General features: G+C 40.5%; 3 protein-coding genes, 1 long non-coding RNA gene, 1 other non-coding gene and 1 pseudogene across 10 annotated transcripts; 3 read left to right on the forward strand and 3 right to left on the reverse strand.

Annotated features, from left to right (window-relative positions):
• Window positions 1-1,714: 1,714 nt before the first annotated feature.
• Window positions 1,715-81,640, reverse strand: NVL (nuclear VCP like). Of its 4 annotated transcripts, XM_037510172.2 has the most exons (23): window positions 81,512-81,640; window positions 78,182-78,255; window positions 73,141-73,193; window positions 72,960-73,059; window positions 71,252-71,309; window positions 69,917-70,189; window positions 65,955-66,084; window positions 65,658-65,734; window positions 64,441-64,575; window positions 63,457-63,558; window positions 58,702-58,819; window positions 54,068-54,212; window positions 51,473-51,737; window positions 48,147-48,365; window positions 46,013-46,117; window positions 41,570-41,632; window positions 38,514-38,633; window positions 33,119-33,218; window positions 26,327-26,433; window positions 14,478-14,554; window positions 11,615-11,703; window positions 6,922-6,992; window positions 1,715-2,013 (listed from the first exon to the last, which is right to left on the reverse strand). In XM_037510172.2, the coding sequence occupies exons 1-23, from the start codon at window positions 81,566-81,568 to the stop codon at window positions 1,969-1,971; spliced, it is 2,583 nt and encodes an 860-aa protein (XP_037366069.1). In that variant the 5' UTR covers window positions 81,569-81,640; the 3' UTR covers window positions 1,715-1,968. The 4 variants fall into 4 exon arrangements, with proteins under 4 accessions (XP_037366069.1, XP_037366071.1, XP_037366070.1 ...); XM_037510173.2 differs by lacking the exon at window positions 6,922-6,992 and having other exon boundaries at window positions 1,965-2,013; XM_054694830.1 differs by lacking the exons at window positions 6,922-6,992; window positions 11,615-11,703 and having other exon boundaries at window positions 1,971-2,013.
• A 10,554-nt stretch (window positions 81,641-92,194) lies between these two features.
• CNIH4 (cornichon family AMPA receptor auxiliary protein 4) lies at window positions 92,195-109,486 on the forward strand. Of its 2 annotated transcripts, XM_037510175.2 has the most exons (5): window positions 92,195-92,336; window positions 96,054-96,122; window positions 101,848-101,960; window positions 106,280-106,420; window positions 109,291-109,486. In XM_037510175.2, the coding sequence occupies exons 1-5, from the start codon at window positions 92,268-92,270 to the stop codon at window positions 109,316-109,318; spliced, it is 420 nt and encodes a 139-aa protein (XP_037366072.1). In that variant the 5' UTR covers window positions 92,195-92,267; the 3' UTR covers window positions 109,319-109,486. The 2 variants fall into 2 exon arrangements, with proteins under 2 accessions (XP_037366072.1, XP_037366073.1); XM_037510176.2 differs by lacking the exons at window positions 92,195-92,336; window positions 96,054-96,122 and adding an exon at window positions 92,716-92,860.
• An 11,077-nt stretch (window positions 109,487-120,563) lies between these two features.
• On the reverse strand, window positions 120,564-165,199 carry WDR26 (WD repeat domain 26). 2 transcript variants are annotated; one of them, XM_037510178.2, is made up of 14 exons: window positions 164,509-165,199; window positions 162,688-162,787; window positions 162,478-162,582; window positions 156,844-156,980; window positions 153,381-153,478; window positions 152,180-152,336; window positions 145,093-145,231; window positions 137,725-137,865; window positions 135,295-135,414; window positions 133,120-133,265; window positions 132,690-132,768; window positions 131,693-131,822; window positions 127,752-127,937; window positions 120,564-124,879 (listed from the first exon to the last, which is right to left on the reverse strand). In XM_037510178.2, exons 1-14 carry the CDS (start codon window positions 164,877-164,879, stop codon window positions 124,854-124,856), a joined length of 1,935 nt encoding a protein of 644 aa, XP_037366075.1. In that variant the 5' UTR covers window positions 164,880-165,199; the 3' UTR covers window positions 120,564-124,853. The 2 variants fall into 2 exon arrangements, with proteins under 2 accessions (XP_037366075.1, XP_037366074.1); XM_037510177.1 differs by having other exon boundaries at window positions 162,526-162,582; window positions 164,509-164,912.
• Window positions 165,200-165,450: 251 nt separating this feature from the next.
• LOC129145726 (uncharacterized) lies at window positions 165,451-217,982 on the forward strand. The gene is made up of 3 exons (XR_008551705.1): window positions 165,451-165,602; window positions 212,913-213,056; window positions 216,418-217,982. It is a non-coding gene; the product is annotated as an uncharacterized LOC129145726 (long non-coding RNA).
• Window positions 186,306-186,467, forward strand: LOC119245355 (U1 spliceosomal RNA). Its single transcript, XR_005125291.1, has one exon. It is a non-coding gene; the product is annotated as a U1 spliceosomal RNA (small nuclear RNA).
• LOC119245367 (U1 spliceosomal RNA) lies at window positions 212,910-213,064 on the reverse strand (annotated as a pseudogene).
• Window positions 217,983-288,358: the final 70,376 nt, after the last annotated feature.

A 288,358-nucleotide genomic window follows, 5' to 3' on the forward strand; every position in this document is an offset into this window, starting at 1 on the left:
AGGAAACAATACAGGAAAGGCAAAGAATCTAGTTTCCAAATCAAGCACCCAAAGTTACCCGTCCCCTCGTGGGTAAAAGTCCATCCAAATGGGATTGGCCCAGAGCATGGCCCCAAAGCCTGCCACAAGTCTAAAGCATCTTCCAGTGGGGACCCACAGAAAAGAAACAACCAGACAAGTGCTCGCTTCGGCAGCACATATACTAAGAAACAACCAGACAAGCCCGGAAGGAAAAGAGCAAAATCAACATCAAGATAAAAGCTGCCATTGTCACCTCCCCACGGGTCTCACCCACATCTGTGTCACCCAGTCCACGACCAAAAGACAAGCGCAGTTTCTTCACGTGTCTCTAGGCTCCATGCGCCTCCTCCAGGTCTCCTGGCTCCAACCTGCTTCCTTCCTCAGTCTCTTCTGCAGCTTCTCCTCTTCCTGCTCAGCTCCACCCTCCCTTGGGTGGGGCAGGGAACCTCCCCCTTTCCTGGGGACCACCCTGTTACAGTCGCTAAAGGATGTTGAACTATGTGACATGATTAACCTGTATTTTGGAAAGGTTTCCATGAATTTCGTGTATCAGACATTGAGACAGGCGTTCATTTAGGCCACATCAGTGTCTGTGAGAAGGATGGATTTCAGAAGCATTCCTAAATATTAGATGGCCGATCAGAAGAATCAAAGATAACGTCAAGATTTTTAGTTTGGGGAACCAGGGTTTTGGGGAAAGGAACAGATGTCAGGGTGAGGAGGGAATCTCGCGACTTCTGTCTTGAGTTGTCTGTGTGGAGAGCTACTACGGCCTGAGAAGACAGACTGTACTCAGTTGTGACTTAACAAGGAGCCTTTACCTCCATACCTAAGAGAGAGTTCTTCAGAGCAACTTTGCTGTCTCCCCTCTCCGTAGGGGCAGCTTTACTGGCACTGGAGCCAGATTATACTACCAGTATGTTGAGGAACATTTTGGAAGGCAACAGGGGTCCATGCAACACTGATGGCTGCATACATCTTTGAAGCTCATGGTCTCCAGGAATAGAGGACAGCAGTACTGTCGGGTAAGTTAATCAACAAATTCAGCCTCTGCTCATCTTTTAAGTCTCATTTTCTTACCACTAACCAGATGGGAGGACAACAGGAGCAGAGTACCTGATGTCTTAGGAGGAGAAAAGAGCCGCTAACTTATCATCCTAGCATAATGACCACATATGGTTCATTACCTTTCATTTGCATTTTTAATATATTTATTACTATTGCTTTTGATTTTCTTAATGTTTATTATAAATTACATTATGAGTATCACACAGAAAACACACTCATGTAACTGTCACCATATCAAGGAGGGCACAACCAACATCCAGAGGTCGCCTAATTAATGCTCCTTCCGGATATGCATCTATTATCTTCAAAAGGGTTTATAGACTGAACCAACACAGAGTTCTGCCATACTTTAAGGAAATTAAATAGACAGCAATTAACTAAAACAGGTAATCCTAAATTGGGTCTTTTTGCTATAAAGGATATTGCTGGACAACTAGAGAAACGTGAATGTAACTCAAGGGCTAGGTGACAGCCACGTATCAATGATAATTTCCTGATTTTGATTGCTGTCTATGCAGAGTATCATGGTGTGTAGGTTGGCGCTTTTAGGTGTTTCAGTCAGAAAAAGTTCTTTTTATTGTAATTATAACTCTTTTGTATAGTCAAGAATATTTCAAAATAAATATTTTATTTTTAAAAAGTATTAGCTATTTTATTAGCAGTTTTTAATTGTTTTCATTTTCTTAGAGAGGAGGTAGGGTGTTTCTACATATGGATGCCAGACAGAAAGAATCTTCAGCTTCAGCTTTGCCTCATTAATTCAAGAATAAAATGCTTACATGAGGCCACATCTGTGTCAACCTGAAAGGGGGTGGCTCAGACATGTGGGCTTCTCTGCCAGTTCCATGTGCTGTCCTCCTTCCAGGCCCACTGCTGAAGTCACTGGCTGAGGGACCATGGCAGGGATTCATACATCACTTGATCCTGAGAGGCAAGAAGACAGAATAGAGAGCTGATCACTATTACGGGCTGGACTGTGTTCCCCTAAAATTAAAAAAAAAATTTTTTTTAAAGATTCATTTATTTATGCATACAAGAGCTGTGGCACAGGCCAGAGATGCGGGGGGTGAGAGGATCCACCAGAGACAGAGAGGGGAACAGCACAGGCAGACTGATGAAAGACACTGCTGAGGGGAGCAGCGGGGGAGACAGGAGAGGTCTGCCGCACCATGTGGGTTTCTCCCTGGCCGGCCGGGGATTGAACTCATGCTGCAGAGGCTGTGGATTGCTTCATAATGCAGTGCTTAACCCCTTGCGCCACCAGGGAGGCCCTCCCCTAAAATTTGTATGTTGAAATCCTGAACCCCAGTATCTCAGAATATGACTGTATTGGGAAAACAGTCATTAAGATGAAGTCAACAGTATGACCTCTAGTCCAATATGACTGGTGTCCTTATAAGAAGAGACTAAGCCATGCACAGGAGCGACAGCCACATGCACACACAGAGAAGACTGTATGGAGAGAGGTCTCAGAAGAAACTAACGTTGCCGACATCTTGATCTTAGACTTCAAATTGTGCAGAATTTGAAATTTCTTTTGTCAGAAAAATTTGCTCTTTAATCCCCTGATTCTGGTGAACTTGTGGTATATGGCATCCCTAGTAAACTAAAACATAGAGAGGGCTGACCTCACTTCCTGCACCTCAACCCATTTATACCCCTTTCTAGTCATGCCATGGATCCCATACTCTCCAAGTGCAGATTACAGTTTGTCCTAAAAATCAGGTCAAAGATGCTTATGTCTAAATCTCATTGGTGAAGAAAGCAAAATACTTAACTGTACTAAATCCAGATGGCCAGCAAAAACAAAGGTTTCTTACACTTTATTAATATTTATAAAACACTGCCAGAGTATTTTCCAGTATGGTTTGAATCATTAACATTTTCAGCAAAAAAAAAAAAAAAAAAAAAAAAAAATCTCTATTTGCTTTCTTTTTTTTCTTTTTTTAAGATTTATTTATACAAGAACCAGGATACAGGTCAGATGCACGGGAGGGTGAGAGGATTCACCCTAGACAGAGTGGGTAACAGAACAGGCAAACTGACAAAACACACTGCTAAGGGAAGCAGCAGATGAGACAGGAGAGGTCTGCTGAGCCATGTGGGATTCTCATTGGCCGGCCGGCTGGGATCAAACCCGCACTGCAGAGGCTGCGTACAGCTTCCCAGTGCAGCCCTCAAGTGCCTGTGCCACCAGGGAGGCCCTATTTGCTTCACTTTCTTGACACCACTTATTATTCTCTGTCTTTTAAGTCTCAGTCATTCTGGTGGTCATTCTGTAGTGGCATCTGATTGTGGTCATAGTGTCATGAGGTCATTCCACTTACACACACTTATCTTTTTTTTTAAAAAAAATTTATTTATTTACGCAAACAAGAACTGGGGTACAGGCCAGAGGTGTGGGGCATGAGAGGATTTACCAGAGACAGACTGGGGAACAGAACAGGTAGAGTGACTGAAATACATTGATGAGGGGAGCAGTGGGCAAGGCAGGAGAGGTCTGCTGCGCCATGGGGTCTGCTTCCTGGCCAGTCGGGGATCGACTCGTGCTGCAGTGGGTGCCAACAGCTTCATAGGTTGTGTTTTAACCCCTTGCCCCACCAGGGAGGCCCAACATATATTTACCTTAAAGACCAACAAGATGTTTTTTTTCCCCTTTGCTTTTAAATTTTTTTTTTTTTAAGATTTGATTTATGCATACAAGAACTGGGGTACAGGCCAGAGGTGTGGGGGGTGAGAGGATTCACCAGAGACAGAGTGGGTAACAGAACAGGCAGACTGACGGAAATACACTGCTGAGGGGAGCAGCGGGTGAGTCAGGAGAGGTCTGCTGCGCCATGTGGGTAGCTCCCTGGCTGGGGATCGAACTTGTGCTGCAGTGGGGGCGGATAGCTTTGTAGGTTGTGTTTTAACCCCTTGTGCCACCAGGGAGGCCCTGCTTTAAAAAATTTTTTAATCCAGGGCCTCCCCGGTGGCGCAGCGGTTGAGCGCTGGGTTGCGAGGCTGCCCGCGGCCTCTGCAGCACCGGTTCGATCCCTGGCTGCTCCCGGGCCTCCAGAGGAGGGTCCCACATGGCGCACAGACCTCTCCTGCCGCCCGCTGCTCCCCTCAGCAGTGTACTTCGGTCCTTCTGCCTGCTCTGCTCCCCGCTCTGGCTCTGGTGGATTCTCTCACCCTCCCGCGCTTCTGACTGTACCCAGTGCTTGTATAAATAAATAAAATCTTTAAAAAAAATTTTTTTAATCCAGTTTTGTCCAATTATTCTTTTTGGTAATTTATAAGATTGAAATAGATACAAAAAGTTATAAAGTAAAAGCAGCTCTCTCCTATTCTATCCCCACACTGAGTCCCTTTAGATTTCCCTTCTGAACATACAAATACTAATATTCATTATTCTTTCCTCTTTTTTATATAAATGGTGGCTTATCATACATATGATTTCTTCTTTTATTTCACAATATATTTAAGAGTTAATCAGGTTTTTTGGAGGGTTTTTGCATCATAATTCATAAATGTCATTAAGACTTCAACCTTCAGCTATTATCAAACAGTGTTCCACAGGGCCTCCCCGGTAGCGCAGCAGTTGAGCGCTGGGTTGTGAAGCTGCCCGTGGCCTCTGCGGTGCCGGTTTGATCCCCGGCTGCTCCCCTGCCACGGGAGGAGCGTCCCACATGGCGCGCAGACCTCTCCTGTCACCTGCTGCTCCCCTCAGCAGTGTACTTCAGTCTGCCTGCTCTGCTCCCCGCTCTGGCTCTGGTGAATTCGCTCACCCTCCCGCGCTTCTGACTGTACCCAGTGCATGTATAAACAAACAAACAAACAAACAAATAAATAAATGAATAAAATACATACCTCTTTAAAAACAAAAACAAAAAGCGTTCCACGGACAAACCACTTTACACTGACTTGAGCATTTCTCAGGGCCATCCAAAAGCAAGCTGTGTACAACAGCAACTGTTTCCTCATGTAGTGGCCAACAAGGTATGGTTAAGTTTTGAGATTTTGCCAATCAGTAGGTAAAAAGTATTATTCTAGTTGCTTTTATCAGTAAGTTGAGAATATTTTCTATTTTACTAATTCGAGAAAAATCTCCATATTTTCTTCTAATACTTATCTGGTTTTAGTTTTTACGTATAAATCTTTGATTTATTTGGAATTTTTGTTTAAAGATTTATTTATTTATGCATACAAGAAGTGGGGTACAGGCCAGAGGTGGGGATGGGGTGAGAGGAATCACCAGAGACAGAGCAGGGAACAGAACAGGAAGACTGACTGAAATACACTGCTAAGGAGGGTGGCAGGCGAGACAGGAGAGGTCTGTTGCGCCATGTTGGTAGCTTCCTGGCCAGCCAGGGAGTGAACTCATGTTGCAGAGGCTGCAGACAGCTTCACAGTGCTGTGCTTATTAACCCCTTGTGCCACCAGGGAGGCCTTATTTGGAAATTTTATCCTGGTATTTAATATGAAATATCAGCTTAACTTTCTAAGGCAGTTTCCTAGTTGTTTCAATATTAATTATTGAATAGGGAATATGTGTATATATCTGTATGTATTTTTACATAAACTTTATAATTGGGCCCATTCCTGAATTTTATATTCTGTTCCATTAGTGTGTCGGTCATTTCATGTGTCACTACCACAGTGTTTTAATTATTGAGGCTTCTGAAAAATATGAAAGTGGTTTTCAGTTCCCAACCCCAGGCTGATCTTCTGGTTCTTTAGAAAATAAATGGTTAGGGGGCCTCCCTAGTGGCGCAAGGGTTTAAGACACAACCTATGAAGCTATCTTCAGCCACTGCAGCATGAGTTCGATCCCCAGCCAAGGAGCTACCCACACAGCACAGCATACCTCTCCTGACTTGCCCACTGCTCCCCTCAGCAGTGTATTTCCGTAGATCTGCCTGTTCTGTTCCCCATTCTGTCTCTGGTGAATCCTCTCATCTCCCACACCTCTTACATAATCAATCTTTAAAAATAAATGAATAAATGGTTAGGAGAAAATATCCTTAATATGTATTCCTTTTTATGTGGCACAGTAAACTGATTTCACTTAATAGCAACCATTAACTTATTACCAACCATACCTCAAGATAGTAAGAAATAAAGATAAGATTTATCACTTTATAGAAGGAAAAGTCAGAGTGATTTTAAACCCTTCTTTGACCCTGTGATAAAGATATCTTTACTTTCCTGGATTAAAGGTATGGGAAAGACCCTGAAGCTTAGTTGGGGTAGTCTAGCTCCAAGAAGCTAAGAAATATTGTTCAAAGGGGGTTGGATGGGTTAAAAAATACTTGAATGAGAGTGGTTAAAAATTCTGAGACTGTGGAAATAGACATAGGGCAATTCTGTCTCTACTTAAGAGTGATTAAAGGATCTAGTTAGGAGAACTGTGCTTTGTGATCTTTAAGAAACATGCATAGGGGCCTCCCTGGTGGTGCAGTGGTTGAGTGCTGGGTTGTGAAGCTGCCTGCAGCCTCTGCAGCGCCGGTTCGATCCCCGGCTGCTCCCCCCGGCCACCTGAGGCGGGTCCCACATGGCGCGCAGACCTCTCCTGCCGCACAGACCTCTCCTGCCGCCCACTGCTCCCTTCAGCAGTGTGCTTGTCGTGCCTGCTCTGTTCCCCGCTCTGGCTCTGGTGAATTCTCTCACCCTCCCGCGCTTCTGACTGTACACATTGCTTGTACAAATAAAAAATAAATAAATCTTAAAAAAAAAAAAAAAGAAACATGCATCATTAAAATCTCTTAAGAACATTTTCATAAAGGCAATTATTTTGTTTTCATAATTTCTTATCCACTGATCTCCTTTCTCTATAGGAGCATTTCTCACCTTTTTTGATATAGAAGATCTGACTTTCTTGAAAGCTTCTTCAAAATGCTTCTGACTAATCTTGAGTTCACCTGTTGAGCAAAAGCATTATATCCATGTCTCAATATAGTCTGCTAATTGTGATTTTTTACTTAATTTCTCTTGAGAGATTTCTAAGCCTTCAAGGGGGAACACTGAATAAATTAGTGATGACATCAGTTTTATTCCTTTTTGGAAGTTTTTAAGAAAGACACACACACACACACACACACACACACATCATGCTTACCTGACCATATCTATTTTAAAAATATTTATTTATTTATACAAGCACTGGGTACAGTCAGAAGCGCGGGTGGGTGAGAGAATTCACCAGAGCCAGAGCGGAGAGCAGAACAGGCAGACTGACAAGGTACACTGCTGAGGGGAGCAGCAGGTGGCAAGAGAGGTCTGCGCACCATGTGGGACCCTCACCCGGTGGCTGGAGAGCGAACCGGCGCTGCAGAGGTTGTGGGCAGTTCGCAACCCAGCGCTCAACTGCTGCGTCACCAGGGAGGCCCCTGACCATATTTAATTTTGCATAAATGCTTAAGTTTTCTAATGTACATTTTAGGGCTACCTTCCCTTTCCCCCAGAATTCAAAAGAGTTAATTTTAGGGGCCTCCCCGGTGGCGCAGCGGTTGAGCGCTGGGTTGCGAAGCTGCCCACGGCCTCTGCGGCGCCGGTTCGATCCCCGGCTGCTCCCCGGCCACCGGAGGAGGGTCCCACATGGCGCGCAGACCTCTCCTGCCGCCCGCTGCTCCCCTCAGCAGAGTACTTTGGTCCTTCTGCCTGCTCTGCTCTCCCCTCTGGCTCTGGTGAATTCTCTCACCCTCCCGCGCTTCTGACTGTACCCAGTGCTTGTATAAATAAATAAATCTTAAAAAAAAAAAAAGTCAATCCACATTATGTTCTATTTACTTATTTATTTCAGTTTTACTCAGGTATTTTTGACATATTTATAGTTTAAGGTGGTGTATAACTTAATGATTTGAAACATATATATACTGTGAAATGATCACCACAATAAGGTTAGTTTTAACACCTCCCCCTCACATAATTATCTTTTTTGTGGTGATAACTTAAGATCTTCTCTCAATAAATTTCAGTTAATCAATACAGTGTTATCATCAACTATAGTCACATGGTATACATTAGATTCCCCAGAACTTATTTATCTTACAGCAGGACGTTTGTACCCTTTGACCAATATGTCTCCATTTCCCCCACCAGGTGTTCCTCAGATTTTAACCCAGTATACCACCAAGAGAGAGACATCTCTCATGAACAGATTGCCATTTGTAGGACCTCTCTGCTTTGTTTACCTTAACAGTGATGTCAGAATTTGTTATATATGCTTTATAAGATAACACCCAAATATAATTATTAGCAGTCGATATCTGTACAGAGGCTTGTAAATTTTTAGTGCCAATATATTCAAAGAGTGTCACCAGATTTAATGTTCAGGCAGTATATTACCACAATATGTTTGACCCCTCCCCCCCATAATCTAATTATGTATCACCTAATTCCAAATGGAATTTAAAATCGCTTACAAAACAAGCTCACATAACTGAATTTTTTTTTTAAGATTTATTGTAGTTATTTATTTATTGATACATACATACAAGCACTGGGTACAGTCAGAAGCGCGGGAGGGTGAAAGAATTCACCAGAGCCAGAGCGGGTAGCAGAGCGGGCAGAAGGACGGAAGTACACTGCTGAGGGGAGCAGCGGGCGGCAAGAGAGGTCTGCGCGCCATGTGGGACCCTCCTCCCGTGGCCGGGGAGCAGCCGGGGATGGAACCGGTGCTGCAGAGGCTGTGGGCAGCTTCGCAACCCAGCGCTCAACCACTGCGCCACCGGGGAGGCCCTCACATAACTGAATATTAAAATTTAAAACATCGCAGGGCCTCCCGGGTGGCGCAGCGGTTGAGCGCTGGGTTGCGAAGCTGCCCGCAGCCTCTGCAACGCCGGTTCCATCCCCGGCTGCTCCCCGGCCACCGGAGGAGGGTCCCACAAGGCACGCAGACCTCTCCTGCCGTCCGCTGCTCCCCTCAGCAGTGTACTTTGGTCCGTCTGCCTGCTCTGCTCCCCGCTCTGGCTCTGGTGAATTCTCTCACCCTCTCGCGCTTCTGACTGTACCCAGTGCATGTATAAACAAACAAGCAAGCAAGCAAACAAACAAATAAATAAATAAATAAAATGCCTCTATTAAAAAAAAAATTTAAAACATCGCAAACACTACATGATATGCACAAAGACATCTTTACAGACACATCACTCAAAGCAGTGATATTGAAGGCAAAGATAAACAAAGAGAAACCCCACCGACTGGGAGAACATTTTTGCACACAACACTAATGATAAAGGACTGATCACAAAAATCTACAAAGAGCTGATAAGACTCAACAAAAACAGAGAAAATAATCCAGTCAAAAAATGGGCAGAAGAGCTAAAAAGAAATTGCTCTGAAGAGGAAATGCAAATGGCCAACAGGCATATGAAACAATGTTCAACATCACTTGTAACCAGTGAGAATGGCACATATTAAAAAAACTAGCAACAACAAATGTTGGCGAGGGTGTGGAGAAAAAGGAACTCTCCTGCACTGTTGGTGGGAGTACAAACTAGTCCAACCACTATGGAGACCTGTGTGGAGATTTCTGGACCTACTAAACATAGAGCTTCCATATGATCCAGCAATTCCACTCCTAGGTATTTACCCAAAGGACACAGAAACATCAATTCCAAAGAGCACCTGCACCCCTATGTTTATAGCGGCACTGTTTACAATAGCTAAGCTTTGGAAACAACCCAAATGCTCAAAAATAGATGACTGGATCAAGAAGATGTGGTCCATATACACCATGGAATATTACTCAGCATTCAAAAAAGATAAACACATGCAATTTGCAGCAACATGGATGGCGCTGGAAGGGATCATGCTCAGCGAAATAAGCCAGAAAGAAAAAGAAAAATACCGGATGGTCTCACTCATAGCAGGAATCTAGAAAACTTAAATAAGGGACCAGGAAAAAGAATAACTATAAGAAAGAAAATATCAAAATCAACAAATAACTATGAACAAGAGACTCTCTATGGGGATTGGGGGGCAGGTAAAGGAGGGCTTGGGGTAAAAATAAGGCGGTTGTAATTGTATGGGGAATATAAAAATAAAATTTAAATTAAAAAAATAAAATAAAAATAAATGGAAAAGAAAAAAAAAGTAAATGCAGTGGATAAAGTGATCTGGGTAATAGTTGACTTGCAAAAACATCTTCACTCAGGAGTTTTGTAGAAGTAGCATAATCTAAAAGTGTAGTTAATGCACCTCATGAAGTTTGCTTTGTCTCTTTTAACCTTGGGATTAAAATTTATTTAAAAATCAAAAAAAAAAAATCAAAAAAAAAAAAAAAAAAAAAGGCCTCCCTGGTGGCGCAAGTGGTTAAGCACTGCACTATGAAGCAATTCACAGCCCCTGTAGCACGAGTTCGATCCCCAGCCAGGGAGAAACCCACATGGCGCAGCAGATCTCTCCTGTCTCGCCCGTTGCTCCCCTCAGCAGTGTACTTTGGTCCATCTGCCTGTTCTGTTCCCCACTCTGTCTCTGGTATATCCTCTCACCCCCTGCATCTCTGGCCTGTACCTCAGCTCTTGTATGCATAAATAAATAAACCTTTAAAATAAATAAATAAATAAATAAATAAAAATAAAATTTAAAACATCGCAGACTTCATAACGAAAATGTGTGTTGGTGAATCTAAGCATGTGAGGCTGTAACTGTAAATAAAATTTAGTTCTATGATTCTTAGCAGCCAAAGAAAAACGGGGGTGAGGGGATGGGGAGAAGAAAATCAATACAAATAAAAAAGACATGTACTAGAACTACTGAATAATTTCAAATTAAACTGAACTTCAAATTAAAGTGTAAGTTTAGAGGACAGGTAGGTCTTTTTGAAGACAGCAGGTATTCTAAAGTACTGTAGCCATAAACACTGACTGAACAACAATGGATACAGGACCTAAGCAAAGTAAAGCTATTTCTATACTTAGCACAGTTGGAATGCAGGTAACAAATGAATCTTTTTTGGCCACACACACCCAAAGAGTAAGAACAGTGAAAAGCTACTGAAATGGCCCCAAATCATCACAATATGGATTTTGTATTCTGAAAGGAGACTATAAATACAGGGAAATTTCTTCAATTTTCACTTCTCATGTGTGTATTCTCTAAGCTCTTCTTTTTAGCACGCACTGGTTTGTAATAGGAGAATGCAGAAGAATGAGAAGGTTCTCCAGAATTGATAAAGAGAACAAACTCATAATGAAGACGACCTTCTTGCCTAAATCTAAGCATTTTGTTTATGATGATAGTAAAGATATAATACTTTCGTCAGAGAGCTACCAAGGGACTTTGCCATTATTATAGTTGTCAGCCATATAGGTTACAAGACAATCCATAACAGCTTCTAAAGAGCTCAGTTTTAATACCACAGAACAAGTCAGTTTTAATAACACAGATAACAAAGCCGGCCGGTTAGCTCAGTTGGTTAGAGCGTGGTGCTAATAACACAGATAACAGATGCTAGAAAATAGTCATTTTCCAAGTCAACAGTGGTTTAGGTATAAAGAGTGATAATTAATTAGAATTGAGAGGTTCTGAAGAGAATCACCTTTTTCATCTCCGCTCTTCTGTCTTGCCATTTCCTGTCTCAGAGCACAAAGAGAAGCTTCTCGTACCAAAGCAGAGAGATCTGCACCCCTATAATAAAAGTGTTCTTAGTTATTTAGAAAATGCAAAAGCCCAGCAATTTTCTTTTCTTTTTTATTATTATTTTTTTTAATAGAGGCATGCTTTTATTTATTTATTTATTTGTTTGTTTGTTTGTTTGTTTTGTTTATACATGCACTGGGTACAGTCAGAAGCGCGGGAGGGTGAGAGAATTCACCAGAGCCAGAGCGGGGAGCAGAGCAGGCAGAAGGACTGAAGTACACTGCTGAGGGGAGCAGCGGGCGGCAGGAGAGTTCTGTGCGCCATGTGGGACGCTCCTCCCGTGGCTGGGGAGCAGCCGGGGATCGAACCGGCGCTGCAGAGGCTGTGGGCAGCTTCGCAACCCAGCGCTCGACTGCTGCGCAACCGGGGAGGCCCAGCAATTTTCTTTTAGATCACATATTAATCAGGAAAGAAATAGGCCAATAAAGATGGGACAAATGGTTTATAAGCAGGAAAGTTTTTAGATTTCATTTAAAATATTTCTAAATTTTAGAAGAAAGGAAATTTAAGGAGGAAACAGTTTGATGAAACACAGAGATCCCCACACTAAGAGCTACAGATGCCAACATTAAAACAAAAGTTGAAAATATTTAGTCAGTAGAAAAAAATTATATATCATTAATTGTAAAATTTTCATTCATGAGGCCTACACTAAAGTGCTGGTTCGCCCATTCAGACATTAACATCTAGAATAAGATAATATAAAAAATTATTACGTTTCCAAGTTTAAAAGGGGAACATACAAGTTAGGAAGTTTTTGAGGTACTTAATTCAAAGCTCAAGCTGAGAAGACACAAATTATTTAAGAAATGAAAAGAACAAGTTTATTTAACTATTCTATGTAATAATATGCTGAGTCAACATGGTTATTGAATCAGTAAAAAACTAGCCTTTCACATTACATCTTTAACAGGATTCTTAGAGATTCTTTGAGAATGAGTTTGAATTTAGGGATTAAAAACCTTATTTCTAGACACTATTGACCATTCTACACAATGTTGACCATCCACACAACATATAAAGTTATTAATAATTATTAGACCTTAAATTATTTACTGAATCTAATACTTCCTAAAGTATTAGGGTTATAACATTATTTAATAATCATGCACAGTTGGGGTTTCATTCTTTTCTTTAACGTTACATCTAACATTGGTACAGGGACACCATCAGCTGATATAGACAGCTGAAGACTGTGATATTATAGTATCTCTCAAACTGTATTGACAGTGGCATTAGAACTCCAAATATGTACCATTCAACATGAAACCTAACCACTTTATAAACCGACACCCTATGTGGTGTAATCCAAAAGGTTTGGCCCAGGGTAAGTACTGCCATCAAAACTGCCTGAGTTGGGTCTCCCCGGTGGCGCAGCAGTTGAGCGCTGGGTTGTGAAGCTGCCCGCAGCCTCTGTAGCGCCAGTTTGATCCCCGGCCACTGGCGAGGGTCCCACATGGCGCGCAGACCTCTCCTGCCGCCTGCTGCTCCCCTCAGCAGTGTGCTTCATCACTCTGCCTGTTCTACTCTCTGCTCTGGCTCTGGTGAATTCTCTCACCCTCCCGTGCCTCTGACTGTACCCAGTACTGTATAAATAAATAAATATTTAAAAAAACCCAAAAAAACAAAAAAACCCAAAAAACCGAAACTGACAATCTTTTCAGATTTCAGGACTCAAAGGTATAAACTACTTATTTGTGTTTTTTGCCCCCCTCCTTGATAATAAGTTCAGTTAATTAATTTCCAACTAGAGGGAGAAATAATTTCTCCTTAAACGGAACAAGGAACTTTTACATTATGCCCATCACCACCATCCTGGGTCTCTGATCATTACCCCCTCACTGGGTCACTGCTTTCTTAAGTCAGGCAAGAGTGGTGTATTTCTCAAGTACACTGAGGTGGCAGAACAAGGATTGAGAGTCACTGCCGTGGTCCATATATGAAAAAATTGGAGATAAAATTTTGTATCTTGACGATACCACCAAAAATTGATCAGCACATAGACTCATCTCGTTAAGAGATGATAATGTGAAATTCTTCAACCAGAACTGGGAAAGACTGAGTGTCTATTTCCATTAATGGGTATGTTCTTTGGATATAAGTTTACATTGTTGAATAAGAGATTTCAGAAGATTGACCTAGCTTCAGAAAACACAATATTCAGCCTTGCCCTAGAGGAATACTGTGAGCACCAAATCAATCACTGAGCTTTTAAAATAAGCCAGAGGAAGAAATTCTTAAGTTAACCTTCAGTATCTTTTTCTTCCTGTATACATTGGAAAATTAACCAAAACCTTTGCTGAAACTATAACTATCACAAAAAATGTGAAGTTGAAGGCAGAAATATTTGATTTGCTTTTACTACACAGAGTGGATATTATCAGATGTTTTGTGAAAAATGCATTGTGAGGCTTGGAGAAGCATCAGTTTATTTTCTTTTAAATGTTGAAGCTTCTGAATAATTTGGCAGCCAATAATGAAATGTCTTAGCTCAAATACTCTGGGAGAACAGCAGACAATTTCTGAAGGACAACAACAGTGGTCAGGGTAGCTGAGTAACAAGAAGAGAATTCCCCCTATTTCTGGAAATTCCTCAGTGCCTCAAAATCAGTTGTTCCTTCTCTAAGATGGAAGGGCCAGATTCCATGCTAGGTGCCCTACAGGATACCTGACTTAATCCTCGGAACCTTCTCCCTCATTTTATACCTCAGGAAACTGAACCTCAGGGAGCTATAATCTGACTTAAAAAATGAGGTACTTACGAATAGCGATCACAGCGATGGTCACCAGCAATCGCTTCCAAATTTACATCTGCATTCAGTGGGGGTCTGGTGCCATTCTAAATAAAAGAGAAAAATTGAGAGTTTATAAGTGAATTCTTTTTTTTTTTTAAATTAGAACTAATGTTCTTTTTTTATTATTTTTAAGATTTATTTATTTATACAAGCACTGGGTACAGTCAGAAGCGCGAAGGGTGAGAAAATTCACTAGAGGCAGAGCAGGGAGCAGAACAGGCAGAAGGACCGAAGTACACTGTTGAGGGGAGCAGCAGACGGCAGCAGAGGTCTGCGCGCCATGTGGGACCCTCCCCTCTGGCAGCTGGGGATCGAACTGGTGCTGCAGAGGCTGCGGGCAGCTTCGCAACCCAGCACTCAACCGCTGTGCCACTGGGGAGTTCCTATAAGTGAATTCTTTTCTACATAAAAGCTTCTTAATAAATAGTAATTACTGTGTCAAATGAATATAGTTGACTCCCAGGCCAGTGTTGGATGATTTTAACAAATTCTGATTTTGAGAAATGAGGCTAAGCAGAGCCCAAACTTAGGAAAGCTAAAGGCAAGCGATTTATGTGCATGAAGTTTGAAAAATTTGTGCAGTTACAGCGAAAAAACAAAAAAAAAAACCCACCAAGAACAAAAGTCACCAGCTCAATCTTTGCAAAGGGTTACAAACACATTTCCTTTGCCTGATTAATTAAGGCAAATATTTAAACAGTGCTTTTTTTTTTTTTAAAGATTTATTTTTATTTATTTATACAAGCACTGGGTACAGTCAGAAGCACGGAAGGGTGAGAGGATTCACCAGAGCCAGAGCGGGGAGCAGAACAGGCAGAGGGACCAAGGTACACTGCTGAGGGGAGCAGCGGGCGGCAGGAGAGGTCTGCGTGCCATGTGGGACCCTCTTCTGGTGGCCGGAGAGCAGCCGTGGATCGAACCGGCGCCGCAGAGGCTGCGGGCAGCTTTGCAACCCAGCGCTCAACTGCTGCGCCACCGGGGAGGCCCAACAGTGCTTAGTTTTGATGTGAGATTTGGCTAGGAAGGGAGAAAAAATAGTGAACCTGGCTAAGAGTGAACAAGCAGTAAACTGCTCAACAATAATAGCCAAAAGTTTTTGATGGTCTATGATGTGGTTTTTGTAGAGTGTGGGGTCCTTGGGGTCACTCTGGGAAAGGTTTCACCAGAGCTCCCATTTCAGCGACAGGCGGTGAGTTTCCCAGGCGAGTTTCTCCAGAGACGTTAGTTATATTTAAAGGGCAGGTTTATTAGGGAAAGGGACAGGAGAGTTAAGGATACTTGCATAGACACAAGCAGGCAGGAAGAGCTGCCTCAAAAGGGACAGGTTTGCTGAGAGAGGCCTGCATGGTTGCAGATGGGCGGCCTTGAAGAGAGCGGCCTCCACTGAGGGAGGTCAGTGAGGAGAAACCCCGGCCTGGGACAGGTCACAGGCAGGCGGGAAGCTGCTGCCCTGCAGAGCGAGAGAGTTGGTGAAAAGAAGCACCTGCATAGGCACATGTGGGCAGTGGGAGTGCTGCCCTGAGCCTGTGCAGACACTGATATAGTCCTTTTCTCTTTGGGAGGGGTCAAAGAGTGGAGTGGCCTGCTTGTTGCTGATGTTGGATAACTTGGCAAAACCACGAAGGGACCAGAGATTCCAGGGTGGGCTCAATCTCCATATCTTTACCCTCAGGCCTGTGCTCCACTCCCTAGAGCAGTCTGATCCTGCTTGGGTTTCATGCCTTGTGACAAGGCACTGGCATCTAGGGGTCCTGACCTCTACAGCTGGGTTAATGGTCATGTTCTTTCCCTCTACCTCTACCTCCTTGTGTGAGTCAGGTTCTAGTCTTGTGGCACCTCCTTTACAGTCTTTTTATTCTTGTCCTCCATCAGTCTATGTGTTCTTTCTTAGGCCCTTCCCTAAGTCACAACCCTGACTCTGGAGCCAACTCTCCTTCTGCTCATACTAAGAGATGCCAGAAATGACAAGTATCTAAACACTCTTAGGATCCTAACAATATACTGCACACAGTATGCAACTTAAAAAATTTTTAGTGACGGGCCTCCCCGGTGGCACAGTGGTTGAGCACCGGGTTGCGAAGCTGCCTGCAGCCTCTGCAGCGCCGGTTCGATTCCCAGCTGCTCCCCGGCCACCGGAGGAGGGTCCCACACGGCATGCAGACCTCTCCTGCCGCCCGCTGCTCCCCTCAGCAGTGTACTTCAGTCCTTTTGCCTGCTCTGCATCCCGCTCTGGCTCTGGTGAAATCTCTTACCCTTCCGCGCTTCTGACTGTACCCAGTGCTTGTATAAATAAATAAATCTTAAAAAACAAAACAAAACAAAAAATTTAGTGACAAGCTACAGAAGCGCACAAAGAAGTTTCATTCTTTAAATCAACATCTACATGTTTTTTCTTTTTTTCTTTTTAAAAGATTTTATTATTTATGCATATAAGAACTTGGGTACAGGCCAGAGGTGCAGTGGGTAAAGGATTCATCAGAGACAGAGTGGGGAGCAGAACAGGCAGATATACTGAAATACACTGCTAAGGGGAGCAGTGGGCAAGACAAGAGAGGTCTGCTGGGCCATGTGGGTCAGCTCCCTGGTAGGGACTGAACTCGGGCCCCCGCAGAGGGCCAGGGCTGGGAGGGCCGTCGTGGTGGTAGTGCTGAGACTTAACCCTAGCCCCTGAGAGAGGCCAAAAGAAGTTTTCAGTGATTTAAAATGTATGATTTAATGGCAGATTTGTATTTATTCTTTATAGCTTACATATACCGTGCATTAGTTGTTCCTTTATAGCAAATATTACATTAGGAAATAAATTGTTTAAGAAAAAACACACAGAAGAAAGTGAATCAACATACCATTAAGCTTTAAGTAAAGAGTAAATATTAGCACAGCAGATGCTCCAAGCACAGGGCTGGTCAGATGACCTGGCACCTGTGTGTGCACTTCTCGGTCCAGGGTCACATAGCATCCTCCACAGCTCTCAGTGGGGCATGTTCAAGCACTCCATAAACTCTGTATTTGTTAGCTGCTATTACTTAGTAAAATGCAAATGTTCACAACACAGGTTCAAGAAACAGTTGTGTTTGCCTTTCAACCCATTTTGACTTGGGAATAATCATAGAAAAATAAAATCTTTGTGTGACCTTAAACAAACAATCTTGGTTTAGGAATCCAAAGACACAGAGAAATTGCTCTGATCTATAAATCTTTTCTGACTTTTAGGACTAAGACTAAAGAATTTTATTCTAATCTCCCCATATTTCAGGCATTATTAGGGAATTTTTTTTTTTTTTAATCTGGGCATTAAAGCAAAAAGCCAGCAAACTCTGAAACAGAAAATTTAAATATTAATAATATCCACTTTTCTCACTTTTGGCAACCTGCAAAGACCTGTAAGTCTGACCTGTGAAATCTCCCTAAAATTAGTCTGCTTCCTCTCCCTCTACACTATTTAACTTTAGCCATTGATAGAGACCTTGAAATAAAAACATGCAAGCTCTCTGGAGGGAAGATGTAAGGTAAGGATATGAAACCGCAGAGCAGTCCTCCTTAGAGGGCACCGAAAAATGAAGGTGTCACCAAGCTGGGACTACCAGTTCCTTCCTCCAAAGCAGGTACAGGGAGCTCCATGACTGAGAACTTGACACACTCATAATTGAAGCAAAACTACATTCTTTTTTTTTTTTTGTGGGACACTCGCCAGTGGCTGGGGAACAAACCGGTGCTGCAGAGGCTGTAGGCAGCCTCACAGCCCAGCGCTCAACCGCTGCGCCACCAGGGGAGGCCCCAAAACTACATTCTAAGACCAAAAAGAATTGTTAAAAGTCCTCCTTTGCCCTCAGTACAAACAGACACTGAGAACTATTTAACTTCAACTGTATTGCTACCAAAAGTTGCTTTTAGGGGTCAAATTGATTTTTGTATCAAAATATTTTTCCTTTTTTTTCATATTGACAAGTTTGTGCATGGTTGCTGCCCAAAGGGTCTTTGACGCTAATTCTAAGCTCTTCCTCTTTGTGCCAGATAACTATTGTTGAAAAAGCCCCCAAAATCAGATATCTCTATCTATCTATCTATATATATATTTGCACATAATAGAAAAATCTGAAAATTGAAAGAAATGAAAGGAGTTCCTGACAGCCAGGAACTGGCCTGATACTACTTGGTTGGTCTTAGTGTTGCTAGGACCTGGCCAGGAACTAAAATGGTTGTGTCCTACTGTTGAACATAAGCAATTTCACAGAACATGGTGATCAGATAAGGCTACTCTGACCAGGATTGTCAAAAACAAAACAAGACTTCTCCACAGTCATGTCTGAACATGGGCAAACAGGAAATGGCCAAGCCACAAAAAACCATCAAATAGGGCCTCCCTGGTGGCGCAAGGGGCTAAGCGTCAGCATTATGAAGGTATCCACAGCCTCCGCAGCACCAGTTCCATCCCCAGCCGGTCAAGGAGCTAACCTACAAGCTAACCTACATGGCACAGCAGACCTCTCCGGTCTCGCCTGCTGCTCCCCTCATCAGTGTATTTCAGTCAGTCGGCCTATTCTGCTCCCCACTCTGTCTTCGGTGAATCCTCTCACCCCTCCCACCCCTGGCACCTCTGGCCTATATCCCAGTTCTTGTATGCATAAATAAATAAATCTTAAAAAAATAAAAAAAATAAAAAATCTCCAAATCTGGCTGCTTAAAAAAAATTTATTTTATATATGTGTGTATATATACATATACATATACATATATATATGTATATGTACACACACACACATGCACACATATCATTCTTCCTTTTTGAATAATGTGTGCTTTCTCCTCTCAGGTGTAGTCCCTGTAAAATTCCCACCACCAATTAACCTGTGCACCATCACCATAGTCCCATGTGTTCTTCACACCCCTGTTTTGATCCTTCTCCCTCCCCCTCTCTTGCAGTGGCTCTGATTAATAGTTGCTTGTTAATATTGTTTTCAAATTTATTATAATTGTTTTTTTCCTGATCCCTTATTTGGTTGCCCTACATTCCTCCTATAAGTGAAACCATCTGATATTTTTCTTTTTCTTTCTGGCTTATTTCACTGAGCATAATCCCTTCCAGCTCCATCCATGTTGCTGTTAAATGCATGAGTTTATCTTTTTTTGCCAATTTGGCTGCTTTTTAAAAAACCAATCATAGCTATAGCCTTGGTCTCTATTCTTTCTTCTTTTGAGGTAAGATTTATTAAGACACCCAATCATAGAATTATGCCTGTTTTTAAAAAAAATTCAGAGAAACACCCTGCAAACTCCCAACACTAATAAATACAAATTATTTAAGTACTTTCTTTTTTTTTTAATTTTTTAATTTTTATAGAAGCATGTTTTATTTTATTTTATTTATTTATTTGTTTTGTTTATACATGCACTGGGTACAGTCAGAAGTGCGGGAGGGTGAGAGAATTCACCAGAGCCAGAGTGGGGAGCAGAGCAGGCAGAAGGACCAAAGTACACTGCTGAGGGGAGCAGCGGGCGGCAGGAGAGGTCTGCGCGCCATGTGGGACCCTCCTCTGGTGGCTGGGGAGCAGCCTGGGATGGAACCGGAGCTGCAGAGGCTGCGGGCAGCTTCACAACCCAGCGCTCAACCGCTGCGCCACCGGGGAGGCCCTATTTAAGTACTTTCTAATATCCTATTATGTAGACACCTGACAGTTTTTCAGGATTATTCCTGGTGGTATTTTTACCCCTCTTTTATGAAAACCATGTTATCTTTCCTCTATTTTTATTTAATTATTGAGTTATGCCACCATTTCTCATTGACCCGTATACATACTTTGCCAAGTACAAAAAGATCCCACCAATCCTCTTCATTATATCACACAGAGAAAAAATAATTATCATTTTCCCTTCTCTCCAGACTAGATATTTGGGCTTCAGCTATATCTATTTTTTAATATTTATTTTATTTATTTATGCATATAAAAATTGGGGTGTAGGCCACAGGTGTGGGGGAGTGAGAGGATTCTCACCAGAGACAGAGTGGGGAGCACAACAGCGGATCTACTGAAATACACTGCTGAGGGGAGCAGCAGGTGAGACAAGAGAGATCTGCTGCACTGTGTGGGTCAGCTCCTGATCGGGGATTGAACTCATGCTGCAGATACTTAACTTTTGTTCCACCAGGGAGGCCTGTATTTATTTTTTTTAAGCATCTTGCCACACATAATTTACTTTATTTTCATACCAACATATCCCTTCAGCCCCTTTGACCCTCTTTCTCCCTTCTTCTTAACCTCAGAAGCTTCACTGTTTATTAGTGTCTGCCAATTTTTGCAAGCATTTTGCTTTGTCAAATCATCTGCCATGTAAACATCTAATATGTTTTTGTCATTCTGACTTACTTGCCCCCTGTAATTCCTTCTAACTCCTTCTATTTTGCTATAAATGGTAAGATTTTATTTTCCTTTATAGCTGAATAGTATTCCATTGTGTGGATATACCACACCAACATCTTAATTCAATCAGTGGGCACTTAGGTTGTTTCCATGTCTTGCTATCTGTAAATAATGCTGCAATAAATATTGTAGAAATACATAACTTTTTGATCTAATGCTTTCATTTTCTTTGGACAGATGCCCAAGAGTGGGATGGTTGGATCATACAGTATTTCCATTTTGTTTGTTAAGGTAAATCCAGATCACCTCCCAAAATGGTTGTACCAGTTGACATACCCACCAACAAAGTAACAAGATATTCTCTATCTACATCTCCTCTAGCACTTCTTGCTGAGGGTGGTGTTTGACCAGAGCACATGGACAAAGCAGAAAAAGTAACCTATAATCCCACCCTGCAGAGGCTGTTATTGTTTTGTTGTATTTTCTACTTGACTTTTCTCTTTATAAGTTGAGATCTCTTGGTTATTCAATTTCCTTCACATTCCTCCCCTCCTCAGGAATGAATTAATATGATTGTTGTGGGCCTTCCGGGTGGTGCAAGGGGTTAAGCACCGCACTATGAAGCAGTCCGCAGCCTGTGCAGCACGGGTTCGATCCCCGGCCAGCCAGGGAGCAACCCACATGGAACAGCAGACCTCTCCTGACTCGCCCACTGCTTCCCTTAGCAGTGTACTTGGGTCGATCTGCCTGTTCTGTTCCCCACTCTGCCTCTGGTGAATCCTCTCACCCCCCCACATCTCTGGCCTGCACCCCAGCTCTTGTATGCATAAATAAAAAAAAATATTTAAAAAATATATGCTTGTTGTTATTTTATAAACATTCATATTATTTTTTCATCCAGAAGACAAGCTCCTAAAATGTAATAACTAGTGTTATATATCCTGGTGTACCCACAATAGACATACAATCAGGGATATATTTAGTTCACAATAAACACTGTTGACTAGCCAGAGGACCATTCATTTAGGTTAATATTCTATTATCTTATTTTCTTAATCATTTTATCTTTGATGTAAGGTATTTTGAGTACTTATCCCTTGGCCTGAGGGGTAATAATTTTGTCTAATAGCACTGAAATTCCAGATGGAGGAAGTGTAAAGATGTTCCATGCTGTGAATACCATAGAGTGGATGACACATGACTGGATGAATGAACCAACCATCTTTTTGGGTCCAATCTGTAAGATGCTGAAGATTACAAACCTCATATCTGGACATTGCAGAAATGAACAACATCCCAATCTATCTTTATTTAGTGGTAGCTCAGGGGCAAGTGTGAAAATATTATCTTTATGTCATCATAACTATAAGAAATTTTGGGAACAAATTGTGATTATATGCATGTGTTTGTATGTATATATACATGTACATATATACATTAACCAAAGCAAACAAAATCCTATTATTATAGTTCTTAAGACAGAGTCAAGGAAAAGAATAAATGTCATACTGTAGTCATCATCAAACTTGCTTGATACAGAGAAATAAGTACATAGAACTAAAGAAGGGTTTCTTAACATTGGCATTATGATATTTTGGGTTGGATAATTCTTTGTTGTGGGGCTGTTTTCTGCATTATAGGATGTTTAGTAGTATCATCAATCCCTCTGCCTCAGTGAAAAATGTCCCCAAACATTGCCCTGAGGTAGGGGTATAGGGTGGTATAGTGGTAAAATTGTCCTAATTTGAGAGCCACTGAGCTAAAGTGATGTGTTTTCAGGGCTTTGACTATCAACTACACGGCAATGACAGGCAAAACCTATATCCCAGTCTAAGGATTCTCCTCAACTCCTAACCAAAGAACTAATTTTTTGCATGGATAGTGAAATAACGTAATCTTTCAAACCCTCACCTGAGTGGATACCATCATTTATTCAGCTGCCCAAGTTGAGAATTCAATTTTCTTTTACATTATCTCTCAACTCTACAATTAGTACAATGGCTTGTTAATTAAAACTATTCAACAGTTCCCCTGGCTAATGTCCTCTTGGCTAGCCCCCTAGTACTGTCTTAAGTCTGGGATACATAACTACAGTCTTAATTGCACTCTCCTCTAAGCTATCTTCTATAGTGCTGTCAATGTGATATTTGTAAGCCACAAAGCTGATGATCTCCTTTGGGAGATAGTTTGAACGGTGTATGTGCAATTTTTTTTTTTTTTTTTTTAAGAATTTGTGCTTTTCTTTTTTTTTTTTTTTTTTAAAGATTTATTTATTTATTTATACAAGCACTAGGCACAGTCAGAAGCGCGGGAGGGTGAGAGAACTCACCAGAGCCAGAGCAGGGAGCAGAGCAGGCAGAAGGACCGAAGTACACTGCTGAGGGGAAGAGCGGGCGGCAGGAGAGGCCTGCGCGCCATGTGGAACCCCCCTCCGGTGGCCGGGGAGCAGCCGGGGATCGAACTGGCGCTGCAGAGGCTGTGGGCAGCTTCGCAACCCAGCGCTCAACCGCTGCGCCACCGGGGAGGCCCTGTATGTGCAATTTTAAGTAGTGATGGCCCAGTGAAGCAGGATCATAGAAATCTCCCTTTGCCAACACAGAAAGAGAATACTTTAAAATTTTACCAGGGGCAACAAAATAAACAAAGGTGTAAACCTTCATATTGTAAACATTGAAAAGTTGAGCCAAGGAAAGAGAAACTTTTGTAATAGCTAGTAATGAGGCCTCCATTCGTAGGAAGGAGCACTAAGGAATGAAACTGTCCTAAGGAATGAAATTGTCCATTAATATTCCAATCTGGAGAAGAGCAGTCTGAGGAGAATATGTTCTTAGAAAATTTACAAAAATATCCTTTAGACATACCATCAAGGGATTTCAGCACAATCAGGAAGAACTGCCAAGATATACCATATTCGGGCCTCTCCTGGTGGCGCAGGCAGTTGAGCGCCACACTGTGAAGCTGTCCGCAGTCTCTGCAGTGCCGGTTTGATCCCGGCCAGCCGGTGAGGGTCCCACATGGCGCAGCAGACCTCTCCTGCCTCACCCGCTGCTCCCCTCAGTAGTGTATTTCGTCAGTCTGTCTGTTCTGTTCCCCGCTCTGTGTCTGGTGAATCCTCTCACCCTCCCACGCATCTGGCCTGTACCCCAGTTCTTGTATAAACAAATAAATAAATCTTAAAAAAAAAAAAAAAAAAAAAAAAAAAAAAAACCATATTCCCCAGAGCTGTACAGGAGTAAGGGTACAACCTCATGGGAATGAGACATGTATTTTGGATGGTTAGAGCAGGTGCAGGTATAAGACATTTCATAGGTTATCTACCTCTTAGAATAAGCTCAACTTCTCATACGGGCTAACTTAGCACCAGCTTAACTCCCTTTCCCACCTCAGACTATTAAAAAAAAAAAAAAAAAGACTACAAAACAATTAACCAAACATCAAATTGTAGTGTACAAAGAACAAGAAATTAGTTCCAGGTAGAGTGAGACAGGGGATAAGAGAACTCATCTGCTCTATATTAAGACCAAGAAAAGGTATGGATGGAATAACCACCAACATGAAAACAAAGGGAGGGCGGAAGGAAAGAGAACACAAGTTAAATTACTGGGAGACAAAGGGAGATCGAATAAAAAATTGATGACATCAGAGAAGTAAATCTAATTAATGATTTTTTTAAAAAAAGGTACTCAGACGTAAACACAAAAAACCTTCCTGTAATGAGGAATTGTATTTACAGAGTAAAAAGGTACACCAGATTTTAGCTTCTCACCACTCAAAATAAAACCTCACTAATCACAACCACTAAAACATAGTCTCTTATCCCGTCTCACTCTGCCTCACATTGCAACCACTACTAACATAAAGTAACTGATAGTGATACATTTACTACAGTTATTAAACTTCTAAGATAAAGAATTTTTCAGGTTTCCAAGCAGAAAAAGCAAGTCATCTACAAAAGGGAAAAGAAAGATCAGACTGGCCTCAAACATCTTTACATACACATTCAAATATATCCAAAAATCGTGTTGGGATTTCTACAAAAACATAAAGACTGTGTGACCAAGGGAAAATTATTCTGAGCTACTATATCATTCAAGCATAAAGACAACAAGCAGACACTATTAATAATGAAAAGAATTTAGAGAATATGATTGAGTGAACTATTAGTAACTGGAATAAATCTGATGCTGACATACAGTCAACCAAAAAACAAACAAAAATATATTAAGAGTTGTGACTGAAGTGCCAATTGTGAGTAGTGTATCTATTTAAATATGAATCCAGAACACAATGTAAATATGATGAAACTGAAACAAGAAAAATACACAGGGAAAAATAAACTAGAAAGTGGAATAAAAGATAAGGATGCTAATTATCTAATTTTCATAGCAGAAATTAAATTGATGCCACATGAAATGAAATGTGTACTTTTAAAAAAGACTTCAGCTGCTTACTGAGCTTTTATAATTTTTAAAAATTTTAAACTTCAGAGTGATACTTTGGGAAATATGAGAATACCAGAATTTTTTTTTTTAAATTTTTGTGGAGAAAACTGGGGTATAGGCCAGAGGTGCAGGATGTGAGAGGATTCACCAGAGACAGAGTGGGGAGCAGAACAGGCGGATCTACTGAAATACACTGCTAAGGGGAGCAGAGGGGAGACAGGAGAGGTCTGCTGTGCCATGTGGGTTAGTTCCTGGCCGGAGATCGAACTTAGGCCATAGCACTGATAGACTTAACCCCTAGGCCACTAGGGAGGCCCACAGAAGTTTAATTTAATAATTCCTTCAGATTTGTCTTCTTTAAATTTCAAATAAAATTAGCTTCATTTATATAATGCATTCAAGTCCATTCCTTCTCCTCATTTACTCATCTGCCAACCACCCACCAGTCCATGATGCATAAAAATGTATGGAATGATGCCTATACAAAATATGGAAGTGCAATGTAGGGTGATTTGTTTTTTTGTCTTTTGTATGCATTCCACATGTTTATAAAAACAGCAGAATCAATACTATACAGGCATCTTGTAAGTTTGCAAATACCAACATGGAGCACAGAAGCCAACACAGTCATTTGAAAATGCAACTTCTGTCTGGGCATTTATAATGATGGGCCTATACCTATTAACTTTTATTCATCTCCAAAAACTTCTATTTCAAATATGCTTAGGATAATTCTCTAAAGTAACACTCAAAGATCTAAAAGGACAGAAAAATGTGTGACTGGAGTGATAGCTCAAATATGTTAGTTGACCATTTAACTTTATATATACCTTTCCCCTTAAGCAAATAAAAAAAGGATGGACAGTCTCTTCAAATTGTCAAAAACATCTTCCCCTTGGGAGATATATGCTGGGCAAACAGTTACAGTTATAGAAAAGAAAGCAAGTAGACATTCTAAATTAGTGTTTGCCTGCATTTTAAGTGACAGAAACATGCATAAACCATTTCATTTACTCACCTTTGTGATAGTTTTTAGGATAGCAAGACGAGCTGCTGGGGATGGCAAACCCACAAAGAGTGTTTTGTCCAAGCGACCTGGACGCAGGATTGCAGGGTCAATGATATCTAGAGAAGGGAGGAAGAAGTCTTTTAAATAAATAAAAGAGAATTTTTTTTTTTTTACAGATTTATTTATGTATACAAGAACTGGGGTATAGGCCAGAGGCGCGGGAGGTGAGAAGATTCACCAGAGACAGAGTGGGGAACAGAACAGGCATATCTACTGAAATACACTGCTGAGGGGAGCAGCGGGTGAGACAGGAGAGGTCTGCTGTGCCATGTGGTTGCCTGGGGATTGAACTTGTGCTGCGTGGCTGGTGATAGCTTGGTAGCGCTGTCTTTAACCCCTGCGCCACCAGGGAGGCCCATGTTACATAATTTTTTTTTTTTGTGGGACCCTCACCGGTGGCCGGGGATTGAATCGGTGCTGCAGAGGCTGCAGGCAGCCTTGCAACCCAGCACTCAACCGCTGCACCACCAGGGGAGGCCCCCATGTTATTTAATTTTTAACTGCTGTCTCCTTGCGTGTGGATTTTTCTTTTTCATGCTATTCACTTACTAGATCTACAACCACAGAGACAAGTTTGTAAACTTATGAAGCTATGCATCCTTGGGCAAATAATTTATCCTCAGAAACTTTCAATTTTGCAAGTAAGATGTACATACAGTTTTTTAAAAAAATATATTTATTTATTTTTAAATACAAGAACCAGGGTACAGCCCAGATTCGTGGGAGGGTGAGAGGATTCACCAGAGACAGAGCGGGGAACAGAACAGGCAGATTGACAAAATACACTGTTGAGGGGAGCAGAGGGCGAGAAAGGAGAGGTCTGCCGCGCCATGTGGGACCCTCTGGGCCGGCTGGGATCAAACCGGCGCTGCAGAGGCTGCAGAGAGCTCCACAGAGAGCGGCGCTCAACCGCCTGCACCACCAGGAGAGGCCCCACATATAATTTTTAAAGAAAGAGCCAAACTGTTATGGGAGTGGCTGTACCATTTTGCACTCCTACCAGCAATGAGAGCTCCTGTTGTTCCACATTCTTGCCAGCACTTACTGCTGTGCTTTGGCTTTGAGTCATTTCAATAGGTGTACAGAAGCATCACTTTATGAAAATTTGCACTTTCCTAGTGACATAAGGTATTGAGCATCTTTTCATACGCTTATTTATCATCCGTGTATCTTCTCTGGTGAGGTGTCTGTTTAGCTCTTTAGCCCATCTCTGTTTTCTCACTGATGAGTTTTAAGAGTTCTTAGTATGTTTTCAATACCAGTCATAGTCAATTTAGGCTTCTACAATGAAGTATCACAGACTGAGTGACATAAAACTACAGTAATTTTGTTCCTTAAGTTCTGGAATCTAAACGCCCAGGATCAGGAAGTGAGCATTGTAGCATTCTGGTGAGGCAAGACTGCCTGATTGCAGACTGTGCCCATCTCTTTGTTAAATGCTCACATGGGAGAAAGAAAGCAAACAAGCTCTTTAAAGTCCATTTTATAAGGGCACAGATTCCACTCATGTGGGTCCAGCCTCCTGACCTAATTACCTCCCAAAGGATCTACCTCCTAATACTGTCATATTCAGAGTTAGAATTTCAATGTAAGAATTTGGGTAAGGGGGAACAGACACAAACATTCAGTCCTTACTGTGGACTAAAAACCTCGTGCACCTCTCCATCACTGTTCCCTGCCACCCATTTCATTCTAGACTCACTGATTTCTTTCTGGTTATGCAACACGCAAACTTGTTCTTACCTCTGCACTTTTACACTTACTGTTATCTCTCTACCTGGAATGTTCTCCCTGATTTTTACATGTCTGATCATTTATCTCATTTAGGTACATGCTTACATGCCTTTTCTTCTGAAGTCTCCAGGACCAGAAATGTACATTAGCATTCCTCCCCCCAACCGTATTAGTCTCCACCCTCTTACCCTGTTTTACTTTACTTATTTGTCTATTATTTGCCCCATTACCTAGCCCCAAATCAGAATATATGGAGGCAAAAAAGTTTTCTCAACTCTCAACCTTTGAATTCCCAAAACTCAGCAGGAACAGGCATATAATACAACCACACTAAATGTATGATGAATAAAGGAGTAAGTCATCTCAGAGATTAAAGAAAATTATATTGCTATGACTCATATACAACTCCAAATACTAAGGTAAATATACAACTTGCATAAGAGAACAAAGAATGTGATGAATGAAAAATATTGAGTGTATGCGTTTGCTGCCTGTCTCCTTGCTTGTCTGACTTGCAATAAACCTTTCTCTACTTAGAAAGAAAAAAATAATCAAGGGCCTCACTGGTGGCTCAAGGGGTTAAGCCACAGCACTATGAAGCTGTCCGCAGCCTCTACAGCATGAGTTCTATCCCCTAGCTGGCCAGGGAGCCACCCATATGGCGCAGCAGACCTCTCCTCACTCGCCCGCTGCTCCTCTCAGCAGTGTACTTTGGTCAACCTGCCTGTTCTGTTCCCCACTCTGTCTCTGGTGAATCCTCTCACCCTCACATCTCTGGCCAGTACCCTAGTTCTTGTATGCATAAATAAATCTTAAAAAAAAAAAAAAAATGAAACCAAAAAACACCCACAGTTTTTATACTCTGACTTCCTCTTCTTTTGAATCCAGGCCTTCCTCACTGCCCTGACCACTGCAGTTTGCCTATTCTGGTGGGCCCTACCTGTAATAGGAAAGATAGCTTCCACCTTCATCTCTTGAAATATAGCTATCACATAAGAAGAATAAGCACTCAGAAGACAAGGCAAATGAAAGTCCGAGTCATATAAAGAGGTCTTGGAAGATAATTATGGGAGGGCTGGGCGTGGAGGGATGGAGACAGACACCATGAAGCACCAATGACCAGACACGTGAGCAAAGAAATCACCTTGGAAGTGGATCCTCTGGCCCAGCCATTCCAGCTGATGGTGTTGCGGATAAGAGATGAACCACCCATACAAACCTTTCTTGCATTCCTGACCCGAAAAATTGTGAGCAAAGCAAAAATGATGATCTTAAGCCATTAAATAATGTAGTTGTTTGTTATGCAACAACAGCTAACCAGAATATGAGGCAAGAAGGAGTTGTTAATGTAGAAGTAACTTGTATAAATAAACTGTATAAACAATTTATAAATAATCAAAGCAGGGCCTCCCTGGTGGTGCAAGGGGTTAAGACGCAACCTATGAAGCTGTCTGCAGCCACTGCAGCACGAGTTTGATCCCCGGCCGGGTGGCTGCCCACATGGCGCACAGACCTCTCTTGACTAGCCCGCTGCTCCCCTCAGCAGTGTGTTTCGGTCTCTCTGCCTGTTCTGTTCCCCACTCTGTCTCTGGTGAGTCTTCTCACCCCCCACACATCTGGCCTGTACCCCAGCTCTTGTATGCATAAATAAATAAATCTTAAAAAAAAAAAATTAATACAGGCAAACAAATCGATGAGGCTTGCTATGGAAGAAAAAGGGATGTCTGAGATGCCTGGAGAAGACAACACTCCAGTATAAGGGGAAGGACAAAGCACAGCACATGCGATGACTCATCTGTCATTCTTATCACAGGCTAAACTCAACACAGAATATCATGTTCAGTTCTAGTTCCAGTTTCACAATGAAGAATCTGGACAATCTGTAACAAACCCAAAGATGAATCAAGAGATTGGGGGGGAAAATACCCTAGGGAAGGTCATGTACCTAGACTGTTCTGAAGGAGAGGATTTAACCAAGTGAAACTGAAGGACCAACTGTTTCCTAATCTACTTATATTAAACTAAAAGACAACAGTGCTTACAATAAATAAACATGAAAAAAAGGTAAGTGCTGGATAAAGATAAAAATATGATAGACTTTCAAGGTTTCTTTAGGAGGACTCTTAACACCTAATAACTGCTCCACTGCTACTAGAGGTAACAGCTGCAAGTGCTCAGCACAATGACAATAATCACTGAACATCTACTTGCCAAATGCATGTGATACACACATTCCCAAAATCACTTATTAATCTTTCTAACAATGCAGTCAATTAAGTATTATTATCCTCATTTTATACATGAAGAAATGATGGTCAGCAAGATGAAGTAATACATGATTAAAGTTAATTGGTGTATAAGAAATCATACATTTGGTCCTTACCCTGGCTCCTGATATAAAGCTATAAAAATTCTTGGAATTTCCTGAGTGAAAGGAGTGTCTTTTTATTTTACTGAGATGACACAGTGGGCCCAAAGATGCTTCAGGATTGGGCAGGTCACCAGAACCAACGATGTAATTAGAGGGTTAGACCTCTGGGTAGGGAAGTGTGATGGAGGTGGGCTGGAGAGCAAGCTCAATCACATGGCCAATGATTTAACCAATCACTGCTCCATAATGAGACCTCAATAAACACTTTGGACAACAAAACTCAAGTGAATTTCCTGGTTGATAAATACACTGATGTCTAGGGGGTGAGGTGTGTGGGTTGATGAAGGTGAGTGAGGAGGCTGACCCCAATGGGAGAGAGCATGGACATACTCACTCTGTAACCTAGTCAGATGTATACCTTTATAATAACAAGTGTAGTGCTTCAATAGGAGGAAGTGAGGAGCAACTGCTGAGCCAGCGGCTGGCACTAACAGCCAACTTAATCGTATAAGGTAGAGTTACCTGGGCTCCACCATCTGACCTCCTGAATGATGCTACTGGGAATCAGAGGCAGAGTAGAGCTGCCAGGTTCACCTTAAAAAATGGAACACAGGGGGCCTCCTTGGTGGCACAAGGGGTTAAGCACAGCACTGTGAAGCTGTCCACAACCTCTGCAGCATGAGATCAATTCCCAGCCTGCCAGGCAGCAACCCACATGCCGCAGAACTCCCCTGTCTCACCCGCTGCTCCCCTCAGCAGCGTATTTCAGTCAGTCTGCCTGCTCTGTTCCCCACTCTGTCCCTGGTGAATCCTCTCACCCCCTACACCTTTGGCCTATACCCCAGTTCTTGTATGCATAAATAAATAAATCTTAAAAAAAAAAAAAAAGGAACACAAGCAGGCCAATTTCTCTGTCTTTTTTTTTTTTTTGGCTTCTATTTGCAACCTGGTCTCTACTCATCTGCAACTATCTGCAGGTAGGACAGGTCCCATCTTGCCATGTGCTGGTGAATAAAAATTATGCTCCTGTCTTTTTTTTTTAAAAGATTTATTTATTTATTTATTCAAGAACTGGGGTACAAACCAGAGGCACAGGAGGGCAAGAGAATTCACCACAGACAGGGTGCCAGAGACAGGCAGAACGACTGAAAACACTGCTGAAGGGAGCAGTGGGCGAGGCAGGATAGGTCTGCCGCGTCATGTGGGTTTCTCCCTGGCTGGCCGGGAATCGAACCCGTGCTGCAGAGGCTGCGGACAGCTTCACAGCGCTGTGCTCAACCTGCTGCACCACCAGGAAGGCCCTCCTTCTGTCTTTCAGCTCTCCCTTTTGTCACTTCCTATATAATTAAATCCTTTTTTTATATTAATTTTTTAAAACTTTTTACATCATTGTTCATTTTTAAACAATATTTGCTTTCCCCCACTCCTCAGATTTAGTCCCCATAGTTTCCTATATAATTAAATCCTTTTGAAACTTTTTTTTTAAATTTCTGTGTGCGTGTGTGTGTGCTTTTGGGTCCTGTCCTATTTTCTTAAGTATGCTGGTAAGGACTCACAAACAGGGTCATTTCCTTTTCCCTTGGGTTTGCCCTGTAACAATATAGGTGTTCTAATAACTCATGGGGTCCTCACAGGAATCCCCAAATTTCTATCAGGCTGATCAGCAGTATGGGTGTCCTGGAGATACTATTTGAGGCTGACATCTGATGTGAGGGTAATCTAAGGACTCTGACCCTTTAGTTTTTGGTATCTGACACTAGTTCCAAGTGTCGAGTGTCTGAATTGAACTATAACAGATCCAGTTTGTATAATTCAGTTGGGGCTGCAACGAAAGAGTTACTAAGATTTGAAGTGCACCAGCCAAGGTCAAACCCAATTCTGCCTGATTCCAAAAATAGTATTTCATTATTGCTTAAGTATAAACTGTAACAACTTTCAACATTTCATTTTAAAATACAGTAGTATATAATCCATGAAGATTTTAGTTTCCACAGTAACTTACAAGAAATGAAAATGAGTCTCACTACTGATAAACCCACTTAATTCAAAGTACATCTCACTGCTAGTAGACATCACTAACACAAATATCACTGTAGAAGCAGCTATGATAAGAGCGGTTGATCTAGATAGCAAAGTATTAAATATAAAAAGAATTTTGGATCCAAAGTAAAAGCCACCTTTACCACTCACGTAGTTTTAAAACATTTTTGAAACTTCTCACAAAACGTTGCAAACAGCTTAGTGCTGGCATAGGAATATGGTTCCAGTATAAAACTTTAAAACCTATCTTCAACCTACAGTGAAAAATCTCTTTGTTTCCTCAAGGAAACAAAGGACATAAGTTCTGATAGTACATGTATAGTCAAAATTATAGATTACAAATGTTCTTTGCAAACAAGACATCTTTCTAAGCACCAATGCAGAAAGAAAAAAAAAAAAATCTCATGGAAGTCAGGCAATAATACTACCATTTTAAATGATATCTTACAGAAAAGGCTTTATTTATCTAAGGCTTTATTTCAACTTATGAACCAAAAGAAGATTTCCCAAAATCAATCTTTTATTGGGTTCTACATAAATTATACTGTTCTTAAATGCTGAGTTACCAGATTTATCTGCTTTATAATCTTTCTTACCTGGCCTGTTAGTAGCAGCCATAATAAAAACCTGCTGACGTGTTTCCAGACCATCCATCTCTGTAAGCAGCTGATTTACCACCCGGACACTTGCCCCTGTCTAAAAAGATACAAATATAGTTCCATCAGCTTCAAATTAAAAAAAAAAAAAAATCAACTGTCCCCCACAAAATAATGTATTGCTACTTGAATAATGCTTCTGTCATTAAGATATAACAAATATCATTTTCTGAGGAGTCACTAAATTCAACTATTGTGTAAATTACATTCGCATCAGCATGCTTCCCCAGCAATACTACTATTATTTAGATTGAGAAACAGATTTAGATTATTTGTTCAACATCTCACAGATATAGAGTAGAGTTGAAATTCAACCTCAGGCCTAGCTGATCCAAAATCTTATGCCTCTGAGATATCCAAATCTCTAGTGAGCACAATGAACTTCCCTTTGGACAAATCTACACTCAACTTTTGAATGCCAGATTAGATCTCCAAGATATCAAATGTTCCAGATCTTTCAGTTAAGGCTTTTTCGTTATCCCTTAAAGCACAGAGTACAAAACAGGGCTACCTCAGGTCAACATCTAAGAGAAAGGTTCAGGGAGTTAGCATATAAAACGCTGAATCAGGGCCTCCTCTGGTGGCACAGCGGGTGAGTGCTGGGCTGCAAAGCTGCCCACAGCCTCTGCAGTGCTGGTTTGGCTGGTTTGATCCCCGGCAGCCAGAGAGGGTTCCACATGGCGCGCAGACCTCTCCTGCCGTGCCCGCTGCTCCCCTCAGCAGTGTATTTTGTCAGTCTGCCTGTTCTGTTCCTGCTCTGGCTCTGGTGAATTCTCTCACCCTCCCATGCTTCTGACTGTACCCAGTGCTTGTATAAATAAATAAATCTTTAAAAAAAAAATTTCTGTATCTAAGTGATTCAGCATTTAAAAAAAAAGATTTATTTATTTATTTATACAAGCACTGGTTACAGTCAAAAGCGTGGGAGGGTGAGAGAATTCACCAGAGCCAGAACAGGGAACAGAACAGGCAGACTGACGAAATACACTGCTGAGGGGCGCAGCAGGCAAGCCAGGAGAGGTCTGCCGTGCCATGTGGGTATCTCTGCAGCCAGAGGGGATCAAACTGGCACTTCAGAGGCTGTGGATAGCTTCATAGCACTGCGTTCATCAGCCTACGCCACCAGGGAGGCCCAGTAAATAAATAAATCTTAAAAAAAAAAAAAAAATCAAGGACACAGCAGAAAGGAGCAGGTAGAACTATAAACTGTATATGGGGCATGGAAGGGAGGGCACATGCATTTCAGAGCCTCTCTGTTGTTATTAACTCAAGGGTACACACCACATAGACTTTCAAATCCAGGTGCTACACTACAGAAAGGAGTGGGGAATGTGTAGCTCTTTTGTAGAATCTGAAAATAGTAGAAAATGGAACTTGAGGAAGACTACTCAAGCATTTCATTCAAAAGAGAAAATAAATTTGGAAGGAGTAGACATAAAGAGGGCAATTTCAAGAGATCCTTCAAAAAAATAGTCGGGATTCAAATACTTACTAGCCAGTAGAAAAGTGAGAGGCCATAGTGGCTTCAAGATTATGAAAATCAGTAATGGACTTTGGGAGTTACCTTAGGTTAAAGTAGGAGGAATGTTTGAGTTTAGCATTTCAATCTGTTTAAGCTCAGTTATTAGGTGGGTTTTGGATAAATAAAAACAATTCAGGAATTACTGGTGCATTTGAAGTCAAAAGAATGACAGTCCTGTCAAGTAGGATAGCAGAGGGCTTGGTGAATATTTACACTTGTAAGTGGTGAATAAAACATCCTATTCACTGCACTCTCTCTCCAAATATTACGCCTTTCAATATTTTCCTAAATATTATTCATATTTTCATGGCTTTGGATGAAGGGGGTGGAAAAGTTATTTACAATATTTATTTGCTTTTTTTCATTGTAAATACAAAAAAAATAGTAAGAAAAAAAATCACAAAATCACAAAGTTGCCATTGAAAATTCAAATTCATTTGGTTTCATTCTTTTGTCATATTTCAGGTAAAAGAAACATCCTGGTTTCAATAAATTAAGGAAATATATATATACAATAGAAAATATATAGCATATGTTTCTGATATAATACTTTAATTTTATAAGTAAGTAACAGTCCACGCACAACATATTTTTGTATGTGATTGGCTGTAATTTCTCTAACTTTCTGAGCTGGTCAATCAACTGAGAAAGTAAAGTAGTTCAATTAATTGAAAGCAATGCCTGAAATATTTCATTTATGCCTTTCCAAATTTATTTTCCCAGTTCATTTTATTTAAAATACAACTAAAGCCCACCAAAGAATTACCATGTACCTTCGAGTAGATATTTATTATTTAGCTATCTGGCTCCCCCTGGCTCCCTTATGAGGGAGGAGAATAAATGCCTTATGGAGAAATGACATTTAAAAAAAAGAAAAAAAAAACTTAAGTATAGACATGATAATGAGCTTAACACTGATTTCTCCAGAAATAAAAATCTGGTGCACCTTATTATACCTGACAATTAGGAGATTAACAGAATCATAATCCAGACCAAAAAAAGTACTGGATATAAGCAAACAAAAATTATCCTATTTAAGCAAGGCAAAAATCTCAGAATCAATATAGGAAAAGGTTGATAGATTTTACTATATTAAATAACACCTTACACTAAAAAATAGAGGATAAATGCTAACACTGGGGGAAACAGCATCAACACACGAAAGTAGACAGTGAACTAATTTCCATTATGCATAAAAGGCTCTAATAAATCAATAGAAAAAAATACTTCAATAACAAAAGGGATAAGCATATGATAAAATACAAATTCACTGAAGATGATCAATCTCACTGAATGTTGGAACATGAACACTAAAATTTACCATCACAGTCTGCAAATATAATTGACAAAAATAAACATAGGCTTTATACATTATTGATGAAACTGTTAAGAAATTATTATTTTTTAAAAAGATTTATTTATTTATGCATACAAGAACTGGGGTGCAAGCCAGAGGTACAGGGGGAGGGGGGTTAAGAGGATTCACCAGGGACAGAGTGGGGAAGAAAACAGGCAGACTGACTGAAATACACTGCTGAGGGGAGCAGCAGGCAAGACAGGAGAGGTCTGCTGCGCCATGTGGGTGCTCCCTGGCCAGCCGGGGATTGAACTTGTGCTGCAGTGGCTGCGGATTGCTTCATAATGCTGCTGTGCTTTGCACCACCAGGGAGGCCCAAGAAATTATTTCTATATTCTGTTGGTGAGCATATATACCTGGCAGTTTTTGTGAGGGAAGATTTAGTATTAGCTTTCAAATGATATTATGTAGAATAGTTTGTAAAATTGCACTTCCAAAACTCTCACATACTTCCACATATGCACAAAGATAAGAAAGTTTACAACAGTAGTTTGAAGAAGAAACAAGTGGAAACAATCTAAATATTCAAACCTAGGGAGTTACTACATAAATTCTTCTGTATCCAGATGGTACACTGTATGTAACAGCTATAATAATAAAATCATTATGTTTCATGAGAATATTGTCAAAATAGAATGACCACATATTAAAAGTTAAAAAAATCATACAAGTTTTTAAGTTTAAGAAATAAGTTCCAAGAATGACAAGTACTAAACACAAAACTTAGCAATAGTAATTTCCAAGATTAGGGAAGAGAATGAACAAGACTCACTCTCTTTATACCTGTATTTATTTGGATTGTGCATAAGCATGTATTGATGCAGAATTTCTATAACAAAGGAGTATACACTCAAATTTTCAGAATCCCCTTCAGGTGAACATATTACAAAGGAAAACATCAAAATACAGAAATGCGTGGTAGTAGACAGGCAAGAGAGAACACCAGTAGAAATGTAGTTCACATGGGTACACACTTCTCTAAGAAGTGGTTAACTACCTCAACAAACCCCTTGAAACTGAAATTTCCAGTTGATAATAGCAGCATTAATAAAAGGGACTACTGACAAATGAAGGGTTTAATCACAGCAAAAGAAAAGGGAACAGAATGGAGCAAAATGCCATTTGTGCCCACCCAGGGATTGGTGGGAGGAGGAAGGGTAAAATCCAGAGCATACCATGCCCCAAGCAACTGGATACAAAGGGTAGATTTAGGGGCCTCCCTGGGGGCACAAGGGGTTAAGCATAGCACTATAAGGCTATAGGCAGCCACTGCAGCACAAGTTCGATCCCTAGACGGCCAGGGAGCTACCCAAATGGCGCAGCAGACCTCTCCTGTCTTGCTTGCTGCTCCCCTCAGCAGTGTGTTTCGGTCGATCTGCCTGTTCTGTTCTCCACTCTGTCTCTGGTGAATCCTCTCACCCCCCCCCCCACCTCTGGCCTATACACACCAGTTCTTATATGCATAAATAAATAAATCTTTAAAAAATAAAGTGTAGATTTACTCTGGGCTCCACATGAGAGATTGAAATATGATAGGCAGGAGAACCTGGCAATGATCTCTGCCCTGGCCACTGACACCACTATCAGAAAAAAGACAAATAGGAACTATATAGGGTGATATTTTATGAAGTGATTTCTACTGGACATAGAAACAAAACTGCTATATGTATCACATTAATGAACTTTTGTTTTTGCAACTTTTGGATGTTATGGGAGAGTTTAGGCAAAATGAGGCATTTAAATAAGATGTTTCAAGGTCTAAGAACAAACAGAGTAACCATTTGAAAATAAACAACAAAAGACTTTGAGGTTTCAGAAATAGAGCCACTTCCTCAGTCATATTATAATAAATGTAATTAGTCTTTGGTATGTTCTTCAAAGCTTTCTATATTCTTTATATATATTGTGCTACACTATGTTTCTAACTCTTATATAACAGTGCTCTTAATGATAAATGCTTTCTGCACACTCACTATACTGAGATTTCTAAAATCTATGATTCCGTGTAGTGATATAAGAGGTATTCAATGCAGACCAACTTTATATCTCCCTCAGACAGTGATGGTGTCAAGCCTCAAAGCCTATTACTTAACCCTATTTAGAGTACATGATGTCTTAAATTACATTTATCCTGTCTCAAGGACCTATTTAACTGAAGAGGATCTTAAGATGGTAAGTCAGGCTATTCAAAATTGTTATCATTTCCAATCCCAACTACTTACTTGTATGAATCAGCTATGTACAAACAAAATAATATTCAGAGAAAAAATGGATCTAGAGAATAAAAATATAACTGGTACCCTAAGCCCCAATTTCAAATTCCTAGGTTTCTTCATCTAAGAGTCTCAGTGTTCTGGAAGAACGACTTTTTTAAGAAGTACCTAAGTTGGAAATCACAAAAATCTGTATGGTGCTCAAAAAAAAAAATCTATACATGACTAATCTATGATACCTACCTCCCGGTCTGATCTTCGAGGGCATAAGGCATCCACTTCATCAAAGAATATGACACAGGGTGCTGAGTTCTTGGCTCTTTGGAAAACCTGTCGCACAGCACGTTCACTCTCGCCAACATACTAAATAAATACAGAAAGGAAATAAATAGGGACAGTTCAATTTTGGGGTTTGGGCCAAATGATAGTGAAGTAAGTTTTAAATGACACTTGTGTGCCAGAGCCCAGAAAGTGTTAGGTTGAACTAAATGCAACCGCTGATATTTAACCATTTTTGACCTGTTATTATAGCTAATTATATGTGGTTCAACTTAATAAAATGATCTCTTTATTTAAAGATATAAATTTCCTCATTTATAAAATGAAGACTAAATGGAATGCAACGTCTTCTCTAGATTAAAAAAAAAAACCAAACCCATAATTCTACCATATTTTAGAACAGATGCCTAACCTTTATGTATTTAAAATATCCAGCCGTACTTTTCATTATTTCAACTGTATTTTAAATGCACACAAGACAATTTACTGTTTGACTATCATTTCTACACAAGTCATCAAGCTTAAAAAGGAGCTATTCTGTCATACAGAGTCAAAGGAAGCAAACTGAGCCAGTTAGGCATCTGACAGATTTCATAGTGGCATACTGTACATTAAAATCTATTCAAAATATACACACAAAAAATCAGGCAATTCACCAGCAGCCATAACATCAGGACTAATTAATATGAGAAGTTATAAGTAAGAACATGCTTTTTGGGCCTCCCCAGTGGCGCAGCAGGTTGAGCGCAGCGCGGTAAAGCTGTCCATAGCCTCTGCAGTGCAGGTTCAATTCCCAGCCGGCCAGGGAGATACCCACATGTGGCGGCAGACCTCTCCTGTCTCGCCTGCTGCTCCCCTCAGCAGAGCTTTATGTCTGTCTGCCTGTTCTGCTCCCCACTCTGTCTCTGGTGAATTCTCCTACCCTCCCACGCCTCTGGCTTGTACACCAGCTCTCATATAAATAAATAAATAAATAAATAAATAAATAATTAACTTTAAAAAGAACATGCTTTTTTGCTTTTGGTTAGGCATAAGAAAGTGTTCTCATAAAATTTCAAACTAGTGGACTAAGAGAAGCAGCTTTTGTTTTTTTTTAAAAGATTTATTTATTTCTATGTATACAAGAACTGGGGTACAGTCCAGAGGTGCAGGGGGGTGAGAGGATTCACCAGAGAGAGTGAGGAACAGAACAGGCAGACTGACTGAAACATACTGCTGAGCAGCATGCGAGCCAGGAGAGGTCTGCTGCATCATGTGGGTTGCTCTCTGGCTGGCTGGGGATTGAACTCATGCTGCAGAGGCTTCGGATTACTTCACAGTGCTGCACTTAACCCCTTGCACCACCAGGGAGGCCCCAAGAAGCAGTTTTTTAGCAATAAAACCACTGAATAAGAATCTGAAAACAGGGCCGCCCTGGTGGCACAGTGGTTGAGCGCTGGGTTGCAAAGCTGCCCACAGCCTCTGCAGCGCTGGTTCAATCCCCGGCTGCTCCCTGGCCACTGGAGGAGGGTCCCACATGGCGCTCAGACCTCTCCTGCTGCCCACTGCTCCCCTCAGCAGTGTACTTCGGTCCTTCTGCCTGCTCTGCTCCCCGCTCTGGCTCTGGTGAATTCTCTCACCCTCCCAAGCTTCTGACTGTACCCAGTGCTTGTATAAATGAATAAATAAAAATAAATCTTAAAAAAAAAAAAAGAATCTGAAAACAGGGCCTCCCCTGGTGGTGCAGGCGGTTGAGCACAGCGCTGTGAAGCTGTCCGCAGCCTCTGCAGTGCCAGTTCGATCCCGGCCAGCCGGTGAGAATCCCACATGGTGAACAGATCTCTCCTGTGTCGTCCACTGCTCCCCTCAGCAGTGTATTTTGTCAGTCTGCCTGTGCTGTTCCCCGCTCTGTCTCTGGTGAATCCTCTCACCCTCCCGCACATCTGGCCTGTGCCCCGGTTCTTGTATGAATAAATAAATAAAAAGAAAAAAAGAAAAGAATCTAAAAACACCTTTCCATAGTGCCAACTATATCATAAAGTGTTTTTTTAGGTTAGCTTATGACTACATGGCCATAAAATTAATTAAGGCCTGACTACATCACAGATAACAGTGATTAAAATGTCTTATTTTTTTCATTTGGTAGAATTTTCTTTCCCTGGCATCTGCAATTTTCTTTATACTTTTGACCAGTCTGCTTCCCTTACTTCAACTGATTTTCACAGGAGAACCTCCAAACAATTCTTGAGTTCTAAAAGATTCCCATTCCCATGCATCTTTCTCATCATTACTGTCTCTTTTTTGCTATTATAGCACTTTCCATTGTTAAACATTTGAGTCAGTCTACTTTCACTATATTATCTCATAATGTCCTTGGAAAGCAGAAGTCATGACCATTTAAAATTTTCTTCTGATCATAACATCCTGCATAGGGTACATATATAGGTCAATTTAGTTTCCTGAAAAATCTAAGTCGCAAAAATTATGTTTGGAATGTTGAACCAAATTACGCAGTAGAGGGCCTTCCTGGTGGCCTAGGGGTTAAGTCTCAATGCTATCACCACTACAGCCTGAGTTTGATTCCAGGCCAGGGAGCCAACCCACATGTGGTGTAGCAGACCTCTCCTGTCTCGGCTGCTGCTCTCCTTACAGTGTTTTTCCGTAGATCCACCTGTTCTGCTCCCCACCCTGTCACTAGAGAATTCTCCCACCCCCTGCACCTCTGGCCTGCACCTCAGTTCTTCTACGCAAAAATGAAAATAAAAAGAACTGTTAAAACTCAATAGTAAGAAAGCAACCCAATTTAAAAAAATTAAAAAACAATTTTCTCAAACAAGTATGCAGTAGATATTTTTAAAAAGCATGCAGAAGATATTTTAAAAGAAATGAAATCTGGGGTGGGAGAGAGATGAGATGGAAGAGAACAAACCATATAGTTTGATTTTACCAAAATATCACAACTTGTGGGCATTTTACCCTAAAATTTTAATGACTACTACTTTTCCTTATCTAAAATAATGGATAAAACCATAACAACTTACCATATTTAGTAATTCAGGGCCCTTGACAGATATAAAATTTAGCCCAGACTCATTTGCAACAGCCTAGTAAGAGGAAATACAAGAACGCAAATAAGAAGAGTACACAATGATAATAACAACAAAAATTTATGACAATGCAAGGGCTTTTTGTGGGTTATACCCTATCTCCCCGTTTTTATAGTTGCCTATTTCTTATTAGAAGAGACAAATGGAAAAAGAGAACATGGGTAAAAGGAAAAGGTAAAGAACATTATTGATACTCTTTAACACTTTCTAAAAATTACTAAGACAGATAAGAAATCAGATGGAAATGACACAAAGTACTTACGCAAACATTGTTTATGCAAAGATGCTTTATGTAAACAAATATGGATCCCCACTTGGAATTCCAGTGAAATCATGATCTCTGTATCAAGAAAGCATTGCTCTGCCCAATGAACACAATCATTCATCCATTTGTAAACCAAAACCCAAAAACATAAGCATCAGTCTACATCAAGGCTCAGTTTTTACAGTTTTTAATAAAGATTAAACTACATGCATCAAAGTCAGAATAAGAAAAGAGAAAAATATAGTTATGTGTATAAGAATCCGAGGATTACAATCTGAATGCAAAGATGAAACCTAAATAAAATCATTTGGAACTTCAAAATTATTTGGAAAATAGTTTCCCACTAGAACCTGGTATCTGAGCTCCACATTTATATTCAATATATTCCTTAGCATTTCCATTTGATTTTACAGGTATAATCTATTATTTCCAAACAGGGATCTTGATTCTCTCAGCTCTCTTCAAATTCTACACCCCAAACTTTTCCCTTCCCATCTCAGGAAGTACAATTCCTAAGCCAAAACCTTCCTATGTCCCTTGATCCTTTGTCTTCTTATGTCATTGATGCATCTGCAAGTACTATTAGTTCTTTTTTTTTAAGATTTATTCATTCATTCATTCATTCATTCATTCATTCATTCATTCATTTATTTATTTATTTATGCAAGCACTGGGTACAGTCAGAAGCGCGGGGAGAGTGAGAGAACTCACCAGAGCTAGAGCGGGGAGCAGAACAGGCAGAAGGACAGAGGCACACTGCTGAGGGGAGCAGGCAGGAGAGGTCTGCACGCCATGCGGGACCCTCTTCCAGGTGGCCGGGAATAGCCAGGGATCAAACCGGCACCGCAAAGGATGTGAGCAGCTCCGCAACCCAGCGTCCAACCACTGTGCCACCAGGGAGGCCCAAGTACTATTAGTTCTAATGCTAGAATATATGTGAGTGTGACATTTCTTCACTATACTATCACTCAGACCTGGACATGCCAAAAAACAAAAACAAAAACACCCAGCCCTAACAAAACAAAAAACCTAACTGGTTTCCTCCTTTCATTTCAGCTCCCCTCCAATCCATTCTCTACACTCAAGTCTTAAAATATACATCAGATAGTATGTATAGGTTTCTCATTTATCTTCAAGGACAACCTGAAATATATACCACAATATATGTCACAGTTTCTCCTTAATGCGGCCACTGGCTCTTTCTCTGGTTCTGTAACACACCAAGTCCTTTCCCACTTCAAGGGTTTTGCAGTTGCTAATCCCTCTATCTGAAAGACTCTTCTTTCAATGTCTTCTTATGTGTCCAGCTAGTCCTTCAGGACTCTTGTTAAAATAGTACCATTCTTTGAACATTAGCTACTTCCAAATCAATCACAAAAATCTGTTATTTCCATCGTGTTAGCTGAATCTACAATTCTATTATTTTACTTGTTTCCTGCCTGCCTTTCTCAGACAATAAATTCCATTCCAGTATCTTATTCTCTAGTTTATCCCAAGCACTCCAAACAATGAATAACAGTAGTTCAATAAATGCTTGAAAAAATGAATGCATGCATGTTCTATCATGCAAAATCTCCTAATAATATGGATTATCCACATTTCTCAACCTTTCTCTTTTCTGCTGCCAATTTTATAGCTTTCCGAACTCTTAGTCAGCAGATGCACAACCAGAAAAATATGACTCATCCACATTACGTTTTCAACACCTGTGTCAGGTAATTAAGATTAACCTCATTAAAACTCATTAGTTTCTGAAATTACTGGAAATTTTCTTAATCTTATAAATGAAAATACAGTGAGCATTTTTTTTCATGAATTATCATGAATCTTGTACTATTTGTTCCATGCTATACGTTAGATGACTGTTTACTCTCTTTTCAGTTTCCTTTTTATTAGAGATCCATGCTCAGTGTGTTTGCTCTAATTATCATAAGCTTTTACTTTATGCTATTTACATACTTACTATGTGTGGTTTTCAGAAAAAAAATTTTTTTACTTTATATCTTTCATGAGGTACCATTATTTTTCTATCCTTGTTAATTTTTTCACAATATAGGATTTCTCCCCTTAGGTGTGGTCACCTTAGTTCTCTCACCACCAAAGCACCCATAATCCTCTACTACAGGGCCTCTACTGGTGGCGCAGGCGGTTAAATGCCCCTCTGTGGAGCTGCCCGCAGCCTCAGCAGCACTGGTTCGATCCCAGCCGGCTGAGAGGGTCCCACATGGCGCAGCAGATCTCTCCTGTCTCGCCCGCTGCTCCCCTCAGCAGTGTATTTCGTCAGTCTGCCTGTTCTGTTCCCCGCTCTGGCTCTGGTGAATTCTCTCACCCTCCCGCGCTTCTGACTATACCCAGTGCTTCTATAAATAAATAAAGAAATCTTAAAAAAAAAAAAAAAATCCTCCACTATAGTGTACTGTCCTCTCCCCTTCCTCATTCCCTACCCTCCTCTTCTCCTCCCACCTCCCTGCCCCCACCAATGCTTCAGATCTATAATCTGCTTTCAAGGGTCATGTATTATATGTATTATGTAATATACTGCCTGGGATCACAGATCCAGTGAGTTGTGAAATCCATCCATGGAGTCCTAGTCCTAGGTAAGAGTCCTACTCCAAATGACCAGTTAACAGAAAAATGACTGGAGAGAGAGCTACCACTCTGCTGGCAAGTAGGAAGGGATGGAGAAGGCAAAGATAAGGAAAATCTGATCTATGATGTTTTGATTATCTAAGGATTTCAAATTCTCCATATTACCTTCTTTCTGCCGGGAATAGGACTAATCCAAGGCAGATATAACTAACTAAAAACAATTATTACAAGGCACCCAGGTGAAGGAACTGCATCTGCCTGGATAATTCACACACTAACATTAGGAATATCTATCTACTTTCTAAAATAGCTGTGAAAAAGTATAGACCAATGACGATGGTGTCTCTCCCTCCTCTGTCCCCAAATTCCCTGTCGTGATGCCTGGTAAAAGTAATGAAAGCATTAAGCAAGAAAATTTAATAACATAAGTAAAAATACTTTTCTTTAAAATTACATATATACTATATATGTAATTATATACACAAATGGCACTATAGTTATTTGATATTTACTTAAGAGTCAAACTAGTGGGCCTCCCTGGTGGCATAGGGGTTAAAGTCTCAGCGCTATCAAGCCATCTCTAGCCCCTGTGACATGAGTTAAATCCCCAGACAGGGAGCTGACCCATATGACGCAGCAGACCTCTCCTGTCTTACCCGCTGCTCCCCTCAGCAGTATATTTCAATAGATCTGCCTGTTCTGCTCCCCACTGTCTATGGTGAATGTGCTCAGCCCCCGCACCTCTGACCTACATCACAGCTCATGTATGCATAAATAAATCTTTTAAAAAAGAAAAGTTATTTGGAAAGACATTCGATAAAATTATCATCTAAGGTGTGAAAATATAAGTATAGGATAGTTTAATGTAGTGTAATGTTATTTTAACAGGGGATCATTTCCACAATTTATAGAACATTTTTATGGCGGAATACTACACAGGTATTAAAAGTTACTAATGTGTACCTATATATAGACATGGGAAGATATTCAAGAAATATTGCTAAGTGAGGAAAAGCATGTCTAAAACCCTTGAATTTGTAGAAATATGCATAATATACATCTTATCTTAATATGTATGTATAGAAAAACATTTAAAAAATATTGACAATGAAATAGTAGTAGGTGAAAGGATTATATTATTAAAAATAATTTTAAAAATAACAAGTGCAAGGAATATAGAGGAAAACATTTAGTTATACATAATAAATACAGCAAAGCATGAAACAAGGTCAGCTACAAACTGTAATTCTGCAATAAAACTAAAAGCTATAATACATAGAAAATATAATTGCTGTGTTAAAATTGATGGGATATGGTTGATTAAAAAATTTTCCCCCAAATTTCCAATGATGTATACTTTATAATTGAAAAAAAAGTGGAACTTTCCTGAAGAAAGTTGTCAGTCTTGCTTAATTGAAATTTTAATAGAAATTACGGCAAAATATTTCACTGTAGCATCTACAATTAAATTCATATTATCTTCCTTGATAGTAAGAAATAAAACACATGAACTGCTACCATACCTTTGCCAGCAGAGTTTTCCCACAGCCAGGAGGACCAGCAAGGAGGACTCCAGCTGGCGTCACCAATCCAAGAGCTTTGAATTGATCTGGGTTACGTACTGGTGCCTGCAAATAACCCAGCAGCAATCCATTACAAAGGTCCATTTCATAGTGCATATTTATATGACTGCCAGAAGCATATTTTCAGCACTGATCATGAGTCCTAAAGATAAAAACAGTATGCACAGAGTACTTATCTCTGTTCAAAACACGAGGAATACTGGGATAAACCAAAAGTGCTTACACTTGATGTTAAGATCTGGAAATGTTTTAAACAAAAATTTCATTTTCAATTCAAGCTTTTTAGCGAACAATCTAAATTTCTAGGTTATAGGAATTTTACACAAAGGCTCCCCTTTTTAAAAAATCAGAAACAGGGCCTCCCCGGTGGCGCAGCGGTTGAGCGCTGGGTTGCGAAGCTGCCCGCGGCCTCTGCGGCGCCAGTTCGATCCCCGGCTGCTCCCCGGCCACCGGAGGAGGATCCCACATGGTGCGCAGACCTCTCCTGCCACCCGCTGCTCCCCTCAGCAGTGTACTTCAGTCCTTCTGCCTGCTCTGCTCCCCACTCTGGCTCTGGTGAATTCTCTCACCCTCCCGCGCTTCTGACTGTACCCAGTGCATGTATAAACAAAACAAACAAACAAATATAATAAATAAATAAATAAAAACATGCCTCTATAAAAAAAAAAAATATAAAAAAAAAAAAATCAGAAACAGCAGTACTCTACATAATCAAAAGGCAAAAAAAGCTGTTTGCTATAATCTCCATATATTTTCTCTTTCAGTAATTACCTCTAAATGAGCCATACTTTCTTTTTTTTTTTTTTAATAGAGGCATGTTTTATTTTATTTTATTTATTTGTTTGGTTTTTTTTTTTTTTTAAATATTTTTTTTTTTTTAAATAGAGGCATGTTTTATTTATTTATTTGTTTGTTTTGTTTATACATGCACTGGGTACAGTCAGAAGCGCGGGAGGGTGAGAGAATTCACCAGAGCCAGAGCGGGGAGCAGAGCAGGCAGAAGGACTGAAGTACACTGCTGAGGGGAGCAGCGGGCGGCAGGAGAGGTCTGCGCGCCATGTGGGATCCTCCTCCAGTGGCCGGGGAGCAGCTGGGGATTGAACCGGCGCCGCAGAGGCTGCGGGCAGCTTCGCAACCCAGCGCTCAACCGCTGCGCCACCGGGGAGGCCCTGTTTGTTTGTTTTTGTTTATACATGCACTGGGTAGTCAGAAGCGCGGGAGGGCGAGAGAATTCACCAGAGCCAGAGCGGGGAGCAGAGCAGGCAGAAGGACCGAAGCACACTGTTGAGGGGAGCAGCGGGCGGCAGGAGAGGTCTGCGCGCCATGTGGGACGCTCCTCCGGTGGCCGGGGAGCAGCCGGGGATCGAACCGGCGCCGCAGAGGCCGCGGGCAGCTTCGCAACCCAGCGCTCAACCGCTGCGCCACCGGGGAGGCCCTAAATGAGCCATACTTTCTTAATGAACCATGCAATGATGTGTAAAGTGAAATCAAACCCAGTTTCATGGTGTTAAAACTGCTCTGACCCTTAAGAATGTTTAAGGGTTTAAAGAGTATTTCTCAATTTCATGTTGAATGAAACCAGAACTTTTTTAAAAACTCATACCAGATAAAATTAAGTATAACCAAATAATTAGTCTAAAAGAGATCTCACAAGAATGAAAAACTGGGGCCTCCCTGGTGGCGCAAGGGCTTAAGTCTCAGCACTATGAAGCTATCGCAGCCACTGCAGCACAAGTTCAATCCCAGCCAGGAAGGTGACCCATATGGTGCAGCAGACCTCTCCTGACTCGCCCACTGCTATCCTCAGCAGCGTGTTTCATTCAATCTGCCTGTTCTGTTCCCCACTCTGTCTCTGGTGAATCCTCTTAACCCCTGTACCTCTGGCCCGCATCCCTGCTCTTATATGCATAAATAAATCTTAAAAAGAAAAAGAAAAACTATTGTTAGGGGCTTAAAAATAATATAACATAAAAGAAAACATACAGTCAAGTCAGTGTAGACATACAACCTAGTATGCATGCACGGTGTTTATCCAGCACATATGCTAATGACATTTAGCATCAAATACACCTACCAATATGGCCATGGTGAGCTCTTCTCGAATATCTTCCAGGGCACCAATATCTTCCCATGTCACATTAGGAACAGTTACAAAGCCCTCCCTTTTGGCAGAGGGTTGGACAGAAGAGAGAGCAACAATGAAATCATTCAATTCAATGCACAGCCCTTGCAGCTGCTCCTCAGAGAGGGGGTCTTGGTTTCTTAGCAACAATAGCAGCCTTTGTAATTCATCCTTGAGGGAGCAATTGAGGGGAAAAAAAGAAAAACCATAAAGTTTCTTGAAAAGGTTACTTTTTGTCCTATTTAAATCATTACTGTAATATTTCTATAAGTTATAAATATTTCTGTACTTTAATAATTTTCTCCATTATCATGTTTATTTTATTCTAAATGGAATTAATTTGGTCAAGGAATGGTGTTCCAACTATAATCAAATATGGATGATTATATACCATACTAGGTCTAGATATACCAAATACAAGCAGCTGGTAACCATACAACAATTATGTATGCATCATTTTTCATTTATAGCTACTCAAGAAGCAGCTGAATTTTGATGAAGTTAAAACCAAGTTACTCTGGTGGCAATACAATTTCATAATATGATTCCTCGATGATTTATCAACTAAGTAGAAAGCAGGCACACTCTTCCTAGAATAACTGAATATTGAACTTCAAAGGCAGACTTCTTGCTTTGTGAAGAAATTGAAAGAAGAGGCATAAAAAAATAAGTAACTGAGTAATCTAATTTACAAAATTCTAATTCATGTGTAATATTTTAAAAGGAACAAGTCTATTATTTTTAATAAATATAACTATAAAATATAATGAGTAAGGAAGAAATAAGCAATATGAAAACAAAGACCTGGATCTAAGTCCTTCTTTCCACTAGAAAATAGAGGTTTATGTGACCTTGTCCAAAGCACGAATTTTTTTGTAGAATTTTTTTTAAAGTTTATTTTATATATTTTTTAACATCTTTTTTCATTTTTGTACAATGTATGCATTTTCTTTTTTTTTTTTTAATAGAGGCATGTTTTTATTTATTTATTTATTTGTTTGTTTGTTTTCCTGTTTATACATGCACTGGGTACAGTCAGAAGCGCGGGAGGGTGAGAGAATTCACCAGAGCCAGAGCGGGGAGCAGAGCAGGCAGAAGGACCGAAGCACACTACTGAGGGGAGCAGCGGGCGGCAGGAGAGGTCTGCGCGCCATGTGGGACCCTCCTCCGGTGGCCGGGAGCAGCCGGGGATTGAACCGGCGCTGCAGAGGCTGCGGGCAGCCTCGCAACCCAGCGCTCAACCGCTGAGCCACCGGGGAGGCCCTAATGTATGCATTTTCATCTTGGTTATCGTCCCCATAAAATTCCCACCACCCCTGTTTTGATCCTACTCCCTTCTCCCTCCTCCTTCCCCCTGGTAGTGTGTGTCTGCTTTATAGCTGCCTGTTTATTCCCAAATATTTGATTTTTTTTGTTTCAATAATACAAGGGATGTTTTTTTTTTTGTTTTCTTCTTCTTCAGATTTATTGTTTGTGTATAGGAAGGCTACTGATTTTTGCGTGTTGATTTTGTATCCTGCCACTTTACTAAACTGATTGATTAGTTGAATTAGTTTTTCCATGGAGTTTTTGGGGTTCTCTATATATATTATCAGATCATCTGCAAATAGCGATAGTTTAACTTCTTCCTTTTCTGTATGTCTTCCTTTTCTTGTATGTCTTTCTTATTTTACTGGCTAGGACTTCCAGAATTATATTGAAAAGCAGTGGTGAGAGTGGACATCCTTGTCTTGTTCCAGATCTTAATGGAAACGCTTTCTGCTTTTCGCCATTGAGAATGATGCTGGCTATGGGCTTGTCATATATGGCCTTTATGATGTTGAGGTATGTTCCTTGTAGCCCAAGAATTTCAAAGACTTTTATCATGAATGGGTATTGTACTTTGTAGAAAGCTTTCTCAGCATCTGTTGATATTATCATATGGTTTTTATATTTCTTTTTGTTGATGTGTTGGATAACACTGATTGATTTTCGGATGTTGAACCATCCTTGTGTCCCTGGAATAAATCCTACTTGGTTGTATACCACATCTTCTTGATCCAATCATCTATTTTAGGGCATTTGGGTTTCCACAGCTTACCTATTGTAAACAGTGCTGCAATAAACATAGGGTTGCAGGTGCCCTTTGGAATTAATGTTTCTATGTCCTTTGGGTAAATACGTAGGAGTGGAATTGCTGGATCATATGGACGCTCCATCTTTAGCAGACTGAGGAATTTCCACACAGCTTTCCATAGTGGTTGGACCAGTTTACACTCCCACCTGCAGTGCAGGAGAGTTCCTTTTTCTCCACATCCTCACCAACATTTGTTGTTGCTAGTTTTTTAAATATGTGCCATTCTCACAGATGTATCTCATTGTAGTTTTGATTTGCATTTCCCTGATTACAAGTGATGCTGAACATTTTTTCATATACCTGTTGGCCACTTGCATTTCTTCTTTGGAGAAGTTTCTTTTTAGCTCTTCTGCCCATTTTTTGACTGGGTTATTTACTTTGTTTTTGTTGAGTCTTGTCAGCTATTTGTAGATTTTTGTGATCAAATCACGATTTCTTAGTTTCTTTGATTATAAAATGGGGAAAGTTTTTATGACAAAGTTATGTGGATCAAATTATGCAATATATAGGGGAAGGCGACTGTATACACTATAAAATGCTACATAAATGTTAAACTGAGTTTTCATGTTTTGCAAGACTCTTGGACTGATAAACATCCCTCTACATACACACGACTGTCCATCCAGAGCTATTTGCAGCTAGGGATATGGTATGGTCAAGTCAAACTAACCTGGCCTGTCCAATGAAAAGGTAAAGAGGAAATATAATAAATGCCCAATATTCTCACAGAAAGTAGCAAACTTTTTCTGTAAAAGGCTAGATGGCCCACAGTGGAGGTTGTGTGGGTCATAAAAATCTCTGCTGTAAGGACTACTCCTATGTGAATTCTATAAAATGCAAAAGCAGAAACAGATAATATGTGAATAAATAAACACAGCTGTGCTCCAATATAACTTTAACTTACGGAAACAGGCAGTGGGTGAATGGGCTATAGTTTGGCAACCCTTGTCCTAGAATGTCACAATCACTCTAAAAATTATTTATTCCGAATGAAAGAGTAAAAAAAAAACGACTTGCACTTTTGAAATTCTAGACATGCTAGTAGTAATTGAGAACTAAAGATAAAATGCGAATAAAACAGAAAATTACAAACCTCAACTATATTGACACCTACAGGTAAGATAACACAAACTATGAACACTTAAAGGAGAGTTTAAGGTACCTGTATAGATAGCACCTGTGTTTTAGTATTGTGATCAGTTCCAATCATTTCTTCCTGGCTTTTTCCAGAAGACAGCCCTTCAGTCTCAGGACCCTTCTTCTCCTGCTCCTGTAGCTTCATTAAGACCCTATTGACTGCACACATGGCTGCCTCCCGGCAGAGTGCCATCAGGTCAGCACCCACAAAGCCTGGCGTTAAGTGTGCTAAGTGACGAAAATGGAAAGTCTCAGGAAGTCTTAGTTTTCTACACAAAGTTTGAAGTATTCTGTAAAAAAGATGAGAGGAAAATTCAGATTCCTAACCTACTAATAAAAACAAGTCTCCAAATATATTTATTTGAAGTTTTTCTTCTCTGCCAGTGCATACAATATAAAATCAAATAGCTGGTCCATTGGATGAATGCTAAATCACTATTACATATCCCACCTTATTCCATATAAAAGATTATGTTAAATATCTGCTTCATTAGAAACTTACTTAAATTTTCAAGAATAAAAAAACAGATCTAAATAATCTGCCTTGAAGAATTTATAATACTAGAGAAGAAATAAATGATTTATGAGGATATAAGTTCCACTTTTAGAGTAATAGAAGCTTCCAAGTTAAAAAAAAGAACAAACAAAACATGATGTCTATTCACGTCAAAAAGTTATGCTGATATACACCTTATAATAATTTAATATTAGGACAGTTCTTTTTTTTTTAATTTTTTTTTTAATAGAGGCATGCTTTATTTATTTATTTGTTTGTTTGTTTATACATGCACTGGGTACAGTCAGAAGCGCGGGAGGGCGAGAGAATTCACCAGAGCCAGAGCGGGGAGCAGAACAGGCAGAAGGACCGAAGTGCACTGCTGAGGGGAGCAGCGGGCGTCAGGAGAGGTCTGCGCGCCCTGTGGGACCCTCCTCCGGTGGCCGGGGAGCAGCCGGGGATCGAACCGGCGCTGCAGAGGAAGCGGGCTGCCTCGCAACCCAGCGCTCAACCGCTGCGCCACCAGGGAGGCCCTATTAGGACAGTTCTTTAACTTCATTTTTCCTACTGCTCATCACCTATTGCACGTGTGAAAAATTCTAGTCAACTCAACTGGCAACATGGTGTCAGAGAAATATGTACAACAAAGTAATTATTATTAAAGGAATATTTAAATAATTTCTGATCACTTATTTGAAGGACTTTAAAGTAGTAAAGATCACCCCAGGACTACAGGTCTGAAACCAGACTGCCACTCTGTATAAACCAGGACCAGGTATTTCACTTCTGTGCTTCAGGTTGCTCATTTGTTAAAAAATACTATATCAGGGCCTCCCCAGTGGCGCAGAGGTTGAGCGCTGGGCTGCGAAGATGCCCGCAGCCTCTGCAGCAGTGGTTCAATCCCCGGCTGCTCCCTGGCCACCGGAGGAGGGTCCCACATGGTACGCAGACCTCTCCTGCCGCCCGCTGCTCCCCTCAGCAGTGTACTTCGGTCCTTCTGCCTGCTCTGCATCCCACTCTGGCTCTGGTGAATTCTCTCACCCTCCCGCGCTTCTGACTGTACCCAGTGCTTATATAAATAAATAAATAAATAAATAAATCTTAAAAAAAAAAAAAAAAAAAACTATATCAGCACTTACTCATAGGTATGTTAAGAGATACACACAAAGCTCTTAGAATAGTAGCTGATCCACAGTAAGTGCCCAATGAATGTTAGCCATTAAATACATATTGTGATATTACACATTAACATAGACAAGGCAAAGTATTTTGAAATTTCCAAATTTGTAGGGGAGACTAATATTTTCAAATGTCAAGCTTATGAACAGAAAAGTGTAAGAACAGAATAAAGCAGATAAATATTACTCATAAATGAAAGACAATTTACTCATATACTCTGAACAGTAACAATCAAAAGGCTCTACTATATAGGTATTTCCAACATATACAGAACCAATTTGCTGCTATGCACAAGAATACTAAGAAATTTAGATTGTTACGAAAAATGGCTAACATATAGTAAGTACCATAGTTTTCAGCTATAGTTTATTCTTGGAAAATACGGATGTTTCTACTTATCGTGCTACAGAAAGTCTTCTTGAGATATTTTTGGTTATTAAGATACTGGTGGATGTTTCTCTGCTCTGTAAACATTCAACCCCAATTATAAGAGAAGTTGGTACTGCAGCAAACACAGACACCTTTCAGACAGCTCTGGCTACCACTTAATTATCTGTCGAGGAATCTGGGGGTGTTAGGTGGCTTTGTAGAACAGCTTAAGTACGATGTTTAGATTTAACCAACATGTGGACAGTGAGCGCTGCTCTATTCCAGAGCTTTAGAAACAGTTCTTAAGCTGATCATCCTAAGACCAGACAAATGACTATGGATACATAAGTTGCTTATCATTATAGAAAAAAAAACAGCCTGAAATAATTGCCCTGTTAATGAGTAAACTGTTTTCTTAAGCACTGCTTTAATGTAGGCTCTTTCTCTTCCAAATCAATTTCACTGGCACAAGAAGAGAGAAAAAAAAAGCTATGTTGTATTTCTAACCCCTTATCTCAAGACATTTAATTCATATGACACAGTAGCATGTAAACTCCTCATTTTATGGAAGTATACCTTTCTCTGGATGCTTCATCTGGGATACCCAAGCTTATTTCCCTGTCAAACCTTCCCGCACGTCGCAAAGCAGGGTCTAAAGAATCTGGTCGGTTAGTGGCTCCAATGACCAGGACCTGGGCTGTAGCCACCACATTATTCAGATCTATCAATAGTAAGAACAATATACAGGATGAGTGGTGAACAAGACACTTGCCACTGAGGATAATAAAGCTCATACAATCACTTAAGTGACTAGAGAGACTGTTCTGCACATTTTGACAATATACGTAACATTTGTATACACTCATCTATAAAGCTAGTATTTACTACATGTGTAATGTGTGGAAAATGTGAGGGAAGTTAAATACAAACTTCATCCTCAGGCAGCTCACAAACTACTGAGAAACACAGAAGGCACAAACAAAGCACCACAGTGACACAATGGAAGACATCATGAGTTCTGACTGAGAAACATGGGAGTGCATGGAGGAAGTAACATTCTGGAAAAAACCTTAAAGAGTGAGTAGGAGATTAATCATCAAAGATATAGGTTAATGAAATTCTACAGGGAAGAAATGGTATGAGTGAAATAAGAGAGGAACAAACACACATGGTATGTCAGCACAAGGCGAGCAGCTCAACAACAGTGGGGTTCTTTGCTGTTTTTCCTACCCTGGTTTATAAAGGGGAACCCTAAAACACTGAGAGATACACATCAAAAATCCCAATTACTGGGCCTCCCCTGGTGGCGCAGCGGTTGAGCGCTGGGTTGCGAGGTTTCCTGCAGCCTCTACAGTGCCAATTCAATCCCCGGCCACCGGCGAGGGTCCCACCAAAAAAAAAAACACCAAAACAAAACAAAAAACCCAATTACTAGGGCTTTCAATATCATTCTAGTAACTGATAATCTACTTAAATCCGTGTACTTGCTCACTTTTCCACATTTAATATATGGTAGCAGAATGCTTCTGCAACCCATGAGGTATATACAGATTCAATGCTATTCCAATAAAAATCTCAATGTCATTCTTCAAAGAAATAGAACAATTATTGATGAAATTCATATGGAATCACCAAAAACCCCGAATAGCCAAAGCTCTCCTGAAAAGAAAAGAAGGGAATAGAGGCATCACCTGCCCAGATTTCAAACTACACTACAAAGCCATAATCATCAAAACTGCATGGTATTGGAACAAGAACAGACACACAGACCAACAGAATTGAATAGAAAATCCAGAAATAAACCCACAGATTTATGGTCAACTAATCTTTGACAAAGGAGCAAAGACTATGCATTGGAGCAAAGAAAGTTTGTTCAATAAATGGTGCTAGAAAAACTGGGTCGCTACATGCAAAAGAATGAAGCTTGACCACTACCTCACACCATACACAAAAATCAACTCAAAATGGATTAAAGAACTAGACATAAGACCTGGAACCATAAAATACATAGAAGGAAATACAGGCGAAACACTACATGACATGCACATCAAAGACATCTTTACAGACACATCACCCAAAGCAGTGGTAGTGAAGGCAAAGATAAACAGCTGGGACTATATCAAATTAAAGAGCTTCTGCACAGCAAAAGAGACAATAACAAAAACAAAGAGAAACCCCACTGACTGGGAGAACATTTTTGCACACAACACTAATGATAAAGGACTGATCACAAAAATCTGCAAAGAGCTGATGAGACTCAACAACAACAAAGAAAATAACCCAGTCAAAAAATGGGGAGAAGAGCTAAAAAGAAACTTCTCTGAAGAAGAAATGCAAATGGCCAACAGGCATATGAAAAAATGTTCAACATCACTTGTAATCAGGGAAATGCAAATCAAAACTACCATGAGATACCATCTGACACCAGTGAGAATGGCACATATTAAAAAAACTAGCAACAACAAATGTTGGCGAGGATGTGGAGAAAAAGGAACTCTCCTGCACTGTTGGTGGGAGTGCAAACTGGTCCAACCACTATGGAGAGCTGTGTGGAGATTTCTGGACCTACTAAACATAGAGCTTCCATATGATCCAGCAATTCCACGCCTAGGTATTTACCCAAAGGACACAGAAATATCAATTCCAAAGAGCACCTGCACCCCTATGTTTATAGCAGCACTGTTTACAATAGCTAAGCTTTGGAAACAACCCAAATGCCCAAAAATAGATGACTGGATCAAGATGTGGTACATATACACCATGGAATATTACTCAGCATTCAAAAAAGATAAACACATGCAATTTGCAGCAACATGGATGGCGCTGGAAGGGATCATGCTCAGCGAAATAAGCCAGAAAGTAAAAGAAAAATACTGGATGGTCTCACTCATAGCAGGAATCTAGAAAACTTAAATAAGGGACCAGGAAAAAGAATAACTATAAGAAAGTGAAAATCAAAATCAACAACTATGAACCAGAGACACTCTATGGGGGGTAGCGGATGGGGAGGGGAGGGACTGGGCTCAAAATAAGGGGGTTGCAATTGTATGGGGAATATAAAAATAAAATAAAATTTATTAAAAAAAAAAAGGATCTGGGCCTCCCTGATGGCATAGGGGGTTAAGTGCAGCCCTGTAAAACTGTCCGCAATTTCTGCAAATGTCAAGTTCGATCCCCGGCTGGCCACATGGCATGGCAGACCTCTCCTGTCTCGCCTGCTGCTCCCCTCAGCAGTGTTTTTGGTTGGTCTGCCTGTTCTACTACCCGCTCTGTCTCTGGTGAATCCTCTCACCCTTTTGCCCCTCTGACCTCTACCCCAGTTCTTGTATGCATAAATAAATAAAACTTGAAAAAAAAATAAAATAAAAAGGGATCTGTTTCGGGCCTCCCTGGTGGTACAAGGGGTTAAGCGTCAGGACTATCAAGCTATTGGCAGCCACTGCAGAACAAGTTCGATCCCCAGCCAGAGAGCTAACCCACATGGTGCAGCAGACCTCTCCTGTCTTGCCCGCTGCTCCCCTCAGCAGTATATTTCAGTCAATCCGCCTGTTTTGCTCCTCAACCTGTCTCTGGTGAATCCTTTCAACAAATCCCCCCACCTCCGTCCTGCACCCCAGTTCTTGTATGCATAAATAAATCTTAAAAATAAAAAAGGATCTGGTTCATTAGCATATTAAATTAGTCCTTCAAATGAATTTTTAAGAAACAACAATTAATGGGCAAAGAATGAGAAAAGGGATTTTGGAGTTGATACAACTAGCGACAAATATATGAAAAGATGATCAATCTCAACAGTGATGAGGCAAATTAAAACAAACATCTATCAATTTTTCACCTATCATATAGGCAAAAATTAAAACAACTGATAACATTCAGTGTTGTCAAGGATCTGGAGAAAAGGAGACTCTTGTAAGCATTGGTAAAAATGCAAACCAGGGCCTCCCTGGTGGCGCAGTGGTTGAGCACTGGGTTGCGAAGCTACCCGCAGCCTCTGCAGCACCAGTTCGATCCCTGGCTGCTCCCCGGCCACCGGAGGTGGATCCCACATGGCGCGCAGACCTCTCCTGTCTCCCGCTGCTCCCCTCAGCAGTGTACTTCATCAGTCTGCCTGTTCTGTTCCCTGCTCTGACTCTGGCGAATTCTCTCACCCTCCTGCATTTCTGACTGTACCCATTGCTTGTATAAATAAATAAATAAATCTTAAAAAAAAAAAAAAAAGGCAAACCACAGGGGCCTCCCTGGTGGCGCAAGGGGTTAGGACACTAGGACACAACCTATGAAGCAATCCGCAGCCACTGCAGCACGAGTTCAATCCGCCAGCCGGGGAGCGGCCCACATGGCACAGCAGACCTCTCCTGACTCTCCCGCTGCTCCCCTCAGCAGTGTGTTTCAGTCAATCTGCCTGTTCTGTTCCCCACTCTGTCTCTGGTGAATCCTCTCACCATCCACATGTCTGGCCTGTACCCCAGTTCTTGTATGCATAAATAAATAAATCTTTAAAAAAAAGAAAAGAAAATGCAAACCACAAAGTCTTCTTAGAATACTTCAAAATGAGAATTCTTAAATACAAATTGGAAAATCTATCTTAAACAGCCTGTAGCAGTTAAAAAGAGGCAAACAATATATACATTAAAATAACAATATTTCTAAGACATGTTAAGATACAAACAAAAAGCTATAGAACAATGTACATGGTGCAACTGTAGCATTGTAAAAAATAAAATAGCAAGTGAGTTTATGTACTTATATGTAAATGCATTAAAAATAACTAAGGCTCGAAAAATTTAATTTAATGGTATAATCTTTCCTGAAAAGAAAAAGATTTGTATTTTACTCTATTTAGATGGTTCCTATCCTTACAATACATTACTTTACAATACATTACAATACAATACATTTATTATCTTAAAATAACTTCACTATTTTGGGGCCTCCCTGGTGGTGTAGCACTGTGCTGTGAGGCTGTCCACAGCCTCTGCAGCGTGGGTTCAATTGCCGGCTGGGGAGAGACCCATGTGGTGTGGCAGACCTTTCCTGCCTCGCCCACTGCTCCCCTCAGCAGTGTCTTCAGTCCATCTGCCTGTTCTGCTCCCCATCCCCGCTCTCTCTGGTGAATTCTCTCATCCTCCCGCACCTCTGATCTATACTCCAGTTCTTGTATAAATAAATAAATCTTTAAAAAAAAAATAACTTCACTATTTTAAACAGACCATCCATGCAGGTTAGAAGCTGGGCTACAATTCTTCTTTCCATATCTTTTGAAGCAACTTCTCTTTTGGGGGTAATAGCATCAATTTCATCAATAAAAAGGATACAGGGTGCATCTGACTAGAAATAAGAATAGCACAAAAAGACAGTCATAAATATATTCTCTATATTGCAATGTGTTAACTATACAATAGTCCAATTATTTGCAATTTTACTTTCTGTAGTTTCTATTACAGTAACTGTGATCCAAAAAAATTACATACATATTATATTTTGAGACAGACAGAAACCATTCATAACTTTTGTTTTGAACAGCAAATGTTTTACTATTAGTAACTTATCAATTTTATTATTATTAGTAACTGTTGTCAATCTTACTATACCTAATTTATACATTAAGTTTTATCATAGCTATATGTACACAGGAAAACATAGTATACGCAATTAGTTCAGTACTATCTACAATTTCAGGCATCCACCAGGACATATCTCCTATGGATAAGGGAAACTACTGTATATATTATTTTAAAAGTCTTAATGTTCCAGGATCATTTACCAAAAGAATAACCCTAAAGAAGGAAGTTCACAGGGTACTTTTTTTTTTTAAGATTTATTTATGCATACAAGACTTGGGTATAGGCCAGAGGTGTGTGTGGGGGGGGTGAGAGGATTCACCAGAGACAGAGTGGGGAGCACAACAGGCAGATCTATGAAATACACAGGAGAGGTCTGCTGCACCATGTGGGTCGCTCCCTGGCCAGGGATTGAACTTGTGCTGCAGTAGTTGAGGATTGCTTCATAGTGCCGTGTCTTAACCCCTTGAGCTACCAGGGAGAACCCCATAGGGAATTATTTCTGTGTTTTATCAAACTTAAGAGAAGCAAGATATTTGAGATAGTAGACTAAACCTAGTATAACATTTTAGTCTTTTGGACAATCCATGTTATAATGATAAATTGACTGAAATTCTTTTATAAGTCAGACATCTTTGCTAGCTATGAAATACATATGAGTTTATAAACTATTTTTTTAACTTTTTGTAAGGATTTATTTATTTATACAAGAACTGGGGTATAGGCCAGAGGCGTGGGAGGGTGAGAGTATTCACCAGACAGAAAGGCGAGCAGAACAGGCAGACAGATTGAAGACACTGCTGAGGGGAGCAGTGGGCGAGACAGGAAAAGTCTGCCATGCCATGTAGGTATCTCCCTGGCCCGCAGCGAATGGAACCTGCGCTACAGAGGCTGCAGACAGCTTCACAGCACTGCACAAAACCCGTTGCGCCACCAGGGAGGCCCAAGTTTATAAACTTTAAATAGAAAACCTAAGCTTTCTACAATCATGATGTGAGTGATTCTATCAACATAAAAATATCTAAGCTTTTCCCTAGAATCTGCTATAAGGGGAATTTAAGGAGCACCAAAGGCTTTGTGGCTTTTTTGTTTGTTTGCTTAAGATTTATTTTTATTTATACAAGAACTGGGGTACAGGCCAGAAGCATGGGAGGGTGAGAGGATTCACCAGAGACAGAGTGGGAAGCAGAACAGGCAGATGGACCAAAGACACTGCTGAGGGTAGCAGCAGGCAAGGCAGGAGAGGTCCACCATGCCACATGGGTATCTCCCTGGCTGGCTGGGAATAGAACCCATGCTGCAGAGGCTGCGGACAGCTTCACAGTGCTGCACTCAACCCTCTGCGCCACCGGGGAGGCCCCAAGGCTTTGTTTTTAATTTACCTTCTATGTGATAAAATACAGGTGAAAGTTACTGATTTAATCATTTTAAGTATATTTTAGTGGTATTAAATACGTCCACATGTTGTATAATCCTCACCACTATTCATTCACGAGAGGAATTTTTTCATTAAAAATGATGTATTTAAAAATCAACAAAAAACTATGAACCAGAGACATTTTTAGGGGGGCGGGGCGGGAGGGGAGGGATTGGGGTCAGAATGGGGGGGGGCTGCAATTGTATGGGGAATATAAAAATAAAATTTATTATTTAAGAAAAAAAAATAAATTGCACTTAGTTAAAAAAAAAAATAAAAAAATAAAATAAAAATGATGTATTTATAGGGGCCTCCCTGGTGGTGCATTGGGTTAAGACGCAACCTATGAAGCTGTCTGCAGCCACTGCAGCACAAGTTCAATCCCCCGGCCGGGCAGGGAGCAACCCATATGGCGCAGCAGACCTCTCCTGACTCGCCCACTGCTCCCCTCAGCAGTGTACTTTGGTCAATCTGCCTGTTCTATTTCCCGCTCTGTCTCTAGAGAATCCTCTCACCCCCCCATAACTCTGGCCTGTACCCCAGCTCTTGTATACATAAATAAATCTTTAAAAAAAATTACGTATTTATATAAAAATTGATGTTTACTTTTTCCCCAGAACTTTTTCATTCTGAAATTACCACTTTTGAAGAATACACTGAATAAGGAAGAATGGTAAAGTTTCCATAAATAAGTTAAGGCACAAACCAGACAAGGTTCACACAGAGGAACTATGATATTTAAGCATTAACTACCTATAGTAGTCAATCAAATTCAGAAGCAAATAAGTAGAATAATGGTTGCCAGTGACTGTGGGGAGAATAAAATGGGGAGTTAGTGGATAATGGGGAGAGTTTCAGTTGAGGAAGATGTAAAGTTCAAGAGACAGAGACGGGGGTGATGGTTCTACACATGAGTATATTTAATGCCACACAACTCTACACTCAAAAAAAAAAAATTTTTTTTAAGATTTATTTATTTATTTATACAAGCACTGGGTACAGTCAGAAGTGCAGGAGGGTGAGAAAATTCACCAGAGCCAGAGCAGGGAACAGAACAGGCAGACTGACGAAATACACTGCTGAGAGGAGCAGTGGGCACGGCAAGAGAGGTCTGTCTCTTGTGGGACCACCAGGGGAGGCCCCACACTCAAAAATTTTTAATGGTAAACTGTATGTTAAATCTATTTTACCACAATAAAAGACAAAAAGAGATAAGGATCAGTTGAAGTTAAAAATTGTAATGAAACTATCTAGATTTACAATCTAAAGTACAGCTGATTCTTAGTTATTCAGTGGTTAAGAGTGATAATGATTACATTAAGAGTCACACTTAGAACTGGCTAAGACATCTCAAAGCAATAGGTACAACTGCCTTTTAAAAGGAAAGAAATCCAGGGGCCTCCCCTGGTGGCGCAGAGGTTGAGTGCTGGGCTGCGAAGCTGCCCGCAGCCTCGGCAGCACCAGTTCGATCCCTGGCCACCAGCGAGGGTCCCACATGGTGCGCAGACCTCTCCTGCTGTGCCCGCTGCTCCCCTCAGCAGTGTACTTCAGTCCTTCTGCCTGCCCTGCTCCCGGCTCTGGCTCTGGTGAATTCTCTCACCCTCCCATGCTTCTGACTTTACCCAATGCTTGTATAAATAAATAAATCTTAAAAAAAAAAAAAAAAAAAAAAAAAGGGGAAAGACATCTGGACCATCACTAGCTGGCTTTCTTCCTAATCCTTATGACAGTGTTTACAAAGGAGTACCTATGACGGCTGGATACACTATAGACACAAAGCATGAACAATTTTATCTGCAGTGACCTGGAAAATGGAACAACAAAAGCTGAAAGAAAAAGAGTAAGTGGTGGTCATTACAATTTAGCCTAAGGCCTAAATTGGCATTGCATGCCAATTTAACAATTAAATAGAGCTCATTTTGGAAAATAGATAACTCTTGATAGAGTTTAGCTTTGTAACCTTCCCTTCCCACTCTCAAGTAGATAGCTTCTTACATCCTTGCAATTTAAAAAGTATTTTCTCTATTACTACAAAAATACAATTTCTCTTCTAATTTCACATCAACTTCTAGCAGTTGCATTGGCCATGTTCACCAGCCCTTGTATATTTCGAGAGCAAATGATATGAAGTTAAACTTTTAACCACAGTGATGACTAGTGACTGCTCAAGTGTACATAATGTCCTAACTAATATCAGGGCCTTTGCTATGTACTTGGCACTACCTTTCATAATACCCTCAACAACCCCATGAGATTTAAGTACTACTATTAACCCCGTCTATTAGTAAGAAACTAAAGGTTAGTGGTTAAATATCTTGCCCCAGATTACATAATCAGTATAAGGTGGCACAAGGATATGAAACTGTTTCTGACTTGAAAGTACATTTCATCATTATGCTACACTGAAAGTAGAGCTTAACTGACATAAATGTTATCTTCAGAAGTTTGTAAACATCCACATTTTAACAACATGACTTACAATTAGGATAAAATCCAATCTAGAATTTCTCTAATAACAATTTTCTGTTCTACATTTAATTACACAAATAGAGAAGAGTTGAATCCTGGCATTTTTTAATGCCACAGTTGAATGTCAGAGTTGAATCTATGGCAGTTTTTAAAAAGTAATAATCCTAAATGTTAAAATTCTCACACTGCTTTTAAGTTTTTTGGTCAAACCTAAGTTGAATAAAAGAAAATATCACAAGGATAATCTATGTTGAATCTATTGAGTATGACAGCTTCTCACCAACTGTATTTATGTCTGATTTCAGATTAAACAGGTTATTTTCTACAAGGCTGTATTAATAAATCAATCATAAGTGGTGAGCCATAGGGCATAGCAAATTACCATATTTACAAAAGAGTGGCAGGCTAAATGGATTAAACAAATACCAGAATTAAACAAATATAGTCTAACATTAAAGGAAACAAGATCTTCAACATAAACATGTGACAGCCTGAGGGTCAGTCGTTAACTGACTTACCACAGCTTGTTTAAATAGTTCTCTCAGCTTTTGTTCGGATTCTCCAGATACTCCAGATACAATCTCTGTAGCAGCCACTTTCAAAATTGGAAGGTCAAGTTCCTGTGCACAACAGAACACAACAAAATAACCAAATTTTTAAATTTTAACTTCCTTTTTTATTTTTTTCCTTATTTGGCCCCTCTTTCAAATTTTTATGTTTTAAATGACTTAATTCTCTAAGAAACTTCATCCATTTGTGTTGGTGCAATGAAAATCATTACTTAAAAGTCTGATTTATTCAAATACATTAAGTGGATACCTCCAACTTGTTTTTATCTTACAATTGTTAATATAAAGGTTTATTATTATCTCCTGTGTGAATAAAAGGTAGTAAATATCAAGATGTGATGATTATCCTCCACTTAGAGCTATGCCCATACAATTTTATCTATTATTTATCTCCTGAATAGGAAGCAGCAGAAGTTAAGACACTGTTGTCTCCCATACACCTTACCAGCATTTCTCCACTCCTGAGCCCAGAGAAGTGGCCAGTTCATTACTAGTCAGAGGTAGATTCTTTAAGTAAAGGAAGAGAGACTGATGTCCCATTATTACCATTTTTGAAAGGATTTTTAACACTGAAAAAACATGATTTTGAATGAAAATTTTGCATAAATCTACCATGAAAACCAATATAATCCTTAGTTTTATTTTATGGTTTTTGAGATGCATCAGTGTAAAAAGAAAAAGAGAACTAAAAATGCAAACTATGTGTTAAATAAAAAAGCGTTGGTTACAGCTATATTTTTTTGCTTCCCAGTCAGCTCTTACTGTATAAATAACTGGATATACAACAAAAAAACCAGCACCTCACAATAGTATGAAAGAGGCAAAAAATGACAATGAAGAATGGATCAGTTCTCAGGGACTATATTCTAAGAATATGCCAAGTCTGACCAAAGAGAAAAAACAAATAGCGAAAGCAAAATCAGCAAACCTCACCCCAGCAATCGCATGTGCAAGTAATGTCTTCCCACAGCCTGGTGGCCCATGAAGAAGGACTCCACGAGGGGGCACGACACCTAGGTGCTGGTACACCTCCGGGTGACGCATGTGAATGAGCATCTTGCAGACTTCCTAGCAGGGAGTAAAGAGGAAAAATGTCTTTCACAGCTGAAGAGAACAAGATTCAATGAGATGTCCCATTTTTTTTTTTTTTTTGAGCAGCAAAACAGTAGAGTCCAGATTTTATTTTATTTATTTATGTACTTATACAAGCACTGGGTACAGTCAGATGCGGGAGGGTAAGAGAATTCACCAGAACCAGAGGGGAGAACAGAGCAGGCAGAATGACGAAGTACACTGCTGAGGGGAGCAGTGGACAGCAGCAGAGGTCTGCGTGCCATGTGGGACCCTCACCCGGTGGCAGGGATTGAACCAACACTGCAGAGGCTGCGGGTAGCTTCGCAACCCAGCGCTCAACCGCTGCACCACCGGGGAGGCCCAGAGTCCAGATTTTAGACTCCACCTGAGTTTGAATGCAAGCTCTAGAACCTATTACTTGACTTCAGCAATAACCCCACTGAGATTCTATCTCCTCAGCTATAATTTCATCTGCCTTGCACACATAATGAAAAGTAGGGTCTCCTTGGTGGTGCAGGGGATGATATCTCAGCACTATCTAGCTATCACCAGCCACTGTGGCATGAGTTCAATCCCTGGCCAGGGATCTAACCCACAAGGTGCAACAGACCTCTCCTGTCTTGCCTGCTGCTCCCCTCAGCAGTGTATTTCAGTCGGTCTGACTGTTCTGCTCCCCACTCTGTCTCTGCCGAATTCTCTCACACCCCCCACACCTCTGACCTACACCCCAGTTCTTTTATGCATAAACAAATAAAAAAAATCTTTAAAAAAAGAAAAGTAGGGCCTCCCTGGTGGCGCAAGGGGTTAAGCACAGTACTGTGAAGCTATCCGCAGCCTCTGCAGGACGAGTTCAATCCCCTGCCAGCCAGGAAGCAACCCACATGGCACAGCAGAACTCTCCTGTCTCACTGGCTGCTCCCCTCTGTAGGGAGCAGTATTTCAGTCAGTCTACCTGTTCTGCTCTCCACTCTTTCTCTGGAGAATCCTCTCACCCCCTACACCTCTGGCCTGTATCCCAGTTGTTGTATGCATAAACAAATAAATCTTAAAAAAAAAAAATTTGAATTTGAACTAACTTTTAATGTGGTGTCATTGCCTCCAACATCTTCAAACTTCACATTGGAGATCTGCAATTCTAGTCCCCTGGCTTTGACTGGTAAACAAAAAATGGAGAAGGTACAGAGATTAGTGATTCAGTATTGATCAGTTATATTTAAAATCTTTAAGTAAACAAAGATCCATTCATTAGAAAATATTTCTCTGCACATGTATAATGTCTCTGCACATAGAAAGTCCCCAAGTACAAGTTTAAAACAGTGGTGCCTCACTCAAGGCAAACATGTCCACTGCCATTCACAAGACTTACACCTCACCTTTCTGTTGCAGGACAGCTTCTATTTCTTCATCTACTTCCTGAAGTTCTATCTTCCTTTTGCTTCCTTTCCTCTTTAGCCTGCTTTTCCGTTTTTTATCATTCTCCAGAAGAGAAAAATCTTTCGAATCCTAGAAAGAAATTTTAAATATGGTGTGCTTGAAATCACAATGTGTATTTTTAAAGATGTGTATTATTAAAAAAATCCATTTGTTGCCCTAGCACTTTCATTTGCTAGCTAGTCCCAATCTTTCTGCCCAAAGATGGGATGTCTGCTACTCATGTCGTTATTTCCAATAGCCTTTAAACTCAGTTCATATCCTAACAACTGAACACTTCCTTTTCAGATTCTTTTGATTAAATTTACTCTCTACCTCATTCTCAGAATTAGCAACTATTTTTTTTTTAAAGATTTATTTATTTATGCATATAAGAGCTGGGGCACAGGCCAGAGGTGTGGGGGGGTGGGGTGAGAGGGTTCACCAAAGACTGAGCGGGGAACAAAACAGGCAGACTAACCAAAGTACACTGCTGCGGGAAGTAGCAGGTGAGTCAGGAGAGGTCTGCTGAGCAATGTCGGTTGCTGCCTGGCCGGCCGGGGATAGAACATGTGCTGCAGAGGCTATGGACAGCTTCATAGGTTGTGTCTCAACCCCTTGCGCCACCAGGGAGGCCCAGAATTAGCAATTATTATGGCATACCATAACCTATCTTGTATTTGCGTGACTGAACTGTCTCACTGAATTGTGAGCTTCTCCAGTTTTAACACTAACATTCATCTTTAACATCTCACTGAGTCTTTCGTATAGCTGTTAATCTGATAGCTGATCATAACTAAATTAAATGACCACAGTGTTGCTTTGACAGCCATAGGAAAGTATAATTCAACCTAACAGTTAATCTTTTTCCATGACCCCACCAGCCATAATAGTCCCTAAAAATGGATGATTAAAGTAAAGAGATTTAGAAGTGTCCATTAGCAGCTCAAAAGGGGGGGGGGCCTCCCTGGTGGCGCAAGGGGTTAGGCTTCAGCACTATCAAGCTACTGGCAGCCACTGCAGCACAAGTTCAATCCCTAGCCAGGGAGCTAACCCACATGGCGCAGGAGACCTCTCCTGTCTTGTCCGCTGCTCCCCTCAGCAGTGTATTTCAGTCAGTTTGCCTGTTCTGTTCCCCACTCTGTCTCTGGTGAATCCTCTCACCCTCTGCACCTCTGGCCTGTACCCCAGTTCTTATATGCATAAATAAATAAATCTTTAAAAAAACAAAGTTCAAAAGGGAGAGTTTTGCAAAGCCAAATGGCTTAAGTTTTTGGAAATTGCTCAGAACAATACAGTCCAAAGAGAACGTAATGGGGGCCTCCCCGGTGGCGCAGCGGTAGAGCGCTGGGTTGCGAAGCTGCCCGCAGCCTCTGCGGCGCCGGTTCGATTCCCGGCTGCTCCCCGGCCACCGGAGGAGGGTCCCACATGGTGCGCAGACCTCTCCTGCCACCCGCTGCTCCCCTCAGCAGTGTACTTCGGTCCTTCTGCCTGTTCTGCTCCCCGCTCTGGCTCTGGTGAATTCTCTCACCCTCCCGCGCTTCTGACTATACCCAGTGCATGTATAAACAAAAAACAAAATGAACAAACAAATAAATAAATAAATAAATAAAACATGCCTCTATAAAAAAAAAAAAAAAAACAAAGAGAACGTAATGATAGCCATATATGTAATTATATATATTCTAGTAGCCAATGTAAAAAAGGAAAAAAGACAAGTGAAATTAATATTCTACTTAAACTTAAAACATCATTCAACATAGTATGAAAAATTATTAATGAGGTGTTTTTTTTTTTAGTAAATCTTCAAAGTCCAATGTGTACTTTAAGCTTACAGCACATGACAATTCACACTAAATTTCCATGGGCAAGACTTGATTTATATTTACATTTCATAAATTTACAGTTGAAAAAGCAGATTGAAATATCCAAATCATTTCGAATATACTTAGTATTCTAACAGCTGAATGACCTTTTAGTTTTTAGATTTAAATAAAATATACAGTTCCTCATTTGCATAATTCATTGCTACATTTTAAGTGCTCATTAGACACATGTGGTTTGCACTTACCACACTGGACAGTCTACCCTAGAGTATATTCAGCATTCTATTGTGGGATGGGTTCTTTAAAACCCATTCACTCTGCTATGCATTAAAAACAATCAGTTAACATCTTTGATGTTGACTTTGTGATAATTCATCAAGCTTTACTTTTCTTTTTGTATGGCATATTTCAATTTAAGAGGTAAAAAAAGGTGTGTACTTTTTCCTAAAACTATTAATTTTCTGTAATACATACCCAAAGTAGTCTTTTTTTTTTTTTTTTTTTAAGATTCATTTATTTATTTATACAAGCACTGAGTACAGTCAGAAGCGCGGGAGGGTGAAAGAATTCACCAGAACCAGAGGGGAGAGCAGAGCAGGCAGACTGACATAGTATACTGCTGAGGGGAGCAGCGGGCACAGCAGGAGAGGTCTGCCCACCATGTGGGACTCTCGCTGGCAGCCGGGGATCGAACCGGTGCTGCAGAGGCTGCCAGCAGCTTCGCAGCCCAGTGCTCAACCGCTGTGCCACCAGGGGAGGCCCCCAAAATAGTTAGTCTTTCATTCTCCTTTTTTTTTTATTCTCCTTTTTTCTTAATGGCTATAATGGTTTGCAATGCATGTGATTCAGAGTCATAAGATCATACCTCCTCAGATGTATGTCACCTACATTACACTCACTACCAAGATATCCACAGTAGTTATTCATTATCTCTCACTAGTAAATAAATCTCAGAAAGTACACTAGGCACTAATTAAAGAAAGTGAATGATGACTACATGTTAGATGTATTTTACACAGACACATCAGAAAGTACAAATGCAGGGCCTCCTTAGTACGCAGGGGTTAAAGTCTCAGCATTCTCAAGCTATCACCAGCCACTGTGGCATGAGTTTGATCCCCGGCCAGGGAGCTACCCACATGGCTCAGCAGACCTCTCCTGTCTTGCTCACTGCTCCCCTCAGTAGTGTACTTCAGTAGATCCACCTGTTCTGCTTTCTACTCTGTCCCTGATGAATCCTCTCACTCCCTGCACATCTGTCCTACACCCCAGTTCTTGCATGCATAAATAAATAAAACTCAAAAAAAGAAAAGAAAGTACAAGTGCAAATGCACCAAGTGAGAGTGGTGTGTTCTAGAAACAGCAAAAGACCACTGTGGCTGAAACAGAGCTGCGAGGGGAGAAGGTGATGAGGTTACAGAGACAACAGAGAAGCCAAATCATGCAGGGCTTTTATTGGCAATTGCCAAGATCTCTGATTTTAGACTGAATGAAGCCCTAGAAGGTTTTTAATGCAAGACTAATAATGAACTAACCTAACTTTTAAAAAAGATAACTCTGTGTGAAGAGTAAGAATGGAAATAGACACCATTTAGGAGGTTATTTCAAAAGTTATGGTAAGAAAAAGAAGGGCCTCCCCGGTGGCGCAGCGGTTGAGCACTGGGTTGCGAAGCTACCCGCAGCCTCTATAGTGCTGGTTCGATCCCCGACTGTCCAGTAAGGGTCCCACATGGCGCGCAGACCTCTCCGGCCGCCCGCTGCTCCCCTCAGCAGTGTACTTCGGTCCTTCTGCCTGCTCTGCTCCCCGCTCTGACTCTGGTGAATTCTCTCACCCTCCCGCGCTTCTGACTGTACCCAGTGCTTGTATAAATAAATAAATATTAAAAAAATAAAATAAAATTGTAACTTTAAAGAAAAAAAAGAAGAGCAAAGACTTGAAATAGAACAGAATTGATAGTGGCAGTGGGAAATAATCAAATTCTGCTATTTTAAAGTACCAATGTTTTTACTAAACACAAGAATCTGTTTGATATTATAGTCAGTGAAAGGGTTTCAATGTATTTCATCTACAGAGAGCTAAAATTTCACCACAAAAATACCTCTATCTCAGATATTGGTTTCTTCTGATTACTTTTCTCATCTGACAAGTCCAAGAAAAAACCATCTTTGCTTCCACCTGGAGTTTTGTCAATGAACCATCCTCCTTCAGAACTGCTGGCAGGGGTCTTCAAAGGAATGGAGCCTGTTTTGGAAGTGATTCGTGGTGTTGAAACCGTGGTTCCTCTTTGCTCCACCTCAGGAGTACTTGAAACAGAGTTAGGATTTCCTTTCCGATATAGGGAGACCAGGGAACTGTTCATATGGTTTGCTGACTGGCACAAACACACAAATTAGCCAATATGCATTCATGAAAGTATATTTACCTGTATTAGCAGTTTTCTACATTTTGCTTTCATAACTTCTCTCACATTTACAGTCAGAAAACATAGATGTTCACAGTAAGATGATTCACAAACAGACATTTACTAATCAAAAAGACACAGCTCCCTTTCACTACAAATTAATGCACCAATTCATAATTGGCAGTTAAACAAAACAAAAACATGTATGGTCATTTTTACAAAATACAACATAATTATAAAAACAAGCAGGTAGCCAATAAATCACTACTATCCCATCAATTCAAAATTATATCAAATATAACAGTATCATTATGACTTTGTTTATAATACAAATACTGAGTTACCAACAGGGAAAAACAGAGAATAAGTTAAAAATAATTTGACATATTATTCCTATTGTCAGCTCTTGAACAGAAAATGTATCCTTTTCTCAATTTTTACTATTAATTACTCTGTGTATTACTGTCTATTCTGTGTATTTCTGGTCATTCTCTTCCCTTGTTTCTGCAGAGCTGGCTATCAACAATTAGTAGAATGATGGCTAATCTACAAGTTCATCAACACTGTAAACCTAAGTATTTAATTATTTAATTGTATAAGTATTTAATTGACGAAGATGTTTAAAATCCCTTATTCTGTTCCTTACTGATTTTTCTAAGGAGGGTTCAGAATGAATTTTAAAAAACCAAAATGGGGGGGCCTCCCCGGTGGCGCAGCGGTTGAGCGCTGGGTTGCGAAGCTGCCTGCAGCCTCTGCAGCGCCGGTTTGATCCCCGGCTGCTTCCCAGCCACCGGAGGAGGGTCCCACAAGGCGCGCAGACCTCTCCTGCCGCCCGCTGCTCCCCTCAGCAGTGTACTTCGGTCCTTCTGCCTGCTCTGCTCCCTGCTCTGGCTCTGGTGAATTCTCTCACCCTCCTGCGCTTCTGACTGTACCCAGTGCATGTATAAATAAATAAATAAATCTTTATATATATTTAAAAAAAAAAAAAACCAAAAAACCAACCAAAATGGGTTCATCAAATGTTTAGCTTACCTGTGGATCTGGGTAATCTTCCACATTTGAATCATCATCAGAATAGCTTTCCATATACCTCAGTTAAAAAGAAGAAATGTTTTAAAGACTTTTCCACATCTTAAAAAATAACTACCTATAAAAAGAAACTACACTAAGGTAAAATATTATAGTGGTTAGAAGTCCACCCTTTGGAATCAGAGAAATTTGGATTCAAAATCCAGCTTCTACCACTTCCTAGCTTCTATTCAACTCTCTTGAGTTTCAGCTTCCTTATCTATAAAATGGAGATAATAAATCTAACTGGGTTATTAGATGATTAAACAAAGGCTTACAAAGTCCTTAAACACAGTATTTAAATATTTAAAAAACTGTGGTTATGTTTATCCTAAAATAAATAAAAATTACATGCAAATTCCCATCGGATCCAAGAGTCTCATTTAGCAATATCAGCTGCCAAACAGAGAAAACATTCTAGCAAGCCATAATTAATATCCTGAGTATTAAACTCACAAGTTCAACAAGGCCAAGTCATGTGACTAACTATAACTTTTCTAAATTTGCTCATGAGGAATGAAGTAAAGAAATTTTTATGTAAGATGGCAAAAAAAGTATAAATCCTAATAATACAAACTGAGAATGCAGTCTCAGTTCATTGTAACTGAGTTATTAAGTACTACAAGGATTGTTACTATTTATATAGTTTCTTTGGAAAATAATTCAGAAAGGGTTTTTCCTGAGTAAAAAGGTTGACATGAATACTAGGACAAACCTGTATAATAAAAAGACACGAATTATTTTATTATTCATTAAGTTCAATCAATATAACTTGGGGAGATTCCAAATCAACTTACTATTGGAAAAAGCAGTTTTGCCCTACAATTAACACAAACAAAATTAACTCCAATTGCATTAAATATTATACCTTAAAAAAACAGGAAAAGGTATAGGTAATTATTCTATATACCCTGTGATACAGGTCTTTCTAAGCCTATCCTATCAGCATGAACCATAAAGGAAGAGAGACATGACTATGTAAAGGTACAAAACTTCTCTACTCAAAACACACTAAACTAAGGGCCTCCCCGGTGGCGCAGCGGTTGAGCGCTGGGTTGCGAAGCTGCACGCGGCCTCTGCAGCGCCAGTTCAATCCCCGGCTGCTCCCCGGCCACCGGAGGAGGGTCCCACATGGCGCGCAGACCTCTCCTGCCGCCTGCTGCTCCCCTCAGCAGTGTACTTCGGTCCTTCTGCCTGTTCTGTTCCCCACTCTGGCTCTGGTGAATTCTTTCACCCTCCCGTACTTCTGACTGTACCCAGTGCATGTATAAACAAAACAAACAAACAAATAACGTGCCTCTATTAAAAAATATATATATATATTAAAAAAAAAAAAACACACTAAACTAAAATGGCAAAATGGGACAAGCATTTGCAATGCACTACAAAAAGAGGTATGATCACATAGAATTCTAACCACTACTAAGGAAAACTCAAATCTCTCTCAAATGAGACACATCTGAGACAGCAGACAGTTCACAAATTCATAGACCAACGAAGAATGCGACCTCTTCAGGGAACAGTGAGCACTCATAGTATGTCTGAAGGAGATGCCTAAACAGGTTAGTAAATCAGAGCTTCAATGGCAATGAAAGTTTTACAAATAAGAATGTAATGTAATGTGGGTCAGGTTCATGATTTAGGAAAAAACCCTTCACATTGTAATCCTTACTCATTATCCTCTTCACCTTGTCTTGCTCTTTTTGCCAAATGTTCATCTTCCAATTCTGTTATATCCTTAATTTCTTTCTCACTGCTAATTATGCTAAATACTGAAACAAAAAGAAGAATGCTATGAGTGAAAACAATTTTTCCCTAACTTTATTCAACTCTTCTAATAATAAAAGACTCACCTTTTTCTACTTGAATCCTAAAAGCGTTTCGTTTTCTTCGACCATAGTCTATACTGAAAAAAAGAGCACTAAGTTTAGTACACCAGTCTTCATTAATATTTTTCCGTTAAGCTTGATCTAACTGCACCACAAAAATCTGTATGAGTATAAAACTGTCACTATAACTATACAGCAATTTTCAATTTTTAACTTTGTATTTTTATTATTAAACTTTTTCCAGATATTTTGCCTGATAGTCTTCTCTTCGCTTTATTTTGAAATTTCTAACCAATAAAAATGTGAAATAATGTAATGAACATCCTTATACTCTTTTATCGATCTTCATAAATCAACATTTTTACCATATTTATTACTTTGCTTCTTTGATGTACCAAGAATATTTTTTGGCAAAATTATCTGAATGTAAGTAGCAGATACTGTACCCCAAATCTAAATTTCTGAAAAACAATGAGGCAGAAGGGGAAGCTGGGAAGATCTGAAGATAGATACTGGACCTGACATGGGTTTGAAGGATGAAGGGGGTCATGAGCCAGGGAATGAATGCAAGTGATCCCCAGAGAATGACTATTGGCAAAACAGACACAGGGAACTCAGACCTACAGGTACATGAAACTGGATTCTGTCAACATTCCAAAAGACCTTGAAGTGTACTCTTCCAGTACTTCCAAGAAGAGTCCAACTAGCTGACACATTGATTGTGGCAATGTGAAACCTGAGAGACTGGTTGTTTAATCAACTAAGGTAGAGAAGAAGTTATGAAGAAAAGGCAATTCATACATTTCAGTAGCTTGAGTGGCAGGGCTAGAATGAAGCTCAGAATACTCTTAGAAGGAATTTTAATGAAGGGGAGGAGAAATATTGGGTGGTAGGTAAAGTGGGGTATACAACTTTTTTATTTTTTTTTTTAAGATTTATTTATTTATGCATGTAAGAACTGTGGTGTAGGCTAGAGGTACAGGGGTGGGGTGGGGGGGTGGTGAGAGGATTCACCAGAGACAGACAGGGAGGTCCTGGGTATACAACTTTTTTAAAGCCTTCTATTTTAGTTTTACTTCCTTTCTTTTTTCCCTAAACTAAAAGAAACTTATGCTTACTTACAGATAGTATTGTTTTGCTAAGGGCTACCCTAACAAAGTAATAGAGATTTTAGAACTGAGAAGCATGGTGCTACTGTAACAAATACCTAAAAAGTGTGGAAAATGACTTTAGAACTAGATAACATGCAGAAATTACAAAGTTTTGAATAGCATGTTGGAAAAGGCTGAGACTGCCACAGGGGCCTCCCTGGTGGCACAAGGGGTTAAGATGCAACTTATGAAGCTATTCGCAGCCACTGCAGCACAAGTTCAATCCCCGGCCAGGGAGCTACCCATATGGCACAGCAGACCTCTTCTGTCTCGCCCACTTCTCTCCTCAGCAGTGTATTTCAGTCAATCTACCTGTTCTGTTCCCCACTCTTTCTCTGGTGTATCCTCTCACCCCCACACCTCTGGCCTGTACCCCAGTTCTTGTATGCATAAATAAATAAATCTTTAAAAAAAAAAAGAAGTATGGACACTGAAGGCCATTCTCAAGAACTCAAACAGAAACAGGAGAGTTTAGAGATACAGTTTATTTATTTGTTTGTTTGTTTGTTTATTTATATAAGCACTTGGTACAGTCAGAAGCACGGGAGGGTGAGAGAATTCACCAGAGCCAGAGCAGGGAGCGGAACAGGCAGACTGACGAAATATACTGCTGAGGGGAGCAGCAGGTGACAGAAGAGGTCTGCGCACCATGTGGGACCCTAGCCCGGCGACCGGGGATCAAACCGGTGCTGCAGAGGCTGCAGTCAGTTTCGCAAGCCAGTGCTCAACAGCTGCGCCACCGGGGAGGCCCCTAGAGATATAGTTTTATTTATTTATTTTTTTTAAGAGGCATGTTTTATTTATTTATTTGTTTGTTTGTTTGTTTGTTTTGTTTATACATGCACTGGGTACAGTCAGAAGCGCGGGAGGGTAAGAGAATTCACCAGAGCCAGAGGGGAGAGCAGAGCAGATAGACTGATGTAGTACACTGCTGAGGGGAGCAGCGGGCTGCAGGAGAGGTCTGCGCGCCATGTGGGACCCTCCTCTGGTGGCCGGGGAGCAGCCGGGGATCGAACCGGTGCCGCAGAGGCCACAGGCAGCTTCGCAACCCAGCGCTCAACCGCTGCGCCACCGGGGAGGCCCTAGAGATATAGTTTTAGAAATAAACATGTATCATCATAAACAGAATGTTGGTAGAAAAATAAATGTTGGGCCTCCCTGGTGGTGCAAGGGGTTAAGACACAACCTATGATGCTATCCACAGCCTCTGCATCACAAGTTTGATCCCTGGCCGGCCAGGGAGCTACCCACATGGCGCAGCAGACTTCTCCTGCCTCGCCCGCTGCTCCCCTCGGCAGTGTATTTCAATCATTCTGCCTGTCCTGTTCCCCACTCTTCTCTAGTGAATGAATCCTCTCACCCTCCCGTGCCTCTGGCCTGTACCCCAGTTCTTATATAAATAAATAAATCTTTAAAAAAAAAAAAAAAGAAAAAGAAATGTTAACAGCACTCTTAGAGAGATCTTGCAGACAGAAATGAGAAACATGTTATGGAAACTGGAGAAAAGACCCCTATTATGAAGAGGCAGGGGACCAGGCTGAATTGTCTTCTACTGTTTACAGAAAGAAGATGATGAACTTGGATATTTAGCAGATGAGACATCTAAGCACTGTTGAAGGCACAGCCTGGTTTCTCCTTGCTGCTCAGAAGAAAATTAGGGAGGAATGTAAAGTCAGGAAACTGTTAAGGAAAAAAAAAAAGAGCTTGAAGAGGGGCCTCCCTGGTGGCACAGCGGGTTGAGCGCAGCGCTGTGAAGCTGTCCGCAGCCTCTGCAGCACAGGTTCGATTCCCAGCCAGCCAGAGAGATACCCACATGGCACGGCAGACCTCTCCTGTCACGCCCGCTGCTCCCCTCAGCAGTTCTTTCAGTCTGTCTGCCTGTTCTGTTCCCCATTCTGTCTCCAGTGAATCCTCTCACCCTCCTGCACCTCTGGCCTGTACCCCAGCTACTGTATAAATAAAAATAAATAAATAAATCTATCTTTAAATCTTCTAAAGCTTGAAGATTTGGAAAAAATCTCAGCTTATTCATATTGCAAAATATTGAGAAAATGCACTCTGGAGAGAACATCAAAAGTGTGGCAGAATAAATAACAGGCAAGTGACTTATCCATCAGTCCTCCCAGCAGAAGTCATGAATAGAGGTGAGGTATAGCATCAGAAACAACGCCAGTTTGGACAAGAAGGGACAGAGATGATGAAATGAGGAAGCTATTGGAATTCTGGGATTCTATAGATTATACAGGCTTCTGGGATTCTATAGAAAAGGCAAAGGAGCTGAGTCTCCCCGGTGGCGTAGCAGTTGAGCGCTGGGCTGCAAAGCTGCCCGCAGCCTCTGTAACGCCGGTTTGTTCCCCGGCCACCGGGCGAGGGTCCCACATGGCGCGCAGACCTCTCCTGCTGTGCCCACTGCTCCCCTCAGCAGTGTACTTCGGTCCTTCTGCCTGTTCTGCTCCCTGCTCTGGCTCTGGTGAATTCTCTCACCCTCCTGCACTTCTGACTGTACCCACTGCTTGTATAAATAAATAAATAAATAAATTAAAAAAAAAAGAGCTATCTAGTTATGACCATGTGCTAGCCTTTAAGAAAAGGGAAAATGACTCAGAAAGAGGTTCAGAGGTTGGTAGGGCTGCCACTACCATTATTGTTCCAGAGGGCACAACCAAGAGAGCAGTGCTGCCGCATCCTAGTTTTCCAAAGGGTACCTTAGCAAGCCCATAGGACAGATCATCAAGTCAAAGGGGGTATTCTTAAAGTCAAGTGGAATTTTCCTTGCTAAGTGGTCTTAATTGAGACTCATGATCCCTTTCTTCTTGCTGGTTTCTCCCTTTTGAAATGAGAATGTCTATCCTCTGCCTGTCCCACCCCAATACATTTTGAAGTAGATCATTTGTTGTCTGGCTTTACAAGTTCTTAGCTGGATGAATAATACTCAGAGTCACACCTACACCTGATTCAAATGCTACTTAGGTGGGATTTTGAATTGAGAGTTGATATTGAAATAGATTAAGACTTCTGCAGTTGCTGGGACAGAGTGTAGTTGTAATCAAGAAGAACATCGATTCTGTGGGGAAAAAAGGCAATGTGTTATGATCTAAACTGTGCATGTTCCTTCAAAACTTAAATACTGAAAAGCTAACTTCCACTCACTCAGAATGTTACTGGATTTGGACACAGGACCTTGCAAGAGATAAATAAGGTAAAATGAGGTCATATGGGTGAGCCCTAATCCAATGACTGGTGTCTTTATAATTAGGATACAGAGGAGAGACCTTTCGAAAACACAGGAAGAGGACAATCATCTAAAAGTCAAGAGAGAGGCCTTAAAAGAAACCAACCCTGCTAATGCCTTGATCTTAGACTTTTAGGATCTACAACTGTTAGGAATTAAATTTCTGTTTTTTAAGCCAATCAGTACATTTTTATGGCAGCTCTAGCAAATTAATATACAGACTAAGAAGAAGAAAATAAAGACACTGAAACAAACAAAAAAGGAAGAATTAAAAAAGATGTTAGAAGAGGTGGGATTTGAGGTATAAGATAAGGATTTAATCTTCACTGGGAAGACTAAAATAGCAACACATTTGTAGATAGAGTCAGGAAACCTAGGGAGATCTCAAGCCAGATAGTTTGCATTTTTTAAAAGTAGATAAGGAAGTAATACAGTTAACATCTCTATCCTGACCAGAGTGAAGTACTGAAAGTAGTATTAGCCCTTCCCTTTAGTAACAAGGACAACTCCTTGCATATAACAAGTGCTTGATAAAAGGCTAGACACATGAACTAAATTCTAAACTATGAACAGATTAAGTAATGCCAACAGTTATTAATAGCAATGACAAATTTAAGTACAATGTAAACCTTAAAAATGGTAGAAAAGAAAAGCAAGAATCTGTAGACTATATGTTTTTTACCTGTACATTCTTTGCAAGTCAGATGCTAAGACTCCAGTGTCCACATATTTGCCACATCTGTTACTGGTAAGATACTAAAACAAAAAATATAATAAATGTGAAACACTCAATATTTCAAACTCAGTGACTTTAATCAATAAGTAAGAGATTGAGCTATTCAAATTATTATAATTTATTTTTTAAAGGCCAAAGCTTTGTTTTATTTATTTTAAAAATTTATTTATTTATGCATATAAGAGCTGGAGTGTAGGCCAGAGGTGCAGGAGGGTGAAAGGATTCACCAGAGACAGAGTGGGGACCAGAACAGGCAGATCCACTGAAATACACTGCTGAGGGGAGCAGCAGGCGAGACAGGAGAGGTCTGCCGACCCATGTGGGTAGCTCCCTGGCTGGGGATCGAACTCGTGCTGCAGTGGCTGCCAATAGCTTTATAGTGCTGAGACTTAACTCCTTGCCCCTCCAGGGAGGCCCCCATATTATACTTTAATGTAAAGTCCTCATTAATGAAGCATACCAGAAACAGATAAATATCACCAATAACTACTGATTGTGGAATCAGAGAATCTAATTAACATTAGTGATCACTATGATAACACAATAACTAGAATGGTTCTGAAGTAGTGAAGTCTCACTATGTTCTAGGTCCCAAAAACTCCACAACACAGCAATAAACTCACAAAGGCACTAGATGATAATTTTGATTTAAGGGGACACAATAATATTTGACAAGTGACCAATTCTACACCAACTACTGGCCTGAGATACTTCACAGATTCAATACTAAATCACCTTTGAACATGTCCTATCTTTGCAAAACTGGATACTGAGCAGTTACAATAAAAAACTAATGCCGGGCCTCCCCGGTGGCACAGCAGTTGAGTGCTGGGCTGCGAAGCTGCCCGCAGCCTCTGTAGCGCCTGTTCGATCCCCGGCCACCAGGCGAGGGTCCCACCTGGTGCGCAGACCTCTCCTGCCACGCTAGCTGTTCCCCTCAGCAGTGTGCTTTGGTCCTTCTGCCTGCTCTGCTCCCCGCTCTGGCTCTGGTGGATTCTCTCACCCTCCCACGCTTCTGACTGTACCCAGTGTTTATATAAATAAATAAATCAATCTTTAAAAAAAAAAAAAAAAAGCCAATGCCATGCAAAAATCAATGTGGGAGTCCTCCCTGGTGGCGCAGGGGTTAAAGTCTCTGAGCTATTAAGTTGCCAGTCACTGTGGCATGAGTTTGATCCCTATTCAGGGAGCTGACCCACATGGCGCAGCAGACCTCTCCTGTCTTGCCCACTGCTCCCCTCAGCAGTGTATTTCAGTAGATTCACCTGTTCTGCTCCCCACTCTGTCTCTAGTGAATCCTCTCATCAGAGGATCCTCTCACCCACTCTCTCACCTCTGGCCTACACCCCAGTTCTTGTATGTATAAATAAATAAATCTTTTTTAAAAATCAATGTGGGAACAAGATGAGAGTGACAATGTCAATCTGATTGCAAGGTATGAGAAACTATAACAGGCACACAAATCCTTCAATAATTGTGATTATTTAAAAATGAAATACAAATACAGTAATTTTCCTTTAATTTTTATACCTTTTTTTTTCCAAATAACTACTAAGCATGGACTAAGTACTTATTAAGTTGCTTGAACTTAACTACTTAATAAACAGACCTATTAAGTAGTACTTTTGGCCTAGGAGTTCATGAAAAAATTACTAGGAAATTACTGTGACCCTGTTCTAGGCCCTTTTACACATTATCTCTAGTAGTACTGAAAATCCCATGAAGTGGATGTTAGTCTCTCCCATTTTATCGATGAGGAAGACAATTGTCAGACATTTAAAAGGAGATGCTGGGGCTTCTCGTGTGGTGCAAGGGTTTTGGTCTCAGCACTATCAGCCACTGCAGCATGCGTTCGATCCCCGGCCAGGGAAATGAGCCACAAGATACAGCAGACCTCTCCTGTCTCCCCCGCTGCTCCCCTCAGCAGTGTATTTCAGTTACTTTGCCTGTTCTGTTCCCCACTCTGTCTCTGGTGAATCCCCTCACTCCCTCACCCCCACCTCTGGCCTACACACCAGCTCTTGTATGCACAAACAAAATAAAATAAATCCTTAAAAAAAAAAAGGAGATGCTGTGTAGGCAGCATTAATCGGCAATTCAAGATAAAATCTGCACCAGAGATTAAGAAAGTTAGGAGTCACAAATATGTAGATAGCATTTAAAGGTATTAGACTAGATGAGATCACCTATGAAATGTGGGTTGATAAGAGAGGAGTATGATAGCAAAGAAAAAAACGGTAAGAATACATAAGTTCACGTTCAATATTAAGATATTGATCCAGGGCCTCCCCGGTGGCGCAGTGGTTGAGCGCTGGGTTGCGAAGCTGCCCACAGCCTCTGCAGCACCGGTTCGATCCCCAGCTGCTCCCCGGCCACCGGAGGAGGGTCCCACATGGCGCGCAGACCTCTCCTGCCGCCCACTGCTCCCCTCAGCAGTGTACTTCATCAGCCTGCCTGTTCTACTCTCCGTTCTGGCTCTGGTGAATTCTCTCACCCTCCCACGCCTCTGACTGTACCCAGTGCTTGTATATATATAAATAAATAAATCTTTAAAAAAACAACACCACCACTATTTGAGTCTCACCAAATAGGATTGTCTTTAAAAAAAAAAAAAAGATACTGATCCAACATTAAGTTATTGATAGGAAGAAAAGGACCTAAATCGAAGATTGTATAGCAAATTGCCAGTAAGGTAAAAAGAAAAACGAGAATATTACAACACCCAGTCTAGTGTATAGAAAAACCTATCACTTCTTCTAGATTGTTTGCTGGCTGTGCCATTCTAAGATATTCACACACACTACTTTACAGTGCAGATTGTGAAAATGAAAAAAACTGTGGGTAACGTGCCTACTACGTTAGATCCATGTTACTCAGTTTTCTTAGTCCCAACCTGAACCCAGGATTCTTGAGAACAGAAATAAACGTATTCTTTATGGCCCCAAAGCATCCCGTACAATGCGGGCGTTTGAAGAAAATTTTTACTTTTACGCCACAAAACAGTAAGGTTTTAACTCAAAGCCTATCTCCATGCTCTGAGCTGAGCGGAGGTGGACCAGATCCAGGCAGACCCACCAGACAGCACCCTCCCACATTTGGGGCTCCACCTTGAAACCCCACCCAGCCGCCATCGCGGAGGAAAGGCACTGTCAACACGCCCGCGCCCACCCACACCGGGGCGGGCGGCCAGCCGAGTTCCAGCGGGGAGCCGCCCGAGAAGTACCCAGCGGTGTCCTTGGGCAGGCACAGGGACCGCTGTACTTACACAATACCCACCTGGATGACTCGCTGCTTCAGCTTATTATCCACGAAGCCTACGGGCCTTGGCTTCATCGCGTCTCTTTCCTCAGCCACCACCTAGGTCTCGGCTCCACGTGAGCAGGGGACCTCCCCGGGGCTGCCCGTGGCAGGCGCCGGACCAATTACACCCAAATTGAGCTTCACCAGGCCTCCCCTGCGCCGTTTCTCTCAGGATTTTTATTACTACGAGTTAGAAAAAAAACTACGAGAGCTAGAAGGCTTGAAAACATTACGGAGTTTCTAGTCTTATTTTGCAGGCTTATCCAACAGACCCTGGAAGAGAAGGACCCTTTTGAACGTGTGCAACTTTATTGTTCCTACTTGTGCGGACACGTGCGGGGAGGTTCCGGTAGGGGCTGGGTGGCGGATGTCCGTTGGTAAACTTCATTTTGTTTGTCCTATTCCAAACTATTTATCCGCACCCTTTTCGAATGCAAAGTTAGTCTTGACCTAGAATCCTAAAAAACTAAAAACTGTAGATGTTTGGGATAATTCGAGCAGGATAAAAACACCTATCTTGCTGCTTGCTTTCCCATGTAAGCAGTTACATTATTGAGACCGCAGCAAGGAGCTGGATATCAAAAGACTAAGTTTATCCACATAACTAAACCGTTTGTTATGTTGGGAAACTAGTTGGTCTTAGGCTATTATCTACAGTTCATTTGTTCAGCATAAGACTATCTTAGCGTAGAAACTGCTGAGAATTTTAATAAATATGTGTATTGACACCAGGAAGTTTATTGTGCAGTTAAAGAGACAATTATCGGGCCTCCCCTGGTGGCGCAGGTGGTTGAGCGCCGCTCTGTGAAGCTGCCCGCAGCCTCGGCGGTGCCGGTTCGATCCCAGCCTGCGGGTGAGGGTCCCACATGGCGCGGCAGACCTCTCCTGACTCACCCGCTGCTCCCCTCAGCAGTGTATTTCGTCAGTCTGCCTGTTCTGTCCCCGCTCTGTCTCTGGTGAATCCTCTCACCTTCCCGTGTATCTGGTCTGTACCCCGGTTCTTGTATAAAAATAAATAAATCTTTAAAAAAAAAAAAAAGAGACAATTATCAATAATAACTTTTCTTTAAGTTACCGGCTAAAGTTTTGTTAGGGGGAAAGGATATCCTGCGCTAATCCCATACAGGCTTTGTGGCCACCACCCCAACTCCAGACCAAAGCCATCAAGACATTGGGAAAGACAAATCCCGTCACCACCAAAGGGAAGGTGGCTAGGACCTGAGGGTGGAGTTAAGCAGCCAGGGTTGATATAAAAACCAAACATGTGGGCCTTGGGGGGTCGCTATCGCTTGCCTCCTGGCTACACAGCTCCTGGCTGGCGGCCAGCTCTCAGAGTGCCATTTTGGGATTCCTGATCAGCGCATTGGGTAGGAGTCATTTAAAACTTTGTCTCCCACTTTTCTCCCTGAGCTGTACATGTCCTCATTTCCCCTTCCCTTGTAAATAAACCTTTTATTAACCTTTCGTGTGTGCCTGCAGTAGAGCATTGATAAGTCCTTTTAAGCACGCGGGTGAGGACCCACAGTCAGGCACCCTGTTTTGTATTGGGGCTGCCCTATAACAGTTTCTGTTTGCTTGCTTGTTTAATCGTGTTTCCAATATTTTTAATCCAGGTCTGATTTGACTTCTGACAATAGGAAATGTATTGTGTGTGGTGTGCAGAAGTACGAAGAGAGAGAAGAGATGGATTTAAAAGAAATCTGTGAGATATTAACAGATAAGTTTATACTTTTTAAAAATTTGAAGTACAACTGACATGTAGCACTGTGTTCATTTCATATATCCCACATAGTGGTTCAATATTTGTATGTATTGTGAACTGATCACCACAATAAATTCAGTTAACATTCATCACCATACATAATTCCAAAAAAAAACTTCTTGTGGTGAGAATTTTTTATTAATTGAAGTTATTTAAATTGACATACATTATTTTAGTTTCAGGTGTACAATGTAATGATTCAGCACTTGTATAAGTGGCAAAATGTACATCACAGTAAGTCTATTTACCATTGTTATGAAAAGAAACAAAAGGCCCAAAATGGAGTTAGTTAAGCCAAGCACTGCCAAGATGTAATACCTAACCCTAATTGCAGTTTCAGCCTTCCCCAAAAATGGAATTTTAAACCAATCAATCTGGAATTTCCTAGTCAACCCTACTGAGGTAAACTGCATAAGACCCTCTACCTCTCTTGACATTTCAGTTTTTTTCTTTAAAAGGAGTGAGTTGTGTACATGAGGATTAAATACTTTATAGACAAGAAAAAAATCTGCACTAGAACTAACTTACTCATCATCTTCTCCATATTCCTTGTCTTCCTTTTTTACCTCTTGCCTTTTCTTTTTCTTTTTTTTTTTTTCCAGCCTTGATGACTCCCTTTTTGGATACGTCAAGTTTTCCTTTAGCTTAGTTTGTAGCAACATCCTTTAATATTTCTCTTTCAGCTTAGCAGCCATCTTTTCACAGGCTCTTTGTCATCTGCAGCAGTGTTAGTCCACTTGTCTCCCAGTTTCTTGGCAAAATCACCAGTGCATAGGCCAGCATGTTCTCTTTTGATTTTTTGCATGATACTCAGAACAGTGTGAGTACAATGTTCAGAACAGTACAAGAAAAAGGCTGAAGTGTACCCCCTGGGTACACTGGAATCCTTAAACTTTTTTTGTTTTCCCTTTAAGGGGAATATAAGTTTTCATTTCTCTTTCACAATGGGCCTTGTCTGCTTCATACTTTCCTTTCTCTTTAGCAGACATGGTCTTCTACCTCTCTGAGCACTTCTTAGAAAACTGAGAACTTGACTGAAACATCTGGATGCTTCTTGTGCTCCTCTGAAAGTTTGCACAGAAGCGTGTGATGACATTTTGCCCCTCAGCATCTTAGCATCTCCTTAGGCCATGTTTAATTGTTTTTCCTCAACAACACAGGTCTTCCAGCTCCTGTCCGGCTCTCATTTGCTGGTGCTGTCTATGTGGAGCTGAATGCACAGCAATGACTATGAAAGCAGGAGCCAGAAACAGATTCCTTAAATGCTCTTTTCAGTGCTTCTTATCTGTACACTGAACCAAGTACAAGTTCTCATTCTGATCTTCAAAACATTGGTCAACCTGGCTCCAACTTCATCTCCTATTTCGTTATTATATATGTATTCGGTTTTTAGTTAAGTAACATTACTGCACATATTCGGTCAATGCATGTTTGTTGAAAGCCTACTACGTCAAACACTGGATACAGCCAAGAAAACAAAAGATTCCTATTCCTATGGGGCTTATCATTCTATTGGAAGGTAGTGATAATAAACAAAAATATTACACAGCACTTTATTTTCACTGACTTTTCCTTTTGTCTACAGTGCCCTTGCTGATAAGTCTATGAAGGTCAGAATCCTAGTTCATTATCTCACTTTCAGACTTTCCTGATATTTCTCTTTGTAAAAATCTCCACCCTTTGAAGAACCCTCTTCTCGATATTTATTCAACAAGTATTTATTAAGTGCATGCCAGCTTCAGTCCCTGCCCTGCCCTTTAGTTTTGTGGGGGAAAGCAAAAGGATTATAACTATAACTTTTTTTTTAAATAGTGATTTATTTTAAGATTTAATTATTTATGCATACAAGAACTGGGGTACAGGCCAGAGGTGTGGGGGGTGTGTGTGAGAGGATTCACCAGAGACAGAGTTGGGGAACAGAACAGGCAGATTATGGAATACACTGCTGAGGGGAGCAGTGGGCAAGTCAGGAGAGGTCTGCTCTGCCATGTGGGTAGCTCCCTGGCCGGGGATCGAACTTGTGCTGCAGTGGCTATGGAGAGCTTCATAGGTTGCCTCTTAACCCCTGCGCCACCAGGGAGGCCCCATAACTATAACTTTTTATAACATTTTATTAGGTTAGGTATTTATGTACTTGATTATATTAATCTTAAGTAAAGATTCCTTGCAGCAAGTAGTGTAAATGACCAAATTGGGAATTTTGCTCATGTCCAAGAAGCGAAACTCTTAATCACAAGAATTTTATTTGAGGTGGCTACCAAGGAAGTCGATGGGGTAGGCACCCCAAAACAAGCAGATCCTCAAGTGGCAGGAATCCTGGGATTTTAGGAATGTGAGGGGAGTGCAGAGCCTCACATTTCCATGACTAAGGAGGTGAAGAGCAGTCTAGGCCATAGGAGTCAAGGTGTTTGACTTTCCCAACAGGGTGTTTTCTTAGCAATTAGCAGATGTTTGTTTCTGTCAACTGTCACTGTCAACCAGAGAGACAAAGTGAATTTTTACTAGGGATGTAACAAAATCATTTTTCCAAGTTCTCAGGATTGCACGTGGAGCCAGCTGTTAATCATAAGAAGGGAATAGGGGAGTGCAATTCAGTGAGTTAACATTTAATTCTAAGAGGGGGTGCAATTTAGTGAATTAACAGAACAGCTCTGAAGAGGGAATATGAAAGAGTAATTAGAGTTTAATACTATTATTCCTAATTTTTAGTCTAGGAATATTTTCTCTTGCAAAGTGGAGAGGATTTGACTACAGTAGTACAAATGTAGTCAATGTCTAGTACCTTTAAAATTATAATTTAGGGTCTTCCTGGTGGCGCAAGGGGTTAAGCACAGCACTGTGAAGCTGTCCACAGCCTCTGCAGCAGATGTTTGATCCCCCTGCCGGCCAGGAGCTACCCAAATGGCTCAGGAGACCTCTCCTGTCTTACCTGCTGCTCCCTTCGGCAGTGTATTTCAGTCGTTCTGCGTGTTCTGTTCCCTACTCTGTCTCTGGTAAATCCTCTCACACACAACCCCCCCACCCTCCCCCCCCCCACACCTCTGGCCTGTACCACAGATCTTGTATACGTAAATAAATAAATCTTTAAAAAAATTATAATTTAACCCTGTCAATATCAAATCTGCCACACAGAAGGAAAACAGGCTGATGGGCTCAGCAACATCTACCAGCAGTTTATAATCTGTCATAGACTACTATCCTACATTTAGGGTTAAATTCATGGGTGTTTGACCTGTGCAATCACAAAAGACTGTGCTCAGAAGGGCCCAACACTTGGTTTGATGTTCTGCTTTTGCCATCTTGAAATTTGTTTTGAATAAGTGGCCTCTTTTAATTTTGCACTGGGCCCTGTGAATTATGTATTTCATATGGACTTGAAATCCTCTAGAATGCCAACTTCTTAAGGTCAAGGAGTTTGTTTTTCATCTTGCTCTGCATCAGGTACAGTAAGAAATAATTTTTAAAAAGTAAGTTAATATTAGGTATCAATAATGATATGCTTGAACATTTTCTGAAAATTATTTTGAGTAATGATTACACTAATGACAATTTTACATTAATTTCAGTGGTCAGATTTACAGTAACGTACATTTCAACAACTTCCTGCAGTAATTGAATTGTCCTTTATGCTTTAATCATGCAACACCACCTAGTGGTGGTGGCACCACTACTCTTCATACCTTTTTCCTAAACTTATATCCAGTTAACATCCTCTTGTTTAATTGTGCTTCATAAATAAGGGTGACCTGTGTCCTGCTTTACTCAGAACAGTCCCTATTTTGCCTTTTCTGTTGACCCAGCATATTTCCATCCTGCATATGTTATATCTTTTATAGTTATCCCATCGTTCTTCAATATTGTTTCATACTTTTCAGTTTTTTTCCTCGTTGCTTTCCAGTGTTGGAAGTTTGACATATTCTCAGGCTCAGAGATTCTATCTTTACCCATTTTTAATCTACTAATGAGCCTATGAAAAGCATTCTTAATTTATGTTGCAGTATTTTTGATCTCTAGCATTTCATTTGATTCTTTCCTAGAATGTCTATCTCTTTGCTTACATTATTCATCTGTTCTTCTTTTTTTTTTTTTTAAAGATTTATTTATTTATTTTATACAAGAACCGGGGTACAGGCCAGATGCGTGGGAGGGTAAGAGGATTCACCAGAGAGAGCAGGGAACAACAGGCAGACTGTCAAAATTCACTGATGAGGGGAGCAGCGGGCGAGACAGGAGATGTCTGCCTTGCCTTCTGGGACCCTCGCAGGCTGCCCGGGATCGAACTGGTGCTACAGAGGTTGAGGATAGCTTGACAGTGCTCAACCGCCTGCGCCACCAGGGGAGGCCCTTGTTCTTACTTCTTGTCTGCTTTTTCCATTAGAAACCTAGCATCTTTTTACCTGCTGGAAGCACAAGAGGGTTTTTTCTTTTTTCTTTCTTTTTTTGATTTCTGGATTTATTTCTTTAGATTTTATTTTTTTATTAATTAAATCTTTTTCTTACATAGTCCCTGTAGTTCTCCAGCCACCATATCACCCGTGAACCATCACCATATTCCCTTGTGTTCAGCTCTTCCATGTTGCCCCTTCTCCCTCCCTCTCCTTTGCTGTAGGCTTCAGTTCTATGGTCAGCTTGATAGTTATGTCTTTTCCTTGACCTTTTGTTTAGTTTCTCTATATTCCACATATAAGTGAGACCATCCAGTAGTATCTTATTCCTTCTGACTTATTTTAGCTAGCATAATCCATTCCAGCTCCATTTGTGTTACTGCAAATGGCATAAGTTTGTCTTTTTTGTTCACTGAGTAATATTCCATTCAATAAATATACCACAACTTTTTGATCCATTAATCTATTTTGGGGCATTTGGGTTGTTTCCATATCTTGGCTATTGTAAATAGTGCTGCAATAAACATAGGGGTGCAGGTTTCCTTTCGAATTAGTGTTTTGTGACCTGTGGGTAGATCCCTAGGAGTGGAATTGGTGGGTCATATGGTAGCTCTGTTTTTAATGTTCTGAGGAACCTCCACACAGCTTTCCATAGTGGTTGGACCAGTTTACATTCCCATCAGCAGTGTAAGAGGGTTCCTTTATATCCATGTCGTCTCTAACATTTGTTGCTTCCCCCCCTTTTTTTTCCATGTGGGCCATTTTTACTGGAGTGAGGTAGTGTCTCATTGTGGTTTTGATTTGCATTTCTCAGATAACTAGTGATGTTGAACATTTTTCATATGCCTATTGGCCACTTGCATTTCTTCTTTGGAGAATTATTTTTTTAGTTCTTCTGCCCATTTTTTGACTGGGTGGTTTGCTTTGTTTTTGTTGAATTGTGTAAGTTCTTTGTAGATCTTTGATATCAGTTCCTATCTGTCTATAGTGTTAGAGATATCAGTAGGATGTCTCTGTTTTGATTATTGTCTCTTTTGCTGTGCAGATGCTTTTTATTTTATTTTATTTTTTTATACAAGAACTGGGGTACAGGCCAGAGGTGCGGGAGGGTGAGAGGATTCACCAGAGACAGAGCAGGTAGCAGAACAGGCAGATGTACCAAAAACACTGCTGATGGGAACAGCGAGCTAGACAGGAGAGGTCTGCCATGCCATGTGGATGTCTCCCTGGCTGGCCGAGAATTGAACCTGCTCTGCGGAGGCTGTGGACAGTTTCACAGCACTACGCTCAAACCTCCGCGCCACCAGGGAGGCCCTATAGACGCTTTTTAGTTTGATGTAGTCCCAACTGTTTATCTTCACCTTTGTTTTCCTTGCTTCTGGAGAAGAATCCTCAAAGATGTTTGTGAGGTTTATGTCATGGAGTGTTTTGCCTATGTTTTCTTCTGTATATTTTATGGAAATCTTTATCCATTCAAGTCTTTATCCATTTTGAGTTGATTTTTGTGTACGGTGTGAGATAGTTGTCTAGCTTCATTTTTTGCATGTTGCAGCCCATTTTAACAAGGGTTTTTTTTCTGTGTTCTTCACCAAAAAAAAAAAAATAACTTGGTAGAAATCCAGGAGGTAACAGTCATAAAAGTGTGCCCCTCACCCACTTTTAATATTTAATTTGTCTACACTGAGCTTTCAGCTTTTCATCAATTACAATTCAGAGTTTCCTTTCCCAGCACTCTCCCCAGAGGTTTCTGATTGTGGGTTTCTGCTCTGGTAAGTTGTGATTTTCTGTATTCCACTCCCATTTTTGGAGCTGCAGTTTGCCCCATGATCTCACTTCTCTGACAGATTTAAGAAGAGTTGTTGATTTTTCAGTTGGTTTGGGTTTTTATTTGTTAGGATCCAGTAATAATTTCTAGGGTCCTTATATGCCAACTGAAATATTTGTTTGTACTTTAAAAAATTTACACCATATTTTTTTAAAGTCTTGTTAATTCTCACTCCCATACACATACACATAAATACACTGCTGAGGGGAGCAGCGGGCGAGTCAGGAGAGGTCTGCTGTGCCATGTGGGTTGCTCAGTAGCCGGCCGGGGATCGAACTCGAGCTACAGAGGCTGTGGACTGCTTTATAGTGTGGTGCTTAACCCCTTGCGCCACCAGGGAGGCCTTCCTAAAACTATCTTAATTAGAACTGATTGTTCTTACCTGGGATTATGAACCCAACTTTTTACTTTACTCAGGATAAAAGAGCAAATAATAGTCTGTGTTATCTGTTCCAATTTGAAGGGGATGTGTGAAGAAAGGTCTATGTTTTTAATAAAATCTGGACTAATTTTAATAAAATCTCTCCTTAAAGTTAGTCTTAGTCATTCATTTGGCAAATATTTATTAAGCACCAGCTATTAACAGGACAGAAGACTCTAAAGGGGAGGACCCCCTGGTGGCAGGGGTGAGTCTCAGGGCTATCTAGCTATGGCCAGCCACTGCCACAAGTTCCATCCTGGCCAGGGAGCTGACCCACGTGGCGCAGCAGACCTCTCCTGTCTCCCCGCTGCTCCCGTCAGCAGTGTATTTCAGTAGATCTGCCTGTTCTGCTCCCCACTCTGTCTCTGGTGAATCCTTTCACACCACACCCTCCCCCAAACTCTGACCTACACTCCAGTTCTTGTATGCATAAATACATAAAAATAAAATCTTAAAAAAAAAAACACACACACCAAAAACAGCAAGCCATCTCTTGAAAAAAAAAAAAAAAAAAAACAACAAAACACCCTGGGAGTGCAAACTAATAAATCTGTTACTAGGTTGTGGCTGACTGGCCTGTAAAAAAGAGAATTAATGTGGTGAGTTCTTTGATAAAGGTATATACAAGGTTCAGTGATAGTGCAGTGATAACTCATTTAACAGCCCTTCTGACTTTAACCTATGAACCCTTTATGACCCTAGGAACCTATGCTGTGTCAGGCAAATCCAGTTGGTTTTCCCTTCACACTTAGTGGTCTCCTTGAAGATAACCTTGTTCTTCTATTGTCTATCAGTGCACCATACAGAAGAATATTTTTAAAATGTAAATTAGATAATACTTAAGCCTTTCCATTGGTTTAGCACCATATTAGAATTAAGCTCTTTGCTACTAGAATTAACTCTTTGTACAAGGCCACATTGGCCTTTTTTTCCCCTGTTCTTTAAACACACGGAGTTTGTACTAGCAATTGAACCTTTGCAATCACTGCTCCCCCTTTCTGAAACATTGTCTATAAATCTTCATGTAGCTATTGTTAAATTTCAAATAAAATGTCAGTTTCTCAGCCTGACCTTCTATGATCAGTCTCCAAGGGTCCACTCTTTAAAGCCCTTATAACTGCCTGTCTTTAGTGTATGTGTTCCACTACACTGTAATGTAAGCTATAAAATGTAGAGACTTCTCTCTCTTATTTATCACATATCCCTCAGGTCTAGTACCTGGCATATATTGGCAGTTTAGAAAATATTTGTTGAATGACTTTGATGCAATTTGCTCATAGAGCTTATAGTTCTTTAAATTATCTTTTTCCTGTATTTAGTTGCTACTTCATCCTTCCATCTACTCTATGAAAACATCATCTTTCCTTCCCTTTCATTTCTATCTCTCACTCCTTGCTGATTGCAGTGGTGGAGTCATATTTGTTAAATGAATGGATTAAATGAATATTTGTTAATGAATGGATGAGTAAGACAACATATTCAGTTCTCAAAGATTTTAAGATCTAGAGTGGAGAGAAACATTGCTGTAACAAAAAGTAAGGCAGGTATTTTGAAATCTCTGGAGAAACTGAGATCAGGAAGGACATGTTTCTACCGCTAAGTCAGGAGTGTTGAGGTTAGAATTTGTACTTTGAGGTGAAAATCTTCCACTCCCAGGGCCTCCCCGGTGGCGCAGCGGTTGAGTGCTGGGTTCGAAGCTGCCCACAGCCTCTGCAGCGCCGGTTCGATCCCCGGCTGCTCCCCGCCCACCGGAGGAGGGTCCCACATGGCGCGCAGACCTCTCCTGCCGCCCGCTGCTCCCCTCAGCAGTGTACTTCGGTCCTTCTGCCTGCTCTGCTCCCCGCTCTGGCTCTGGTGAATTCTCTCACCCTCCCGCGCTTCTGACTGTACCCAGTGCATGTATAAATAAATAAAAATAAATCTTTAAAAAGAAAAGAAAATCTACCACTCCCAAATCAGGTTATCTAGTAGATCCAGTAGAGAAGCATAGAAAATTTCGCACATGGCAAAAAAATTCTGCTGGGTATCTAGTAGATTGCAAGCTTTCCATAAACACTCGTTGACTAATTGCTTGTTAGTTTCTGGAAATAATCAAATTTAGGGTAGAGGCGCGGCGCACACCTTTTTAGGTATTCATACTAGTGAACTACATTTCCCAGCGTGCATCAGCGTGATGGAGCCAGAGCTTTTTTTAGCTGGACTACAACTCCCGGCATGCCGCGCTTGAACGGCGCGGAGTCCCTACTCCGGCGGGTCGGTCAAAGGCCTAACCGGGCGGGGCGGGCCCCGGCGCTGGAGCCGGCTGGACCGCAGCGAGGCGGCTGTCGGGGCGGCGGAGGATGGAGGCGGTGGTGTTCGTGTTCTCGCTCCTCGACTGCTGCGTGCTCATCTTTCTCTCAGTGTACTTCGTATCCTTGCCGGGGCGCGCGGAAGCTGGCCGGGCCGCCCGAGGGACGGGGCTGCGGGCGGGCCCGGGCGGGACTGGGTGGGGACCGGGCAGGTGCGCGGGACAAGGCAGCCGGCGGCGGGCGCGGGGCCGGGGCGCTGGGCCGGCCGGGAGGAGCCCCCGCCGCCCGCCCACCAGCCTGCCCTGCCGGGCGTCGGCCCCCCTCCCCGGGGACCGAACGGGCCTTGTCCCGGAGCGCCGGACCCGGCCCGAGCGCCGCCGCTCCCTCCTACACGCCCGCGCCCGCCGCGGCAGCGTCCGGGCCTCCCTCGTGGGCCTCAGGGGGGAGGACCTGCGCGGCCTCCTCCCCGGGGTCCTGGAGACGTGGGTCGCGGCTTTTCTTGGCGAGGACCGGGTGGACCCCTCGGATGCCGGGGGGCCAGCGCCGTCGCCCGCGGATACTTAGGTGCTGAGGCGATTTGCTGCCCCATTTTCTGGGCGACTCCCCCGCGCCCGCCCCTTTGTTCTTGCGGGTGCTGGAACTTGGTAAGGACTTTCTCATTCAGCAGTTGACTCATTTCAAAAGCTCAAAGTACTTCCTTCACGATGCCATCTTGTGATGAGTAGTGGGGAGGATTTATCGAAAAAACCATCTGCAAAGGATTATTTTGGTTGCCCCTGGAGGTTGCAAATCTGTAAATTCAGTAGCTATACACGTGATTTAGTTTCCAGTCCTTTCTCCACTTTTTAAACTTTTCTGTCTGTGTTTAAATTGTCAGTGTTTTATTTGGCCACTCGTGTTACAGAATTGAAACTGTATATCCAAGGCCAATAAATGGTTGTGCAACTTAGCACACTAGTAGACGCGTGGGCTTTTTTTGAGGGAGCGTCTAAGCTTAGTTGTTGCCCAGTGTGTAATGCACACTCCGAAAATCTCTTCTTTCTTTGGAAGTTGCATGTGTCCCCTTATGACTGAATAAAACGTTTTGTTTGCTACAGGATAGTTGTACAGAGTGTAATTTTCGTTTGGCTTTATAATTTATTATGAAGAGGCAGCCTGTTGTAGTGGAAAGGCACAACATTTGGAATCCAGACTCCTTGCTTAGCTAGTTATTTGCTATGCACATTACATCACCTCCATCACTCAGTTTTTAAGTAGACTTAAAATGGGGGTTGTTCAATTACAAGATATATGTGTGTACAGTGAGAGTAGGTGTTAAGCACCTAGCACAGTGCCTGCCCTGTGGCCAATGTTGAATAAATATTGCTCTGCTTCCTCTTCCACGCCCATACCCAATTGAGCAGCAGTTTTTATTTTTAGAGTTACAAATTCATGGAATCTTCATTTTAAAAGATTATTCCAGGGTTTCTCTCTCCCCAACCTCCTTTTATTTTTAACACAATAGACATTTATTTTTCATACTCATGGATCTGCAGATGGACCAAGTGACTTTTCTTTAGTTTAGGTTTGGCCTGCATGTCTCACTTTTGGGCCTGAAAAGATCTATTCCCTTTACATGTCATGGAAAATCTTTTGCTTCAGTTTGCTACTACCCATTCTAATTTTGTTTTCAATCTTTATGAATTGTTAATTTTTTTTTAAGATTTATTTATTTATGCATACAACAACTGGGTGTAGGCCAGAGGTGTGCAGGGTGAGAGGATTCACCAGAGACAGAGTGGGGAGCAGAATAGGCAAGTCTACTGAAACACACTGCTGAGGGGAGCTGCAGCCAGGGTAAGACAGAACAGGTCTGCTGCTGCCACGTGGGTCAGTTTCCTAGTCAGGGATGGAACTCATGCTACAGTGGCTGGTGATAGCACTGAGACTTTAAGCCCTGCGCCACCAGGGAGGCCCTAATTGTAATTTTTAAGAACGATCTATCAAGGATAATTATTATTCATTGTAGAGCACATTTTCTAAAATGATCTTTTATGAAATCTCCATTTATATTTAGAACTGTTAATTTATAAAATCATTACAATAAAACCAGTCTGTATTTAGCAGTTTTTGCTTTAACTGGTGATTTCTCATGAGGGGAACCCTGATTTTTTTAGGTTTGGCAGCATTAATTGTCCAAATTTTGATAACCTAACACCTGCTGTGACTTAAGGAACTTTGCTGCTGCAAAATAGTTTTTGGAGTTTGAAAAACTATTCTTTATGACTTAAATGGCCTTGGCTTATATCAATTTATATACATCTATAGAAAAATGTTAGGTGTAATATATTGTGTTTTGGGTTAGTTGCACTAGCTTAATGTTAGAGCATTAAGGGGAGTGGGAAATGGTCAGGGTAGATATTCTGTAGGAATAGAGGGTATCCTGAACTCTGCACTGTGAGCAAACCCTGCAGAGAAGGAAAGGGGTAATTATTAAAAATCAAATATAGGCAATAGCAAAAGTATAGAGTCAGGTATGTTTGTGTCATTTCTGGGTGATGGGGTTAAGGAATATACGTGATTGGAAAGGTAGGATTAGATCAGATTTTGGAGGGTTTAGATATTAAGAAAGGGAAGACTTTCACTTTTATCCTATATGTTGTAGGGAGCTATTGAAAATTTCTTAACTTGAACAAAGTACTGTCTTAGGAATATGAATCTGCAGAATGGGTTGAAGACAATAAAGATTGGAAGGTAACAAACCATTAGCGAATAGGTTTGCCTGGATTTGAAATAGAGATCTAGTTGCAGGCAGGTGAGGGAGGAATTAATGTGATTGTTATTAGAAAGAGAAGATTGATAGAACTTGGTAGTGACTGATTATAAGAACCAGAAGGTAGAAATAACTCCATATTGTGAACCTGAGAAAATGATGCTTGTATCATTGACACAGTAAAACTAATTGAAGGGATAGCAATTTGTGGACAAAGTGAGAATTTCACTTTGGCTATGTTAAGTTGATAAGGAGAATATTCGTATGGAAATATTTAGAATTTAGTTGAGAACATTTATTTTTTTCTTGCTTTATTGTACATTTTCTAACATAAAAGTAGATAAGTATAAATTAGCCCCATGTTCCTGTCATTCATCTTCAGTGATTTTCAGCATTTTCTCATTTTTATTTCCAATTATTGGGGACTAGGGGTGGAGTGAAGCATTATAAAGTAAATCCCAGGCATTGTGTCATGCAGATGTACCTTAGCTTTTTATGTATCTGCCCCTCAGATACTTATTTGTGAATTTATATTTTGTATTAACCACCTTTTTTTTTTTTTTTGCCTAATTACAGTATAATATGTGTTTATTATGAAAAGTTAGGGAAATAGAGAAAAGTATTAAGGAAAAGAAATCATCTGTAATCCAACTTTCGATAACAACCATTCTAACATATATGTAATTCTGTATCCTGTTTTCTTTTTTCATATCTTCAAAACTTTTCATGGATATATCATAAACAGTATTTTTCCAGTATTGGGAAATCATATTTTTTAACATTTAAGTAGTTTTTATAGGTCTTCATTTCCTGTATAGCTACTGTGTGATATATGAAGAACTCACACTTAAGTTCCGGTATGGATGAAATTAGAACTGAAAATAATAAAAGGATTAGTTGGTGAAAAATCATTTGTTGAAGAAACAAATGAGAAAACTGAGTTGTCTGAAGAGCAAAATTTAAGGAGATAACTAAATTTTTTTTTCAAGTCAAATCTAATTTTGTCATGCAACTGGGATTTCTTTCTGAAACGTAAAAACAATTGTTACCAAAGAAGTCTAATAATTCCTTATCTTGATCATCAGATAATTACACTGTCTGATTTAGAATGTGATTACATTAATGCTAGATCTTGTTGCTCGAAATTAAACAAGGTAAGACATTTCTTTGCTCATTTTGTGGTATTGAAGTCAGTTCTCCATTTTCTGTATTAGAGATTATTATAGATAATCCGCATATATATCTTTTATTTTAGAGTGCATGTTGTTTCATATTCATAGGAATGTTGGTAAAACTACTGTGTTTTGCATTATTTTAGCTCATGAAACTATATTAGAAGACCTAACATAAAATTTTGTTTCTTTCTCTGCTTCTTTGTCCCTCATGGACATTATTACTCAAATTAGGCAGAAGTTCTTTATGAGAGTAATTGTTTTTGTTTTTTTGTGTCCAAACCCCCTCCTCTTGCTTATGGAAAAAAAAAAAGCTGTCTGTCTTTTGTTGAATGAAAGAAGACCTTTTTTTTTTTAATGGCTTGCTGAGAAATGGAATTAATCAGTTGGCTTGTTTCAAAGCCATTTTTCTTAGTATAGAGTCAGAACTTACATTGGTAAGGATACTCTAAATTGCAAAACTTGTGTAGCTATGGGGAAACCAGTTGGTCTTGATTCATTTATGAGATGAACAGACAGAACAGCTTTCTGGATTAAAGTTCATATAAAAACACAATGCAGAGAGGTGTTTGGCTTGACCTAAAATTGATTCCCATGTGTCTTTTCACATGTTTATTTTACTTACCTTTCTCTGGATGGTAAGGGTTTAAATTAAATTAAAATTTAATAAAATCTAGTAAAATATATGTTCCTCCTAATCTTTAGAAAAATGATATACATATATATTTTTTAGATGAAATTTATTTTTTATCATTTCTTGCTTCTCAGTATTAGGTGGATATTTAATGGGTTTTCTTTTATAATCTAACTATAAAGAAAGGATCACTGATTTTTCTACTGAGAAAGTTACTCCGATGTGATGTTAAGTAAAAATTTTAATGTTAATTTTTACTTTTCTACAAGTATAACTTGCATACAACGTAAGACAAAGATACTATAAAACTTAAAAGTGAGGGCCTCCCCGGTGGCGCAGCGGTTGAGCGCTGGGTTGCGAAGCTGCCCGCGGCCTCTGCGGCGCCGGTTCGATCCCCGGCTGCTCCCCGGCCACCGGCGGAGGATCCCACATGGCGCGCAGACCTCTCCTGCCGCCCGCTGCTCCCCTCAGCAGTGTACTTCGGTCCTTCTGCCTGCTCTGCTCCCCGCTCTGGCTCTGGTGAATTCTCTCACCCTCCTGCGCTTCTGACTGTACCCAGTGCATGTATAAACAAAAAAACAAACAAACAAACAAAATAAATAAATAAAACATGCCTCTATAAAAAAAAAAAAAAAAAACTTAAAAGTGAAAAACAGGGCCTCCCTGGTGGCGCAGCAGTTGAGGGCCGGGTTGCGAAGCTGCCCGCAGCCTCTGCAGCACTGGTTTGATCCCCGGCTGCTCCCCGGCCACCGGAGGAGGGTCCCACTTGGACCGCAGACCTCTTCTGCCGCATGCTGCTCCCCTCAGCAGTGTACTTCGGTCCTTCTGCCTGCTCTGCTCCCCGCTCTGGCTCTGGTGAATTTTCTCACCCTCCCGTGCTTCTGACTGTACCCAGTGCTTGTATAAATAAATAAATAAATAAATCTTAAAAACAAAAACAAACAAAAAAAATTATTAAAAAAAAAAAAGTGAAAAACAGCAGTCTTTCCCTGATCTATTGAATTCCTTTTTTTTTTTTTTTTAAAGAGGCACGTATTTTATTCATTTATTTATTTATTTATTTATTTGTTTGTTTTTGTTTATACATGCACTGGGTACAGTCAGAAGCACGGGAGGGTGAGAGAATTCACCAGAGCCAGAGCGGGGAGCAGAGCAGGCAGAAGGACCAAAGTACACTGCTGAGGGGAGCAGCGGGCGGCAGGAGAGGTCTGCGCGCCATGTGGGACCCTCCTCCGGTGGCCGGGGAGCAGCCGGGGATCGAACTGGCGCCGCAGAGGCCGTGGGCAGCTTCGCAAGCCAGCGCTCAACCGCTGCGCCACCGGGGAGGCCCAGATCTATTGAATTCCTATCTTGCTACTTAGAGACAACTGATTTCAACACTTGAGCTGTCAGTTTGTTTTGGTATTTATGTCCCTTTTTTTTAATATATACTTGTCCTACTATTTCTTGACCTATCAATTTAAAATATTATTTATTATTTATTGACTTTTGAGTTGATATGATAGAGTCAATTCTTAGGTACCTCCTTCCCTAAACATCTCTCTTATCATCTATTTTTCTTTTTTGGATTAATTTGATATTCAGTGTTTACATCATTATGATGTATTGTTACATTACAATACGACAACTTTTTTTTAAATTGCTGAGCCTCATAGCAGTATCATATTTTTCTTTGTTTTTTCTGGATAGCTTTGTCTTTCTTGGTGTTAATAACTGCCTCGTTTCTTTATTTCCTTAGTTTTCTAGGTACTTGTTACAAAGATGTTTCAGATACATCTTTAAAGCCCTTCAGTACTATTTTCTTTTCTTTTTATTTATGCATACAAGAGCTGGGGTACAGGCCAGAGATGCGGGAGGGTGAGAGGATTCACCAGAGATAGAGCGGGAAACAGAGCAGGTGGATTGACTGAAATACACAGGTAAGGGGAGCAGCAGGTGAGACAGGAGAGGTCTGCTGTGCCATGTGGGTTGCTTCCTGGCCGGCTGGAAATGGAACTCGTATTGCAGAGGCTGCGGATTGCTTTGTAGTGTGGTGCTTAACCCCTTGCTCCACCAGGGAGGTCCCTCAGTACTATTTTCTACATGTTCAAACATTAATATAATCTATCAGTTTTTTCCAGTTGACATTTCTGCTTGAGACCACTAGCATATTTCTGTACTCTCGACTGAGTGCTCTCTAGTATTATTTCATAATTTCTGTCCTGAGACTCCTGTTGTAGATCCCCTGATTCTTGGAACTCATTTGTTCTTTTTTCTTGACTTACTATTTCATTTTGCTGGAGTAGTTTCTTGATGTGTGGTACATGAGAATTCCATTTTGAGGCCTTACATATTTGAAAACATCTTATCCTTATCCTTGATTGTTTCTTTGTGTATGGACATCTAGGTTGGAAAAGATTTTTATTTCAGAATTTTCAAGACATTACTCAGTGGTCCTCTAACTTGTAGTTAGAGGACTTGTAGTGTTTTTCAGGTTTGGAAGTATGATACCATTTTGATATCTTCCCATTTATTTGATCTCTGTTTATTTTTTCTCATCTTCTCTGGTATAGAACCTTTTCTTTATCTTTGGTGTTTTGGTTTACCTTTGTGGATCTTCATTTAGGCCATTTTTAGTCATTGTTTTGATGTCTAATAGACTGTTTCAATCTGGGAAGCTTTCTTGTGTTCTTTCTTGGATAATGTCTTCTTTTTCCCCTGTCTTTTACTTCCATTCACTGGATAATACATCTATTGTATTGACCTGCCAATTCTTCTGTTTTCTTATTTTTATTCCTTCGGGTTTTCTTCTACCTTTGCTGTTTTAAGATTTTCCCTGCTTTATCTTCTGGATTTTCTAATGTATCTATATCAGTTATGTTAAAATTTTAATTTCTGGGAGTTTTTGTTCTCAGTTCATGTTTAACTTTTAGTGCTCTGAGAATATTAATTATAGTAGTTTTGAAATTTTCTTCTGCTTCTTATATATTTTTCCTCCAAATTTCTTTCCCTTTTCGCTCCCCCCCTTCCACATTTGAGGCTTTCCTCACTTTCTGAATCATGGCTGGCTGTTCATAGTTAAGGGAAAAGCTCAGTGGGTGTGGTCCAGACTGTTGACTGACTGGTAGGTAACAATATATTTCATTGTAGTTTGAAATTTATCTCTACTTTTGTTGGGGTACCTAAAATGGCAGTTTTGTGTAGGTGTTTCTCTTGTGCCATTATGTTTCTATAGAGAAGAGTGATCTAAACTCCTGTCTGGGGGATTTAAGCTTCATAGCGTATCTGAGAACAAGTTAGAGGAAAAACACATCTTTAAGGAGGGAAAAGAAAGAAAACAGATCATTGTGTAAACCATACACAATAGGGTTAAGTAGTGCTTCTGGAAACTTGTTTTAGGTTTGTGTCTGTGTGAAATAAAGTGACTGCAGCCACAGTAAGAAACCCAGTTCGAGGGGCCTCCCTGGTGGCGCAGCGGTTGAGCACTGGGCTGCGAAGCTGCCCAGCTGCCCGCAGCCTCTGCAGTGCCGGTTCGATTCCCGGCCACCGACGAGGGTCCCATGTGTGCGCGCAGACCTCTCCTGCCGTGCCCGCTGCTCCCCTCAGCAGTGTACTTTGTCAGTCTGCCTGTTCTGCTCCCCGCTCTGGCTCATCCTCCCGTAATTCTGACTGTACCCAGTGCTTGTATAAATAAATAAATCTTTAAAAAAAAAAAAAGAAAGAAAACCAGTTTCAGAGCTACAACAGTAGGGATCCAATGGCTTGGAGAGTATTAATAGTAACACTGGCTAACTTTTATTGAGAACTTATATTGCACATGACTTACATTTGTTCTTTCTTTTTTTTTAAAGATTTATTTTTTTCATTTATGCATACAAGAACTGGGGTAATGACCAGAGGTGGAAGGTGTATGGGGGGGTGTGTGTAAGAGAGAGAATTTATCAGAGACATAGTGGGGAGCAGAACAGGTGGATTGACTGAAATACACTGCTGAGGGGAGCAGCGGGTGAGTTAGGAGAGATCTGCTGCGCCATATGGGTTAGCTCCCTGGCTGGGGGTTGAACTTGTGCTGCAGTGGCTGCTGATAGCTTGATAATGCTGAGACTTCACCCTTTGCACCGCCAGGGAGGCTTCTTAATATTTATTTTTGTGTGTAGAAGAACTGGGCTGTAGGCCAGAGGTGCAAATTATGCTTCAGACCCAGAAAATCCATTTTCTTTATTTTCAAAGCAGTATCTAAAATCCCACTGCAAGAGGCCTGAGGCCTGTTTATCTAGTTTTGTGCTATATTGCTCTGCCACTAAGTATATGTGTGATCATAGGCAAGTTAATTACCCTCTCTGAGTTTGGTTTTCCTTGTTTTTGCAAGTGGGGAATACCAGCTCCTGGCTCCATAAATATTAACTATTAACTTTCATTAAAAGAAGAATCTCTTTATAGGAGAAGACTACAATTGGTGACTTGAGAACCAGCCATAATAGCTGTTGATGCAATAGAATGAGAATATTGCACATTACTCCCTCTTAAAGAGAACAGATAAGGGCATTGGGTGCCATAAAGCCAATAGGTTGGGATTCTTATCCTGGTTCATTATGTTTGTTTAACTTTGAACTGTTACTGTAAGCTATTAAAGTACTTTGGGGGAGGGTACAGTTGAATGCATACTGTTTCCCACAGAATTCTGGTATTGGAAAATGTTTTAGATTGATAGTCTAATGTGAAGGGCAGCATATAAGTAGATATAAACCATCCCAAATTAAAGTAAGAGAGTTTAGCACAGGTAGAATAAGAGTAAATAATAAGTCTATTTTTTCCCTAATTACCATTGAGACTTGCTTGGTGAATGAATCTGGACCTTTGCTTAGGATAAAATGTAATTGAAATTAAAGTGCTTTATTTTTAAGCTGTGCCCTGATGTATTTGCATGGTGTGAACAGTTACACCAGTATGCAAATCTGGGACATCTATGTCTAAAAATAATTTTGAAGCACTAGTAGGTAAATTCCCTGTGTATTCATTGATTTACCTTCAAATAACATGTAATTCAGGAAGAACACAGCAGTGAAGTATAATAACTATGTTCTTCCCTTGCAGTGGGTAATTCCAGAGTTAATTGGTCATACCATTGTTACTGTATTAATGCTCATTTCATTGCACTGGTTCATCTTCCTTCTCAACTTGCCTGTTGCCACTTGGAATATTTATCGGTGAGTATGGCTAGCTTACTGTTTTATGCTAGGGCAATTTATCTTTTTTTTTTTTTTTTTTTAAAGATTTATTTATTTATTTATACAAGCACTGGGTACAGTCAGAAGTGCGGGAGGGTGAGAGAATTCACCAGAGCCAGAGCAGGGAACAGAGCAGGCAGAAGGACCGAAGTACACTGCTGAGGGGAGCAGCGGGCGGCAGGAGAGGTCTGCGCGCCATGTGGGACCCTCCTCCGGTGGCCGGGGAGCAGCTGGGGATCGAACTGGCGCTGCAGAGGCTTCAGGCAGCTTGGCAACCCAGCGCTCAACCGCTGCGCCACCGGGGAGGCCCTCTTTTTTTTTTTTTTTTTTTTTTTTTAAAGATTTATTTATGCATACAAGAGCTGGGGTACAGGCCAGAGTTGTGGGGGGTGAGGATTCACCAGACACAGAGTGGAATACAGAGCAGGCAGATTGACAGAAATACACTGCTGAGGGGAGCAGCAGGTAAGTCAAGAGAGGTCTGCTCTGCCTTGTGGCCAGCTCCCTGGCTGGGGATCGAACTCATGCTGCAGAGGCTGTGCATAGCTTCATAGGTTGCGTCTTAAACCCTTGCCCCACCAGGGAAGCCCCCCATCTTAATTTTTTAAAGATTTATTTTTATGCATACAAGAACTGGGGTGTAGGCCAGAGGTACAAGGGGTGAGAGGATTCACCAGAGACAGAGTGGGGAGTAGAAAAGGTAGATACTGCTGAGGGGAGCAATGGGTAACATAGGAGAGGTCTGCTGCACCATATGTGGGTTAGCTCCCTGGCTGGGGATCGAACACAGGCCTTGGGGGTGATAACATTGAGACTTAACCTGCTAGGGCAATTTAAAGAAAATATTGTTTTAATAGCCTTTTCTTCTACAATAAAATGTATGCCAGTCACAAGTGACAACAGAATGCTTCATTAAAGCAGCATAAATTCTTGTTTACTTTGTTATACTAGGCAAGTAGCAATTTGCATGGCTCAGCCTACATAAAAACACTTAAAAACTGTAATGTTGGGCTTCCCCGGTGGCACAGCAGTTGAGTGCTGGGCTGCGAAGCTGCCCGCAGCCTCTGCAGCACTGGTTCGATCCCCGGCCGCCGCTGAGGGTCCCACATGGTGCGCAGATCTCTCCTGCTGCGCTCGCTGCTCCCCTCAGCAGTGTACTTCGTCAGTCTGCCTGTTCTGCTTTCCACTCTGGCTCTGGTGAATTTTCTCACCCTCCCACACTTCTGACTGAACCCAGTGCTTGTATAAATAAATAAATAAATCTTTAAAAAAAAAAAACCAAAAACTGTAATGTTTTAAATTTTTTTGAGGTATAATTTGACACACAGCATTATTTAATTTCCAAAAATATGTAATCGTTGTGATGTCTAAAGATGTGGGTGGGACATGTTTATTTCATTGTCTTAAATATCCTTTTCCTTTAAGAATTATCAAAAACTTGAGAATGTAAGATACCTGTTACTTATGTCTATAGTTTTTTTTTTTTTTTTTAAGATTTATTTATGCATACAAGAACTGGGGTGTAGGACAGAGGTGTGGGGGGTGAGAGGATTCACCAGAGAGGGGAGCAGCAGGGTGAGGGGTGAGGGGAGCAGCAGGCAAGTCAGGAGAGATCTGCTGTGCCATGTGGGTAGCTCCCTGGCTGGGGCTTGAACATGTGCTGTAGTGGCTGCGGATAGCCTCGTAGTGCTGTGTCTTAACTGTTTTCACCACCAGGATGGCCCCATTTCTGTAGTATCTATTTATTTATTTATTTATTTATTTATTTATTTATTCATACATACATACATACATACAAGCACTGGGTATAGTCAGAAACGTGGGAGGGTGAGAGAATTCACCAGAGCCAGAGCGGGGAGCAGAGCAGGCAGAAGGACCGAAGCACACTGCTGAGGGGAGCAGCGGGCGGCAGGAGAGGTCTGCACTCCATGTGGGACCCTTCTCCGGTGGCCGGGGAGCAGCCGGGGCTCAAACCAGCGTTGCAGAGGCTGCGGGCAGCTTCACAGCCCAGCGCTCAACTGCTGCACCACCAGGGGAGGCCCCATGTCTGTAGTTTTTAATTAGTGTATACGTGGAATGTGCCAAAAAATTTTCATTTTGAAGCCTGCATATTAGGTAACATCGAATTTTTGACTTAATAAATTTTGGAAGTTTGTTTAAACATAGCTCAATGAAAACACTAATTGTATATAATTTTATAGTTTGGCTATTAAACATTGCATATTTTCTTGTAAAGAACTGTGGAATATGGACCTCCCTGGTGGTGCAAGGGGTTAAGACGCAGCCTATGAAGCCAGTCAGGGAGATACCCACATGGCACAGCAGACCTCTCCTGTCTTGCCCGCTGCTCCCCTCAGCAGTGTATTTCACTCAGTCAGTCTGCCTGTTCTGTTCCCCACTCTGTCTCTGGTGAATCCTCTCAACCCCCGCACTCTGGCCTGTACCCCAGCTCTTGTATGCATACATAAATAAATCTTTAAAAAAAAAAAAACCCAAAATATGCTAGTTGAAAAAATCTGACTAAGGCAGAGTAGGATAGTTACCAGAGGACAAATGAGGACACTAAAATTAGAAGGAGATGGATTGCTACTGGAACAGTTTCAAGTAGACAGTGGTAGTGATGTCTTGAGCAGCACCTATGAGATGGGTCGGGTTTTCAGAGAAGAGCAGGGAAAGAATTTGCTGAAGTGTGGAGGATGAGGGGAGTGAAAGGGGCCCGGAGTAAACTTGCACATCGTGCTTCCCAAATAATTAGATTGAAATCATCCAGATGAGGGTAGTAATAGACACAGCTAGAGATCACATTCACAGTCTTCAAATTTGGTCTAAAGAGTTTATAAATATGAGTAGAGTATATTTTTAGTATATTTATAGATTTAAAAAACCAATACCACAATCTATTTAGTACACTTCCATCACCCCAAAAGAAGCTCTGTATCCATTAGCACTCACTCCTACTCCCTCCCCATCCCCAACCCTCAGTACCAGTGGTCTGTTTTCTGTCTCTATACAATTACTTATTCTGGGGCATCCCTGGTGGCGCAAGGGGTTAAGTTGCAGTCTATGAAGCTGTCTGCAGCCTCTGCAGCATGAGTTTGATTCCTGGCCAGGGGATCGAACATGGCTTAGCAGACCTCTCCTGACTTGCTTACTGCTCCCCTCAGCAGTGTATTTCAGTAGATCTGCATGTTCTGCTCCCCGCCCTGTCTCTGGTGAATCCTCTCACCCCTCCACACCTCTGGCCCATACCCCAGTTCTTATATGCATAAATAATCTTTAAAAAGAATTACCTATTCTGGACAGATATATTTTATATATTTTATATGTGCTCTTTCATGACTGGCTTTTCACTTACCATATTTTCAAGTTTCATTTTTGTTGTGGTATCTATCAGTACTTCATTCTTTTTTATTGCTGGATAATTTTCCAATGTATGGATATACTTTTGTTTATTCATTTGTAGTTGATGAACATTTGAGTTGTTTCCACTTTTTGGTTCTTGCTGTGATTCTCTCATGAACATTCATGTGCAAGTTTTTGTTCGGGTGTATTTTTTTATTTCTCCTAAGAGTGGAAAGTTAACTTTATTTAACCTTTAGAGGAACTATTGGAGTATACAAAAGCAGCTACATATTTAATATTCCTGCCAATCGTGCGTGAGGGTTCCGGGTTTTTTAAATGAAAATGTTTCAAAGAATTTAATAAAATTGCTTTGGCTTTGCAGACCCCTTCACTTGTGTCAAGTGGGAATGAGGCTGTAGGTCTGACCAATTCAGTAGTGGTTGTTTTTTTAAGATTTGTTTATTTATGCATATAAAAGCTGGTACAGGCCAGAGATGTGGGGGGTGAGAGGATTCACCAGAGACAGAGTGTGGAACAGAACAGGCAGATTGGCTGAAGTACACTGCTGAGGGGAACAGCGGGCGAGACAGGAGAGGTCTGCTGTGCCATGTGGGTTGCTCCCTGGCCGGCCGGGAATCAAACTCATGCTGCAGAGGCTGCGGATTGCTTCATAGTGCTGTGCTTAACCCCTTGCGCCACCAGGGAGGCCCCAATTCAGTAGTTTTCTGTAGAGGATGGGTAAAAGGGGGGTCTCTGCCCGAAATATCCTTTAGAATGTTACTGTGTATGTTTCAGAGGGTAGAAAATTACGCCAAAAATTAGCAGTACTGTATTTTTCAAAGGAAAACTAAGTAGTAGCCCATGCCATCCTCACAATACTGTCCATATTTGATCTGAATATTTATGCTGATGATTTGATTTTCCTTCTAATATGTGTACATCCTTTAATTTATCAGGTTCATCATGGTGCCTAGTGGTAACATGGGAGTGTTTGATCCAACAGAAATACATAATCGAGGGCAGCTAAAGTCACACATGAAAGAAGCCATGATCAAGCTTGGTTTCCATTTGCTTTGTTTTTTCATGTATCTTTATAGGTGAGTATATAGTCCTTGTGACGTATTCAGGATGTCATGTCTCCTTTTAATGTGGTGTATAGGATTTTGCATTGACATTGCAGAACATTTGGGGTTTAAAACTTTCTTGTGACTGTGGAAAATTTTTTTTTTTTGTGGGACCCTCGCCGGTGGCTGGGGATCGAACTGGCACTGCAGCTCACAACCCAGCGCTCAACCGCTGCGCCACCAGGGGAGGCCCTGGAAATTTTTTTATGTATGCAATTGTATCACCATCCTGTCTGACCTATAATAGTTACATTGTGGTATTAGTTATTCTTCAGCTGTTGAGGTTATGAGCATGCTTAAAGCTGTCTTTGCTATTCTTTTCCTGCCCTAATATCCACCTGTGAGGTCTCACTGCTTATTATAGGCATTAATACATGTACCTCAAACACTGAACCACTCATGGGTCTCCAGGGCATCAGACCACTGGCAGCAGCTCTCAATAGCTTCCATCCAACATGGGCTGATCTTTTCTGGAAGTAAGGAATTTAGGTGTGATGCCTATTCTCCAGCATCCTAAGTATCTGTTGGTAAAATTATATTGGTCTTCCAGTTACAACAAGTAAGAATTAATTTGAAGGAAGCTGTCAGACACTGGAAGCCTTGTGTAGTTTTGCTTCAAATTTAAATTTATTACCTTATGTTGTAAAGATGAACATGCCTCCTTTTCCATTACCTATGAAAGGGCCATAGAATAGAGCCAGAAAGAAGAAAAAATATTGTCATGTAGGTATGTCTTCATCCTCTCCATCCCTCCAGCTTTCATGCTGTTGGAAAGCAAACTAGAGTGGACAATCCCTGGATCTCAATAACTGGAACTTTCTTTTTTCTTAAATTTCCTTTTTTTTTTTTTTTTTTTTTAATTTGTGTCTTTTGCCATATCTTTTTTCATTTTTATTTTTATTTTTTGCATAGAAGAACTGGGGTATAAGTCAGAGGTACAGTGGGTGAGAGGATTCACCAGAGACAAAGTGGGCGGCAGAACAGGAGGATTTACTGAAATACACTGCAGAGGGGAGCAGTGGGTGAGACAGTAGAGGTCTGCTGCACCATGTGGGTTAGCTGGTCAGGCTGTAGTGGTGATAACACTGAGACTGAACTAGGCCACCACAGAGGCCCCCTAACTGGAAATAAAATTGGAAAAATTCCCATCTGTCTAGAGATTGGTGGAATCTGTGCCTTTGGCATTGCGGTTAGGTGCTAGCCTTAGTGGAATCTGGATTCTACCACTTACTGTGCACCTGGGGCAAGTTTTTTAACTTCTCTGTGCCATAATTTCTTCATTTGAGAATGGAATAGTAATAGTACCTACCTCATGGGATGGTGATGTGAAATAAGGGAGATAATGCATGTAAGGCACTTGAGTTTGTGCTACTTATAGTAAACTAAAAAATCTTACAAAAATATTAGCTATTATCATTAATTTGTGCTGTACACAGAGTACTTAGTATTGTTAAATTTAGACAACTAATCACTTTTACTGTGGTCTAATATCAGTTATACCATTAGTCATTGTAAGGCTGTTTCTGTGTATTTTAGTTATTGAGCTCAATAGAGGAAGGCTGATTCTAGCAAAAGGAATTTATAGTTTTGTTACTATTGTTAGCTGTGGAAGTTTATTAATAGAGTATTTATTGAGTGACTGCTGTGTGTCAGAAACTATGTAAGGCATTGCAGACGACACAAAGGAACAGCACAAAATTCCTGTGTAAAGCTGGGAGTCTGATAATTGCAGTACTTAGTTATTATCCTGGATTATGAAAGTGATGCCTGGATTCTCTTGCCATCTTGGTGGAGCCCACAGTTCAATGGAGGAGACCAGCATGTAAAATGAAGCAAGCAGGGAGATGGCAAACTGTGGAAGGTGACAAACTGCTTTGGGTCAGGAGACTGGCTTCCCAAAGAAGGTGCTTTAAAGCCAGGGTGAAGCCCGAGTAGAAATTTACTAGGATGAGCTGGGAGGAATGGGAAAGAGGGGTTTTAGGCATATACACAGCATATGCAAAGAGAATTAAAGTTTTTTTATGGGCATGGCATTTTTTTTTTTTTTTAAAGATTAATCCATTTATTCATACAAGAACTGGGGTACAGGCCAGAGGTGCAGGGAGTGAGAGGATCCACCAGAGACAGAGTGGGGAGCAGAACAGGCAGGCTGCGTGAAATACGCTGCTGAGGAGAGCAGTGAGCAAGACAGGAGAGGTCTGCTTCGCCATGCGGGTCAGCTCCCTGGCTGGCTGGGGATTGAATTCGTGCTGCAGAAGCCACAAACAGCTTCACAGTGCTGTGCTTAACCCATTACGCCACCAGGGAGGCCCCCTGTTTTTTATTTTTTTAATTTATGCATACAAGAACTGGGGTGTAGGCCAGAGATACAGGGGGGTGAAAGATTCACCAGAGACAGAGTGGGACACAGAACAGGCAGATTGACAGAAATACACTGCTGAGGAGAGCAGCAGGCAAGGCAGGAGAGGTCTGCTGCGCCATGTGGGTCAGCTCCCTGGCTGGGGATTGAACTCGTGCTGCAGTGACTGCTGGTAGCTTATTCTTGCTGACTTTAACCCCTGGGCCACCAGGGAGGCCCCTGGCATGTTTTTTTCTAAACTGTAGCCTAACACTAGTTTTAGGTGATATTCTTTGTCCCCTCCCATACCCCAGTCACTTTATTTTAGAGAAAAAATTAGGGCATTGAGAGACTAATGTGGATATTCTTTCCTTTAGGTTTAAATGATTGTCTTTTACTCAAATGAGTTCTTTATTAAACCTTTGGGATACAAGTCTCTGGACAGACTAGACATTAGTAACATTCCTAAGAAAATATTAATAACATTAATTTCTTCTCTCCACAGTATGATTTTAGCTTTGATAAATGACTGACGCTGGAGAAGCCGTGGTTGATGTCAGCCTACACTACAGTGCACAGTTGAGGAGCCAGAGAACTACTAAATCATCCTTAGAACCGTGACCATAGCAGTATATTTTCCTCTTTGAACAAAAAGTATTTTTGCTGTATTTTTACCATATAAAGTATTTAAAAAACATGAATTGAGTTTTTGTAGATTTCTGGTTCTCAGCTTTACCTTGAACCCCAACATGTGCAAGTGTTTTTCATCATCTATATTTGAAGATATTTGTATGTAGGAACAGGCCTGCCATTCCAGTTTTGCATGCCAAAAAATAAAGGACACACTTCAAAGGGAAATTTTAATAGACGAGCATAGCTACTCTCCAAGCCTACTGAAAAGCCAGAATACAAAATAAGGCTGTTAATCTGGACAAAAGAAGAAAGTAAATTACTCTTTTGCCTATTTTGTGGCAGCTTCATATATTTAATATAGTTTAATGATTTATGGGACAGTAGTTAAAAGTCTTCTAATAAGAAAGTTAACAAAAATGACATTTCAAAAAAATAGATATTTCTTTGCAGAATTTGTGAAACCATATTTGCCATTTGCCCAGACACAGTAAAATTTGAATTGCTTGTAGAAAGGAAAATATATCAAAAAAGTGTAATCTTACTGAGTGCTTTCATTTAAAAGCTACTTCTTCCACAATTTCCCTCAAACCCATACAGTCTCACTGACTTTTGCCAGGTCTTGTCTGTATATTACAAATGAACCAATTGTATTTGAACTCTGTGATATATTTTTTTAATGGGTTTGGAGATGATTTGGTAGAAGATGCTCATCAGATTAGAAGTAGGACTAGTTAATCATTCAGTGTCAGTGAATTGAGCCTGTAAATGCTCTTCTTGGTACCAGATTAACTGTAATGTTTCTGTCCTGCTGCACTGAGCACCTTGTGAATTGAGTTACCCAGTACAAGCCATTTCATAGACATAGCAATATCCGAAAAAACTCTGTTCCTTTTAATTATATTTGTAAACTCTTGCAGTTGATGGGAGCAGTTAACCTCTTCCGTTCTGTTTGTGGGATAAAATGAACCTGACAATTTACTGTCCGTACTAGTTTGTGATTTAATATTGCTGTCTTCAGTATTGGCATTTATGCCAAACATGGCTGTGTTTGATGGTACCGTGCAGAGGGGTTGCTTACTCTGTTGAGAAAGACCTGGGTGGCTAACCAATGTATATGGTCCTCAAAATATCAAAAGAACGAGGTCTAGCCTTGGCAGAACCCAGGAGGCCACTAAGCCGAACTCCCTCTACAGGTAGACTCACATTTTAAGACTGGAAGTAGTGCCTTGGCCACAGTAAAATGGCAGGCAAGGTAAACCTGGTCCTGTTGGCCTCTTTGGGGGTCTCAGAAACCATTCCTTGTGGTTATATTGTATTTCTATCAGCAAAGAGCCAAGAAGCTATAACATAGAAGTTACTTTGCTTACATTTCTTTTCCTTTTGAGCCAACTTCTGTTTAAAAAAAGTCCCTTTATTCTTCCTAACTTCCAGTGCCTCTTAATGTTCTACTCAAACTTGAAGATCATGATGTAGCCATTGGAGAACTTAAATCCTGAGAACTGAGACCTTTTTGTACTAGTATTCTCACTAACCAAAATAGAAACCCATGTATTTGAGAGAAGCCCTGCTGTTAGCTCCTACACTCTCAGGTGTAGACTGTTGAGGCTGAACATATCCAAAAGGGGTTTTGTTTATAGTAGAATAGGAATGCTTCACTTCTGAAACATTAACTATGGTTAATAACAAATAAAATTATCTTTTATTTCTTGTCTATAAGCCAGGAGGGGGTGGGTATCTCTAGTTCTTTGTGAGTTTTTTTTGTTAGTTTGTTTTTTCAGGAGGTGGTTTACAAATGATAGAAAGGGAAAAGCACTGACTTTAATGCTGTAATTACAATGCTAAAGATTTAATTCTCCATGCTTTTCACTCACTGGAGAGTTGCAAAGGGTCTTAGAGGTTATTTGGTTTAACTTCATCTTAAAGACAGAGAACTGAGGCCTAGAGATTACATCTGGAATTCTGGTGGTTAGTCTAGTATTCTCCCTCATAACTGCTTGTCCCTGTACCTCCATGACGGCAGTACCGAGGCCCTGCCAGTGCAGACTATCATAGGGTGCTCCTGTGTGCAAAATATTTCTGTTTGGGCCTCTCCTTGTGGTGCAGCGGTTGAGCGCTGGGTTGCGAGGCTGCCCGCAGCCTCTGCAGCGCCAGTTCGATCCCCAGCCACCGGCGAGGGGCCCACCAAAAAAAAAAATCTGTTTGTGTCTGTGTCATCTTTCCTTGTCTGTGTCATCTTTCCTTGTCCTTCCATCCTCGCAGTGGTAGCAGGTATCTCAGTTGAAAATGCTGAGGAAGCAAGGTCTAATATGCAGCTCAGTTCATCAAAGCCTACCAGATCCCCTCAGCCACCTTTTTGTGCCACACAGAGGACAGTGGATTGAGTCCAAAACTGCTTCCTCTGACTTAGTCCTACTTTGAAGTTGAGCGCTAAGAAAACTTCCAATGGAAATTCATCTCCTGTGCCACTTACCAGTTTCTTTCTGATAATAGTTATTTGTATGCAATAAGTCTCCTACAAGACTATGTTCCTGAAGGGGAATGTACATTCTTATTCATATCTTCCTATTACTCTTGGCACCTAACACTGTGCCTTGCTTCAAAAAGAAATGTTGAATGAAAAAGTAAATCTGATTGTGTTGTTCCATTGCTCTCAGCAAAAAGTCTAACCAATGTCCTTTATACCAGAGAAGCAACAATAGAGCAACATAATGAGAGTTCACCATTTTTTTCCCCAAAGCAGTCACATTATGAAGTGTTCTACAATATGTTAATCTAGGAAAGGAAACTGCTATATTTGGTACACTTGAGATTTGTGAAATCAGCTTTACTTGTCAGAAAAAGATATGGTGAAAAGCATTATGTACTAGGTGTAATTGCCCCGAAAATGAAAATAAACTTGTTTTAATATATTGGAATAGGCAGCAAAATAGAGAAGGTAAGTAAAAAATTCTATCCTTATCTAAATTTCTGCCACTTGAGTTTCTGTGCTTGAAACCAAATATTATACTATTTTGATATGTAGGGTAAAAAGATTGAAATATTGTTGGTGTATTTAAACTGTTGAAAGAATGGGCTATTCTGGTTTTCTGAAGGTTTGTCAGTGAAGCCTTTTGGTTTTAAGCCATACTTTTTGTGAAAATTCTAAAAGATAGCCAAATCTTTTTAATTAAATATATCTAATGACAGGGTCATTAAGAGCCTTATGGTTATCTTTTGTCAACTGTATTAATCAAAGTAATAACTACTGTCAGGACTATAAAATGTTAAGGTTGCTCACTGAGCTAACTTGGAACTGAGCTCAAGCTGCTCTTTAGAATAAATTCCTTTATAAAATCTGTTTTTGTTTTCAGTTGCTTCTCTCTGTAGCTGGGTGGGGAAGCGTGAGTGGGTGGCTGGTCAGATCCAGTTAGCTGAGTGTTCAGAGGTTTGACTGTGGCTGCTGCTGCTGTGTACATGATGGAGCAATTTTGGTTTCACCTGTATCAGTTCCCATTAAACATTAGAACCTAGTCAAAATGTGAGTTAGTTTAACAAATGCTTAAATTCCCGCTTTCCAGTGGAGCCGCTTGTGTCATAGGGCATATAATCAGATTCTAAATTAGACACTACACCATCATTATCCAGTTCTCATTCCTGGTTTCCCTTTATGCACCCTGTCCTTTATCAGAACCCACAATTTGTTGTTGACCCAGTGAATTTCATCTTATAGTTGCTATTCTAAGTTCCATACATGCTTGGGGCAAGAGGCTGCCACTTGAATATGGAAGGAGTTTGAATTCGTCTATTTTTGCAGGTTACTTCACTAAAATTGATAATCTCTGAAGGAGAGCAGATACTGTGGAATCAAGTTTGATGAACAGACTTCCTTCTAGAGCCTGATCTTATCACTTCGTCTCACCGACAGCCTATTTTGTGGATTGGATGCACACTGGGTGAGCTGAACCTGATGGCTCAATTAAAAGCAAGTTTTTGGCTCCACACCATCTGCTCTACCAGAAAAAGAAGGGCGAGACTGGTCCTCTGGTTTAGCTCTACAAGACACTAACTTTTTGGAAGAAAATAACAGGATTAACCCATGTTACTTGGTAATTTTCTATCTTACCAGTGACAATAATCAAACTCATTGACATTATTTTGTCCATAATCTACTTCCTTTCCTTCCCCACCCTGTTTTGAAGCAATACCAGACAGACTTTACATTGGTACTATTTTTTATATGTATCTCTATTAAGATAAGCCTTCTTGGGCCTCACCGGTGGCGCAAACGGTTGAGCGCTGGGTTGTGAAGCTGCCCGCAGCCTCTGCAGCGCTGGTTCGATCCCCAGCTGCTCCCTGGCCACCAGAGGAGGGTCCCACATGGCGCGCAGACCTCTCCTGCCGCCCGCTGCTCCCCTCAGCAGTGTACTTCGGTCCTTCTGCCTGCTCTGCTCCCTGCTCTGGCTCTGGTGGATTCTCTCACCCTACCGCGCTCCTGACTGTACCCAGTGCTTGTATAAATAAATAAATCTTTAAAAAAAAAAAAAAGTCTGCTCAAAAAAAAAATCTGTAGGTTTTTTTTTAAAGATTTATTTATGCATACAAGAACTGGGGTGCAGGCCAGAGGGGGGTGGTCAGTGGATTCACCAGAGAGTGGGAAGCAGAACAGACTGATGTACTGAGATACACTGCAGAGGGGAGCAGCAGGTGAGACAGGGGAGGTCTGCTGTGCCATGTGGGTCACTGCCCTGGCCAAGGATTGAACTCATGCTGCAATGGCAGGTGATAGCTTGATAGTGCTGTGTCTTTAACCCCTGCGCCACCGGGGAGGCCCTCATCTGGTTTTATCATGTGCATTTTCATATATTACAATGCTGTTTTGGTGGTATACTGTTAGCTATTTTGAAAGTGGAAGGTACTAAGCCTTCACAGATTAATGTGTGTAAGTGACATACCAAGATTTATATTTAGGTCTGATGACTTCAAGACCCATGATTTTAGCCATTGCTCTAAATTTATAAAACAGTTTAAAGATATTTAAATTTATTATAGAGTTTTCTCTATAAAACATCGTGAATGTGTTTGATTCTTTTAATTATATGGGGAAGCCTCCTGATATAATACAGAAGTGTCATTTTCTTTTATGGATGAAGCAGTTAACTAGAATCAGTAAAGTGGGTCGCTAAAAGTTTCACCTATTTTTGACAAGTTTTAGCAACTTTTATTCCAAGGTAAATGGCCATCTATAGGCCAAAGGAAGTTTGTATTTTGTAGTAGTTAAAAACAAGCACAGATGCACTGGGGTTTGACTCCCAGGCCCTTCAAATCTGTTTATTTAAATCTATCTCCCCCATTTGCAAAATGGGAATTACAGTATCTGCCCCATAAAATTACCTTGAGAATGAAACGAGAATGCATATAAAGTGCATTATGCGCTAAGTATCTGAATACTCCTGTTAGTCAATGACCAAATAGGTGTATGTGTATAATTAGTGTTGTAATCTTTAATACTCTTTTTGCTTCTTGGTATAATTGCTGAAGTAATGTAGCATAGTCTTGTGGATCTCAAAAACCACTAATGAATGGATTGGTGCTAGCTGACAACATAAATTACCTGGGGTTTTCACTAATTCCACTTGGTGTCAGGAGGGTGGTTTAAAAATCTTAAAAGTTTCCAGTTGAGTCTCACATGCCCTGGATTGAGGGGCTATAAGCATAGACTTTGGAATATAAAGGATTTTGAATCCTAGTGCTACTTGTTAACTGTGTTACAATCTTTCTGGGAAAGGATCTGGCTTGTTCATTTGTTTTCTTTTTTGAACTGTAGCCCTAAAATCCAAAAGTTTTTTTTTTTTGTTTTTTTCTTAGGATGCTTTGTGTTTTATCTGAAGTAAGTGTATCTGTTTTCTTAAGATTTTAGAAAGTTTTTTTATTTTTTTGTTTTTTATTTATTTAAAAGATTTTTATTTATTTATACATACAAGAGCTGGGGTACGGGCCAGAGTTGTCGGGGAGAGGGTGAGAGGATTCACCAGAGACACAGTGGGGAGTAGAACAGGCAGACTGACTGAAATACACTGCTGAGGGAGCAGTGGGCCAGTCAGGAGAGGGCTGTTGTGCCGTGTGGGTAGCTCCCTGGCCAGGGCTCGAACTGGTGCAGCAGTGGCTGTGGACAGCTTCATAGTGCTGTAACTTAACCCCTTGCGCCACCAGGGAGGCCCCAGAAGTTTTTTTTAATTGATAATAAAATCAAGATCACTTTTATGAATTCAAAGGCCACAAACTAGTATTTTTCAGTATGGGGGATTGGAAACTACTTGGAATCCAATTCCCAACTCAATGTGTAATTCCATTTCTCAACTACAGTCAAAACAAAGATGGAAAAAAGAACTATGTAGCAGTACTTAAGAACATTTACCCTATTCATTTATTTGAATTCAATTCCATGTAGGGTCTATCACCAAGGCCATTTACATCTTTTTTTTTTTTTTTTTTTAAGATTTATTTATTTATTTATACAAGCACTGGGTACGGTCAGAAGCGCGGGAGGGTGAGAGAATTCACCAGAGCCAGAGCGGGGAGCAGAGCAGGCAGAAGGACCGAAGTACACTGCTGAGGGGAGCAGCGGGCGGCAGGAGAGGTCTGCGCGCCATGTGGGACCCTCCTTTGGTGGCCAGGGAGCAGCCGGGGATCAAACCGGCGCTGCAGATGCTGGGGGCAGCTTTGCAACCCAGCGCTCAACTGCTGCGCCACCGGGGAGGCCCCATTTACATCTTAAGATGTTTTCCTGATGCTCTAAGTCTTAAATCATACGTGAGGAACTTTAGTTGCATCAGCTTAACATTGTGACCAAAGATGTCACTAATCTTCAATCAAAATTTGATTGAAAATGTGTCCTCCCTACAATGTCATCAATAAATGGTGCTGGGGGTGCCTCCCTAGTGGCGCAAGGGGTTAAGATGCAGCACTATTGTAGGGTAAATAATTGTCAGGCTTTTCTGCTCCTCCCCCCCAACCTCCTGCCATTAGGATTGATGCTGGATCCCTGTGGTCCTGAATGCATGCCTGATGGCGGGCACCTTGAGGGGGGTTTGGGCATATGTATGTGGGTACACCTGAGCTGAGAGACGGCCTATAAGGGTGGCGTCACGGGATGCCAGAGGAAACAGAACACCAGAAGAAGGAGAACAATCAAGAGACGGGAAGAGAGCCAGCAGAGAAGCAGAGGCCACGAGAGAACTCCAGAGAGCCCAGAAAGAGTGAAGATTCGCTAGGGGCTAGGAGGCCTGGCAGCCTCCCGATCCCCGGCACCCCTGCCAGTCATGTACCTGGTAAACTCAATAAAAGCCTGAAAAAGCCACTGAGGGCTCCAGGACTCCTCCTTCACCTGTCTGCTTTGGTCATAGAGAGCCTGCTCTATGCCTGCCTGCTGCTACAACTATGAAGCTACCCACAGCCACTGCAGCACAAGTTGGATGCGCAGCCGGGGAACTACCCACATGGCACAGCAGACCTCTCCTGTTTCGCCCGCTGCTTCCCTCAGCAGTGTATTTTGTCAGTCTGCCTGTTCTGTTCCCTACTCTGTCTCTGGTGAATCCTCTCATCCCCCACCTCCAGCCTGTACCCCGGTTCTTGTATGAATAAAATAAATCTTTAAAAAAAAATAAATGGTGCTGGGAAAATTGAAAAGTAACACATAAAAAAATGAAGTTGGATCATTTACAAACTCCATACAAACTCCCAAATGGCTTAAAGATTTTGATAAAAGCCTGCATCAATAAAGAACATAGAAGAAAAGATGGGTGATATGTTCATGATATTACCGATAAAGATATTTTTGGCACTTGACCTGTATGGCAAGGGAACTAAAAACAAAAACAAGTGGAATTTACCTCAAGTTAAAAAGCTTTTATACAGCGAAAGAAAATACAGAATAATTAAAAAGACACCCCACTAAATGGAGAATATAGCTATACAATATATAGTTGATAAGTCCCATTCTTGGGCATCTATCCAAATAATATGAAACCATCAACACAAAAAGTTTCACAACATTCACAGCAGCATTTACAATTGCTAGGACATAGAAGCAACCTAAATGTCAACAGACAGTTGGATTGAGAAGATGTGGTATACCATACTATGGAGTACTATTCAGCCATAATACAGGATGAAATGCAGTCATTTTCAACAAAATGGGTTTTAGATTTATGGGTAGCAAGTCAGAACAACACAATACTAGACATTTACAAAGTAGATGATTCGATAATGGAAACACTTAAAAAAATCAGGGGCTTCCCCGGTGGCACAAGGGGTTAAACATCAGCACTATCAAGCTATCACCAGCCACTGTGGCCTGATTTCTATCCCCTGCCAGGGAGCTAACCCATATGGTGCTCCTGTCTCCCCTGCTGCTCCCCTCAGCAGTGTATTTTAGTAGATCCTCCTGTTGTGCTCTTCACTCTGTCTCTGGTTAGTCCTCCCACCCCCCCACACCCCTGGCTTGCACCCCAGCTCTTGTATGCATAAATAAATTTAAAAAAACAAAGCCATCAGGGCCTCCCTGGTGGCACAAGGGGTTCAAAGTTCAAATGTGAATAATTAGCTACTAAAGGTGAGTCACCTTAGGACAGCAGATCCATTAACATGTCCAAGAAAGGTAGTGTTTCCACAGTACTACTCAGTGCTAGTTTTTTTTATTGTTGTTGTTTCCTCTTCTCAGGAAGAGGAGCTATCCACATGGTGCAGCAGACCTCTCCTGACTCGCCTGCTGCTCCCCTCAGCAGTGTATTTCGTCAGTCTGCATGTTCTGTTCCCCGCTCTGGCTCTGGTGAATTCTCTCACCCTCCTGTGCTTGACTGGACCCAGTGCTTGTATAAATAAATAAATCTTAAAAAAAAAAAAAAAACAATGGCAGACATTTAAGATTTTTAGTGATAGGATGGAGTTTTTTAATCCTCAACAATTTTTAATTTTTTCTGAAAATTTTCAAGTAGAAGTCATTAAATGAAGTAAGGTAAAGACCAACTCCCCCCCCCCCCTTTTGCCTAAGTGGAAGGGCTTTAAATGGTGTTTTTAAATACAAATCCCTACTCATAGGTTTGCAAAAGTTGGGAATTTTTTTTTTTTTTTTTGTGGGACCCTCGCTGGTGGCCAGGGAACGAACAGGTGCTGCAGAGGCTGCGGGCAGCCTCGCAGCCCAGCGCTCAACCGCTGAGCCACCAGGGGAGGACTGGAAATTTTTTATATAGAACTAGTGCTGGGATTTAGCCTCAAACTTTTTTTTAAAAAAGATTTAATTATTTATGTATACAAGAAGGGGGTACAGGCCAGAGGGGTGTGTGGGTGTGTGTGAGTGAATTCACCAGAGTGGGGAACAGGCAGATTGACTGAAACACACTGCTGAGGGGAGCAGCAGGCGAGTCAGGAGAGGTCTGCTGGGCCATGTGGATAGCTCCTCGGCCAGGGATTGAACTCTGTGCTGCAGTGTCTGCAGATAGCTTCATAGGTTGCGTCTTAATCCCTTGCGCCACCAGGGAGGCCCCATAGGTTGTGTCTTAACCCCTTGCACCACCAGGGAGGCCCAGCATTAAACTTAAAATAAATGTAGATGACCAATCCAAGCTGGCAAAAGATGCAAAGTATGGCAGAATTTAAAGAAAACAAGTAGACGAATTTCTCCTTTCTCCTGAGAAGAGGAAACAACAACAACAATAAAAAAAACTAGCACTGAGTTGTACTGTGGAAACACTACCTTTCTTGGACATATTAATGGATCTGCTGTCCTAAGGTGACTCACCATTAGTAGCTAATTATTCACATTTGAACTTTCTTCACTTTTCTTTATTTTTTTAAATTGCGGTAATGTTGGTTTTTTTTTTTTTAAGATTTATTTATTTATTTATACAAGCACTGGGTACAGTTAGAAGCGCGGGAGGGTGAGAGAATTCACCAGAGCCAGAGCGGGGAGCAGAGCAGGCAGAAGGACCGAAGTACACTGCTGAGGGGAGCAGCGGGCGGCAGGAGAGGTCTGCGCGCCATATGGGACCCTCCTCCGGTGGCCGGGGAGCAGCCGGGGATCGAACCGGCACTGCAGAGGCTGCGGTCAGCTTCGCAACCCAGCGCTCAACTGCTGCACCACCAGGGAGGCCCTGAACTTTCTTTTACTGCACAGAACTCCACTCTTTGTAGTTAAAATCTAAAGCCCACTTCTGTAATAACCCCAAAGGGGCAAATGGCTTTCTTTTCATAAATATAAATATAATGTAGGTGTATGTACACTGAATGCTTTCTCCCAGGTCTTTAGAGGACTATATATTCATTATGAAAAGAAAGTCACTGAAGTAGCACTGACATCCTTGCTGGGATTTTGACAGGATTTCCTCCTTCAGGTGTAGTCACGGACACCACTTTAGCAACCACTGTCCATCACCATAGTCCACTGAGCTGTCATCCCCTTGCCTCCATCCTCACCTCTCCCTACTCTCTTTCTGAAAGCTGCAGATCAATATTCAACTTTGAAGGGTTGTTTTAAGGTTTAATTTCAAACAACTGGAAATGTATTTTTTTATTAACCAATGTAGCCAATGCCTAAATGTATATGGTCAGATGCAGTTACTATTTTTTAACAAAATGGGACATATGATTCCCTTAAAATATAAATATTCCTTAAGTTCTTTTAAATTAATCCATATGTAACACTTAAAAAAAAAACATACTGTAACAAACCAGGCAGTGCTTCCTTATACACCCCTTAAAAATCCCAGGTAAACATATGGAAATCAAATTCCAGAAAGCAACTGTTTTAGGTGGAACAGAACCATTTAAACATTCAGATTAATGGTCATTAGATTTAACACAGCAAAAATTACTTATTCATTCTGTTTATTGGATTGAAAGGGAATACAAATGATTAAGTGCTATGCACTGACATGGAAAAGGTGTATTAAAAAAATCGCAGTAAGCAAATCAAAGTTAGTGTAGTTTCAATTGAACAAAATTTTAGACTTTTTTTACTACACATTTATAAAAGTTAACAAAAAGTTGTAAATAATTAGTAGAACAAGTGAAATAAATATCAAGAGACCTTAAGTTTTATATGCTTTAATGAAATAAATTTAAACTACTAAATATAATCTGAGACATTAAAAAAAAAACAAACCCAAATTTAAGAACACAATCCTCTGAAATATTTAATCAGTCCATAGCAAATAGTTATTACATCCAAAAGCTCTAAGTGTTAACTAGTTTCACCACAATGCCATGTAATTCTCGACAATTTAGAAATCTTGAGATCAACACAAGTTCTCTTCTTGATCTCTACAGCTTGGTTTGTAAGTACATACATGCTTTTGTGGATCTATTCTCCTGGCGCTACACACACACATTTTCAAGGAGCCAATAACATTTTTCCATCTGTGCCTAAAAATGTTACAATTCAGTTTTAGCACATTGACCCTGATAATGAAAAAGTTAAAGATGGGGACACAATTTCAATCTTATAAAAATATACCAGTATTAACCAAACCTTAAATTCAGAGAGGGCACTTCACATGTGCACAAGACTATTAGTAAATTTGACAAGAACCTAGAACAGCTGTTTCCAGGACATTTTATGAATTAAACACTCTCTCTCCCACACACACACCCCCCCCCCCATTTTTATACTATCTGTTTTTTAAATCCAGGTTATCTGGACTAAGGAGATAGGGGATGGGTTATTTTTATAGTTTTGTTTTTGCAACTAAAGGGCAGCTACTATAACAATAGCTTAACACTGAAAAATTTCAATTAAGTTTTTCACCCTGTTTTTAGAAAGTGTCTAAGTGTAGATGCAAATTCACCTCTTCTTTTAAAGTTAGCAGTTTATATGAAATCAGACGTGGTTTTTAAAATGGAGTATTTTAGAAGCAACCCAAATGGACAGTTGCTCAAAGTCTAAATGAGAAGTAAAACTAAATCAAGATATTTATACATTTTAGAGATGGGACAAAAAGGATATTAAGAAAAATGTCTTCTTTCCTCCCCATTCAAAAGCAGCCATTCTTCTGCTGTGAAAGAAACTGACATGGATAGTTCCCTTTCAAGAGATGTAGGATACATTTACCACTGTGAGCAGAGGTGATAGGGTCAGTTCTTGTGTGCAGGAACCAACATCCTAAAAAAGAAAATTTCAAGACGGGGAAGGGAGGGACAGAAGGATTTTCTATTAATGTCATGGAATGCCACTCTAGAGGGAGAACACTCCTAATAATAAAGATCACCACATTACTACTTGTGTGACTTAAGGAAATATTGACAGATTGGACTTTCTTCCCCTTTCAACTAGCAGGTTATTTTAATTAAAGTTAGGTAATCCTTTTTTATTCTCCCACCCACTAAAATGAGTCAATTTTTAGGGATATTTGCAAATAAAAGCTCCTGTTTAAACTACTTACCTGGTTTAATAGAACACATTTGCCTGGCCAATAAGAGTAACAGAAATGTAGCTGGTATGAGTGCTAGCAAAATACAAAAACCGAAACTGAAGCCTTGTCATTCTTCCTAACCAATTCCCCACTGTCACCACCCCCAACCCAATTTTGGTAATCCCCAAATCCAACATTGTACTGTTAAGAACCACTTATTTGGAGGAAAAAGACATTTAATTTCATACTTGCTCTAGCCCTTAATTGATGATTAAATAACAAAAAACATTTTTAAGCACATGGAAATGAGCCTACTAACCTGAATTTTGGAGCCAAAACTCTCCACTCTACTTTGATCTATGTGCAAAAAGTATTGGTACTTTTCAATTTTTACATTTGTTAGTATCTTGTGGCTGGCTTGCTAGTATTCTCTTTTATGCCTATAGACTATAGCACTATCCGAAGTTTTCAGTTAATAGTTATGGATTAGACCATCCTATCAAATTCCTTGTACCATAAAATACTAGGTTTCTTCACCATTTACTTTACTTTTCTAGCATACTCACTGCATGACAAATGGATGAAATAGATGTTTATAGCAAATCGGCACAGCGAAGTACCAGTATGTATAGAAGCTGCCAGTTAGGACAGACCTGGAAAACAAACTCACCGAGCTGCTATAAGAAACCTTTGCATAGTTGTTACTCCGTTTTAATGGAGTTATGTTCTTGTAAAATGTGCCTGCTTTTACTCCACCTTTTTAAAGTGTTTTAAACTGTACTTCAGAAGCACTCTGAAACTCAGATCTAGGGGTGGTGGGATAAAATGTAGTAGAATCTGAGTGCCAAATTGCCCCTGAGTGGGCACAAATCACAGATAATGTTACAAATGTACCATGGCACATTGTAACCAAATTCGTAAACAGCAGTGGAGTTTCTATGCCCACATTTTATTAGTGATGTTACTGTAGAGATTGGGGTGTGTTAATGGCTTCAGGGTATACATGAATCACTTAAAATATGGTTTTAACTGTACTGAGGTAAAGAGAAGTTGCCACTTAATTATATACAGTTACCAATGAAGATTTTTATTTAAGCTTAAAGTAAAAAGTAATTTTAGTTAAGAAAAATGAAGTACCAGATAAACTGTGATATATAATTAACTCAGAAGTATCAAAACAGGAATTCTTGATTCTCTAGGTGGTGGTTTCTGCAAAATGGAGCTTAAAGAAATCTTTTACATACCAATTTGATAAAATAATCTGCTGACCACTATCTGTCATTTTCTCTTAGGAGTTATTGGGAGACTCCGTGCTATTTTAAGGCCAATTGTGTTTTTCTTTCTTCTCTCCTTCACTGACTTTCCCATCTCTCCTTGTAGTCATCCCCTAGCCACATCTCCCAGTGGGAGTATTCCTGACATCCAAGCCTTTTTCTCTTTTTTTGCGGATCTTGAAGGAGTCTCCTCACGGTAATAGATTATAGACTTGGCTGGGCCTAAGCAGAGTACATGACTTTCTTCACCAGAATCTTACTTTGGGGTTATTTCCACTCTTCTTTCCAACATAATAGCTGTGGTCACCATAATTATCCTTAACTGAAAAAAGGGAGGAAATTTCAAAGGAGACTTAGTATGTTGTATTTAAGCTGTTAGGAGTTTTAAAAGCACAATGTGAATACCAGACTGTTGGCTTATTTTAAATGTGAAATTCTTAAAAGTGCTTTTCCATGAAGGAAACCTTTCCTTAAACTCAAAAGGGAGGGGAGCAGGAAAGACTACCCACAGCACCAGTTTAGAATGAGGTTCAGTATGGCAATATCTGAAAAACAGAAGAAATTTTTTAAAAAATTTATGTATCCCTAACTGTCAAAATATTAAGGGCAATTAAGAGAAATGACTATGAGGATTGAGACCCAGTTTAAGTGTTTGTTACCTGCTGAATTCTTCTAATAAGCTCAATTATACTATAAACTTCCAAAGTGATTATATCTGCTGATCTCTACTCTTGCTAGATCACACCAAAATGATTTCCCGGGTTGAGAACAACTTGGAACAAGCTTTGTTGAAAATTTAAACAGACTACTGATCTCTAATGTTGTTATTTTAAAATTCTTTTTATGAATTTTGAATTTCTTCAAGATCAGGTACTGATGTTCCTTCAGGAATAAAACAAAAGGGGGAAAACCTTCAAAGTTTTACTCTGATTTTCCTGTGTAACGTCCTTCCAAGCACTGTTTCTGAGCATGTCTCCTGTGGTATTCCGGAAGAGCATCAGTTCTACTGCATATCTAAGTCATAGAGGAAACTTTTTAAGCTGGTTTAAATTCCAAATGTATACAAATGAAGTCACTTTAATCCTATAAATACTTCTTAATTTATTTTTAAAAAATTGTGCTGTTAACCCTTTTACGGGGCAACAAGCTATGTGAAAAGTACAAAACTTTTTGTCAAATGTAATATTGAGAGTGCTTTTGACATAGTTCACTAGTTTTTCATCTGATCAGTATATACTGCGCAACGGGCAAGGCTAGAATCCATGAACCAAGCTGCAAAGATCTCAAGCTAAATAAGGCGGAAAGACTTGGAGAAACAAAAGAAGGAAATTCTTTCCTATCCAATGTATACTCTTCAGACTAATGCACTCTTTCTATCAAGCCTTCTAAACTGTTAAATAAAGTTTTCCAAACAAGCATTTAAACTTCATTACACAGAAAAGAGACAAGAATGGTATCCTGCCAGACAAAAGGCAGGAGGGAAAAAATATATATACTGAGTTCAATGGGTAAGCCTGAATGTAGCACAGTTCTTCACAACCGATGGGGGGATAATTCAACATGGTGTCCAACAACGTTCTAACGACGTGCTTCATCTCAACTGGTTACTATGAAGCAAGATGTAAATGTTTGGCCCCAATCGGGCTTCAGAAATGGTTCTTTTTTCATGACGAGCATGTCTGTCCAGCTATCAATCATGTTTGTTTGCACCAAATCCCAAGCCATTAAAATACGACTAATTTTAAGTTAAACAGAAGTCGTCTGCTCCAAATTCGCCATCAACTATCCATGCTACTGCATTCCTCTGAATGAAGACAAGATGAAATGTATATAGGGAGAGGAGAGGAAAAAGAGGGGTGGGGAGAAAAAAAATTCACCTGTTAGAAAGTTTTAACATCAACATATTACAAACTAAATTCTTGATACTTTCATCATAATCCACTGAAATAATGTGCCTGCATCATGTTTTAGGCTATATATTACAGTCTAAAATCATATGACTATTTCAAATAGTGGAGAACCCAGTGAGTAATCATACTGGCACCTCATACTTTTTATTGATATAATTCATATATTATACAATGTACCCATTCATTATAATATATTCATAGGATTCATAACAATCACAGTGAATTTTAGACCATTTTCATCACCCATTCATGACCCATCAAGCAGTCACACACAAATCCCCATTCCCCAGCCTAAAAAAACCACTGACGTACACTTTCTGTCTTTATAAATTCGTCTATTCTGGATCATGGAATCATAGTATGTGCCCTTCTGTGTCTAGCTTTTTTCACTTAGCATATAAACATTCATCTATATTGTAGTATTTATTAGTTCTTGATCCTATCCCATTTAACCCAGCTATAAAATAAATAAATAAAAAATATGGAATCGTTATAATAGAGGGTCAGCACATTTTCTTGTTTAAAATGGAGCTGTTAGATTAAATATTTTTATTTAAATTAGCGACAAAGTATCTTAAGGTGTCATGATGTTTGAATGACATTTGTAGCCTCATCTGTATTTTTCAAAATTTCTGTTAGATTACTACTTCAATTAGGAAAAAATGTTTTCACATGTAGGGAAAAACCCTAGGAGATAACTGCATATAATTCTACTTATATGAAATTCTAGAAAATAGAAAGTAATCTATTGTACCAGAAAGCAAATAATTGGGGCCAGGGCTATGGTAGGTGGTAGGGATTGAATGCAAAGGACAAGAGGGAAAATTCCTTTGTCTAGATTGTGATAATGGTTACAAAAACACAAACATTTGTCAAATCTCTTCAAACTAGAGGGGCCTCCCTGGTGGCTCAAGGGGTTAAGACACAGCACTATGAATCCATCTGCAGCCTCTGCAGCATGGGTTTGATCCCCGGCCAGGGAGGTGACCCACATGGTGCAGCACACCTCCCCTGTCTCGCCCGCTACTCCCCTCAGCAGTGTATTTCAGAGGATATGCCTGTTCTGCTCACCACACCCCCACCTCTGTTCTGTACCCCAGTTCTTGTATGCATAAATAAATAAATCTTAAAAAAAAAACCCTCTTCAAACTATACATTTTATTTTACTTTAATATATTTAAATTTTATTTTACATATTTTAAATAGATCTATTTTAGTGCAAGCATATTAACCTCAATAAAGTTGATTTAAAAAACTAAATAAAACAAACAAAAACCCTGCACAAAAAGTATATAAACCAAATAGTTATATAGAAGCTGTTTTCCCATTTTAAGGCTGTACCTATGTTGCCAAAGCATAATGGAAAAACTGATAAACTGGACTAGATCTTACAACTGAGCCAAAATTTGACTTAACCACTACAGCGGGAGTATTCATCTGTATTATTTAAATTCACCAAATATATTATCAAAGATAGGTTGAATGTAAATTCACTTACAAGGTAAATTTGCTACTACAAGTCTAATATTTTTCAACTTCTTTCAAATATGCTTATCTGAAGAAAGAACTTCAAAAATGATGAATAAAATTAGAAGATCACATATAATTATAGTTGTAGATCCATAAAACAACTTATCTTTAAAAGTGGGCCTTAAAACCTAAATAAGCTAACAAAAAGAGGTAAAGATTTCTGGTTTTAGTTACTTCTCAGAGGAATGCTGGAATGTCATGCAGTAATCCACATATACCAAAAGGTCCTTCAAAAATCCAAGCAACTCAGCCGTAGTTCTCAAAACTCTCTCCTCATTAGCTGTATATCCTCTCCAGTTAGTAAGATCTGGTCAAGTGTTTCAAGTTTGTATCACAGACAAAAAAAAGTATAGAGAATATATTTTCTCAAATTTAATCCTGAAACTCTTCTCCAATGATAACCGAGAATAGTTATCTTTTCCACTAAAATACTTAGGTGGGATGTACTATAATTTTATCTATTTGATAAAATAGTTTATCTATTTGAGGTACATTATCTCCTTCTAAACAAGTATTTTACTTGTGCTATCTGAAAAAAAGAGCAATAACTCATTTACATAAAATTCCTCATATCTCTTAACTGTTAGCCTTCTGGTTTTAGAGTTCTTCATCTCTAAAGTACTTGATAATAGTGGAAAAACCTTTCAGACCTAGATTTGAAGATCTTGCAACACTCAACAAATTAATGAGGCTTGCCATTTTTATTACCCTCGGAGTGAGGATAAAATATTTTCCTTATAGGCATTATGAAGGTTGTATGTAAGATAATGTATAAAAAGGGCCTAGCATGCTGTTTGGCATATAGATAACATGATACATTTTAGTTTTATCCCAGTATATACTACATAGTTGTTAACAGATGATCATTTTCAGTAAAATCCATAATCAAGGTCATTCTCAAACTTTGTGTATTTGCTAGTTCTCATGTACCTAAACATAGAAAATGCTTTGTTGTGTGAAGATTTTGAAAGCATTAAATCAAAGAGCTAATGATATACATGAGATGGTACATGACAGCTTATTCTGCCTATTGTTACCAAAAAACAAATGAAACATACACTATTGTATTTTAGATTACTTAGATGCCTTCTGTGGAATAAAATAATGTACAATCTCTAAAGGAGGGAGAAAAACCCAGATTTTAATTAAGTGCGGCTTAAAAATGTGGCAACTTTATAATAAGCAAGGCAATGCTTCATCTGGAGAAAACACAGGAATGTTATATAATGGTGTTACCTTCAATATTCTGGTGGTCTATAAAAGGTGCTGGTCCCCATATTCTAACAGTGCCATCATCTGAGGCGCTGGCCATCATGGATGGAATCTGTGGGTTCCAGCTCACACAGTTTACTGTACGTGTGTGCCCTGTCAGCTCCGCAATGGGCAGTTCGCTACGTTTGTGCCAGATGTAAACCTTGTGATCTGAATAAAGAGTAATTCACAGAAAGGTTAGGGAATTGTTACGAATTAACAAAACCAACTGATTTTTAAATTTATCATTCATTACACAAAGAACATGATTTGATTATTGGAACTTGAAGAGAGCAAATATAAGTGAATAGTTTAACAATTACCTTATGAAAAAACTATCTTCATAAAATATACATTTTCCCCTATTAAAGATAATTAGTGCTCATCAAGTCACCAAAAAAATCTATCTACACTATTCTATAATACATGAGTAATATATAGAAATGTGAATGAATCTAGGACAGCGACAATAAATTTAATCTTCATCATCATTATGAGGTGGGTACTATGCTCTATGCCTTTATGGACAGTGACTGAGGATTATGAAGTTAAGCAACCTGCTCAAAGTAATAAATGGTGAAGTTAGGCTTCAGATCCAGATGGCCCTGCTCAAGAGTTTATTACTGAGTCTAAACAACTATCCTATATCTGCATTCTAACATGGCTCTGCTGACTCCTCAAGTGTCCTAAAGTGACCATGAACACCAAAACCCTCTGCAACTTAGTATCTTTGTGATAAACTCTTCAACCAATCAACCAAACAGTATACTGGTTCTGTATACTGTGGAGTTAGAGAATCAGGATCTTATCTTCCCTCTATCACTGACTACTCGTAGTGTAACTTTGGGCAAGTTACCCACTATTTGTAATTCTTCATCTGTATCTGAGGATTTGTATTTACCTACCATGTTAAAAGGATAAGTATGCATATGCAGAAGTGTTCTGAACTGAGTCTAGCACATAGCAAACACCAAGTATTACTGTAAAGGTTAACTAAATATAGAAAAAGCATTCACTCTAACAATTTGTTAGTCAACGTGGGGACTTTCAGTGGCTGCACTGCCAACTGAGGAAACTTTAGAGAGTGGTGAAAAGGTAATTACTTTGTGGTAAGAGAACACACCCTGGTTTCAAAAGTTCTAATGTAGAGATAAAGGACGGAGACTATATATGAACATTGTGTGTGAAGCAAAAACTAAAAGCCACTTATTGTAGAACTGGATTTATCTTTCTTGCAATATATATTTTTTTTAAAAGATGTATTTATTTATACAAGCACTGGGTACAGTCAGAAGCGCAGGAGGGCGAGAGAATTCACCAGAGCCAGAGCGGGGAGCAGAGCAGGCAGAAGGACCGAAGTACACTGCTGAGGGGAGCAGCGGGCGGCAGGAGAGGTCTGCGCGCCATGTGGGACCCTCCTCCCGTGGCCGGGGAGCAGCTGGTGATCGAACCGGTGCTGCAGAGGCTGCAGGCAGCTTCGCAACCCAGCGCTCAACCACTGCGCCACCGGGGAGGCCCTCTTGCAATATATTTGTTGTTCAATAATTTTTTTTTTTTAAAGATTTATTTATACAAGCACTGGGTACAGTCAGAAGCGCAGGAGGGTGAGAGAATTCACCAGAGCCAGAGTGGGGAGCAGAACAGGCAGAAGGACTGAAGTACACTGCTGAGGGGAGCAGCAGGCGGCAGGAGAGGTCTACGCACCATGTGGGATCCTCCTCCAGTGGCTGGGGAGCAGCCAGGGATCAAACCGGCGCTGCAGAGGCTGCGGGCAGCTTCGCTACCCAGTGCTCAACCGCTGCGCCACCAGGGAGGCCCTATAACTCAATAATTTTTGATAACCCTTTTCCTTGTATGAAATGAAATTAGCACCAAAAGAAAAATAAGCTGTGATTTTCCCCAAACTGAAAAAGTATATAAAGGAGAAAGATTACGGGCTTGAAAAAGTGTGAATGCAACTGAAATCTGCCAGTATTAGAGGAAAAATGCTTATATGATCACATATCTAAGGATAGCTCTTGCTGAAGAGGCAGCAAAAAATCAGATTTAACGTAGTCAAGGTTAGGGCCTCCCTGGTGGCGTGAGGGGTTAAACACCGCACTATGAAGCAATCCACAGACTGCAGCACGAATTCGATCCCCGGCTGGCCAGGGAGCAACCCACATGGTGCAGCAGACCTCTCCCCACTCGCCTGCTGCTCCCCTCAGCAGTGTAGTTCGGTCAATCTGCCTGTTCTGTTCCCCACTCTGTCTCTGGTGAATCCTCTCATCCCCAGCATCGCTGGCCTGGACCCCAGCTCTTGTATGCATAAATAAATAAATCTTAAAAAAATAGTCAAGGTTAGATTAACAGCTTTGTGATCAAGCTCTCCTTGCTGTATCAATCTAGGTAATCCATTATGTATATAGATGTAAAAAAAAAAAATGAGTAGTTTTCATACTGCCAGAACAATGAAAAAGATTGAGCAATGGCATAACTTTTTGTGGGACAATTTTCTAATTAGTCTATTTTATACTGGCATTCATGTATTTGGGGACTTGGAGGGTAGTCTTGGAGGGTAGTCTTTGAAAAATACTTCTTGCAAATAATGGTCAATGGATTACTGTGGTCCTCTTGGCAGATGATGCATTCACTATGTTCAAGGCATTTTTAGAACTATTCTAAAATCACCAGTCACAAAAACACTTACTTCTTAGCTATGTTTCATTTTTAGCCCTGAACAGATTATTATCTGATTTAATTGCATTATTCATTAGGCTTTATTCTATAGTAAGTGTGAGCTTTAAAAAAAAAAAAATGGCATCACTAGTGATAATGGTAGCCACATATATTTTTAAGTACTTCTAGGGTAAAAGAGGTATGGGTGTGGGACGGGGTTGTGAGGCGTAGTTAAGAGGGGAAAAAAATCCATCAGAAGCAGGACTTAATAGAATAAGGGAAAAAAGAGCTTAGAGTAGAAGGCTTTTAATGTCTAGACCACATGAAATTGGAAACCAATGGAGGGGCCTCCCTGGTGGCACAAGGGGTTAAGATTCAATATATGAAGATGCCTGCAGCCACTGCAGCATGAGTTCAATCCCCAGCCAGCCATGTGTGAGCAACCCACATGGCGCAGCAGACCTCTCCTGACTCGCCCGCTGCTCCCCTCAGCAGTGTATTTCAGTCTGCCTGTTCTGTTCCCTGCTCTGTCTCTGGTGAATCCTCTCAGCCTCCCCCCCTCCCCCCACCTCTGGCCTGTACGCCAGCTCTTGTATGCATAAATAAATATTAAAAAAAATATTGTTTTGACTGGAAAGAAATAAACTCATAATTGTTATATAACAAATCCATTCTTTTCTGAATTTTATCTGACACGAATTTTTTGGGAGAAAGAACAGATAAATCAATATGCTTATTGATGAAATATAAATTCCTTGATGTCTTTATTCTAATCCTTAAATTCACCTTGTACACAAAAGGAAAACTCGTGTCATTTTGTCAGTTTTTTGTAAAGATAGAAGAGTAAATATCTTATACAATGAGCAGAATACTACCAGTGTTTATCAATTATCAAACAGTGAAAATCTAACTTTAGTCAATTCTGTTTAAAGTCAGGTAAAACATAATTAATACTGACTTTCAGACAATACTAACCTTTGAACACCATCAGTCTCATGAAAAACCAGATGAACCAGGGTAAGTTTGTGATTTAACTACATTTTCATTTGATAAGAACCAAACCTTTCACATAGCCAGAAAAGGCACTACTGATTTATGACAAGGAGGATTCAAGTCATTCTAAAACAAGTGATTAACAATGCACAGCAAAATAACTTAGACAATTTTTAAATTTAATATATTGACTTTACTTGGAGACATGACTAGCTTCAAAAATAGAGATAATTATAATCCATCAATATATTTGAAATGACAGCGACACAGTTTACCTTCACTGCCACTGGCGATGAAGTCTTCATTATGGCCTCCAAAACATGAGTGAATTGTATAAAACCCTTGTGTAACACCTTGATACTTTCTTACTAAAACTCTGTCCTGCAAGTCCCATAAATGAACTCCCTGTAAGCAAAAAGAATTTGTCATTTATTCTCTCTCAACACAATTTTAGTAATTATGGATAGCGCTTTCTAGTTATGCAAAATGCCAGTTCTGATAAATTCATGGCTGATACTACACACTTAAAAATCAAACACATAGGGCCTCCCTGGTGGCCTATGGGTTAAGTCTGAGTGCTATCACCACTGTAGCTTGAGTTCGATCCCCAGCCAGGGAGCTGAGCCATATAATGGCACAGCAGACCTCTCCTATTTTGCCCACTGCTCCCCTAAGCAGTGTATTTCAGTAAATTCACATATTCTGCTTCCCACTCTGTCTCTGGTAAATACTCTCACCCCTGCACCTCTGGCCTATACCCCAGCTCTTCTATGCAAAAAACCAAAAACAAAATAAAAAAAATATGGAGTAAAAATGTTAAGAATTAGTAGAAATTGGGCCTCCCTGGTGGCACAAGGGGTTAAGATGCAACCTATGAAGCTGTCCACAGCCTTTGCAGCTTGAGTTCAATCCCCGGCCAGCCAGGGAGCAATCCACATGGCACAGCAGACCGCCCCCCAACCTCGCCTACTGCTGCCCTCAGCAGTGTAGTTCGGTCAATCTGCCTGTTCTGTTCTCCGCTCTGTCTCTGGTGAATCCCCTCATTCCCCCACACCTCTGGCCTGTATGTACCCCAGCTCTTGTATGCATAGATCTTTAAAAAAATATAAATCTTTAAAAAAAAAAAAAAAGAATCAGTAGAAATATCTACTTATACATAATATATATGTTTGCTTAAGTATCTTAAGTATGTTTACCTAAGTATCTACATATTACAAATAACAAAGTTTGAACTAAGTTAAATTTTTTTGAGAATAATGTAAAGAAACTTACCTGAGTTGCTACATTTAACAAAGCTAAACGGCCATTCTTTGAAATAGTAAAAGACATAATGGGATGATCTTCCTGTACTCTGCAAACAAAAAAAAAAGTTTGTCAAAAGCAACATAGGTTAAAAGAAACTGAAGAAGACACAAAGAAATGGAAAGACAAAAGCAATATAGGAAGTATGAAAACATTCAAATTATCAAAACAGAACATGTTCCTACTTCAGCATACTACAGTTTTGTCTATAATCACTATAATACACTATACTTTAATCAAGAAAAAGTTGAAATAATGATTACTAAGCACCATCTAATCATCAGTCCAATTACTGAACAATCCCAAAAGCAAAAACATAAAACCCTTCTTCTGAAAGCAAATTCGACTACACATTTTAATGTAAATCAGGTAATTGTTTAATGGTTACAAAAATAGTTACATGTTCCTATCTGTAAGGTCCTCGAAGTTATATCCCCGAATGCGCTGGTGTGTATCTGATGCCAGAACAGTCTTCCCGTCACTCAAGCACCAAAGGCATTGCACTCTCACTCCTTCCCAGGAGTCAAGAAGATTACCATCTAAATCCTGAGCAGGAGAAAATTACTATTAATTCTATTACTGAACAGTGCTCAGAAAGTAAAAAACTAAAAGAATCTCTTAAGGATATATTTTTGTAATAATTCTTGTTTTATCCTGAGATGGATTCTCAACCTGACTGTTCCACAGATTGACTATTGAAAAAGATTCAAATATTCCTTTAAAATTCACTATATTGGAGGGCTTCCCTGGTGGTACAGGAGCTAAAGACAGCGCTATCAAGCTATTGCCAGCCACCACAGCATGAGTTTGATCACCAGCCAGGGAGCAATCCACATGGTGCAGCAGCCCTCTCTTGCCTGGCCCGCTGCTCCCCTCAGCAGTGTATTTCAGTAGATCTGCCTGTTCTGCTCCCCACTCTCTCTGATGAATCCATCTCACCCCCTGCAACTCTGGCTTACACCCTAGTTCTTGTATGCATAAGTAAATCAATCTTTAAAAAGAAAATAAAATTCACTATACTGGGACTTGTGCTGTACTCCGAAGTTGTAATGTGGAAAAAAAAATACTAAAACATTATACCTTTATAGAATTTAGAAATCTGTTATACATTTTTAAATAACCACCAAATTTGTAACATGCTCTGCATATCAAAGCTCTTAGGACCATTATCTTATTGAATGCTCAAAGTCCTAAAAGGCACCCCCTTTTCCATTTTAAAGATTAGGGCCCTACCAAATCCTCATTCTGAAGGTTTAAGTGCTGCATGGGAATGGCAGAAACATACATGATTACCTTGTATCTAGGGAATTCTAATCATGCTTAGATGATATGGTACTAGATTCCACGAGTCTCACACCCAGTTTTATGAAGAAATCAGTAAGTTGTAATGACTAGATAAAAGTCATTGGAACTGATCTTTAGCTACATGGAGATGATCTGATGGGGTTTATAAACCTGTTTAATTTTAGTTTTAAAAATAAATCTGGGGTCTCCCCTGGTGGCACAGGTGGTTGAGCGCTGGGCTGTGAAGCTGTCCGCAGCCTCTGCAGCACCGGTTTTATCCCTGCCGGCCAGCGAGGGTCCCACATGGCGCAGCAGACCTCTCCTGTCTCACCCGCTGCTGCCCTCAGCAGTGTATTTCGTCAGTCTGCCTGTTCTGTTCCCCGCTCTGTCTCTGGGGAATCTTCTCACCCTCCTGCGCATCTGGCCTGTACCCGGGTTCTTGTATAAATAAATAAATAAATAAATAAATAAATAAAATCTTTAAAAAAAAAAAAAAAATCTGGACATGCCTATGGGAGCCATACTAGGCAATGATATGAGACATGGACTCTAGATAGATAGTGAGATGATGCTGTGTTTGTATTATAGTTTATGGAACAGTAAGACTTTTTAAACCAATTACTTAATAAAGATTGAAAAGTTTTCTTTTTTTTTTTTTTTTTTTTTTTTTTTTTTTTAATGGTGCTCTATAACTTTATTTATTTATTTGTTTGTTTTGTTTATACAAGCACTGGGTACAGTCAGAAGCGCGGGAGGGTGAGAGAATTCACCAGAGCCAGAGCGGGGAGCAGAGCAGGCAGAAGGACTGAAGTACACTGCTGAGGGGAGCAGCGGGCGGCAGGAGAGTCTGCGCGCCATGTACCCTCCTCCGGTTCGAACTGCTGCTGCAGAGGCTGCGGGCAGCTTTGCAACCCAGCGCTCAACCGCTGCGCCACAGGGGAGGCCCGAAAAGTTTTCTGATAGCATTCATCGCTTTCATTCCTAAAGTATTTAAAAAGACAACGTACTCTTGAAATTCAGCATCTCTTTTTGATACAAAAATTCAATGAACTAAAAACCTTTAAGTACTAACTCTTTCATTATACACATAGAAACTTGTTTGTAGGAACAAAATATTTAGTAAAACAATTTTTGAATGTTTTATTAAACTCAATATATTACGAAAGATAGCAAAAGATGACATTATCTTCAGGTAATTTTATAAAAGGTATTAATTCAAGTGAATTCATTAAATAAAACTAAATTTGCTTTTAAAGATGAAGACTTTTGAAAGGGAGCACTAAATACTTACACATTGATAGAATTGCCCTCGCTGACCTCCAGTTACAAAGCGTTTCCCATCTGGATTCCAAGCCACACTCGTTAAACTGTCTTCATGAGATTGGCTCATTTTTGTCCTTAGCTCTCCTGTCTACAAAGAGGAAAACTGCAAATAAGACCTTCAAGACACCCCCCTAAAGGGAATGTGTTAAAACAGAAACAAACAAACAATAATTGGGACATCTGGCTAGCTTGGTATTCCTACTTAGAAAAACAGGCCTTATGAAGACTACAATACTCAGAAGAGAAAATTAAAGACTTCAATGATGGCTGGCATTATTTCTAAAGAATAGAGAGACATGAAATAAACTCCAAAAAAATTCATAAAAATGAATGTTCGTTGTTTTTGCTAACCCCCACTGAACTTCTATGTATATTTTCCAATCAAGATGAAAACACTAACTACCTATTCCTTCTGAGTTTCCACTTCTCTTTAGTCCATATTCTATTCTAAGACTGCAGTTAGTGCAACTAGCAATTTCTTAAGAACATGATTAATGAGTAGAAAATCTATATCCTTAAACTAGGCTAAGGTGTAGGCAGTCTAAATTTTATATTTAAGATGAGAAAAGAAAAATGAAAATTACTTTCTTAATGTAACTCCATTTCAATTAAAAGTAACAGAATTTTTTTTTTTTTCTGTTTAATGTACCATTCTAAAGCATTCCCAACTAAGCAAGACTATTTAGTGGCTACAACCATCAAATAAACTCCTGATATTTTTCTAAGTTATTCAACTTAGAAGGTAGACACATACCATTTAACCTAGTCTTGATTCCATTTTGTTCATGGATTACAAACAGGATCTGAGAGATAAGATCTGCCCTTGGTATAATAAAAAGTACATGGGCATAATTTTCCTGTGAGAAATGGGTAATCAAAAGCAAAAAAAAAAAAAAAAAAAAAAAGAGTGAAAACAAAGTGTATTATCAGGAAATGGGGCCAAATAATAAAAGCAAAAAGTACACAAAAATAGAAAACCAGGTGTTTCTCCCTTACAATTAAAAAAACCCAGCTATCGTGAATCCTTCATATTGTTATCTTCTCTCACCTATACACCTTTTTGGTTATTAAAAGCGAAAATAAGTTTTGAAGTACAAATAAATACACATGCATCAGTTAAATTCTTGGTATTTTCTAGTCACAAATATGTTAAAACAGTAAGTTTTGAAGGCAGAAATGGTCTTTTTCTCCTGTGATATATGTCCCAGAATACTGAGTATATGAGGCTATTAAGAACTTGCCTAAAAACATAAAGAAACAATTTGAAAAGTGACTGTAAACACCACCCTTTCACAACAAATCTACAAAGTAATGAATAGTAAAACAGCTCAACTAGAACATAGAAAACTGTCCAGAAATTCAAAACTGACTCAAAGGAGAATTATACAGGCACTATAAATTAAGACTCTCTATTGTAAATTCATGAATATATGTATCTTCTCTTTGAAGGAGAAAAATGATTTTGTCTTTCAGGTCAAATTCACTTGTATGAAAATCTTTATTTTTAAAATTTTACAATAGAATTATGGCGTATCATTCTTCAGGTGACAAATCTTCAGGTATTCAGTCTGTCATCTATGCCATTATTACTACTTATTTCTGTGTACCTTTATTTTCATTTCTCTGTAAAAATCAAGGAACTTACAAGACTCCCAGTCTCAAAACCCTATTCCATCACAACTTATACTTTCACCCCAAACCTAGCCTGGACTTCCCTTTCCCTAGAAGAAAATAAAAAATATTACCTAACCACTCAGCTTACAGAAGGAAGTAAAAAAATATTTAAATTGTGACTCCATTTTCAAAACAGTCAGTAGAAAAAGGAATGAACTTAATGCTGAGTGTTTCTAAAATGGGACCCTGGAGAAAGATCAATTTTTCATTTAGAAATAGTAATAAAACCTTTAATCTAGGTACTGAAAACATTTACTAAATGATTTATTAAATCCAGATTATAATGTTAACTGTGCAATTTCCACTGGAATGGAAAATTTGCTTTATTGCCATGTGTGAAAGGTAAGTTCCATGTACAATTTTGAAACTATGAAACATCCATAAAATCTTTATGTGTACTATCTGCCACAGTAAATAGTATACATTTTACAGTACAAAGTACAACACCCTGAAAGTATTTACTAATCATTCTTGCAAAAACTGTTGTGAGAGAAACCAAAGGGTCAGGCAAACTTTTAAACAACACTTGAAAACTGACCATAGATCTGAGGCATGGGGGGGTCAGGGGTACATGGGGTGGGTGGAGAGAGCACAATGGACTATGGTAGACATCTATGTACGCTTTGGTGCTGCGGAAGTTACACCTGAGGGAAGAATTTCTATACTGTCAAAATATTAACAAGCATGTAAAACAATGATACATCATTATGTGGAACTTGCTTACTTGTACATTCCAAAGCCAAAGCTCAGAGCAGTCATCTGGGCCACAAGCAACAAGATAGTTGTCATCTGGACTCCATGCAATATAAGAAACACCGTAAGCATGTCCTTCTAAAGTTTTAAGCAGTTTTAGCAGGTGTGTATCCTAAGGAGGGAAAAAAGGCAATTCAATTAATTCCTATCCCTAAAGTCACTGATTTTTTTTTCCTGGCACAAGAGCTTAAGTAGCTGCAAAAACATACTTTTGATACTATAATTTAATCTGGAGACGTCTTCAAATTTCACCAGTTTTCTCCCCAACTTAAGTTCTAACAGCTTGCTTCATATACAGACTCATTCATGCTGCAATGTTTATTAAGCATCTACTATAATAGGCATTGTGTGCTAGATGGAAATACAAAGATGACACAGATTTTGTACTTAGTCTTTTAAGAAAACTGAAAACAGCTATAAAACAATATGCCTCTTATTTTTTGACCGTTTTATTGAAATATAATTTACATACCATAAATCCACCCTTTAAAAATATACAATTCAGTATTTTTAGTATCTTCACGGCATTGCACAACCATCATCACTATCTAATTTTATTTATTTATTTATTTATTTTTTAATAGAGGCATGTTTTTATTTATTTATTTGTTTGTTTGTCTACACATGCACTGGGCACAGTCAGAAGCACGGGAGGGTGAGAGAATTCACCAGAGCCACAGTGGGGAGCAGAGCAGGCAGAAGGACCGAAGTACACTGCTGAGGGGAGCAGCGGGCGGCAGGAGAGGTCTGCGCACCATGTGGGACCCTCCTATGGTGGCCGGGGAGCAGCCGGGAATTGAACCGGCGCCGCAGAGGCTGCGGGCAGCTTAGCAACCCAGCGCTCAACCGCTGCGCCACCGGGGAGGCCCTACTATCTAATTTTAGAACATTTTCATCACCCCCCCCCCAAAACCCCCATAGTCATTAGCCATTATTCTTTGTCAACCCCCCTCCCCACAATTCCTGGCAACAATTACTTTCTCTACAGATTTGTCTATGCAGGACATTTTTTTTTTAAAAGATTTATTTATTTACACATATAAGAACTGGAGTGTAAGCCAAGGGTGTGGGGGGTGAGAGGATTCATCAGAGAAAGTGGGGAGCAGAACAGGCAGGATTCACCAGAGAAAGTGGGGAGCAGAACTGACTGAAATAAACTGTTGAGGGGAGCAGCGGTTGAGGCAGGAGAGGTCTGCTGCACCACGAGTTGCTCCCTGGCTGGCTGGAGATCGAACTCGTGCTGCAGCGGCTGGCAATAGCTTGACAGCACTGTTTTTAACCCCTGCGCCACCAGGGGGGCCTCCTACTGGACATTTCTTTTTTAACTATCAATAGCTTTATTGATTTAGCGTGTTTCTTGGGATTCATTTATGTTGTAAAACATATCAGTATTTTGGGGCCTCCCTGGTGGCCCAAGGGGTTAAGCGTCAGCACTATGAAGCAATCCGCAACTGCTGCAGCATGAGTTCCAAGTTTGATCCCCGGCCAAGGAGGTGACCCACATGGCACAGCAGACCTCTCCTGTCTCATCCTCCTCAGCAGTGTATTTCAGTACATCTGCCTGTTCTGCTCCCCACTCTGTTGCTGGTGAATCCTCTCACCCCACACCTCTGGCCTGTACCCCAGCTCTTGTATGCATAAATAAATAAATCTTTAAAAAACCCAGTAGTTTATTCTTTCTTGTTACTGAATAATATTCTATTTTATGAATAGATTATACTGCTTATCCACTCATCAATTAATAAACATTTGGATTGTTTTCACCTTTTGGCTATTATGAACAGTGATGCTATAACGAATATATGACTATGTACAGTTTTCGTGCAGACTTAACACTTATTTTTCTTGTATATAACTGTGTATATATATTTATGCAATACATATATATGGAATTTCTGATATGCTAACTCAATGTTTAATGTTTTGAAGAACTACCAAACTTTTTCAAGTGGCTGAACCATTTTACATTCCCACAAGCAGAGTTGCCAGATTAAGTGCTTATCAATATTCGGACAATATTCACATTTAATCCTCACAAATCTAAAAGTAGGTATTATTCCCCTTTTCCATATTACAGGGAAAAGATTAGAAATTTGCCTTTGTTTGTAGTTCGGAGTGTGGCAGAATTGGGGTTGGGGTGGAGGATCTGAATCTGGGCTGCCTGGCTCTCAGACCATACTCTGAGTTGTACAGGATGAACTTTAGAGTGCAACATGGAAATGGCAAGTGATGATGCTTGAAAAGTTGACATCTTTATTGTAGGTGAAGAAGTTACATTTTATTTTGTGAATGAAGAGCCATTTAAAAATTTTTAAGCTGAGGAATAACGAATGATATTTGGTTTTAGGACAAGAGCTCAAACATCAATATGGAAAATGAATCAGAATGAAGAGATAAAAGATAAAAAGATACCCATGACAAGCTGACACAGCAGCTGTGATTAAGACAAGAAGTGAGGTCTTGAACTAATATGGTCAGGACTGAAATAGGGCAGATCAAAATATACCCAGGACATAAAACTGACAGGATAGAATGAGACAAGATATATTCAAAGGCAAACTCTGGATTTCTTGCTAGGAGACATAACTGGGAATAGAAGGAGTAAGAATTTGAAGGTGGGGGAAAAGCAGTGAGTTACAGTTTTCAAATGGGTCTGGAATTATTTTGTTCAATCTAGATTGGGAATTTTTTCTTCAGAAATATCACTGAGAAATGGATTGTGTTTACATATTTTATTCTTCATTGGACTTTAAGTTTATTGCTTATTCAAATACCTAGTCCAAACTACCATTGTTTTGACAAAAATTAGATAATTAACAATGCTACTACTTCTGGTTTTTCTTTGGCAGGGTAGTACGCATGGAGTATCTGTATCAGAACACCGTATCATTAGGTCAAAATGTCTTGCATAATTTAATAAGCCTTTTTGGATTGGTTCAAGATCTTTCAGAAACAAAATTTCATTCATAGTAGTACTCTAGGTCTACATAAAGACTTGCCTCTAAACTGATGACAAACTACTTTTGAAGTATTTAACTCAAAAACAAATTGTTTCATGTACATTAATAAAAAATCATCCTGGTAAGGGGTAAAGTCTAAAATAAATGAGGCTATAACTATTATATTTTCACTAGCACACTGTCTCCCCACTAACCTATTCAAGTGGAAATACCATGTTCATGGACTCCACACTGGGGGTTAGGTGGGAAATGGGTAAATTTTTTTTTGGTCAAGGTAAGAAAATCGGTTAAAGGAAATTAGGTACTGGAGTCACATGAACTCAAATCTTAAGGTTTTCTATGTATTCTTCTTTTCTATCCATTAACCTCCCTCCCCTCCATTCCAGAAAAATCACAAATTTTCTTGAAAGTTTTTCAAATAGTATTTGACATAATAAAATAGTAGCATAGTAAACTCAAACTCTTGATAACACAGATTGGGATGTAAACATTAACTCTGAATTCTGCAAGCTAATTTGGCCACAAAAACCCTTTACATGTGTAATACCTATTAACATTCTTATACCCAGTATTCTGGCAAAAAACATCCTGGGAAACACTGGCATAAAAGTCTAATTCCTTAGTAAAGCATACAAGATCCTCCCTGATCTGGCTGTAACTTAATTCAGTAACTTCATCTCCTGGTCTACAAAGCATCTTCCCCAAACCACCTAAATCCTCACTGAAGCCATTTTTTCTTTCACCCAAGAGCCAATCCTAACTTTTCTTTCACCCCAAAGCCAGTTACCTAAGTATTTACTCCTTCTTCACCATAAGACTTATTTCTTATTTTTCCTTGTTTTCCTGTTCCAGCAGGATCTCCTTTTGAGCTTGTGTAGCACTCACTATAGAACAATTACACTGCATTATATCACATGCTCAATTCTGTCTCTCCCTAGCAAACGGTGCTCAATAAATACTTGGATATGAAAGGAACTCTTACACAGTGCTACTAGGAAAATACTTAGGCATAGTTTAGGTACTGTTTTCTTTTCAGATATCTTGCAAATAATCACTGAATGAAATGCAACGACTCTTCAAAATAGTATTCAAAGCTGGGGCCTCCCTGGTGGCGCAGGCAGTTGAGCACAGTGCTGTGAAGCTGTCCGCAGCCTCTGCAGCGCTGGTTCGATCCATGCTGGCTTCGGAGCAACCCACATGGCGAGCAGACTTCTCCTATCTCACCTGCTGCTCCCCTCAGCAATGTATTTTGTCAGTCTGCCTGTTCTGTTCCCCGCTCTGTCTCTGGTGAATCCTCTCACCGTCCCCTGCATCTGGCCTGTACCCTGGTTCTTGTATAAATAAAAAATAAATCTTTAAAAAAAAATAGTTTTCAAAGCTGGGATTAGATCCCAAACTGTTTCTCTAGTTTTATTTCCCACTCTTTGTTTTAGTTATCCTATTCTCTTATTTTGGAGAAAGGAAGGCAAGGGAATGTCCCTTTCCGCCTAGAATGCCATTTCCTTATCTTCACCTGTGTTATGCACAGCAAGGCTCAAATGAGGTACTCCCACCCATGAAGCTCCTTTGTGCATTCACAATACTTTACATACATACATACTTATTTTGTTAAATTTTATTTCCCCTCCTAAGCTGTACATTCCTTTCATAGAGGTTCTTAACCTGAGATCAATAAGGAGCCACCAAGAGGCCTAAGTAGGGGTCCATGAACTTAAATGGGAGGAAAAATGCAAATCTTACTTTCACTAATGAAGCCTGAAATTCAGTATTGCCTTCAATCTTGAATGCAGGCCATTAACAAGGTACTATTATCAACTATTATCTTAGGAAGCATTATGTGATCCATTAGGCATATTAATATATATTATATTGGCTATTAAGAAGTACTTCATGACTATTAAGAAGTCTCAAATATTTTAACATCATATTACAGTTATTATACGTATCTCAAAATATCTGTTCTTATGACTTCAAAACTCTGGTAGTTATTAGATCAGCTACTAGAATTTGTCATTTGATTTGTTAATAAAGATGCCACCAACGTATTATTATGCCATATCTGTTTCTGCACTATTTTGTCAACTAGTTTCCAATATGATTGGATTTTCTTTTTCTTTTTTAAATTTTTTTAAAGATTTATTTATACAAGAACTGGGGTACAGGCCAGAGGGGTGGGAGGGTGAGAGAATTCACCAGAGTAGGGGGAGCAGAACGGGTAGACGGACCAAAGACATTGCTGAGGGGAGCAGCAGGTGGGACAGGAGAGGTTTGCCACACCATGTGAGTTTCTCCCTGGATGGTCGGAATTGAACCCGTGCTGCAGAGGCTGCGGACAGCTTCACAGAGCTGCACTCAACTGGCTGCGCCACCGGGGAGGCCCTGATTGGATTTTCTCAGCAATTGATATGTACTATATACTTGAGCTTCCCATGTGCTTTGGTATAAGCATCTAAAACATTATTCTGAAGAGTTGTCACCAGACTGCTAGAAAAGTATATGGTACTGGGCCTCCCCACTGGTGCAGCGCCTGAGCGCTGGGTTGCGAAGCGGCCTGCAGCCTCTGTAGCGCCGGTTCGATCCCCAGCCTCTGGGCGAGGGTCCCACATGGTGCGCAGACCTCTCATGCCGCCCACTGCTCCTCCCCTCAGCAGTGTACTTCGTTAGTCTGCCTGCTCTGCTCTCCCCTCTGGCTCTGGTGAATTCTCTCACCCTCCTGCGCTTCTGACTGTACCCAGTGCTTGTATAAAATAAATAAATCTATCTTAAAAAAAAAAAAAAAGTATATGGTACAAAGAGAGTGCCTGCTTTAAGGCAAAGACTTCTTATTTACCCTTTCATTATTTGTACCATATTGCAGGTGCATTAGAAGTGATACATGCTTTCAAATTTGATGCTCCTCTTTTAAAAAATACTTCCTTTTATGGTTTCTTTTCTAGATTTTTAACAGAGGAGTCTAAAACTATGTTGGACTAATATATCCTAATTTTTTTTTTACAGATTTATTTATACAAGCAAGAACTGGGGGTGCAGGCCAGAGGTGCGGGGGCGGGAGGCGGGTGGTGAGAGGATTCACCAGAGACAGAGTGGGAATCAGAACAGGCAGACTGACTGAAATACACTGCTGAGGGGAGCAGCGGGCAAGTCAGGAGAGGTCTGCTGCACCACGTAGGCAGCTCCCTGGCCGACCGGGGATTGGCTAGGGATTGAACTCGTGCTGCAGAGGCTGCGGACAGCTTCATAGTGCTGTGCTTAACCCCTTGTACCACCAGGGAGGCTCTCATACCCTAACTCTTATTTAAAGTTTCAAATTTAGGGGCCTCCCTGGTGGTGCAAGGGGTTAAGTTGCAGCACTATGGAGCTATCCAAAGCCACTGCAGCATGAGTTCATTCCCAGCCAGGGAGCTACCCACATGGCGCAGACCTTTCCTGTCTTGCCCGCTGCTCTCCTCAGCAGTGCATTTTAGTCAACCCGCCTGTTCTGTTCCCCATTCTGTCTCTGGTGAATCCTCTCAACCCCTGAACCTTTGGCCTGCTGCATCCTGGCTCTTGCATACATAAATAAATAAATAAATCTTTTAAAAAAATGCTTAAAAAAAAAAGTAAAGTTTTAAATTTAAATAAAATTTATTTGATGATTTTTAGTGAATGACTCCTATACCAAGTATATGACTTGATTTATTTGGAATCATATACTTCTTTGATTGCTTGATTAATGTTCAATTGGTTGAAAAAAAGGGGAAGTATTTATTTTTACAAATCTGTTTATACCTGCTTATACACAAAGACAAAACTGATTTGAGAACTTAGAATTTTAAATTCAAAATGCAATTTTTTCCTATGTATAACTAACTAAAGGAGTGTGATAGGGCAGAAGGGAAGGTGTTTAACATTAAGTTTCACAAATTGTGCAAGACAATGTTTTAGAGGCAAAATGGTAATTTTCTTTTCTAACTTATGACAGAAAAGACACTGTTAATTTGTAAATCAAGTATTAAAGAGATGAACTGGTAGTCGGTCTAAAGTAAAACTGTTCCTGGATTTGCGTCTAACTCTCCATTTAGTTGCTGTGAGAGTCTGGGTATTTAACTTCTGTTTCTTCATCTGAAAACAGTAAATATTAGTATCTCACAAAGCTATTTAGAGGATTAAATTAGTAAATGTACACACAGATCATTACCATGTAACACTGAACAATTTTGTTAATATTTTACCTATATATGTTATTTAGACAACACAGAAAAGTAGACATAACAAAGGTGACCAAAAAATGCTCTTGGAAAATACTATTTATATACACATGCTTTGAAAATATGTACTCAGCCAATTGGACTAAAAACTAACTTTTGTTGCAACTTAAACACTCATACTAGAGTACATACCGGATCAACTTGCCATATGATAACTGTTGTATCTTTTGATCCCGTTGCTAGTTTAGTGCCATCATTAGAGAATTTACAGAACCACACTTCATTACAATGCTCCGTAAGTATCTGCTGAGTATAACATGGGAATTGCCTCCTAAAACAAAGAAGTCCACAAATAATTATTCAAAATATATTAATGAAAAATATTAGACAACAGATAAAACTTTAGCGATCAAAAATTTTAAATCGTGGGCCTCCCTGGGGGCAACAAGGGGTTAAACACCTCACTATGAAGCAATCAGCAGCCTCTGCAGCACAAACGAATTTGATCCCCCGCCGCCCAGGAAGCAACCCACATGGCAAAGCAGACCTCTCCTGTCTCGCCCACTGCTCCCCTCAGCAGTGTTTCAGTCAGTCTGCCTGTTCTGTTCCCCATTCTGTCTCTGGTGAATCCTTTCACACTCCCGCATCTCTGGCCTGTACCCCAGCTCTTGTATACATAAATAAATCAATCTTGAAAAAAAAATAAAACTTTAAATCTTAAGAATGAAATTCATATTGGTTATGTTGAAAATGAAAATGTAGTATCAGTCAAGGTAATATTAGGGGGGAATCAGTAAAATCTAATGTCTGCTTCAATTTATAATTCATTATTTCATTCCCCTTTCAAGATTAAAAAAGAAAGTACGCATCCACAGAATTTTTTGGTTTAAGTAAATTCATATAAAAATCAATAATCAGGTTTTTGTATTTGTTTTAAGTGGGCTGGCATCAGCTTGTTGTAGAAGAAATGATAGACATTTTCATTTACAGAAAAGCAACTTGGCATAACAAAGAATAGGCACTGCAGTCGGATGAGTCTGGATCATAAGCTTTAATGTCTTGGGCAAGGCATGTAACATTCCCTCACGTATAAAATGGGTTAATATATAACTAGCAGGGTTCTTGTAAAAATTCCTAGAATGCAACAGATATTTAAAAAAAATTGCTGGGCCTCCCTGGTGGCGCAGCGGTTGAGCGCCGGGTTGCGAAGCTGCCCGCAGCCTCTGCAGCGCTGGTTCGATCCCCGGCTGCTCCCCGGCCACCGGAGGAGGGTCCCACATGGCGCACAGACCTCTCTGCCACCCGCTGCTCCCCTCAGCAGTGTGCTTCGGTCCTTCTGCCTGCTCTGCTCCCCGCTCTGGCTCTGGTGAATTCTCTCACCCTCCCGCGCTTCTGACTGTATCCAGTGATTGTATAAATAAATAAATATAAAAATAAAATCTTAAAAAAAAAATAAATAAAAACAAAAATAACTGCTAATATTTTGGGGAGAGTAGTGAAGAGCTGCAATGTAGAATAGGGCCTGCAGTGAGAATTGAGAATCAAGGCAATAGGGTCTGACAGACTTAGGTTCAAATTGTGGCTTACTCACTAATTGTGTTACTGGGAAATTTATTTCGTCTTCCTAAACACAAATTTCCAATCATAAAGTAAATAGCACTTGCCTTACAGAATTCTTTATAGAAGGATGAAATAAATGAACATAAAGCATTTCGCCTGAGTCTGGCTTATATATTAAGAGCAAAGAATGCTATGGTTTATAATTAACTTTACTAAGTTAAGAGAAATTATCACAAAAACAGGTATTCTCACTCAGCATTCACTTTTAAAATCTTGTCTATCATTTTCCAATCTCTTGTTATCAGCACTGTTTCACAACAGATGTTTCTGTAATGATGTAGTACATACCTACATTGTCCAATTTGGTAGTCCTAACCACATGAAGCTATTGTGCACTTGAAATGTGGCTAGTACACTTGAGAAACTTAATTATTAAATTTATTTGCTTAATTAAATTATTTGCTTTTATTTGCTTTTCAATTTAAAAAGTCACATGTAGTTAATGGCTAGTGTTTAGAAAGTATGACGTTACATGTTTTTTACTTTATAAAAAAATTATCTGAGCTGAGACATAATCAATGCAGTTGACATTAGGTATGTACTAGATTTAAAACACTGCAACATGCTTTATATATAGTATTGCTAATTCTAAAAACTACCTCCACTTTCATGAGGCTCAAAGAGGGCAAATAACTTACCAGATATCATAAACTGATAAACAATTGAACTAACATTTAAGTCTATGGTTGACTCCAAGGCCCGTTTTTATCAAAATATCAATACAAAATTGATACTGCTGGGTAAATCAAAAATAGTCTCCTTCTATGTATAATAATAAATGATGATGTCACTTCCATGAGAAACACTTTATATCAAGGCATAAAATACAATTCAAGTGGTTAAAGTTGATCATGAATGAAAAGACAAATCTAAATCTAGCAAATTTAGATTTGCTTTAAGGAGGGACAGATTCACAATCAAAATTGTAAGAGACAAATCATCTAGTGTATTAATAATTAGTTGTTTCCAATGTCACTAATAGGTAGTTAAATTGTTACTCTTTTAGCATCACTTAAATAATAATTCTTTTCAAAGACTAATAAGCGCCCCCCCCCATTCAGTTTTTAAAATAAATTTAAAATGGTGTTAAAAAATACTATTATCTTCTCAAACAAGACTGAATAAAATGCAGCCATTTTAATCAAACATAATCTTCTATAAATATTCTGTAATAAGAACTTATAAAACTACCTGTCAAAACATTCTTTTAGTGGTTGCTGGTGAAAACCCTCCACAAAATAACTTAAAAGAAAAAAAAAAAAATCACTTTTCCTTTCGGGTCAAATTAAACCAAAAATTTATAAACTAGGGCCTCCCTGGTGGTGCAGCTGGTTGAGTGCAGCGCTGTGAAGCTGTCCGCAGCCTCTGCAGTGAGGGTTCAATTCCCGGCCAGCCAGGGAGATACCCACATGACGCCGCAGACCTCTCCTGTCTTGCCTGCTGCTCCCCTCAGCAGTGTATTTCAGTCGTCTTCCTGTTCTGCTCCCCACTCTGTCTCTGGTGAATCCTCTCACCCTCCCACGCCTCTGGCCTGTACCCCAGTTCTTGTATAAATAAAAATAAATCTTTAAAAAAAATTTATAAACTAACTGTGAAAAACATAAATAACAAAGTCTAATAAAATTTTTATTTCAGTGATGACCAGAATTTTTAACAGAAGTTATAGTTCATTTATTTATAATTTATTCTCCACAGAGAAGAGAAAGGCTGTTATTTAGATTTCAATGCTAAGATTTAATATCTGAAAATATTTTCTAGTTTCAATAATAAAATCTAAAGGGAGTAAAGCAGGTAATTAAAAAACAAAAAAACAAAATGGGCCTCCCCAGTGGCACAGGGGTTAAACTCTTAGTGCTATCAAGCTATTGCCAGCCACTGCAGCATGAGGTAGATCCCGGCCAGAGAGCTAACCCAAATGGCACACTGGGCCTCTCCTGTCTCACCTGCTGCTCCCCTCAACATTTCATTTCAGTGAATCTACCTGCTCTGCTCTCCATTCTGTCTCTGGTGGATCCTCTCGCCACCCCCCCCCCCCCCAGCCCTTGCACCTCTGGCCTACACTCCAGTTCTTATATGCATAAATAAAAACAAATAAAAGAAAAAAAAACAAACAATAAAACTACACACAACTTTTTTTGAAGACTTCTAGGTGGGTGGGGAATATAGGAGTTGAATAAATTCTGATTCTGTTTTCCTAGTTCAGTAATAAAAGACATACTCTCAAGACTGAATATAAAGACTCAATGCCTGACATCTCCCCCTTGCTGTCTTTAAAATTTACCCTTCATCTGAAAAATCAAGGCTGACTTCCAGTTTTCTGGCTTGGAGAAACTGGGTAGATAGTAACTTTTTACTAAAGACAGGGAATTCAATAGGAAAAGCAGACTTTGTAGGGACAGATGACAGCGAAGTGCTATCTTTTGATATGTTGTATTTAAAGTATTTGAGCAATACCCAATTGTTACATTAAGACTTATGAAATCAATTCTGTAAGCTCTAGGATAGACCTAGAAGTCATTAGAACCAAGGAATAATACCTCAAAGGAGAAGAGTAGGATGAGAAAAGAAATAATTCTGGAACATATAAACATTAAAGGAAAAGGTAAAGAAAAGGAGCATAAGGTGTAGCCAGGAGTAAAACTAAATCTGGATTTCATTTCAAGGCAAAGTAGTCAGAGTTGTTAGAAAGGCCAAGATTTGGGCTGAAAAGCAGCCCCTGGATTTAATAAAAGAAGTTGTCCCTCTCCAAGATCGGCAACAGTTCTGGTATTGTATTGACTGTGCAAGACCAATACTATAGAAATATGAAGAGTGAAGGAAAATTAAGCATATAGGTACTATGATGGGAAGCAGGCAACTATTTCAAGAAGTTGGCTCTAAGGGAGGTAGAGGGAAATGGTTTCTCAGAGAAACGAAGAGGCAAGATCTTGTTTTGATTTTAAAAGTTCACAGAGACGACCTTCCAATCAATGGTTATTTTTGAAGTTGAACTTTTTTCCTCTGTAAAACTTGCAAATGCTTTCCGTGCAGGTTTATAGGGGCCTGATGACCCCTGACCTGCTGATTAGAAAAAGTTAGACTATTTTCCATCATTTAGTTTCATAGGTTGGTATAGATTCTAAAGCACTCTGGAAAAATGTAGGTCACTTTTTCTCATTGATTTTGGTTTCTAAACAGGAAGGCAAGTTCTTAACCTACTGATACCTCCTGAACCATAAAAGCTACTATAAATACCTTTCAAAGTAAGTCTATACCAGCAATAAATTGAACCAAAAGATGATTTGGGTTCACCACTGCCTTAACTTTAACAATGACCTTAACTTCCCTAGAGGAGTTACAAAATTTGGAACTATATAGCTTTTATTCTATTATCTCCATCACTATTTGAATTTAAATGAAAAGACAAAAATTAAAGAAAATAAGAACAGCGTTAAAGAGTAAACGGAGTTAGAGGGATTTCTTTTCTTTTTTTTCAATTTTTTAAAACAGATTTATTTATTTTTTAAAATACTTTATTTTATATATATATATATTTTTTAAGATATATTTATTCATTTATACAAGCACTGGGATACAGTCAGAAGTGCGGGAGGGTGAGAGAATTCACCAGAGCCAGAGTGGAGAGCAGAACAGGCAGACTGATGAAGTGCACTGCTGAGGGGAGCAGTGGGCGGCAGGAGAGGTCTGCATGCCATGTGAGACCCTCACCCGGTGGCCGGGGATAGAACCGGCGCTGCAGAGGCTGTGGGCAGCTTTGCAACCCAGCGCTCAACCGCTGCGCCACCGGGGAGGCCCAAGATTTATTTATTTTTATACAAGAGCTGGGGTCTCTGTATTGTACCCCAATCTGTACTGGGGTACAGACCAGAGGCGTGGGAGGGTGAGAGGATTCACTAGAGACAGAGCTGGGAGCAGAACAGGCAGACGACTGAAATACACTGCTGAGGGGAGAAGCAGGCGTGACAGGAGAGGTCTGCCACGCCATGTGGAAATCTCCCTGGCTGGCCAGGAATTGAACCCACACTGCAGAGGCTGGGGACAGCTTCACAGTGCTGCGCTCAACCCGCTGCGCCACTGGGGAGGCCCCTAAAGAGGGATTTCTAATTATTTTATTTTCCAACATTTTAGGCACGCACCAAAATTATGTGTACCTGAAAAAATATCTTAAAGTACAGGTTAATAATGTGCATATACATATTTATATTTAATAGACATGGTTATCTAGAAGTTCCTCATTTTTCCAAAGCCTCATACTTACATACCTCTGTCTTTCCTATTCATTCTACTTTCATTAGTTCTTTGGTCTCTGGCAAAAAAAAAAAAATCAAACACCTATATTACAACTGCTCATATCTGGTTTACCTTCCTGGATTGTGAAAGATTTCACAATTTGCTTTTCTGTATATTAAAAACTAAAGCTCTATTATAAATTTGGAAAGTAGGGACATTTTTACTCAAACTACTCTTTTTTTTTAAAATTATCTTTTTTTTTTTTTTTTAATTTTAAAGATTTATTTATTTATTTATACAAGCACTGGGTACAGTCAGAAGTGCAGGAGGGTGAGAGAATTCACCAGAGCCAGAGTGGAGAGCAGAACAGGCAGAAGGACCGAAGTACACTGCTGAGCAGCGGGCGGCAGGAGAGGTCTGAGCTCCATGTGGGACCCTCGCCCGGCGGCCGGGGATCAAACTGGCACTGCCGAGGCTGCGGGCAGCTTCGCAGCCCAGCGCTCAACTGCTGTGCCACCGGGGAGGCCCTACTCAAACTACTCTTAAGATCAACAGAGAAGCGTGAATTTTTGAAAGATAAATTATGTACATGGGTAGGTATAATAACAAGACCCAAAACAGAAAGTGAATGTCTACTATTATAATCATTTTTAGTTTAGAGGGCATCTTCTATGAAAGAGGAGACCTTTTTGTTGAAAAAAGTATTTCAATGATCATAAAGGCAGAAAATAATTTGGGCCTGGTTAAAATAGTGATTATGTCCAGAAAAATTCACTAAGTGTTCTCTGGCACCCACAAACAATAGCAGTTACAAGTCTTTAAAAAATTTTGCCAGATAGGGCCTCCCCGGTGGCGCAGCGGTTGAGCGCTGGCTTGCGAAGCTGCCCGCAGCCTCTGTGGCGCCGGTTCGATCCCCGGCTGCTCCCCGGCCACCGGAGGAGGGTCCCACATGGCGCGCAGACCTCTCCTGCCGCCCGCTGCTCCCCTCAGCAGTGTACTTCGGTCCTTCTGCCTGCTCTGCTCCCCGCTCTGGCTCTGGTGAATTCTCTCACCCTCCCGCGCTTCTGACTGTACCCAGTGCATGTATAAACAAAAACAAACAAATAAAGAAAGAAAGAAAGAAAACATGCCTCTATAAAAAAAAAAAAAAAAAAAAAAAAAAAAAAAAAATTTTGCCAGATAAATAAAATGACTAATGAAAGCCAAACAAGATAGGAGACAATAGGTTTTCCAGCTTTAGGTTACCATATATCAAAATATATAAATTTCTCTTTTTCAACTTCTAACTTGTGAAAAAATGCTGAATCAGACATGAGTTGTCTTATAGCCGTATGAAAAATCTTTAAAAAGGAAAACATTTAAATAAAGTTCATGACTGAGTCTGTAAAATGTTAGCCTATATTTCAGATATATGAAGTTTTCCTCTTACCTACTACAAACATGATCTATAAGCAGAGACACAGAATCTAGATTATTATCAAGTTTGGTATTGTGATATAGGCACCGATCCCTTTGTAGTTCCACCGCCTGCCGCAGAAGGGTCTGTAAACGCCGTGGGGGAAGCATCACTGATGGTGGTAAATAGGCTTTAACAGAAGATATTTTAAAAAGAGAAATACAAGTGAGAATTAAAAAATTGAAACAATATAAACTTTTATTTAAGACTCTAGCTCATCTTATGCTGTATATGCCCCTACCCTTTAACATAGCAGTTAATGATGTGTCCCTTTAACAAGGCAGTTCTGGGTGATTTCACATCTGAGCTTTATGAATAGTTGTCAGCAGCTACAGCTATGCTGTCATTAGGATGGAGTAAAACTGGGTAGGAGGGCATAAATTTGTATGTGTCTTTTCTTAAAACACAAAAACAAAACTGAAAAACCACTACCAACAAAAAGTTAAAAAAGTGGTGATGATGGGACACTAACCATTACAGAGAATCTAAGAAAAATCTTCATTTAACAAGAGCAAGGCATAAACCTAGAAGTTCCAGGTCCTGCCAAATTGCTTCCAAAGCCAAGGATATCATAATAATTTTGGGAATAATTGCTATTTTGATACTGATACTGATCTGTTCCAATCCCTTAATACCCTGTACCTGACTGAACATGGATTGATGAGATCTTAGGATCTCCACTCTCACCCTAACATGAAGACAGGAAACATAATGATATGATTTAACTAGGGAGGGAAAGAAGGTCTTTATTATATAATATGGCAAAAATGAAACCTCTAGTCTAACTTGGAAGTCACACAAAGTATTTGGGGGGAGGGTAAAACAATTTATCCATGAGATATTTAAAAACTGATGTCTTAAAGCTGTGGTTTACATATTTTTTTTCTCTAACCACAATAATTCTCCCCAAACAAAAACTTAAGAGGCACATCACCACATAAACAAATGAAAAGGGAACTCTCTGTGACCAGCATCCTCTCTCTGGCTCCTGGGGCTAGCTTTTTAGACTCCAGGGCAGAGTTTGATAATCTGCTCAGTGTCTGTTAATGGATCCCTCCCTCCCCTTTATATCACCACTCAATAAGAGTATATCTAGACAGGAGTCTTCCTAAATGATTCATAACATCTAAAGAAAGCCAAAAACAACACAGAAACACCAAAAATTAAGACTTACTCTGAAGTTTGTCTAACAGTTTGGATCGGGAAGCTGTTCCTTTGCCTTCCCATTCTGCTTTTGCACGTAGGTCTTCTGCATGGCTACACATCAGATACCTAAAAATAAGACAGAGAAAGAATGAAACATCAAACCCTTTTCTTTGGCTTAAACATAATTAAAAAATACTGATTATCTACTTCTTACTAAGACGTATCTATCAAGAAGAAATTTCTACAGTGGATCCAAATTCATTAATACAAACTGACACTTGGATATAATTACTATAAAAACAATAGCTAAATATACATATTCTTATGTTGCTATTTACTAATAATATGTTCTTGTATTTACTGTTATAGGTAGCTCTTCTTCTGTGCCAGGCTGTTCTAATATTATTTAATGTTTGTAACAATTCTGTATGATGTGAACACTATTATGCTATATTTATTCATGAGAAAACCAAGGCATAGAATGCTTAAGTAATTGGCTTAGAGTAAAGCGGCAGACTAGGAATAGAAACCCAGGAATTCTAGTTGCAAACTTGCTCTTAACCACTAGGCTACCTTAACTGCTTCTTAATCATGAAATGAAACAAACACAGAAACAAAAATTTTCAAAGGTATCTATAATAAACTAATTAAACAAAAACAACAAGAACAAAAACCATCATGTGTTTACCATAAATCACTCAATGGCATTAACTGGATATTTGTTCTTGTCTCATCCTTTGAAAGGTACTGAAATCCCAAAGCAGAACATCTGGGAGGTTTTTTCATTTACTGTATGTGCTGAAGAAGCCATAAATGCTAATGTTCATGGATTCTGGAGAACACATCAGGGCCCCCTGCTGAAAATGTGACCTGACCTGGTTCTGGCTGTTCTTAAAAGGACAAACTTGAAAACTGGAACTCTGCCAGACAAATCTGTTCTTTCACTTGTCAAAAGGGTATTAAATAAGACAGTGAGAATTAAATAAGGTGGAATATTTGGCATGCAGGTAGAACCTGGTATGCAGGTAGAACTTAGTGAAAGATAATGTAAATATGAACAAAACTCTCAGTTACCGTATCATGTCCTCCTTTTCTTAATTGCATAAAGCATATTTCACTTAGCATCTTAAATAATTATTATTTAGCGAAATAATAATTAAATGAGAGTTTCTTACCTAACAGAACTACTTGCTTCCTTAGTAGTTAGTATATAATAGTGCCTGAGCTGACAGGAATTTTTTTCAATGGCATGAGTAATCAGATTGAAAACATCCTATAAGAAGCTGGATATTGTAAAAAGTGTTTCTAAAATAATTATTTGTGAGTCAAGTTTTAACTTTGTGGGGAAAAATCTCTCAAATTTTGCAAAAGCGATCTATGAATGCTAAAACTTCAGGGTTTCAAATGAACATTTGCTTATGGGAAGTCACAGAGTGTTACTGAAAGGATACTGCACTGAAAGAAAGAAACCCTGGGCTCCAATGCTAACTCCCTATCTTGTAATTTCTGGCCCATTTCCTTAAGTAAATAATTCAAGGTATAAACTTGACGAAGTTCCAGATGAAATTCTGGAGTAAGAACTATACAATTAAGTGATATGTTATTTAGCAGAACAAAGCACGTTTCTTCATGTGAATGGTAATGAAGAAATACAGAAAACAGAGACATCATGAAAGAGGTAATCCAAACAAAGTAAGTTGTGAGCTCAATATTAAAATATCCAGTAGAATTTACCATTTCAAGATACAGTGGTGGGTAAAGACCAATGACTTAGGAATCAAGTCAAATCAGGCTTTAAGAATCTTGGTTCTGACTTATTAGCTATATTTGGGTTTGGTACTTAACTTCTTTGAGGCTCAGTTCCCTTATATGCAAAAACCCTAAAATGAGTCTTATACCACTTTAGGCCCATCTTTTTATATCTGAAAACTCATTATGTGTCATATTGTTTGCTGGGGCCATATCATATAGTGGAAAATGCTATGAAGAGCAAAAACAAAACACAACATAGGGATATGGCAAAGAATGAATGCCTAGAAGATAGCCTCAGGAGAAGATATTTGGACTGGAACCTGAGCAGCAACTAGCCAGCTATGCAAAGCTTGGGGAAGAACATTTAAAACAAAGCAAACAGTAGTGCAAATACCTTAAGGTAAGGCAAGTTAAGGAACAGAAACAGTATTAGTATCACTAGAGAGAAATGAATAAGAGAAAAGATGCAGGAAAGGATGAAGGACCTTGTGGGCTTGTGCAGAGATGTTGGATTGAAAGTGTGTGTGTTTGAAGAAAGGGAGAGAAATGACTTAATGCATCTCATGCTTATTTATCTGGTTGCTGGGTTAAGGGAGCAAGGGTGAAGGTAATGTGACTCATTAAGAGACTACTGTAACATTCTGGGAGAGATGATTACGATTTACGGAGGAGAGAAACAAACAATTTTAGGACGTTTTGGAGTTAGGCCAATACATGCCAAAGCTAAAGCTAGAAAAAAAATACGGAAGAATGAGGTCTAAGTTTTTTGTTGAGATGAGGAAAGTAATTGGAGGAACATGTCTCCAGGGGTGGAATGGGAGCAGAGACAACTGGAATCAAGAACTTTGTTTTGAACACGAAACTCTTGGGACATCTATTAGATATCCAATGGAGACAGAGAAGTAGGCTATAAGATATATACAGCAGAAGTTCAGATAACATGGGAAATTTAAGACCCACTGGCATGTAGACAGTACTGGAGAGTATACTACAAAAGAATGAGATTACCTGTGAAGAGTGTAGGCAAAGAATAGAAGGAAATCTAGAATCAAGGCTTTGGGTCCTTTAACATTTAAAGGATTGACACAAAGATAAAATGAGATTACACATATGAAGTACTTACCAAGGACCTAGTACATAATAAGGATTCATTAAAAAAGAATGTTTGGGGCCTCCCTGGTGGTGCAAGGGATTACGTCTCCACTATGAAGCATGAGTTGCAGCATGAGTTCGATACCCGACCAGGGAGCGAACCCACATGGTGCAGCAGACCTCTCCTGTCTCACCCGCTGCTCCCCTCAGCAGTGTATTTGAGTCAGTCCACCTGTTATGCTCCCCATTCTGTCTCTGGTGAATCCTCTCATGCCCCACACCTGTGGCCTACACCCCAGCTCTTGTCTGCATAAATAAAGCTTTAAAAAAAATAAAAAAGAATGTTTGTGTGCACCTATACTGGAAACTACATTGCTTACAGTTTTTATAGGAGATTATGAAATGACAGTTCAATAACAAAACATAGTTCTCCCTTTCACTCAAATATCTTTCTATTTTAATATGGAAAGCTTGACAAAAATAGTTGTATACATACAAGTGAACTTATCCAGAAAAATGTTATATAAAAATTTAGCAATAATCAGATGTTGAAAAAATGTTAAAGAAATGTAATTTTGGAATGGAAACCTTGATAAAATTAACAACCCCTTCATCAACTTGGAGTCTAAGAAACTAAGTTTACTTACCCACTGAGAACATGAATGCGTTCTGTATTGTATTTCAGTGGGGTCAATTCACAGCGTAGAACTTGAAGTGCCTCCAGGACCTTGCCATCCTCCAGGTATTCCAGGTACTTCTGCTGTAGCAGCAAAAACTTCATCCTCTGACATGACAGAAAGCAGCAGTCAGAGGAAAAAGTTGATGGAAGTTTCAGAAAATGTTTGTGCCTAAACAGAACAGTAGAAACCATTCTACTATGCCCTTTGATATAACTTTTGTAAAGCTTTTAAGATGACTCAAAATATTTTGGCTTAATAGAGTTATAGATTAAATGTGACTTGTTCAATTCTACATTTTAATAAAACTGCTATGAGCAAATAATCTCAAATTAGGTATGATTATTAGTGACCAAGGCATCAACATAGGGGAGGAAAAAAAATGAATTCTGCCCTAAAACACTAACCTAGAACTTAGTTCTTGTATGAAAATTTAAATCTATTCCACAAATATTCTTACATTTGCTTTTTAAAAAGCCTGACTTTGATAACAGAGCATTTAGAGTTTTATGTAACAATATTTGAAGAATAGAGAAAAACCAGTTAATAGAAGGATTATTTAAAAGTCACACTGTGAAAGGAGGACTAAGTAGACCAGAAAACAGAACTAAAGCCACAGGGTAGAAGTAGCAAAGTGTAAGATTTTGGCTTATCAAGAGTAAGAGCTGCCCAACAAATGGTGCGCAAAATACTGAGTTTCCCATGGCTAAAGAGGACAAGCATGTTTGATGGACTCACTCTCTTGAGGAGGCAATGGAGATGTCTCTAATTGAAGACTGAATGTAAACAACTTTAAGAAAGTTTCAATATTTGTATACTGGTGGCAATCTGAGCCCTGATACATTTACTACGAAGCAGACAATTATCAACACCCTCCCCCCCCCCAAAAAAAACTATTTCCAGCTTATTGTGAAGCACTTCCACATTTAGTTTTTTCTTATACGTGTTTGGCTTCAGTACTATTAAATGTTTCTTTATTTTACTTTTAACTGGAAAGTGAACATCACAACCTTAGCAGCATTTTTCTAGAGAAAAGAGATGTTGTGAATATCAAATTTGGAAATTTCTTTTAAACCTGAGACCTAATAAAGACTCGCTGCTTACATGAACTCTTCTATCTCATCTACTTTTGATGCTTGAGCAAGTCAACTGATGTCAGTAGAAAACTTAGTAGATAGGAAATGTTTGCCACCATATTCCTAAGAAGTCTTCAAAAACGACTAAGAACTCAAATCTACTTTAAAAAAAAAAAAAATCCAAATGACAGTCTTTGTTTCTTCAATAACATGCTTAGCTTGAAAATACTAAAAAATACTATAAAAAAACAATGTGGAGAAATTACCATGTCTCTATAGACTTAAGAGTATAATGACCTGCCCTAAAGACTTTCTATTAGGGAGTATTTAAAAGAAAAGCATAATCTATAAGCTTATTAAGATGGTTTCTAGAAAAAGTAAATAAAAATAAAGCCTCTCACATAAATTAGGCATACATTTAAATACATCTTTTATAAAATACATGTGTTTGATAACAATCTAATTTTAAATCTGTAGCTAAAAGACAATAAAAATTCAAATTATGAGATAAACTTTAACTCTAGAAATATTACACATAACAAATTTTTACAACACACACACACACACACACAGACACGGCTAAGCAAAATAAAAACAATTCAAAAATCAAAGGATTTTATATTTGAGGTTATTTTGGACACTCTCATCACTTTATCTTCTGGAAAAAACAAAAACACTTCAACTCTTTAATAAAGAGTGTATGTATTTCCATTTATCAATATACTGTTAAAAGTTTTTTACATAGTGTTTTTAAGTGTAAACTTGAGAATCAGAATTTTTTCATTTAAATGCCAGATGAAACTGACCACTATATGTATATTATTTATTCAATTAATTTCTTAGCAACTGAGAACTTGAGGGAAACTGTATTTTAAGATTCAGAGCAAATCTTATTTTTTGGGGGCAGTATCAATCGTCTGGACAGATGTACAATCCTAACCATCCATTCCAATTTGTGTAGGGACAGTGGTCCATGCTATTTCCCCCTTATTTTCCCACCAAGATACTGCTAGAACATGTTATTCACTTTAAATGGGGGTAGAGCAGGAGGAAAAAAGCAAAGTAAAACTTTGAAAAGCCAATATAAACACATATTTTTATATATATAGGAAATGCTGTAAAAGCAGAGCAAGAACATTTCTCTCTGAGTCATTTTGTCTAGATTAAGACAAAGAATACCCTTAAACGGATATCAATCCTGGACATATGAATGGTAACATGCTGCTGGCATGCATAACTAGAAATGTGATTGAGAAAATATTTATTTGACACATATAGAATGGAAAGCACTCCATTTGTGATACAAAAGTGTATCTTCTCCAAATTTAAAGCACAAAAATGTAAATTTCAAGAAAATAAACATCTTCAGCAATTGTTATTTACTGAAAAAGTTTTTAAAAATCAGGTAAAACTGAAGTTTGCTGAGGTGGGGACAGGGCTTTCTGATTTTCTTTTTTTTTTAAAAAAGATCATGAGCACCTTAAATGAAGATGAAAACAAGAATCAGGTGAAGAAAATAAAATCTGTAAAGTATTATTTCTGGTCTCTATATTTCATCTTTGGGCCCATTAACATTTTTACATTTTTTTCTCTTTTTTACTGTCTAATAAAAACTTCAAACTCCTGGTTAGGACAGCTTAGAGAGTTTCACATGGTAATTCCTGCTGCTTGCCCCCCACCCCCCTTTGGAATGTTTTATTCCTTTCCCATTTAATTAGATTAAAATGAATATAAAAGAAAAACCCAAAGTTATGATATACAGGAAGTCTGGTTATCAAGGGCAGCCTTCTGATTAACTGCGGAATAGGGTTATGACCAAGTTATATCAATTAAATCATGACTCAGAGAAAGGAGAAATGACCTGTATTTAAACCAAGCTCCTTAAAAATACTAATTTTGGTACATACATATCTGGACACTTTTGTTAAGTTGATCTCTATTATACTAAAAGTAATCAGCTACCTTTAGACATATAAAAGTTTTGCTATTCATCCAGACAAGTTCTCCCAGACATGGCTAAGCATATCTGAACACAAATGAAAAAAAAAAAAAGTTCAGCTTCCAGAAAAATTCAGAGAAAACTCTAGTATTTGTAATATCATTTGAGTGGAAACTATTTTAAATATGGGGAGGCAGGGAAGAATGGTCTGGACCAATAAAAACATCCAGGTTTAAAAAGTAAAACATAGGGGCCTCCCCTGGTGGCGCAGCAGTTAAGCGCTGGGCTGCGAAGCTGCCTGCAGCCTCCGTAGCGCCCGTTCGATCCCCGGCCACTGGCCAGGGTCCCACATGGTGCGACAGACCTCTCCTGCTGTGCCCGCTGCTCCCCTCAGCAGTGTATTTTGTCAGTCTGCCTGTTCTGTTCCCCACTCTTTCTCTGGTGAATTCTCTCATCCTCCTGCCCTTCTGACTATACCCAGTGCTTGTATAAATAAATAAATATTTAAAAAAAAAAAAAAAAAAAAAGACAAAACATAATCTAAGCCTACCAGAGTAAATTATCAAATGTGTCTGTATAAACAGTTAAAATAATTGTGTTTTAAAAAAATAAGAACCCTAATAGTTATTGTCTAAGGTATTAAAAAGGAACTTATGCTTACATTAGATTATCTTCTGGAGATGGAGGGGGGGGAGAGGAGTAAATCTAAACACAATTAGAATGGAGAAGAACACTTTAAAAAATGCTGAACTTAATTTTTAAAAGCAATTGATTCATCAATGCTTAAAGTGAGATAAAACTGGAACCTCTTTCTTTATATAAATACCTAAATAGTCTGATGGAATGAGGCTCAGCCAGAGATTTAATCTTCATCTTTTATTAGATCCTAGAGTGCTCTACAGACTGAACAGGCTGTAAAAAGAAAGGATTCTGCCTTATTATCTACAGTTACCTTTCTTCAGTTTACATGTTGCTTCTAATGAAAGTTTCTAACAATAATCATAATCTAAATTAATACAGAAATCTCCAATTACTATAAACAAAAAAAAGGGGAAGTGAGCCTATTAAAGAAGCTCTTACTGCTAAACTATAGATAAAATTTGGCTAAAGTTTAAAAAAGAAAAAAGTCCTTCAAGAATGCACACTTATTTTAAAACAGCCTCTGGGTAGGTTTTTTACTGTCATCACACAAATAGTGTTATCTTATAATAGGAAAAGAACCTCAATCCTTTTTTGGGCCATTTAATTGTCTTTATTTTAGGGTCAATTTCCATTCTGTCAGAGCTAACAGTTTATGTTAAACTGTCCAATAAAAATATAGTTAGGTGTTTTTCTAAATCCCAAATATTACCAGAAATTTGCAATATTTTAAAATATAGATGTTTAGCTATTTTAATTTTAAAAATTTACCATGGAATTGACTATTCCCTGAGTTAACTTATTATCAATTATCTGATTCAATAGTAAGTTAAAAATTTTTAATATTTTAAGTATTTACTGAAAGAAAAAAAATACTAGATCATCAATTTAAATGAACCCTTATTTGTTGACCCTTGTTTGTACCATTAATTCATCTCAAGTCTATTCTCTAGGCTATTATACAAAATCATTAAAAATTTGAAAACTTTGGTAACAAAGATTCCAAACTTCCTTCCCAAAACAAAAATAGGAGGCTCTAGAAGGTTTACAAACAATGGCAGAAAGACTGTTTGACCCAATTTAAAATAAATCAAAATGTAACACTCACTTACTCATATTTAGTGAACAGCTGGTTTCTCTACTTCACTTCCTATGCTCCTTCTTTCCCTCCCCCACCAGACAGGAAGTTGCTTTTGACAACAAATGAATCAGCTAGAAGTTTAAAAAGTCAGCAGCCAGGCGCTGATTCTTCATGGTTTCCAATCACAAGCACTCAGAAAAAAACTTATCCTCGCCTCTCTCTCAGCAACATCTACTACTAAAGAATTAAAGCCTACCACTATAAAGAATTCATTAAGATTTATGAAAGAAGCTGACATTTAAACAACTAAATTGATCTTGTGGGGGAAATAAGGTCAGTAAGCAGAGCCCAGTGGTCAAATTTGCATTAAAAACCCTACCAAAATGATACAGAGAAAACCGACACTGTCAATTCACACAACTGGAATGGAAATGGTGAGCACACCAACAGAGTTGGTTAGAATTAACTACAATTCCAAAAGATTAAAAAGAGGGTAATTGCTGCATCATCAACTCAAGGTTTTATGGATATACATACATTTTGTTTACTAACACTCAGTATTTTATATGAAAGTATAATCTATCTTCAATTCTATAAACATAAAACTTATTAATAGAACTAAAAGTATGAAGATCATTTAATTTGTAAAAGCTTAATTTATAAACTAGTTTCAAAGCACACATTTGTTAAGTATGATTTTAAAATAAAAACCTCAAACTTTAAAACATCATAAACTCACTCTAGTTTACAAAATTAAATATATGAACCCTGTTTTTCAGTCTTATCCTTTAAAAGAGCCGGAGCCCAGAGTTATCAATAACCTACTAAAATAAGCATAAATGTGAAACTAAGAACAAAAGTGTATTTACCACAATTATTCCCAACAACGTTTGAGAGATTTCAAGTGCGCCTCTTACCACAATAGCATGAGGAGAATGCACTAAAGGCTTTAGTTCATTCAGGTCATTTTCTGCCTGCAAAAATTGGTATAAAAAAAAAAAAAAAAAGAAATGTCACAAAATGCACATCAAATATATAATTTTAGCAGCAGTCACACAGCTCTATATGCCCTACTTTACCTTATCCCAGTCTCCTTCCATGACATGATTTCGGAATTTGGTAGCAGAAGGATGTTCTAAACGACATCCTGACTCTTGCATGAGGAGATCAACAGTCTGGCTGCAGGAGAGATACAGTGTAAAAAAGACCTGACCAACTTTAGGGTTTTACTCTTCCAAATAAATTAATGTCTATGAAAACAGTTGCAAAAGTTTTTAAGAAACCTCATGAAGAAAAAAATAGCTTTAATGTGCTTGGCTCAACTAACAGATTTTAATGCTGCCATCACCTACACTTATGTCTAGTCAAATTCTTGAAACTGAATCAAAATTAAGTTCTTCATACTTGTGCTATTTAATGCCTCAGAAGTTAAATGAAATATAAGGTGTGTTGTAAATAATCGAAAAGCCAGGATCTACACGGTAACTCCATTACTACATTTTGAAGGATAAAAACAACTAGAGCTCCATAAGGTAAATAAACGACCTGTGTTAGATGAGTTTCACATCCAGGTATTATTTTTGCACAGAAATTCTACTTGGTCAATCTTTCAAATAAAATAAATCCAGCATCAAAAATCATTCCCTTTCTCTCTATACTAAAAATAGCAAATTTACTATGGTGTAGGTTCCAAACAGTCACGAGTTATTTCCTCCTGCTGCTGTCAGCTTGCTTCTTGTCTCAGTAATATGTTCTGTTAGCATTTACAAAATCTGTTTCCATACTAATCCTATTCCTTAGGTAACCAAGTAAAAATCTTCTTACAATATATTTTTCTTTGAGAGTTTAAAAGATTGATCAAATGTGGCTTCTTCCAGCAAATATTATGATACCTAAGAAACTTCCTTTATAGGCCTTACATAATTTTTAAATTTCAATGCTTTCTAATTCAGTTCCATTTATTTTTAAACAGTACAATAATAATCTGAGACCCCAAACACTTATGTCATTTAAAAAGTGCTCCATTTCTCCCAGAACAAATCTATCACCCCCAAAGTACACACTGGCTAAAGAGCTGAATCTACCCTTTGAAGCTAGGAAACTGTTGCATGTTTCCCCCCTTCCTCTTATTCTGGTCGTGCTCAGCCCACCTCCTCCAGGTGGTCCAGGGGACTCCCGCCCATCCTACCTTCTACCCCTTAGCTTTTCTTTGTGTGTACCAAACGGTGATTTTCGCCCAAGGTCGCTGTCTACCTTCACCCTATTTTAGGTGTACAAGGCCACCTAAATTGTATTCGAAAATAAATGATTCACCAGATCAGATGACCCTTTTCAGAGGCAATCATCTCCTGGGTATTAAATTAGGTTTGCACACCAGTTACGAGGCCCCTTGCACGCACATAAGGGCCTTTAAATGGCACCGACCAGGCGGCTTCCTTCACTACTCCCGTCAGACTTCTTCAGCGACCTCCTCCCGAGTCACCCGGCCCCGCGGTTCCCCAGGCACGGGTGGACGACCGTCGCGACTGACCCGGCGGTCTGCCCGGGCGTCTATCACGGCTGGGGGCGGGGGTGTCCCACAAAGATGCCTCTGGGAGGCACTTGAAAAGCGGATCCCGCAGGCTCATCATCCCCGGCTCCATCCGCCCCCCGCGTCTGTGCTGACAGACAATCGGGCTCTGGAGGCGCGTGGGGAGGGCCCGTCTCTGGGCTTCAACGGTCCCTTCCGGCTGCCCGTCTCGCCTCACAACCGGCCGGGCTGACGGGCCTTCCCGTCCCTGCAGGCCGGCGCCTGCCCCGGGAGGCCGAGCGGCCCGCCGGTCCCGGCCGCGGGAACTCTCCGCAGCCCCCGCCCGTACCCCGGCCCGGCCGTCCCCGCCGGCTGCCTGCGGGGGACTTACTTGAGCCCTAGGCCGTTCAAGTGCTGTCCTATCAGCCTGATGACATCCTCATCCGACTGGGAGAGCCGCTTCTTCTTCTTGAGGCTGCTGCCCAGGTCCGAGGCGGCCAAGGAAGCGGCGGCGGTGGCGGCGGCGGCGGCCCCGCCGGGGACCCCGTTATTGACACTCAGGCTGTTGCTATTGTTGCTGGCGGCGGAGGGGGCGGCGGGCAGCAGCCCGTTGGCGTGGGCCAGGTCCCCCGCGGACGACGACGGCGACGATTCCCCGTTCTGGGCCGCCAGGCACGCGAGCTCCTGGGTCTGTCCCTGGCCCCCGCCGCCCCCGCCGCCGCCGCCGCCTCCTCCTCCTCCTCCGGACCCGTTGGCCTGCATGATGCTGCCGCCGACCGGGCTGTGGCCGCTGCTCCGGTGGGGGACGGCCGCGGCGGCCGGAGGGGCGGCGGCCGGGGAGAGTCCCACCACCACCACCACGGAGGAGGAGGAGGAGGAGGGCGAGGACGACGAGGTCGGAGGGGAGAGGCCTGCTCTGCCTGCCGAAGCCCCGGGCTCTCCTGCTCCCTCCGCCGCCGAGGCTCGGGGTTTCTTCCGCGGGGGCGGGGAGGCTCCGCCGGTGTCCGAGTCGGAGGAGGAGGAAGCGGAGGCCAGAGTTTCCTCGCCGAGAGAGGCCGTGGTGGGAAGCCGGCGGGGCGCGGCGGGGGAGGGAGGCGGGGGCCGGGGAGGGTCGGGCGAGGGGCCGGGGAGGTGGGGGGTCAGGGCCGGGGTACGAGGAGGGAGGAGGGCGAGGAGGAGGGGGAGAAGGAGGATCCGGGCCCTTTCCCCCCCCCCTCCCGGAGGCAGCTCGGGGTGCGCGGCCCGGGGGTCGCGCCGGGGGCGCCGCGGGGCGGCTGCGGGGCGCGGGGCCCGCCGCTGGGCTGAGCCCCGGCGGCGGCGGCGGCGGCGGGTGGCGGCGGAGGCAGCTGCCGCCTCTGTCCTCGGGTCCGCTCCGCTCCGCTCCCTGGTGTGTTGATTCTTCCCCCAGCTGCTGCCTAATGGAGGCCAGGCGCCCGCGTCACAGGAAATGCCTATACTGCCCTCCTCACTCACTTCCGGCGGCAGGTATGGAGCCTATAGGGGGGCCTGTCACCCGGCACGTGCGCGGGGGGCAGGCCCGGGCGTTCGGGGAGCAGCTCCGGGGCTGCAGGGCCGAGCCGACCCGCGCCTGAGCGCCGCGGCCCGCCCGGACGTCCCCCGGCGCCGCGGCGGGCCCGGGCCGCGAGGACGGAGCTTGTCACCGCCCCCGAGGCCGGCGCGCCCGGGACGGCCGCGGGCGCGGGCGTGAGGGCCCCGGCGCGACCTGGGCGCTGGAGGCGCGCGGGGCCGCGGGCCGCCCTCCCCGGCCGACGGCCCGGGTCGAGCAGGGGGCCGGGCTTCGTGAGGAGAACTTCGAGGCGCAGGGCGGCGGCGGGCCCCGGCCGCTCGCAGTGGGAACCAGGACGAGAACCGGAACGAACGGCCGCCGGCTCGAGTATGGAAAAGCGTGACTTTCCCGGCCGGCGCCTCGCGCAGTCGCCGTGGCCGGCCCGTCCCCGGGGGGCTGAGAGGACGCGCCGGGGAGAGCCCGTGCGCCACCCCGGGAGGTGGAAGCGTCTGTGAAAGCGGAATCTGACCGGGAGTACCAAAAAGGCTGCGGGAGAGGAGAGGAGGGGAGGGACTTGACTGGGGGTTTCTCTCATTTTTAGCTCTCGCTCAGCACCTCCTCCCCTCCAGCTGCTTCTGGAGTCTCTGTCCGGTTTAGGCGACAGTAATACTGACCCAGCTATTGCTTCAAAGCCTGCATTTTGGGGGAAGCAGGATTCGAATCTTTTGTAAGGAGAATTCTAACTCAACCTGAGCTCCAGGCTTGAAATTTTTAGGTGGAATGTGAGGCTTCTGTGTCACCGTGACTCCCATTTTTGTGGCTATAGAAATGCAGCAATAATCGTAGTCACCACAGATGATTATTACACGTCTGTGTTCATAGCACGTTCACCTGAGATGTACAAACATCTCAGAAACGTAAACATTTTTTTCTCTAAAGTTCCCCTGTGGAAAAAACGTTTACTCAACTAAGGCATCTTATCGCTGAAACTTAAAATATTAATGACTCAAAGTAACTATGAGGCCTTTGGAGACCGCCCTTTTTGACTTTAGAATATAAAAGATGATGCTTATGAGAAATTAGTAAAGAATTCTGAGCTCTGTGGCTCCTCAGACAGGAAGGAGAACAAGGAAGACCAATGTAGGCCCTTACAGAGATTTGTAATTCTCACCTCTTAAATATACTTCCAGTTGGTGTCATTGTGAGGTGACTCATAATCACTGTTTTTATTCACCTAGACAGACCAGAGTTCTAGCTAAGTTCATAGGGCATTGTCACTGTATCCAACAGAGCCTGAATTACTAGATAGTTAACACCTTCAGAGAACCCTGTTGGCATATTAACTTTGAACAACCATACTGTTAAGGAGTCCAAACTTTAATTTTCCCAGAATCGTTTACAATGATTTATTGGAACCATAGCACTAGCTTCTGAATAGTCTATAGTTCTTATAAAGAAAGCAATCACTTAGTGGTGGACAAGATAAGGCTCACACTTCATTGGCAAAAGTGAAAGGATGAAAGGAAAAAGAAACTGGAATCAACTGCTGTCTGTACTCAATAGGATATCCCAGCTTTTCTATTTAACGTGACCAAGACTGCTCTTATTAGAGTTCTGAATTTATGAGGTCCATATGCACGCACATTTTTTCTTCCTTTCAACAACGAGGGTGTAAGTTCTTTGAGGCAGGATCTTTGTATTGTTCATCTAAGCCAGTGTTTTTCAGATTGTGGGGCATGACCATTTGTGAGTCATGAAATCGGTGAATTAGTCTATAATTATGATTTTAAAAAATGAATGGAAAATTAAAAAATCATAGAAAATATCTAAGTAAATCATACGAAGGTGATTGTAAAATTTTTTGTTTCAATGACAGTACCTTATCTGTGCTTTAGAAGTAAAATACACTTTTTCGATAGGCCTTCCTGAAAAATGTTTGAAAAGCACTCATCTAAGCCAGTCCTGACTGACAAAAAAACAACTCAAGAAATGTGTTAGGTTTCTAAATGGCAAACCACTCCTTAAAACAATGTCTTAACTGTAAAAATGAGGAGCTACACCAGATTTTAAAAAGCCAAGATAGCATGGGAGTTTGTAATGAAATATAAAACCAAATTTTCATAAAAATCTTTGTAAAACAAATATAGATTGTTACTCTTCTATCAAGATTTAAGTTTGGTATTTCAACCTGGTACATATCAGTACCAATATTACTCAGTTTATTAATTTCTTTCAGGAAAAGGTAGTTTTCAGGACCCGAGATAACCCTGAGAAGATTACATTTATATTTAAATATCTCTAGCTTGATTATCCTAGCTTTTCTTTGTTGAGATTTCTAAAGTTGACAAACTGAACTTGTTAGGCTTGGGTCAACTGGGTGAATTCAGGAAAGAACATGATTCTTGGAGTCAGAACACTTAAATGTTTGACCTTGAACCAGTCATTTAACTGCTGCCCTTCATTGATTTCATGTTTTTGGAGTGGGTGTTATGACACTGGCTTACCTGCCCCAGAGTTGATGTGTGAGTTAAGTGAGAAAACAAATATAACAAAAATACTATGTTGAGAGGTTTCAAAATATAATTGAAATCCTGCCATCATTTCAAAAAAGATTTGAAGCAACTAAATGTGAAGATATAATCATATTATTGTTGCTATTTCTGAGTTGTGGACTCTAGTCACTTTTTTATTCCAACTCTGCCATTTAGCTGTGTTCCTGTGCATCTTTACGCAGACACCTCTGAATATTGTGCTTCATATTAGTCTTCCTCTGGTGGGGTGTTTCTAATAACTGTGTAAGAGAGTGAAAGATACATAATCTGGGAGTTTTGCCTGCTGTTCCATGTATGTCTCTCCGTGCAAGTGCTTGCTTATTTTTCCCATTCTATCAACATTCCACTCATGCCGTGAGCATTCAGTACACTCCTGTAAAGTGGGTAGGAGTGGCACATCAGGTGAATCAGTGCAAAGACAGGACTCCTGCCTTGCCACTGAGCATTTATATTCAGAAGTGAACAAGTGGAAGTGTTCGCCTTCCTCTCAATGAAAACTGCTTTTCTCAGCAGCCATCTCAAACTGTTCCTGAGAGCATTTGGTACGCATAAACAGTCTAAGGAAAAGTTCTGAAGAAGGAACAGAAATATACCAAAGCACTAGATTGTTCTCTCCCCCCCCCCCCCCCACAACTGGTAATAGACTGCTTGGAGTCGACTATTTGCTGCACTGACTTTGGTAGGTCACATTAAAAAATGCACATAACATTGAGCTGCTATGTGTGCAAAGATAGTCACTGAAGCATTCCATTAAAAAAGAATGGAAATAGTATCACAACATTATTTGTAGAGCTTTGAACCTATAGCCTCCCATCCCCTGAGCGGATAGAAAGAAACCTACTTTACCTCAGTAAACATAATTTGGGGGGAAAAAAGATATGTTATTAAGTTAAAAATGTGCATAATAAAAGTATGCAAAATATGATTCATTTTGCTAAGTAAATGAATACATATATGCAGGCATTATTTTTACGGGTAGTATAGAAAAGCATAAATAGTAGATTACCTTTAGGTGGGAGGACTGGGGTGGTGAGGAGCAAGTTCTTATTTTTTTCATTTTATACTTTTTTCCAGTGTTTGCATTTTCTAAGTATAGGTTTTTAAGTGTCAACAGAAATTATTTGAATTTTACTTTATTTTTTGTGTTAATAAATATTTATGGCTTTAATGCACTCATTTTTTTTAAAATAAATTTTATTTTTATATTCCCCATACAATTGCAACCTCCTTATTTTGACCCCAATCCCTCCCCTCCCCGCCCCCCACCCTCCATAGAGTGTCTCTGGTTCATAGTTTTTTGTTGATTTTGATTTTTACTTTCTTACAGTTATTCATTTTCCTTGTCCCTTATTTAAGTTTTCTAGATTCCTGCTATGAGTGAGACCATCCGGTATTTTTCTTTTCCTTTCTGGCTTATTTCGCTGAGCATGATCCCTTCCAGCACCATCCATGTTGCTGCAAATTGCATGTGTTTATCTTTTTTGAATGCTGAGTAATATCACTCATGTTTTTTTAAAGTTCACTCAGAAGCCATCAAAGTTCTCATGAGGATTTAATCATAAATAAAAACATGCCAGAGAAAGCAGTATTATGCATATTTAATTAACATTAAATATACTTTTTTTTTTTTTTTAGAACCACCTCCTTTCCATCACCTGCATCTTCTCTGCTAACTCTGTAGTACATACATAACCATTTTCTCACTTGGTTAGAGTCATCTAGGGAATAAAGGGCAAAAAGACATTCCTATTTATTAACTTTGAAAAGTAGATAAATAATTAATAGCCCCTGGAGTCCCAGCATATTAGACAACAGGCCCTTTGGGCAGTTTTTCTTATTCTTGGCTTCATATATGCTGTTCATCCTCTGTCATTATAATAATCATAAATAATAATCAATGGTAAAACATGATCATGATTGTTAACAACATAGGAGAAAATATGTTTTCTGAATATGTTTACATAGCCCATATAGAAGTAATGATCTAACGGCTAGACTTTTAAGACTTAAAAATTTAAGACTCCTAGCTAATTTTAACAAAGTTTAAAAAAATGTTAAAATCATCCCTGGACTTCTTTAGTTAATTATTATTATTTAAAAATTGTGACCTTTGCTAAATAATATTGAATGTATGGGCCAATGCCAAGCACTATAATAGCCTAAATTTAAAAAAAAGTTGGTTGAAGGAGCTGGTGAATGCCAGTCATTAACAACAAAAGAGTTAAAGAGTGGCTCTTAGCTGCGTTTTTGTGGCTTGTGAAAGGGTGCTTGGCTCAGTCAGGACTGACAGAGTGTTACAGATTTGCTGGTTCCTTTAATACCTCATTTAATGGAGTTTGGATCTTCACATTTCTACATATATTTCTGCATACAGCCTTTCTCTATACATTTCTGAAAAATAAGGATGTTTAACTTCCCTGCTATACCTCAGACCCCTTATGAGAATCTTTTTCTCTATACCCAAAATTTTGACTAACACTGTGAAAATAGAAATAGATGTGAGGTTTAACCACAGATTTTCATTGCATTTTGTTCTCTACATTTTCTTTCCTAGTGTCCACTATTTTCATTCTATCTGTTCTTTCCCGTGATGGCACATGTCCTTGGCAGGGCCTCTGAAATAAATAATATAAAGAGCTGACGCTTAACCAGGCATTGTTCTAAGTGCTTTACATATATTGTGCTATTTTAATCTTGTTGACCTTAGAGAATTTGTGTTTTTATTATCCCCATTTTTACAAAAAGCACAAAAAACTTGAGGCTACAAAGCTGGTGTGTGGGAGAACTGGGTGCATCGAAACTGTGTCCTCAAACCTTCCACTACATTATTTTTCAGAGGTGGCTGTTAGACTGAAAAGTACACATTTAAATTCCTGTGGGTCAAAAGAAGAAATGGGGCAAGTCCTATAAACTAATTTTTGAACTTTGCTCTTCTTTTATATATGAAACCTTGGTTCTTCACCTTTGAAGCCCTCATCATTTCACTGGCCTAATTAGTAGTAGATAAGTGAGCCTGTGGAAGGACACTAAAAGGTTTTCCTTCCTGTGGAAGCCACCACAGGGAGTGCCTAGAAGCTCCTTATCAAGGATACAGTTCATTTCTCCAAGAAGTCCCTGTTGAAATACAGCATTTTGTCTACAAGTGTTAGCATACCAAGGTAGGTATAACATGGAGATTTGTTGGTAAACTGAGGGGACTTCAGTTCAGTCTGGCATCCTGGTGTTGATTTATACAGGAATTCATACTTCACAGCAGGTCCTTGAGTAATACTATTTCATTAAGTTATTAAGTGGTGTTAAAATGTTGATGAGAAAACACAGTCTATGCCAAAGTTGAACAAAATGATGTCATTTAAGGGCCTGCTTTTGTTATATGTTGTTTAGCTTAAAGTGGAAGTTTCCAAGAACCTATCCACAGTGTTAAATACAGACTTGCTATATTTTACTCTGTTGGCAGTCCTTGCCAGGCAAGAAGACACCGATATCTAGCTTAGATGGGGCTAGTTAACATAAACTTAATATTTAGGAGTAGGGTCAGCTCAGGGGAGGTCATAGGAGCTTCTTCTAGACTCTTTTGTTTTAGGCCTCCCTGGTGGCGCAGGGGTTAAGTCTCAGTACTATGAGACTATCTGCAGCCACTGCAGCAGGAGTTCAGCAGCCACTGCAGTAGGAGTAAGATCCCTGGCCAGGGCACTGTCCCACATGGCACAGCAGACTTCTGTTGCGTCTGCTGCTCCCCTCAGCAGTATATTTCAATACATCTGCCTGTTTGCTCCCCACTCTGTCTCTGATCAATCCTCTCACCCTCCCGCACCTCTGCCCTACACCCCAGCTCTTGTATGCATAAATAAATAAAATAAATTTTAAAAAAGTCTTGTTTTAGGGCGAACAACTAGATTGCTTAGATACCTTATACTGGCACACACCCTAAAGAATATGGGTAAATGACTGCTCTGCCATATCCAGGTTCCCAGTAATGTTTCTTTAACTGCTTTTTTTTAAATTTATTTTTTTTATTTATGCATACAAGAACTGGGGTACAGGCCAGAGGTGCAGGGGATGAGAGGATTCACCAGAGACAGAGTGGGGAACAGAACAGGCAGACTGACTGAAATACACTGCTGAGGGGAGCAGTAGGCAAGACAGGAGAGGTCTGCTATGCCATGTGGGTAGCTCCCTGGCCGGGGACTGAACTTATGCCGCAGTGGCTGGTGATGGCTTCATAGTGCTGAGACTTTAACCCCTGTGCCACAAGGGAGGCCTCTCTTTAAGTGCTTCTCTGAGAGTAGGCATTGACTTACGCTGGTCAGTGCACAGATGTGGTATGGATTCTCCTCTGTTTCAGACATTCTGCTTGATAATAGAATGACCAAGATGACCTCTGGAAGTCTCTGTAGCCCAAGGGTTCAATGTCTGTGGTTTCCATTTCACTATATATAGTATAATTTGATTAGGTTGGGGAGGTAGAAGAGAAGAGTCACTAATAGCCAAAAAGTCTAAACCTTGAATTTGCTATAGCTTTAAAAGAGATTTTTATTTTTTTTCCCCAAAGATTTATTTATTTATGCATATAAGAACTGGGGTACAGGCCAAAGGTGTGGGTAGTGAGAGGATTCACCAAAGACAGAGCGGGGAACAGAACAGGTGGATTGACTGAAACACAGTACTCAGGGGAGTAGCGGGTGAGTCAGGAGAGGTCTGCTGTGCCATATGGGTAGCTCCCTGGCCAGGGATCGAGCTCATGCTGTGGTGGCTCCAGGTAGCTTTGTAGGTTGTGTCTTAACCCCTTGTGCCACCAGGGAGGCCCTCTTGGTTTTGTTTTTTTTTTTAAAGATTTATTTATTTGTAAAGAATTGGGTCCCAGGCCAGAGTTGTGGGGGGGGGGGAGGGTGAGAGGATTCACCAGAGGCAGAATGGGGAACAGAACAGGTGGACTGACTGAAATACACTGCTGAGGGCAGTGGCGGGCGAGTCAGGAGAGGTCTGCTGTGCCATGTGGGTAGCTCCCTGGCCAGGGATCAAACTCATGCTGCAGTGGCTGCAGGTAGCTTCGTAGGCTGCATCTTAACTTCTTGAGCCACCAGGGAGGCCTCTAAAGAGATTTTTATTCTGCAAAATTTTATTTTGTTTTGTTTTATTTAAGATTTATTTATTTTTATACAAGAGCTGGGGTACAGGCCAGAGGTGCAGGAGGGTGAGAGGATTCACCAGAGACAGAACAGGTTGCAGAACAGGCAGACGGACCAAAATATACTGCTGAGGGGAGCAGCGGGTGAGGCAGGAAGGTCTGTTGTGTCATGTGGGAATCTCCCTGGCCGGCCGGGAATTGAACTCGTGCTGCAGAGGCTGCGGACAGCTTCACAGCGCTGCACTCAACCTGCTGCGCCACCAGGGAGGCCCTCTGCAAAATTTTAAACATACACAGAGATAGAATAGTACAGTGATTCCCATGGGCCCACCATCCAGCTACAATAGTCATCAATCAATATGTTCTTGTTTTATCCATCCTTCCTCTTATAGTTGTCTTGACGCAAATTCAAGATATTTGTAATATATGTATTTGTACTTCAGTTTGTAGCTCTAAAAGAGAAGAACTTCCTTGAAAACATTTCCACAGTACCCTCATCACACTCAAAAACCAAATAATCCTTTAATTATCAAATATGTTGTCAAGTGTTCAATTTTCCCCAACTGTCTCATAAATTATTTTTAACAGTTGGCTTGTGTGAAGCAAGAGCCAAACAAGGTCCACACATTGCATTTGGTTGATATAAATGGCCAAAGTCTCTCTCTTTCTTTTTTTTTAGTAAACATTTTTATTAAACCATAACATATGTAGAAGAGTGTACAAATCCAAAGTGTACAACTCAATGACTTTTTTTCCTATGAAACCACCACCCAAATCATGGAATAGAATATTACCAGGACTCCAGTAGTATCTTTTTTTAAAATTTTTAAAAAAAGATTTATTTATACAAGAACTGGGGCACAGGCCAGATGTGTGGGAGAGTGAGAGGATTCACCAGAGACAGAGTAGGGAGCAGAACAGGCAGGCGGACTGAAATACACTGCTGAGGGGAGCAGCGGAGAGACAAGAGAGATCTGTGGTGCCATGTGGGTATCTCCCTGGCTGTCTGGGGAATCCATGCTGCAGCTTCACAGCGCTGTGCTCTACTGCCTGCACCACCAGGGAGGTCCAACTGCAGTAGTATCTTACTGTACCTTTAATTTGCGTTTCTCTAATGACTAATGATGTTGAGCCCATTTTAAATATTTTTTTTCTGGCTATTTGGATATTTTCTTTTATCAGGTATTTTGCCCCTTTTTAAACATTGCATCTGTTTCTTAATGATTTGTGATATTCTTTATACATTCTAGATATGAGTCCTTTGGTGAATGTGTAATACTGTAAATGCCTTCTCCCACTGCATGCTTTGCTTTCATTCTCATAATGGTGTCTTTTTTTTTTTTAAAGATTTGTTTAATTTAATTAATTTATTTATTTATACAAGCACTGGGTACAGTCAGAAGCACGGGAGGGTGAGAGAATTCACCAGAGCCAGAATGGGGAGCAGAGCAGGAAGAAGGACCGAAGTACACTGCTGAGGGGAGCAGCGGGCGGCAGGAGAGGTCTGCGCGCCATGTGGGACCCTCCTCCCGTGGCCGGGGAGCAGCCGGGGATCGAACCGGCGCCGCAGAGGCCGTGGGCAGCTTCGCAACCCAGCGCTCAACCGCTGCGCCACCGGGGAGGCCCTCATAATGGTGTCTTGATGAGCAGAAGTTCATAATGAAATTCAGTTCATTAGTTGTTTCCTTTATGGTTTATGCTTTTTGTGTCTTGTAGACACAAATTTTTTTAGAAGTCATTGCCTGTCCTGAAGGGCATGAAGATAATCTCCTAAAATATCTTCTGGTTGTTTGAATATTTTGGCTTTCCAGCTTATGTCTACAATCGTTTTATTTTTTTAAAAGATTTATTCATTTATGTATGCAAGAACTGGGGTACAGGCCAGAGGTGCAGGGGATGAGAGGATTCACCAGAGACAGAGTGGGGAGCAGAACAGGTGGATTGATTGAAATACACTGCTGAGGGGAGCAGCTGGGAGACAGGAGAGGTCTGCCTCGCCATGTGGTTTGCTCCCTGGCTGGCTGGGGATCAAACTCAGTGCTGCAAAAGCTGCGGATTGCTTATAGTGCAGTGCTTAACCCTTTGCGCCACCAGGGAGGCTCCCTACAATCCTTTTAGAGTTAGGTTTTGTGATTGTTGTGAGACAGAGGTCAAAGTTTATTTGTTTTTCTGTTTGAATATTCAAATGACCCAGCACCATTTTGAAAGACTGTCCTTTCCTCTCTGTCCTACAATTGTATCATTATTATAAGTTAGAGGGCTGTACAGATGATAGCCTATTTCTAAACTCTTAGTTTCATTGGTTTGTGTAACTTTATGCTTTAACTGGCAAAAGTTTGTGCTAATACTGTACTGACATAATTGCTATAATTGTATAGTAAGTTTTGCCACTGCAGTGTAACTCTTTCAATTTCTTTGTTAAATTGTATTTTTTTAATAGCGGTAATGCTGGTTTACAATACAATATATGATTTTCAGTTTTGTTTCAATTTTGTTTTTCTTTTTTCTTTTTAAAGATTTATTTATTTATTTATTTTATTTATACAAGCACTGGGTACAGTCAGAAGCGCTAGAGGGTGAGAGAATTCACCAGAGCCAGAGTGGGGAGCAGAGCAGGCAGAAGGACCGAAATACACGGCTGAGGGGAGCAGAGGGCGGCAGGAGAGGTCTGCGCACCATGTGGGACCCTCCTCTGGTGGCCGAGGAGCTGCCTGGGATTGAACCGGCACTGTAGAGGCTGCGGGCAGCTTCGCAACCCAGCGCTCAACCGCTGTGCCACTGGGGAGGCCTTCAATTTTGTTTTTCTTTTTCAAGATTGTCTTGGCCATATTTGTCCCTTTGCATTTCATATAAAATATGGGATCATCCTGTCAATTTCCACAAAAAAATTGCTGAGATTTTGAAAGGAATTTAATAAAGTCTGCAGATCAATTTGGGGAGGACATGTATCTTTATAATATTGAATCTTCTTGTCTAGCAATATGGCATATTTCTCTATATGGGTTTTAAATAGGCTTCTTTATTTTCTGGTAGGCCTTGCATATCTTTATTACAATTATTCCTATGAATTGGGTGGTTTTTGATGCTAGGGTTGGTGGACTCATATTTAAAATTTCTTTTTCATCTCCCTGTCATAATGTTAAGACTTCACAGATACTTCATCATCAAAGAAAGAAGTCCATATCAGAACTATTTAGTCTTCAACTGAGCATATTTTTACCTAGTTTATCTGTTGCTTTCCATCTACAAGTAATTTGATGATACAACTGGTCTTTCATTCTTTTAAAAGGATGATTTAAACTTTTTCTTTAGAACAATTGGGAATCAGTGTTTCCAGGAGTCTGTTTAGGTGAGGAAGGAAGGATTCTTTTGGAAAGAACTCATTCTAAGGGAGCTAGAGCCAGGCTGGACCTACTTGACCCTGTAACAAAGCCTTGCCTGAGGGAGGGACACCGTGTGGTGTCTGTCACTCATTTGTCTTGTAGCTGGGTGCCTCAGACTCCTGTCTCAGTCCTTGGGGAGGGTGGTGTGAGGAGGGTTCAAGTGAAAGTGTAAAGTACTCTCTTACTGGTAATTTCAGAAAGCACTGGGCATAAGTAGTACAGTTTTGTGACCCTTTTGGTACCATATTATGAAAGGAGGGCACTGGGGCCTCCCTGGTGGTGCAAGCCATCTCCAGCTACTGCGGCATGAGGGCATGAGTTCGATCCCCCAGCCAGGAGTTAACCCAAAAGGTGCAGCAGACCTCTCCTATCTTGCTCACTGCTCCCCTCAGCAGTGTATTTCAGTAGAGTCTCCTGTTCTGCTCCCCACTCTGTCTCTGGTGAATCCTCTTACCCCCCAACACCTCTGGCCTGCACCCCAGTTCTTGTATGCATAAATAAATAAAAAACTTTAAAAAAAAAAGGAGGGCATTGTTTCTTACCTTAATAATATAACTCCTGTAGCTTTGCACTTTATGGCAGGATCTATCAGAAGTTTCCCCAGTGCCAGCAGGAGCAGCAATAGTAGGAATAATAGCTTACACTTACCGAGTGCTTACTATGTGCAGGCATTATTGTGAGTACTTTGTAAATATTAACTCATTTAAGCATCACAGCTATCCATGAGGTAGGTTATAGATAATATTATTTATTTTACAAGGGCAGAAACAGCCAGAGAAGCTAAATAACTTGCCCTAGATCAGACAGCTCATTAAGTGGCAAAGTCAGGATCTACACCCAAGCTGGCACCAGAGATTACACTTACTGAGTGCTCTTTATTTGGCCTCTCAGGTAGTAGCAGCAGATGGGAGCTATCGCAGGAGAAAAGGAAAAACTGGATATCCCTGCAGGGTGTCTGGCCAGATAGCTGATTGTACTTGCTTTTCAGAATCTGTGAGATACCCTTTGAGGACTTTGAGAAATATCTTGGGGAGGGGGCAGGGCAGCTTTAGAGGGAGCTGGGGGCTAAATGAGCAATTAAGACCAAGAAAAGTGAAACCTAGGTGAGGCAATCATAATTTGGTTTTTAGATCAGATTTGCAGACTTAAGAAAAATTACATTAATTTGTTTCTCAATTTTATTACTTTAAGACTTCCTTGGAGTAAGTAGAATCATGACTTCTGGCCTGTTCTTTCTCTGAGGTGACAGGCATATCTATATTTAGACCAATAGTCATCCTTCCGTGGTGATGGATCAGTGTGTGCCTCCAAAAATGGCTGTACATTGAAATAATAACATGTGTATCTGCATGAACAGATAAATCATTAACATTGTAGATTTGATGCACACACACATCAGAGGGAGTTCTATACAAATTTACCTATTAAGTAGAAAACTAACATTTGTTCTAGGATTATAGATAGCTACTTGGGCAAGTGTCCATGAGCTCATGTAAGCAAACAGACTCAGATTCAGTCATTACAAACAGAACGAATGCAGGGCTTCACAGGCCCAAAGCAGAACCATTAATTTTGATGACACAAACCAGAAACTGGGATTTTCTTTAACCCCATCCTTTCTCTTAACTTCCCCGAAGCTCTATTGATTTTACCTTTTAAATAGCTTTCAAATCTGTCTCCTCTTTTCTATCTCCATTGCCACTAAGAGTTGGAATTCTTTGCATTTTTTTTTTAACCTGGCTAGACAACACTTCCTGAGTGCTTTGTTCTTTTCTCTAACTAGTTGCTCTCATTGCCAAGATTATCTTTATAAAGCATAAAACCATCACATTACTTCCCTACTTAAAAATGTCTCAGTAGCTCCCATTACTTATTTAGGACATTAAAATCCAATGTCCAGAGATTGATCTCCAAGGCTCCCAGGTCCCTTTTTGAGGCCCTCTTTCATTCCTTTATCTGTGGCACAGCTACATCAGACCTCCTAGGTCACCTGGAACCCATGCTCTGCTTTCAGATTTAATACTTTGGTTGCAATATTCCTCAATAGAGTATTCTTTGCCCTTTCAGCCAACTGTTAATTTTCCTTAGAAATTGTCCTCACACTTATCTTGGGTAGGAGGCTTGGTACACATCTATAAGCATTTTTCTTGTATATTGTGTCGTACAAATATTTGTTCTCACTCATAGTCTGTGGAGCCATTGAAGGAAGGTCTTACTCTTCATTGAATTCCCAGTGCTTCATAGGGCGCTTCATAAATCTTTGGTGGATGGATCCTTCCGTCCATCCAGTCATCCACCCATTCTTTCAACTAGTATTTATTTATTTTTTAAAGATTTATTTTATTTGTTTATGCATACAAGAGCTGGGGTGTAGGCCAGAGGTGTGGAGGTTGGGGGTAGTGAGAAGATTCACCAGAGTAGAGGGCAGAACAGGCGGATTGACTGAAATACACTGCTGAGGGTAGCAGCAGGTGAGACAGGAGAGGTCTGCTGTGCTATGGGGGGCACCTCCCTGGCTGGGGATCGAACTCGTGCTGAAGTGGTTGCTAATAGCTTCACAGTGCTGAGGTGTAACTCCTTGTGCCACCAGGAGTCCCTCAACTAATATTTATTGAGGGTACTGATCTAGATGCTGGAAATACATAGCAAACAAGACACAATTCTTATTTCCATGAGCTTATAAACTAGCAAGAGAAGACAGGGAATGAGGAACTATATAAAAGTGGCATAAAGCATTGGGCAGAGAATTAAAATAGGGTGCTGTGACATAGGACGTATGGGTAGATAATTTATATTGGGTGGCCAGAGAGGGCCTCTCTGATGGGTAACCTGGCAGCTGAGATCTGAATGGACTGCCCTTGTGAACGGTAAAGAGCATTGTAGGTAAAGAGAACAGACAACACAAAGGCCTTAGGGTAAGAATGAACTGACTTAGAATAAATGTTGTTTACTTAAGCCAGGGCAGTAACAGGGCACAGTGAGAAAAATGCCTCTAAGAGAGACAGAACTGAAGAGATACATCATGTTAGGTTTTAGAGTCAAAAATAATCCACTCTTGGGCCTCCCCGGTGGTGCAGCGGTTGAGCCCTGGGCTGTGAAGCTGCCCGCAGCCTCTGCAGAGCCGGTTCGATCCCCAGTCACCGGCGAGGGTCCCACATGGCGCGCAGACCTCTCCTGCCGCCCGCTGCTCCCCTCAGCAGTGTATTTCGTTAGTCTGCCTGTTCTGTTCCCTGCTCTGGCTCTGGTGAATTCTTTCAACCTCCCGCACTTCTGACTGTACCCAGTGCTTGTATAAATAAATAAATAAATCTTAAAAAAAAATTCACTCTTTTAACATACTAGATACTTATTGACAGCAGCCAATAGCAAAATAAAAGGGTCCATTGTTCACAATAGATGAACAAAAGCATTTAGGAATGTAGGTGCCAAATGCCCCCTCCCCACTTCACTTGAAGCCGAGCTGTGTAAGGAAGCTGGCCAGCTATAATTCACTTGGTTTTCTACTCCTGTTTGAGCCTTCAGTTTGCCAAAGCTGTGTAGTTTATATGTCCCAAGAATATGAACACTTTTATTTGCTCTGAGATGTGCCTATTTTTAACCTTTACAATGGGAAAATCCCCCCACTTACCCATTACTAATTATCTTCCAGCTTAATATTTTTTATTTCCTTCCTGTGCTCCCTGAAGGAAAAGTTCCCATATCTGAAATCCTGTGTACTTATTGCAGGGTGAGCTGTGTGCTTGCGTACACATGTGGGCTCCAGCCAAGGGTTTTGTAACAAGAGTTGTTCGAGTACAGTTGGCTCATGCAGGAGGCCATGATGTGGCAACTACGAATCTCACTACAGATACACTGAGCATGAACTTGAAAAGCAGGGCTTGTTGCTCAAGACAGCCTATTGGTCAGCTTTGCTTTCTCACTCAGTGTTCCTTTGAATCCTGGGTTTTGGCTCAAAAGACCTAGGATATTTTTGTTTCACAGTCATAATACACAGGACATAGGACAATTTTTATTTTCTCCAATGATTGGTGCTATCATAGAGGAGATCTGCTCTGAAATAATGTTGGCATTTTGGTGGCTTTATTAACCAAGTAGCTTGGCCATAGCAAGATCATGTCTAAATAGCATTCATAGACCCTGGTGTGGCATAATGCTATATCTTGTGTGTGTTTTCCCATTTAAATTACATTTGTGGTTATTCTTGTGGGAAATGACAGTCTAGAAACATATTTAATACTATAGTATAATAATTCAAGATTAAAAAGATTTTTGAACCTCTAAATTGTTCAGACCAGGTCCAAGGTAGTTAGGTGTCTTGCTTCGGAATAGAAAGTATCGATTGGTGTCTGAGCTAGGTTTAACAGACTTGGGTACCTGACTTCCAGGGTAGTTCTTTTATTTCCAGTCATAGTACCTTTTGACATTAGAGAAAAGTAGCAAAGTGCTGACCTAATGACCTTTTTTTTTTTTTTTAAAGCTACTAGTCCACATTTAAATATTGGAAGAGTATACGTAAGAATCGGGATTTCTTCCTTCTCTAGAGACATGAACCCACTTTTCGGTGAAACAAACAGAGGCTGCTACTTTTAGTTATGTGCTTACCAGTTCACCAGAATCTCCATTACTCTCTATTGCTTCCCAAATGTTGAGGTTGGCGGTCAGCTGCCAGATATGATCAAACTTGTGTATTGTTTTTCTGGTAATAGAATTAAGGGAAAAGTAAGCTATTTCTCATACCCATGTCTCTATTAAAAGTGGGCTTATTTCAAGAAGGATGGATATATTAAAAAAGCAGGTGCTTTAGGGTCAGAAGAATTCAGCTCAAGATGATACTGTGAAAGAAATCTATTTGGCACCTGTAAAGCACTAGAATTTGCAAGTCTTGTGTTAAATTCTAGTACCACAATCAAACGAACTTTATACGTTTGATAAGTTTTGAAAGATTTTCATAGCATGGGGTGGGGAAGAAAAGTGGAATAAAGGAGGAATGGACTTTTCTCTCCTCTCTCACCTCCCACCCCATGGTAGAGGTATAAAAAATGAGGTCAGTTTGTTTAGACCCTGAGTCAAGTTGTCCAAAAGGCTGCATTAAGAACTCTTGTGTTGACTTTAGGTGGGATTATCTTGAACTGTTCTATTATAATCTAGTAAACATGCAGCAGAGTTACTAAGATCAGGACTGAGGGTTCTCTGCCATTTGCTGAACTAGTGGTGAAACTGCATAAAGAAAATTCAGAATATAATGCTGAGAGATAAATTGCCAATAAGCAACACCTAAAACAAAACATTCATGGTTCCTTGAATAAAATGTGCCACACATTACCTATCCCATACTGTGGAGAGTACCATTTTCAGGCTCATTTCTACTGGTGAATTTTTTCCTGGTCTCTGCTTCTCACTATCCTTCAACTCTACCATCTAATATTTCTTTTGTGAAGCCAGGAGTTCCCTTGAAGGTTAAAAATAATTCAGCTGTATTGTGTTGAATATAATCGAAATGTCATGAACCATCTAGAGAGCAGGAGAACCAGTTCTCTCTTGTTTCTCTTGGTTTAGTCTGTTTACTTTTCTGGTCCCTGTCGCTGAAGCTAGGGCTGGGAGACCTGGTGAGGAATGCTTCCTCTGGCGTTTCGACAGGCACAGCTATTTGTCAGCCTCAGAAGCTGCTTGGCTACAGGTGCGGAAGGCTGCCCTTATGGAAGGGATAATTATGGTCGGTGACCTTTGAGTTTTTAACTTGGCCTTATCTTACCCCCAAACTCATACCTGATTCAGGAAATTCAGGAAGTCTTTTATTTTTATGTGTTCATATTAACAATTTCCTCACTCACTTTATAGAAGGGAGACAGCCTGGGTACTGGTGAAGAGACTGGAGGTTCTGAATCAGGCCTTTTGACTGAGTGCTAGGCTTGGAGGTGGGGTCTCTGTGGAAAGATTAAGTAGAGGGAGGAGCCATTGTTATTAGGATACCAAAAACATGGCAAAACCAAACACAACCACCCACCTCCTCTCTGACTCACCTACCCAACGCGTGATTAAACTGGAGGGGGTGGGTGGCAAGCAGGTATTTGACTCTGTGAGGCGCACCCGCGAGACACTGTTGGTTGTTGTTCCTTCTCCAGAGGACCTTGGAGCTGGGGATCTCAAGATACACCTAGACCAGTGATGTCTGTTTTGGGCTTGTGAAACCTTTGTCATTCAAGTGACCTAATGAATTAGAAACTGTGATGGATAGCAAGACTTTTCAGGGATTTGGGATGCTCTTTGAATTATCAGGAATATGGTGGGTCCAGGAGTCACCAAGTAGTGTCTTTGGTACCCTCAGGGAAGGCCCATGTTTATCCTGGCCTCCTTGAGGTAGACAAACCTGGAGCAGATGAGGCCACTCCTTTGGCTCAGTCTGATCTCCATAGGGAGAACATTCCCAGAACACTGAAATGATCAGGGGTATAGTATGGTTAGCATTATGAGAGATTCTTTCTGTTCTTTACCTCTTATATGCAATGGGATAATGGAAAAAAAAATCTGTTGCCATACCAGCATTGGCCACTTCAAAGCAACAGTTATTATACCAGTCATGGTAGATTAATGTGGATCCCAATATAAACATTGTTTTATCCCTTTTTATTTTAAGTGAAGCATTTGGCTTGTATATTATGTTTGAAACATCAAACACAATGCATACTCATATCTGAATATGAATACTACCTATGTTTTAATAATAGCTGGCATTTTTATTATGTGTATGGCACCCCAGGTGTATCATCTTAAATTATGTATGTAGCATTTAAGGTGTATAGTGACTTAAATAATTACTGTTGCTTCATTTGGCCTACATAGAATGTGCCAGTTTAGCAGATGAGGTCATTCAAATCACCTGAAAAGGTTGCCTTAATCTGCCTGTCACAATTCATGGAAATCACAAGTCTCAAGTAGTGTTTCAATATCAATAACATGGTCAGTGAAAAGTTGAACTGCTTTCTTACCTCTCTTCTCCTGTTTCCTACCCACTTCCACAAGCTTGGCATCTTAATCCATAGAAATGTTGCACCTATGAAAAGCTCTAGGATATATGGGTCTGTTAACCCCTTCCTAGCCCCACAGCCAGAAGTGGCATGTGATCCAAGGAACAGCCTAGACACGTCAGCTGGGACATATACCAAGGATTCTCCTTTCTCTCTGATACTTCTTAGCTGTGCCCTCCAAGAAGAGGTTTGCTCATTCTGGAGCCAAGGTCGTCCCCTTCTCACACTCATTTTGTTGTAAATGCTTCAGTACCATCCCTCCTCGCCTGGATATTTGAAATTCAAAAATATACAGGATGAGGCTTGCCATGGGCGTCGCTGGGAGTCCTTGAGCCTATGTGTAGTGCCAACCCCTGACCCCTGGAGGAAGAGCAGTGTAACTACCCCTGGGCGACATCCTGAAAGTTGTGGTGGGAGCCGCCCTACCCGCTGCTCTCAAGCACGGAGGCCAATGTTTCCTAGCTGGGCAGCTCTAGACAACAGCCAGGTCTGGCCTGGTAAAGGAAATATATGTGAGCAGTCAAATTGGAAGTGAGGTTAAGTAGGAAGGTTAAGTAGGAAGAACTCATGAAGAAGTGGAATTTCCTTTTGAAAATCAGGGATGGCTTTAACAAAGCTTCCTCCTGTGGGTGTCCCCCTCTCTCTTTCCACTCCTTCTCAGCTGCCGACTGAGGAGTGGAAATATGGCTCTGGCTTTCAAAAGTAGCCTCGCAGCTGTAGAAGGGTTAACTTCCAGCCATTCTTCTATTTCCCATGTGAAATGTAATAGCGCTTTAACAGAGCTGTAAAGATCAAAGGGTACCCAGCTGAAGGGGAATCTGTGGTCTAAGAAATAAATATTTTTTTTTCTGCAGGTTCATTTAATCCCTTCCCCCAACCCTAACTAGATGAAATACTGGGTCAAAGGGCCAAATAAACTCTGTTCAGGGAGGGATCTTGCCATCTCATTTCCAACCAGGCACTTTTCCCCTGTAACTTTCCAGTCGTATTTTTGAGAATATTGTTGATAACTCTGACACCTGGTGGTCATTTCAAAAACTGCACTCTGGGGAGGTGATCAGCCACTTGTTTTTAGCTACTTTAGTTTTTCCACTTACAATTTCAGTGTAAATAAGGTGTACATTATAAATTAGTCACTATTATTAAATGAATTATTTATAAATAAAATCATTTCAAGTGCATTCAGCAGAATACGCTTGGAAAGAATATTTCTATAAAATTATACCTATTGTGGTTCCTGGGAGTTCCCCCTAAGTGTGGGAAGAGGGAGACTTATTTTACTTTATAGCCCTTAATTCTCTTAAATCTATTTTTAAACAAAAAGAATGTTATTATTATAATTGTAACTGAAGTATTCTGCTTGGGCAGGAGGCCCAGAAGTCCAGGATATTCCCTTCCAGGCTTCCTACCCACTCCTGGTGTTGTGTCCTGGGGCCTCTAGTGCTTTTATGAGTTTTGAGGGAATACAGCTGGGCTCACTTGGATCTTGTTCACCGACACTGGTGGAGGAGCCCAGCAGCTGAGGAGAAGCTGGTCCTTGGAGGAGTATGGTCAGAGCACCAAATCTGGAAAAAATACCCAGATGGTCACCATGGTGAAGGCAGCAGCACTCCTCTTTTGGGGTAGGGGGGCTGCCTACTTCCCAAGCTTGTGCTTAAGGGAGACCTCCAGTTGGAGAGCCAACCACTTGGTCAAATACCTGATGCCTCCCAGGTGTGAAGCAGCCAGAAGCTCAGTTTCATAAGGCATGGTGAGGCCACTTGGGGTGCGGGGCATATGCTCCTGGCTCTAGCATCAGAGAATGGGGGCTGGGCAGATGTTGTTGGCTGAGAGAAGAGCCAGGGCTGATGAGAGCAACCGCCTTCTGACTGCCTTTTCTATACCTCTCACTACCTGATAGAAACATTTCCTTCATTTTGAACAGAACTCCCACTGCTTTTCTACCTCCCCTGATGATAATATACTTACTTTTCTGAATTTGGGGAATGTAACCACTTTTCAAGTATGTGCTCAGGCACAACAAATACTCCTCTTGCTTGACTGTGCCTGTTCACCCAGCTTACCACAGGCAGTTCAGAAACACTGGGTATCTGAGTAGCCTGGGAGAAAGCTGCAAGGGCAGAACCTTTATGGTGTTTCCCAGTGCCAGGTTAACTCCATGGGGAGAGGCCCTGCCTGCACTTGTAATGCAGTCCCTGAAGGGTGGGACCAGGACACAGAAGTGGAGCTCTTTCGTGGAATCTCTGCAAGGGAAAGAAAATCTTAGCACCACACTCAATTATTGTGCCTTGCAGTCCACCCTTGAATAATAGGAGCGCTGACCACATGCACCTCTCTCCGCAGCAGTAAAAAACCTGAGTGTAACTTTTGATTTCTCTATAACTTAATTACTAATAGTCATCTGCTACCATAACATAAATTACTGATAACACATATTTTATATGTTATATGTATTATATATTGTGTTCTCACAGTAAAGTAGGCTAGAGAGAAGGTTATTAAGAAAATTGGAAAGAAGAGAAAATGCATTTATAATACTGGTCTGTGTTTATCAATATTCTGTGTTTACTGGTCTGTTAACAAGAAAATCTGCACACTTACCTGGCAGGGGCAATACCATGGTCATGAAGGTGGTTTTCCCAGGGTGTTGTTTATCCACTGCACTCTGGATGTGCTGACCCTGGCAGTTTCTCCAAATGTGAGAAACTGGACTGTACAATTTGTGTTGATGGAGTACTGCCTGTGTACTCTCCACTGGGGAAAAAAAAAAGACAGAATTCACTTAGACATGAACCTCACAGTTCAAATCTATATTGTTCAAATGTCAACTGTTTACCCAAAGGTCATGTTTCAGCTCTGGTGATCCACTCTTTCAGGGAGCGCCCACAAGGGTACAAGCCAGCCCAAGTGCCAGCCCAGGCTTGTTCTGGTGTCCACGATCTTTTTGACTCAAATGGTCAGGCACCTGACCGCCTGGTGATCACCTCTCCCTCCTCTGGGTAGCACCACTTTGCCTTCCAGGGCAGTGGGGATACCGCCCTTTGCCTTTCTCCCTTCCTTGCTCCTGCTGCTCAGATCAGAGATCTCCAGCAGACATCATGTGACCTCGGGGATGGAAGCCACATGTTAAAGGAGGCAGAAGAAGCCTGAGAGCCTGATGACATCACAGAGTTGTCAAAATAGTCCCTTTTTTCTTACCTCTGGGCTTTAATAAAAGTGAGACAATAAATTCTTGTATGTAAATGATTGGGTTTTCTATTACATGCAGTCAAATCTGATTGTAACATTCAGTGACCCTTAGTGCTGTCTGGGTGTTTTCCTCTGTACTGTGGCAGAGGGACATATATCTCTTAATTAAGAATACAACTGAAGGCCTCTCTAGTGGCGCATGGGATTAAGCACCTCACTATGAAGCAATCCACAGCCTCTGCAGCATGAGCTCGATCCCCGGCCAGCCAGGGAGCAACCCACATGGTGAGGCGGATCTCTCCTGTCTCGCCCGCTGCTCCCCTCAGCAGTGTGTTTCAGTCAGTCTGCCTGTTCTGTTCCCCGCTCTGTCTCTGGTGAATCCTCTCACCCTCCTTACCACTGGCCTGTACCCTGGTTCTTGTATAAATAAATACATCTTAAAAAAAAAAAAGAAAACAGTGGAAACAACTGGAATCTCTGGTAGTGCATTCCTTCTGGTGGGACTCTGTTCACACAATAAAATATCTTTCTTCTTGGAGTTACTGAATTTTAAGTCTGTCTCATAGTGGAAGTGAGGTGGAGATGTAGTTTCATAAGCATATAATGTTTCATAACCTCTTAAACTGGGGAGTTGAGGTGAAGAGAGGCAGTAAGGATGGGGGGCAGAGGTGGAGAGCCTGGCTGCTCTGATTGCCTTTGTAAAATGCACATTTGGAGCTTTTGAAAAGCCCTGGTCCTCACTCAGAGAAGAAAAGAGGGCTGAAGCCCTTGATTCAGTTCTGCAAACTGTGGTTTGTTAGCTACATGGCCCATATCCTTCTTGATCTTTTTTTTTTCCAAACAACTTTATCAAGATATAAATGATATACAGTAAACCATACCTATTAAAGTGCATAATTTGCTAAGTTTTCCTGTATGTTTACATCCATGAAACTATCACCTAAATGAAGAGCATGAACGTATCTGTCACCCCCAAAAGTTGCCTCAAGGGCCTTTGTAATACATCATTCCTCCCCTGGCAACCGTTGAACTGCTTTCTGTCATTGTGGATTTTGCCTCCTTTTACTGGGTGTAACTTTTTAAAGATGCATCCACTGTGTAGTGTGTTTCAGTTTATTCCTTTTTATTGTGGAATAATATACTGTTGCATGGATATACCACAATTTGTTTATCCATTCACCTGGTGGTTGATGTTGTATCATTTCCAAGTTTTGGCTGTTAGGACTGCTCTGAACATTTCTGAGTAGGCCACTTTCTACAGAAAGTGTCACTGGGGTTTTTACAGAAAGTTTTACTCCCCGGTGGTGCAGCGGGTTGAGCACTGCGCTGTGGAGCTGTCCACAGCCTCTGCAGCATGGGTTTGATTCCCAGCTGGCCAGGGAGATTCCCACATGGCGTGGCAGACCTTTCCTGTCTTACCTGCTGCTCCCCTGGGCAGTGCTTTCAGTCTGTCTGCCTGTTCTGCTCCCTGCTCTCCATCTGGTGGATCCTCTCACCCTCCCATGCCTCTGGCCTATACCCCAATTCTTGTATAAAAATAAATCTTTGAAAAAAAAGTTTCACTGGGATTTTCATGGAATTACATTAAATATATAGACAATATGGGGAACACAAAATTGATGTTTTACACTGTTAAAAGAAATAGAAGAAGACACAAAGAATGGAAAGACATCCCCTGCTCATGGATTGGAAGAATAAACATTATTAAAATGGCCATCCTATCAAAAGCAATATACAGATTTAGTGCTATTCCAATAAAAATTTCAATGACATTCCTCAAAGAAATAGAACAATTATTGATGAAATTCATATGGAATCATCAAAAACCCCGAATAGCCAAAGCTCTCCTGAAAAAAAAAGAGAAGGGAATGGAGGCATCACACTCCCTGACTTCAAACTATACTACAAAGCCATAATCATCAAAACTGCATGGTATTGGAACAAGAACAGACAAATGGAATCAAATAGAAAATCCAGAAATAAACCCACAGATTTATGGTCAACTAATCTTTGACAAAGGAGCAAAGAATATGCACTGGAGCAAAGAAAGTTCGTTCAATAAATGGTGCTGGGAAAACTGGGTCGCTACATGCAAAAGAATGAAGCTTGACTACTACCTCACACCATGCACAAAAACCAACTCAAAATGGATTGAAGACCTAGACATAAGACCTGAAACCATAAAATACATAGAAGGAAATATAGGTGAAACACTACATGACATGCACATCAAAGACATCTTTACAGACACATCACCCAAAGCAGTGATAGTGAAGAAAAAGATAAACAGCTGGGACTACATCAATTAAAGAGCTTCTGCACAGCAAAAGAGACAATAACCAAAACAAAGAGAAACCCCACTGACTGGGAGAAAATTTTCGCATACAACACTTATGATAAAGGACTGATCACAAAAATCTACAAAGAGCTGATGAGACTCAACAAAAACAAAGAAAATAATCCAGTCAAAAAATGGGCAGAAGAGCTAAAAAGAAACTTCTCTGAAGAGGAAATGCAAATGGCCAACAGGCATATGAAAAAATGTTCAGCATCACTTGTAATCAGGGAAATGCAAATCAGAACTACCATGAGATACCATCTTACACCAGTGAGAATGGCACATATTACACAAACTAGCAACAACAAATGTTGGCGAGGTTGTGGAGAAAAAGGAACTCTCCTGCACTGTTGGTGGGAGTGCAAACTGGTCCAACCACTATGGAGAGCTGTGTGGAGATTTCTTGACCTACTAAACATAGAGCTTCCATATGATCCAGCAATTCTACTCCTAGGTATTTACCCAAATGACACAGAAACAGTAATTCCAAAGGGCACCTGTACCCCTATGTTTATAGCAGCACTATTTACAATAGCTCAGCTTTGGAAACAACCCAAATGCCCCAAAATAGATGACTGGATAAGAAGATAATGTGGTACATATACACAATGGAATATTACTCAGCAATCAAAAAAGAAAAACACATGCAGTTTGCAGCAACAAGGGTGGAGCTAGAAGGGATCATGCTCAGCGAAGTAAGTCAGAAAGAAAAAGAAAAATACCGGATGGTCTCACTCATAGCAGGAATTTAGAAAACCTAAATAAGGGACCAGGAAAAAGACTAATCAATGCAAAGTAATAATCAAAATCAACAAGCAACTATAGGGCCTCCCCGGTGGCACAGCGGTTGAGCGCTGGGTTGCGAAGCTGCCCGCAGCCTCTGCAGCGCCGGTTCGATCCCCGGCTGCTCCCCGGCCACCGAAGGAGGGTCCCACATGGCGCGCAGACCTTTCCTGCCGCCCGCTGCTCCCCTCAGCAGTGTACTTCGGTCCTTCTGCCTGCTCTGCTCCCCGCTCTGGCTCTGGTGAATTCTCTCACCCTCCCGCGCTTCTGACTGTACCCAGTGCTTGTATAAACAAACAAACAAATAATACATGCCTCTTTAAAAAAAAAAACAAAAAAAACAAGCAACTATAAACCAGAGACACACTACGGGGTGGGGGAGGGGGGATTAGAGAGGGGTGGGGAGAGGAAGAACTAGAGTCAAAATAAGGGGGAGTGCAATTGTATGGGGAATATAACCAAAATGAAAATGCATACATTGTACAAAGATGAAAAATGATGTAAGAATTATATAAGATAAAATATTAAAAAAAATTGATGTTTTAGTGATATTTTGTTTTCTGACTTAAACAATATGTATCAAGTCTCCCTGGTGGCGCAAGGGGTTAAGCACTGTGAAACTATCCGCAGCCACTGCAGCACAAGTTTGATCCCTGGCCTGCCAGCTACCCACATGGCACAGCAGACCTCTCCTGTCTTGCCCGCTGTTCTCCTCAGCAGTGTATTTCGCCTATTCTGCTCCCCACTCTGTCTCTGGTGAATCCTCTCACCTCCCTAGGACCTCTGACCTGTACCCCAGTTCTTGTATGCATAAGTAAATCTTAAAAAAAAGAACAGCATGTATCTTGCCCCTTTTTTTTTGAATGTTAGAAATTGCCACATGCTACCATCATTTTTTAAAAAGATTTATTTATTTATGCATGCAAGAGCTGGGGGTACTGGCCAGAGGTGTGTGTGGGGCGGGTGAGAGGATTCACCAGAGACAGAGTGGGGAACAGAACAGTCAGATTGACCGAAGTACACTGCTGAGGGGAGCAGCGGGCAAGTCAGGAGAGGTCTGCTGCGGGCAAGTCAGGAGAGGTGGGTTGCTTCCTGGCTGGCCGGGAATTGAACTCGTGCTGCAGTGGCTGCGGATTGCTTCATAGGTTGCGTCTTAACCCTTACTCCACGAGGGAGGCCCCTATGGTGTCCTTTTTAAAAAGACCTTCTTCAGTTACTTTCAGCAATGTTTTATAGTTTACGGTGTATCTATTTTTCATACCCTTTGTCAGAATTATCTCTACTCTTTCATATTTCTTTTTTTAAATTTTCTTTATTTTTTCATAGAAGAACTGGGGTGTAGGCCAGAGGTGTGGGGGTGAGCGGATTCACCAGAGAATCTGAGTGGGGAGCAGAACAGGCGGATCTACTCTAATACACTGCTGAGGGGAGCAGCGGGCAAGATAGGAGAGGTCTGCTGCGCCATGTGGGTTAGCTCCCTGGCTGGAGACCGAACTCGTGCTGCAGTGGCTGGTGATAGCTGAATAGTGATGTCATTTTCAGAGTCAATGGGTTTGGAGTGCGGGGTCCTTGGGTTCATTCTGGGAAAGGTGTCACCAGAGCTCCCCTTTCAGCAGCACGTGGTATGTTTCCCAGGCGAGTTTTTCCTTGAGACAGAGACGTTAGTTATATTTGTAAGAGCAGGTTTATTAGGGAAAGGGACAGGAGAGTAAAAGACACTTGCGTAGACACAAGTGGGCAGAAAGAGCTTCCCTGAAAGGGACAGGTTTGCTGAGAGAGGCCTGCATGGTTGTAGGCGAGCAGTCTTGAGGAGAGCAGCCTCTGCTGAGGGAGGTCAGTGAAGAGCTGGTACAGGTCAGGCAGGCAGGAAGCTGCTGCCCTGAGGAGGAAGAGAATTGGTGAAAGGAAGCACCTGCATAGTCACAGGTGGGCAGAAGGACTGCTGCCTCTTTCATATTTATTGATGCTATTTTATTTTTTTGTATTTTATTTAGTTTTTAAAGATTTATTTATTTATACAAGCACTGGATACAGTCAGAAGCACGGGAGGGTGAGAGAACTCACCAGAGCCAGAGCGGGGAACAGAACAGGCAGACTGACGAAGAAATATACTGCTGAGGGGAGCAGCGGGCGCAGCAGGAGAGGTCTGTCACGCCATGTGGGACCCTCTCCGGTGGCCAGGGATCAGACTGGCACGGCAGAGGCTGTAGGGCAGCCTCGCAGCCCAGCGCTCAACCGCGGCGCCACAAGGGGAGGCCCTCTTGATGCTATTTTAAACAGATTTAAGTCATTTCAAGTTCTGATTTTGTGTTGATAATTGCAGAACTACAATTAGTTTGTTATACTAATATTCTGCAAGCATACTAAATTTGCTTACTAGTTCTAGTAGGGTTTTTGTAGATCTCATCACATTTTGTCCTTAGAGGAACATATTGTCCTCCTCAGGTAACCTCAACTTTATAGTCAGCTTTTTAGGGCTTGTTTTGGTTTGGTTTTGTCAGTTTCTCTGTTTCGTTTTCTATATTTCACATTTGAGTGTTTTTCTTTTTCCTTCTGGCTTATGTTGCTTAGCATAATCTTCTCCAGATCCATGCATGTTATTGCAAATGGCAAGAATTCATCTTTTTCTTTATAACTAAGTAGTATTCCATTGTGTGTATATATGCTACATTTTCTTTTTTTAAAAAAAATTATTTATATATATATTTTACATTGTTGTTCTTTTTTTTTTTTTACAATGTTTGCTTTCTTTTCTCAGTTGTAGTCCCCATAGAATTTCCACCATGAAGTCACCCGAGAGCCATCACCATAGTCCCTTGTGCTCTTCCCGCCCTCATTTTGATCCCTCTGCCTCCCCCTCCCCTGAAGAATGTCTCTGATTTATAGTTGTCTATTTATTTTTGTTTTGTTTTGTTGTGTTTTTTATTGTTACTATTTTTTCCCCGATCCCTTATTTGGTTCTCCTACATTCCTCCTGTAAGTGAAACCATCTGATATCTTTCTTTTTCCTTCTGACTTATTTCACTGAGCATGATCCCTTCTAGCTCCATTTATGTAGCTGTGAATGGCATGAGTTTATCTTTTTTGACTACTGAATAGAATTCCATTGTATACACTACATTTTTTTTTTTTTAAATTTTTTTTTTTTTTAAATATAGACGCATGTTTATTTATTTATTTATTTATTTATTTATTTATTTATTTATTTTTTTGTTTATACATGCACTGGGTACAGTCAGAAGCGCAGGAGGGTGAGAGAATTCACCAGAGCCAGAGCAGGGAGCAGAGCAGGCAGAAGGACCAAGGTACACTGCTGAGGGGAGCAGTGGGCGGCAGGAGAGGTCTGCGCGCCATGTGGGACCCTCCTCCGGTGGCCGGGGAGCAGCCGGGGATCGAACCGGCGCCATAGAGGCCGCGGGTAGCTTCGCAACCCAGCGCTCAACCGCTGCGCCACCAGGGAGGCCCTACACTACATTTTCTTCATCCACTCATCTGTCCTTGGGCACTGAGGTTGCTTCCATAATTTGCCTATTGTAAATAGTGCTATGGTGAATCTAGGAGTGGAATTGCAGGGTCATATGGTAGATCTGTTTTTAATATATTGAGAAACCACTATACTGTTTTTCATAGAGATTGGCACAGTCTACATTCCCACTAACAATTTATGAGAGTTCCTTTTTGGCCACATCCTTGCCACCACTTGTTGTTTCTGTTTTTTTTTTTTTTTTTTTTTTAAAGATTTATTTATTTATTTATACAAGAACCAGGGTACAGGCCAGATGCACGGGAGGGTGAGAGGATTCACCAGAGACAGAATGGAGAACAGAACAGGCAGACTGATGAAATACACTGCTGAGGGGAGCAGCAGGCGCAACAGGAGAGGTCTGCCGCGCCATGTGGGACCCTCACTGGCTGGCTGGGAATCGAACTGGTGCTGCAGAGGCTGTGGATAGCTTCACATCATGGTGCTCAACCACCTGTGCCACCAGGGAAGGCCCTGTTTTTTGTTTTTTGTTTTTTTTTTTTTGATATGGGCCATTCTCACAGGTGAGATGGAATCTTATTGTATTTTTAATTTGTATTTCCATGGTGATGAGAATTTTCATGTGCCTACTGGCAAATTGTGTGTCTTCTTTGGATCAAAGCTATTGTAATCTAAACAGTATGTATTGGAATAAAAATAGACAGAAAGTCAAATGGAATAGAATTGAGAGCCCAGAAATAAACCCATATTTATTTGGACAATTAATCTACAACAAAGGAGCCAAGAATCTACATTGGAGAAAGGAAAGTCTCTTCAACAGATGGTATTGGGAAAACTGGACAACCACATGCAAAAAATGAAACTAGATCACTCTCTCACACCATACAAGGACTTGGATGTGAGACCTGAAACTATAAAGAAAACGTAGGAAAACATAGAAGAAAACATAGGAAAACACTCCATAACATTGCCTGCAAGGATGTCTTTGGGGACTTGACTCCAAAGGCAAGGGAAACGAACCCAAAAATAAACAAATGGGACTATATAAACTACAAAGCTTCTACACATTCACCCTACTGAATGGGAGAAAATATTTGCTCATCATATATCTGACAAGAGGCTAATATCGAAGATCTACAAATAACTTGTACAACTCAACAAAAAGAAAACAATGAACCCAATCAAAATATGGATGGAAGAGCTAATTCCCTCTTTGCTTTCTTCTTTGATTAATGGGTTATTTAGAAATATGTTATCCCAAATATTTTGGGATTTTTTGCAGATATCTTACTGTTATCTAAATTTACTTCCATTTTGGTAATAGAACATGCTTTGTATGACTTAAATTCTTTTAAATTTGTTGAGGTTTTTTTTTAAAAAGATTTATTTATTTATGCATACAAGAGCTGGAGTACAGGCCAGAGATGTGGTGGGGGGAGAGGATTCATCAGAGACAGAGCAGGGAACAGAACAGGCAGATGGACTGAAATACACTGCTGAGGGGAGCAGCGGGCAAGACAGGAGAGGTCTGCCTCGCCATGTGGGTTGCTCCCTGGCTGGCTGGGGATTGAACTCGTGCTGCAGAGGCTGCAGATTGCTTCATAGTATGGTGCTTAACCTCTTGTGCCACCAGGGAGGCACTGTTGAGGTATATTTTACGGCTCAGAGTATGGTCTATCTTGGTAAATGTTTCATGTTCACTTGGAAAGAATGTATATTTTACTTTTGTGGATACAATAATTATTGACATGATTAGATTTAAATTTATCACCTCTACTTGTTTCCTATTTGTCTCATTTGTTGTTTGGTTTCCTTTTCCCTGTTTTTCTGCTCTTTTTGGGATTGCATATTTTTTCGTGTTATCTCCTATGTTGAACTGTTAGCTTTAACTCTTTATTATCTTAGTGGTTACTTTAGGGTTTATCATATTGTCTTTAACCCATCATACTCTTCTGAATGAATAGTTGAATCACTTCACATATAGCTTAAGAACCTGATGGAGTATCCCTTCTTTTCTCTCCTCCTGGCTTTTATGGTGTTGTCTTACATTTTACTGATAAATTTGTTATAAATCCCACTCTATATTGCTGTTATTTTTTTGAAAACACTAACTTTTCTTTTTAAAAATCTTTTTATATGAAAGTAATTATAGATTCATAGAAAGTTGTGGTAACTGTTTAGGGAGGCCCCCTGTATACCACCTGTATCACCACCTCCAATGCTGATATCTGTATAAACTTAGTACCATATCAAAATATGAAAAGTGGCATTGGTACAATCCATAATCCATCAATTGTACATGTACTCATTTGTATATATATATGTATGTATATATGTATCTATGTAATTTTATGGTATGTGTGATATATTCACCAACACATGGTTTCCCAGTTGACCCCCTCTTCCCCAACCTACAATTCCTAGTACCCACTAATCTGTTCTCTATTTTCAGAATAGAATTGTTTCAAGATTATTATATAACTGGAATCATTTATATAGTATCATGAGTAAGTTGACTTTTGAGACTGGCTTTCCCTGGAGGCTATCCAGTGTTTCACTGAAGCAATAGTTAATTTCTTTCTATTGCTGAGTAGTATGCCATGGTATTGGAGGACATTTGGGTTGTTTCTAATTTTTGGTTACTACAGATAAAATTGCTGTGAATGTTCATGTAAAGATTTTTGAGTACATGTAGGTTTTCATTTGGCCAAGAACATTGTTGCTGGGTTGCATGACAAATGTTTTTTTGTTTCATAGGAAAATGACAAACTATTTCCCAGGATAGCATATTATTTTGTACTACTAACAGCAATGGACCAGCATCCATTTTTCTCCCACATTCTTTTTAAAAAAGATTTTATTTGTTTTTGCATAGAAGATCTGGAGTGTAGGCCAAAGGTGAGTGGGTGAGAGGATTCACCAGAGACAAAATGGGGAGCAGAACAGGCAGATCCACTGAAATACACTGCTGAGGGAAGCAGTGTGTGAGACAGGAGACGTCTGCTGCACCAGGTGGGTTAGCTCCCTGATTGGGATCAAACTCTGGCCATGGGATGGTAACCCCTAGGCCACCAGGAAGGCCCTTTTTTCACATTCTTTTTTTTTTTTTTTTTAATTTTATAGAGGCATGTTTATTTATTTATGTATTTATTTATTTGCTTGTTTTGTTTATACATGCACTGGGTACAGTCAGAAGCGCGGGAGGGTGAGAGAATTCACCAGAGCCAGAGCAGGGAGCAGAGCAGGCAGAAGGACCGAAGTACACTGCTGAGGGGAGCAGCGGGCCGCAGGAGAGGTCTGCGCGCCATGTGGGACCCTCCTCTGGTGGCCGGGGAGCAGCCGGGGATCGAACCGGTGCCGCAGAGGCTGCGGGCAGGTTCGCAAACCAGCGCTCAACCGCTGCGCCACCCGGGAGGCCCCCCTTTTTTCACATTCTTGCCAGCATTTGGTGTTCTCACTTTTTTCTTCAGCTGCTCTGATACATAGTACTACCTCATTGTATCTTTAATGGATGTTATTTGCTTATTTGCCATGTGTATATTCTATTTTGAGAAATGTCTCCAGCCTACTTTCTAATTATATTACGTGATTTTCTGCTGTTAACTTTTGGGAGTTCTTTATATAGTTTTTGCTGGATATGTGGTTTGTGAATATTTTCTTTCGGTCTTTAATTTGTGTTTTCATTTTCTTAAAGGGTTCTTTCACAGAGCAAACATTTTTAATTTTTAAGAGGTCCAGTTCATTAAGTATTCCTTTTATGGATGATCATTTTGATGGGAAATCTAAGTATTCTTTACCTAGTCCTAGGTCTTGAAGATTTGTTGCTGTGTTGTTTGCTGAAAGTTACATAGTTTTATATTTTACATTTAAATTAATGATCCATTTTGAATTAAACTTTGTAAAACGTGTGAGGCTTAGGTTGAAGTTCTTTTTTTTTTTTTTTTGGGTCTCTGGTGTCTATTTTATTTTTTCTTCATCCTGTTTTGAGCACTCTGAATATGATGTACCTCAATGTAGTTTTCTTTATGCTTCATGTATTGGGATTCATAATCTTGTATCTATAGCTTTCCTTAAACTTGGAAAAATTTCAACCAATATTTCTTCAAATTTTTTTTCTATACCCATGTTTCCTACCCTTTGGGGATTCCAATTACATGTATATATATTAGGCTGCTTGAATTTGTCCTATAGCTCACTAATGATTTCTTAGTTTTTTTTTCCCTATTTTTTTTTAAAGATTTATTTATTTATGCATACAAGAACTGGGGTACAGGCCAGAGGTGTGGGGGGTGAGAGGATTCATCAGAGACAGAGTGGGGAACAGAACAGGCAGATCTACTGAAATACACTGCTGAGGGGAGCAGTGGGCGAGTCAGAAGAGGTCTGCTGTTCCATGTGGGTAGCTCCCTGGCCGGGGATTGAATTTGTGCTTCAGTGGCTGCGGACAGCTTCATAGGTTATGTCTTAACCCAGGAAGGTGCCTTTTTTTCCTGTTTTGTTAAGAAGAATTTCTGTTGCTTTGTCTGCAAGTTCACTAATCTTTTCTCCTGCAATATCTGCTTTGCCATTATGTCCATCCAGTCTATTTTTTTAATCTCAAATATTGTAGAGTTTTCATCTTTACGTTTTTTTCCAGGAAATGTTTAGATGCTGATTGATGATTATTTTACTTTAATTTTTTTTCAGCCCTTCAAAGGCATAATTGTCAAATAAAATGTAAATTTTTGAAAGTATGCATTGTGGAAACTTGATGCACGTATATTTTGTAAAGTTGTTCCTTCCATCTAGTTAATTAACATATGCATCACCTCACATATTTTTTTTATTGTTTTTGTGAGAACACTGAAATTCTGTTCTCTTAACAGAGAATGCAATACATTGTTAACAAGTTTAGTCACCAGTTACATGTTAGATCCTCAGATTTTAGTCATCTTAAAACTGAAAGTTTGTACCCTTTTACCAATCTTTCCCTACTTCTCCCATCCCACCTTCCCCCCCCCAAATTTTTGAACTTTATTCTGTAATGCAGTTAAATTCATTAGAAACAATTCTCTGTCACGTACATATCCTTTCTTCATGAGCTTCTTATGCACTCAGAGCTCCCCCTTGTATTTTCCAAGATGCAGGCTTTTCTTGGTCATGTAGAATTCTTCACTTACTGTAAGAATACTCTCAGATTTTAACAGAAGGTTCTTTTTCTTTCTTCCTTGAGTTTTGCCTGTTGAAATCCTCTAACTCCAACCAAAAGGGGAAAGAAGCTTCTTCATAAATTATTTATGTGATTAGAATTTCTTCTTTGGCTTCAGACATCACTCTTTCATCTTCAGCAGGATGCTCTTTTTCTTTCTTGTTTGCATCCCTCCCTTGTTAAAAAATAAAAAAAACAACAAAAATCAAACTTTTATTATGGAAACTTTTAAGCATGTAAAAATATAGAGAAGCTAGGCAATGAACCACCATGTACCCATCAGCAACCAACAATTATCAGCTGGTGAAGCTGCATTTTTCTAAGTGGAGTGTGTATGTAGGACTCTTTTCTTTTGAGATGGTTTATTATTTGTGTTAAGATGCATTCAGTATGAAAACTAAGTGTCTCCAATGATTTCCAGGGAATACCACAAACTTCTCATATACTCCTTGGCTTTGTGTTTTATGCAGAGTCCTTAGCATAACCTGTACCTGTTACTTTGTGCTTTGTTTCTAGTCTGGTTGATTTAAGCAATCTCGTCTTTGATCTATGTTTACATTTCTTAAATGCAGTATGTTAGCTCTCTCTTTTTTCCTTGAATATCAATCTATCTGTCTGTCTATCACTCAATCAATTAGTCACTCATCTCTCTATCCTTCATGCTTTTTATATATCAACTATGCTTGATTAATAAAAGTAAATAGCATAATGTAGTAGAGGCATCTCATAGAATCATGGCACTCCCACTTACTAGTTGTTATCACTATTTCAAAGTTTCTAAACCTAGCTGAAATTTAGTATCATCATCTATAAATTGAATAACACCCACCTTGAGAATGATTGTTAGCATTAGAAAATGCGAGTGCCTGATGCATAGAAGTGACTCAGTGACAGCTATTATGATTATGGCAGATACAGCACAGTTGTGAAATGGATGCCAAAAAGCATTATACCCAACTGACTGACTAAATAGGCACCAGTGAGACCAAAATACTAACATCACTGAAACAGCCAGTGTCAGATCCACAACTAAACTCATAAATGCCACTTCCTGGACTCAGAGACGCCTGCAAACACACCAAAATCTAATTTCTGCTTATATCTTTATGTGTGAATTCTATTTTACAACAGTAACAGGATATTCCCAGCAGCTCATTTCAAGGGAAATTACTAAATTTATGGTTCCAGGCATCTAGTTTGGCCTTGTGCCCAAAACCATGTCAATACATCAACAGTAATACTTTAAATGAGCATATCAAATCAATACATCTCTGCTGGGGTGTTTTGCTGTATTTATTTGTGGGCAGGCTGAGTCTCAGAATCATAGACTGTTGGTGGAGAGTTTGTAAGTGTACTGGGGGAAGTGCTTCAAGGGTTCACACAGAGAAAGAAATGTTATGAGTCTCATTTTGTCTCTTACTCTGTATTTCTCTCTGTGTCTCTGTCTCTATCTCTGTCTCTCTCTCTCTCTCACACACACACACACACACATACATACATACATACACACACACACACACATACGTTATGTACATCTCTGTGTATTCTTCCCTAAGTAGAGAAATGGTTTCTCTCAACTTTCCCCCTGCAAAATTTTACTGAATTATCCGAATATGTCATGGTGAGTCATCTATAGGTGTCTGAAGGATATAAGTTCTGCCTAATAGGTAAAGGCAGCTTCAAGCAAAATTAGTAAAAATTGTATAGAAGGGATTTCCCTTTTCATCCTATGTGAATAGGACAGAAAGGGGAGGACTGTTGAAGGGACCCTTGAAAGATATTCCTGTAATCACCATCAGCTAATATGAGATTCCTTCTAATTCTGCAGTTACAATATTACATACTCCTTTCAGCAAGGATCACTACAAGCAAGTTAAATCAAATCATAATGAATTGCCTAGGAAAGACTGAAAAATAGGTCTTTGGAAACATTTTCCTTCCTCAAGAAGAAAAATGGGGCTTCTCCCTCTTTTTCGAAATCATATTCCTTCATTTAGTTACAGTGGCTATAGCTAAAGCTGAATGCTGAATGTAAAAATAGGTATTAATTGAGAATCTACTAAGTGACCTAACTTTGTAGATGCTCTGGGGACAACAAAGGAAGTATAACTCAAAATTCCTTGCATTCATTGAGTTTGCAGTCTAAATGAGGACATAGCAATTTTGAGACATATTTGGCCTGATTCCTCAATATATTTTGTTTGTTTGATTTACTTTATTACTCTTTTCCTTTTGTGACTCCCAATTGTACAGATGTTAAATCTTTTTGATAATGCCCCATAGATTAATGAAACTATTAGATTTTTTTTTCAATCTTTTTTCTTCTGCTCTTTAGATTAGGTGATTATTAATTTATCTTCAAATTCATTAACTCTTCTATCATCTTTATTCTACTATTAAACACATTTTAAACATTTTATTTATTTATTTTTATATTAATTTTTAAAAAATTTTTACATCATTGTTCATTTTTAAACAATATTTGCTTCCCCCTACCCCCTCAGGTGTAGTCCCCATAGAGTTTCCTTCACCAATACACCTGTGCACCATCACCACAGCCCTCTGTGCTCCTCCCTCCCTCCCCCTGATCCCTCTCCCTCCTCCTCTCCTGCAATATGTCTCTGATTTATAATTGTCCGTTTTTGCTTTGTTGTGTTTTGTACTGTTATTTTTTTTTTTTACACTGATGTCTTATTTGGTTCCTCTATATTCCTGCTATAAGTGAAACCATCCGTTATTTTTCTTTTTCCTTCTGGCTTATTTCACTAAGCATAATTCCTTCTAGTTCTGTCCATGTTGCTGCAAATGGCATGAGTTTATCTTTTTTGATTGCTGAATAATATTCCATTGTGTATATATGCCACATCTTCTTGATCCCGTCATCTATTTTTGAGCATTTGGGTTGCTTCCAGGTTTTACCTATTGTAAATAGTGCTGCAATAAACATAGGGGGACAGGTGTTCTTTTGAATCACTGTTTTTGTGTCCTTTGGGTAGATCCCTAGTAGTGGAATTGCCGGGTCGTATGGTAGCTCCATTTTTAGTAGACTGAGGAACCTCCAGGCAGCTTTCCATAGTGGTTGGACCAGTTTGCACTCCCACCAGCAATGTAGGAGAGTTCCTTTTTCACCACCTCCTCGCCAACATTTGTTGTTGCTTGTTTTTTTGATATGTGCCATTCTTACTGGTATAAGGTGGTATCTCAGTGTGGTTTTAATTTGCATTTCTCTGACTATAAGGGATGTTGAACATTTTTTCATATGCCTGTTGGCCATTTGCATTTTCTCTTGGAGAAATGTCTTTTAAGTTCTGCCCATTTCCTGACTGGATTGTTTATTTTGTTTTTGTTGAGTTGTATGAGTTCTTTGTATGTCTTTGTGATCAGTCCCTTATCAGTTGACTGGAGTGCAAAGATTTTTTCCCAGTCAGTGGGGTGTCTTGCTGTTTTGGTTAATGTCTCTTTTGCTGTGCAGAAGCTTTTCAGTTTGATGTAATTCCGGGTGTTTATGTTTTCCTTGACTTTCTTTGGGTGATGAGTCTTTAAAGATGTTATTGTGATGTATATCTTGTAGTGTTTTACCTATATTTTCTTCTATATATTTTATGGTTTCAGGTCTTATGTCCAGTTATTTTATCCATTTTGAGTTGATTTTTGTGCATGGTGAAAGGTAGTGATCTAGTTTCATTTTTTTGCAAGTGGTGGTCCAGTTTTTCCAGAACCATTTATTGAACAAACTGTCCATGTTCCATTGCATATTCTTTGCTCCTTTGCCAAAGATCAGTTGTCCAGATAAGTGTGGTTTTATTTCTGGGCTCTCTATTCGGTTCTATTGGTCTGTGTGTCTGTTTTTATTCCAATACCAAACTGTTTTAAGTATTATAGCTTTGTAATAAAGTTTGAGGTTTGGAAGTGTGATACCTCCTTTCTCCTGTGTTTTCATCAGTAAGGCTTTGGTTATTCATGTTTTTGTTTTTTTTTTTTGTGGTTCCATCTGAATTTCATCAGTATTTGTTCTATTTCTTTGAAGAATGCCATTGAGATTTTTATTGGAATAGCATTGAATCTGTATATTGCTTTTGGTAGGATGGCCATTTTAATAATGTTAATTCTTCCAATCCATGAGCAGGGGATGTCTTTCCATTTCTTTGTGTCTTCTTCTATTTCTTTTAACAGTGTTTTATAATTTTCTTTGTATAGGTTTTTCACCTCTTTTGTTAGGTTTATTCCCAAGTATTTGATTTTTTTGTTTCAATTATAAAAGGGATGGTTTTCTTGATTTCTTTTTCTTCAGATTGACTGTGTATAGGAAAGTTACTGATTTTTGTGTGTTGATTTTGTATGCTGCTACTTTACTGAACTGGTTGATTATTTTGAGTCGTTTCCCTGTGGAGTTTTTAGGGTTCTCTATTTATATTACTATAGTGCCTGCAAATAGTGATAGTTTTACTTCTTCTTTCCCTATCTGGATTCCTTATAGGTCTTTCTCTTGTCTTATTGCCCTTGGTAGGACCTCTAGTATTATATTGAAGAGCAGTGGTGAGAGAGGACATCCTTGTCTTGTTCCTGATCTTAAAGGAAAGGCCTTCAGCTTTTTGCCATTGAGAATAATATTGGCGGTGGATTTGTCATATATGGCTTTAATCATGTTAAGGTATGTTCCTTCTATCCTGAGAATTTCAAGGACCTTCATCATAAATGGATGTTGGACTTTGTCGAATGCTTTCTCAGCATCTATTGATATGATCATATGGTATTTATTTTTCTTTTTGTTGATGTGTTGCTTTACACATCAACAAAAATCAATTTTTGTATGTTGAACCATCCTTGTGCCTCTGGGATGAATTCCACTTGATCGTGATGTATTATCCCTTTGATGCATTGTTGGATTCTGTTGGCAAGGATTTTGTTGAGAATTTTTGCATCAGTGTTCATTAGGGAGATTGGCTTGTAATCTTCTTTTTTTGTGCTGTCTTTGTTTGGTTTTGGTGTTAGTGTAATGTTGGCTTTGTAGAATGCATTTGGTAGTATTCCTTCTTTTTCAATTTTTTGAAAGAGTTTGTATAGGATAGGTACTAATTCACTGCTGAACGTTTGGTAGAATTCATTTGTGAAGCCATCTGGACCTGGGCTTTTGTTCTTGGGGAGTGCTTTGATTACTGCCTCAATTTCACGGCTTGCAATTGGTCTGTTTAGTTGTTCTATTTCTTCTTTGTCTAGCTTTGGATGATTACATTTTAAACATTTTCAATATATATTTTTCAGTTTCATACTTTATATATATATATTTTTAAATAGTTCCTAGTTATTCACTGATATTCTTATTTTTTCATCACCACAAGCATTGTTTCCTTTATATTCCTGGGTTTAGTTATAATAACATATAATACTTATTTGCTAATTCCAATATGTGAATCATTTCAGCGTTCCTCTTCATTGATTTTATATTTTTCTCAATTATAGGTAATATCTTCATGTTTCTTTTAATGTTAAATAATCTTAAACTGTATTGTGGACATTGTGAATGATCTGTTGTAGATATTCTCAATTCTACTATGGTCCTCTATATTTATTTTTTTAATAGTTGGCAGTTAACTTGGCCGAGTTCAAATTGTAAACTTTGTCTTCCCCTCTGTAAATAGTAACTTAAGTTTCTGCTCAGTTCTTTTAGTCTTAGCTGGCTGCTTGAAGTCTGCCTAACGTAAGTTTGGTTCCAGCATCAACAAGAGATTTGCATGGGATTTATGCACAGAATTTGAGACTCCTTTCTGGATTTCAACTTTTCAGGATTTCCCCCTTCACTTTCCAGCAGCTGTGTTTCCTTCAAACTCTTATCATTCATTTTTTCAAGCAAGTAAGACTTTGGATTATCTTTCTGACTTTTAGCTCTCTTACAGATTGCAGTCTTTAGCCTTCTCTCAGGATAAAAGACACAAACAATGGAAATTGTACCTACTGCCTTTTCCTTCTTCCAAATGTTGACTTCCTTCCTAGTTTTAGTTGTTCTCTCATGTCATCAGATAGTTGTTTTTATAGTTTTTCTCAGAGTTGTTATCTGTGAGAGGATTATTCCAATAGGAGCTATATGGCCATGCCTACGAGCGTAACTTTGATAGGCAAATTACTACCAAAGAAAGACCCAGAGAGAAAAACACTTAGACAAGAAAAGAATTTCACTTGTACAGAGATTCACAGGGGAGTCCAGCTTTTGGAAAGATGGACTCATCAGAAAAAAAAAAAAAAAAGCAACATTTATTTATAAAAAAGATTTATTTATTTATACAAGCACTGGGTACAGTCAGAAGCGCAGGAGGGTGAGAGAATTCACCAGAGCCAGAGTGGGGAACAGAACAGGCAGACTGATGAAGAAATACACTGTTGAAGGGAGAGCGGGCGCAGCAGGAGGGGTCTGTCGTGCCATGTGGGACCCTCGCCGGTGGCCGGGGATTGAACCGATGCTGCGGAAGCTGCGGGCAGCTTCGCAGCCCAGCGCTCAACCGCTGCGCCACCAGGGGAGGCCCAGCAACAGTTATTTAAAGGAAGAATATTACCAAATCACTGAGTTTACTCCCGGTCTGTATGATGGAAAAGCAGTAGTTTTCCCATATAATTTTAATATTTACAAAGGTTGAATATATTTTTAGACATCAATAGTGCAAAAGTTAGAGACATTTTTGTTAGGGAGTCAGTAACCTCCAGGAAAGGTTCCAGCTTTCATATTTTGGGAATTAGAATTATATAGAGTGATCCTTTTATTTTTGTCTCTGGGTGCAAAGTGAATTTTCCCCTGTAACTGTGGTATGGAATGTACATCCCATAATGTCGGCTCTGCAGGGCTTTAATTATGTTTTTATAATCTTTTCCTTATGGTTAAGTTCCACTCTATGTGAAGATTTCATCTCATAAATTGTTTTGAAATTTTCTGATTTAGTACAACTCATTCGGTATTTTGTTTTATTTAACAAATTTTATCTATATAGTGTATAAGAGATGTCTGTATACAATGACATCTATGTTACAAGTTGGAAAAACAGCTGTTTTGGTTTAATAATTAACTTGTAAATTCTCTACAGTTGTAACTTACTTTTATGTAAAAGAATTATTGCCTTTATCAGCTCATGTAATGAGCTACACAACAAGGAGCATCCAATTTACTTCTAGGGGGTTTGCCTGCAGTTACCTATATTCGCTGAGATCCTCCAGTTTGTCAATTTCCCGGCCTACTAGGAAATTCTCTATTATCTCTACAGCTTATAGTAGAGATAGTCACAGAATAGTCACAGAATAAGTATCTATAGTCACAGAATAAGTATCTGGACAGTTTTCTGGGAGCCATATGCCGAAACACTCACATTAGCTCACAAGAGCTGATTATTAAATTTGCAGGAAATTTGTAAGCTGCTTGTTAAACATGGCCATTATTAGAAATTAAACTTTATAACTTACAATTAAATAAATTATATTTAAGTTAACGAATACTCAAAACTCATCATTTCCTAATTACATGACACTGTAATTTAATGTATGCTCGTGTGCTCTTGAGGTTATTATTTACATGTATTGTGTCTCTGTGGTAGAAATGCTGCATAACAGATGTCTCTTCCCAACTCCATCTTTATTGATGTCATGTTGAAATGGCAACCATGGAACATTTATTTACACCATAGAAAACTGGCCAGTGCTACAAAGCATTATTTATTTATTTATTTTAAAGATTTATTTATTTATTTATACAAGAACCGGGGTACAGGCCAGATGCGCGGGAGGGTGAGAGGATTCACCGGAGACAGAGTGGGGAACAGAACAGGCAGACTGACGAAATGCACTGCTGAGGGGAGCAGTGGGTGCAACAGGAGAGGTCTGCTGCACCATATGGGACCCTCCTCGGCCAGCAGGAATCAAACCGTCCCTGCAGAGGCTGCAGATAGCTTCACAGCGTGGTGTTCAACCGCCTGCGCCAACAGGGGAGACCCGCATTTTTTATTTTGAAGAGACAGTTGTTGAACATTTAACAACATGTTACTGTTTATAGGCATTTTCCCTCCTAAAAAGCAAAGTCCTCAGTTATAGTAGTAGCTTGTCATATTTAACTAAATGAGGTTTGTGTTTAGTTTATTGTCACAAATTTGACTTGTCCAGTTAAATCTTATAGGATGGTGGATGGATTTTTATTGAGCTTAAGTAAATATCTATATGATCATGAAAAATAAAGGAACATAATAAAAACATCTTAAATAATATTTAACCATTGTTACCATTGTTTTGGGTAGTTTGTAGATAAAACCTATTAATATATCCTACAGAATCTACTTATTTTAAGTTTTAAATTCCTTGTTAAAAAATATCCACTAAGGGGCCTCCCCTAGTGGCTCAGCAGCTCAGCAGTGCTGGGCTGCGAAGCTGCCTGCAGCCTCTCCTGCTCCCCTCAGCAGTGTATTTTTTCAGTCTGCCTGTTCTGTTCCCTGCTCTGGCTCTAGTGAATTCTCTCACCCTCCCACGCTTCTGACTGTACCCAGTGCTTGTATAAATAAATAAATCTTTATCCACTAAGAATTTTATTATTATTTTAAGATTTATTTATTTATGCATACAGGAGCTGGGGTACAGGCCAGAGTTGTGGGGGGTAAGAGGATTCATCAGAGACAGAGTGGGAAACAGAACAGGCAGATTGACTGACGTACACTGCTGAGGAGAGCAGCGGGCGAGTCAGGAGAGTCTGCTGTGCCATGTGGGTTGCTCCTTGGCCGGCTGAAGATCGAACTTGTGCTGCAGTGGCTGTGGATAACTTCGTATGTTGAGTCTTAACCCCTTGCGCCACCAGGGAGGCCCTATCCACTAAGAATTTTAGTATTTTTTTCTCTCTGAATTCTGGGAGGGCTGTTGGCATAATACACCACCTAAAGAATGTTTCATTCTAGTTTATACAAGTATGTTCAGTTCAACTGATGGCTAGAGATAAAGGAGAAAGAACAGCATTTTCCCTCATATGCCCACTCAAAATAGAACATTAACCACAATTAAATCAGTTCACTTAACTCCAGGAAATTAATTTTTATTTTGCTGATCTTGCTAAGCAGTCTACTCTCACAAAGTTGTCTTTTTTTGTCCTAAGTCTTGACTGAGTTCCTTGAACAGACTGATATGTATCTGTGGAAATAATGTTTGCTCCAACTGGGGAGTCTAGTCACTGTAATGTCAATAGTCAGGAGTGCCTGCTAGTTTTTATTGCATCTCTTTTGGAGGTTGCTTCCAAAAGTTGAAATTTTGGGCCTCCCCTGGTGGCACAGGCGGTTGAGTGCCACGCTGTGGAGCTGTCCACAGCCTCTGCAGCACCGGTTTGATCCCGGCTGGCCCATGAGGGGCCCACATCGTGCGTCAGACCTCTCCTGTCTCGCCCGCTGCTCCCCTTAGCAGTGTATTTCATCAGTCTGCCTGTTCTGCTCCCCGCTCTGTCTCTGGTGAATCCTCTCACCCTCCCGTGTATCTGGCCTGTACCCCGGTTCTTGTACAAATAAATAAATAAATCTTTAAAAACAAAAAACAAAAGTTGAAATTTTATTTCTGAGTTTATAGCGGAGACCTGTAGAAACAAATAAAAGGGCAAAGCAGATATCATCTGTTTAGGGCAAGACTGAATGACTGGCTATAATAAAAATGACTTTATTATAATAACCAACAATAGCAGAATGGAGGAGAGTGAGACGTATTAGTATGTAAGGATTTAATGAATGATTTTCCTTGATAGGAAAGACATTGACCCCAGGCCTTTAATTTAAATACCTAAGTGGTATTTAATTTGTTACCAATTGACAATAGTATTTCAAGTCTCAAAATTGAATATATAATTTGTTAAAAGTTATTTGTTTAGTCTTTGTATAGAAATAATACGGTAAATAGTAAAGAGGTTGTTGGATAGGTGACTGCTTTGTGTAATAGACATGTGGAAATTTTTATTTGTAGAGCACAGTGAAAGTTTACAAGTCATTTTTTGGCTTTTAAAGTTGTCCTTATCAAACCGAAAGATCAGGGACTCTACCTGGGACTCTGAGTGTGTGGGTCTGTATGTGTACAGGTGCGCACACACCTTGGAGTGGGATGAGAACTGGGATGCTCCTCTGAATGTATATAGTTTCATTCTGCCCTGAGGCTCACGGAAGGGGTGTGACTGCAGTTAGCAAAAATAATGAAAAGTAAACATCTGGGGAGGGATGGGGAGTGGAGTGAATAGTTTCTAGTACAGAACAAAGCACAAAGGTGAAAGAGATATTCTTGTTTTAGCCTGTTCTGTACACAAAAACTGCTTTTGGAGTTTCATACAAATAGCCCTTTTTTAAAGTTTATTTTTCTTCATCGCATCTTAATTTGATTGACTTTCAGGTGATTCTAATTGTTAGCATTCGAAATTTATTTTAATGGGAAATATTAATGACTTTCCATTTTTCCCACCTGAAATGAAGTTCATTGTGCAAAGATTTAGATTGGTAGCACAACTGAATAATTGTTCAACTTTCTAATAAGATATAAGAATTCTTTTAAAATAAGGTCACAGAATTCTTTTAATTTATATCTCAGTTTAAAAAATTAATTTGTAGTATATGGTGTTATTTCAGAAAGTTTGAAAAGTAGAATGGGAAATGAATATATCACATTCCATCATCCTAATGTAACTATTATCATTTTGATAAATTCTATTCCAAAATTTTGTCATATAAACATCTATGTTATTTAAAATTTTTATTCAATTTAATTATGACCTTTCCCCCTTAGCACTGAGTTATAAACATTTTTCATGTTGCCACAAAATCTTTTGATATTTGCTTAAAGTCAAATTTTTTTAAGTAGGAATCTCCCTTAGTGCCTTTCAAATATGGTGCGGTTTACAAAAAACAAAATGCACACAGGTTCTCAGGAACACAGCTAATGTATTAAGTGAGATAGAACCACAAAGAGGTTGAAACAAAGCTAGATTATCCCCTTTATTAGCTGGGAAAGGTAATGTGTAAACATGGACTGGAAAGTAGTACATTTTTCTTTTTCCAGGATAGAAATTGAAACCTTGTTTAAGTTCTCACGAGGTTTTTAGAGAATTGTAAGGTATAACACAAGTGCTTTGTATTCATTAAAGTAAAAAGATTGTAATATGGGGATGATTTGCTTTTATCAAGTGTAGGGGATAATTCAGGTAACTCTCATCCCTTTGTACTTCCGTGTTCTTTTTTCTTATATTACAAATTGAACTTATTTGAGAAGTAATAATTGCTTAAAATATCAATTTAGGGGCCTCCCTGGTGGTGCAGGGGTTAAAATTTCAGTGATATCAAGCTATTGCCAGCCACTTTGGCATGAGTTTGATCCCCAGCCAGGGAGCTACCCACATGGAACAGCAGACCTCTCCTGTCTCGGTTGCTGCTCCCCTCAACAGTGTATTTCACTCTGCTGCCTGTTCTGCTCCCCACTCTGGTGAATCCTCTCACTCCTCCCATCCCCGGCACCTCTGGCCTACACCCCAGTTCTTGTGTGCATAAATAAATAAAATAAATCTTAAAAAATATGAATTTAAATACGGCCTTTGCCTTTCTGTTCTCCACTCTGTCTCTGGTTAATCCTCTCACCCTCCTGCGCATCTGGCCTGTACCCGGGTTCTTGTATGCATGAATAAATAAATCTTTACAAAAAAAAAATAGCGCCTTTATGAAAGGCTCAATTTGCAATTAATAAATACCTACATTTTCTCTCTCTTGGAGTTACATACCCGAAATGATACTATAGCATTTTCAGGACCTAAGTTTAAAGATGTGGTTGACAAGGAATTGATTGATAAGTAAAAAATTAAAAGAAAAAAAAGTCTTCATGCTGAAAATTGATTTGAACCCTAAGAGCAAAGAACCCATCTCTCTGCAATAATGTTCATTGAACTCCTAGATAAATTATTTTTGTGCAAACAAATATGAAAAGTTGTCCCCTCATTTGATCTGAAGTTTGCTGTCAGAAGCAGCTTTTACTTTTAATGTCTATATGCATACATTGTTTCTTGGATGTGCTGAGCTTGGTTCTGACAATTTTATTTTCTGGCTTCACCTATGGCAACTTTCAATGCTTATATCCTGCATTCAATATATTTTCCCCTTTTCTTATCCCTAGTTTTTCCCAGATCAGCCTAGTTCAAACAGTTGTTTGTTCCTCCTTCTCTTCACTGTGTCATAACCTCACCTGGGTCTCAGTCAGTCATGGTTTTCTCCCAATGTCTCTTTTTTCTAGCATTAAATTCCACCATCTCTCATATTCCCTTGTCCCCTTCTCTCCACTCTCCCTCTTAACCTCAGAACCCTTACTTTGTTTATTGATGTCCACTGGTTTTTGAAGGTGTTGTACATTACTGAATTGTTGTACATTATTGAATTGTACATTTGAAGGTGTTGTACATTATTGAAATGTAAGCATCCAGTATTTGTTTTTATTGTTCTGACTTGCTTTACTACTCACAATTCCCTCAAACTCCTTCCATTTTGTTGAAAATGGATGCATTTCATTCTTTTGGGGAACATTACCTTTTCTTGTATTTTAAACGACAAGTTGAGCAAGGTGGATATTAGTTCTTTAAAGGTTTGATAAAATTCATTTGTAAAAGGCCTCCCGGGTGGCGCAGTGGTTGAGCGCTGGGTTGAGAAGCTGCCTGCAGCCTCTGCAGTGCTGGTTTGATCCCTGGCCGCTGGGCGAGGGTCCCACATGGCGCTCAGACCTCTCCTGCCACACCCGCTGCTCCCTTCTGCAGTGTACTTCATCAGTCTGCCTGCTCTGCTCTCCCCTCTGGCTCTGGTGAATTCTCTCACCCTCCTGCGCTTCTGACTGTACCCAGTGCTTGTATAAATAAATAAATAAATATTAAAAAAAAATTCATTTGTAAAGTCGTTTGGTCCTGGGCTTTTGTTTATCAGGAGTTTTTTTGTTTTTTTTTTAAATTACTTTTTCAACTTCCATACTTGGTTGTGATTGGTTTGTTTAACTCATATGTTTCTTCTTAGTCTTTTTTTTTTTTTAAATATTTATTTATTTATTTATACAAGCACTGGGTACAGTCAGAAGCGTGGGAGGGTGAGAGAATTCACCAGAGCCAGAGCGGGGAGCAGAGCAGGCAGAGGGACCGAAGTACACTGCTGAGGGGAGCAGCGGGGGGCAAGAGAGGTCTGCCCTCCATGTGGGACCCTCCTTTGGTGGCCAGGGAGCAGCCGGGGATCAAACCGGCACTGCAAAGGCTGCAGGCAGCTTCGCAACCCAGCGCTCAACCGCTGCGCCACCGGGGAGGCCCTCTTACATTAGTCTTAATAGACTGTATTTACCTCAAAATTTGTCCATTTCTTTAAGGTTATCAAATTCAATGGCATACAGTTCTTCATATTAATGTCTTGTGATCCTTTTATTTCTGTGCTATCTATGATGTTTTCTCCTGTTTCATTTGTGATTCTGTTTATTATTTTTTCTCTTTTTTTATGTTAGCCTAGCTAGAGGTTTGTCTATTTGTTTATCTTCTTAAAGAACCAACTCTTCATTTCATTGATTTTATTGTATAGTCTTTTTGATCTCTATTTCATTTGTTTCTGCTCTTTTAAAAATATTTCTTTCCTTCTACTAACTTTAGGTCTTATTTTTTCTTTTTCAAGTTGCTTTAGATTGTAGCATTAGATTGATCATTTGGAATTTTCTTACTTCTTAATGTGGACCTGTATTGCAATTTTCTTCCCCCCCAGGACTGCTTTTGCTGCATTCCATAGATACTGGTAACTTGTATCTCCATTTTTGTTTGTCTCAAGGTGTTTTTAAATTTCTGCTTTGATTTCCTCTTTTTCCTATTAGCTATCAAGCAGCATGCTATTTAGGCTATATGTATTCATAATTTTTACTGTCCCCCCCCTTATAGTTAATCTCTAAGTTTATGGCATTATGTCAGAGAGAAAACTAGGCATAATTTCTTTCTTTGTAGTTTTTTACAATAGATTTGTGTCCCAACACATAGATTGTTCTTGAAAATGTTCCATGGGCACTTGAAAAAATATGTGTATATAGCAATTTTTGGATGGAGTGTTCTGTAGATATCTGTTAGACCTATTTGATCTACTTTCTCTTCTATGGTTATTGTTTCCTTATTTATTCTGTCTTTTTGATCTTTTCATTGTTGTAAGTGGGAGTATTAAAGTTGCCTAGTTTGTTTGTTTGTTTTTTACAGGGGAAAGCATGAAAGCAGTCCCTTACTACCATATATTCTGCAGCTGAGTTTCCCAAATTTGGGGAAATAGTAGGGTTTAGCGCATCTGGAGATGAACCTTGTCCTGGGAAAACCACCACTATGATAGTGGCATCTCCCCTGCAAGTAAGTATAAAGTTGCCTTGTATTATAATGTTTTAACAAATTTAGTTCTGTTTTATGTATCTTGCTGCTCTATCATTTGGCACGTGTACTTATGAATATTATTTTTTTTTGTTGTACTAGATCCTTAATTTTGATATAGTGTCTGTTTCTATTTCTTATTATCTTTCTTTCTTTCTTTTTGTTTTTAAATAGAGCTGTGCAGATACTATATAGGTTTTTTTTAAAAAGATTTATTTATTTATTCATACATGAGCTGGGGTACAGGCCAGAGTTGTGGGAGGTGAGAGGATTCACCAGAGACAGAGTGGGGAACAGAACAGGCAGATTGACTGAAATACACTGCTGAGGGGAGCAGCGGGCAAGTCAGGAGAAGTCTGCTGTGCCATGTGGGTTGCTCCCTGGCCGGGGATTGAACTCATGCTGCAGTGGCTGTGGCTAGCTTCATAGGTTGCATCTTTTTTTTTTTTTTTTAAAGATTTATTTATTTATGCACACAAGAGCTGGGGCACAGGCCAGAAATGTGGGGGGTGAGAGGCTCCACCAGAGACAGAGTGAGGAACAGAATAGGCAGATTGACTGAAGTACACTGCTGAGGGGAGCAGTGGGTGAGCCAGGAGAGGTCTGCCGTGCCATGTGGGTTGCCCCCCGGCTGGCCAGGGATCAAACTCGTGCTGCAGAGGCTGCAGATTGCTTCATAGTGCATTGCTTAACCCCTTGCACCACCAGGGAGGCCCCATAGGTTGCATCTTAACCCCTTGCACCACCAAGGAGACCCTTCTTATTACCTTTCTTAATTGGAAATCTATTTTATCAGATGTAAGTACAGCTGTTCTGATCTTTTTGGTTGTCATTTTTCTGTATAACTGTCTTCCAGCCTTTAACTCTTAGTCTATGCTGTCTTTGTTGGTAAGATTAGTTTCTTATAAACAACAGAGGTTGTTTGTTTCACAGTCCTTTCAGCCACTCTCATCTTTGGTGAATTCAGGCCATTTACATTTAAGGTGGTTTTTGAGACATAAGTGCTTGCTGCCATTTTTTTTTTTGGGGGGGGGGTTCATTTTTTTAAGTCTTCCTCTTATGCTTTGTCTAGGTTCAATTTCCATTGTTTTATGTGTTACTTTTTTTTAAAATGTATTACTTTTGTTTAAGTGTTCTACTGAGATTAGTATGTGAGGAACTATTTGTGTGACTCACTGATTAATCTGGTCTCTGATTATTTTTTTTTTTTTTATAGAGGCATTTTATTTATTTATTTATTTATTTGTTTGTTTTGTTTATACATGCACTGGGTACAGTCAGAAGCGCGGGAGGGTGAGAGAATTCACCAGAGCCAGAGCGGGGAGCAGAGCAGGCAGAAGGACTGAAGTACACTGCTGAGGGGAGCAGCGGGCGGCAGGAGAGGTCTGCGCGCCATGTGGGACCCTCCTCCGGTGGCCGGGGAGCAGCCGGGGATCGAACCGGCGCCGCAGAGGCCGCGGGCAGCTTCGCAACCGAGCGCTCAACCGCTGCGCCACCTGGGAGGCCCTGGTCTCTGATTCTTTTTGATGGGCCACATTGTTATTCTTTTCCTTCTCCTACTCTTCCATGTTAATTGATTCATATATCTGTTGCCTTTATATTCACTGTTCTTTTGCTTTATAATAACGCCTCTAGAATTTCTTTCATATGTGACTTGGTGTTGATAAATTCTTTTAGGTTTTGATTTTCAGCAGAACTCCTTACTCTTCCCTCTCTCTTGAATGTTAATCTCGCTGGGTAAAGTATTCTAGGTCGGCACTATTTTTCTTTCAGTACTCCTTATATATCTCATTCTAGTGCCTTCATACTTGTAATGTTTCTCTTGAAAAGTCTGCTCACAGTCTGATTGGCGTTCTTTTATAGGTTACTGTTGTGCAACCATCCCAGACTGGGCAGGTTCATTGTTGATTTGGGCAAATAGATAAAAGATCTTGGAGTCTTTGGTAGATTTGACAGTGCTGAATCAGGGGACTGGGTACACAAGCAGGCCAGCAGGCAGGGAGACTGGCATGAAGGAGGCAGGGAGACTGGGAGGTGGCAGCAACCAAGTCTTCCAGCCCCAGTGATCTCCATGCTTCTTCTCTGACTCCTATCTGGATTTTCCCTCTCAATCTCTTGCTCTTATCTGTTATGATCTCTCTTAGGCATTCATACTTATAGGTACATGCACCCAGTGCTCTCTGACTTCTCAGCAAGGGTGTCCATAATTACAGGTGAACATGCCCCATATTTTTGCTCCCAAGTGCTTTTTGCAATAACCCATTATGAAACCTTGGAGGAAAGCAAGGCCACAGGTGGCAGCCATAGAGACTAGCAGTGGGAACATGAAAAAGAGCCTTAGCTACTCCATTTTCCCTACAGTTACCCTTTTTACTTTTTTTTTTTTAAAAAGATTTATTTATTTATGCATTCAAGAACTGGGGTACAGGCCAGAGTTGCAGGGGGTGAGACAGAGTGGGGAACAGAACAGGCAGACTGACTAAAATACACTGCTGAGGGGAGCAGCAGCAAGATAGGAGAGGTCTGCTGCACCATGTGGGTAGCTCCCTGGTTGGCCAGGGATGGAACTCATGCTGCAGAGGCTGTGGATAGCGTCATAGTTCTGTGCTTAACCCCTTGTGCCACCAGGGAGGCCCACCCTTTCTACTTTTGATGTTTTAAATATTTTATCCTTGTCATTATTTTTGACAGCTTTAGTATAATGTGCATTTGTGTGTGTTTGTATGGTATTTTATTTGGGACTCTTGGGGCCACTTGGATCATAGTATCTGGTTTGTTTCCTATATTGAGATGATTTTCAACAATTATTTCTTTAAAATTTTTATGTCTTTCTCTTTCTTTTTTCCTTTTGGGACTCCTATGATACAAATATTACTTCTCTTCACGTATTCTAAAGGGCTTTAGACTATTAAAATTTTTTTCTACATTGTTTATTTGTGTGTTTGTAGCGTAAGGTAAAAAGTATCAGGCTTTTCTGCCCTCCCACCATTAGGATAGATGAGGGAACCCTGTGGTCCTGAATGCATGCCTGATGGTGGGCACCTGAAGTGGGTACACCTGGGCTGAGAGATTGAGTTTATAAGGGCGACGTCACGGGGACGCCAGCAGAAGCTGAGAGAAGAAGAAGAGAAGCAGAGAGAATGCCAGAGAGCCCAGATAGAGTGAGGATTTGCTGGAGGCTGGGAGAACTGCCAGCCTTCTGGCCCCCCAGCACCCCTGCTTGCCATATGCCTGGTAAATCTAAATAAAAGACCTGCAAAAGCCACTAAGGACTCTGACTCCTCCTTTACCTGGTCTGTTGGATAAGAAAACCTGCACTTCCTGTCCTTTACAATTGTTGTAGTTGGCAGGATGATCCATGCAGATGGGTACTGGAGCCCTCCGAAGACCTGGAGGGACTAAGGAGTAGCAGACGAGCCTGTGACAGCGCTGGAGGCGCCATGGCAGCACAGAAGGTGGACAAGGTCCAGGAGCTACGGGATAACACCAGGCCTGGAGGTGGAGACGGCCTAAGAGGACCAGCCAATGACCCTTGAGGCAGCAAGAATCATCGGGGAAGAGAGGACCACGATTCAGAGCTCACCAGTGCTGATGGCAGGGAGAGGCCTAATGGACTTGGACTGATGGACTTGGACTGATAATCCCACCAGAAGGCAGAGGAACCTTGGCAGGTTAAGTTTTTGGGACCCTGAGGGAGGATGCTATTGTTTGTACACCCCAGGAGATGGGAATCTGGGGGTGGCCAGTGGGCCTTGATGGCCAAAAGCAGCCTGTGTATGCCCAGCAGCTAGGCAGAGGAGAAAAGCCAACTGAGAAGGCAAAAGCTGGCACTGATGCTAAGTTTGGGAAACTCTGAGTGGCTGTTAAGCACTAAGTAAGCTGAGGAAGGCCAGTGAGTCTCATAAAATCACCGGTGGGTGATGCCCTGCTTGTTGTCGAGTGAGAGTGAGGAGCTGAGGAACCTGTCCTTGGGGGATTGGAGGGGAACATGGCTTGGGGTGGAGCCCAAGCCAAAGAGGGGACCCAAGAGAGGCCGCATGTGGAGTTTGGATCCCCGACCCATGTTCTTGTGCAATGGGTTGGCCTGAGTGCAGGGGTCTGCGTTTTGCATTGGTGGCTATGAAAGCTGAGTGTTGGAGCGACAGCAGACAGAAACCCTGAGGGCTGGTGATTACCCCCAACAATATAGAATCGTCAATCCCAGAGTGAGTGCATCCTGGGGGTGGATGCGGTGTGTGGCTTGTGGCTGAGACCACAGCCAGAGAAGGCCAGGAAGCCTGATGGCTCCTGGTGTCTGACAGTAGATTGCCGTGAGTGGTTCCCCTCCCTCGTATGAACAGTGCCTTTGGCAGCAGATTTGGTGGATCATTTGCTGGTGCCAATAATTGTCTTTTGCCACTAGGATGGTGCCCTGCCTGGAATTATTTGTGTTCTGTTGTATTTTATGTATTCTGTTGATCTATTGTGATGTATATTATTTGTTTTTGTGGGCCATGGCTGCAGTGTTCTATTGCCAAGAGAAACATATAGACTGTATGGCAGAAAACCTTGAGGGGGTGGATTGTAGCGTAAGGTAAAAAGTATCAGGCTTTTCTGCCCTCTCGCCATTAGGATAGATGAGGGAACCCTGTGGTCCCAAATGCATGCCTGATGGTGGGCACTTGAAGTGGGTACACCTGGGCTGAGAGACTGAGTTTATAAGGGTGGCGTCATGGGGACGCCAGCAGAAGCCGAGAGAAGAAGAGAAGCAGAGAGAACGCCAGAGAGCCCAGATAGAGTGAGGATTTGCTGGGGCCTGGGAGGACTGCCAGCCTCCCGGCCCCCCAGCCATGTACGTGCTAAATCTAAATAAAAGACCTGCAGAAGCCACTGAGGACTCTGACTCCTCCTTTACCCGGTCTGCTGGATCAGAAAACCTGCACTTCCTGCCCTTTACAATGTTCTTTGACATACTGTTGTAGAATTCATTAATTCTCTTCATTGCTTCTGTTTGTCTGCTATTGAGGCCTTCAATTGTATTTATAAAAATCCATCTATAGTGTTTCTTAGCCCCATTATTTCTAAGTGTAGCTGCTTCATATTTTGTGTTATCTTTATTCTGTTGCTGTTTTATATACTTTATTGTTTTTTGGAGTTCCATACAGTTCTTAGAGCTGTCACCTTGAACTCCTCTTCAGTCATGGGGTTGCGATTCCGCTCAGGGCTTAATTGCCTCAATGTTTGTGGTGTGTTCTTCTGTCTCCTCATTTTAAATTTTTTATGGATTGTAATAGGGATAGACTTTCAGACTGTTATCTTTGCACCTGTTGAGGTAATCAGAGGATTTGTACTGGCAAGGGGGAATAGGTACAAGAAAAGACTGGGGCAGTAGGGCACCAAAGGATCACCTCTAGTAAACTTAAGAATTCAAGCTTCCTACTGTTCTGGGGTGCCAGAGTTGTCTGGTGGGAATCCACAGTGATCCCCTCTTTTAGGTCAGCTTTTCAGTTTTAGTGTCTCTTATAGTGTCATGTCTGCTTCTACTGTAGGCTATATTTAAGCACTAGTTGCAGTGCTGGGTACAGATCTAGCAGATATGGGATCACAGGTGTTTTTTTTTTTTTTTTTTTTTTTTTGCAGTGTAGAACCTTATCCTGTGGTGTTTTCTCCTTTTATTGACAGGTTCTTGAGCTCTTGCTTGTTCAAGGTTCATTTGTTGTTTTGTTTTTTGCTGCGAGGTGGCAGGTGTTTTGAATATCCTAGCCTAAGTTTTGAGTAGTCGCCTCCCAGGAGAAAACAGTGCTCCAACCTATTTCTCCCTGCAAATTCTAGCTGTTCTATATTGAGAACTTCAGGTTCCAGCTAGTAATCCTTGCTCTGTACCCACACCCCTGCAGTTCTCTAAGTTCTCTTACCAATTCAGTGCCAGGTCTCAGGAGTTGCTGATGTGCATGTACCTGAGTCAACAACTTTAGGGGGCTCTGCATAGCAGCTGCCCCTTCCTTTTGTGGGTTGCGCTGCCTCACTATCACTACAAAACTGTTCAGTTAAAGGTTTTCCTATCCCTTTCCACTAGACCAATGCTTAATATAGTCTATTTTCCTGTCAGGAATATTTTTGCTTTGTTTTTTGGCAGTCTAATTGTGAGTATATGTAGGAGTGGAGTCTGGTATCTTCACTCTGCTGCCATCTTGCCAAACTCCTCCCATGTACTTTTGGAGATCAGTAACAAGGATAGAACTAAGACTGGAAGTGGAGGTTGGAGGTGAGTAGAGTGGAGGAGATAATGAAATTCCTTTCTTTTCTCTCACACTGTAGGACACTCAGTAACTTCTTCAGTCCACAAAGGACAGGCCAGAGTCCTTATTACTACCACAGAACTGAAATGCTATGTAAATTAAATGCAGTATTGCAGCATTTTAATACACAATAAGCTTGAACACATTGATCTGTGAGAAAGGATAATATAATTCAAATGTGGTTCTTCAAATTAACTGCAAAGTCAGTAATACTGTCTTTCAGCCTTTTAGCCTTAAAAGCCACCTGTGTCGATTTTTAAAATATGTCTTATTACAGATATGGGTCAAAAGCCGTGGTAATGTAATTTTTGAATATATTATCAGCAGTGTTGCTATTTCACATTCCTTATTGATAAAATTGATTAAAAGGACCTTCAAAATTAGATATCATGTCATTTTCATCCAGGATTTCAAAGATCACCAGGTCCTGTGAAATGTTATCTAGCCCCGGTGGTTAGAATTCAATTCTGCTCACATCTTCTCAGCATACCAAGTCCTCCCAATTTATCCTTCTGTCCTCCCAACATTCTCAGTTCACTTGGCTGAGAGAATGTGTGTCTGATGGGAGCCAATGTCACATACTTGGGTCATTCTTCAGTGTACATTTTGAGAGCAGAGAAGAGGTGATGATAGAATAGGCCAAACGTTGTAACTACTTTATTAAACCCACTGTCATTCTTGAATCTGCTGTTTTTGTATCTGCATTCTTGCCAAACCTTTACTTGTGACTCAAGCAACGTGGTAACCAAACTTGATCATACTCAATACACTTTATCCTGGAGAGGGAGTCTTAGGGAGAGTGGCCCAAGACTGCCCCCAGTCAACTTGAATTCATTCTTTGATCAAATATTTTTGCCCCACTAAGTATCAGATTTTGTGCTGGGTGCTGGGGATACAAAGATGAACCAAAATAGACAGGGCCTCTACCATAGTGAAGTTTTAGTCCAGCTGGATAGAGATGTTAATGAACGAACCCCACTCTGTGTATTGCTACAATGGTAAGTGTTGGAAGTTGTACCTGGTACCACCCTGAGAGCATAGGAGAGAAGCTTTGGCTACTCCAGGGCACTGAGCCTACCCTGAGCCCCTCAGGAGGAGTACTGGGTTCTGGGGATGGTCAGGGAAGCAGGAGTCCCAGAGAAGGTGCAGCATGTAACTTCCCTGCACAAGAGGAGAAGAGTGAGTTAAAGGACATGAGAGAAGGCTGGTGAGTTTGGAGAACAGAAATGGAGTGGAGGTGGGGAGAGAAAAGGGAACTGACTTTGAGGACAAAAATGTAGAATTTTAGTTTGTATTTGGTTAAGTTTAAGGCATTTGTGAACTATCCATGGGGAAAAGATATCAACTAAGCAGCAGGACATGCTCTTTTCATGTAGAGTAGAACATAATTTGGGAAGTGAAAAGTTATTCCAGATCTGGGCCTCCCCAGTGGTGCAGCGGTTGAGCGCTGGGTTGCAAAGCTGCCCCCAGCCTCTGCAGCGCAGGTTCGATCCCCGGCTGCTGCCCGGCCACCAGAGGAGGGTCCCACATGGCGCGCAGACCTCTCCTGCCGCCCGCTGTTCCCCTCAGCAGTGTCCTTCGGTCCTTCTGCCTGCTCTGCTCCCCGCTCTGGCTCTGGTGAATTCTCTCACCCTCCCGCGCTTCTGACTGTACCCAGTGCTTGTATAAATAATAAATAAATAAATCTTAAAAAAAAAATTAAAAAAAAAAAGTTATTCCAGATCTCATGTAATTCCAAAGACTCATTCCTTTGTCTAACCAGCTGAAGGAAGTTTTTGATCTCTGATCTCCTGCGCCAACACAAGGGTTATTGAATAACTACCTTGTCTTACCTTTCCTTCTGCTTAATACCTCATAACATAACATCTTAGTACCTCAGGCCTTCTGCTTATTGCCTTCTCTTTGGTGTCTTCTGACTTCTACCCATGTTCCTGAGGAGGGTCTGATTGGCCCATTCAGCCACAGTTGAGACTGTGGGTAGATCTTTCATGTCTGCCCATGTCTTTCATGTCTGCCCTGTGGTGCTGGCAAATGGACATTAAGTAGTGGTGATGTTGCACAACATAGTGAATCTACTAAAGCCCACTGAATTGTATACTTTAAAATGGTGAGGTTTATGTGATGTCAATTATAGCTTAAGTCTTACTGAGTCTAGAAATTGTTCAATTATATCATGATATATTACGATACCTTGAGTCAGAAAATCTGGGTCACATTTACTTGTGAAGTTATCTTTACCCTCTACACCTAGAATAGGCGAAGCTTTATTTCCTAGGTTTCTATGAAGATTATATAAGACAATCATGTGATGCTAGCTGTAAGAAGGCTATAAACTTTCTTTATTGTTATGCTTATGGCTTTGTAGGGTAAGGAAAAATGTCAGGCTTTTCTGCCCTCCCGCCATCAGGATAGATAATGGATCCTTGTGGTCCTGAATGCATGCCTGATGGAGGGCACCTGGAATAGGGTGTGGGCATAGGTAGATGGGATTCACCTGGGCTAAGACTGTGCTTTTAAGGGTGGCGTCACGGGGACGCCAGTAGAAGCTGAGTAGAAGCCGAAAGAAGAAGCCCAAAGCAGAAGCAGAGAACGCCAGAGAGCCCAGATAGAGTGAAGATTTGCTGGAGGCTGGGAGGACTGCCAGCCTCCCATCCCCCCAGCACCCCTGCCTGCCACATACCCACTGAACCCCAATAAAAACCTGCAAAACCACTGAGGACTCTGACTCCTCCTTTACCCAGTCTGCATGGGATCAGGAAACCTGCACTGTGTCCATTCCTGCCCTTTACAGGCTTGGTTTGGAATCCTTTTTTTGATACATGTATTTGTTAAGCAGCTTCTGTGTGGGTTTGAGAGGATCTTGAAATCAAGAGAATTCCCCAAAATAGAGTCATGGCAAAGACCTAGGGATTTCCTTGCTGCTGACCCTTCAGCTAGTCCTGTTCTGGGCAAGCTGAGACATGACATTTGGGTCTCTTTCCTGCCTCTCTTTTCTGGCCTAGCAGTCTTTTGGATTATCATTTTGGCATCTCTTCCATCTTTTCTCAAGTGATGAGTGTTTTCCAAAGTGAGCTCATCACATTAATCATGTTAGGTTGTGAGTTGCCTGTTTAAGCTGTATTTGGATCTTAAAGACCAAAAAACACACAAAAGCTCAGAGGGAGCATCTGTAGGTCCTGTGGAAAGGGAGGGTGGGGAGACTAGGAGGATATTTTGAAGCACTGGTGCCTTCCTGGGTATCCCTGAAATCACCCTGGTTCAGCGCCCATCTGGTCTCCTTAGCTCAAGGCCAGCCTTGCTTGGCCTGTGCTCACTCTGCTACTGCTGCGCCATCTGGAAGAGAAAATCAGGAAGATGACTTCAGTTTCTTGCTCTCCTAGGGTCAGGCAAACATGGAGGCCACAGCAGCCCCATAGAAGCAGCTGTTGCCCATGGTTGGTGGTGGCAGCAGTGGTGTCATTAGCAACGTTAATGAATCACTGCAGGGCCGACTCTCTTCTCTGATTCAGCTTGAAACTTCTCACTGTTAACAGGAAGCCAGTAACCAGGGAAGTCAAAAGCTCGAATGGAACTCCCCAGATTGGAAACCGCTGGGTGTTTTTGAAGTTTCTATTTCTAAAGCAAGCTCCCCTGTCTCCTTGGATGCAGAGGGACTAGGTTGGTAGACAGTGACTGTGAGCCGGGACTCTTGTTTCTTATGAAACTAAAAAATTGTACAGGAGTTTACAAAAACAGGAAGCTGGCAATGAAAGCGATTGGAATTATGTAAATTAAATAGTTGGTTTGGAATGCAGGTGGCAGTCTGCCTGTGGGAAAGACTGGGGAATGAGTCAGAGTGGGAACAGCCAGGTTATCATGAACTGGTACAGCACAGGGGAGGAGGAAACTGTGAGCAGGGTAGGGGGGAAGGGGGGTGGCCGGGCATCGAGGGGTGTGGAACCATTGCTGCCCTGGCATCAGCTGAAGGCTGTGCTAGGAGATTGGGGCAGCCAGGGTAGCAGGGAAGGAAGGCTCCGTCTGGGTATAGTAAGAGAAAATGAAGATGCTTATGCTGCTCCAGGAAAGATTTACATTTCCTTGTGGCTCTAAGGGATGGAACCCTGTGAACTCCGGAGGCCCCTTACTGTCCACAGGCTCCAGAAGACTCTAGGACAGTGGCAGGTGCCAGGGGGCCTAGGAGTCCATGGTGTTCCCACCAGGAAGGAGAACTGAGAGCTCCGTGATTTATTGAGACTGGAGACATTTCTCTATAGCTTTTTGTTCGGGTGTATTCTTTCCTGCAGCTTTTAAAAATATTGCCTGTTAAAAGTATTGCAAGTTTAAAAAATTTAAGTAAAATTGAAATTAACTATTTGAGATTTTAAAATTTAAAAAACATTCTTATTTTTGAAACTTCTAAAATAGCTGCATAGTCTCCTGAGATATTGCAAATATTATGATTTGTACTCAGCTATATACAGTACACTCTTAGGAGTAAAGGCAAGACTTTTGTTGTTGATAAGAGAAGGGTTGCCACGGGAGTATCTTTGCTTGCTTACTCCTCTTCACGCCGGGCAATGTTGACATCTGGGGATATAAGATAAAATGCCCTTTTCCCATACTCATTACTAAACACATTTTTGGCCTTAATCTCTCCTCCTGCTAGTCTGTCACTTATCCTGTCATCAGAGTTAATTTCCTGAAACAGAGTCAATCATGTTACCTTCTCTCCTCAGAAATTTTGAGGACTCCTTATTGCCCCCATAAAGCCCAACACCTTCTAATATCATCTTAGTTTTAACATCTTTTATAACCCTGCTATACCCATAATTCTTGCTATGCATGATTTTAGGTCATTTCTTGAATATCAAGAAAATAAAATTCTTATCTCAAAATGGTTTGTATAATACAGGGATTTATTTGCACCTGGATTAAAGAAATCCATTATCAGTGTGAGCTTCAGGCAAGGCTTGATCCAGCAGGTCAACAATTTCACAAGTACCAAGTTTCTTTTTCTCTGAGTCTCCTGGTCCTTTTGTTCATGTCTCTAAATAAAGAGAGAATGTCTTTACCCCAGCAATCCCTAACTGATCTGAAATCTGATTAGACTTGCTTATGTCATATGTCTGCCCTTACACCAAACCCTGTAGCCAGTGGGATGTGCTGATTGGTTGCTTGCTGCAAGGTTCCCCCTCACCTCAAGAGCAAGATTAATTCTGCCTGCCTGCTCCCTGGATCACATGATGCTTCTATCTCATGTATAACTAATGTATAATATAATTCATTAATTCCACTTTGCATTTGACTAGGAAAAATACACAATGTTTTGCTTTACTCTCAGAATACTTCTGACTCAAGATGTGTGTTTTTTTTTCCCCCATAGCAACCAATTCTCTGGCATCAGCTGGGTGTCCTACAACTCAATTCAATTCTGACACTATCAACCCAGAGATGGCATCATATGCCATAAGCCTGTCCCACTTAATAGGCCAAATGGCAGTCCTAGACTGTCACTTGTTCTTCTGACCAACTGCCTATAAATAGTTTTTTTCTACAACTACCTCCTTGGGTTGAATATTTGCTAAAATGGCTAATAGAATTCAGGGAATGACTTGTATTCACTGACTTATTATAAGGGATATAATACAGAACACAAGAGAATAGTCAAATAAGGAGGTACATGGGTGGGATCCAGAAGAGTCCTGGCACAGGAGTTGGGGTATGTCCTCCTGGCATGTAGTGTGTTCACTGACCTGAAAGTTTGCAGAACCCTGTGCTTTAGGGGTTATTAAGGAGGTTTATCACATAACTGCGACCCATTATTAACTCATTTTCCAGCCCCTTTCCCTCTCTGGAAAATGGGGTCAGAGCTGAAATCTCCAAGCTTCTAATCATGCCTTAGTCTTTCTGGTGACCAGCCCCTATCCAGGGTCACCTCATTAGAACAAAAGATGTTCCTATAACCCAGGAAATTCTAGGGGATTTAGAAGCTCGGTGTCAGGAAATGACAAAGTTTTTAGGGGCACTGTGTGAAGAACCAGTGTCAGACCCCATATATAAATAAGAACAGGGGTAAGAAATATGTATTTCTTGGTTATATATGCAATCATTTATTTACCTGACTCCTCCATTGTGGTGGAGGTATTCATTCTTTCTTCATGTGGGGACTTAAGAGTGTTGAGTAAATGGCCATGAGTAATAATAATAATAATATCATTCTGGACTGTGTGAAAGAAACTTTTTTAAGGCTCCTTCTCACATAATTTTATTTAATCTCATTTAGCCTTGGCAACAGTACTATGAGGGATTACTATTATCATTTCTGTTTCATAGATGAGTCCGGTGGGTGTAGAGTGGCATATGAGAATGCACATAGCAGACAGTAGTATAGAGACTCGAGCCTAGATTTTTCCTATTCCACAGCTCACGTTCCACAGCTCAGGTGCTATCATGTTTCATGCAAATACTTGAATGTGAGGAGATACTTACCTGGAAGATGAGTGAGTTCTTGTTAGAGGTGATTCTGTTGAAGGAAGGTAGAAGAGAGGAGCAAACAAGCTTGAGACTCCCAGAGAAACCAGGAGGGTGGTGTGGAGGAATGTGTGTAGGGGGCAGGCGAGCGGAAGACCCACTGGGACTTGTTCAAGATGGTTTGCCAACATAGGGTCTTCAGGATACCAGTTGTGGGTAGTATCCAGGAGACTGAGCCCTCTGTCTCCTTGGGGTCCACAGAAACTGAGGGAATCAAGCCATTTACTGGTTGGAGGAAATGGAAACTAGGGGCCCATGCCAACGTCTGGTGAGATTAAGTGAGTGGTTGGTGACTGCGGTCGGCAGTGAGTAAGGACAGTGCTTCTTGTCAGTGGATAGTCTCCTAGCAGAAACTGTACATGTAGGAAGTGGAGGAAAAAGAGCAGAAAGTCAAGGTCCCCTGAAAGGTACAGCAGTGTAGCAAGACCTGAAGCCTCTCATCTGAAGTTCCCCCCCATTTCTTCCTGGCTAAACCCTGTCTTGCATGCAATTAGAGATTTTCTGGCTTGGGTGAGCAGAGAGCAATTCTTTCCCTGGTTGGGTGACCTTGCACTAGCCTGCACTGGGCAGCCTTTGATGGTAGGTTGGGGGTGGAGGGAGGTTGCTGTTTCTCCAAGAAAAGTTAGGGGAGAGGCCAGATGGGAACCAGGTGGATTTAGTCCAGTCATTACCCAGCATCCCTGCCTAGTTCCCTCTTAGTTTTACATAAATAATTGGGTGAAAAAAGACTATCCCCTTTTCATAGCCTTTACCACTGAGTGTTTTCAGAAGCAATTTATACACCGGCAAACATAAAGGAAAGCTTTTAGCCTGACTTTGACCACTGGCAGGAAGCGGGGGGGTTTAAATAACATGTGATGGGAACGAACAGAGCTGGGGAGATAGCTAGGATGGAGGGAAGGGTGAGGTGGAAGAAGAAATGTGAGTTTCGAGTTGCCTGGGCCACGCTAGAATGGGGCTGGACACCAGGGGGGTGAAGGGAGAGAAGGAAGGAAAGCAGGTGCCTCGCCTCAGAAGAGCAGGGAGGGCAGCATCCAGGGCACAGCTTGCCCCAGGAGTTGGACAGAAAATCTGGGCTACTTCTGTAAGGATGAAGTCTTCTGCTCCCTTGGGAGGAGGGTAGAAAAAAAGGATGCTTTTTATTTTGTATCAAGAACTAATATACTATTTAGTACACTGTGTAGTCACTTTTGTATAAAATTAAAATTTGTGTAATTAAAATTATTTGTTAACCAGAGGCTGAGACCCTGGCCTCCTTTCTCCCATGTTAGTCTTTTGTTTCTAAATTATTTTCTGTTTGTCCTCCTTTGTTTCTTTCTTTATTTGCTTTGTTTCTGTCCCTTCCCTATTCATTTCCTTCCTCTTTCCATTTGAACTTCAAGGCAGCCGGACTGGGCCTCTAGAGCTCACACAGCCCTGCTGCCCCCGCTTTAGTCCTGCTGGAGCCTCACAGCGTCTCCTCTGGCCGAGGTTTACAGCCTGGACTGCCTGGACCCCAGTGGAGGAGACACTGCTGCCTAGGTGAGGCCTGTTTCCGGAGGTTGTCCAGCCAACAGCCCGAGCACCGTTCTTCCGTGCCCACCCACAGTCCAGGGGCGTGTCCAGCTCCTAATCTTATCCTCACACAACCCTGAGTGGGCTGCACAGGGGAGCCTGGTATTTAGTAAGGGGAGTTGGAGTGCATTCCTCCCACGAAGAGAGGCGAGAAAGAGACTCTCCCTGTTGAAAACACAGCTGTTGCGGCAGAGATAGACAGGAAAACCGGCCCAGCCCTCTGGCAGAGGCTGCAGTGGGAGGGCCAACTAGTGAAATAACAGGCCCAGCCCAGCAGGCACAAACATGTGGCCCTGGCTGCAGCCACAGCAGCCTGCTCCAGGAGGGTGGGGCTCAGGGAGCCCAGAGATTCCTTCAGTCCTCAGAGGGCCAACAGGCTCTCCTTTCTTTTTTTTTTTTTTAAAGATTTATTTTTATTTATTTATACAAGCACTGGGTATAGTCAGAAGTGTGGGAGGGTAAGAGAATTCACCGGAGCCAGAGCGGGGAGCAGAGCAGGCAGAAGGACCGAAGTACACTGCTGAGGGGAGCAGCGGGCGGCAGGAGAGGTCTGCGTGCCATGTGGGACCCTTCTCTGGTGGCCGAGGAGCGGCCGGGGATCGAACCTGCGCTGCAGAGATGAGGGCAGCTTCGCAACCCAGCGCTTAACCGCTGCGCCACTGGGGAGGCCCAGGCTTTCCTTTCTTAAAGAGGAGCTCCATTATATACCTAGTCACAGGAAGGAGGAAGGGCCCTGAAGAGTAGGTATCACAAAACTTGGCTTAGTTATTTGTAGTCAACTCACTCAAGTAGAGTTATTTGTTCTCTTTGAGACTCAGTTACTTCATCTGAAAAATGGAAATAATGCTTGCCTTGCAAGTATTGGTAAATAGGTTATTTTGAGGACTGTGTAGTTGAGTGATGACTTTCAGAGTTAGATCTGGGGTCAGACCCTACCATTGCCGTATATTAGCTGACCTTGGCCTCTGTTTTCTCATCCGGGAGGAACAGTAATTGAACCTACCTCATAGGTCGTGTTGAGGCTGGCATGAGCTTAGTACAGCTCTTGGTTTATTATAAGTTGCTTAATAAATGTTACCTCTCACCATCCTCAAATGGGAGAAGTTTGTGTAAGCATTTTGTAAACTAAGGTGCAATTTCTTTAAAAATTTGGGACTTCTGTAGAGGTAGGAACTCATACTGCTGAAACATAGTGTTTTTTTTTTTTAATAGAGGCATGTTTTATTTATTTATTTGTTTGTTTGTTTTGTCTATACATGCACTGGGTACAGTCAGAAGCGCGGGAGGGTGAGAGAATTCACCAGAGCCAGAGCGGGGAGCAGAGCAGGCAGAAGGACTGAAGTACACTGCTGAGGGGAGCAGCAGGCGGCAGGAGAGGTCTGCGCGCCATGTGGGACCCTCCTCCGGTGGCCGGGGAGCAGCCGGGGATCGAACTGGCACTGCAGAGGCTGCGGGCAGCTTTGCAACCCAGCGCTCAGCCGCTGCGCCACCGGGGAGGCCCTGAAACATAGTGTTATAAACAAATGTTACCTCAATAAACATAATTTATTTTATTATTATTTTTAATATTTTATATAATTCTTACATCATTTTTCCTCTTTGTACAATGTATGCATATTCATTTTGGTTTCAATAAACATAATTTAAAAGAAAGAAAGGGACATTATTCTAATGAAGACCAACTAAAATTTTGGGTTTCAAGCAGCATTTTGTATAGGAGTTCCTCTTCTGCTTTTGTTTTTCCCTTCAGAAAACCTCCCTGTTGGTCCCACAATCCTTTGGAGCCTTCAGTGAGAGACTTCTCCTGGAATTCACTAACTCTGCTTTCTCTCTCCTCTTCTCTGCCCATTCAAATACCATTTTTCCTTGAGAACCCAACTCAACCCCCCCAAGAAGACTGTCATTAGTCCAGCTCCACCTTCATCTCTATCTGATGCTCCCGAGACTTATACTAGCCCTTGCATGCCAGAGTTTATAGATTCAGATTGCTTGAGTTCAAAACCCATATGTGAGCTCTATGACTAAGTAACTGAATCCCCTGAGCGTCAGCTTCCTCACCTAGAAAAGGGGGATAAGAGTAACTTATCATTACTTATCAAGTAACTTACTTCATTGGGTTGTTAAGAGGATCAGAGAAGACCCTTTCCTGCTGTGGTTAGCGTGATGCTTAGCACTTTGTGTTTGACTCAGGTTTGTTACAATTTTTATGCTGCTGAATGAATCATTTTGGCTTCCTAGTTGAGTGTAAGCTCTTTAAAAGTAAGTTGTGGGGCCTCCCCGGTGGTGCAGCGGTTGAGCGCTGGGTTGCGAAGCTGCCCGCAGCCTCTGCAGTGCCGGTTCGATCCGCGGCTGCTCCCCGGCTACCGGAGGAGGGTCCCACATGGCGCGCAGACCTCTCCTGCCGCCCGCTGCTCCCCTCAGCAGTGTACTTCGGTCCTTCTGCCTGCTCTGCTTCCCGCTCTGGTGAATTCTCTCACCCTCCCGTGCTTCTGACTGTACCCAGTGCTTGTATAAATAAATAAATAAATCTTAAAAAATAAAAATAAAAAAGGTCATTTAAAAAAAAAAAGTGAGTTGTGTCTGCTGTTTTCTTATCACATCATGAATTGTGGTACACATCCATTGGGTACTTCATAGATACATTGAATATACTTTTTCCTCCATTTTCATTAAGTCATCTGTCTGTAAATTGCCAGAATGATGTCAGTAGCATGGTGCTAGATACCTTAACATCTTAGCTCATTTAACTTTCACAAGGAAATCAAATCCCTGGGGCAGGTATAATGATCCCCATTTAACCACCAACAAAACTGGGACTCAAGGGCTTGATCAAGATGACATAGCCTCCAGAGTTGGAAGTCGGGCTCAGGTCTGTCAGACTCTAAGGTCTTATTTTGTTTTTGCCTTTCAGTCACACTGTTTTTGCAGGTGGATTTTAAACTTTAACTTTATTATAGTCTACTGTACTGCCATTATATGAATTCTTTGGTGTTCAACAAAATTGGTAAACTGTCAATTGATTACATAAATCTGTAGGTGTAAAGTACTTTGAACAGACCAAAGCTGTAACTGAAAGTAGTACTTTGATCTCTCTTGCACTAAATGGTTGTTTCTCTTGAAATGATTGGCTTAAAGGCTTAATCTTGTTTGCCACTTTGAAAGTACACTCTCTCTCTCACCCCCAGTTGGAAAGATTTTGGTGCCCAAAGTCCATGGGCCATTTACTTATTTTAAGGAATCTTGGTTCATAGAACGGGCAGACAGACAAAATATACTGCTGAGGGGAGCAGCGGGCAAGACTAGAGAGGTCTGCCGTGCCATGTGGGTAACTCCCCAGCTGGCTGGGGTGGAGCCCGCACTAACGAGGCTGTGGACAGCTTCACAGAGCTGTGCTCAACCACCTGTGCCACCAGGGAGGCCCCTGATTTAGACCTTGTTTTCATAACTATGGGAGATCATCCAGGGAGCCAACAGCTAGCTTTGGGAATGGAATTTGATGTTTTTACATTAGACCCTTTCCTTTTTTTTTTTTTTTAAATCTTTTATTTTTTGTAATTTTTTTTGAAGGATTTATTTATTTATTTATACAAGCACTGGGTACAGTCAGAAGTGCAGGAGGGTGAGAGAATTCACCAGAACCAGAGTGGGGAACAGAACAGGCAGACTGACGAAATACACTGCTGAGGGGAGCAGCAGGTGCAGCAGGAGAGGTCTGTCACGCCATGTGGGACCCTCGCTGGCGGCCGGGGATGGAACCGGCGCTGCAGAGGCTGCGGGCAGCTTCGCAGCCCAGCACTCAATCACTGCACCACCAGGGGAGGCCCTAGACCCTTTCCTTTAAAGAAATTTTATGTGTAAGCAACCAGACTATGCGCAGAATTGAACTAGAGACAAAATGATCATGTTTCAATTCTCATTAAGTTCAATATTTGTAAGAGAAGTACTCTTATTCTTAAAACATGGGACACATGGACTTGCAAAGCATATCAAGCATTTATCACTCCAAATAGCATAAATCAAGTAGAAGATTATTGTAATAACCCAGAAAAGAGGCAAGTATGAAGCCAGAGATTACTGGTAAGACACAGAATTTGGGTCCAGACACATTGAATTTAAATCTTGATTTGTCACTTAATCTCAGGGTGACTCTGGGTAATTTAAGTGTCCTCTCTGTGCCTCTGTTTTCTCATTTGTAAACAAAGATAATGATAGTACCTAACCTCATATTTGCTATGGACATTAAATTAAATGAATTAATATTTTCAAAGTGATTAAGAGAATGCCTGGCATATAATAAATTCTATAGCATGTATATATATAAATTTAGGCACATATGTGTATATATATATCTGATCTTTCTCTGATACTATGTATATAGAATGTATATATTCCCTTGATGTTAGTGCAGTCTGATCTGTCAATGAGGACCCATAGTTAAACCAAAGGTTTTGAGTATAACACAGCAACAGTCTAAAATGAAAAACTCACCTCATCCCTGCCGTTACTGTATCTATAAGAAGCGGGTACCTGGATTCCTGCTGACCTACAAAAACCCCATAGGCTTACCAGTGTGAAAAACCAATTCATATATATACCTCTAGAGTTGAGACTTCTCATTAAACTGATTATATGTACAGTTCACATTTAGAGACATTTGTGATTTGCGTGCACTGTGGTGATACGGAGATGAACAGGCCTGGTCCCCTCTCAGGAATGCTGTTTATTTTCCATAAACATGTTTGATGCCTGTGGGCAAGAGGTTAAGCATTTATGCATATCCTGGACAACTCTTCATTGTTTTATAGGCTTTTCTCTCTGAAAGTAGAGGCCATTTCTCTGAATATCAGGAAAGGGCCATCTGCCACACCAGAATAACAAATGGGAAGTTTTTCCATTTTAGGTCCCTATTTTCTGTGATATGTAAGCTTTGTGAGAATCCAGTCCTGAAATGCATTTGGCAATGGAGAGTTTCATAAAATAGAAGCTGGATGGTTTGAGATAAAACATATCCTTTCCCCCCTTTTCCCCAAATACAAGCTTTCCCTTCCTTGCCAGTTCTCCAGATATGTTTCTTTTTAGACAATAGTCATTAAAGCCAGATGTGGTCCTCTTTAAACTCACAACATGGCACAGATTCAGACTTGAGAGAGTTGTAAATGCTTTTGGCATTTGAAGGAACAGGCCCAGTAAATACAGGAATATTTGGACTAGCACAGTTGGATTTGTATTTATGTCTATCTTAATTGGAATTCCTGAGATGTGCTTTTCAATTTAACAGTCAGTGACTTAGCTTGCACTCTGTAGAATGGGACCGTGTGCCAGTAGGGTCCCTCTCTGCAGGAACTCTACGATAAAATACATAGCTTTCTGATGGATCTCACTTCATTTCCTTCCTGCTCTAACCCCCTAAACACATCTTGGCCAGTTCCTCAGCATAGCTCTGATCAAATTGTTTTCCTTTTTATAAAATTCCAGTGAACCCCCGTTGATTATAGTATCAAATATGCAAATATACCGAATTCAGCGTCCTTTCAAATATGTTTTGCTTCTACCTTTCATCTTCCATTTCCTTCTCCCCAGCTGCAATTTGGGTTCTTGTCTTTCCCTCTTCCTCCCCCAGATCCTACTGTAATCTCCAAAGTCCTGCACGGCACCAAACAGCTACCAGAATGGTCTTTCTACAACTCCTCCTTCCCTCCCCATCACGTTACTCCCTCAGGGGAGAGACTCCATGGGCCCCTCCAGGCCACAAGGTGCATCTAAAGTGTCAGTGACTGTCAGGCCCATCTCAAGCACCAGGCACCTGTGTGCTTCCCTAATGCAGGTATCTCAGTGTGCTGGGTGCTCCAGGAGCCTAAGCCTGGTCTGATGGGGTAGTGGCCATCCCTGAAGGGCATCCTGAGGCTCTTTTGCATCCTCAGGGCTTCATTGGAACTTGCCAGCGTCTTCTAGTGGCAAACCCAGGGCAAAGGCCACTCCACCTGGGAAAGAAGACCTGAAAAGATGGCACCGTCCTCCTGATTGCTTTCCTGCCTTTGCTTGCAGGGAACATAGAGAAAACCAATTCAGCTGCTAGCTTCTGGGCTTCAGGCTTTGCTTTTCTCACTCGTCTTCTGTGGACTCCTTGTGGTTGGAAATCTTTAGGCCTTGCTACTTGCCTGCCCTTCTAATCCCTCTGTGTTTGAACTGAACTCTGGACTCCTCTTTCTCAACTGACTCAGTCTTTGGATGTTTCATGAGCGATTGTCCCTTGGGAGGCTTCTTCTGAGAAGTGGGGAGCAGAGGGAGGAGAAGGTTGAGGACACGGGGGAGCCAGGTTGCCACGTGCTTTATCCTCAGCCTGTGGGGAGGCACCGTTTTCAGTGGAGGCCAAAATGGTCAGATTAGTGTTTTAGAATGATCGCTGTCAGCAGTCAGGAGCCACGGAGGTGGGGTGAGTAGGCTCGGAATTGAGGAAGAGATGAAGAGGACCAGAACCTTATCAGTGTCCCTGTCAACCTCTGTCAACCCCACAATTGGGAATCAGGTAAGCAGGTAAGAGAAGATGGGGTCCCAGAGGACCACTGCAGATCTTGCCGGGGGAACAGCTCCAAAGGGGATTCTGGAGGGGTGGGGGGTGAGTGGGTGGGGTGACTGTGCTGACTCTGCACAGAACACACCCTTCCCAGGGCCTCGCGTTCCTCCCAGCCCTGTCCACTGAGGGAGGGGGAAAGGGCAAAAGAGAGGAGGAGAGCTGTTTGATTCTACCAGTGAGCTCAGTGCTGAACAAAGCAGGCTGGTTATGGAAAATGAAAACCAGAGGATGTGGTTTGGGTTGTCCCTGAAAAGGAGCTCTATTTGTGTGTGAAGGATATTTTCAGATGAGTTAATGTGAACAGAGAGGCTGACCTCTCTGGAAGGGCTGCTCCTTAAAGGCACGGTACCCCGAGGCACCGGGAGCTGCCTAAGCTCCAGCTTTGTCTTCAACAGTAACACCCTCAGGGTGGTCGTTAGGCCTGGCTGGGCTTTTCAGTCCCTAGTCCCCGTTTTGTCCATAACTCATGGAGTGGTGTTAGACAAGACACTTCGTTTCCCCCAGGCTCTATTTAACAACCTGCAAAAGGCTGCTCCATCTTTTAGGAGGTGACAGGAGGTGCAATTAATTTGTGTTTGTGAAGGACTCAGAGGTCCCCAGATGAAAGCCGCTGTGTAAATAGCTGAATCTTCTCCACATGGATCGAGTCTGTGGTTTCTTAGTCAAGCTCATATGTGATTGCTAAGTGGGGGGACTGGTTTTCATGATTTCGTATTCAGGTCCTTGGAGGATACTTATTTTCTTCCAATCTCTTTTGTTCTTCTTTAAGCATATAATTTAGGAAAAAATTTTAAAAATATATGGAGCTGTACAGACAATAATATAATGAACAGCTGAGTACCCACCAAGTGGAATGAACAAATATTGACTTTTCTTTTTACAAAATAAAAAAATTCTATTATTGAGATAACACTGGTTTATGATACTGTTTATGATTTAGGGAAATACGTTCATGCTTCCTCACACTTAGCAACTTACATTAGCATTTTAAACTATTTTTTAATCTAACAATATACCATAAATTATATATGGGTTTTAAAGCTAGTTTGTTTTTGAAATAAGAGAAAAATATAAAAATAAAGCATTTGTATATCCTGCATCACACCCACTTACCATTCTCTGACCCCCGAGGTGAGTGTGGGGTTCATGCAGCCCACCAGTTGGCTGTAGTTTCCCTTTGCATGTAACAAAACCAGGCTCAGCGATGTGCGTGAACAGAGCTGGGAGTCTGGGGTCAGGCACATCAGGGTATGATACCACTTCTGATCTGTGTTCTTTGGCCTCCTTGGGCCTCAGTTTCCCCATCTGTAACCCGGCGATTATGCGCTTACAGTATAGTTAACATTGGAGATAAGGAAAGGTGGCTGCTGGGTCAATAAAGGATAACTACTATTATTTAACTCTTTATGTTTTTACCTCTCCCTTTTTACCTAGATGAAAAACCTTTCAAGAGCTGCCCCTAGTCTGTATTAAATACACTTTGTATTGTTTATGGTGTTTCTTAGCTCAGTATAAAAGCTTATTATTATTATTTTAAAAATATTTATTTATACAAGCACTGGGTACAGAGCCAGAGCGGGGAACAGAACAGGCAGACTGATGAAATACACTGCTGAGGGGAGCAGCGGGCATGGCAGGAGAGGTCTGTCACGCCATGTGGGACCCTCGCCGGTGGCTGGGGATCGAACCATCGCTGCAGAGGCTGCGGGCAGCTTCATAGCTTTGCTGTGCCACCAGGGGAGGCCCTAAAAGCTTATTATTTTTGAAAAAAATTATTGAACTGGCCCAGCCCCATTTTCAGTTTGAGTTCAGATACTCACAAAGGCTGGCACAAACGCCATTATGTTCTCAGCATACCCTGTCAACCCTGGGTCATCTAGCTGAAGACACTTACCCGCTTCTGCTGTTGACACTCTGAGTCTCACAATAGTCAATGTAGTGGAAAAAAAAACAGTAATGTGGGGCCCCTTCATTTACTTGATTTTCTTAACATCATGAATTTTACATTGTTGTTTTTACATTGTTGTTTCAGGTGCATTTTTGGAGATTATGTCCTCATCCACTGTTAAATGCTCTTTTTGCAGTGATCCTACCCACCCACCATGGTTGGGATGTGCACCTCTGTGTTTCCAGAACATGGAAACACAGCACACAGGGGACAGAAGACAAAGGGAATACAGACACAGTGGACACAGAAACACAGGACAAAGAACACAAGGGATAAGGAACACTGGACACAGACGTTGGCGGGGAAAGGACAGCAGGGGGCACCAAACCCGCACAGTTCTGCAGGGAGGTGGCACGAGAGTGGGTAGGGCCTAGGCCTCATGTTTTTATTAGTTTGTTTGCTTGTGTCTCTTTTCTGGGATTTGGTCATTTCTTTCTATGAGTTAGATTCCACAGCAGCACAGTAGAGACTTTTCTTTGTTAAAGTGATAAACCTCCTATCTTTTTTGAAAAAGAAACAGAGATTGTGGGAATTCCCAGGGGGGTCTCAGGCTCTTTTGGGGCACACTGTGAGCTGCAGAATCTGTCACCACAGAGACGCAATTGATTGCATTTGTTCATCTTAAATCAGGAGCCAGAGACCATGAGGGGTGCTGCGGTCTGAAGGTTTGTGTCCACCCCGCCTAACAAATTTGTATTTTGACTCCTAGCACCCAGTATGATGGAGGTGGGGCCTTTTGGAGGGATTAGGTAATGAAAGTGGAGCTTTCTTAAGTGGGATTAGTGCCCCTATAAAAGAGACTTCAGAGTCCCCCCACCCTTCCAGTGTGTGAGGACACAGTGAGAAGATGGTTGTCTAGAGACCAGGAAGCCTCACCAGACACTGAATTTTCTCGAGTTTTGATTTTGGACTTGCCAGCCTCCATAATTGAGAATAAATGTTTGTTATTTAAGCATGGCAGTCTAAGATATTTTTATTATAGCAGCTTGAACTAAGATATGTTGCAAAACCTAAGTTGAAACATATTTCTCTATTATTTGCTAGAAGTTCTTATAGCAAACATTGTATCTCATGTAGTTTATATATATATATGAGATAGAACCATCATAGAGTTTCAGACCTGGGCACTAGATAAAGATCTATTCCTGTGTTTCCTGGTCATTTACATTGCACCTCTCCAGTTTTTGACATACACACACCAGCTATTTTATTTGCTTTGTATTTTAACATCCACTCTCATAAAACTACATTAAATTGCTTATAAAAGAAAACCACTCCCATGAATGGAAAATCAGCATTCTTCAAATATATGTAATATAAAGAGTTAATATTAAAATAACTTATATACCTCCTTTATTTTGCATGTGTGGAATTGATGTGAATTGCCCCAAATCTCTGTGAGCTGCACAGCTGAATTTAGCCAGGCGTGTTTCCTTTCTGGTATATGACCAGGGCCAGGAAGAAACAGTTGGTTAAGCCAGTAGGTCTTATGGAGTTGTGGAGGTGTCACAAAGTTGTGGAGGTGTCAGTGCCCAGCCTCACCCCCCCCTTTTCTTTAAGATTTATTTATTTATGCATACAAGAACTGGGGTACAGGGAAGAGGTGTGGGGGGTGAGAGGATTCACCAGAGACAGAGGGGGGAACAGAACAGGCAGATTGACTGAATACACTGCTGAGGGGAGCAGCGGGTGAGAGAGGAGAGGTATGCTGCGCCATGTGGGTATCTCCCTGGCCGGGGATCGAACTCGTGCTGCAGTGGCTGCGAATGGCTTTGTAGGTTGCATCTTAACCCCTTGTGCCACCAGGGAGGCCCCCAGCCTCCCCTTTTAAGGCATTTCCTCCTGTTTGCTGAGTGTGCAAGCCAAAGCTGTGCTTGGATCTAGATGGGGCTGGAGCCTCTCTCTGGGTTGTATCATTTGGAGTAGTGACTTCCTGGATGTTTTGATTGCTTACTATGAGCAGTGAAAAGTGCTGAGTGTGTACCCTCAGCAGTCATACACTCATTTATTGTAATCTTATATATGCTCTGTGCTAACAATATGTTATAATCATTATATAGTATGCATAAAAATTAAGAAAATGCATTCTTAGAATAACGTAAACAGTATTTTAAAATGTCTTGTTAATTGTGGTGGTTTCATTACTGTCACTAGCTGATATCTCAGGCACTACTGAGGATTAGGTTCCTCGTTGCCAATGGGATATGTCAAGCTACTTTCCAAATGGCTCTAAGAATTTAAACCTAGGGCCTCCCTGGTGGCGCAGTGGGTTGAGCACAGCGCTGTGAAGCTGTCTGCAGTCTCTGTAGTGCAGGTTCGATTCCGGCCTGCCAGGGAGATTCTCACATGGCATGGCAGACCTCTCCTGTCGCGCCCGCTGCTCCCCTCAGCAGTGTATTTTGGTCTGTCTGCCTGTTCTGCTCCCTGCTCTGTCTCTGGTGAATCCTCTCACCAGAGGATTCTGTGCCTCTGGCCTGTACCCCAGCTCTTGTATAAAAATAAATAAATCTTACAAAAAAAAAGAATTAAAAACCTTTTGCACTTTTGTGTGAGCTCTGATAACAGCATCATTGTTTTGCCTTTTATTGTGGCTGGCAAAGAACTTGTCACCTTTGCCTTTTTCTTGCATGATTACTTCCATCTGTGGTTTCTTTTTATAAAAAAGGTATAAGCTACTTGTTCATCTTGGGTATAGTTTAGATAAAAACTAGATCTTCTCTGTTATTCCACTTAACTAGGTTCGTCTGTAATGTATTGCTGAAAGAGAACCCATAAGCAAAGTTGCCACTGTCCTCTGAATACTCACTCAGCCCTCGGGGCGAACCCTGGAGACCCTCAGCGATTGTCATCGCTGATGAATAGACCAAGTGAAGGTGTGAAAAGTCATTGCTTTTAGTGAATATTAATAATTCTTATTTTATCTTTTATTTATTTAATAATGTAAAAATGTATACATGGAAATTTTAGTATCTTTCCTTATACCCTCTCGATCATCTTTTGCAACCCACAAAATCTAGAGATCACAAATGTCGAGATATAATCCCAGCACTTTAACTTGACCCATAAAGCCTTTTATGGTCCAGCCTCAGTTTACCTTTCTAACTTTACTTTCAACTCAAGCCCTACCATCTGACCACATCTGTGTTTTTTTTTCCTGGAGACTGTGAACTGTGCAACTGAGGCATCCTAGCCTTCCTTGTACATTCTTAGATCTTAAAGCAAAAGTGCTGCTGTGAAGAGTACTGAGTTTCTGCTCTTTGGGCTGGACCTATGCAAACCTCTCTGCACACTACAAACAATGGGGAACACACCTCCCTGTCTTCGCAGGCAAGGTGGTCTGGCCCCCAACATGGGCCTGTGTGGCAGGTGCTTATGGGCCTGCAGTGCCTGCCGCAGATAGAACAGGACAGAAGAGCACTGAACAGATGGGGCAGTTGTAAACTTTGCAGCACATCTTTCTATCCTCTGCTATCCCTGCGTCATCCCTGCCAGACGGCCTGTCCCCAGGCAGTGCTACGGTGACATGCTCTCTCCTTGTGAGGCCTTCCTGGGCCTTTTCTCGGGTGTTTTTAGGAGTTCTAGATATAAAACCAGATGGTGTCACCCACTCCCCTAGTCCCACTTCTGCTTCAGGGTCAGGGAAGTAAAGAGTTATTTTCAGTGTGTGTGTGTGTTGGGGGGTGTCGGGGGAGGCAGCATGACGAATTTCATCCTGGAGATGGGCACCTGGTACTGTGCTGGGCAGATATGAATTCTGATTGTGGGATATAATTGCTTTTTAATGTTTATTGCAATTTCTCATGTTTTCCCCCAATCTTCTTAGCTTTCCTGTCCTAATGGAGGTTGGTGGGGGGAGGGTAGCCTCATGTACCTGTGTTGCTTTGAAGAGCAGGGATGGTGGTTGGGTAGACCTCAGAGGGGGCCTGGTTCCCAGGGCATTGGCTTGTGAGGGATGCAGAATGACAAGTTGGCAGCTTATTTAACTGAGCCATCCCATTAACCAGGATTCATAAACTCAGACTATGCACAGAATTTTGGTCAAAGTAGGAGTGGGGCTTATCTCAGCCCGACTAGGGTTTTCTTATTCCTGGGGACTGGCATTTGGTATTTCAGCTTCTAGAACATTTCTCTTTGAGGAAAATATATTCTTGTTTTTCTGTTTCTGAGCACATCTTTACAGAGGAGAAATACGGGGTTGTTATTACTGAAAACCCAGTGAAGATGTTAGTAGTCTGCTGGGCTGTGGAATGATGGGTGGGCTTGAAGGGGGCTGAGGAGTTCGGAGTGGATGGACCTTTCATCATAAACCTCGATGAACTGGCACCATCCTGCCAGTCAGCAGGATGATGACTCCCCAGTGTTGTGAGTAGGCTGGAGGGATGTTCATCTGTACTGTTTGCAGGCCCGAGGTTTAAGTACCTTAGAAATGAACTCACAAGCCGTCCCTTCTGCAGCAGCCTGCCCTCCCTGGAAGTGGTCACAGACTATAGCGCATTATGAATCTCACACATTCGCACTTTACTGCAGCTTTCTAAGCACTTTGGATGCATGATTACTTCAATAAACATTTACTGAATGCTGGGGATGCAAGACAGACATGGTACCTGCCTCAGAGGCAGTCTTTTTCATCCGGTCACTGCAATAACTGTGACACAGACAGGAAAGGAGACTAACCTCATTTTACCACAGGGAAACTGAAGTTTGAGACATGAAAAAACTTGCACAGGGCCAAACAAGTGGAAGGAGGAGGGCGGGAAGCCAAGTTCAGTCCTCTTTATGCTTTCTATGGAGGATTAAAGGTCAGGAATGGGGTTTCTTTTATTTTTTTTAAATTTTATTCAGAACTTTATTTATTTTAAAGATTAATTAATTTGTTTATACAAGCACTGGGTACAGTCAGAAGCGCGGGAGGGTGAGAGGATTCACCAGAGCCAGAGCGGGGAACAGAACCAGCAGAAGGACTGAAATACACTGCTGAGGGGAGCAGCGGGCGGCAGGAGAGGTCTGCGCACCATGTGGGACCCTCGCTGGTGGCCAGGGATCAAACCGACACTGCAGAGGCTGTGGGCAGCTTTGCAGCCCAGTGCTCAAATGCTGCGCCACCAGGGGAGGCCCAGGAATGGGGTTTCTTGAGATGTAGGCATAGCAGATTCTGGGGGTGAATTTCTCAGTGCCACCACTTAAGATATGTGTGACCTTGGTAAATTACTTGACATACTTCATCATTTATAAAAGGAGGTTGTAGGGTAAATTGATTGATCAGGCTATTTATGCCACTAGCCTCTGTGGCTATCACCTTGACCTTGATCGTGTTGATGCAGGAGGCACTTGGGAGCGTGGGTGCAGGGCATGCATGCCTGATGGTGGGCATCTGGAGTATGGGTGTGGGCACGCGTAAGTGTGCACACCTGGGCCTAGAAGCTCGGGAGATAGGGGCGGTGTCACTCACAGATGGAGGATGGCTACGGAAGGTTGACTGAGAGGACAAGTGACTACAGAAGAGGCACGACCACGAGAGAATGCCAGAGAGCCCAGAGAAAGAGTAAAGATTTGTGGGAGGCTGGGAAGCTAGGTTGCCTGCCTCCCAGCCCCCCTTGCCCAGCCCATGCCTGCCTCCTGGCATGCCAGCCTCCCTGCCTGGTGTGTCTGTGCACCTGGTTCCCCTGAGAGAGCACTAAAGCCTGAAACTTCCACCGAGGGCTCCAGGACTCTCCTTTATTCATCTTCCTGAATCGATAGTGAACCTGCCCTGTGCTTGCTTGCACAAGAGAGATGATAATTACTCCTTTGGATTATTTTGAAGATGAAATGAGAAGGTTTGTAACACTTTAACTCAGCATTTGAATAAATATGCTTAATAAATGGCAGTTGTTACTGTGACTATTATTACAAGACACAGCTAATTCTGGCTTTGAAGATACCAAGGATAAATCTAGGGAGACTTTGTATCTATAATATATGTAATTTACCATTAAAAAGCATGCTAAGGTTCAACACCCACTTTAGCAAAACCCTTCAAAATTTGCTGAAATTGATTACCCACCTTGTTGACTGTGGCTTATGCCAGGATAGCAAAACATACCTTGTTATTAGTATTAGTGTTTACTAATTATGACAATCATGATTACTGTTATACTACTAATTATTTTTGTTCTTGTTACTTTCCTAGATATTACCTGTGCCTCTCAGGGCATGAGAATATTGCTAAATAATAAGGCTATGTTTATTCAGTCTTTCTATGCAGAGTCTTGAATTTGAGGTGCAGGAGACAACTACATGCCTACGTGGCAGATGGATCCAGAAGCCCTACCTAGGCCCATATCTGGAACTCCTATACATACATATGAAAAAGACCATCAGTCTAATAGAAAAGGATTTATCAACAGTCATATTACAAAAGAGAATGTCCAAATAAAGAGGGAAAAATGCTCACTTGTCATCAGGGAAATGCAATGAAAACAAACAGGAGATCCCACTATACAATCTACCAGAATAGCTAAAATAAGAAAAAAGACCATATCAGTATTAATGAGGATGTGGAACTGTTGGAACCTTCATGCTCTTCTGGTGGTTACATAAATAGGTGGTATTATCTATTAGAAAAACTGTTTATTCTACTACGAGCAATTTTGTTCCTAGATATATGAGTATACATATACCAAAACTCACAAATATTCTTATAATGTAATAACTCCAAATTAGAAATATGTATGTTCTTCAATAGTGGAGTGGGTAAATATACTGGTGTAGTTACAATAAACACTACTCCCATGAACATGAACAAATTCTTGTGACATTCAACATTAAGTAACTTGACAGATATCATTTTGAGTGAAGGAACTTGACAAGAATAAAAGAATATATCCTGTAGGATTCCATTATGTATCCTTAAAAGCCAGGCAAAACCCATGTATGGTGTTAGAAATTAAGTGAATGGAGACTCTGGGGAGAAGGGAAGGAAGTTGAGGTTACAGGAGGCACAGAGGCACCACTGAGGGTCCTGGTTTTCTATTTCTTGATTTGGTGATGGCTAAACTGGTGTGTTCACTTTGTGGTAACTGGGCTGTGAGATGTATAATTTATAACTTCTCTATTTGTCAATAACAGAAAAATGTCTTCTAATCATAGTGTTTGAGAGAAGAGAGATGGCTGTGAGAGTACAAATCAATGATTCATTAAAATAATAATTATCCTCTGAACTGCAGAGCAAGAGGCAGATTAGCTAAATGGAGAAGAATCCACCTAACATAGTTATAATAGAACCTAATAGAAATAATTTTGTTTTTCAAAACCTTTCCAAAGGTTTCTGTTCCATTTAGTCTAGCAAACCATAACTCAGTAAATATCTGTGGATCCCAGGCTAGATCTCAGGCACAGGAAGGAATTGGTGGCAGGGAGGGCCCCCCAATCCCTTCCTAATATTTTAATCTCTGTCCCACCTGTTTTTATAAAAATAATTTTGTCTTCATATTCTCTAAAATTATATTTATATTTAATTATAAATGAACTTATATTTATTAGGCTTAATGTGCCATTTCATATGGTTCAGCATGATGTCTAATTTACTCATCACAACTACCTGGTGGAAGTGTGTTATTTTTCCCATTTTACAGATGAGAAAATTGAGGCTCAGAAAGATGAAACAGAAAATAAGTGGTGGTAAAGACAGTGTAACAAAGGTATAATTAAGGACTAAATGGTGTCATTTATAGAGTAAATACTACACTAGTCTATTCAGTAGAGATTTATGTGGGCTGAAATCATTGAGGGAGCTGAGAAACATGAACTTTGAGAAAAGGTTAGACCTCATTGATGTGTAGAAATGGGGAGAAGAAAAGAGGACTTTCCAATTGGAGGGACATATTTTTGTAAATCCACAGAGTTGGGACAGAGATTAAAAGGAAGGGATTGGAGGACCAGTCTGGCTAACCTTAGGAGTTTACTTGCTGTATACTCAGTCAGGGCTGCTGTAACAAACTGCCACAAACTTTGTGACTTAAAACAACAGAAATTCATTCTATTACAGTTCCAAAGGCTGAAAGTCCAAGATCAAGGTTTTGGCAAGGTCACACACTCTCTGACAATTCTAGGGGAAAATCAGTTTCATGCATTTCTCTTAGTTTTAGGTGTTGCTGGCAATCTTTGGCATTTCTTGCCTTGTAGGTACATGACACCAATCTCTGCCTTGTTATTTTCACATGGTGATCTTCCTGTTGGGTCTGTGTCTGTGTCTTTTATAAGGACAGCAGACTTATTATATCAGCGCTCATCCTGAATCAGTATGCTCTCATCTTCACTTGACCACGCCTGCAAAGATTCTATCCTATTAAGGTCACATTCAAAGGTACCAGTTAGAACTTAATGTCCTTTTGGGGGATACCAATCAACCCATAACACCTGTTAACAAATAATAGGTGATTGTTACTGGTTGAATTAATAAATGAAATGGATGATGTAGTTGGACTGAATGAGTCTGCTCAGAGTTGTAAATGCTGGCTAGAGGAGCTTGGAGGTATTTTACCCAAGGTCATAAAACTTGTTAATTAAAATGAGTTGAACATCAACAGAAAGAAAAATAAAAACCATATGATCCTATTAATAGATGCTGAGAAAGCATTTGACAAAGTTCAACATCCATTTATGATGAAGGTCCTCAAAATTCTTGGGATAGAAGGAACATACATTAACATAATAAAAGCCATCTACAACAAATCCACAGCCAATATTATTGTCAATGGTGAAATGCTGAAAGCTTTTCCTTTAAGATCAGGAACAAGACAAGAATGTCCACTGTCACCACTGCTTTTCAATATAATACTGGAGGTCTTGGCCAGAGCAATAAGACAAGAAAAAGACATACAAGGAATCCAAACAGGGAAAGAAGAAGTAAAACTATCACTATTTGCAGGTGATATGATAATATACATAGAGAACCCTAAAACCCCACAAAAAAACTAAGTGAAACAATAAACCAGTTTAGTAAAGTAGCAGGATACAAAATCAACACACAAAAAATCAGTAGTCTTCCTATATCCAAACAATCAATCTGAAGAAGAAGAAATTAAGAAAATCATCTCATTTACCATGGAAACAAACAAAAAAAATCAAATACTTTGGAATAAACCAAACAAGGTAGGTGAGTGACCAATATGAAGAAAATTATAAAACATTGTTAAAAGAAATAAAGAAGACACAAGGAAATGGAAAGACATCACCTGCTCATGGATCAGAAGAATTAACATCAATTAAAATTACTATACTACCAAAACCAATTTACACATTCAATACAACCCCAATAAAATCTCAATGATTTTCTTCAAAGAAACAGAGCAAATATTGATGAAATTCACATGAAGCCACAAAAAGCCTCAAATAGCCAAAACTCTTCTGACTAAAAAGAAGGAGAATGGAGATATCACATTCCTAAACTTCGAACTATAACACAAAACCATAATAATTAAAATAGTATTGTACTGGAACAAAAAGACACACAGACCAATGGAATCTAGTAGAGAACCTAGAAATAAAGCCACACATGTATGGACACTAATCTTTGATAAAAAATCAAAGAATATGCAATGAAGCAAGGACAGTTTGTTCAATAGATGGTGCTGGGAAAACTGGACCACCACATGCAAAAGAATGAAACTAGACTACTACCTCATACCATGCACAAAAACTAACTCAAAATGGATAAAAGAATTGAACATAAGAGCTGAAACCATAAAATATATAGAAGAAAATATAGGTAAAACACCACATGACATACATTTCAGTAACATCTTTAAAGACTCATCTCCCAAAGCGAAGAAAGTGAAAGAAAAGATAAAGAACTTGGATTATATCAAACTAAAAAGCTCTGTACAGCAAGAGACATTAACCAAAACAAAGAGACACCGCACTGACTGGCAGAAAATCTTTGCACTCTATACAACTGATAAGGGACCGATCACAAAGATCCATAAAGAACACACGACTCAATAAAAACAAAGCAAACAATGCAGTTAAATAATGGGCAGATGAGCTAAAAAGACACTTCTCCAAAGAGGAAATGCAAATGGCCAACAGGTATATGAAAAAATGTTCAACATCCCATATAATCTCCTGCACTGCTGGTGGGAGTGCAGACTGGTCCAACCACTATGGAAAACTGTGTGGAGATTCCTCAACCTGGTAAAAATGGAGCTACCATATGACCTGCAATTCTACTCCTAGGAATCTACCCAAAGGACACAAAAACATTAACTCAAAAGGATTCCTGCACCCCTGTGTTTATTGCAGCACTATTTATAATAGGTAAGACATGCAAACAACCCAAATACCCCAAAATAGATGACTGGATCAAGAAGATGTGGTATATATACACAATGCAATGTTACTCAGCAATCAAAAAAGATAAACTCATGCCATTAGCAGCAACATGGATGGAGCTGGAAGGGATTATGCTCAGCGAAATAAGCCAGAAGCAAAAAGAAAAATATTGGATGGTTTCACTTATAGGAGGAATACAGGGGAGCCAAATAAGGGATCAAGAAAAATAATAATTATAATTAATAAAAAATATAAAATTAACAGGCAACTGTAAATTGGAGACATTCTGCAGGGGAGGGGGAGGGAGACAGATCAAAACAGGGGAGGGAAGAGCACAAAAGACAATGGTGATGGGTGAATTGGTGGTGGTAATTTTACAGGGACTATACCTGAGAGGAGAAAGCAAACATTGTGTGAAAATGAAGAATGATGTAAAATATATATAAATAAAAAATTAAAAAATAAGATGTTGAGTTGATTTTATAGGCCCAGACAATGAAGAGTTAGCTTATAGTTTTAAGATTTAAGAATTTTAGATCTTCAATCATCTGAAGATGTCAGATTTTAGTCCTTTGATTCCATTAAAAAATGAATGTTAAAAATACCTGTTGCCAGCTTGGAAAGCCCAAGCAGCAAGTCTCTCAGAATGGAGATTATTTTTTTTTTAGTGAAAGTTCTTGAAAGTAGCAGTAATGGACTCCAGAATGCAAGTATGAAAAAAGCCAGCATGAACCTGGTGTCATTTTCTATAATGAAAGTCTAAATATAGGCCCCATGAGTATATACCTCCGCAGATAGCATCTTCTACCTGAACTTCCTTAAGTCTCTTAAAAACATGACCCATTAGTTTTTCATAATTTCACAGCTTCATTAGAGTGGCTGAGATTATGGCTCATGGGTAAGACCTTTTTTTTTTTTTTTTTTTTATAAATTTTATTGTTATATTCCCCATACAATTGCAGCCCCCCCATTCTGACCCCAATCCCTCCCCTCCCGCCCCTGCCCCCTAAAATTGTCTCTGGTTCATAGTTTTTTGTTGATTTTGATTTTCACTTTCTTATAGTTATTCATTTTCCTGGTCCCTTATTTAAGTTTTCTAGATTCCTGCTATGAGTGAGACCATCCGGTATTTTTCTTTTTCTTTTTGGCTTATTTCGCTGAGCATGATCCCTTCCAGCGCCATCCATGTTGCTGCAAATTGCATGTGTTTATCTTTTTTGAATGCTGAGTAATATTCCATGGTATATATGTACCACATCTTCTTGATCCAGTCATCTATTTTTGGGCATTTGGGTTGTTTCCAAAGCTTAGCTATTGTAAACAGTGCTGCTATAAACATAGGGGTGCAGGTGTTCTTTGGAATTGATGTTTCTGTGTCCTTTGGGTAAATACCTAGGAGTGGAATTGCTGGATCATATGGAAGCTCTATGTTTAGTAGGTCCAGAAATCTCCACACAGCTCTCCACAGTGGTTGGACCAGTTTGCACTCCCACCAACAGTGCAGAAGAGTTCCTTTTTCTCCACACCCTCGCCAGCATTTGTTGTTGCTAGTTTTTTTAATATGTGCCATTCTCACTGGTGTAAGATGGTATCTCATGGTAGTTTTGATTTGCATTTCCCTGATGGCAAGTGATGTTGAACATTTTTTCATATGCCTATTGGCCATTTGCATTTCCTCTTCAGAGAAGTTTCTTTTTAGCTCTTGTGCCCATTTTTTGACTGGATTATTTTCTTTGTTGTTGCTGAGTCTCATCAGTTCTTTGCAGATTTTTGTGATCAGTCCTTTATCATTAGTGTTGGGTGCAAAAATGTTCTCCCAGTTGGTGGGGTTTCTCTTTGTTTTTGTTATTGTCTCTTTTGCTGTGCAGAAGCTCTTTAATTTGATGTAGTCCCAGCTGTTTATCTTTGCCTTCACTATCACTGCTTTGGGTGATGTGTCTGTAAAGATGTCTTTGATGTGCAGATCACGTAGTGTTTCGCCTATATTTCCTTCTATATATTTTATGGTTTCAGGTCTTATGTCTAGTTCTTTAATCCATTTTGAGTTGATTTTTGTGTATGGTGTGAGGTAGTGGTCAAGCTTCATTCTTTTGCATGTAGCGACCCAGTTTTCCCAGCACCATTTATTGAACAAACTTTCTTTGCTCCAATGCATAGTCTTTGCTCCTTTGTCAAAGATTAGTTGACCATAAATCTGTGGATTTATTTCTGGATTTTCTATTCGATTCCATTGGTCTGTATGTCTGTTCTTGTTCCAATACCATGCAGTTTTGATGATTATGGCTTTGTAGTATAGTTTGAAGTCTGGGAGTGTAATGCCTCCATTCCCTTCTTTTTTTTTCAGGAGAGCTTTGGCTATTCAGGGTTTTTTGTGATTCCATATGAATTTCATCAATAATTGTTCTATTTCTTTGAAGAATGACATTGAAATTTTGATTGGAATAGCATTGAATCTGTATATTGCTTTTGGAAGGATGGCCATTTTAATAATGTTTATTCTTCCAATCCACGAGCAGGGGATGTCTCTCCATTTCTTTGTGTCTTCTTCTATTTCTTTTAACAGTGTTTTATAGTTTTCTTTGTATAGGTCCTTTATCTCTTTTGTTAGATTTATTCCCAAATATTTGATTTTTTTTGTTTCAATAACAAAAGGGATGGTTTTTTTTATTTCTTCTTCTTCAGATTTATTGTTTGTGTATAGGAAGGCTACTGACTTTTGCATGTTGATTTTGTATCCTGCCACTTTACTGAACTGATTGATGAGTTGAATTAGCTTTTCTGTGGAGTTTTTGGGGTTCTCTATGTATAATATCATATCGTCTGCAAATAGTGATAGTTTGACTTCTTCTTTTCCTATTTGGATTCCTTGGATGTCTTTCTCTTGTCTTATTGCCCTGGCTAGGACTTCCAGTATTATATTGAAAAGCAGTGGTGAGAGTGGACATCCTTTTCTTGTTCCAGATCTTAATGGAATTGCTTTCAGCTTTTCACCATTGAGAATGATGCTGGCTGTTGGCTTGTCATAGATGGCCTTTATGATGTTGAGGTATGTTCCTTGTATCCCAAGAATTTCAAGGGATTTTATCATGAATGGGTGTTGCACTTTGTCGAAAGCTTTCTCAGCATCTATTGATATTATCATATGGTTTTTATATTTCTTTTTGTTGATGTGTTGGATAACGTTGGTTGATTTTCGGATGTTAAACCATCCTTGTGCCCCTGGAATGAATCCTACTTGGTCGTGGTGAATTATCTTATGGATACATTGTTGGATTCTGATGGCTAAAATTTTATTGAGGATTTTTGCATCGGGTAAGACCTTGAATCTGCAGTGAACAAATCTATGAGGCTGGCTTCTCTCTCCCCCTCCCCCCTTTCTATTTAATTTTTTAATTGCATTATTTTTTATTAATGTAACATTGGTTTACAACACTATATGATTCAGATGTGTAGGCTCATATCTCTTTAGATGTATGTCACCACATCTCACACACCACCAAGGTACCCATAGTGCTCCACCATAGTTCACTAGGCCCTATTCCCCTTTGCTCCCCACCTTCACACTCCCCCCTTGGGCAGCCTCAATTCTAGTCAGATTTCTAGGATTTGTTTTGATATAGTTCTGTCTGTTCCTTTGTTTTGTTTCTTTATATTCCACATATAAGTGAAATCATCTGCTATTTGTCTTTCTCCTTCTGACTTATTTTGCTTATCCCCTCTAGTTCCATCCATCTTGTTGCAAATGGAAAGACTTCATTTTTTTATTTTTATAGCTGCGTGTATTCTGTTGTGTATATATCCACTTATAAACCCACTCTTAATCCACTCCTTGGGCACTTAGGTTATTTCCATAACTTGGCTATTATAAATAGTGCTGTAACGAACACAGGAGTGCATATATCCCTTCAAATTGATGTTTTTTCATTCTTCAGGGAGATACCTAGGAGTGGAATTGCTGGATCAGGTAGATCTACTTTTAATATTTTGAAAAGTCTCCACTCTGTTTTCCACAGGATCTGGACAACCATACTTTCCCATCAACAGTATAGGAGGGTTCCTTTCTTCCACATCGTTGCCAATACTTATTGTTTCTGGGCCTTTTGATATGGGACATTCTCACAGGTTTGAGATGGTATCTCACTGTGATTTTGATTTGTATTTATCTGAGGATAAATGATGATGAACATTTTTTCATGGGCTTGTTGGCCGTCAATTTCATGTGCCTTTAAGTTGTCTTTGAAATGTGTCTCTTTGACTCTTCTGCCCGCCTTTTGATTGGGTTATTTGTTTTCTTTTTGTGAGCTGTATGAGTCTCTGTAGATCTTGGGTAGTTGCCTTTGTCAGATGTGCAAGGAAGCCAAAAGAATGAATACCTGATGGTGCTCTTTTCCTACCCTCTGATTTCTTTAGTTTCATCGATCTGGAAACTGGAGGGTCGGAGAGCCTGTGGGTGCACTGTATAAAAAGTTGCTTCCCTGGGGTACAAAGAAGGGTGAAGAAAGGTCAAGTGTAGGGTTCCCAAGAGGGGCATGGGTGGGGGAAATATACTGACAATGCCAGATGGAGCAGGTAGTCAGTTACCAGCAGCCTGTGGTTTCCCAACGTTGAATTGCCTGTCCAAGAATATATATAGAATGAAAAATCCCCCTTTCAAACTTATCTGCATTTTGGTGGTACCTTTTAAATTGTGGGAAATAGTTGTCTCTTTTTAAAAAAAATTATTTATTTTCTTACATCGTTGTTCACTTTTGTACAGTATGTGATTTCTCCTTTCAGGTGTAGTCCCTGTAGTCTCCCACTGCCATAGCACCCTGACCTATCCGCGCAGTCTCTTGTGCTCTTCCCTCCCCTGTTTTAACCCCTCCCCTTCCCCTGTCCCTTGCTGTATGCTTCAGATCTATGGGCAGCTTGCAAGTTTTGTCTTTTTCCTGACCAATTTGTTCAGTTTTTCTATATTCTGCATATAAGTGAAACCATCCAATATTTATCTTTTTTCCTCTGACTTAGGGAAATAGCTATCTCTTAGTGGTTAAGTCTGAATATAGATTCTTTTAACGCTCCAGGATGATGGGGGCAGAAGTGGTGGGAGAAAAATCTGAGAAAGTAGGACCGACAATGGCGGTCTTCTTACTGCTCTACTATAGCACTACTTTACATTCTTCTTTATTTTATAGTTAGTTGCCTTCCGTCCAAATTGTGAACTCTTCCAGGGAAGCCACTGAATTTTATTGACTTCTGTATCTCTGCTGCTCCCTCACACAGAACTTTATACATAGTGGGTTCTTGATCTATGTTAGCAAGTGACTGCTATTCAAACTTTACAGTGAGGGTAAGATGGGAGCATGGCGTAAGATTTCAGCATGCATCATAAATTCAGAATCTCAGATTTTCTTTACCATAGCCAAGCGTGCCAAAGAACATAAGCTAGTTACTGGAGAAATAGTTGCTGGGAAATCTGAAGAGGAAATGCAGCTTCCTCCCTCTGTCCATTTTGTTCTTGTGTTTTTTTTGTCTCATGCCTTGACTTGAAATTTCGGTTGAAAATTTGAAATGCAATTAAAATAGTTTCTACTCTGTCACCCAATAATAAGGCTTTTTAAACCCTTCATTTTCACTCAAACATTTCTCTTGAAAATCAACTGCTGCAGAGTGGTGCTAATTCAACTGCCGCCCATGTGGATGTAGTTGTGAGGATGACTTTAAATAGAACATTATTCGACTCTCCAATATGTCAACAAGTTAAGAGTTTCATTCATTTAAAAAATGTAAATAAATGCAGCTGCATCTGGCTATGAGGACAATAAAAGTAAAATCGTGGTGCTAAGCCTAGTGAGAAGATACTCTAAATTGAGAGACACCCAGCTTTGAGGATAATTTAAGGAGCATTAATAAATATATTTAGAACATGCATGCAGCAAAGCTCATACCTCTGGCTTGTCTATTTTTTTTTTTTTCACTCTGTGAGCTAGCAGAATTCATAATGACAGCTTAAGAACAACAAATAAAGAACTGGCTGCTTCCCAAAACCAATTAAACGATGAGAAAAGGAAGTTGTATACATTAAACATACGTGTTAGAATTCTCTATTACTATACTGAAAATAATTATATAGCTTCATCTTTCTCATTGGAATTTTTTTTAATTGAGGGTTAGGCAGTGTTCAAATTTGGAAAGTTAGATTGCCAGAAATCAGCCTGAAAGTATTTTTTTTGAAGATACATGCATTTTCTTATAAAATATCATTATAAATGCAACTAGGTATAAAGGGTAGCTTTATAGTCATTTAATCATATAATTTTTATTACATATTACATATTTGCAAGAAAAATTAGTAATTTTTTTCCATTCCACATTAGCATTTATGTAATTTAATCTCTCATTCCTGCAATTTATTAAGAAAGGTTTTCATTTTTACTAAATGAAGCCTATGGAAAAACAGATTTAATTAAAGGAGTATGAAAATACAGGTCAGTGCTGTAGTGGATTCTGAAGGGAAATTTGGGCTCTATTCCAGGCTTTTGAATTTGATGCTATTAGTTCTTTAAGACATTAAATCTCACTTCCAAATATATAGAGCTCATATGGAATTATCACTGGCACTACTTTAAACATATTTGGGATTATGGTCATTTTTCTTTGGCTCACAAATGGAAGAAGGGACCAAAGGGACATTTTCCTGAGGTAACTGAGTTTTCCTGAGTTATGTGAGAGGAAATAGAGAGAAGGGGATCTTTTTTTCAATTTTTTAAAAAAATATTTTATTTTATATAATTCTTACATCATATTTCATTTTTGCACAAACAAAAGAAACCCCACCAACTGGGAGAACATTTTTGCACACAACGCTAATGATAAAGGACTGATCACAAAAATCTACAAAGAGCTGATGAGACTCAACAAAAACAAAGTAAATAATCCAGTCAAAAAATGGGCAGAAGAGCTAAAAAGAAACTCTCTAAAGGAGGCATACATTGAGAAGGGGATCTTTTAAAGAAATTTTATTGAGGTAACAGTTTATAATATCATATAGGTTCTGAGGTTACATTTTTTTACTATGTGGACATCTTGGTTCTATTCACCATTGTTACCAACAAATGAGCCCTTTGTAAACTCATTTCCTCCCCCTTCCTTCCTTTCTGGTAATCATGATTCCGTTGTTGGAGTCTAAATGTTTGTTTCTGTTTTCTTTATATTCTATAAATATCAGTGAAATCACACAGTATTTGTCTTCCTCCTTCTGACTAATTTCGCCTAATGTGATTCCCTTAAGGTCCATCCATCTTGTTGCAAATGGCAAGAAATTCATTTTTTGTTATGGCTGAATAGTATTCCATTGTGTATATATATCCCATCTTTATCCACTCCTCTATCCTTGGGCATTTGGGCTCTTTTCATATCTTGGCTATTTTGAATAGTGCTGCACTGAACATAGGGGTGCCTATGTCTTTTCCAGTTAATATTTTACATTCTTTGGGTAAATAACCAGCAGTAAATACCCGGGGATTACTGGATCATAGAATAGTTCTATTTTTATTTTTTTGAGGGTACTCCAGCTGTTTTTCATAAATTGGCTGTATCAATCTACATTCCTACCAATAATGGACATAGGTTCCTTTTCGCCACATCATTGTCAAGAGCGATTACTTCTTGATTTTTTGGTAATTAGCCATTTTTACTGGTGGTAGGTAAAATCACAGTTTTTTTTTTTTAAAGATTTATTTTATTTATTTATGCATACAAGAACTGGGGTGTAGGCTAGAGGTGCAGGGGGTGAGAGGATTCCCCAGAGACAGAGTGGGGAAGGAACAGGCAGATTGACTGAAATACACTGCTGAGGGGAGCAGCAGGTGAGACAGGAGAGTTCTGCTGCACCATGTGGGTTAGCTCCCTGGCCAGGGATTAAACTCATACTACAGTGGTTGGCGATAGCTTGATAGTGCTGAGACTTTAACCCCTGTGCCACGAGGGAGAGAGCACATTGTGTTTTTGATTTGCATATTCCTAATTATGAGCAATGTAGAGCATCTTTTCAAGTGTCTATTGGCCATCTGTATATCTTCTTCAATGAAGTGTCTATTTAGGTCCTCTGCCCATTTTTTATTTATTTAAAATAAAAAAAAAGATTTATTTATTTATTTATACAAGCGCTGGGTACATTCAGAATCGCGGGAGGGTGAGAGAATTCACCAGAGCCAGAGCAGGGAACAGAACAGGCAGAGTGATGAAATACACTGCTGAGGGGAGCAGTGGGCGCGGCAGGAGAGGTCTGTAGCGCAGTGTGGGACCCTCGCTGGTGGCCAGGGATCGAACCGTAGCTCCAGAGGCTGCGGGCAGCTTCGCAGCCCAGCGCTCAACCGCTGCGCCACCAGGGGAGGCCCTCTGCCCATTTGTTAATTGGGTTGTAGGTATTTTTGGTTGTTGCTGAGTTGTATAAGTTATTTATATGTTTTGGATATTAACCTCTTGTCTCATATGTGGTTTGCAAATATCTTCTCCCATTCATAGTCAGCTTTTTTGTTTTAATGATGGTTTCTTTCACTGTGTGGAAGCTTTTTATTTTGGTGTAGTCCCATTTGTTTATATTTTCCTTGCTTCTCTTGATTTTGGAGATGAGTCCACAAAGATTTAACTCGTATGTCAAAGAGCTTTTGACCTAGGTTTTCTTCTGTGTATTTTATGATTTCAGATCTTATATTTGTAGGAAAATAAAGTGTTAATGTCGTTTTGCCGGGGACATTGGAAGACGTGCGACCACCTTTTGGCCCCCTGATCCGGGAGCCTGGCCAGCGCCCGGACCAGGAGCCAAAAGATAGGGCTGGTTGTGTAAGTGTTCACGATATCCGGGACCACCAAGAAATATGGCTGGTTATGTAACTCCGAGGCATCGTGCGCAGAAACGTGATCAGCCCACCATGAATCCCTGGGCTTGGATACTGGCCATATCCGACCTTGGGAGATAAAAACACAGTGGTCACCTAGCTGCTGCTGCTCGCAGCTGCTGGACTTGGATACGTCTCCTGTGCTGTTCTTTGGAGTGCTGACTCTTTGCCTCCGTGTTGCTGATTTCTGAGGAAACTGTACAGTATGTATGCATGTTCATCAGTTTGGTTGAGTTTGGGGCACTGTTGATAATTTTGCTCCAAATCGCCTATGTTGCTCACAATAAATCCTTTCTCTTTTAATATGGTGTGGTCATTGAATTCCATGGAATCGAGTCCCCCTCAAACACCTGTGCACAGGGCTAGCAATTATATTTTATTGCTAGTAACAATATTCTGTTCTTATTCTAATACCATATTGTTTTGATTATTTAAGCTTTGTAGTCTAGTTTGAAGTCAGAGAGCATGACATTTTTGTAATTTTCCCCCTCAGTATTATTTTGGCTATTTGTAGGCTTTTGTGGTTTCATACAAATTTTAGTATTTTTTGTTTTATTTCTTTGAAGAATGCATTTGGGATCTTAATTGGGATTACACTGAATCTGTATATTACTCTAGGTGGAATGCCATTTTGACAAGTTTGATTCTTTTTTATCTTTGGAAGAGCATGGAATGTCTTTCCATTTCTTCATGTCTTCTTCAATTTCCTTCAACAGTGTTTTTTACTTTTCAGTGTAGAAGTCCTTCACTGCCTTGGTTAGAATTATTCCTAGGTATTTTTTACTTTTTGCTGCAATTTTGAATACTATTGTTTTCCTCATTTCTCTTTATGCTAGTCCATTGTTTGCATATAGAAATGCAACAGATTTTTGCATATTGATTTTGCAGCCTGCACTTTATTGTATTTGTTTATTATTTCTAATAATTCTTTTGTGTGCAGCATCATCAGTGTTTTCTGTGCATATATCATGTCATGCACATATAGTGACAATTTTATTTCTTCCTTTCCAATCTGGATTTCTTGCTAAATAGTGATGAGAGTAGCTATCCTTGTTTTGTTCCATTGGATATCATGTTGCCTATGGTTTCACATAAATAGCTTTTATTTTCTTTAAATATGTTCCTTTTATTACAATTTTACTGAGATTTTTTAATATCATAAATCTGAATTTATACTGAATTTTATCAAGTATTTTTTCTGCATCTTTTGAGATAATCATGTTTTTTTGTCTTTAATTTACTTGATTTGATGAATCACCGTGATGGATTTATATATTTTGAGCTATCTTTGCATTCCCCATTTAGTTATGCCGTATGATCTTTTAAATGTATTGTTGAATTTGGTTTGCTAATATTTTGTTGAGGATTTTTTGGCATCTATGTTTATCTTCGAAATTGACCTATGATTTTCTTTTTTTATACTGTCTTCATCTGGTTTTGGTATCAGCTTTATGCTGGCCTCATAAAAGGAATTAGGGAGTATTCCCTACTTTTTAATTTTTTTTTAGATTTATTTATTTATTTATACAAGCACTGGGTACAGTCAGAAGCGCGGGAGGGTGAGAGAATTCACCAGAGCCAGAGCGGGGAGCAGAGCAGGCAGAAGGACCGAGGTACACTGCTGAGGGGAGCAGCGGGTGGCAGGAGAGGTCTGCGCACCATGTGGGACCCTCCTCTGGTGGCAGGGGGTGGGGTGGTGGGGTGGGGGAAGTGGTGGGGTGGGGTGGGGGTGGGGGGGCAGCCGGGGATTAAACAGGCGCCGCAGAGGCTTCAGGGAGCTTCGCAAGCCAGCGCTCAACCGCTGCGCCACCGGGGAAGCCCTCTACGTTTTAATTTTTTGGAAAATTTTGAGAAGGGTGGTAGAAGAGAATCTTAAGAGTGTGTGTGTGTGTGTATATGGAAAATAAACTTCCCATATGGTAAATTTGAGCTGAGTCAGCAAAAATAAATGCTCTCTTTAAGGAAGGGAAAAAAGCTATTAATGAGGCTTGAGAGTTCCCTGCTAATAGGTCATGCTATGGTGATTTTTTTTTAAATTGGCTATTCATAAATTGCTTATTAGTAACTTTGAGATTTACTGCACTCTCACTAACAACTTGGAATTTTATGATTTATCTTTCATTTTCAATACAGAGTGAGCTACTATTTTTAGCCAGTTTAAATTTTTAAAAAAAATTTCTCTCTCTCTATCACCATCACCTCCAGTCTAACTTGCTATTTAGATAATACTTTCATTAGACCTTTCCCCTGCCAAGACAAATTTAGTGGTTTTCCATTTTCTTTGCAAGTGGAAACTTTTCTGCTAGGTATTCAGGGCCTCCATAATATGACCTCACCCTTTCTAGAGAAGTCCACACCCTCCTCCACTTCAAGTCATATAATTTTTTTGTGATTTGACCAGAATCTTTCCTTTTCTTTGAGAATGTCACGACCATTTTATTGTCTATGTGTCATCAACTTACAGTTTCCTTCTTGAAATTCATACTTTTTTCTTCCATGGATATCTAAATTCCACCTATATCCAGGAACCAATGTTCGGGATATCTGTTCTACTTATAATGCTTTTAGGCACATGGGGCAGCTGTGATGCTGCCTTCCCCTCTTGGTTGGCCTAAGAGTGTAGACACAAAATAAAAGGGATTCTCTTTCCTAGAAATTTGGAATGGAGCTGAAGACCAGTGTGAGTGACTGGAATTGGAACTTGTAAATTTAGGAGCTGAGTGATAGCTACATTTCTATTTTGTGCAATAAACTGTAGATGGTAGAAAGATGGAGAAGCTGATGATACAAAAGAGAACATGCAACACTTAAGGTTCTTGCTGGAAAACTACAGAAAACTTCTCTAGTTAATTTCATCAGAAAACATTTATTTTAAGGATATTAAATAGCTCCTAAAATCAATGGGAAGTCTGGAGAACTAGGTTTGGAAAATGGACAGGAGTCAAGGAAAACAAAGCAGCCAGAAGACAGCCTTAGTGATCTGGTTAGAATACTACAATCAGTTCCACTCTTGCCTCTTACGGTCCATACAATGTCTGCAATGATCTTTTTAAAATTTAGCACAGATTATGATATTCTCCTACTGTTGTGTAATAAAGAATTTCTTTGGTCTTTGTCTCATGTTCCTGGCATGGAGTTTTTAAAACCCTTGGAATTTCTCAAGTGATAGGAGTGCCTTTGTTATTCATGCTGTGTTTTGGTAGTTTATGCTAATGAGATGACTCAAGGTTGTGTGAAGCCACATCAGAAAGAACAGTCATGTGATAGAGGGTGAGGTCTTTGAGCATGTGAGATTATCCTGACCTCTCACTTCTGAGGAGAAGGGAGAGGCTGAATATTGAGGTCAGTCATATGACCAATGAATCACTCAATCATATGTACACAATGAGCCCCAAAAGAAACTCTGGGTAATGAGGCTCAGGTCAACTTCCTGATTGGTAAACACATGCATCTATTGGGAGGTGACACATCCTGATTTCTCTTGGCTAGAGGGTACAGAAACTTGGTATTTGGGACCCTCCTACACTCACCCTATGTGCCTCATCATTTAGCTGGTCCTGATTTGTATCCGTTCTAATAAAACTAATTGTAAGTATAGTTTGCTTTTTCTTTTTTTTACTGAGTTCTGTGAGTCATTCTGGTGAATTCTTAAATCTGAAAATAGAAGAAATCACTGAATTTTTTCAGTCGGTGTGGGTGGCTTGGGGATCCCTGAACTTGCAGCTGGCATCTGAAGTAATGATGGTATTGTTCAGGGCTCTGCTCTTTAACTTAAAGGGTCTGTGCTGACTCTGGGTGGTTAGTGTCAGAATTTTATTGCTTACCACTTTCATGCTTAGCACTTCCAAATGGCTTTTATTAAACCAGAATGAAATGAATTTTCACCATGGCCTTGCCAGACCTGTTCCCTGTACTGAACTACACATTCGTATGCTCCAGCCACACTGGACTTTTCTCTGTCCCTTGTATACATCAGTCTGCTACCTTTCAGGGCCTTGTAGCTCCTGTTCTCTCTGCTTAGAATGTCTTTCCTCCAGGTCTTTGTGTGGACTTCTCTGAGGTTGGAAGCGCTGCTGGCCTTGTTCACTATATCTAAGACCTAGAACCTAGTATCTTGTTTGGTTGATTGATTAGAGATGCTTGGTTCACATAAGAGACCTGGCTGTAAACACCAGTATCACATTTTAGGTTTGGCTTTTAGCTAGATGAGCTCAGTAGCCATGAGCAAGAAGTTTCAACATTCTAGGAGCGCTATGGTTTTCTGATTTTGACATTAGCTGACATAATAAAGCCCCCAGCTTGTTGTTTGGCCCCCCTCCCTGTGAAAGTACCAGTGTATTTGGAAAGCAACCATCCCATCCAGAGTAATTATATTCATTATTTCCAGCCACCACTCCTCAAACCTTCCATAAAAACTTCATCCCAAGCAGCTAGTGATAGTTTGTTTCCATTTCCCACTGGCATTTAGGTAATCACTGCATTAAGACATGTTAGTTCAGATAACCAATCCAGACCCTCGTCTTAGAGTCAGTTTCCTGGGCTATTTTAAGAGTTAAATATTACTTTAATCAGGGAAGCAAAAACTGCTCTAGATTTTTTAAACAGAGGGATTTAATATAGGAAATTGGTAACAAAGGTCTTGGAACAGCTGAAGAGCAAAAATGGGAAAACAGAATTACTCAAAACTTGGTAAACTTAAAAAATTTATTGAATATATTGGACAAATAACATTGTGTAACAGTAAGGTTACATTATGCTGATTTGATACAATTATATATTATATGATTGTCATTATAGTGATAATTAGCCCTTCTATCATGTTATATACTATTCCTTTTTTTGTGGTTGGAATAATAAAGTTCTAGTGTCTTAGCAAGTTTGATGAGTATAATATAATTGTCTATGTGAAGCTTAGTAATTTTAGGAAGCCATTCAACCTCTAGGCTGGATATACGGAAGAAAACAAGGTCTTACCTAGAACCTACAACTGCTGCTGCCACAACCATCATTACTTTTGTCACTGCTGACACTGTCTTTGTTGCTGCTACTTCTGCCATAGCCATCAGAATCAGAAAGCAACACGGCCTCTTCCTCCCTCCACTTTGCAGTCTCCTGTGAGTGCCTTCCATTGGCAGAAGCAGCTGTCAAACAAGTCTGTAGTTTTCAGGCTTGAGTCCTGGGCATAAGAGTGGAGGGGTCCAGTGTTAGCTGAGGGACCACAGGTTCTATATGACTCTCAAGGGTTTCTCCAAAGACAAACTTCCATGCCTATTCAGTCACATCAAGTTGCGCTTATTCTTAAAGCTTCTGGGCTCAACCCTCATAGGACTTCTTACAATGTGTTGTTTTACATATATACATATATAGATATTATATGTATGTGTTGTATACAATTGATCTTTGAACCATGTAGGGGTGAGGCAAATACCCATTCTCCATGCCTCTGGGAGGTTGTAAAAAATATCTCTCAACTTTTATGAAATCCTTACATCAGCAGAAGCCTCAGCTCTTATAGATTTGCATCTGTAACATTGTCTCATGGAAGAACTTTCCTGTTCAGTGATCCTCGTGGAACAGCTTTCCTAGGAGATAGTGCAGGACAAGTTTGACGCAGGACACAGCAGGGCTCTGGAAGGATCATGTATTTTTAGCACGAAAACCTGTGACTATCGCAGTCCAGAAATAAAACATTTAACCACTGAATTGGACTTTTGAAGAAGTAATTGATAGCTTAAAATGGGTGAGTATCCCCATTTTAAGTGAGGAAAATCCTTTAGGAAGGATTGATTTGTGGTTTTTGGTTATTTTTCAGGATCACCTTTGAGGGTCCTGTAAAACTCCATCTGTCCATTCATCCAAACTCTCATATAGCCTGTGAACCATGCATTTATCAAATGTATATTTCTCACTCTCCATTAGACTAGCAATGAGATTTCCATCACTGATGGCATGCTGTGTGGAAGCACTCACCAGTGGGTGAACTGGAAAGAGGTAGCAATGGAAGTTAGTGTATTGGCCAGGGTAATATATCGGGCATTTGCCAATTAAGGGGGAGTTAGTAATTTAAAAAAGGAAGGTAGAATTGGATGACTGTAGACAGGGGCAATCAGTGCATTGAAGAAAGACAATGAAGGCTAATGTTGATGAGTCAGTAATTAATTACTATGATAAATTAATCACTGTGAAAGCTGCGGACAGACAGCAGGAATAATCTGGGGATCAGACACAAAGCTTAATTACAAGAGTAGCAATGTCCCAAAGGAGATTTGAATTCTCAGTTTTGTCAAGACTCTACTGCAAGGTCAGGGCCTTGAATATGATAGCATGTGGAATCCTGAGACATGCAATGGGGACATCTGGGTTGATAAAATCTTGAATCTCCATTTCTTGACCTACTAAAGATAGAGCTTCCATTTGATCCAGCAATTCCACTCCTACATATTTACCCAAAGGACACAGAAACATTAATTCCAAAGGGCACCTGCATGCCTATGTTTATAGCAGCATTATTTACAATAGCTAAGCTTTGGAAACAACCCAAATGCCCCAAAATAGATGACTGGATCAAGAAGATGTGGTACATATACACCATGGAATATTACTCAGCATTCAAAAAAGATAAACACATGCAATTTGCAGCAACATGGATGGAGCTGGAAGGGATCATGCTCAGCGAAATAAGCCAGAAAGAAAAAGAAAAATACCGGATGGTCTCACTCATAGCAGGAATCTAGAAAACCTAAATAAGGGACTAGGAAAAAGACTAATTGCAACAAAGTAAAAATAAAAATCAACAAACAACTATAGACCAGAGACACACTACAGTGGGGGATGAGGGGAGGAGAAGAGGGATTAGGGTCAGAAAAAGGGGGTGGGAATTGTATGGGGAATATAATCAAAATGAAAATGCATACATTATGCAAAAGTGAAAAATGATGTAAGAATTATATAAAATAAAATAATTCATAAAAAAAAATCTTGAATCTCCAGATCCCTCCAAACATGGAAGTAACCCACTCCTCCTTGTAAAAGGCTAGCAATTCCCTCTTACTTCAAGATAGTGCCACTGGGCTAGTAAATAAGGTTGATATCTGCATATCAACCTGGCTGCAGAAGTACTGGGCCTGCTGAGGGGGATAAGGAGCTATACCCTAAAGGAACTGTGGGACCTCATAGTGTATAGTGAGAGGACCTGGGAAAGTATGTATGGGAAATGATTCTGAGGTTTAAGATGAAGAGAGGACATAAAGTTGGATGATGGCAGCTTATAAATATGGGACTACTCTCTCATGATACAGAACTTAATGCTTTGGCGAAGGTTTTAGGAAATGCTACTAGGATAGTTCTTGGAGGCTTAGAAAAAGAAGTTGTTCTTGGATATTATAAACAATTTAAACAGATACTTCAGTTCACCTTTTGATAGAAGGATACATTGTTGTCATACATTTTATTTGAATACATGTTATAAATATCAGAACACATTGTTATTTTTACTTTTAAAAAATCGGCTATCTTATAAAGCAATTTAAATAATAAGTAAAAATTTTTTTTTACTGTAGGGAGAATTCACATAGGGACCTGCCCCCTAGTTTACCTGAATTGTAATAATCCCTTCCATTTGAATATGGTGGGACTTGTGAATATGATGGAATTTCACTCTCTGATTAAATCACCAATAAAATTCCAGCATTAATCAAAAGTTGGTAGTATGACTTTATCAGTTAAGCTCTTTAAAAGATGGTTTAGAGGTCAGATTTAAGAACAAAGAATCTTCTGGCTTATCTTGAAGAAGCAAACCACCTGGTGTGAACTGTCTTTGGAGAGGGCCATAGAGTTGCTTGGACTCAAGGACCTTAGAGTGGTCCTCAGCCAATGGGCAGGAGCAGGGACTTGCCCTACAGCCTTGATTTCAGTTTTCTGAGAACATGAGCAGAGGACCCATGCATAGACTCTGACCTATAGAATCTGTGAGATAATAAATAGGTGCCAATGAATTGGTTACACAGTAAACATATTGTGTATAAAAAATATATATTGTGTATACAAAAAATAATGTATTTACCTGCATGGTAGCATTCTGGGGCTTTTCATTCTGGTACATAGATCTAGAGCTCTATCTTTGTCTCCCCCAGGAATGGCACTGTGTCTGATTCATCTTTAAATATAGAGATTAGTACTGTGGTGTTGAATGATTATTAAGGCGTATCTGTAGGAACACCATTAGGGTTCCAGGAGGAGCTGGTGACTTTAAAATAGTGATTCACGTGACTGCGTAGGACAGATACATTTTTGTTGACAGGGTTAACCTAGAAACCAGGACAAAATGAAAAGGCAAAGTGTGTCTATTTGGGATCAAAGAACTGCAATTTGGGGAGCACAGATTCTGGTAGAAACCCTCATAGTATCCCATGGAGGGACATAAGTCAGGAACTTTTATTTTTTTTTTTTTTTTTTTTTACATTTAAAAAATTTTTATGTTCTTTATACAATTGCAACCCCTTATTTTGACACCAGTCTCTCCTTTCCCTGCCCCCTCATAGTGTGTCTCTGGTTTATAGTTGTTTGTTGATTTTGATTTTTTCTTTCTTATAGTTATTCTTTTTCCTGGTCCCTTATTTAGGTTTTCTAAATTTCTGCTATGAGTGAGACCTTCTGGTATTTTTCTTTTTCTTTCTGGCTTATTTCGCTGAGCATGATCCCTTCCAACTCCATCCATGTTGCTGTGAATGGCATGAGTTTATCTTTTTGATTGCTGAGTAATATTCCATTTTGTGTATATACCACATCTTCTTGATCCAGTCATCTATTTTTGGGCATTTGGGTTGTTTCCAAAGCTTAGCTATTGTAAATAGTGCTGCTATAAACATAAGCATGCAGGTGCCCTTTGGAATTAATGTTTCTGTGTCCTTTGGGTAAATATGTAGGAGTGGAATTGCTGGATCATATGGAAGCTCTATCTTTAGTAGGTTGAGGAATCTCCACACAGCTCTCCACAGTGGTTGGACCAGTTTGCACTCCTGCCAGCAGTAGGAGAGTTCCTTTTTCTCCACAACCTCCCCAACATTTGTTGTTGATAGTTTTTTAAATATGTGCCATTCTTACTGGTGTAAGATGGTATCTCATTGTAGTTTTGATTTGCATTTCCCTGATTACAAGTGATGTTGAATATTTTTTCATATGCCAGTTGGCCATTTACATTTCCTCTTTGGAGAAGTTTCTTTTTAGCTGTTCTGCCCTTTTTTTTTGCATGAATTATTTATTTATTTATTTATTTATTTATTTATTTATTTATATTTTTATATTCCCCATACAATTGCAACCCCCTTATTTTGACCCCAATCCCTCCCCTCCCACCCCCTATCCCCCATAGAGTGTCTCTGGTTCATAGTTTTTGTTGATTTTGATTTTCACTTTCTTATACTTATTCATTTTCCTGGTCCCTTATTTAAGTTTTCTAGATTCCTGCTATGAGTGAGACCATCTGGTATTTTTCTTTTTCTTTCTGGCTTATTTCGCTGAGCATGATCCCTTCCAGCACCATCCATGTTGCTGCAAATTGCATGTGTTTATCTTTTTTGAATGCTGAGTAATATTCCATGGTACCACATCTTCTTGATCTAGTAATCTATTTTTGGGCATTTGGGTTGTTTCCAAAGCTTAGCTATTGTAAACAGTGCTGCTGATGAGACTCAACAACAACAAAGAAAATAATCCAGTCAAAAAATGGGCAGAAGAGTTAAAAAGAAACTTCTCTGAAGAGGAAATGCAAATGGCCAACAGGCATATGAAACAATGTTCAACATCACTTGTAATCAGGGAAATGCAAATCAAAACTACCATGAGATACCATCTTACACCAGTGAGAATGGCACATATTGAAAAAACTAGCAACAACAAATGTTGGCGAGGGTGTGGAGAAAAAGGAACTCTTCTGCACTGTTGGTGGAAGTGCAAACTGGTCCAACCACTGTGGAGAGCTGTGTGGAGATTTCTGGACCTACTAAACATAGAGCTCCCATATGATCCAGCAATTCCACTCCTAGGTATTTACCCAAAGGACACAGAAACATCAATTCCAAAGAGCACCTGCACCCCTATGTTTATAGCAGCACTGTTCTGCCCATTTTTTGACTGGATTATATTCTTTGTTTTTGTTGAGTCTCGTCAACTCTTTGTAGATTTTTGTGATCAGTCCTTTATCATTAGTGTTGTGTGCAAAAATGTTCTCCCAGTCGGTGGGGTTTCTCTTTGTTTTTGTTATTGTCTCTTTTGCTGTGCAGAAGCTCTTTAATTTGATGTAGTCCCAGCTGTTTATCTTTTCTTCACTATCACTGCTTTGGGTGATGTGTCTGTGAAGATGTCTCTGAGGTGCATGTCATATAGTGTTTCACCTATATTTCCTTCTATATATTTTATGGTTTCAGGTCTTATGTCTAGTTCTTTAAACCATTTTGAGTTGGTTTTTGTGCATGGGGTGAGGTAGTAGTCAAGTTTCGTTCTTTTGCATGTAGCAACCCAGTTTTCCCAGCACCATTTATTGAACAAACTTTCTTTGCTCCAGTGCATATTCTTTGCTCCTTTGTCAAAGATTAGTTGACCATAAATCTGTGGGTTTATTTCTGGGTTTTCTATTCAGTTCCATTGCTCCGTGTGTCTGTTCTTGTTCCAATACCATGCAGTTTTGATTATTATGGCTTTGTAGTGTAGTTTGAAATCTGGGCGAGTGATGCCTCCATTCCCTTCTTTTTTTTTTCAGGAGGGTTTTGGCTATTTAGGGTTTTTGGTGGCTCTATATGAATTTCATCAATATTTTTCTATTTCTTTGAAGAATGACATTGAAATTTTAATTGGAATGGCATTGAATTTGTATATTGCTTTTGGTAGGATGACCATTTTGATAATGTTAATTCTTCTGATCCATGAGCAAGGATGTCTTTCCATTTCTTTGTGTCTACTTTTATTTCTTTTACCAGTGTTTTATAGTTTTCTTTGTATAGATCCTTTACTTCTTTTGTTAGGTTTATTCCCAGGTATTTGATTCTTTTTGTTTCAATAATAAAAGGAATGGTTTTCTTGATTTCGTCTTCTTCAGATTTATTGTTTGTGTATAGGAAGGCTACTGATTTTTGTGTGTTGATTTTGTATCCTGCCACTTTATTAGACTGATTGATGAGTTGAATTAGTTTTTCTGTGGAGTTTTTGGGGTTTTCTATGTATACTATCATATCATCCGTGAATAGTGATAGTTTGACTTCTTCCTTGCCTATTTATATTCCTTGTATGTCTTTCTCTTGTCTTATTGCTCTAGCTAGGACTTCCAATATTATGTTGAAAAGCAGTGGTAAGAGTGGACATCCTTGTCTTGTTCCAGATCTTAATGGGAATGCTTTTAGCTTTTCACCATTGAGAATGATGTTGGCTCTCAGCTTGTCATATATGGCCTTTATGATGTTGAGGTATGTTCCTTGTATCCCGAGAATTTTAAGGGCCTTTATCATAAATGGGTGTTGTACTTTGTTAAATGCTTTCTCGGCATCTATTGATATTATCATATGGTTTTTATATTTCTTTTTGTTGATGTGTTGGATTATATTGATTGATTTTTGGATGTTGCACCATCCTTGTGTCCCAGTCAAGGACTTTTAGAGAGAGAAAGAAGGTAAGGTGTTCCCTCCTGGTGGCACAGGGTTTAAAATCTCAAGCACTATCAAGCTATCAGCAGCCACTGTGGCATGAATTTGATCCCTGGCGAGGGTGCTGCCCACATGGCACAGCAAACCTCTTCTGTCTCGTCTGCTGCTCCCCTTAGCAGTGTATTTCAGTCATTCTGTCTGTTATGTTCCCCACTCTGTCTCAGGTGAATCCTCTCATCCCCCATCCCTGCACCTCTGGCCTATACCACAGTACTTGTACACATAAATAAATAAATCTTTTTTAAAAAAGAAATGTATTTGGAATGGATACTTTGAAGATCTTGGAAAGAATTGAGTGTCCAAATAAAATGGCTATCTTTAACATGAAATGGTATAAAAAACAGAAAAGCAGAAGAAAGTATTGAAGGTGTGAGAAAAGTATCTTAGGGAAAAAAAGGTTATGTGCTTGAATGACTTGTTATTAAAATATTTGTTTCATATCAGTAGTGTATTTCCTAAAACCAAACTTTAATTTTTCAACTACAATAAGGACTTAAGTTTTCTTAAACTGTCTGTACTAGTTTTTGATGACAAATTAAAGATAGTTTAGGTAATCTAAAATCTTGGTTCTTTTTTACCCTCAGGCTTGGTTAACTGATAAAATCTAGTCTTGTCAGCCTTGTTGAGCATTCTAAAAAACAGATCTACTCTTAGCAATCTCTAGTTGTTGCTCTGGGTAAATAAATGTTGTTTTCTAAAAATCTATATGTTTATTAAGCCTGTGACAAAACTTTCTTTGATGTCCAGCTTCAGAAGTAGTAAAGTTTTTCATCATTAAGAGATATGGGATCTCTTAGAAAGACTCTCTAATTAATTATTTTCCTTGTAGAAAAAAATGCTGAAACACACTGGGCCAATCTAGAGATATTAAAAATTCATAGAGAAAATGTTGTCTAAAAAAAAAAAGAAGAGGTTATTACCAGACAGGGAGAGGGGCACACCAAAATCCCCAAACCTGCCTGCTCCTAATGGTTCTGCTGTCAATATCTAATCGGTTCTGCTGCATCAAGATAAAACATACTCCAGTGCTAAGACCTTCAATAGAAAGGAATGTTAATACCATTAATATGCAATACAGAAAAGGGAAAGAATACAGTTTCCAAATCCAGCACCCAAAGTTACCCATCCCCTCGTGGGTAAATGCCCAGCCAAACAGGGTTGGCCCAAAGTCTCTGAGGCCCGAAAGCCTGCCACAAGTCTAAATCAACTTCAGGTAGGGACCCACAGAAAAGGGTCAGAAACAGCCAGACTAAGAAGGACTGAGACCAGGAGAGCCTGGGGAATGGGAAAGACTGAGACATGGGACAGTAATTTTTTTTTACTCCATTTTTTAAAAAAATTTATTTTATATAATATATATATATTTTTTATATAGAGGCATGGTTTTTATTTATTTATTTATTTGTTTGTTTGTTTGTTTGTTTTATTTATACAAGCACTGGGTACAGTCAGAAGCGCGGGAGGGTGAGAGAATTCACCAGAGCCAGAGCGGGGAGCAGAGCAGGCAGAAGGACCGAAGTACACTGCTGAGGGGAGCAGCAGGCGGCAGGAGAGGTCTGCGCGCCATCTGGGACCCTCCTCTGGTGGCTGGGGAGCAGCCGGGGATCGAACTGGCGCCGCAGAGGCCGCGGGCATCTTCGCAACCTAGCGCTCAACCGCTGCGCCACCGGGGAGGCCCTATTTTATATATTTTTTACGTCATTTTTCAATGTATGCATTTTCATCTTGGTTATAGTCTCCATACAATTCCCACCCACCTTGTTTTGATCCTACTCCCTTTTACCCCTCTATAGTGTGTCTCTGGTTATGTGTTGCTTGTTGATTTTGATTTTTACTTTATTGCAATTAGTCTTTTTCCTGGTCCCTTATTTAGGTTTTCTAAATTCCTGCTATAAGTGAGACCATCTGGTATTTTTCTTTTTCTTCCTGGCTTATTTCACTGAACATGATCCCCTCCAGCTCCATCCATGTTGCTGCAAATGGCATGAGTTTATCTTTTTTGATTGCTGAGTAATACTCCATTGTGTATATGTACCACATCTTCTTGATCCAGGCATCTATTTTTGGGCATTTGGGTTGTTTTCAAAGCTTAGCTATTGTAAATAGTGCTGCTATAAACATAGGGGTGCAGGTGCCCTTTGGAATTAATGTTTCTGTGTCCTTTGGGTAAATATGTAGGAGTGGAATTGCTGGATCATATGGAAGCTCCATCTTTAGCAGGTTGAGGAATCTCCACACAGCTTTCCGTAGTGGTTAGACCAGTTTGCACTCCTGCCAGCAGTGCAGGAGAGTTCCTTTTTCTCCTCATCCTTGCCAACATTTGTTGTTATTTTTTTTTAAATATGTGCCATTCTCACTGGTGTGAGATGGTATCTCATTGTAGTTTTGATTTGCATTTTCCTGATTACAAGTGATGTTGAACATTTTTTCATATGCCTGTTGGCCATTTGCATTTCTTCTTCAGAGAAGTTTCTTTTTAGCTCTTCTGCCCATTTTTTGACTGGGTTATTTTCTTTGTTTTTGTTGAGTCTCGTCAGCTCTTTGTAGATTTTTGTGATCAGTCCTTTATCATTAGTGTTGTGTGCAAAAATGTTCTCCCATTCGGTGGGGTGTCTCTTTGTTTTGGTTACTGTCTCTTTTGCTGTAGAGAAGCTTTTTAATTTGATGTAGTACGGGACATTAATTTTAAACAGGTAAAGACCTTCCCTTAGGAGAGCATAGGGGTTTCTTCCTGTGCAGATTACCTAGTGCTGACCAGAGACCACTTTTGGGAGAGACTGAAACTGCAATTAGATTAGATATTAAGTCTCAGTGGGGTGTGGCATAAACAGCTTCATTTTGGGCTGTGTTTCTTTTTTTTTTTTTTTAAACAGTATATATACCCTGTGTGTGTGTATGTGAATTTACACACATGTGCTCTACCCTTTGGTAAGGAAGTGAAAGAGGAATTTGTTGTAAGAAGAGTGAAAGATGTATTGGAATCAGGAAAATTCCAAAGAACATTAAGATCCTTAAGATTGTCAGCCATTAATGTGGGCTTTGTAAGTCAGTCCATATTAAACCTCCCTGAGGCTGCTAGGTACTCCTGATGTACAGATGTTGTGTCTGGTAAGGGAGCTAGACTTTTCAGTTCCTTTCCATTCTAGGATTGTCAGATAGTTATTGATCTAAAAGGACCAGATGGTTCAAGGGAGTTTCTAAGTTTATACTGTTGGGTATCAGGTTTTAATCTAAATTTGGGCTCTGGCTTTCAGTTTTCCTGTGGGACCTGGATTGAGAATAGCCTCTCACATCCCAGCCATCTGGTCCTTCCAAGTCTCTGCTGCTCAGTGGCATCTTCAGATATCTCCCCATGGGGAAGGCAGACTCTCAAACAAAATCTATAGGATAAATATATGTTTTCCAACGGAGCATCTCCGTTTAGGATCCCGGAGAGGAATGGGCCCCACCCTGGGAGGGTGCATGTGATGTGAGTCACATTTATATTTCATCTGATGCAGCAGTCTCCCTTGAGGTGCGCCCTCTATGAGGTATTCCATGCCTGTGCTTTTAGACTTTTGGGTTCTTGAAAATTCCTTTTTTAAAACAAGATCTCTGGTGCTGATTATCCGCCAGTTAGCATCAATAAAGTTTCAAAAATGCCTGCTATGTGCAGGGCACTGGAAGCACAAAGTGGTAGAAGAAACAATCAATACAAGTTTGGAACATATCTCTGGTGTTCTAAGATGGCAAAAATAGGAAGTGATTTAGCTTTTTAAAAAAGGTTTATTTTTATTTATTTATGCACACAAGAACTGAGGTGGGCCAGAGATGCGGGGCGGGGGTGGGTGGGTAGGAGGACTCACCAAAGACAGAGTGGGGAGCAGAACAGGCGGATCTACTGAGATATACTGCTGAGGGGAGCAGTGGGCAAGACAGGAGAGGTCTGCTGAGCCATGTGGGTAGCTCCCTGGCCGGGATTGAATTCATGTCATAGTGGCTGGTGATAGCTTGATAGCGCTGAGACTTAACCCCGGCACTATCAGGGAGACCTGAAAATTATTAGCTTTAACCATAATATCATTGTTACAAAAATAGTCCATTATTATTTTCATCAAGACCATCTTTGGATAGAAAGCCCTCACCAGGGCTGTGGAGCTCCCAGAATAAATGATACTATGAATTTTCTCTACTGCCCACTCTCAGCTACCATCTCTGTCAACCCAATATTTTTATCCTGGTGAGATCAGGTCAAAATGAACATCATGGGCTAAATGGAAATCACAGAATAGGTCCATGTGACCAGAGGGTCTGAAGGGAATTGAATGGAAGTATTGCCACTTGTTCTTTTGGCAAGTTGCTGGGGTGGGAGTGATGTGTGAGCCTCAGACTCTGGCTCTGAAGCACCAGATGGCAGTGCCACCTCTCTGCACTCTGCCTGCTGCCTGGTGCATGTGTGGGGGTGGGATTGCCCTGTTCTGCTTATACTAGGATGCTTCTGTCTGCGAGGAGGAATAATTATAGTTGAAACAAATATATGATGTACCTGGATAGATATAGCTCAGCCCGCTCCTGATAAGACTCTAGCTAGGAGAGTCTGCAGCAGCTGCCGTGACGGGAGGTCAAGGTGGGATGGTGTAGGACCAAACAAGCAATGGGCAGACATGGCTCATCTCATCCTAGTATGGGGCAAACCTGGGAGCAGGGTAGAGTTGAGAAAGGAATGGCCCAGTTTGTGAGTCCTCACCCTTGCACTTAAGAATACAGAACAAGACCCCAAAGTGGAGAGAAATCAGACAGAGGATTTAAAAGATTTTATTTACAAATGGGGTGAGAGAAGGGAGAACTAAGAGGACAAGATTTATTCCCTGGCACATGGCTGGATGCTGTCTGTCCTACCTACATATGGTGTCAGCGGAGTAGAAATCAGGGCGTAATTAGAAGGCAGCCAAAAAAGAAAGAAGTGTGCCCACTTCTGCTCCATCTTTTTAATCCTCATGCCAGCTATGCTCTGCCCCTCGTTCCCAGCAGGGAAACCAGAGGGTGGAGTCTGGAAAGCTTCCCTTTTTACTATGAAGCTGGCTATGGCATCACCCAGTGACTTGGATTGTCTTCTTCCATCTCGCACTGCAAATGCCCCGAAGGTTATGTGTGAGTAGATTTGGGAATGAAAAGTCCAGTAGACTTATTTCATCAGAGATTTTCTCAATCATAACAGGTGGGTTATAAAATTGGTAACTGTTCTCCCAGATAGATTTTGCAATGCTTGAAGACTTCTCTTACTATATAATGGGGAAATTTTCGTAGACCTGAGTGTGTGTATGTGTGGGGACACGGCTCCTGTGCATGTTTTTTCTTGCAGAAATTTTAAACAAGTCTTATAAAGGCTAGGCCTCCCCTTAATGACCAGAGCAAGCCCTTTCCAATATTTGTCACCTAGTTATATGGGGCTAAAGTCAACTGAGACCTGTGAACTTCAGGAGGAATTGCTACCATTACCACCTAGATTAAGGGACAGCACTAGAAATAACTTTGTCCCTGGAGAAACCTGTCTCTTGGCGGGGCCGACATCTAGAGCACCTGCTTTTGTCATGTGAGACCCCCCCCCATTGATGTCCCAGGTCCATTTTCCCATTCATTAGCTCAGACATAAACCCTCTGCCTTGCTCACTCTAGAATTTACAGCCATGTAAATTCTCCTCACGCAGGCAATTAAATTTGTTCTTTTTCTCCCACTCATTTGTCTGATGTTAATTTGTTTGCACAACCAGCCTGAGAAGAACCTCAGAGAGGCAAGGGAAATTTCCCCTTGTGCCCTACATGTGTTGTGTAAAATTTAAGATTTTAGAGTCCACTGAGCTCCCTGAGTCCCTGTCATGTCGCCCCGCTTCTTCCCTGCAAACATGTGCATTGTCATTGCCAGACTGCCAGGCACATTGGAAAACATAGGTGACACAGGGAAACATGGAGCAGTCATGGAACTCTGCTCTTAAGGAACAAGGTGGCACATTTTCTTGGCAGGTGCAATGGCTTTAAACCATGCGCTTCCCTTCCTGCATTCTCTGCTCTCCTTGTACTTCTCCCATTCTCCACCCCCGACCCTCGCTGCTGGCAGCAGCCACACCTGCCATTCTCCAGCTTTGGGCTTCTGACCTTTGTTTCCTACCTCCGCCTCTACCCCACTCTGTCCGGCTAACTTTTACTTCACTTGGAGTCTGAGATTAGACGTGGCTTCCTCTGAGGAGATATCTCTGACCTCCATGCCTGGTGCTGTGGGCCTCCCTACTTCTCTTCTCACACCTTCTCACCCATTTGCTTCTCCCATTTGCCTAAGATATATTCCCACAGGACAGGAGCTGTATTTGCTCCCCCCTTCCTTTGCCCCCCCAACCCCCAGCCCCCCAGCTTGGAATAAAGTGTTCAGTGATTGAATGATGGAATGGACCATCTCCGTTGTCATTTGCTGGCCTCAGATGGCTGAGGTCTGGCCAGCTCATCTTCGGCATTCACTCACTCCCTCGTTCAGACTGTGCAAACACAGTCCTTGCCTGGTCTGATTTTTCTCTCCCTCCTCCTCATTTTAATTAACTCAGAAATTCTATTGTTTGTCTCTGTGTCACACCTGGATGCCTCATCTCTGGAGTCTGTTTGGATGGAATAATAAAAAATCTGTATGTGTTGTTTTTTTCCTTTCCCTCTTCTCGCCTACCCAATGTCACCAAACAGCTTCTCAGTTATGGAAGAGGAAAAGCAAAACTGTAGGGAGAGGACCAATGATGGAGGCTTTATTGCAAAAATATCAACATTACCTGCAATTTGCTGTGGTTTGGGCTTCTGTTGTGTGACAAATGTTTTAGAATTTATATAAGGATTTGTAACATTTGGGCCAGAAGATAATCCAACAGCAGGCATTGGGCTGGTCATCCTCTCTCTTAGTCAGTTTACAGAAATACATGTTAATTTTCTCTTATCCCAGTGGCCTAAACTTTCACAATGGATGTCTCAGTTTTTATTTTCATTGGTTGTTTTGGACACTCCCGTGTCATTTCAGTCTGGATACTCTTGTCCTTCCATCCTGAGAAATCTCAATTACTTCTTAGCTAGTTTCTTCATGTCCATGTGGAAGTAGAAAACAACTCTCTATATGAATCCTTTGTTCAGATGTTGGACCTACTGAGCTGGCCCTCTTTTTAATTTTTTTCCTTTTCCTGTTTTCCTATGGTTTTATTCCTGAGATGTTCTCAGTTTTACCTTCTCACCTGTCTATTGGCATGTTCATTTCTGTTATATTTTTAACTTCTAAGAACTTATTCTTTTAAGTTTTTTCTCTTCATTCTGTTTCTTCAAAATTCCTATTTTATGCTTGATTGGTCTATCTCTCATCTTAGAGGTGTTCCTCAAATGTCCCAGTGATCTGGGGCCCTCTTTTTCTCTTCATGGGGCTCTCTTTATCTTTACGGGGCTTCTACAAGTCTGTCAGAGACCCTGCATGTTAGGGGGGGCCTGTCATGTGGGCTTTACTAGGGGGATCTGACTGGGGCATTTCTTTGGGTAATCTCTTGATATTGGTAACTTTAGGTTATTTTTTTACTGGGATCAGATTCTACAGAGAAGTCTCCTCTAATTTCCTGTGTAAGGAAGAGTTTGGCCAACAGTGTCTGGAACTGAGTGGAAGTAGATCTGGGGTTGGGGAGGGCGCAGTATTTCAAAATGCGTATATTTTTAATATGCTCTCCCTTTCCCTCAGCTGTGCCTGCTGTCCCGCTTTTTTGCCTCTTTTTTTTTTTTTTTTTTTAGAGGCATTTTTATTTATTTATTTGTTTGTTTGTTTTGTTTATACAAGCACTGGGTACAGTCAGAGGCGCGGGAGGGTGAGAGAATTCACCAGAGCCAGAGCGGGGAGCAGAGCAGGCAGAAGGACCGAAGTACACTGCTGAGGGGAGCAGCGGGCGGCAGGAGAGGTCTGCGCGCCATGTGGGACCCTCCTCCGGTGGCCGGGGAGCAGCCGGGGATCGAACCGGCGCGGCAGAGGCCGCGGGCAGCTTCGCAACCCAGCGCTCAACCGCTGCGCCACTGGGGAAGCCCTTTTTTGCCTCTTCCAGGGAGGGAGTTAGCCTGTGGTCTTCAACCAAGGCAGTACTGAGTGAACAAGGGGATGGACGTTTACCTGATCTGAAATAGACTTTCAGTCAAATCCCTTGTATTTAGCCCCCAACTTCATCTTCATGGCCCCCAGCACCCAGAGCTGGTTTAGGATTCAGCTTTTTTAAATCTTGTAAGTCAGTCACTCACCCATTTGCTTTCTAATTTCCATTATTGTGTTACTGTCTTTATCTTGGCTTTTTGTCCCAGGTGTTTACCTTACCATGAGTCTCTTTTCTGTTCTTGTGGGGCTTTCAGAGGGAGCAGTGGCTAAGGAGTATTTTAGTCTGCCATATCTAACCAGAACCCTGAAATTTCTTGAAATAAATGTAGGGGAACAAAATTTACTACCTCAGAATATGTCCCTTTGGCACGAGGATTATTTTAGGTCAATTACTTTCAAGAAAAAGAAGACTCAGGAAGTTTTTCTTTTTACTTCCCCCTTAACTGCCAAAAAGAATTTAGTGGCACGAGTGTACCACGAGAGGTAACCACAAAGAATATGAGTTATACTCTGATGGGGGAACTTAACTAGGGCTGTTTGTTTACAGTCCTGTGTCCCTTTGTCTTTGCACAGCAAATATTTGTTTACTAAACATTTGTTCTTTCCATCTTGCTACAAATTGTCTTCCTCCCCTTTGAAGCTCCAGATTCCTACCTCCCTCCTAACTCAGATTAGCATGTAAACCTTTTATCTGCCTGACTGTCAGGGAGCCTTATGTGGTTGTGGGGTTTCCTTTCAAATGAAATTAGTTTTTGATCCTGTTAATCTGGCCTTTATTACAGGGATGTTTCAGGCAAGAACCTAGAAAGGTAGAGAAAAAGGTTTTCTCTCCTACCTACAAAAGTTGTCATCATAGGGAAAAAGATTGAAAATTATTGCTTTAGGGCCTCCCCGGTGGCGCAGCGGTTGAGCGCTGGGTTGCGAAGCTGCCCGCAGCCTCTGCGGCGACGGTTCGATTCCCGGCTGCTCCCCGGCCACCGGAGGAGGGTCCCACATGGCGTGCAGACCTCTCCTGCCGCCCGCTGCTCCCCTCAGCAGTGTACTTCGGTCCTTCTGCCTGCTCTGCTCCCGGCTCTGGCACTGGTTAATTCTCTCACCCTCCCGAGTTTCTGACTGTACCCAGTGCTTGTATAAATAAATAAACAAATAAATAAATAAATAAATCTTTAAAAAAAAGAAGAAGAAAATCATTGCTTCAGTTCTTGTACTCCGTTCTATCTATATTTAAAAACCTTTCTCTGTATTTAAAAACCTTTTACTTTGTGTCCCACTACCACAGTTCTCTAAAAGTTAATCTGTGTATCTGGTACAAATAATAATCAGATACATACGAGATCACTCATTGCTACTGAGACTATGTAATATGAAGAGCCCAAAGTGTGCTGATTTTCTCCTAATGTGAGAATGTAAGAAAGGTAAATTGTACCACACTTTTGAAAAACAGAGCTATTGCATATAGTTTTCATCACAGGGGAAAAAGAATTGTCATTCTTTTGAGCTCATTATTTTGTTATTGACTGGTTGGATTTTTAAAGGTGACAGGCCCATTTTTGTTTTTGTGGAAGATCATTTGTTAAGGTCATATTTAGCTCATCTCTTTGCTAAGGATCTTTAGGGATAACATCTGAGTCACTCATAAGTCTAGAATTTGAGAGACAGATTGCTCATATCCAAATTATAATGGAATAAGAAGGGCTCTTGGAAGCCTGGAGAGAAGGTGGCTGGCGCTGCATGTCCTAGATGCCTTTACACATCTCTGAAATCAGATTGGATTTGCTAGGTTTCAAGATTAAATATTTACGCATACAGATGATGGGGTGGTAGAGCACAAGATAGAAATGGAGACTGATGACAAAAATTGAGCAGAGGGGGTGTGGGAAGATTGGGGAAGCTGGTTCTTCTTCAGATGGTCTTTGCGTTTTCACTCATCAAGTTATCATACTGTTTGTGTTTTTGACTTGAATGTGCTGAGGGCCTATGTTTTCCTTTACCAACTCTTTGTGCCTCCTTCAGTTGCTCCTTGGTTTATTTATTTCTTTTAACTGCTATTTCTAGTTGATATGTAACTATAGATGAACCAGGCATTAAAATGTATTAGTGTATTAAAATAAAGTTTTAGAGGCAAGTAATTTCTTATTATGCTAGAAACAGATGCGGTGGACTTCTCTCTTGCAAGGTTTGGCTTGAACAAGCATATTACATAAAGATAGAAAAGAACACAACATATGTATTTTTTTCTTCCTGATGTAGCTATTGACTAGCTTTTAATCTAAAGTAATAGTAATGGATGTTGAAATGCCTGGGGTAATGTCTCATGTGCAATACATTTGGAAGAATCACTACAGAATTTCCTTCTTATGTATGTGTGTGTGAAATATGTATATGAAATGGAAGAAACTTTATTCACCCAAATTATTCTTAGAGGGAGCATGCATTTTTAAAATTTTATATATATTTTACAGCACTTTTCATTTTTGTACAATGTATGCTTTGTCCTGCCAGGTGTAGTCCCCATGAAATTCCCACCACCAATTCACCCATGTCCCATCACCATAGTCCCATGTGCTCTTCCCTTCCCTGTTTTAATCCTTTTTACTACTCCCGCCCTGCAGAATGCCTCTGATTTATAGTTGCCTGTTGTGAGTATGCATTTGGAAGAACTATTTTGAGAAACATGTAAAGGTCAGGGCAGGGGACACCAAATGACATGATCAGAATTGAGAAGGTGTTCCAACGGTCTTCTAAGAAGGGTGAGTCCTGCTAACCAGAGGACTTTGTTTTTCTGAATATAGTCAAATGTTGCTAAATAACATCTTGGTCAATGACAGGGCACATATATGATGAGGTCTCAACAGACTCTATTGTACAGCCTGGGAATGTCGAGGCCGAACCATCTCAGTTTGTGTAATTACACCCTATGACATTCACACAATGACATAATCCCTAATGATGTATTCCCATTGCTAAGGGACAGTGATTGTACTCGGATGGTCAGGTTGGGCCTGCAAGCTGGAGGTTAGGAGTTGCTGGGTGCCTAAATTACTCTAAATGCTATAGGGGGAAAGAATTGGACTTTAATTAATTTTTCATCTTTATTGAGTCCCTGTGTTACTCCATCATGTGACTTCTACTCATGTATTGCTGGAGTACACAGCATGTACCAGGGGTAACAAGCTTCTGAGTATTCCTAAACATCCCCCTCCATCCCGTCATGTCATGTATTCTCCTTCCACAGGCACTCACGAAATGTACGCATTCGGATGACAGAGAACGATTCCGGCAGTGGATGAGTCACAAATGAAGACTGAAGGCTTTATGGAGACTTGGGGTGAGTTTCAAAGGACCAGGAGTGTTTGTTATGGGGTAATTGAAAATGTGTGTTGGGGAGATGGGGTATATGCCAGGTGAGGGGAGGATGGCATGAGTCCTAACTCAAAGGTAAAAAAATGCCAATCAGAGAGTGGGCTAGTCTGGTTAAATTGTGGGAAAGTGAGGAGGGATGAGACCTGAATTGCAAATGGGATCAGTGGGTGGGAGTCCACTTGCCAACTATTCTGTTCATAGTTGGGAGTTTCTGATGATTTTGTACATTATCAAAGAGAAGCCTTAGCGAGGTGAACTGGGGGAGGGCATGCAATGGTGAATGGTTAGATTAGTGATGAGGTTGTTTGGTTAAATGATTCCTAATTAGAGATTCACTTCAGAATCACCTGTGGGGATTTAAAACTACCTGATGGTGATCCCCTATCTTCAGAGATTCTGACTCAGGAGGCCTGGTGTGAAGCCCAAGAAATCTGTATTTGGAAAAAAGCTCTTTGTCAAATTTTGTTGAATTCCCTTGTTGCAAAATCTGAAATGGAAGATGATTGCAGGAGTCTACTTTTAATGTAATGGGATTTGGAGTTAGGGTGGTGGCAATGGAAGTGGAGGAGGTTTCAATTTGAAAGACTTTGTAAAGAATAGCAGGACAGGCCTCCCTGGTGGTGCAAGGGGTTAATTTAAGCACAGCACAATGAAGCAATCTACATTCCCTGCAGCACCAGTTCGATCCTGACCTGCAAGGGAGCTACCCACATGGCGCAGCAGACCTCTCCTGACTCGCCCGCTGCTCCACTCAGCAGTGTATTTCAGTCAGTCTGCCTGTTCTGTTCCTCAAACCTCTGGCCTGTACCCCAGCTCTTATATGCATAGATGAATAAATCTTAAAAAAAAAAAAGAATAAGCAGGACATGAATTGGTATTAGATCATTTTCTGGTCCAAATATGTTTGATACTCTGAACCCCTACCCTACAACTATGTATCTTCCTGGTTAGCACACACTGACTTCCCCAACTCACTTGTGGCCACATTAACCTCACTTTTAACTCTTTCCTGAGATAGTTCCACAGACTACACAGTTCTTTGAGATCTTTGTGGACAGTTTTGAAAAGGCCCCCCTTTTTTTTTTTTTTTTTAAAAGATTTTTTTTTTTTAATAGAGGCATTTTATTTATTTATTTATTTGTTTGTTTTGTTTATACATGCACTGGGTACAGTCAGAAGCACGGGAGGGTGAAAGAATTCACCAGAGCCAGAGTGGGGAGCAGAGCAGGCAGAAGGACTGAAGTACACTGCTGAGGGGAGCAGCGGGCGGCAGGAGAGGTCTGCGCGCCATGTGGGACCCTCCTCCGGTGGCCAGGGAGCAGCCGGGGATCAAACCGGCACCACAGAGGCCGCGGGCAGCTTCGCAACCCAGCGCTCTACCGCTGCGCCACCTGGGAGGCCCTGAAAAGGCCCTTTTTTGTATACTCTTGTGTGCTAACACTACCATTAATTACTAATGTTTTAAATGCTATTTTGTAATTTCTAGCTTCATTTTTTGTATAATTTTCTCCTTTGCAAAAGAGGTTTATAATATATGGAGCATTAGAAAAAAAGCATTAGAAAATAATCCTCAAATTTCTATTGCTTAGAGGTGCACATCCCCATGAATGCTATGTGTCTAATTTGTCCTTGAACATCCTTAGAGGGAGTGTCAGAGACAATGTTATGCCTGGTGATACTTAAGATAACAAGGTACCTTCTGACCTTGAACAAACTGGATTTAAGTCTTGTTTCGGGACCAGAAACAGTACCTGGTTATATCACAAACCCTTTATGCCAATGTTTCATTAAAAGGTGAGAAAAAGTGCTGCTGTAGACCCTTCTTTTTTGGGAAGTTGATCCTTTTGTCATGGAACAAAGACTGGTAAAAATATTCACATCTCAGTCAACAGGATTGCAAAACTTTAATTTGATGAACAAATGTATTTATCGTTATATATACTTGACTACATGATTGGGCATTGTGATTTGCATTGACCATTTTTTTTTCCCCATTGACCAAAATCTTGTTTCTTTTTATTATTAATAAAATTTACAACAATACACAGTGGACTTTGAAAGTGAAAATCAAAATCAACAAAAAACTATGAACCAGAGACACTTTTGGGGGAGTGGGGGGTGGGAGGGGAGGGATTGGGGTCAGAATGGGGGGGGTTGCAATTGTATGGGGAATATAAAAATAAAATTTATTATTTAAAAAAAATAAATAAAAAAATAAAAAATAAATAAATAAATAAATAAATTCTTACTCAATCAACTCAAAAATATTACAAACAAGAAGGTCAGTAGCAGTTAGGGTAGTTGTAAGTCATACAGAAATGAATATCTTTGAAATACACGAACTACCATTAAAGAGAAAGCTCCACTTAAAAGAGCAACGGAGATGACCAAGAAATGTGCAATAAATCACTAAAGATAAACTTGAAAACTTTTTTGATGAATCCCCTATAGGTCTGAATGAGTGGAAATGCTTAACACTTTCTTGTGCATTATACTAAGCAAAATAAGGAGAAAGAAAAATACTAGATTATTTCACTCATATGTGGAATATAAGGATGCAAAGGAACAGACAAACCCAAAACAAACCCTAGAAACCTATGGAAGTGAACTACAGAGGGAGAGGGTGGAAGCTGGGGTGCAAGGGAGAGAGGGGCTCAAATGGACGATGGTGGAAGACGATGGGATGTCTTGGGGGTGGGTGTTGTCTCTGAAAAGGTGTGAACCTGTCCCTCTGAATCGTACACAGTGTTGTAAACCAATGCTTTCTCAGTAAAAAATAAATTAAAAAAAAAAAAGATGTGGTACATATATACCATGGAATATTACTCAGCATTCAAAAAAGATAAACACATGCAATTTGCAGCAACATGGATGGCGCTGGAAGGGATCATGCTCAGCGAAATAAGCCAGAAAGAAAAAGAAAAATACCGGATGGTCTCACTCAAAGCAGGAATCTAGAAAACTTAAATAAGGGACCAGGAAAATGAATAACTATAAGAAAGTGCATTGACCATTTTGAAAACAGGAAACATTTCTTGGCCATGAAAATTGTTGCCTTGGAATATTCCTGCTTTGCAGCTATGTGATGTTTCCAACCTTAGTGTAAGAAAAGAACATGGGCATCTCAGAAGTGTCAGTGCGGGTTGGCCAGCATTAAGTCTATGGCGATAGAACTGAGGTACATATTTTAGGCCTGAGAAGGACACAGCTACACTTGCTGGTGTCAGTATCCAAAGGTCAAGGACTAAACCCCACATAAGCTAGTTTCCTGGTGATCAGTTATAGACCAGTGAGGCATGAATTCGTATGAACAGCTCTGCAAGCATGCTATTTTCAGCCTGCACCACCTCTCTCCATTTCTTTCCCATTAAAATCCCAACTCTGCAACATATCACTCAAGTTCTTCCTTTCCAGTCTCATCCCCCACTGCCTACAGTCAGGCTGGACACCTTGCCATTCTGCAGATGACACATCAAGTCTTGTTCTTTTGCCTTTTGCTTATGTCTTTCCTGCCTGTTTCCCTCCATCAAAATCCTTTTTATTTTTCAAGGTTTGATTCCATGTCCCCTCTATTATGAAGCATTCCAGATCCGCAATATATTGCACATACATGTAATGAGCATCTGCCAGGCATGGTGATGGGGAAGAAATGAGGTAATGTGGTATTTTTGAGGCAGACAACCAGAATTTGACAAATAGAGGTGATCGCCAACATGTCCTGAGTAACTGATATTTTGCACTTTTTTTTCATTTTTATGGCAGCACAAGGCAACATTTACTTATTTCTTAGCTCTGACTCGATGGTGCTGATTATAAGAGTTAGAAAAGATACTGAATTTTGGTGACTGGCTTTGGAATCTGCTGTGAGAGTAGAGGCTGGTCCTAGAAACTTCTGTTCTCAATTCTAAAGCTGATTTAGCACTAATCCTTGGGCCAAGCCACTAGCTTCTCCTTGACCCATTTTTTTGGGGGGGAGTAATTTAAGGGGGATCATAATATCTATCAACTTTCTAGATCCCTGTGAGCTCTGGAGATAAGAGTGGCTAAGCGAGCATAATTACTGCTGTTCAGAAAATCCGAAATGCATCAGTTGAAGCTTCCTTTTCTAAGTGCGGATCTGTTTTTGTCTCACCTCTGCTGGATGTTAGGCCAGTAATAATTCTCAGGGTCAGCTCAGCACGTTGCTGTTCACAGACCCTGCACAGAAGGCCATCGAATCCCAACACTGCCAGGCTCAGTTTCTGTTCAAGGGCATTGACTTCCAGTGAAGGACTGAGAAGGGAGAAGTCGGCCCAGAGGGACGGTGAGGGCAGTGGGCCCTTACTTACTCTTTTGCTTGGAGGTTGAGACTTATCAGTCCATCAGAATTTAAATGCCTACACAGTATATGGTATACGGTAGACCATGAATAAATGTTTGTTGAGTAAATGGAAAAATAATTGCAGCCAAAACTCCAATTTATGACCTTATGAAATAGTTTCGGATTACAGGTCCTTTGGGTTGTTTTACCATGTAGAGGCACAAGGAAAAAAGCCCCTGTGTTTTTATTGGGCTAGTGGAGCAAATAAATGAACATCAGACAGAGCAAATTTAATTACATATGTATGGATAATTCACATGGCTGTAAATTCTAGAGTAAATGAGATGGACCGAACTTTTTTATTTAGCAACTGATGAATGAGGTGAAGGGGTGGGGCATCAAAGAGGCAGGAGGGGTACTTACCCGGCAAAGCCAGACACCCTAGATGTTTGATAGGTTTGCCTTAAGATAGGTTTCTCTAACCAAAAGGTTATTTCTGAAGACAGTCTTAAATCTGGATAATCTTGTTCAATGAGGAAAAGGTAACAATTTCTCTTGAAGTTCACAGAGCCTTGATTGACCTCAGTTCCATATAACATGGTGATATGTATTGGAAAGAGCCTGCTCTTGGACATTAGTGGGAGACCTAGCCTTCAGCCCCAACAACCTCCAGTGCTCTCACTGCAACTTCACCTTGAGCATAGGGTGTATATGTTCTTCCTCTGCCCCTCCCCACCCTGGTGAGGATCCTGGCTGAATTGCTGACAGTTGTGGCTAGAGCCTGGCAGGACCATGGGACTTTATTTATACATTACATTTTCTCGTAAGGCTTACTGGGGTCTTGCTCAGAAACATTTCTTTCCCTAAAGTTACATGATATGGGAGGCAGTTGGAAAAGGTGAATTCTCTTGAACTTGTTTTTATTTAATCCAGGCTGCAGTCAAGACCTCCAAAACCTACCTTTCTCATTATACTCTCACCTGATGGAGTTAGTTCTTAGCCAAAAAGATCTGTTCAGTGATGAGTGAAACTTGTGATGGCTGGCACTCCTTCACCTCCCTAACTCCCACTTGCTCTTCCAGGTGTGGCTGGAGGCTCAGCTCCTCCTGGATTTTCTCCATCCCAGCCATTGTTCTCCCTGAATTGTGGAGTCATTTATCACCTGCACGATTCAGATACGCATAGTCCAAGTCCCTTCGTAAAGTGCGGGGTTTGGAAGCCAGCTCTGCAGTCTGATTGCCTGGGCAGGAATCCTGGCCTCTCTTTCCAGCTGTATGTCTTCTCCCCGGCAATGTGACCTGACTTCTCTGTAGTTCTGGGTTTACAGTGGGATTATGCAGGAGCTTAATCTTACTTGGGAGATGGGTTCCTAGGAGCTCATTTCAAAGGCTCAGGAGAGACCACAGATTGATCATGCCCAACTCTCTTGGCAATCGCTCCCTGCCCTGCACACCAGGACATAAAGGTTGGTGCAGTACCAACTGGAGAGCTTTCCGTTTTATAGATTCCAGATACTGTATTGTAGAACTCTCAGAGGCTTAGCTGCAAGCTTCCTTTGATCTCTGTCCAGCATCCCTAGAACTCTACTTCTAGGGTACAGTGGGAGGCAGAGGGGGTTTGAACTTAAGCCTTTGAATCAGATAGATTTGGGCATAAATGCTAGTTAATCCTGCTGTTTATTGGATGATCTTAAGCCAGGGCCTAACCTTTCTGAGTCTCATTTTTCTCATTGTCAAAATGGACCTGGTAATCCCCACATGGCAGAGGGAGAGAATTAAATGTGCATGGCCAGTACTCCCTGCGATCTGGCACCCTGTGAGCATCAACATGGATTATGAATGACACTCTTCATATGCTATTTTCAGGGAACCCAAAAACAGTTGCTGTCATTATCTGGTGAGGTCATCATGGCATGCAGCGTTCATTCAGATGAAGCCTTGAGGACTTGTTTTTTCCAAATGTGAAAGAACTTCTTCCATTCCCAGAGTATGTGTGCTGTGCATGTGTGTAACAGATACTCCGATTTTTATAACAGTTTCAGACATCCTTCACGTGAACTGAGGGAACAGAATAATTAAGTGACTCATAGCTTTTAAAAACTGAAATTCTGGTAGAGCACAGAGGCGTAGAAAACAAGGAGAGCAGAACTAGACGGGAAGAGAAGGGCATGCCGAAACCAGCTCCCGGGAGAGGCACAGAAAAGAATGGAAATCATGGCAGTCATATTCAGATGCTATAAAATTAGATCCAACATTAATCTTGTGAGTTACAGATTCATTAGCTGTGTGGCTAAACTTAGTAGTCTCAGCTATTCTGCAGGACGCCTGAAATTGTTTTTAAGAATGGCACATGCATTCATGGCACCTGAAAGCGCAGGGAGACATCTGAGCTGATGGAAAAGCGCAGATCCTCAAGCTTCCTATCTGAATTAGCAAGCGAAGAAAGACAGAGAGGCATTATGGAGCTGTGTGCATCATAATGCTAGGCCGGGCTATTGAGGCAGTCTCTACTCTGCATTAGGAAGATAAAAGGGCAAATTGGGGACCTGGGATTTAGAACCACAGATGGAAGGTTGTGGGCATTTCAAATCTCTAGTATGTACCTTTCCACTCCCCCCAAGGCCTGTGGTTCCTGAGTAAGGCGATTCCCTTTGACACACCATCTGCCTCTTAAGCAGCATTGTTAAAATAGATGCTCTAGCTCCAGGTGTGGAAGGAGCCAAAGCCCAGAACTAAATGTGGTGTTTCTAACAAAGGTTCATTGTTTGCAATCTGTTTACCGTGCCTGTTTAAACGTGCTAATAATAGGAAAATCACTTAATTTCCTCAGAAGGCAGCATTCCCCGGAAGATGACATTTAGAAGGTTGGGAACGCAAGCAGGAAGCTGCATCCCATTATTCTGCCTCCCTAATCCAAGGACTCTCTGGATAGTTTTGTGATTGTGTTGCCACCCCCTCCCCGCCATTTCTTTGGTAAAAAAGGGCTTCTTCACTTGCTGCAGGGTTTATACCTGGTTTTCATGTCAGAACTGATTTGCATCTGCCAGAAGTGAAGAGATAAAGTAACTTGCTTAAAGTCACACAGCTTGAAAGTGGGAATTTAAGCCCTCGGGGTCCAAGCTAGCTTGTCATCTGTTTCAAGTCAGTGAAAAATACGTCTACTGAACATGCACTATGTTTATAGTCTTATGCTCAGTACCTTCATGCACATTTGTACTCCTCTGTTTCAGATCTTATCTGTTAGATTTTGAGCTACTTATAGGCATGGACAGTACCTGGTTTATTGTGCCTGCAGAGTGGTTGAAGTGCTCTTAGGTAAATGAATGAAAGGTCACATGGTCCCAGTCTACTGTTGTTGTTACCTAGTGGGACAGTTATTTAAAGTATATCAGTCATCCACCCATCTACCCACCTGTCCACCACCCATCTACCCACCTATCCACCCACCCACCCATCTACCCACCTGTCGATCCACCCATCTACCCACCTGTCCACCCACCCATCTACCCACCTGTCCATCCACCCATCTACCCATCTACCCACCTGTCCACCCACCCAACTACCCACCTGTCCATCCACCCATCTACCAATCCATCCATTCTTCCATCCATTTGTTGAACATCAATATGTGCCAGATACTGGGAGGAGTAATGGTGACTCAAAGAAAAATAAAGAGTCTTTAATATTAAGAACCTGGATTATAGAGGGACACAGAGAAGTAAAGAGTTGAATTACTCCACTTACATGCGATTACTAGAGTAGTCAAATTCATGGAGATAGAAAGTGGAATCCTGGTTGCCAGGGACTGCGGGGAGGGTGATGGGTAGTTACTGTTTCATGGGGACAGAGTGTATTTCACTTTGGGGAGATGGAAAAGTTCTGGAGATGGATGGTGATGGTCATACAACATTTATGAATGTACTTAATATCACTTAAAAATGTTTAAAGTGGTAAATTTTATTTTATGTACATCTTATGGCAAAAAGAAACCCCAAACTCGGGTCTCCCTGGTGGTTGAGCGCTGGGTTGCAAAGCTGCCCGCAGCCTCTGCAGCGCCAGTTCGATCCCCGGCTGCTCCCCAGCCACAGGAGGAGGGTCCCACAGGGCACGCAGACCTCTCCTGCCTCCCGCTGCTCCCCTCAGCAGTGTACTTCGGTCCTTCTGCCTGCTCTGCTCCCCGCTCTGGCTCTGGTGAATTCTCTCACCCTCCCGCGCTTCTGACTGTACCCAGTGCTTATATGAATAAATAAATAAATAAATAAATAAATAAATAAATAAATCTTAAAAAAAAAAAAAAGAAACCCCAAACTAACAGGTACCCTACAGTCTGAGAACAAGTGACTCCAGGAGCCCTAAGTCTAGCCCAGGTGGCCTGCGCCCTGGCCTGGACCTCAAAGTCTTTGTGCCCCTGCTTGTCTGGAAGGGGGCTTGTGTGGCAACAGTAATTAGAACAAATGGAGTTATAGGATCTGGAGGCACATCTTGACTAAGCTATAGGAAGACTTATATCACTACACTCTCCCCCTTTCCAGAAAACATGAATTCTGTCCACAGTGGGTACCAAATTAAAAAGGTCACTTGGTGATTAAAGTGCAGGTGTCATTGCATTTATCTATCACTGCATAACAAATGACACCCTCGACTCCCAAACTTAGTTGCTTAAGGCAACAGCCACCCTGTATTTGCTCATGGCTCAGTTCTGGGCTGGACATAGCTGGGTTCTCTCTGTTCCATGTGGTGTTGGCTGCACCCACCCATGGTTTTGTAATCAGTTGACTTACTGTGGCTGGAAGAACCAGGCTGGCTTCCCTCAGCTGCATGACCTGGAGAGCTGGGGCTGGCTGGCCCTCTCAGTTCTTGTGGAACATCATATTTAATGAGTCAGATTTATTTTTATTAATTTTGATCACCTTCAAATCTATGGAGCTTTGCAAACATTTGGCAAAGTTGCAGCATTCCATAAATAGAAACAACTTAAAAATTCATTATGTTCTGTCATTAGTCATTTTAATAATTTTCTAGATATTTGTACAGCTTTTTAGAACTCATACATAATTTGTTTCAAGTGGTATATCCTATTTCTTTGTTTCTATATAGTTCTTTACTTATCCTTCTGTCCTTAGTTACTTGTATTGATTGTTGAATTCATTTAACAGAAATACTTATTTCTTGTAAGCTACAGAAAAGTATATCACTAGTAGAATGTTGTTTATTAAGGATAATTCTCTTATTTTTTCATTTCCAAAATTTTTACTACTATTTCACAAATTATTTGATTTATGGTAGACTGAATTGTATCCCCTCAAAATTCATGTGTTGAAGACTTAACCTCCAGTGTGACTGCATTTGGAGCTGGGTCTATAATGAGGTAATTAATGTTAACTGGGGTTATAAGGGGTGATTTGCATCTTTTCATGTACCTATTGGTACACGATATGTCCTCTTTGGGAAAAAGTCTATTCACATCCTTTGTGTATTTTAAAATTGGATTATTTGTTTTTCTACTATTGAGTGATGCAAGTTCTTTATGTATAGGATATTTGCCCCTTATCAGACAATGTGGCTTGCAAATGTTTCTTTCCCAATATGTAGGTTGTCTTTTCATTTTGTTTATGGTTTCTTCCGCTGTGCAGAAGCTTTTTAGCTTGATGTTGTCTCACTTGGTTTATTTTTGATTTTGTTACTTGCGCTTTAGGTGTCATATCCAAAAAATCGTTGCCAAGACCCATGCCAAGGAGTTTTTTCTGGTG

Source organism: Talpa occidentalis, unplaced genomic scaffold, assembly GCF_014898055.3.
Source record: "Talpa occidentalis isolate TD23 unplaced genomic scaffold, MPIMG_talOcc4v2.1 talOcc4.14, whole genome shotgun sequence".
Lineage (NCBI taxonomy): Eukaryota > Metazoa > Chordata > Mammalia > Eulipotyphla > Talpidae > Talpa > Talpa occidentalis.

Bases quoted from the DNA above. Each gene is read 5' to 3' on its own strand.
- NVL (XM_037510172.2), bottom strand. From the start codon at position 81,568: ATGAAGCCAAGGCCCGTAGGCTTCGTGGATAATAAGCTGAAGCAGCGA. The intron at 65,735-65,954 runs GTGAGGTGTAAG...TTTGTTTACCAG, and splicing joins AGCTGTCCTGCAACAGAAAG to TCAAAGCCAGGGGACTAGAA. The intron at 41,633-46,012 runs GTATGGTAGCAG...TCCTCTTACTAG, and splicing joins GGAAAACTCTGCTGGCAAAG to GCTGTTGCAAATGAGTCTGG.
- CNIH4 (XM_037510175.2), top strand. From the start codon at position 92,268: ATGGAGGCGGTGGTGTTCGTGTTCTCGCTCCTCGACTGCTGCGTGCTC. The intron at 101,961-106,279 runs GTGAGTATGGCT...TTAATTTATCAG, and splicing joins GCCACTTGGAATATTTATCG to GTTCATCATGGTGCCTAGTG. The intron at 106,421-109,290 runs GTGAGTATATAG...TTCTCTCCACAG, and splicing joins TTTTTCATGTATCTTTATAG to TATGATTTTAGCTTTGATAA.
- WDR26 (XM_037510178.2), bottom strand. From the start codon at position 164,879: ATGCAGGCCAACGGGTCCGGAGGAGGAGGAGGAGGCGGCGGCGGCGGC. The intron at 152,337-153,380 runs GTAAGTCTTAAT...CTTCTGTTAAAG, and splicing joins ACTGTTAGACAAACTTCAGA to CCTATTTACCACCATCAGTG. The intron at 135,415-137,724 runs GTAAGCAAGTTC...TCCTCTTTGTAG, and splicing joins TTTGGCTTTGGAATGTACAA to ACAGGAGAGCTAAGGACAAA.